Below are 288,358 nucleotides of genomic sequence, written 5' to 3'. Positions count from 1 at the left end.
TACTCCGATGTCTAGCGATACATGAATTCAAACAGCAAAGGCAGTACTGCAGGTACACTGTGGTGTCAGTTTCTCTCTCTCTCTCTCTCTCTCTCTCTCTCTTCTACACTGACCTCACCATGTGCTTCCTTTGTCTGTTCTTCTCAATTTTAAGACTGCTGTTGTTTTGACTTTTTTCCCCCTTAAGTTCCAAAACAAGGCAACAGCATATAAAACAGTAATTGCTGCTCCTGGAATTCAAGGAAATCACCTCCAGCACCTAAAATACCTTAAAAAAGAAGCAGCTGTTACAGCCAAAAATTATTCATGTCCATCATCTTGGAGTACCCCGAATCCTGTAACTAGGCCTGAGTCTGCTTAGCTTCCGAGATCAGGTGTTTTCAGACTAGTATGGACGTAGGCACTTGCTGCCCATGTACCTGGTGGCTAGTTTTCTGCTGTTTGTCCAATGGAGTGTTTGTTTCAGTGCTTGCATGGTATTTTGGATATGACACTAGTTTTGTTCGTTGTCTGTATTGGGTCTTTCAAGTTCATTAGCTGCTGTTTTAATGTGTTGGCAGGCTTGTGAGTTACCATTTTGGACAACTTATTTTTCCCCAACACCCACGTTGTGTGTGCAGGTGTGAGACACAGTGAAAGACACAAGGTGCATGGATCTTTATTTCTACCACCAGGAAGAAAAGAAACACCCAAGTGGCCAGTGAGAAGCAGTGTCCTTCTCCTCAAAGGGCAATGCTGTGTGATCAAACAGTGAAGGGGAGGGCAGGGATTAAATCAAAATATAATTGGAGGGGGATATAATACACTCCACTCCCTGTGGCACACCTCTCGCTGGACAGCTCAAAGGTGTTGTTGGACACCACATGCTCCTTCTCCAGTGACACCCAGGCTCTAACATAAGTGTGAAAGGGGGCGGGCAATCAACCCTAACGACCCCCTCCACAGCCCACTGCCTGGATCAGTTTATGGCCAGTTTGGCCAGGCCCAGGAACAGACCCACAAGGAGGTCCCAAGTGGCCAGTGAGAAGCAGGGTCCTTCTCATTAAAGGGCAATGCTGTGTGATCAAACAGTGAAGGGGAGGGCAGGGATTAAATCAAAATAGAATTGGAGCGGGAAATTATACACATCACTCTCTGCTGTTCCCACCTTTCACTGAAAATCTCGAGAGTTTCGCTTCCCCGGTCTTGTTTTTTTCTATCAGTAATGCTTATCAGCTAGTTTTGAGAAGATTTGTAGCTGAGGTCGAGGCTTTGGATATAGATTTGCTCGCTGAGCTGGAAGGTTCATTTCCAGACGTTTCATCATCATACTAGGTAATAACTTCAGTGGGCCTCAGGTGAAGCACTGCTGAAAATTCCTGCTTTCTATTTATATGTTTGGGTTTCTTTGGGTTGGTGATGTCATTTCCTGTGATTATGTTATTTCCTGTGGTGAAGTCACTTCCTGTTCTTTTTCTCATGGGGTGGTAGGTGGGGTCTAACCTAATGTGTTTGTCGATAGAGTTCTGGTTGGAATGCCATTCTTCTAGGAATTCTCATGCGTGTCTTTGTTTGGCTTGTCCTAGGATGGATGTGCTGTCCATGGAAGTGGTTTCCTTTTCCTCAAAGGGCAATGCTGTGTGATCAAACAGTGAAGGGGAGAGCAGGGATTAAATCAAAAATAGAATTGGAGGGAGAAATAATACACTCCACTCCCTGTGATGCCCACCTCTCCCTGAACAGCTCAAGGGCGTTGGTGGACACTGCGTGCTTCCCCTGGTTATATTGGTCAGCGAGGCCTTCCTGATTGGCCCAGGTTACCAACCCTAATAAAGGACCTCATACCCAACAAGATCTATCTGGTTTAAAGTCTGGTTGAAGATTTGTAGCTCGGGTGTCCGTTGTTGTGGTTCTGTTCGCCGAGCTGGAAGTTTTTGCTGCAAACGTTTCGTTCCCTGGCTAGGGAACATCATCAGTACTATTGGAGCCTCCTGTGAAGCGCTGCTTTGATGTTTCTTCCGGTATTTATAAATATAAATATATATATGTGGCGAACAGAACCACAACAAGATCTATCTGGTTCCAATCAATACACTCTGGCTCCGTGTTGTCAAGAGTTCAGGGTACTCATTTGAGGGAGATAGGTGCGAATTGTGTCTTTGTTTTTGTTTCGGAGTTCCAGTGTCCGTAGTTCTTTGCTTTATTTAAAGTGATACTGGAACAGTATAAAATGCTGGTTGGGCCACAGCTAGAGTATTGTGTGCGAGTCCTGGAATCCACGTTATGGGAGGAATGTAATTGCACTGGAGAGGGTACCGAGGAGATCTACCAGTTTGTTGCCTATGTTGGAGAGTTTTCACCATGATGAAAGAATGGGTAGACTGGATTGTTTTGGTTGGAGCAGAGGAGCCTGAGAAGAGACATGATTGAGATGTATAAAAGTAAGTTTCAAAGACAGGGTAGATAGGAAGGAACTTTGGAGGTGGGATTGATGACCCAGGCTTAAGGCAAAGGGCAGAAGATTTAGATGGGGATTTTTCACCCAGAGGGTAGTGGGAAACTGGAACTTGCTACCTGTAAGGATGGTAGAGGCCGAAGCATTTATAACATTTAAGAAGTATTTAGATGTACATTTGTGATTCCAAGGACATCAAGAGTCTGGGTCAAATGCTAGAAAATGGGAATAGAATAGTGAGCTGGTTGTTTTGGCTTGCACAGATTGAAAACTGGTACAATTACAGTATGAAAAGGCACCTGGATGGGAATATGAATAGGAAAGGTTTAGAGGGTTATGGACCAAGTGCTGGCAAATGGGACTAGATTAGGTTAGAATATCTGGTCGACATGAAGAGTGAGATTGACGGGTCCGTTTCTGTCCTGCACATCTCTATGACTCTATAATTGACAGAAGAACCTATTTCTGTACAGTAGACCAGTAAGACTCTATGACTCTATTATCTTCTGAGATCTGTGGTCATATTCTGCAATTTCTCCACACTTCACAGAATCTTATCATTTACCCTGCCTTGTATTTCTTGCTTTCACACTTCTTCAGATTCATTTTGGTTTAAGCACCTTACTGCCCACCTGATAAATCCATTAACATCTTCCTGCAGCGTACAGCTTCCCTCTTCACTCTAAAGTAATTTTTGTATCATCAGCAAAGTACTTCATCATGCCCTCTTCAGTTAAGTCTGAATCACTGATACATACCATAAATAGGAAGGGACTTAGTAGGATCCTAAATATTGGGTGATAGCAGGTGTACTTGTCCTGACAAAACCCACAAAAATTCAAGATTTTGACAGTAAATACCTGGAATCCATTCCTGTATGAAGGAGAAACAGAATCTGTGAGGGGCTGCTTGACCAATCACAGATTTTCTCTTACCCATTGCTCCTGAAGGTACTGACGTGTTGATTGGAGGAGCAGAGAGGATAGGGGGGGGACTAAACCTGTGAATGGATGACCTGGAGATGTTATTCTGGTTTCTTCCACTGCTGCCTTGATCAATCACTTCTAGAGCTGACTCTTCAGAAGGAAGGTATGGAATGGCTTCTGATGCTGGAATTTGGACATGAACCCTCAAAAGCAGATCCTGAAAACTCTGACTTGGACACCCAAAATTCTGGAGCCTGATTTCCTAAACCCTGACTAGGGATACCAAAAACTGAAACAACTCTAAACAATCATGCTAAATCCATACCCAAACCGCACAAACTCTACCCGCTGATCCCGCACAACATGGTATCTGCTTCCCCCTCCAGCCTGTACCTGGACCTTAAATACCCTGAACCTCCGCCAAAACCTGAATTTCAGGCACAGAAAACACAGGCCTGAGTCCCTGCACCTGGATGCATTGAATACAGGTGTGGATTAACAGAAACATGGGTCTGAACTATCCAACTGATGGGACCAAAACCTCCAAGGCCCAGATGCAAAACCACAAGCTCCTGAAAGTTCCTAAATGAATGTCCAAAACCCAGAGACAAGCTGCCCAAAACTGGACGCACTCCATCCACAATCCAGTCCCAAAATCTGGACTATCAACACTTGGACCAGACTTTCTTAAATCCAGACCTCCTAAAAGTTTGACCTAACCAGAGGATGAGTCAATCTTGGAATCCTCTCCCATAGAAGGGCACAGATGGGCACCAGCCAAACCCCAGATCCATCAAAGATCTGGATCTTGAATCCCCAAAGTATTGAATTCAAAGTTCCCCACCTTCCATGCTGGGATTTGAACCCATGTGCCCTGAACATTAATCTGAATGACTAGCCTCTGTGATGGATAGAGCAATAAATATGTATTCCCTAAAGTTTGTAGCAATAGAAAACTTAAATTTATAAAATCTTTAAGGGCATTTAGTGGGAGATCTGGAAACTGAGAACAGCTCTGCCTTTCAACACAATAGTGGAGTTACCATGCTCCCAGGTGCCCCCAATATCACTTGATTCTCCTGACAGTTCTACTCAACTGGAAATAAATTGATGGAGCATCCACACACTAAAAGAGCAGAGAATTGCAAAGTTTTACGAATGCCTGAATGATGAAATTTCTCCTCATCCCAATCCTAAATGATCAACCCCTGATCTTCTCCCATCGCAAACACCAGAGCCAGAGGGAAACAACTTCCCAGTGTTTGGTCTGATTGAATTTTGCATGGGAATTTTCATTCTCCTAAACTCCACTGATTTATAAGCACAGTTTATTCAACCTCTCATTGCAGGGTGAGCCACCCTGCAGGAGAAAAAGTCTAAAGAACTGCCTACAAGCAAGCATATCCTTCCTTAAACATGGAGGCAAAACTACACATAGAATCTGGGATTAAATGAGGCATTCTCAGCAACTGGCAGGGAAACTGATATGAGTCCTGTATTCTTTCCAGGTTTGAAAGGACCAAAGTTATTTAATTCTGATCAGGCACTTAACTGGCAAATGTTGGGCTTTCTTACTAAGGATTGTTGATGCAACCTGATATAGGTTTGGGTGACATTCAATCAACAACACAGACCTGACTGTACTATAACAACCTTCTATTAACAATACAATCCTGATTGTACTGGCATAGTGGCTCAGTGGTTAGCATTGCTGCCTCACAGCGCCAGGGACACAGGTTCAGTTCCCGCCTCGCGCAACTGTCTGTGTGGAGTTTGCACATTCTTCCCATGTCTGCGTGGGTTTCCTCTGGGTGCTCTAGTTTCCTCCCACAATCCAAAGATGTGCAGGTTGGGTGAATTGGCCATGCTAAATTGCCCATAGTGTTAGATGCATTAGTCAGGAGTAAATGTAGAGTAATAGGGTAGGGGAATGGGTCTGGGTGATACTGTTTGGAGGGTTGGTGTGGACTTGTTGGGCCAAAGGGCCTGTTTCTACACTGTAGGGATTCTAAGATTCGATGAACAACCTCCTATCAACAACATAGACATGGTTATATTACAACTATCTTCTATAATGTACTACCATCAATTCAGTTCCACATTAATGAGGCAAGAGTTAGTATTGCCCAGGTGCCAACCTTTTGACTCCCAAATTAATTTTTTTATTCATTCGTAGGTTTTTGTTTAGATTCCCTACAGTGTGGAAACAGGCCCTTTGGCCCAACTCATCCACACTGACCCTCCGAAGAGTAACCCACCCAGACCCATTCCCCCAAACTAATGCACCTAACACTACAGGCAATTTAGCATGGCCAATTCACCTGACCTGCACAGCTTTCGACTGTGGGAGGCACCCGGAGGAAACCCACATAGACACAGGGAGAATATGTAAACTCCATTAAGACAGTCGCCCGAGACTAGAATTGAACCTGGGTCCCTGGTGCTGTGAGGCAGCAGTGCTAACCACTGAGCCACCATGCCACAGTATTTATTGTCCATCCTTAGTTGCCATTGAGAGGGTGGTGGTGAACAGAAGGAGCAGTTGTCGTGGATGGTTGCAGAGGGGTTTGAGCCAGAGACAAAAAAACCCTTCAGATACTGGAATCCAAGGTAGACAAGCAGGAGGCTGGAAGAACACAGCAAGCCAGGCAGCACCAGGAGGTGGAGAAGTGTTTCAGGTGTGACTCTTCTTCAGGAAAGCTGGCAGGGTGAACATTCAGTGGTTCACAATGATGCCATAAACATTGTGGAAAGTGGGATATGGTCCTGTATTCAGAACTTAAGGAAAGGAGAAAAACACGTGCAATCAGGATTTCAATAGTAGTAATCTCAGGAGTATTTCTGGTACCATTTGCAAGTGTTTTGGAAATGAAAGGTTAGAACAGATTCATACATAGATGGAGATAATAGTGCAACAGGAAGGGCTTTGGATTCTTGGGATGTTGGGAACAGCTCTGGATGAGATGAGACTTGTGCACATCAGATAGGCTGCACTTAAACAACAGTGAGGTCACTTGCTTTCAAATATGATTTGTTTGTAATACTGTAGACAGTTTAAACTAACTTGATAGTGATTAAGGAACTAGGAAGTCATATGAGAAAACAATGCTAATGTTCATGGAATAATGGGCAAAGCAAGTAGGAAATATTAAGACAGGTAAAAACAATGACTGCAGATTCTGGATTAGTGGTGCTGGAAGAGCACAGCAGCTGCTCCTCGGATGCTGCCTGAACTGCTGTGCTCTTCCAGCACCACTAATCCAGAATATTAAGACAGGCTCAACTAAGGACGAGAAATAGTAAAGCCTAAACTGAAATTTTTCTTTATAGCTTAGCATGGCCTTTGACATGTTTCCACATGAGAGACTGGTTTGTAAGATTAGATCGCATCAGATCCAGGGAGAGATAGCCAACTGATAACAAAATTGGCTTGATGGTAGGAGGCAGACGGTGGTGGCAGAGTTTTATTATTCTGACCGAAGATTTGTGACCAACGGGGTGTTGCAAGGATCGCTGCTAGGTCCACCGTTTATCAGCATTTATATAAGTGATTTGGATAAAAATATCAGAGAGATGGTTAATAAGTTTGTGGATGACACTAAAATTGACGGTATAGTGGACAAAAAAGATCATCGAAGAGCACAATGAGATCTTAATCACTGAGCCATTGGGCTGAGGAATGGGAGATGGAGATAAAATTTAGATAAAAAGCGAGCTGTTGCATTTTGGTACAAACCAGAGGAGGACTGACACAGGTAATGGGAGTGTTGTCTAACAGAGAGACCTAGGAATACTGGTGCATAGCTCCTTGACAGTGGTGTCACACGTAGACAGGGTAACGAAGAGGGCATTTGGCATGCTTGCCTTTGTTGGTCAGAGGATCGAGTACGAGAGCTGCACACAGTACTCTGATTGCTCTGCTATAGGAAGGGTGTTACTAAACTTGAAATGATACAAAAAAGATTTACATGAATATTGCCAAGGCTGGAAGGTTTGAGTGAAAAGAAAAGGCTGAATAGTCTGGGACTTTCTTCCTGAGACAGTAGGAGGCTGAGAGATGACAATATAGAAGTTTATAAAATCATGAGGGGCTTAGATAAGGTGAATAGCCAAGGTCTTTTTCCCAATGTGCGGGATTTAAAAACTAGAGGACACAGTTTAAGATGAGAGGGGAAAGCTTTAAAAGGGAACTGAGGGACAACTTTTTCAAACAGAGGGTGGTGTGTATAGCGATTGAGCTGCTAGAAGAAGTGGTAGAAACAAGTACAATTACAACATTTTAAAGACATTTAGACATCTACATGGATTGAAAAGGTTTAAAGGGATATGGGCCAAAGGCAGGCAATTGGGACTAGTTCAGTTTAGGAAACCTGGTTGGCATGGATGATTTGGGCTGAAGGATCTGTTTCTGTGCTGTATGACTCTAAGACTCCACAACTGAATGGAACTGGAAAATGACACATTCAATGCTGTTGACGAAGCAGGAGGAGGAGCGAGTGGAACAGATTGTAAGGGTACCAAGAACAAAAGTCAAGGAGAGTACTAATGGAGGTTCCTAAATTAAAAGAAAAGGTGCTAATAGTAGGTTGGAATAGTCAAAAGCGGGTTGGCTTTGCTGAGAGAAAAGCCATGTAAATGAGACAGTGAGTGAGGAGAGAGTGGCGAGTCATCAAAGTTGAAGACAATATTCTTGTTCTGAAGTTGTTGGTTTCTGAACAGAGACAGACAGAGAACAAAGGGAGCTAACACCTTCAACATATTGTTTGGCTAACACCAATTGTTACAGTTAACCTGAGAATGTAACTTTTAAAAAACGTTTTGTGATTTACGCATCAAAGAAGTGAAACTATAATGGTATTCGAACAGATGAAAGACTCAACAAACAATCAAGATATTTTTCAACGTATAATTTCAGTTACATCACACTGTAAACTTTTGCTATAAATTCTGTGTCTTACAATCGTGTACTCCACTACCACCTGATGAAGGAGCAGCGCTCCGAAAGCTAGTGCTTCCAATTAAACCTGTTGGACTATAATCTGGTTTTATGTGATTTTTAACTTTGGCCTCTGAAGATTGCAAAGTGCTGAAGCAGAAAATGATGTATTGTTCCTCCAGCTTGCTCGAGCACTTCAACAGGCATAAGATAGAAATGATGGCACAAGGCCAAAATGGTATATGGAAATGGCAAGCAGCTGGAAGGCGTGGGTTGTTATTCCATACAGATTGGAAGTGCTATGAAAAGCAGTCACCCAGTTTATGTTTGGTGTCACCAGTGTAGAGGTTACCCCATTGTGAGCAGTGAGTATAGAACTGAATGAAAGAAGTACAAGCAAATCACTGTTTTACTTGTAGTTGTGACCACTGTTATGATGGACCCGCGGGGTCCCGTCTTTGCGTGTTCTTTTGGAAGGAGAGACCCACACTGGCATCTTTAGTTTGGTGCAGACTGTCGTTTATTCACAGAATCTTAACTGGGAAACGATACAACGAATTATCAAGCATGCATTCGTTGGAGAAGGCGTTCTGCACCCCCCGTTCGGACTTGGCACAGTTATACTTCACGCTGCCTGGAGTCCCCGGTCAGATTTTCCTTGTCCGCCTTCCTCATTGGTCCGTTCATCTGCGCGCGATGGGATCCGTCTTCCCATTGGCCGCATCGAGGTGCCTGTCCAGCTCCTGCTGTGCTTGACAATGGCACAGACATCCTGGGGCCAGCAGTTCCGATCCCGTAATCAATAGTTCATTGTTTAGAGAATCAACTCTCATTACTATGTGTCTGACAGGCTAGTCGTTTTCTGTGATTTAATCAATAGTTTCAGCAAGTAAATTAACAGGTACTTTTATCAACTATGAGTTCCGATAGAGCAATTCACACTGTCTGACAGTTACAGGTTCCTTTATCAATCATGAGTTTCAATGGAACAATTGACACTGGCTGGCAGTTACAGGCTCCATGATTTAATTAACAAAATGTATATCAATTGCGAGCTCCAGACAGGTAGTCATGCAGTTGCCAGCTTCAGCCCGCATGGCTGTTATTAACCGTTTCAGGGCTGGAACTAGAAGTGTCTGTTGCAGTAATAGTATTACCCTCCCTAGCCCTACATTAAACACCCTAGTAGTGTAATCACCCCAACACCACCCAAACATTTGGTTAGAGAGTGGGGTGGCACGGTGACTCAGTGGTTAGCACTGTTGCCTCACAGCACCGTGGACCCAGCTTCAATTCCAACCTCATTCACTGTGTGTGGAATTCGTCCGGATGCTACAGTTTCTTCCCCAGTACAAAGAATGCAGGTTAGGAGAATTGGGAAATTACCTACAGTGTTTGGGGATGTGTAGGTTAGGTGCATTAGTCAGGGGTAAATATAGAGTAACGGGGATTGGCTGTGGGTGTGATACTCTTCAGAGAGTCGGTATGCATTGTTGGGCTGAAGGGCCTGTTTCCACACTGGAGGGATTCTAAGCTCATGAACCAAAACATTGCAGTTACAATGCTTGTAGTTGTCTACAGGTCATTGATATGGGGAGGGACATTGAAGAACAAATTTGCAAAGAAAATACAGAAGTGTAAGTAATATCGAGTCGTTATAATAAGTGACTTTCATTGCCCAAGTATAGGTTCATATAGTAGCAGTAGCAGGGAGGGTTTAAACTAACCCTGGAGGGGCATGGGAACCTGGACTGTAGCTTTAGGGTACAGGACCTTGAGTGTAGGGAGGTTAGGAACATGGCATCGATCTCGAAGGGGGGGTGCCTGAAAACAGGAAGGTGGCTTGAAGTGTGTATACTTCAATGCCAGAAGTATAAGAAATAAGGTAGGTGAACTTGCAGCGTGGGTTGGTACCTGGGACTTCGATGTTGTGGCCATTACAGAGACGTGGGTAGAACAGGGACAGGAATGGCTGTTGCAGGTTCCAGGGTTTAAATGTTTTAGCAGGGTCCGAGATGGGGGTAAAAGAGGGGGAGCTGTGGCATTGCTTGTCAAGGATAGTATTACAGCGGTGGAAAGGACGATGGAGGAAGACTTGCCATCTGAGGTAGTTTGGGCTGAGGTTAGAAATAGGAAAGGTGAGGTCACCCTGTTAGGAGTTTTCTACAGGCCTCCTAATAGTCCGAGAGAAGTAGAGGAAAGTATTGCGAGGATGATTCAGGAGAAGAGTAAAAGTAGCAGGGTGGTTGTTATGGGGGACTTTAACTTCCCAGATATTGACTGGGAAAGCTATAGCTCGAGTTCGTTAGATGGGTCGGTGTTTGTCCAATGTGTTCAGGAGGGTTTCCTGACACAATATGTAGACAGGCCAACAAGAGGTGAGGCTATACTGGATTTGGTTCTAGGTAATGAACCAGGCCAGATGTTAGACTTGGAGGTAGGTGAGCACTTCGGGGACAGTGACCACAACTCGGTGACTTTTACTCTAGTGATGGACAGGGATAAGTGTGCACTGCAGGGCAAGAGTTATAGCTGGGGGCAGGGAAATTATGATGCGGTGAGGCATGACTTAGGATGCGTGGATTGGAAAAATAGGCTTCAAGGGAAGAACACAAATGATATGTGGAGATTGTTCAAGGAACAGCTATTGGGTGTCCTTGATAAGTATGTACCAGTCAGGCAGGGAGTAAAGGGTCTTGTGAGGGAGCCGTGGTTTAATAAGGAATTGGAATCCCTTGTGAAAGGGAAGAGGGCGGCCTATGTAAAGATGAGGCGTGAAGGTTCAGTTGGGGCGATTGAGAGTTATAAGGTAGCCAGGAAGGATCTAAAGAGAGAGCTAAGAGCAGCGAGAAGGGGACATGAAAAGTCCTTAGTTGGTAGGATTAGGGAAAACCCAAAGGCTTTCTATAGGTATGTCAGGAATAAAAGGATGACTAGGGTAGGTATCGGTCCAGTCAAGGATAGTAATGGGAAGTTGTGCGTGGAGGCGGAGGAGATTGGAGAGACACTAAATCAATACTTTTCATCAGTATTCACTCAGGAACAGGACACTGTTGTTGATGTGAATATTGATTCACAAGTGATTAGAATGGATGGCCTTGAGGTATGTAGGGAAGAGGTTTGGGGAATACTGGAAAGGATGAAAATAGATAAGTCCCCTGGGCCTGATGGCATTTATCCTATGATCCTCTGGGAAGCTAGGGAGGAGATAGCAGAGCCATTGGCCTTGATTTTTATGTCGTCGTTGTCTACGGGCATAGTGCCAGAAGACTGGAGGATAGCAAACGTGGTCCCCTTGTTCAAGAAGGGGAGTAGGGATAGCCCTAGTAACTATAGGCCAGTGAGTCTCACTTCTGTTGTGGGCAAAGTCTTAGAGAGAATTGTAAGGGATAGGATTTATGAACATTTGGATAGGAATAATGTGATCAAGGATAGTCAGCATGGTTTTGTGAATGGCAGGTCGTGCCTCACAAACCTTATTGAGTTCTTTGAGAAGGTGACCAAGGAAGTGGACGAGGGTAAAGCAGTAGATGTGGTGTATATGGATTTTAGCAAGGCGTTCGATAAGGTACCCCATGGTAGGCTAATGCAAAAACTACGGAGGTATGGCATTGAGGGTGCATTAGAGGTTTGGATTAGGAATTGGCTGGCTGGAAGGAGACAGAGGGTAGTAGTTGATGGTATAGGTTCATCTTGGAGTGCAGTTACTAGCGGTGTTCCACAAGGATGTGGCAGGTTACAGCGGGATATAGATAAGTTGCAGAGCTGGGCAGAAAGGTGGCAAATGGAGTTCAATGTAGCTAAGTGTGAAGTTATTCACTTTGGTAGAAGTAACAAGAAGATGGATTACTGGGCTAATGGTAGGCTACTTGGTAGTGTGGATGAGCAGAGGGATCTTGGTGTCCATGTACACAGATCTCTGAAAGTTGTCACCCAGGTAAATAGTGCTGTGAAGAAGGCATATGGTGTACTGGGATTTATTGGTAGAGGAATTGAGTTCCAGAGTCCTGAGGTCATGTTGCAGTTGTATAAGACTCTGGTGCGGCCTCATCTGGAGTATTGTGTGCAGTTTTGGTCGCCATACTATAGGAAGGATGTGGAGGCATTGGAATGAGTGCAGAGGAGGTTTACCAGGATGTTGCCTGGTATGGTAGGAAGATTGTATGAGGAAAGGCTGAGGCACTTGGGGCTGTTCTCATTGGAGAAAAGAAGGTTTAGGGGAGATTTGAAAGAGGTGTACAAGATGATTAGGGGTTTAGATAGGGTTGACAGTGAGAACCTTTTTCTGCTAATGGAGTCAGCTGTTACTAGGGGACACAGCTTTAAATTAAGGGGTGGTAGGTATAGGACAGATGTTAGGGGTAGATTCTTTACTCAGCGGGTTGTGAGTTTATGGAATGCCCTGCCAGTAGCAGTGGTGGACTCTCCCTCTTTATGGTCATTTAAGCAGGCATTGGATAAGCATATGGAGGTTATTGGGCTAGTGTAAGTTAGGTAGGCTTCGGTCGGCGCAACATCGAGGGCCGTAGGGCCTGTACTGCGCTGTATTTTTCTATGTTCTATGTTCTATGTTTCTATGTTCTATGTACAAGGGCAAAAAGAGGGCTCCTTTGATGCATTGAGGAGAATTTCTCAAGCAGAGTCTCCAATTCAATGAGAAAGTCGGCATGGGATACTTTTTGTGATGAGGTGAGCCAAGTGGATCAAACGTCAGTAGAACATTGATCAGTGTGATATCAGATTTAGGCTGGCTATTAGGATGTATAAGGAACAATGCTGCTGCGCTCCCAAAGCTACTGCCTCCAAATAAACCTGTTGGACTATAACTTAGTGTTGTGTGATTTTTTAACTTTGTCTGTCCTAGTCCAACACTGGCCCCTCTAAATACCAAAAGAGTGATAAGAGAGAGAGTAGAGCTGACAAAAGAGGAGAAAGGCGACATGATAGAGACATTAAAAAAGTATTTTGCAACAGTGTATCAAGGAAGAAAATTCTGCTTGTGGTGCAGTTAATGACAGGGTAATTCAAACACTACAGTGGGAGTGTCAGGGATCCAGAGAAAAGAGATTTGATGGAACTATTAAGGTACAAGAGGAATAAGCTTCATTGGGAGAGCTCGAGGATGCAATGGATGACCTTCATTAGAATGTTTACTCTTCAGATTTCTGGTGAATATTTAGGGTCTATGAGATTTAAGTCCTTTCATTGTAAATATGTTGTTTGCTATATAATCGCACAGTGTTCCTCTCCACCCAAATATGAGATAGCTAACAGGAAGAAACTGTTAGGTATTGACTTACTGGTTTTCTTATCAGGGAAATGATGATAACATTGAGAAAAACTGAACTTAGACAATTTGTAGGTGTGGCTCACGGCTGGAATTTACTGGTCTGTTTGCATTAACGCTCATATCCTGTGATCAAATATCGAACAGCCTGGTACACAAAGCGGGCATGTTAGGTTAGATCCATTTGTAGCATCCATTTGTAGAGAATTCTTTTGAACAACTTAGGAGCAACTGAGTGTCACAGAAGTGGGATAACAGTCTTTGCTATCTGACCAGATACGTTAGTAAAGAACATGAACACTCAAGATTAATGTTTTAAATGATGATACATTTGCTCAGTGATAAAGTTTAATAGGTAACATTTAAACATTGAACAGCAACGACGAGGAACACATTGTGACTGTGGTAGGGAGCTGCCTTGTGAACAGAGAAGAGTAATAGTCAGAAATTTGAAAGTTCCCAATCTAATCAATACAGAACAGGACACAGGAATGTGAGATAATTATTACCATATCAGAAATTGGAATGGTATTTGTTGATTTAAGGGGTCATAGACTCATACAACATAGAAATAGACCCTTCATTCCAACTAGTCCACGCCGACTAAACTAAACTAGCTCCACCTGCCTGCAGTTGTCCTATATCCCTCAAACCCTTTCCTATTCATGTACTTATCCAAATGTCTTTTAAACATTGCAACTGTACCTGCATCCACCACTTCCTCTGGCAGTTTATTCCACACACTAACCATTTCCTGCGTAAAAATAAATTCCCCTCATGTCCTTTTTAAATCTTTCTCCTCTCACCTTACAAATGCACCCTCTAACTTTGAATTCCCCCATCTTAGAGAAAAGATTTTTGCTCTTCACATGATCCAAGGCACTCATGATTTTATAGACCTCGATAAAATCACCACTCAACCTCCTCCAGTCCAAAATCTAGCGTATTTTTATAACACAAACCCTCCATGCCCGGCAGCTTCCTAGTAAATCTTTTCTGAATCCTCTCTATTTTAATAATATCCTCCTATAAAAGGGTGACCAGGCCTGGATACAGTACTCCAGAAGAGGCCTCACCAACACTACCTGTGTAATCTCAACATGACATCCCAACTCTGATGCTCAGAGGTCTTATCATTAATATAAGAATTAGAATTAGGTTTATTGTGATGAGTACTCAAGTACAAAGTACACGTGTACATTGAAATGTGCACAATGTCGCCATACAAGGTGCTATTTATGTACAAAATGCCTTACTTCAGATCTTAGGTACTAAAATAGATTAGTTACAAAAATAAAGAAATAAATAAAAATGTTATAAGCTCCACATTTTAGTTCTTCATATTACAAATTAGCAAGCTAAAGAAATGAAGTTAAAAGATAAATGTTACAATCCTTATATAGTCTGTAGACTCTCCATGCTGTGGGTTTTCCATGTGTGCTGTCACTCCCCCATACTGCCCGGCTCGAGATCTCTGACAAGCTGCCTGTACCAGCCCTGCGACTTCTAACTGCCCCACTCAGCTCATGCCCACTAATGGCTGACCGTCCCACCCCACACCAGCCTGCCAACCGCTGACCATCCAACTCTACACCATCCTGCCAACCACTGACCATCCCATTCCACACCAGACTGCCAACCACTGACTATCCTACTCCACACCACCCTGCCAACCACTGACCATCCCATTCCATAGCAGCCTGCCAACCACCGACCATCCAACTCCAAACCAGCTTGCCAAATGCTGACCATCCAACTCCACACCAGCCTGCCAACCACTGACCATCCCACTCCACACCAGCCTGCCAACTGCTGACCATCCCACTCCACACCAGCCTGCCAACCACTGACCATCCCACTCCACACCACCCTGCCAACCACTGACCATCCCATTCTGCACCAGCCCGCCAACTGCTGGCTATCCCACTGTGGACCATATCTACAAAACCCCGGGAGAGGGGAATGGGTCTGGGTGGGTTGCGCATTGGTGGGTCGATGTGGACTTGTTGGGCCAAAGGGCCTGTTTCCACACTGTAAGTAGTCTAATCTAAACTAGATGTGGGATATAGGTAATGTTACTTCTGGAATTATAATTGCTTATACAAAGTAAATGAACTCACACCAGTGTATGATTGTTTCAACCAAGAGCTGAGTCAACAAGAATGGAAACTATGTGGAGGAAATGCATAATTGTTTTTTTTTGTATTAGCTAAAAATGTGTGCAAGAAAGAAACGGGACTGCAAAACAATGGTTGATATTACAGGTGACTAGATAAGATGCTGTGAGGAGAGGCAGTTAAGCTAGATACGCCTGTACAAACAGTAGATATAAACATTTGTTTCCCACTTTTACAGAAACACAGGAACAAACCCCAATTAAAAGGGTCTTAATGATAAGATGTTGTGAGGGGCAGCACAGATGGAGGCAGTAGATAATAGTAAGTAAAGGATATGCCTAGCAATAACCCACAGCAGGATGAGGTCAAACGGCTTTGTGAGGCCAGAAATAAGCATTTTGTCACAGACAAGGCCATATCAGGCAAGAGATAAACAGGAGTAATGGGTGCCGTTCATAGGAAGATAGAAGATGTAAACAGGGGAGAAGCAATGAGATAAAAAAAGTATAGAAACCAAATTATATAAATATCGAGTATTCGTTGAATTTGGTGTGTTTTGTCCCTGCCTTGTGGACAGTGGATATTACACCCACTTGCAAGTGTGAAATAAATGACACTACTGATTCAGAGCTTGTCTCGGTCTGAAATTATTGAAGTGAGTGAGCTTTGTTTCTCACAATTGTGGGCTCGTCCAGGATGTTCTTCCATCGCCGGGGGGAGTGGCTGGACCTGGACACTGGGAAGACGTGTCCGGTTCCCAGTCGAGGAGTCGTCTCGTGTCCCGGTTTGGTCCGCTCCCTTGGGTGACTGGTTCGAATCCCACAAGAGAGACATCTGAATCAGACAGTGAGACAATCAGACAATATGGCAAAAAGGGGCCAGGCAACTCTGTGCACAGACCAAGGTAAGAAAATTGACTTTTAAGTATTGTCTTGGTGGCCGGTATTGAGTTTTAGTAGTTAATAAGGGACTAATGAAGGAACTCAATATGGGTTGTGCCATGGGTAAGGAAAAAAGCCTCCGGGAAAACAAAAGAAGAAAAAGGCAATGGAAATGGATCCGGGGTCCCTTACAACATACCTCCAGAAAGTCCGTTGGGCAGGATATTCTGAAATTGGAAAATTAATACTTGTACAAGGGAAAAAGATGATTAAATATTGTTGCTTTGTATGGACTAAGGAATCCATTCTTCGTCCCGCCGTCTTCTGGCCAAAGTACAGGTCGGACGAAGACTGGGTTTGTAAATATCTGAATTTATAAGTCAATGTGTGAGAGAGAGAGAGAATGAAAAGAGCTGTACAGCTGGTAGAAAGTTTAACCCTTTGTGATTTGGTTTGAATGTACATTTGTTTATTGGTGATTGAATGTTTGCATTTTATTCCCTGCAGCTTGAGTCCCAGGACTGTTTTGAATCTGATTTTTATTATGGAAACTTAACATGATTTCTGTTAAGGTTAAGGATTCTATAGAGATATGAAAAAAAATGATGATAACTCCTGTTCTTTTTACAGGTCATGACTGCCTTACTATCAGTTCCAAACTAATCTCTTTTATCTTTACATAAAAGCGATTTATGGAGTTGAAGTTTCAGTTTAACATTAGATTGTAATAAAAACAAAATTCTATGGTTTATATCTGTGACCATGAATTCGGCCATTGTTCATGCATTAGAAGTTTGTTTTTAACTTGAATTGACAAATTCTTTTAAGGCAGCTCTGATTATTTCATGACCTATAGTATTAGATTACTTACAGTGTGGAAACAGGCCCTTCGGCCCAACAAGTCCACACCGACCCGCCGAAGCGCAGCCCACCCATACCCCTACATTTACCCCTTACCTAACACTATGGGCAATTTAGCATGGCCAATTCACCTGACCCGCACATCTTTGGACTGTGGGAGGAAACCGGAGCACCCAGAGGAAACCCACACAGACACGGGGAGAACGTGCAAACTCCACACAGTCAGTCGCCTGAGTCGGGAATTGAACCCGGGTCTCAGGCGCTGTGAGGCAGCAGTGCTAACCACCGTGCCACCGTGCCGCCCACCAATTGAGCAATGTAATTGAGCAATGATTGGTCAGGACTAAAGAAAACTAATTTTGGATTTAAATTAAGCGACTTAAACTGGGTAATTACAGTGGATTTCAAAATTGGGAACTGTATGCATTTTACATTTTAAATATTAAATACTGAATAAATGAACGTAAATATATAAATATATTTGCAAGTTAGGAACAGGCTTTAAAGTTAGTCAAGCATGAATTGATGAATTGGTATTTGAAGGTATGGGGAGCTAGAAATATTGCAATATTTCTTAAAAAAGGAAGAACGTAACGACTTATTCCCTTCGAGAGGTACCAATAGGGGACAAAGAGATTGGGTTTGTAAGTGCCCCCCTCACCAGTGGGGAGGTCAGAACATTTAAAAAGGAAATGAAGGTCCTGGTTGAGGATCCGGTAGGGTTGTCTGAACACTCAAACGACAGCTCTCTAAATTGATAATAGAAACTAGACTCCTTTGGACCAAATGTTTACCTATAGCTCTTTTGCAAGTACGAACAGCCCCAAGGAAAGATTTGGGACTGTCCCCCTATGAAATCTTATTTGGATTACCTTATCTGGGAACGAATGGATAATTCCCGAAACTAAAGATTTGTTCTTAAAGAAGTATGTACTGGGCTTGTCCTCCTCTTTGTCTTTCCTCAGGAAACAGGGTTTATTGGCACAGACTCCACCCCTTGAATTCACCATTCATCCCATCCAGCCAGGAGATTGGGTCTTAGTAAAATCATGGACAGAGACTAAATTGCAGCCGGACTGGAAAGGGCCGTATCAGGCTCTTTTAACTATTGATATGGCAATAAGGAAGTTGGAGAAAGGCTGGACTCACTACACTTGGATCAAAGGGCCAGTGGAATCTCCAGTTGAGGAAGAAGTCTGGACAGTTGAATCAACACAAGACCCACTGAAACTCAGACTAAAGAGACTTTGAGTAACTGATTATACAGTGACGACACGAGTGCGGGATTATTTCTGTAGGATTGTATATTAAGTCTTTTTATGCTTCAGTATGATGTTTAGAGTACTGGGAATGCTTAGAGTTATGATGCTAGCCCTCTTAGTATTGGGATTTTGTCAAATATCATTTTCATATGTACTATTAACGGTTCCTGAGTCTGATAATCTACAAGTAATAGACGCTGATGCATGCGGCTTAGTAAGTTGTGGGGATGTAGATAATCAGAGACAGTACCGTAGCTTTGAGATACATCTTAAGTCCTATGGGGATGGTCTTGGGGATGGTACTCGGTATAATGGTCTCGTCATAGCACACCGGACCCCCTTCCGACCAGCTCATGATTGTCCCAATAAAAAGTGTAACCCAATATACCTGACAATAAAGAAAACCACATGGCACGAAGCAATTCTGGGAGGGCGGTGGGGGGGGGGGTGCACCTATGAGATACAATTAAATGAAACATTTGGGATAGAAATGAAAACAAACAGGAAGGATTTCTCGGGCTTTTGTTTTCGAATTAGCATAGGACAGGGAAAACGGGCGGAACTACTGGATAATAAGATACAACCTTTCACCCCGCCCGCTGATCCTTAAGTAATAAAAATTATAGAGGTAAAGGACTTGAAACAGACTATCGAAATAGAAACTGGGTATGGGGATGCAAATGCCTGGGTTGAATGGGTACAGTATACTGTAAAAAGTCTGAACAAAAGCAATTGCTCTGTATGTGCCTCCGGTAGGCCATGGGCCAGGTGGTTCCCTTTCCGCTCGGGTGGAAGCGGGACAGGCAGGGCATGAAATGTATGATAGTCCAGTATCAGGATGAGACTGCATGGACTGATAGGAATTGTACCTCCCTATCTCGGATGTTCCCTCCCTTGGAGAAGAAAGATGCAAAAGTTCCCCCACATTTTCCGCCGCAGTTGGAAATCACACGTCGTGTGTGTGTAGATGAGGTACAAGTCGGTCTAGAGATTTGGGGGAGCTGAAATTATGTACCGAGATTAAAAATGTTCCCGAAACGTAGAAGGGAGGGAACTACTCAGCACTAAAGGTCCCCCGAGCGGATCTGTGGTGGTATGTGAAGGCAAAATATTGAGTCCCACCCTACCTCCGGATTGGAGAGGGATATGTGCAATTGTACAATTGGCAATTCCATTTACCCTGGCACTTGAGAAGGAAAAGATAGTAGGGAAAAGGGATCACTGTTAGACACTTCTTTCGATGACAGGATTTATCTCGATTCAATAGGAGTCCCTAGGGTGTACCTGATGAGTTCAAGGCTTGTAACCAGATTGCAGCAGGCTTTGAGTCAGCTCTCTTTTGGTGGGTAACAGTTAATAAAAATGTAGATTGGATAACTTACATTTTCTATAATCAACAGCGATTTATAAATTTTACAAGAGATGCGGTTAAGGGAATATCAGGACAGCTTGATGCGACAAGTAGGATGGCATGGGAGAACAGAATGGCCCTTGATATGATTTTAGCAGAAAAAGGGTGTGTGTGTGTGATGTTAGGAGGAAGCTGTTGTACCTTTATTCCTAATAACACTGCACCTGATGGTTCAATTACTCGGGCCCAAAGGGGATTGACTACCTTAGCAGAGGAACTGGCTGAGAAGTCAGGAGTAGACACATCTCTCACAGGATGGCTTGAATCATGGTTTGGAAGATGGAAGGGGGTGGTAGTTTCCATCCTTACTTCCCTGATAGTAGTAGTCGGGTTATTGGGGGCCATTGGCTGTTGTATCATACCCTGTATACGAGGGGCTCACCCAAAGACTGATTGAGACAGCCCTAATGAAACAAATGCCCCTAAAAGGGAATCAAGCAGAGGAACTTTATTGACTAAATAATGAGGGGATGAGTGAGACCAAGATGGATGAAATCTCCGGTATGATGTTTGCGAATTTCGGTGACGATGCTTAAAAGAAAAATGCAGAAGATAACAAATGGTAATTAAAGAAAAGGGGAAATTATGGGATATAGGTAAAGTAATGTTACTTCTGCAATTATAATTGCTTATACAAAGTAAATGAACTCACACCAGTGTGTAATTGTTTCAGCCAAGAGCTGAGTCAACAAGAATGGAGACTATGTGGAGGAAATGCATAATTGTTTTTTTTTTGTATTAGCTAAAAATGTGTGCAAGAAAGAAATGGGACTGCAAAACAATGGTAGAATTACAGGCGACTAGATAAGATGCTGTGAGGAGAGGCAGTTAAGCTAGATACGCCTGTACAAACAATAGGTATAAACATCTGTTTCCCACTTTTACAGAAACACAGGAACAAACCCCAATTAAAAGGGTCTTAATGATAAGATGCTGTGAGGGGAGGCACAGATGGAGGGAGTAGATAATGGTAAGCAAAGGATATGCCTAGCAATAACCCACAGCAGGATGCGGTCAAACGGCTTTGTGAGGCCAGAAATAAGCATTTTGTCACAGACAAGGCCATATCAGGCAAGAGATAAACAGGAGTAATGGGTGCCGTTCTTAGGAAAGTGGAAGATGTAAACAGGGGAGAAGCAATGAGATAAAAAAAGTATAGAAACCAAATTATATAAATATCGAGTATTCGTTGAATTTGGTGTGTTTTGTCCCTGCCTTGTAGACAGTGGATATCACACCCACTTGCAAGTGTGAAATAAATGACACTACTGATTCAGAGCTTGTCGCGGACTGAAATTATTGGAGTGAGTGAGCTTTGTTTCTCACACTAGACAAATATGGATTCTGCAGAATGGCTGGAGTAATGATTATGGCTCAACAATTCTTGGTCTTTTGGGCCTAAGGAAAAAAGAATACTGAAAATTGCAAATGTGGTAATCTGAAACAAAAGCAGAAAATGCTGGAGTCTCCCAGCAGGTTAGTCAGCCTGTGTGGAGAAAGTTCATTTTCAAATGTGAGATAGTGTAAAATGATCAAAGAACAAATAACTAATGATCACACAAGTTAACAATGAGGGCAATTGTGCATCAATTTTTTTTTATATTTGACATGTTCTACTTGAACTTCCTCATTGGCTTCATCAGAAAAAGGAATCATGGCAGTTTGGTTCCTGTTAGTCTGTGCACTCACCGATCCATGTGCTCCTCCTCCAGGAGCAAGGCTGCGAATCCCCAAGGTAGTTTACTTTTTATACTCACTACTCCATGCTCCTCCCTGTGACTCCACTCCCTGGAAACAAGGTCACAAATCCCCAAGGTAAGTTAGTTTTATACTCACTGCTCCATTCTCCTCCGTCTGACTCTGCTCCCTGCAACAAGGATGGGCATTCCTAAAGTAAGTTAAAAATCACACAACACCTGGTTATAGTCCAACCAGTTTATTTGGAAGCACTAGCTTTTGGAGCGCTGCTCCTTCATCAGGTAGCTGATGAAGGAGCAGTGCTCTGAAAGCTACTGCTTCCAAGTAAACTGGTTGGACTATAAGCTGGTGTTGTGGTACTTTTGACTTTGTCCACCCCTGCCCAACACTGGCTCCACCATGTCATCCCTAAAGTAAGTGAACTTTATACTCACCACTCCATGTTCTTCTATCTGACTCCATTTCCTGGAAAAAAGGCCCATATTTTCAATCTCATACACCATGTCAGCAATATAAGTTGAGCAGAAGCTTTCACAACTATCAACTTTGCATGTCCCCAAAAGGCAGCTTGAAACACCCTGAAAGTCCCAATGATACAGGAGCTAGTGCTGAGACATCATCATCTCATTTCTTCCAATATGTGTAAAACCAAAAGTATTTCAGATGCTGAAAATCATAAACAAAGACAGAAAGTGCTGGAAAAACTCAGTTTTACTCTGTTTTTATGGTATGTATAATTGTTGAATTGACAGCACATGCCTGCGCAAAATGATGGATATCTGCCCTGGATTCATTTTCTTTGAATTTCTGTGAATGTTGTGCTGTAGATAATAGCAGATGTGTGATATATCAATGTGTCATCACATCGTGTCCCATAACCTAACAATACAAAACTCTCAGTCTCCATTTTTCTGAGCTCTGTCCTCTTGGTATGGTCATGTTTACTTTAACCGCTGAAGCGATTCTTTACAGAGAGAAGGTCTGTGTGATGGTCAGTGACGTCTGTAATTCTTAGAAGATAAACTCTGAAACAAATACAAATATAACTGACATGACACATTTTTCTCATCAAACCAATGAGGAAGTTCAAGTCGAAACCCACATCAAATGTCAAACAAATTCAATGCATAATTGACTCATTGTTAACGTGCATGATTGTGAACTATTTGCTCTTTTCCTATTTTACACAATCTCATACCTGAAAATGAACAACTTCCTTCTCTCCACACAGGCTGCCTAACCTGCTGGGCGACTCCAGCATTTTCTGCTTTTGTTTCAGAGTTTCACTTCTGCAATTTTCTGCATTTTTCTCCTTAGGCCCAAAAATCAATCGATCAAACTGAGGGAAGTGTACTTAGCATGCTTACCTACAGCCTCAACACATAAGAGCTATACCCAATTAAATGTCAGTAGCTGCAAATGCAGTTTGTTGATTTGTTCAGCACTGTATGAACTATACATCATTTTTATTTTATGACAGCTGAAAGAAAGTTGTCACAGGACTGCTCTCTCATTACAGAGAGATAATTGGGAGTGAAATAACCCGAGGGTCACCATGCCTCAGTCAAGGGGAGACATTGAGGAGAAGAGTTTACATAGTAACCTCTGGTGGAACTGACCCCCTATTGTTAGGTGCCAGTCTGAATCACAAACCAGCCATTCAGCTAACTGATCACTTTACAATCGCTGATATAACTATCATAGCATGAAAGCCACAGACAATTAGCATATCCTACCATATTACATCCCTATGAACTAACTGGATTTGCTTTACTATTGTAATGGCACGAGGCACATACATAGCATTGCTTATTACCTGCCTCCAACTCTATAACAACATGTTGTTCCAATAAGACGCTTATTAAAATTCCATCAATTTAATTTCAAAACCACACAGCCGCTGTCAGCTTCTGTGATTTCCAGTCTTCCGGCTGAGGATCTCCCTGGGTCATATTCTTTCTTTTTAGAGTGAGTAAGTTTCATATGAACAGATACCTTTGGTTTAGGGTGTGGGTTTGCTCACTGAGCTGTAGGTTTGATATCCAGACGTTTCATTACCTGGCTAGGTAACATCATCAGTGGCGACCTCCAGGTGAAGCGAAGCTGTTGTCTCCTGCTTTCTATTTATATGATTGTCCTGGATGGGGTTCGGGGGGTTTGTAGTGATGTCATTTCCTGTTCGTTTTCTGAGGGGTTGATAGATGGTACCTAGATTTATGTGCTTGTTTATGGCGTTGTGGTTGGAGTACCAGGCCTCTAGGAATTCTCTGGCATGTCTTTGCTTAGCCTGTCCCAGGATAGATGTGTTGTCCCAGTCAAAATGGTGGGGTTTTTTTCATCCATGTGTGGGGCTATGATGGAGAGGGGGTCGTGTCTTTTTGTGGCTAGCTGGTGTTCATGTATCCTGGTGGCTAACTTTCTTCCTGTATGTCCTGCGTAGTGTTTGTGGCAGTCCTTGCATGGCATTTTATAGATGATGTTGGTTTTGTCCATGCGTTGTACTGGGTCTTTTAAGTTTGATAGTTTTTGTTTGAGAATGTTAGTGGGTTTGTGTGCTACTAGGATCTATAAAATTCCATGCAAGGAATTCCTAGAGGCCTGGCACTCCAACCACAACACCGTAAACAAGCACATAGATCTAGATGCCATCTATTAACCCCTCAGAAAATGATCAGGAAATGACATCACCACAAACCCCAGGAACCCCATCCAGCAGAAAGATATAAATAGAAAGCAAGAGACAACAGCTTAGCTTCACTTGGAGGTCGCCACTGATGATGTTACCTAGTCAGGTAATGAAACATCTGGATATCAAACCTACAGTTCAGCAAGCAAACCTACACCCGAAACCTTAACCTGAGCTACAAACCTTCACAAACCTTGCGAGATACCTTTGATAGAGAGTGTTTCCAAATTTCTAAGATTGAACTTGACGGCAGTTGCACTCTCCCCAATTTTCAAAATGTCTATATTTCTATATCCCCAACATTGGGTTATCTTAATGGTTCGATGTTGGCAGAACAATAAATTCAAACTCAATTGGGTTTTAGTATCGTGGGGCATAGTTGAAATTGATTGGTTAAATTAGAATCATTGTCAAAACAGCACCAAAGCTTGGGTATCCATTTCATAGCCAAATATTACATATTAGTGAGTCTTCAGAAAACTTGTAGCTCATGTTACATATTTTCAATTGTCCAGTACACTCTGGGACTGCCATCTTGTCATATACACAGGTCTTTGTAATCTCAGTTCAGAACAGCATTCACTCTCACTTAAAGGTCCAGTACATGCCTTCAACTTCATTGCACCTCCCTCCTTAGGAGAAAAATGAACCGTCATAATGAAAAGATGGCTTCACTGTTTTCGAATTCTTAATCCCATTACAATGAAATGCATAGGCCATCAATCTAAGTTACACTTGCATATTAATTTCTGCACACATATATGTAACATTGGAATCTGTCCAATCTTATCTATACTTTTTCCTTTAAATTTGTGATAATGCATCTGCTATCATATTTTTACGACCTGCAACATGTACAATTTGTAAATTAAAAGTCTGTAACATAAGATTCCAATGAAATAGTCTCATATTTTTGTCTTTACATCTTTCCAAGAATATAAGAGGATTGTAGCCGACACATTGTTCATCACATCAACATTAAAATGTTCGAAGGCCAGTACCAAACTCAATAATTCCTTTTGATGGTAGAGTATTTTCTCTGGTAGGTGTTGAGTTTCTTTGAAAAGTAGCCAATTTGCTTTTCAGTTCTATCATCATCTTCCTGTAGTAGTACAGCTCCAACTCTTATATCACTAGCATTGATTGCAGGGTTTCAAGGAAATTGGTGTAGCTAAAACTGGTGCAGTGCTTAATACAGCTTTTAACTTCTCAAATGCCTCCTGGCATTGTTCTGTCCACCGAAATTTTGTGTTCTTTAGTAAATCTGTTAGTGGTGCCACCATGCTGCTGACGTTTGGAACAAACTTCCAGTAGAATCCGTTTAATCCCAAAAATCAAAGCACCTCTTTCTTAACGGTTGCGCTTGGAAATTCCTCGATGGCCTTTGACTGCGGTTCCTTGGGATCAATTTTCCATGACCAAGAACATCACTTCTACCTTTGTGAAACATTTTTCACACTCTCAGATAAAGGTACCTGCCAGTGACCACACAGTAAATCCAACTTTGAGATGTAAGTGGCTCATCCAACTTTCTCTATGTAGTTCGCCAATTTTGATATTGGATAGGAGTTTGATTTTGTTATGGTGTTGACTTTTCAATAGTCCACACAAAATTGTTGAGTCCTGTTAGGTCAGGGAACTAACACAATCAGCGAACCTCACTCCCTCTGACTCAGTTTGATGATATCTTCACTGAGCATCGCATTCACTGTGCGGCTTTGAATGGATTAAGTCTGTATGGGTGTTGTATAAAAGAGCATTCCTTACTTCCACCTCATGCACAATAGCATTAGTCCTCCCCATCTTATTCCTGCATGTGTCCTCATGCTGCTACACCAGTCCTCAGTTTTCCCACTTATCTTTGCTATGTTATACTTTTTCTCTTTTAACTTTATATGTTTCTTAAGTTCCCTCGTCAGCCACGACCGCCCTTGCCTCCTCCTGGGATCTGTCTTCCTTTTAGGAATGAACTGATCCTGCAACTTCTGCATTATACACAGAAATATCCGCCATTGTTCCTCCACGGTCATCTCTGCTAAGGTATTGCACCATTGAACTTTGGCCAGCTCCTCCCTCATAGCTCCACAGTTCCCTTTATTCAACAGAAGTACTGTCACTTCCGACTGTACCCTCTCCCTCTCAAATTGCAGACTGAAGTTTAATGTATTATGGTCACTACTTCCCAATGGCTCCTTCACTTTGAGGTCCCTGGACAATTCTGGTTCGTTACACAATACCAGATCCAGAATTGCCTTCTCCCTGGTCGGCTCCAGCACCAGCTGCTCTAAGAATCCATCTCTGAGGCACTCCACAAAGTCTCTTTCTTGAGGTCCAATACCATCCTGATTCTCCCAGTCTACCTGCATGTTAAAATCCCCCATAACAACTGTAGTAACATCTTTGCGACAGGCATGAGGTAACAGTGGCTGAAGGACCTGAACTTAAGGGAATCTATATTTGCCAGGATTTGGTGTTGGAGAGACTGTTAGGTCTGAAGGTTGATAAGTCTCTGGGGCCTGATGTTCTATATCCCAGAGTTCTGAAGGAGGTGGCTCGGGAAATCGTGGATGCATTGGTGATTATTTTCCAGAGTTCAATAGATTCGGGGTTGGTTCCTGAGGATTGGAGGGTGGCTAATGTTATATCACTTTTTAAGAAAGGTGGGAGAGAGAAAGCAAGAAATTATAGACCAGTTAGTCTGACCTCAGTGGTGGGAAAGATGCTGGAGTTTATCATAAAAGGATGAAATTACGGCACATCTGGATAGTAGTAACAGGATAGGACAAAGTCAGCATGGAATTATGAAGGGGAAATCATGCTTAACTAATCTTCTTGAATTTTTTGAGAATGTAACTCTGAAGATGGATGAGAGAGATCCAGTAGATGTAGTGTACCTGGACTTTCAGAAAACTTTAGATAAAGTCCCACACAGGAGGTTAGTGAGTAAAATTAGGGTGCATGGTATTGGGGGAAAAGTACTAGATTGGATTGAAAATTGGTTGGCTGATAGGAAACAAAGGGTAGTGACACACGGCTCCATTTCGGAATGGCAGGTAGTGACCAGTGGGGTACTGCAGGGATCCGTGCTGGGACCGCAGCTTTTTACAATATATGTTAATGATATGGAAGATGGTATCAGCAATAACATGAGCAAATTTGCTGATGATACAAAGCTGGGTGGCAGGGTGAAATGTGGTGAGGATGTTAGGAGATTACAGGGTGACCTGGACAAGTTTGGTGAGTGGGCAGATGCATGGCAGATGCAGTTTAATGTGGATAAATGTATGGTTATCCACTTTGGTGGCAAGAACAGGAAGGCAGATTACTACCTAAATGGAATTAATTTAGGTAAAGGGGCAGTACAGAGAGATCTGAGTGTTCTTGTACACCAGTCAATGAAGGTAAGCATGCAGGTACAGCAGGTAGTGAAGAAGGCTAATAGCATGCTGGCCTTCATAACAAGAGGGATTGAATATAGAAGCAAAGAGGTGCTTCTGCAGCTGTACAGGGCCCTGGTGAGACCACACCTGGAGTACTGTGTGCAGTTCTGGTCTCCAAATTTGAGGAAAGACATTCTGGCTATTGAGGGAGTGCAGTGTAGGTTCACGAGGTCAATTCCTGGAATGGCGGGATTACCTTACACTGAAAGACTGAAGCGACTGGGCTTGTATACCCTTGAGTTTAGAAGACTAAGAGGGGATATGATTGAGACATATAAGATTATTAAAGGATTGGACACTCTGGAGGCAGGAAACATGTTTCCGCTGATGGGCGAGTGCTGAACCAGAGGACACAGCTTAAAAATACGGGGTAGACCATTTAGGACAGAGATGAGAAGAAACTTCTTCACCCAGAGAGTGGTGGCTGTGTGGAATGCTCTGCCCCAGAGGGCAGTGGACGCCCAGTCTCTGGATTCATTTAAGAAAGAGTTGGATAGAGCTCTCAAAGATAGTGGAAACAAGGGTTATGGAGATAAGGCAGGAAGAGGATACTAATTAGGAATGATCAGCCATGATCATATTGAATGGCGGTGCAGGTTCGAAGGGCTGAATGGCCTACTCCTGCACCTATTGTCTATTGACTACAACAAACCTTTCAACTGGGTTTGTTGCTCCTGAGACAGATAGTTCACTAACCTATCCCATTCCTCAAGGACTTCCTCATTATTTAATGTAGTTTGTGGCATATCAACCTCCATGCCATCTGGATTTGATCCCGCACTCTGCGGGGCAGTAACTAACACTTGTTTCTCCAGTTTCCTGTCTCTATTATAGTGAGGTTTCAGCACAGTCACATGACATACCCGATACAGTTTTTTCTATCTGGCATCTTTACCAGATAACTTACATGACTCAACTTCTTCTCAATTTGATAGAGACCACTAAACCTGGCTTTGAAGTTTAGTGGTACTTCAGAAGTTTAGTATCCTACCGCTGGTAACAATACTAATTTGTCATCGCCACGGGAAAACGTCCGAATTTTAGAGTTTTTAATCTGCCACCTGCTTCCCTCTCTGTTGTAGACAGGCAGGATGCTGGAAGAACACAGCACACCAGGCAACATCAGGTGGTGGAAAATGTCGACGTTTCGAGTGCAACCCTTCTTCAAGACTGGGGGTGGGTGTAGGGGAAGCTGTAGATAAAAGGGGTGATTGGTGAACTCAATGCTCTCCAATTTCAATTAACCTCCCTTCCTATCCCCCAACTCCCTTCTCAGCTCCTCCCCCTCCCATACCCTCCTCCCAACCACCAACAGGATTCAACCCTCCCATTGATCAATCAGGTCATACCCTCTACTTGGCTTCACCTATGCCCACTTCACCACCCTGCCCCTGCCACCCCCTTTATCTGCAGCTCTCCCTACACCCACCTCCCAGTCCTGAAGAAGGGTTACACCAAAACGTCAACTTCTCCACCTCCTGATGTTGCCTGGCTTGCTGTGTTCTTCCAGCTTCCTGCCTGTCTACTTTGGATTCCAGCATTTGCAGTTTTTTTGTCTCATTCTATGCTGTCCCCTCTTCAGGTGCTGTTTAGCTAACTCACCTCCCCAATTTAATCTCGCCCTCACCTCTGATACAGAATCAAAATGTGGGATCTCCAACTTTGGTCCTGTCAATTTTTCTTTAATTAATTTCAAAGGCCCTCTCACTTCATGTCTGAATATTAACTCAAATTGAGTAGATTCATTTGGGGCATCTCTAATGGCAAACAATATGAATGGGATACCTTTATCCCAATAATTCGGATACTCCTGGCAGTAAGCTCTTAACATGCTCTTCAGGGTTTGATGACACTTTTTCAAAGTTCCCTGGGATTCAGGATGGTATGCACTTGGTCTAAGGTGCTGTATACCTGAGCTATTCATGACTTCCTTAAACAACCTAGCAATAAAATTAGACCTTTTGTCTGACAAAATCTCCCTGGGTAGCCCATACCACACATAGAAAGCTACTCCTCCTCCACTACCCTTTTTGCCTTAATACCCCGTAATGGAATTGCTTCCGAAAATCTGGTAGACACATCTATTATGGTTAGCAAATACTAGTTCACACTTTTAGTTTTAGGGAGGGGACCTACACAATCAATTATAACCAGCGTGAACGATTCTTCAAATGCAGGAATTGGCAACACAGAGGACCTTCAGCTCTTGACCTTGTCCAACAGGTATGAGGTACTTGCTCCCTGTTGGATGAGGAACAAGGATATAAGGAGGATGAGCCAGCTGACCACGGCACCGGTACAGGAGGCCATTCAAGAGAGTGGAGCAAAAAGACAAGTTGTACCTGTTGGGGATTCTATAATTAAGGTGATCGATAGCATCCTTTGTAAGCAGTGTCAGGAGTCCCACATGGGGCACTGCCTGCCCAGTGCCAGAGTGACGGACATCTCTGACCGGCTGGATTGAAAGGATTTTGGAGAGGGAGGGGGAGGGTCCAGTACTATGGTCTATGTCAGGGCAAATGACATAGGTGAGATGAGGAAAGAGAATCTGTTTGGGTATTATCATGAACTAAGAACTAACATGGAACCTAAAGTACAAAGGCAGGAGGCTGGAAGAGCACAGCAAGCCAGGCAGCATCAAGAGGTGGAGAAGTGGATGTTTTGGGTGTAATCCTTTCTCAGGACTGGGGTGGGTTTAGGGGGAGCAGCAGATAAAAGGGGCTGGGTGGTGAAATGGGGATAGGTGAAGAAATCCAACTTTGTGATGTAAGTTATCCAACCTTCTCTATTCAGTTCTCCAATCTTGGTATTGGATAGGAGTCCGATGTGTTATGATATTGACTTTCCGATAGTAGACCCAAAATCACTGAGTCCTGTTAGGTTTGGGAACTAACACGATCGGTGAACCCCACTCACTCTGACTCGGTTCGATGGTATCTTCGTTGAGCATTGTATCAACTTCCTTCTGGATTGTGTGGCTTTGAATGGATTAAGTCTGTAAGGGAATAAGGGGAGTAAACACATGGCTAAAGGAATGGTGAGGAAAAGATGAGTTCTACATCATGGGGCATCAGTATCAGAACAGAAAGGATCTGTTGCAATGTTTCCACCTGAACCAACCTGGGGCCAATATTCTAGTGAAACGGATAAATAAGCTGGTTAACAGGACTTTAAAGTGGGGGCGAGCAAGAAGGTAGGGGTAAAGTATAATGTCTAATGGGAAACAAAGCAGCAGGTTAGCATATGGCGTTAGGGGAGGTGGGTGATGGGTTGGATTCAACTACATGGAAAAATTTGTAAAAAAATGTGAAGGATAGCTCGGGGAGATGATTCAAGTCTGCAGAGCACAAAATAGGACAGAGTGTTAGAAAGGATTAGAAATCTAACTTCAAGCACATTGGATAAAGAGATGACAATGAGAAGAGGGGTGGTAAATACAGGGCTGAAGGTGCTGTATCTGAATGCCTGCAGTAAATGAGCTTGTGGCGCAGATTGAAATTGGTAGGTATGATATGGTGGGCATCACAGAGACATGGCTGCAACGGGATCAGGGCTGGGAGCTAAATACGCAAGGAGATACATCCTATCGAAAAGACAGGCAGGCAGGGAGAGAAGGTGGAGTTGTCTTATTAGTAATAAATGAAATTAAAACAACAGCAAGAAACGACATTGAGTCAGATGATGTAACATCTATGTGGGTAGAGTTTGAGAAATTGCAAAGGTGAAAAAATATAATGTAAGTTAAGTACAGACCTCCAAACACAAGATACACCAAGAGATAAAAAAAGGCATGTGAGAAAGACAAGGTTACAGTGACCTTGGGGCAATTCATTATGCAAGTGGACTGTGAAAATCAGGGTGAGGTCATGGATTGCGAGAAAACAAATTTGTGGAATGTCTTTTTTGGAGCAGCTTGTTTGGAGATCATGAGGGAACAGGCAATACTGGATTTAGTGTTGTGTAATGAGACAGACTTGATAAGGGAGCTTAAAGTGAAGGAACTCATAGGAGGCAGTGACCATAATATGACAGATTTACCCTGCACTTTGAGAGGGAGAAGCTGGAATCAGATGTAATATCATTACAGTTGAATAAAGGCAACTACAGAGGCATGAGGAATTAGCTGGCCAGAATTGACTAGGAGGGGAGCCCAGCCGGAGAGACAGTGGAACAGCGATGGCAGGAGTTTCTGGGAGTATTTCAGGTGGCACAGCAGAAATTCATCCAAAGGAAAAAGATGCATACTAAAGGGAGGAAGAGGCAACCATGGCTAACAAGGGAAGTGAGGGACAGCATAAAAGCAAAAGAGACAGTGTATAGTGCAGCTAAGGGCAGTGGGATGCCAAGGGATAGAGTGAATGTTGGGAAGATGTTTCTGTTGGCAGGAGAGACTAAGACCTGAGGGCAGAGCCTTGGAGAAAGGGGAAAACCCTTAAGAACAGAAATGAGGAGGAACTTCTTCAGCCAGAGAGGGGTGGATCTATGGAATTCACTGCCACAGAAAGCTGTGGAGGCCAGGTTATTGAGTATATTTAAGACAGAGATAAATAGGTTCTTGATTGTCAAAGGAATCAAAGGTTACAGGGAGAAAGTGGGAGAATGGGGTTGATAAACTTATCAGCCATGGTTGAATGGCAGAGCAGACCCGATGGGCCAAATGGCCTAATTTCTGTTCCTATGCTTTAGGGTCTTATAGAAGGCCTGGTCATCTTCTGAAGGTTGCTTTTCAGTTTGTTGTCTGTTCACTTTGCCAGTACATTTGGACTTGCCGAGTTGAAATGTTGTGATGTTGTGCCACTTTGTTGGTCGCCTGGGTTTAGTCTGGGATCTGGTTTGATTTTGAAAGCAGACTTTCTGTACCTGCATGCCCAGTATCCTTTGGTACCACATGCTTTGCAGATGTGAGGAAATGCCTGATGGCCTGACAAACCACCTTGTAGATTGAGCAACAGTGTCATTTTCATCTAAAGCATGTAATCAATGTTGGTCTGCTGCTATCGCTTCATGCTGACATTCCTTTTCCACCCAGACAATCTGTGTTTCTTCTGGAGGGAAGCACTCACTGACAATGTGATAAAAGCGAGCCCTTCCAAATATAGTTAAACTTGTTGCAAACTTTTTCCAGTGACAATTACAGAGGCCACTAAATATCACACTGGGCCTGAATGAATGTTCTAATCATTTTAGCAAAGACAAACAAAAAAGAAAAACTTAAATAACTGTGGATGCTGTAAATCAGAAACAAGAGCAAGAGTCATTCCGATTTCTCTTCACAGACATTGCTAGACCTGCTGAACTTGTCCAGCAGTGCCTGTTTTTGTTAAAAACCAGAAAAAGATCCTGGCCTCTTCCTGGGTGTTGTCAATACCAAATTGCATCATTAAGACAAGCCGCATTTTTCTGACTATATAAAGGCATGCCAAATTATTACATAGGAGCTTTATGAAGAGAAATTTGATGCTGCTTATGCACAGATTAAGAAATGTAATTGAGATCTTAGCCACAGAAAAGATTTTAAAATGTGAGTTATGGAGGAAAGAGAGAAATAGCTTTGCAGATTGTGTTCTTGGGATTAGGACCTTGCCCATCAAGTACATGTCCATCAGCAGTGAAGGGACCAAAATTAAATAAAAGCCAAGTTACTGGAAGATTTTAAGAATGAAAGTCATTGCAGAGCAAGAGAGAGGTAAAGATTTTGAACGTATGATGAGAATTCTAAAACTGAGGCATTGCTGATGCCAGTGTTGTCAATAAACATAAGAATACAAGATGAAGTTGGTGCACATCTCAGTATGGACAGCAGAATTTGGGACGAGTTGATGATTATGAAGGGTGAGTGGTCAGCTAAAGGGCTTTGGAATAGTTAAATCAACACGTAAACAAAGAATGGAAAGAAGCGAAAGGTCTGTTTCTTTCTGCCGCACCAGCTGAATATTACCAGCACTTCCTTTGTCTTCTTTCAGACTTCCAGCTTCTGCAGCATTTTGCTTTTGCTTTAGCTTCTTTTGGCAAGAGGCAAGAGCAGAGATGGAAGTGGTCATCACCTTGATGAATTAGGAGATATAGGGTCAATGCGCTTTCAGTCAGGTTATCCCAGATGAGCTGCTTCTCCAGTTGTAAGCAAAGAGAGGTGAATGTAGTGCAATGACTTTTCGACTCATCTCACAGGCAGATGTCTGGCAGACAAGACAGAACACAGCAGGTCGGGCAGCATCCGAGGAGCAGGAAAATCAACGTTTTGGGCAATTCCTGATGAAGGGCTTTTGCCCGAAACGTCGATTTTCCTGCTCCTCGGATGCTGCCTGACCAGCTGTGCTTTTCCAGCACCACTCTGATCTAAACTCTGGTTTCCAGCATCTGCAGTCCTCACTTTTGCCTGGCAGACAAGACAGCTCATTAAGTTAAAAAAAACATCAAAATTATTTCCTCACTGAAGTCAACGGTGTTGCATTATTGCACAGACCTCATGAAAGGACTTCATATGGCATCATGATGTGTGACGATATGTTGCAAAGTAACAGTAATTTAAGGGTAATGTAAATCAAGGGTGTCATATTAATGTAAATAGTTAGTTGTTAATAAACTTTGAGATATCTGATTCAATAAAAACCTGAATCTGTGATATGAGATACATGGGATAAACATAGAAAAATCCAGCCATGAAACTGAAGGCCTATTACAGGTTAAGGGAGGGGAGGTGGTCAGCAGACTGGAGAAATGGCTCCATCATCAAATGAGCCCTGCTGTAACAGGATCCATACAATTCAGGCTCAGAGAAGTGCTGGCAGAGAGGAAATACGTTAATTGTTGTCTGCTCTGGAAAAAGCCTTGGGATCAGTTTGGAGCTATGGGGGTTAATAGATACGTGGGTCACATTAAGAATGCAGTAGTACAGCTGTCACTGGGTGTGGAGGAGGCTGTCAGCAGTATTCATGTGGTGTACCTGAAAACAATTTGGGTGTTGCAGACAAATGGGGGTAGTCTCAGGTTAGTGAAGCTATCTGAGATAAAGCAAGAATTGTGCCCTTGAGTAATTGCTGAAATGGAGCCTGGATAGAAGGATATCCTTTCTGCCAAAATCCTGAACAAAATGTTAAGACGTCCACAGTTGTGAGGTCTGTAAAGAAAGAGTGGAAGATTTGGATGGCCAAAATACTAATGGAAAGACACTGACACAAACTAAAGTCAGGCAATATCATGAACATGGAGGAATGTTCAGATGAATTACAAAAGACTGTGGCATACTGTTTGGTTGGTCTCCAAAGCAGTGAATTAACTTTCAAAATGTGTGTTTGTGTGTGTCTGAGGGGAAGGGGGGAATGAGTGTCTGCGGGTTGGGGGCGGGGGAATGAGTGTCTGCGGGGGGGGGGGAGTATGAGTGTCTATGAGAGAGTGTGTGTATCTGTTTGCGTGTGAGTGTGAGTATAAAGTATAAGTCCGTGTGACTGTGTGTCTGTATCTGTATCTGTGTATATGTGTGTAGTGCAGTGAGGTCACCTGTAGTGTGACATGAACCCAACATCCCAGTTGAGGCCATTCCCATGGGTACTGAACTTGGCCTTCAGCCTCTGCTCAACCACTTTGTGTTGTTGCCTGTCCTGAAGTCCACCTTGGAGGACGGCCACCCAAAGATCCAAGGCCGAATGTCCCAGACCGCTGAAGTGCTTCCCAATTGGGAAGCAACACTCCTCTCCATTGACTATTGTGCGGTGTCCATTCATCTATTGCCGTAGCCTCTGCTCGGTCTTACCAATATACCATGCCTCAGGGCATCCTTGCCTACTACGTATGAGTTGGACAATGTTGGCGAGTCACATGTGTAACTTCCACGTTAATGGTGGGAGGTGTCTCCACATGTAACGGCGGTATCCATTATGACATTCTGACACGTCTCGCAGCATTTACCATTTACAAAAGACCATTTACAAGGTTGTAAAGTTATACCCTTTTGCACTCACACTCACACACATACACATGCACACACTCTCTCACAGACACTCATACCCAACCCGCCACACACACACACACCCACCCACATGTACACACACACATAAACTTGTGGGGTGAATTTATACTTGCAGAATTACATTTTATTTTGCTCAAACACTGCATGATTCCATGCAAGATTCTGCAAATCTCTTTTTTAGGTTAGAGTCAGTCTGAACATTGGGGCACAGACAGTCTCACAAAGGGCACCTCACACCTTCAATGCATTATTTGGGCCAATATGGCACCGATTGTTAAAGTTCACTTGAGAATGTAACTTTAAGAAAGTTCTGGGATTTACATCTGAAAGAACTGAAACCAACATGCCCATTCTAAAAGATGAAGAGACTTAGCAAACAATCCTGATCTCTTTCAATTAAATACAAATTGGGGTGGCACAGTGGCTCAGTGGTTAGCAATGCTGCCTCACAGCACCAGAGTCTTAGGTTTGACCCCAGCCTTGGGTGACCATCTGTGTGGAGTTTGCACATTCTCCCTGTGTCTGTGTGGGTTTCCTCCCACAGTCCAAAGATGTGCAGGTCAGGTCAATTGGCCATGCTAAATTGTCCATAGTGTTAGGTGCATTAGTCAGAGGGAAATGGATCTGGATGGGTTGCTCTTCGGAGAGTCAGTTTGGGCTGAAGGGCCTGTGCCCACATTTTAGGGAATCTAATCATAATCTCAGTTACATCACACTGTAAACGTTTGCTATAAATTCTGTGTCTTACAATCCTATACTCTACAACCACTGATGGAGAAGCAGCACTCCGAAAGCTAGTGCGTCCAAATAAACCTGCTGGACTATAATCTGGTGCTGTGTGATGTTTAATTTTGTCCACCCCAGTCCAACACCAGCACCTCCAAACAATGTCTGGGAAGACTCACACCATCTTTTATGGCTTGACAAGCATAGAACTAGCTTCTCATTGGGCAGCAGTGAGTCACCAACCAAGGGGGACTCTTGCTTAAGTGGCACGGTGGCACAGTGGCTAGCACTGCTGCCTCACAGCGCCAGGGACCTGGGTTCAATTCCTGCCTCAGGCAACTGTCTGTGCGGAGTTTGCATATTCTCCCCGAGTCTGTGTGGGTTTCCTCCTACAGTCCAAAAATGTGCAGGTTAGGTGAATTGTCCATGATAAATTGCCTGTGTTATAGTGTTACATGTAGGGGAATGGGTCTGGGTGGGTCGCTCTTCGGAGAGTCGGTGTGGGTTTGTTGGGCTGAAGGGCCTGTTTCCACACTGGAAGTAATCTAATCTAAAAACCTTATGGACAATCCATTATCTCATTAATATTCAGCTTCCTATCTTGCCAAACTAGCCAAACAAAGAACATGTCAAGAATTCTTAGCATTGAAATCCAAGCAGGTACATGTAATCAGCTCATTACAATTCCTAAATGACCTTTATGTATATTGTGTGTCCTCCACCTTCCCCAACTTCCAATTCCATATCCCATTCATTAGCATTGGTTTTGTTGGTTTGCATTCAGAATAGCTGACTTATGTCCATACTATTAACATGGGCTATTAACTCTGGACATGTTGCAATTCTCTAAAATCAACACTACTCCTTTTGCCTTTCATTCTGTGACCTTTGTGATGTCTAATCCCCCTCTCCTCCCATCTTCACTGACCTTCTCTTCTATTCCACTTGTTCCTCACTTCCATTTGCTTAGTATGAAACCAATCACTTTTCATTTCTCACTTCTGTTCTGAAGAAATGCCATACATATCCTTGGACCTGGAGAGGAATGTGGAGAGGGAGGAAAAGGATCCACTTGCCATTTTCAACGTTGGTACGAACAACATTTATAGAACTAGAAATGCTAGATTCCAGCATTTCTAAAGATCTGCTGAAAGATTTTGAAAAGTTAGGAGCTCGAGTAGAAACATTTCTGAGATAATCTTTGTGTTATGACTTGAGCCATGGATAAACTGGCATAGTGTAGGTAAAGATAACAACTGCAGATGCCAGAATCCAAGGTAGACAAGCAGGATGCTGGAAGAACATGGCAAGCCAGGTAGCATCAGGAATTCAGAAGTCAACGTTTCAGGTATTAACCCTTTTTCAGGGCTGGGGGTGGAGGTAGGGAGAGCTGCAGTTAAAGGGGGTGGATGTAAAGGTTGGTGAGGTGGGGATAGGTGAAGACAGGTAGACGATATGACCTAGTTGGTCGATAGGAGGAATGAATCCGGTTGGTGGATGGAAGGATCAATGAGAGGAATGGAATAGAGGGGGAAGAGCTGGGAAGGGAGTCGGGTGATGGGAAGGGAGGTTATTTGAAATTGGAGAACTCATTGCTGAGTCCTCTGAGCTGTAGGTTGCTCAGGTGGAAGATGAGGTGTTGTTCCTCCAATTTGCAATCTTTGCATCCAACGCATCATCCTTAAACACTTCTACCAACTCCAACTACACCTCACCACCAAGAACATTTTCCCTTCCCCACTCCTTTATGCCTTGTACAAAGACTGTTCCCTTTGTCAATCCTTGGTTTGTGCCACTCTGCCCACTAACCTCCCGCACCACCACTCCCCCACCCCACCCTCAAATGCCCAGGTACCTTCCCCTGCAACCGGAAAAGATGCAAAGCCTGCCAGTGCACCAACCCACTCACCTCCATCCAGGGCCCCAAACAGTCCTTCCTGGTGTGACAGAGATTCACCTGCCTCTCCTCCAACCTATTCAGGAAGCGCTGAAGAAGGGCTTATGCCCGAAACTTTTAATTTCCGGTTCCTTGGATGCTGCCTGACCTGCTGCGCTTTTCCAGCAGCACATTTTCAGCTCTGATCTCAGCATCTGCAGACCTCACTTTCTCCTCTCCTCCAACCTACTTTACTGCATTAGGTGCTCCTGATGTGATCTTCTCTACACTGGGGAGATCTAAGGTAAGCTGAGGGAACGTTTCACCGAGCATCTCAGCTGAGCCCACAGAAGCCAGCCAGACCTGCCAGTCACCATCCATTTTCATTCCCCTTTCCACTACCTCTCCGACATGACCATCCTTGGCCTCCTCCATTGCCACAACGAACCAATCCACAATTTGGACGAACAACACCTCATCTTCCAACTGGGTAGCCTACAGCCCGGAGGACTCAACATTGAGCTATACAGTTTCAATTAACCTCCCTTCCCATCCCCTGACTCCATTCCCAGCCCTTCTCCCTCACTTCCCACCTCCTTCCCCTCTCTTCCATTCTTCTCAGCAGTCCTTCCTTCTAGCCACCAACCTGATTCATTCCTCCCATTGACCAGCCAGGTCGTACCCTCTATCCATGTTCACTTAATCCCATCTTACCATCCTGCCCTCCCCCACCCACTTTATCTGCAGCTCCCCTTATCCCCACCCTCAGTCCTGAAGAAGGGTTACATCCGGAACGTTGACTTCTCCACCTCCTGATGCTGCCTGGCTTGTAGTGTTCTTCCAACCTCCTGCTTGTTTATGGCGTAAATAAAGTCAGGAAATTAAACACATTGTTCAAAGATCGTATGAGAGGAAAGATTTTCAGTTCATGGGACACTACTGCCAGAAGTAGGGTAGAAAGGAGCTGTTCTGCTGCGATAGTCTTCACTTGAACCATACTTGGACGAATGTCCTAGCGAATCAAATAGATCAAAACATGGAGAGGGTTTAAATCTAATAGAAAGGAAGGGAGTTGGGGAGAAGAAATTGCAGGCTTGCAAACCAGAATAATATGGCAGTATTACCAGGCTGTTATCTGGATAAGCTTACTCAGTGTGGGACATGAAGGGACACAAAATGCAAGCAGAGAAAAACAGTAGTAAATAGCGTTAAGGGAGGGAAAATGGTAAAGAGGTAAAATTAGTAGCCCTTCATTTAAATGCGTGTCATATTCTGAACAATATAAGTAAATCAATTTCGAGAATGCAATTACAAGGATATCAAAACTGGGAACTAAATATTCAGGTACATGTGACTTTCCAAGGAACAGTCAGAAATGGGAGAGCAGGAGCTTAATTTTGTTTGTACAGATGGCCTTGATTTCAAAGGGAATAGAGTATAAATTAGGGGAGGTTTTGCTAAAACTATACAAGTCACCAGTGAGAACAAAGTCTGATTATCATAAATGGTCTTGTCTAAGGAAAGATATACATTTTTATTCATTTGTGGACGTCATACGCTGGCCAGTAATTTGTTGCCATCGTTAACTGCCAACGAGAAGCTGGTGGTGAGTTGTATTAGAGTCATAGACTCTGAGAGATGTACAGCCTTTGATCCAACTCATGCATGTCGACCAGATATCCTAAATTAATCTGGTTCCATTTGCCAGCTTTTGGCCCATATCCCTCTAAACCCTTCCTATTCATATAGCCATCCAAATCCCTTTTAAATAATGTATTGTACAGGTTCCACCACTTCCTCTGATAGCTCATTCCATGCACACACTACCCTCTGTGTGAAAACGTTGCCCCCTAGGTCCCTGTAAATCTTTCCCCTTGGTCATCCAGTTTTGGACTCACCTAAATTAGGGAAAACATCCTGTCTATTTACTCCATCCATGTCCCTCATGATTTTATAAACCTCTATCAGGTCACCCCTCAGCCTCCATTGCTCCAGGAAAACAGCCCCAGTCTACTCAGCCTTTCCCGATAGCTCAAACCTCCAACCCTGCCAACATCTTGTGGACACACTGGTTACAAAGGCCCAGAACGTCTCTTCCTCAGGCAGCTGAGGAAATTTGGCATGATGGCAAGCTGGGCTGTTTATAGGTGCGCCATCAAGAGCATTCTGTCTGGATGTATCACTACCTGGTACAGCAACTGTATCATTCAAGATCAGGGACGGTTACAGAGAGCGGTGAACTCGGCTCTGACAATCACAAAGACCAATCTCCCATCTATAGAATCCATCTACCAGGCCCGCTATCAAGGAAAGGCCGCCAGCACTCTCAAAGATCCATCCCACCGTGGCAATGTTTTTCTACAACCTCTACCATTGGAGAGAAGATACAAAAGCCTGAACACATGCAGCAGCCTGTTTTGTAACAGTTTCTACCCTACTGTTGTCAGAATACTGAATGGACTCACTAACTCTTAACATTCCCCTGTACCTGTGTTTTTGTCTTTGCCGCTGTTTACTTATTATTTACTTATTTATGCTACTTAACTCTGTGATCTGCCTGTATTGCTCATAACGCAAAGCTTTTCACTGTGCCTCAGTACACGTGACAATAAATTCAATTCAATTCAATTCACTTTGATTCACTTGGAATAAAATCCAATATCCCATTTGCCTTCTTGATCACTTGCTGCACCTGCACCTAACCTTTTGTAATTGATACACCAGGGTTCCCTCGTCCTTTTGCATTGCCCAGTTCTGCAACCTGTCCTGACTTAAATAGTATCTTGCTTTTCTACTTTCCTTGACAAATGGACAGTTTAACAGTTTTGTCCATTATACTCACTTTGCCAATTTTTACCAACACACTTAACCTATTTATATTCTTTTGTTGGGCTGAAGGGGCTGTTCCCATACTGTAGGGAATCTAATCTAAAACATTCGCACTGTTCCCTCAGTAAAGATGCTTCCTCTCTAACTTTTATTACTGTTCTGAACACATTTAGAATACACCTTAAAAACTTTTTGTGTGTTAAAACTGATCTGATAAAATTGTTTAATTCCTCTCTGGCCACAGGGAAAGTGCCAGAGGATCGGAGGACGGTTAATATGGTTCCACCTTTTAACAGGGGTGGTAAATATGAAGCAGGAAATTACAGACCGGTGAGTCTCATGTCACTACTCAGGAAACTATTGGAGAAAATTATGAAGGAGTGAATTAAAACCCACATGGAAAAGCACAGGTTAATGAGGCACGGCTTTGTCAGAGGGAGATCAGGCCAAACAAACTTGCCCTAACTTGTTTTGAAAATGTGACCAAGTTTGTGGATGAGGGAAATTCAGTTGATGTAATTTATATGGATTTAACAAAGCTTTCCACAAGGTCCCTCACTGGAGGCTGTTAAAGCACATGGAATTCAGGGAAACTTGGCAAAATGGATCAGAAACTGACGGAGTGATAGGATACAAAGGGTAGTGGTAGAACCCTGTTTGAGTGACTGGAGGCTGGTATCCATCGACATACCACAAGGAGCAAGACTGGCACCATTATTGTTTGTTATATATGGAAATGGTCTAGATGAAAATGTGGAGGGAATGGTAAGCAAATTTGCAGACAAAATCAAGATTGGCAAAGTGATGAATCACAAAAAAGATGGTTTTAGGTTACAGGAAGATATAGATGGGTTGGTCAGATGGGCAGATGAGTGGCAGATGGTATTTAACCCTGAAAAGTGTGAGGTGATGCACTTCCGAAGAAGAAACCAGATGCAGGAGTATTTAATAAATGGCAGGGCACTGGGTAGCTTAGAGAAACAGAAGGAGCTTGAAGAGATTATTCACAGGTCCCTGAAGTCAGCGCAGCACATAAACAGGATAGTCAAGAAGACACATGGGACACTTGCTTTCATCAGTATAAGAGCAAGGTGGTAATGATGGTGCTGCACAGTGTTGCTCAGACGACAACTAAAGGATTGTATGCAGTTCTTGTCGTCTCACTACAGGAAGGATGTGACAGCACTACAGGGGGTACAGAGGAGGTTCACCAGGATGTTGCCTGAGATGGAGAAACTGAGGTAGAAGGAGTGACTGGATAAGCTTGGATTGTCTTCTTTAGATAAAAACAAGGATTGCAGAGGCTGGAAACCAGAGTCTAGATCAGAGTGGTGCTGGAAAAGCACAGCAGGTCAAGCAGCATCCAAGGAGCAGGAAAATCGATGTTTCGGGCAAAAGCCTTTCATCAGGCTGTCTGCAGGATGGAGAGATAAATGAGAGGGGGGTGGGGATGGGGAGAAAGTAGCATAGAGTACAATAGGTGAAGGGGGGGTGGGGACAGAGGTGATAGGTCAGGGAGGAGGGTGGGGGAAGGTAGCAAAGAGTACAATGGGTGAATGAGGGTGGGGATGGAGGTGATAGGTCAGGGAGGAGAGTGGAATGGATAGGTGCAAAGGAAGATAGGCAGATAGAACAGGTCATGGGGACGGTGCTGGGCTGGAAGGCTGGAACTGGGGTGATGTGGGGGAGGGAAATGAGGAAACTGGTGAAGTCCACATTGATGCTCTGGGGTTGAAGTGTTGCGAGGCAGAAGATCAGGCATTCTTCTTCCAGGCGTCTGGTGGTGAGGGAGCGGCAGTGAAGGACCTCCATGTCCTCGGCAGAGTGGGAGGGGGAGTTGAAATGTTGGGCCACAGGGCGGTGTGGTTGATTGGTGCGGATGTCCCGGAGATGTTCCCTAAAGCGGTCTGGTAGGATGTGTAGAGGAGACCGCATCGGAAGCAACGGATACAATAAGTGATAATGGTGGATGCGCAGGTAAAACTTTGATGGATGTGGAAGGCTCCTTTAGGGCCTTGGATAGAGGTGAGGGAGGAGGTGTGGGTGCAGGTTTTGCAATTCCTGCAGTGGCAGGGCAGGGTGCCAAGGCGGGAGGGTGGGTTGTTGGGGGCGTGGACCTGACCAGGTAGTCACGGAGGGAATGGCCTTTGCAGAAGGCGGAAAGGGGTGGGGAGGGAAATATATCCCTGGTGGTGGAGTCAGTTTGGAGGTGGCGGAAATGTCGGCGGATGATTTGGTTTATGCAAAGGTTGGTAGGGGTGGAAAGTGAGCACCAGGGGCGTTCTGTCCTTGTTACAGTTGGAGGGGTGGGGTCTGAGGGCAGAGGTGCAGGATGTGGACGAGATGCGTCGGAGGGCTCTAAAGAGGAGGCCATCTGGTGTGTTCTGTGGTGGAACTAGTCCTCCTGGGAGCAGATACGGCAGAGGCGGAGGAGTTGGGAATACAGGATGGCATTTTTGCACGTGGTAGGGTGGGAAGAGGAGTAATCCAGGTCGCTGTGGAAGTCAGTGGGTTTGACATTTTTTACAAACCTTTCCCACGTGGTTAAAGTGGCTGCAAACTTTCTTCAATTTGCAGTTTTTTCAGAAGTGCTCTTTCTCTGTAAAATGTTGTTAGAATACTTTAAATCATGAACGCCCTCAATATGAATACAAGTCTTTATCTCAGGTTTGCTCCTGCTGTTCTGCTCCAACTTCTGGTCTCCAAGATATGTGTGATTCTGACCTCTTTTGAGTGAGCAATCAAATGATAGAGTAGAGTAGCTTTCATTTATCATTTCTACATGTACAGCTGTCACAGCCAAAAATCGAGACCGCGTTCCTCCAGGACCAAGGTGAGACATGGACAGCACAAACTACATGATCATACAAAGGGCGGCAAAGAAGTTCAAAACACACAAATTACAGTGGAACCAAGAATGATCATTAACAGACATTGTTCGAGCAGCAATGAATTTCAGATGGGAAAGAGTCTGATCATACAGTGTTAGGGAGTCTGATAGCTTGGGGGAAGAAACTGTTGCCGTGGGACACCAAATGGCAAGAGGGAGACGAGTTTGAGTGTGGGGTGTGTGGGGTCTTCCACAATGCTCTTAGCCTTTTGAATGCAGCATGTGTTGTAAATGTCTGTAATAGAGGGAAGAGAGACCCCGATGATCCTCTCAGCTGTCCTCATTATCTGTTGTAGGGTCTTACAATCCAAGACAGTGCAATTCCCAAACCAGGCAGTGATACAGCAGCTCAGGGTACTGTCAATGACCCCTCTGTAGAATGTGAAGAGGATGGGGGAGTGGGAAGTGGGCTTTCCTCAGTCTGCGCAGAATGTAGAGATGCTGGGCTTACTCGGCTATGGAGCTGGTGTTGAGGAACCAGGTGCGATTCTCCGTCAGATGTATGCCTGAACATTTGGTGCTGCTCACGATCTCCACAGGGAAGCCGTTGATGTCCGGCTGTGGTTGCTCCGTGCCCTCCTGAAGTCAACAACCATCTCTTTTGTCTTGTCCACATTCAGAGTCAGGTTGTTGGCTCTGCACCAGTCCATTAGCTGCTGCACCTCCTCTCTGTATGCTGACTCATCGTTTGTGCTGGTGAGGCCCACTACAGACGTGTCATCAGCGAATGTGATGATGTGATTTGACCTGTGCATCACTGCACAGTCGTGTGTCAGTGGGGTGAACAGCAGTGGACTGAGCACACAGCCCTGGGGGGGACCCCATGCTCAGTGTGATGGTGTTGCTGATTCTGTTCCCAATCTGGACTGACTGAGGTCTGCCAGTCAGGAAGTCCAGGATCCAGTTACACGGGGAGGTCTTTAGACCCAGCAGACTCAGCTTTCCAATCAGGTGCTGAGGAATGTTAGTGTTATGGATATGGATATGTTCATTGAATAGACCAAACTTTGGTAACTGGAGTTTAACTTGAAGATGTGCAAGGTTATCCATTTTAGGTAGACTGACTAATGAAAAGAGGTTGAGTAGACTGGGCCTGGTAAATAAAAGAATAGAGGCAAACCTATTGAACCATGAGCTGAAGTCTATGAACAGTAATCTGACATAGGGGTCCTCCTTCTCCAGGTGAATGAGGGCCAGATGGAGGGTGGTGGAAATGGCATCATCTATTGAGCGATTGGAAGAATACGCAAACCAGTGAGGGGGGCAGCAGGATCTTAACATTCCTCATCATGAACCTCTCAAAACATTTTATGATAATGTGTGCAAGTGCAACAGTGTGGTAGTTGTTGAGATAGGATGTTGAAGGCTTCTTCAGCACCACAACAATGGTAGCCGCCTTGAAGCACTTTGGAACTATGGCGCAGCTCAGAGAGGTTTTGAAGATATCCGTGAGAACATCCACCAGTACATCAGAGCATCCTCTGAGCATTCTGCCAGGGATGTTATCTGGCCAAGCAGCCTTATGTGGGTTGACTTTGCATAGGGTTTTCCTGGTAGTACGGGGAGGGTTTCCTCCAGGTGTTTCAGGTTCCTCCCACAATCCAAAAATGTGCAGGTCAGGTGAATTGACCATGCTAAATTGCCCATAGTGTTCAGGGATGCTAGGTGCATGAGTCAAGGGTTAAATATAGAGTAATAGTGTACAGAAATAGGTCTGGGTGGTTACTCTTCAGAGGGTTGGTGTGGACTTGTTGGGCCTAATGGCCTGCTCCCACAGAGTAAGGATTCAATGATTCTATGAATGCCTTATTGAAGTCCAGACAATGTTCACTGCTCTGCCTTCACCAATCTTCTTCAACACTTCTTCAAAAAGCTCAATCAAGTTATTGAGACACAATTTCCCATACACAAACCTACATAGACTTTCTTGAATTGCTGCAGTCCATGTGGTGCAGGTTGACCCACAGTGCCATTCAGGAGGGGATTCTAAGACTTTAACCTAGTGACAGTGAAGGAATGGCAATATATTTCCAAATCGGGATGCTGAGTGACCTGGAGGGGAATTTGTAAGTGGTGATGTTCCCATGCATCGGCTGCTCTGGCCCTTCTATTTGAAAGTGATCATGAGTTTGGAAAATGCTTTTGAAGGATATTTGGCAAATTTCTGCACTGCAGCTTCTAGACCGCACACACCAGTGAGTGTCGGTGGTGGAGGGAGTGGATGCTTGTGGATGTGATGGTGCCAACTGAGCAACCTTCTTTGTCCTGGATGATGTCAAGCTTCTTGAATGTTGTTGGAGCTGTGCCAATCCAGACAAGTGGGAGTACTCCAATTCAATTCTGACCTGTACCTCATCAATGGTGGACAGGATATTGGGAATCAGTAGGTGAGTTACTTGCTGAATCATTCCTAATCTCTGACCATCTCTTTTAGCAGATGCAGAGAGAAATCAAAGTTAACATTTTGGGTCCAGTGACCTTTTTAAGAATGGACCCAAGGTCACTGTTCCTGAAACATAAACTCAAATTACTCTCCACACATCCTGCCAGACCTGCTGAGTTTTTCCAGCAGTTTCAGTTTTGGTTTCTGATTTCAAGCATCTGCAGTTCTTTTGGGGTTTTTGGCACTTGACAGTTCCCCTTTAATAGATCAATCTCTGAAAGAAATGAGGCACTGTCTAGCTTGCTGATGCAATCTTCTAACTGAAATGGATAGGAATCTATTTCTACTACTGCATTTACACTTCTGTAGTCAATGCAGCTGCTTTGTCTAAATTCCCTCAACTGAATTTGCAACAGATTGAATCTCTGTTTCTACCTAAGGATAAATATTTTCTAGGCTCACCTGTTGAGGGTGTTGCTTTACTGGCATCGAGCCTGTGTGCAGCTAACATACACATCCAGTTCATTTTACATTTATTTGGTGGTTGTTGCTGGCCAGAATTCATTGCCCGTGAGAAGTTGCTTTCTTGAACCGTTATTGGCCATTTGCTGTAGGTAGACCTACGATACCATTAGGGAGGGAATTCCCAAATTTTGACGCAGTGACAGTGATGGATTTCCATGTGAGGAAAGTACGAGACTGCAGGAGAACTTGCAGGTGGTGATGTTCCAATGTATTTGCTGCCTTTGTCCTTTAAGTTGGGAGTGATCATGGTGTGTAAAGTGCTGCCAAAGGAGGTTTGGTGAATTTCTGAGGAGAAAGTGAGGACTGCAGATGCTGGAGATCAGAGCTGAAAATGTGTTGCTAGAAAAGCGCAGCAGGTGAATTTCTGCAATGCATCTTGTAGATGGCTAAAGTAGCTGTTGCTACTGAGTGTAGGTGGTAGAGTGAGTGAGTGTTTGTGGTTGTGGTGCTGATCAATTATGCTGATTTGTCCTGGATGATGTCAAACTTTTTGAGTGTTGTTGGAGCTGCATCCAAATGGGGAATATTCCATCATACTTCTGCCTTGTGCTTGTAGATAGTAGATAGGCTTTGGAGAGTTTATGTTCGAAAGCTTATGCTAGAAACATTGATTCTCCTGCTCCATGGAGAGTCAGGAGTTGAATTACTTGTCACAGTGTTCCTATCAGTTGGAGCTATTGCATTTATATGGCAAGTCCAATTGAATTTCTGAGCTGAAAATGTGTTGCTGGAAAAGCGCAGCAGGTCAGGCAGCATCCAAGGAGCAGGAGAATCGATGTTTCGGGCATGAACCCTTCTTCAGGAATGAGGAGAGTGTGCCAAGCAGGCTAAGATAAAAGGGAGGAGGGACTTGGGGGAGGGGCGTTGGAAATGCGATAGGTGGAAGGAGGTTAAGGTGAGGGTGATAGGCCGGAGTGGGGGTGGGGGTGGAGAGATCAGGAAGAAGATTGCAGGTTAGGAAGGTGGTGCTGAGTTCGAGGGTTGGGACTGAGACAAGGTGGGGGGAGGGAAATGAGGAAACTGGTGAAATCTGAGTTCATCCCTTGTGATTGGAGGGTTCCTAGGCTGAAGATGAGACGCTCTTCCTCCAGCCATCGTGTTGCTATGATCTGGCGATGGAGGAGTCCAAGGACATGCATGTCCTTGATGGAGTGGGAGGGGGAGTTGAAGTGTTGAGCCACGGGGTGGTTGGGTTGGTTGGTCTGGGTGTCCCAGAAGTGTTCTCCGAAACGTTCCGCAAGTAGGCGTCCTGTCTCTCCAATATAGAGGAGGCCACATCGGGTGCAGCGGATGCTGTAAATGATGTGTGTAGAGGTGCAGGTGAATTTGTGGCAGATATGGAAGGATCCCTTGGGGCCTTGGAGAGAAGTAAGGGGGGAGGTTTGGGCACAAGTTTTGCATTTCTTTCTCCCAATTGAATTTCTGGTCAATGGCAACCACCAGGAAGTTGAGAATGGGGAATTTAATGATGATATTGCAATTGAATGTCAAATATGGTTAGATTCTATCTTACTGGAAATGGTCATTGCATAGCATTTTTATGATGTGAATGTTACTTGCCAATTTGTCAGCCCATGAAGGATATTTTCCACATTTTGTTGCATTACAACATGGACTGCATCAGTATCAGAAGAGTCGTGATTGATGCAGAACATTCTACACTCAGCAGTGTACATCCCCACTTCTGGCCTTATGATAGAGGGCTGGTCATTAATGAAGCAGCTGAAGATGGTTGGGCCTTGGACATTACCCTGAGAAACTCCTGCAGAGAAGTCCTTGAACCGAGATCACTGACATCCAACAAACACAACCATCTTCCTACAGACAGGTTTGACCCCAACCAGCAGGGAATTTGCCCCCTGATTCCCATTGATTTCAGTTTTGCCAGGGCGCCTTGATGCCACACTTGATCAAATGCGGCCTTCACATTAAGGGTTGTCCCTCTCACCTCACTTCAGGAATTCAGCTCTTTTGTCCATGTTTGAACCAAGGCTGTATTGAGGTCAAGAGTTGAGTAACCCTGGCAGAATCAAATTGGCCATCATTGAGCAGAATTAAAAATCACACAGCACCAGGTTATAGTCCAACAGGTTTATTTGGAAGCAACAGCTTTTGGAACGCTGCTCCTTCATCAGGTGATTGTGGAGAATAAAATCGGAAGACACAGAATTTATAGCAAAGGTTCACGGTGGGATGTAACTGAAATTATACATTGAAAATGACCTGGATTGTTTGTTAAGTCTCTCATCTTTTAGAATGACTACATTGGTTTCAGTTGTTTCATCTGTAAATTACAAAACCTTTTTTAAAAGTTACATTCTCAAGTTGTGTCATGTCAGCCAGATAAGGTGCGAATTTCCCTGTGAGGCTGTCTACACCACAATGTCAGCTTGATTCAAATCGAAAAAAACGGATTTACAGAATCTTACATGGATTCATGCAGTTTTTGAGCAAAGTAAAATGTATTTCTGCAAGTACAAATTCACCCACAAACGTATATGTGTGTGTGTGTGTGTGTGTCGGGGGTGGGAGGATGTTGGGCAGGGGGTCATGAGTGTCTATTAGAGGGTGTGTCTATGTGTGTGAGTGCGAGTATAAAGGGGTTTAAGTCTGTGAGAGGGTGTGTGTGGGAGTGTATGTGTGAGTGCATGAGAGAGGGGTTTGAGTGTCTGTCCGTGTGTGTGTCTGTCCGTGTGTGTGTGTGTGTGTATAGTGCAATGGGGTCACCTGCAGTGTGACATGAACCCAAGGTTCCAGTTGAGGCCATCCCCTTGGGTAGGGACCTTGACTATCAGCGTTTGCTTGGCCACTTTTTGTTGCTGCCTGTCCCGAAGTCTGCCTTGGAGGACGATCACCCAAAGGTCCGAGATCGAATGTTCCGGACTGCTGAAGAGTTCGCCGACTGGGAGGGAACACTCCTGTCTGTTGATTGTTCTTTGGTGTCCATTCATCTGTTGCCGTAGCCTCTGTTTGGTCTTGTCAATGTACCATGCCTCAGGGCATCCTTGCCAGCATTGTATGAGATATACAATGTTGGCTGAGTCACACGAGTACCTACCACGTACACCCAAATGCAGACATACACATATACGTTTGTGGGGTGAACTTGTACTTGCAGAATTACATTTTGCTTTGCTCAAAAACTGAATGAATCCATGCACAATTCTGTAAATCCATTTTTTAGATTAGAGTCAGGCTCGATATTGTGGCACAGACAGCCTCATAGGGAAATTCATACCTTATCTGGCTGACATGACACAACTTGAGAATGTAACTTTTAAAAAAGGTTTTGCAACTTACATATGAAAGAACTGAAACCAACATGGTCATTCTAAAAGATGAGAGACTTAACAAACCATCCAGGTCTTTTTCAATGTATATTTTCAATTATATCACTTTTGCTTCAAATTCTGTGTCTTACAATCTTATTCTCCACAATCGCCTGATGAAGGAGCAGTGCTCTAAAAGCTAGTGCTTCCAAATAAACCTGTTGGACTATAACCTGGTGTTTTGATTTTTAACTTTGCATATCCCAGTCCAGCACTGGTGTCTCCAAATCATCAATGAGCAGATTATTGTCAGCAGATGCTGTTTGATAGCACCATTAGTTGGAGATCACTTAGCTCTATCTATCACTTGCTTCTTCTGGTTGACATGCAAGTAGCTATGTCTGATCATTTCACCAGATTGACATATCATTTTTAGATATACCTGGTGCTGCTCCTGGCGTGCCCTCATGCCTTCACCATTGATTGGATTGATCCCCTTGGCTTGATATTAACGATAGAATAGGGTATATGCCTGATCACAAGGTTACAGATTATATTGGAGTACGAATCTACTGCTGTGGATGACCCACAGTGCCTTATGGATGCCCAATCTTGAGTTGCGAGATCTATTCATAGCCTATCCCACTTAGTACAGTGCCACACAACATGATGGAGAGTATTCTCATTGTAAAGGCAGGATTTTGTCTCCATAAGGACTTTGTGGTGGTCAGTCTGACCAATACTATCATGGACAGATACATTTGCAATTGGCAGATTATTCAGAATGACATTGAAGATGAGGTGGAGTATGTTTTCCCCTCTTGTTGGGTCTCTCACCATTTGCTGCAGTCCCAGTCCAGCAGTTATGTCCATTAAGAGCCGGCCAGCTTGATCTATGGGGCTGCTGAGCCACTTTTGCTGGTGGGCATTGAAATCCCACACCCAAAGTACATTTTGCACTGGACTGTACACCGCCATGCTGCCACTTTGCCAGGTCAGTCCTAATGATGAGACAGAACATATTCAGGGATGGTGACAGCAGTGTCTGGGACATGATAAAAGGTAATTCTGTGAGTATAACTTTGTCAGGCTGTTGCTTGACTAGTCTGTGAGACAGCTCTCCCAATATTGGCACTAGCCCCCATATGTCAGTAAGGAGAGGATTTTGCAGGGGTCACAGGGCTGCTTCTTCTGTTGTCTTTTCCAGTGCCTACGTCAATACCAGGTCGTTTGGTTTAATTTATTTGTTGAGTCGTCATGATTGACAAAACTAAATAGCTTGTGAAGCCATTTCAGAGGATATTACGAGTCAACCACCTTGCTGTGGGTCTGAAGTCTCATGAAGGCCAGACCAGGTGAGGATGGTAGATTTCCTTCTATGGAGGACATTAGTGAACCAGATGGATTTTCCCAACAATTAACAATGGTTTCACAGTAATCAGTAGATTCTTGATGCCAGATACTTTTGATTGTCATGGTAGCAATGGCTAGTTCCTGTATGCTTCGGGAACTAACCATATCTATCCTGAATAATCCTTTTTACAGCAATAAAATGATTAGAAGCCTCCTCTGACAGTGACGCATAAATTCCAAATGCAATCTACTCTGTCTTCATTACTTTGCAATTTTCCTCAGCTACTTTATCTGTTTCACTATTTTCTCAAATGGCATAAACAATTCCTCCACAACCTTTTCCTCAAAATTTGGTAGGACCTGAACAAACTTAAACATTTCCTTCCTGGATTTTAGATTGTAATTGGGAGTTTCCCTGTCACAGTCCCCTTCAGCTTCTGATATCGCCCATCATTGTCCTTGTACCATTGTCTTTTATGAAAGGAAATCTAGCACCCACGCCTGTCTGGCCTACATGTGATTTTAGCCCCACAGCAATGTGGCTGACTCTTAACTACCCTCTGGACAATTAGGGAAGGACAATAAATGTTTGCCTACCCAGCAAAATTGACATCCCTGAACGAATAAAAAGAAATCTAATCTTCTCCTTTCCATTTCCATTCCTTTTAAATTCCAATTCCCTACCCTTGCTTTTTCTTCTCTTTCTTTGCCATCTCTAGCTTCTTTTTCCCCTGATGCTGAAACTGATTGAATTCTGACTCAATGTCCTACCTGCCCACCTCCCATTCCATCTATCTGCTCCACCCTCCTCTCTGACCTATCACCATCACCTCCCCACCTTCATCTACGCAGCTACCTTCTCCCAGCCCTACCCCCCCCCCTCGTATTTATCCCTCAGCCCCCTTGATACCACCCCCCTCCACATTCCTGATGAAGAGTTAATGCTTGAAACATCGACTTTCCTGCTCCTCGGATGCTGCCTGACCAGCTGTGCTTTTCCAGACCCACACTTTCTGACTTATAGCACAATGTTGTCAGATTCTAATGTACTTAGGGCACCGGGTCTTTTCTATATGAATTTCCAAGATGGTGGCAGAGCTCCAGGCAGAAGTCATCCACTCCATTTGTTCTTTTTCTTTCTTTTCCTCTTTCTCTTCTCTCTCGTGTCTTTTTTTTTCTCTTCTCTTTCCTTTTCTACCAGTGGTTTAGAGCAAAGCAGGGATGGCCAGCTGTTCAGGAACAGGGACGGTCAGCTGGCCTGGAATAAATCAGGAGTGTGGTGACCAGAGGGCCCAGAGCAGGCTCAGCTAACAAGCCTGGAGCAGGGCGGCCAGTGGCCTCGAGTGAAGATGGCCACTTCTTGGTATCCAGTGGAGCCTGGCCAGACCATGTGGAAGTCCTTATACAAAGACAATAATGTCCATTTTTTTAGGTAAAAACAAGGACTGCAGATGCTAGAAACCAGATTCTAGATTAGAGTGATGCTGGAAAAGTACAACAGTTCAGGCGGCATCTGAGGAGCAGGAAAATCGACTTTTCGGGCAAAAGCCCTTCACCAGGAATCCTGTATTTTGCCCAAAACATCGATTTCCCTGCTCCTCGGATGCTGCCTGAACTGCTGTGCCCGTCCATCTTTTTAGCTTTATTTTCTAAACTTGTAAGTATACCATGCATAACTGTAATGTGGTGAAACATTTTCATTTGCTCTATTTTTGTATTAAGATTTGTATCAAAGTACTTTGTAGCTAAGCTGGTGCTGTGTGTTGGCGACATTGTGCACTTTCACTGTACTATTCTTTTGTAAATTCAGTACACGTGACAATAAATCTAATTTTAATTCTATATCTCCATTAAGCCCAAATGTTGTGCTAGACCTACAGTTATGCCCACCTTCTCCGCTCAGGCACATAATTCCAATCCAAGTTACCTACCAATTCAATCAGCTTGACTTTGGTGTTCATCAAGGACAGCATCTTGTGTCAACTTTTGTTTATGACAAAATATAATATTTTTCCTTATCCTTATCACTTCAGTAGTTTTAAAACTGCAAACATTTCCTTAAGTTTAAAGTCCTATCTTCTTCCATTATCAGTCAATATTGCAAAAGCAAAGGTCATCTCTTGAACAGTTTAAAAATAAACTGTGATCCACTTAAGATTGAAATGCAGAGAGTTATTTTTCTTTCTGAGGATTTTGCATCTTTGGAGCTGTTTGCTCTTTTCTCCAGAGAAGGTAGAGTCAGGGTCGTTGAGTGTTTTAAAGGTGAAAATAGATAGATTTTTGACTAAGAAATAAATCAAAGGTTAGTGAAGGTATATTGAAATGTAGAATTGTGGTCTCAATCAAATTGCCTATGATTTTATTGAATGGCAGAGACAATGGCTGAAGAGTCAATTGTTTACCGTTGTTTTTAATTCATATATCCACATCAGGAGAAACCTCAAGACATTTCATGAACATGGAAAGAGCGAAAAGATAACAGAGGAAAGTGTGTTAGAGTATTATTGTCCTATTATTGACAAAAAAGGTAAGTTACATGTGGAGGTGGACGATACAGACATAGCTCTTAATGAATTCTTAGCAGTTTCGCTTCACAACAGAAAAGCACTGTAGTTAAGGAAGACAAGTGTGTAATATTGGAAGAAAATAAAGAACGATTAGCATCTGGTCATCTCATTCCATCGCAGAACAAACAAGAATCTACCCATTTGATGTCCTCTGATTTTTCTGGCCAATCTTGGGATGGAAGATTCTTCAAAGTTCCTTCAATACAGGATTCCTCAGAATGAGAGGACAGAAGATCTTTGTAGTGCCACAACACTTGTCAGCATTAGTTGCACTGTTGTAGTGGTTAACAGGTTAAATGGGCTGAGCCTAGTGTGTTAATATGAGCTCAAGCGAATGGATAAGTGTAAGTCAGTAGAGTAGCTGCAGCAAGAGGGTAAGGGGACAGAGTGCATGAGGTAGGTGGGTAAAGGAGTAGGAAGGCAGATGGGTGTGGCAACAGGTGGGTAGGATAGTAGGTGTGTAATCTGGCTGCTGAGATATTTGTCAGGGTATGGGGAGAGTAGGTTGGCATAAAGGAGGTGACAGAGTGACAGACAGATGGAGTAGTAGGTACATGGAGGCTAGAATAACATGGTGGTAGTACAGTTGGGTATTAGATGGATAGGATGGGGATGTCAGATTGGTTTGAGTCAGGGAGGATTTGGAAATTGGGAGGGTTGGGGAAAGGTCAACTGATCATGTGGAGGAGGAGAGTCAGGACATCAGAGTGTTGGTAGGAGGGAAGTAGGAATGTCAGGGGTTGGTGGATTGGAGGTTTCTGTTGTCTCGTTAAATAGGAATTAAATCAATTGGCTAAAAGACAGAGGGCATAGGTTTAGGGTGAGGAGGAAAGGTATAAAAGAGCCGAAGGGGCAATTTTTTCATGTAGAGGGTGGTACGTGTAGGAATGAACTGCCAGAGGAAGTGGTGGAGGCTGGTACAATTGCAATATTTAACAAACATCTGGATGGGTATATGAATAGGAAGGGTTTAGAGGGATTATGGGCCAGGTACTGGCAGGTGGGACTAGATTGTGTTGGGATATCTGGTCGGCATGGACGATTTGGACTGAAGGGTCTGTTTCCGTGCTGTATATCTCTATGACTCTATGACCTGCACAGCATTTCCTGATAACTGACTAAATAAGTCAATCATATCTCTGCTAAGTCTTCGACTGTCACTTAGTGCTGTTCCTGGAGACCTGGGAAATTTTCAACCAGAAATTATAGGTTTCGTATGCAATTTCCATTGAGTCAGCAGATTGGGACTTCAAAGAAGTCTGAACTGTCTCTCTGCAATATTTTCTGTTTCTGACTGCCCAGGGATCAGAAGATTTGGTCTATATGTTGGTTAGAATAATTCAAAACAGGATGTTACCAAGTTCAGATGAAATATATGTTGGGATGCTAAGAAAAAAATGTAAGAGAACAGTGGAGGAGGCTTTGCCCATCATTTTCCAACCCTCTCGGGCTACAGAGAGGTGGAAGGATGTGAATGTTGGACCAATGTCTAAAAAGGAAGAGAAGAATTACTGACAAAAATATTTGATAACACTCTGAGCTAAAGTAGAAAGTTTGATTTATGAAGACATGGATTAGCGAAGAATGGTCAGCATGGATCTGTCAAGGGAAGAGGATGACTTAAGAACAGGAGGAAGCCAGGTGGCCCTTTGAACATGTTTTGCCATTCAATAAGATCATTGATGATCTGGTTATGGTCACAGCTCCACTTTCCTGGCTGACTCCCCCAGACCCGGGAGTATGGTGCTGGAAAAGCACAGCAGGTCAGTCTCCTGTTTATCAGATGCTGCCTGACCTGCTGTGTTTTTCCAGTGCCACATTTTTTTACTCTGACTCTCCCAGAACCCCTGACTGCTCTGTTGATCAAAACTCTGCCTAATCAGCTTTTAATAAGCTTAATGACCTAGCTTCAAATATTTTCTGGGGAAAAGAATTCTACAGATTAATGACATTCAGAAAGAAAATGTTTCCTCTCATTTCAGTCTTAAATGCTTGTCTGACTAACCTAGATGTCTTCAAACCCCACTTACCTGATTGAGAGTATGGTGGGCTCGTATAGTATCCTCATCTACCAGCTACAATACCAACACTGGCCACTAATTCCAGTGGCATTGCTGAGAGCGTTTCAGTGCTGGCACAGTGTGGACCTGACCGAATCTAGGCATCATTGTAAGGATGTGGGTGCTGTAGCATGGTCACTTTTCCCAAAGCACAGCATGAGATAGAGGGGAAATGTGGGAGAAGGTGACCTAATACTTCACTGGCCCCACTGTTGCCATGGTGCTGTTTGGCAGCTGTTGCCCTGTCATTGGTTGGCAGTTCCCAGGTTAGAGTGACCATCTTCTGAAGGGGCAGCAGCCTCAAAAACAACTCATTAGTTGTTTACCTCTTGGAAAATGTGGTCAAAGGCCCACCAAATGCCTGCCATAGAGTCACACTGACTTTGCAATTGATGTTGGGGCACCTACCAGAATGATGAGATTCAGCCCATGTGGTCACACTGCAGTGTGTTGAGGAGTTTTATGAATGTGCTAACAGCAAGGGAGAATTATAGATCCCAGTAAATACTGAATATTGGAGGCTGTGATAGAGTGCATTAAAGGATCTATGTTTCTTGATAAAGAGGGAATTAATTAGAGGGGAGAGATTTACATTGATAGAAGGAAGAGTAGGGACTTGAACAGTGATATTTTCATCAACAGGATTGTAGCCATCTGGAATTCACTTCCTGAAAGGGTGGTGGAAGCAGAAACCCTCATCACATTGGTCTATAAATGAAGTGTTGTCATTCACACGGCTATGGATCAAAGCTGGAAAATGGATAAGCCCTGAGTGACTCTTTCTGGCCAAAATGGACACAATTGGACAAGTGATTTCCTTCTGAACTCTAAATACCAAGGATTCCATGACTCTGTGGACTTGTTCCACAAACACATGCAGATTATCTGTTGCCAGGGCAACAGCTGCCAAACAGCACTATGGCAATGGTGGGGCCTGTGAAATATTAGGTCAGCTTCTCCCACATTTCCCCTGTATTTCATGCTATGCTTTGGGAAAAGTCACCATGCTACAGGACCCACATCGTTACAATGATACCTAGATTCTGTCAGGTCCAGATAGTGGGTCAAAATGCTGCTCCTGTTCATGACATGGCCAGAAATATAAAACCACTTCTTTTCCCTACAACTTGTTGGGATGGAGACTGGGTTCATGCAGCTAATCCCACAAGTGACACTGCACCCGGGTACGGACCTGACCACTCCATAGCATGGAACCAGTGCATGATAGTTTCTTCAACAGAATGCTCACCAGGACTTTTGAGGGTGACGAAAGTTGATCAGCATTTTCTCCAACACGTTCAAGATTTCTGCCATGGATTCCTATACTTCTCGATGTCACAGGAGATGTGTTTCTGTGAGTTGGCTTAAGGTCTGATCGCTAACCAAACTGTTTCCTGCCTGACAGTGTTGAGATTGTAAAATGTATCCATTGACAAACACTAGTCAAAAAGAACCAATGAGTCCCAGGCCAAACGTTTTTAATTGCCATTATAAATAATATATTCAAGTCACATTAAAGGTCCCAACTTTAACCCATTCAGCAAGAATATGCTGTGTGCATTAAAAAAGAGCTTCAACAAGGACTTCCATTGATACAGTGTCTTTAACCTATAAATACCAAGGCACTTCACAAAATTTGACATTGGTTGACAGAAAGAGATATCATGAAGAATGACTCAAGACATGGGCACCAAGGTAAGTTTTAAGGAGAGTCTCAATGAATGAGAGGTCAATTTGTTGAGGGAATCTTGCAGCTTGTGGCTGAGAAGAATCGAGATACGATCACTTTGGGTGGCAAAAGGAGTGGGGGAGAGATGAAGCATGAATTAGAGAATTGTAGTGGTCAATGGGATTGTCGAGTGGGTGGGGATTAGGCAGTCATTTCAAACATATTCCTCATCCCACTGACAGATAAATAGCCTCTAATTCATTATTTTCCCCATTGCTCACATTGAACATCTTTTGGCCTGTCTGTGAGTGAACTTGTTAATCCAGACCAATGGCAGTTTGTGCTGATGCCACTGGATTGTGCACTGACTGTGCTGTAGAAAATGCACCAAGACTGTTCACATTCAGCTCAGACGACACTGCAGTGCCAAGAGACACAGTGCTGCACCTATTGAGACCCTCTTTAAAAAAACCCATCAAATATAACAATTTATTACACTATCCAATTACTAATTTATGACTTAAGTTCAAATAGTTTGTGCAATTTGCTGCTATTTACATGGCCATGCTCCCAAGTGCAGGCCTTGGTACTTGGTTCTTGGAGATGTGTAAACTTCATTGTATTGAGCCCCAGTTGCTTGTCTTGTGCCCATTTCAAACAGGAAACCAGAGAACAATGTTCAAACCCACAAGCTACATAAAAACCTTATCACCTGATCACCTGATGAAGGAGCATCGCTCCAAAAGCTAGTGTGCTTCCAATTAAACCTGTTGGACTATAACCTGGTGTTGTGTGATTTTTAACTTTGTCCACCCTAGTCCAACACCGGCATCTCCAAATCATAAAAACCTTGGTAGAGGAAGCTGGAGGGAGATGTGTCTGTGCATTGTGTCAGACTCACTAGTACAGGAACAATGCTAACAGTGGAGTCATGTTACACAAACCAGGAGGCTCGAAAGGGGCCTTTCTTTTACTGCAAGTCACTTAGAGAACTATCTTCTTCATTGTAAACTTCAGTTATACCACAAATGGTTTGGTTAAAGTTAATTTGGATATTGAAGATTAATATAAAATTGAAGATCATAGGGCTGACAATCTTCAATTCCAGCAACTCCTACATTTGTCACTGGAGTCATCAGCAATCCTTCAGAAAAAAGTATGCCTATAGCACTTGGACGCAATTCAAATTGTAAATATTAAAAAATGTCTTAATCTGAGAAGGAAGCATTGCAAATTTTTTTCATCTATTAAAAAACATTCATGCTTGTCGATGAGGTGCTTTAACTATTGGAGTATCAGGCCTTGAGTCTTTTGACCTTGTTCCAGTTAGCAAACCTTCAAATAAAAGAACAGGGATCCCTCATATAGATCAAATCATCCGCCCAGGAGTAGAAGTCAACTGGGCTCATCTATCCTACACTATTTCATTTTCATTCATATGTTTATCCAATGACTGGTTAAATGCCCTTAAAGTTGCGGTGTCTATGACTAATGCAGGTATTGCATTTCACGCCGTACTACTCCCTGAGTAAAGAAACTATCTCTGATAGCTGTGCTATATCTATCACCCCTCAAATGAGTGAGAACCTATTCCTTCCATCTGTATGCTGCTCTTTAATGTTTACATTTTCAGTGCTCAGTGGCTACAAAATCTTCTAATTACCCAAGTCATCATTGTAACAATAGCAGCTGACATTTTTTAAGGGCCATACACTTAGTTATTTTGCTACTTGTAACCAGCTCTTGGCTGGAAATTAACAACCCGCAATCCTATTAAAATGTCTATCACCATCAAGGAACCCCTTGAAAAGGAAAAGAGACAAATTGTCTGCAATGTTGTTAAGATAAAGAGAAGGAGACAAATCAACAGTAGCAAAGAGAAACCCTTCTCCCTCACTATGTCCTAATTCCCGTACAGCTTTATCCAAACCCCCCCCACCCCCACACAACCTTCAGTACCCATTAGCATTTCCCTAGCCTATCCACCTTTCCCCATTCCCTAACTCGATGCAACTATACCTCATACCAGACCTTGTCACATTGTCCTTCAACTAATTTGACAGAAGCTGTCAATGCTCAGTGCCAGCTCCCCGACTGCATTAAAAAAGAACATGAATTCAATTGGAAACAGTGAGTCTGCCAGATTCCACTATGTGTGAGGCATCATTTACACAATACTTTTAGATCTCTCCGACTCTGCAAGATTTAGGTTTCGAATGAAGGGGATTGATGGAGGCACACTGGCCCAAAGAGTGGCCCATGGGCAGGGAAGGCTGTCTCTGCAGTGTCAACAATCCACCAGAGAGGTTTCTCCCATCCCCATTTGACCCTAACCTTGTCATTCTTTTTAATAGTTCGTTTGCCTGGCTCCTAAGGCCACCAACCTGCCTTGCCTGAGGTCACCTCATTTCTGGGTGTGACTGAGAGTTCAACTCTCTGGTTGGGCTAGCAGCAAACAGGAGACCAGCTGATGGCCTTAATTTGATGGTGGGCCACCGAGATATTGGTGTGTGACCTGGGTTTAGGAACCCCATTTTCACCTCGGTGTTAGGGTCCTGATGCCTGTGGTGAAATTAGGCCCATGATATCACAGCCTCTTTAATCACACTGTGTTGAAATGGCACAGTCCCTCCTTCCAATAGTATTTCACCAGTTCACTGCAGACAGAGAATGTTGCACTTAATCACCAGGTCAAGCCAGAAACTAACGTTGTGGCTTAGCAGGGAGGAAAATGGTCATCGAGTGGAGGGATTCTTAATATATACAAGGATCAAGCACAGATAAAAGTAGATAGCTGACAGATATTTTGAAGTAAACCATCTCAATAATGTAAAGATGGTTGTGATGATTAAGTGAGGTATTTGATCACTCCAGCATTCTTAAGCGTCTTCAAAAACAGGTGTTCATGGGTGACATTGTGCACAGTGTTCTGAAAAGAAAGTCACAAGATGAAAATACATGTGATTAGTTGCAAATCTGCTGTTAGGAATAAAAGGCAATAGAGTCTAGATAAAGAGAGGGAGACAATTGTAATCGAAGGAATACTTTGCCAAACTCCCCCTTGTGACAGAAAAATGCAACTTTACAATCACCTCATCTCAAGTATTATCAGAGAGCTCAAGCACCACATTTTGGGAAGAATGTGAAGGTGAAGAAGGCTGAAGAGGAGCTTTCCAAAAAGCTGTCAGGAATGAAGGAGGCACGTGGAGAGACTGGATAAACAGGGTTTGTTCTTGAGCATGTTGAGAGGAGATTGCATGGAATTGTCCAAAATTATGAGGCTTGTTAACTTCAAAGAAAGACAGTCCTTTTCCACGAGTGAGGTGGATCAGTAACCAGAGGACATAGAGTTAAGTTCAGAAACAAAAGCTTTAAAGGAAAGATGAGGAAAATTTTCTGTCCACTTTTAATTATTATATTTGGGATTGGACTGCACTGAGATGTGATGGAAACAAATCAAAAGGGAGCAATTTGATATTTCAAAACAAACTGAATAGATAAGGGAAATGGAAAAAAATACGCAAGGATAGAGATAATTGTAGCAAAATGGAGCTGATTGCATCACTCTGAGGACATAGGTTTAAGGTGAGAGGGGAAAGATTTAGACCATAAGACCATAAGATACAGGAGTGGAAGTAAGGCCATTTGGCCCATCAAGTCCACTCCGCCATTCAATCATGGCTGATGGGCATTTCAACTCCACTTACCCACATTCTCCCCATAGCCCTTAATTCCTTGTGACATCAAGAATTTATCAATCTCTGCCTTGAAGACATTTAGCGTCCCAGCCTCCACTGCACGCTGCGCCAATGAATTCCACAGGCCCACCACTCTCTGGCTGAAGAAATGTCTCGCATTTCTGTTTTGAATTGACCCCCTCTAATTCTAAGGCTGTGTCCACGGGTCCTAGTCTCCTCACCTAACGGAAACAATTTCCTAGCATCCACCCTTTCCAAGCCATGTATTATCTTGTATGTTTCTATTAGATCTCCCCTTAATCGTCTAAATGAATACAATCCCAGGATCCTCAGCCGCTCCTCATATGTTAGACCTACCATTCCAGGGATCATCCGTGTGAATCTCCGCTGGACATGCTCCAGTGCCGGTATGTCCTTCTTCAGGTGTGGGGACTAAAACTGGACACAGTACTCCAAATGGGGCCTAACCAGAGCTTTATAAAGTCTCAGTAGCACAACTGTGCTTTTATATTCCAACCCTCTTGAGATAAATGACAACGTTGCATTCGCTTTCTTAATCACGGACTCAACCTGCATGTTTACCTTTACAGAATCCTTGACTAGCACTCCCAGGTCCCTTTGTACTTTGGCTTTATGACTTTTCTCACCATTTAAAAAGTAGTCCATGCTTGTATTTTTTTTTCCAAAGTGCAATACCTCGCATTTGCTCACATGGAATTCCATCAGCCATTTCCTGGACCACTCTCCCAAACTGTCTAGATCCTTCTGCAGCTTACCCACTTTCTCAGTATTACCTGCCTGTCCACCTAACTTCGTATCATAGGCAAACTTCACTAGAATGTCCCCAGTCCCTTCATCCAGATCATTAATATATAATGTGAACAGCTGTGGCCCCAACACTGAACCCTGCGGGACACCGCTTGTCACCGGCTGCCATTCTGAAAAAGAACCTTTTTTTCCAAACTCTCTGCCTTCTGTCAGACAGCCAATCCTCAATCCATACCAGTAGCTCACCTCAAACACCATGGGCCCTCACCTTGCTCAGCAGCCTCCTGTGTGGCACCTTATCAAAGGCCTTTTGGAAGTCTAGATAGACCACATCCACTGGGTTTCCCTGGTCTAACCTACTTGTCACCTCTTCAAAGAATTCCAACAGTTTTGTCAGGCATGACCTCCCCTTACTAAATCCATGTTGACTTGTTCTAATCCGACCCTGTTCTTCCAAGAATTTAGAAACCTCATCCTTATTGATGGATTCTAGAATTTTACCAACAACCGAGGTTAGGCTAATTGGCCTATAATTTTCCATCTTTTGTCTTGATCCTTTCTTGAACAAGGGGGTTACAACAGTGATCTTCCAATCATCTGGGACTTTCTCTGATTCCAGTGACTTTTGAAAGATCTCAACCAATGCCTCCGTTATTTCCTCAGCCACCTCCCTCAGAACTCTAGGATGTAGCCCATCGGGAGCAGGAGATTTATCAATTTTAAGACCTTTCAGCTTTTCTAGCACTTTCTCTTTTGTAATGGCAACCATACTCAATTCAGCCACCTGACTCCCTTTAATTGTTGGGATATTACTCATGTCTTTCACTGTGAAGATTGACGCAAAGTACTTATTAAGTTCTCCAGCCATTTCCTTATCTCCCATCACTAGCCTTCCAGCATCAGTTTGAAGTGGCCCAATGTCTACTTTTGCCTGTAGTTGTTTCTTATGTATTGAAAGAAACTTTTACTATCATTTCTAATATTACTGGCTAGCCTACCTTCATATTTGATCCTCTCCTTCCTTATTTCTCTCTTTGTTATCCTCTGTTTGTTTTTGTAGTCTTCACAATCTTCTGATTTCCCAGTGCTCTTGGCCACTTTATAGGATCTCTCTTTTTCTTTAATACATTTCCTGACTTCCTTTGTCAGCCACGGCTGTCTAATCCCTCCCCAGATAATCTTTCTTTTCTTGGGGATGAACCTTGGTACAGTGTCCTCAATTATACCCACAAACTCCCATTTAAATGGGACGGAAGAGGTAACTTTTTCACACAGAGGGTAGTGCATGTATGGAATGAGCTGCTAAGGGAAGTGGTAAAGGCTGGTACAATTAGAACATTTAAAAGACATCTGGATGTGTATGTGAATAAGAAGGGTTAGAAGGATATGGGACTAGATTAATTTAGGATATCTGGTCAGCATGGACGAGTTGGACCGAAGGGTCCGTTTCTGTGCTATACATCTCTATGCTTGTGGCTATGGGGCTCTTTTAGTTGCACAGCATTGTCACTGATTCTCACTATCTGCTGTTTTACCTATTCTCCGTGTTATGTTTTTCTAGGTGTACTTGGAATGTTTATACCTTATAAAATATATAGGTTCAATTTTCCTTCTGGCATAAAATTCGTCTCAAAACTTTTTTCTGAATCTTCCTGGTTTCTGCTTTTGGCAAAAAAATTGGATAACTTTCTGTGAAACCAGAAATGTGCTTGTGGGCTAATCAACTGATTTTGTTAATTTTGTTTGTCAAGAAATGCCTTTCAGTGTGGACTCTGGAGAAACTTACCCTACTTCTTCAAAGTAAGGTGATTGCAGTTTTACCAGCTGGTATCTCTTGTGGCACAGCATTATTTCAGTACTCTGTTAAACCAGCAGCTAGAGAATGTGCTTAGGTTTCTGAATTGGACTCAAAGACACAATTACCCAGAATTACCCAGTAAGAAGAATTACCCAGTAAGCACTCAGCTAGCTATGGGCACACATCCCTTGAGCAAAGCCAGTAAATTGAAAATCACCTGGAAATGGGATGAAAATAGTTGGGTGCCTGTTTTTAACTTGTGATGGACCAAATGTCCTTTTTCAATGCTGTAGACCTCTATAACTCTAGGAGTGTATCTGTGTCACTGTTCACTAAGAGCTGAACTGGATTGACTCCTGGAGAAATAATATTAGATTTGAAATATTAAATCTGTCCCTCACAGCTGCTAGACCATTTGACTTTCTCTGGCATTTTCTGGTTTTATTTGAGGTTTCCAGCAAGTGTAGTGTCTTACTTTTATTTGAATGTTTAATTCACTGTGACTTTTCTTCCAGGTGTGCCCATCTCAACAAAGTTCTCCTCTTCTCTCTGATTGGATTTCCGTTTTTTTAATCCCTTGGCTTGTTTACTTTCACTGGTTTCCATTTCTCTCCCAGTGTTTCACAAGGTGTTTGCTAAAGTTAGTTTTCACAGCCACATCTCCATCCTCAGAGACTGTTTCCAGCTCCTCATAATCCAGTTCTGAGAAAGAATCAAATTGAGCTGCACAGATGCTGTCAGACCCTCTGTGTTGTAGTAACAATGTCAGCCAGATGGGCCTCACAGAATGTAAGTTCCCTGTTTGGGATTGTTAATCTGGTCCAATCAGGGAGCCCTGGCTGACAATGACGAACAGAAATGTTTCACACAGCATTGCCCTTTGATGTGAAGGGCACTCCTTGTCACTGGCCACTCAGGTGTTTCCTTTCTTCCTGGTGGTGGAAACTGAATAAAGATTTGTGCACATTGTGTCTTCCATTGTGTCTCACACCTGCACACACACAACATGGGTGCTGGGGGAAAAAAAAAAGCACTACCACAGTTAGGCGGTAGTGTGGGGGTTAAAATAAACCAGAAATGTTGGAGGGTGCTGCACGCAGTGGTCCTCTGAAACTGCAGTGGTTTACGAACTCCCAGCCCAACTGCTTGTTTTGTGGCACTGTGGAGTCCGTGGACCATGTGTATATTGAGTGTGGGGTTTGCATTCCCTTTTTGATTTTGCTTTTGGTTGCACTTCAGTCCCACGCTCCTGATCTTTGGGCACTCGGTACAGAGGAGGGAGGGCAGGTCTGAAGACCTCCTTGTGGGTCTGCTCCTGGGCCTGGCCAAACTGGCCATAAACAGGTCCAGGCAGCGGGCCGTGGAGGGGGTCGTTAGGGCCGACTGCCTGATTCTCTTTCCGTGGTTACGTTAGAGCCTGGGTGTCTCTGGAGAAGGAACATGCAGTCTCCACCAACACCCTGGAGTTGTTCAGGGAGAGGTGGGTGCCACAGGGAGTGGAGTGCATTATTTCCCCCTCCAACTCTATTTTGATTTAATCCCTGCTGTCCCCTTCACTGTTTGATCACACAGCATTGCCCTTTGATGTGAAGGGCACTGCTTGTCACTGGCCACTCGGATGTTTCCTTTCTTCCTGGTGATGGAAACTGAATAAAGATTCATGCACCTTGTGTCTTTCACTGTGTCTCACACCTGCATACACAAAACATGGGTGCTGGGGAAAAAATAAGCACTACCGCAGTTAGGCGGTAGTGTGGGGGTTTAATAAAAACAAACAGGAGGAAAAAAAAGAAATAAAGAAAAAAATGAACATAAATGTCAGCTATCCTGTTTGCTCTGAAACCTGGCTCTGAGGGAGTTAGATCAGTATCATGGACTCTTCACCTTGCAGTAAAAAGTGAGATGGTGATGGGATACTAGTCTCTGTGGAGTTATTTCATTCTGAAATTTTCTTTCTGTTTTTATTATGAACTGAGACTGGACTGACCATAATCATCGAAGACTCCCTTCAGTAATTGTCTGGTGATTCAAACCCATTCTGTGGACTGAAAGGGGATTTTATAGATATGCATTCAGAAGACAGTAGTTTAGGAGAAATGTTTTGCATTAAGAAGCATCTCATTGTGGACCATTTTTTCACAAAAACTATAGGGTAGAATTTATGTAGGACTTCATCAATCATTCAATTGGAACTTCAATGGGCAATTGACAGCATCCTCAGAGAAATGGTGTAAATGTCTGCCTAAAGGTTTTTCCAATCATTTTTTAAGGTGAAGTGACTGTCAAAGTATTGACAAAGACATCCAATACCAGATCAGCTGCAGCAGTTCACCCTTCCACAAATTATGAGAGTGGGTGCTTAACAACAAAGTCCTCAGCAAGCCAATGAAAGTCACAATGGACAGTTTCTGCTACAACACTCCAGCACAACAGTGTATCTTGGACGTGTATGAGCGACGCTCTAGAGAAATTCCACCAGACATTTCTCTGCCACATTCTCCAGGTGAAATGGGAGGACAGTTAAGCAAACACTAATCTCCTTCCTGGGGCTAGGTCCACAGTGTTGGCAAACCTCCTGCAAATTAATCTTGGGACTGGGCACTGACTAGAAAGCTGGAAAACATTGCCCCTGCTTGCCTCAACTATAAAATGACTAAAATACTTGTGGAGAAGAACGAAAATGATAAAACGCTCACCCTAGAGTTCTCCTTGAAGTGCAGCAGCACGACATTAATGACTGAAAGGAACATGTTATCAATCATTCTGAACAGTGATGACTTGTGCATCAAACTGTCTTTCCCACTCCACAAGATGGAACATGGAATCAGGGGAGTGTTTCCATCAGATACTTACTGACATATGTTTCATACTCAGCTGATCAAAGTAATGAATCCTCCCATTTTTTTGATTCAATGGATAACCAAATCCAGCAACATCAATTTCATCACAATAGTTCAGGCCCAACGTGACAGCTAAGAACCCAGTGGTTGGACGATTTCCTCTCTGTGGATGCAGAAACAACGTTATGTTGATATATCTAACCAACCATCAATAGAGTAAAAACATGACAGAGAATGAGGGAGAGGGACATTAGAGTAGACCAAATGGAAAGAGGGTAATTTCAGCTGATAAAATGAGTATAAGAGACATAGATGGTGACTGAATGGTCATTTAGAAATGATAATGAGATAATTGAAATGAAAAACCTTTAATATAGAACACAGGTCAAGGACACTGGGACAGAATACAAAAAAATACCAATCAGCATTAAGCGAATAAGGGAGGGAGATTGCAGATTTCAGGGTTTGAGCATGTGAAGAGATCATAGTTTTGAGGTTCTGGGGAAGAACAAGCAGAAAACAATGAGTTTTGACTTTAAGGCAATGTGGATACTGGGAGAAAGAAGATAATGAAAGATAACTATTTTTATACTTGAGAGAAGATTTCTGATGAGCAATGATTCAGAGAGAGAGATTAAGACTCATGGTACGTGATTCGTATTGAAATTTTAGATATACATCTGTGTTCGTTTATTTGTCTTGAGATATGGTTAACACTACCAAGGCAACATTTACTGTCCATTCCTGAGGTGATTTATGAGTCAACCACACAGTGTATGACTGGAATTATGTGTATGTCACAACAGGCAGGAGTGGCAGAATTCCTCCCCCCTCCAACGATATGTGAACAACCCATGAGCTTTCATACACATTTACTCTGGTGCTAGCCACAAATGACTAGACTTAATGCATTCAATTTCACAACTGGCCATGGTGAGAATTGAACCTACCCTCCAAAGTGTAACCCACCAACACCCATTCTCCTATCCTATTACTCTACATCTCCCCCTGACTAATGCATCTAACCTACACATTCCTGAACACAGTGGGCAGTTTGGCGTGGCCGGTTCACCTGGCCTGCGCATCTTTGGGTTGCGGGGGGAGGCCGGGGTGCCCAGGGGAAACCCACACAGACATGGGAGAGCATGTGCAGGCTCCACTCGGAGAGTCGCTCGGGGCTGGAGTCGGGCCCGGGTCCCTCGCGCTGTGGGGCAGCAGTGCTAGCCACTGTGTCCACACTTGCTGGGCTGGAGGCTGACAGGTGACCTTATAGGGGTTTATAATACCATGAGGGTCATGGATAGGTTAAATAACCAATGCCTTTTCCCCAAGATGGGGGTGGTCCAAAACTAGAGGCCAAAGGTTTAAGGTGAGAGGGGAAAGATAGAAAAGAAACCTAAAGGGGCAATGTCTTCACACAGAGGATGGTGCGTGTATGGACTGAGCTGTCAGAGGAAGTGGTAGAGGCTGGTACAATGACAATGTTTAAAAGGCATCGGGATGTGTACATGAATATGTGGGTTCACAGGGATATGGGCCAAATGTTGGCCAATGGAAGGGATTAATTTAGGATATCTGGTTGGCATGGACAGGTTGGACTGAAGGATCTGTTTCCGTGCTGTACAGCTTGAGGTACAGGGAAAAGTATTGTATTGCGTGCTAACCAGAACAAAGGGACCCATTTCCCTCTGACTAATGTATCCAACACTATGGGCAATTGAGTATGTGATGCCAGATTAAAGAACTGAGCCAACTTGCCCAGGCAGCATCAGAGGGAGCGTTCGCATGGGATATAATAAACAAGGAAGAACATGCATTTTAACCAGAGCTATTCTACCCAACCAAGATTTTGTTAGAGCCTCCCAACACTGAAGGTCCTGACTTATCTTCTCCAGCAGCTGCACAAAATTAGCTTGATATAATTGATCAAAGGCTGGAGTAATAAAAATTGCAGGAAACTTCCCTGTGACCACCCAATCGGATTCCACCCTCAAGATCGCGTAGAGGAGTACTTTTTTTTAAATTACCAGAAAGTCAAACTTTAAGCACTCGATAAGGGGTGGGATGGAATGTGTCCGGGGTAGCATTTGTTCCTATGACGTGTTCACTTTGACTGGAATTAAGTGGGTGATCGCAGAAAGGAAATAGCTCAAGCAATTTGACTTCGAGTTGGTTCCTGAAGTTTGTTGACTCACTATCTGCTACAGAATCTGAACACAATGCCAGGTTCCATTTGAATCAACACTTGCGTTTGCCCACAAGTGTTTGAGCAAGTTAAAGTTGGAAAGGCGATGGCTCGCTTGGCTTCTGGTCATAGCAGCATTTTGAGAAAGCTGATGGAGTTTGTGAAAAAAAAATCAGAGGAGGTGAAGCACCTGCGAAAATAATAGCAGCAAAAAGATCAGCAGATAAATAGATCAAAGTTAGGAGCATAATAAACTTCCGTGACGCAAATGCAGATCACGCCATTAAAGATGTATTTTATTTTGTTTAGGTTCCATCAATAATGTCAAACCTGCTGGTAAGTAAACAAGACAAACTCACACAGAAGCTACACTCCACCAGAGAAAGTTAAAAATCAGGTTATAGTCCAACAAGTTTATTTGGAAGCACTAGCTTTCAGAGCGATGCCGTTTCAATCCAACACCAGATCATGTACACCAGAGAAGATAAGGTTTTGAAGACACAGACAGTTATTTAGAAGGCAAGTAATTTGTTTTTAAAGAAAAGGAAAAATTAAGCAATCTTGCTTATAGGGAAGTTGTTTCTGTATTTCACTGGGACAATGAATCATTTCTGTTTTGATTTCTTTGAGTACAACTCGCTGGACTAAATATCAAAAACAGAAATTGCTGGAAAATTTCAGCAGGTTTGGCAGCACCCGTGGGGGGAAATCAGATTTCCAGCATCAGCAGTTCTTTCATTTCTTTTTCACCGAAAAAACCTGCTAACCCTCTGTGGTCTGGTCTTGTATGTGTATTTATTCCATATTTGTTCGATGTTGTCTTGTACGAATTTATGTTGTGGTTTATATTATGAGACTTAAAATCTGCTTAAATTTTAACAAGCTGCTCCCTCAGAGTTTGAGGTCTGGAGAAACACTTCTCTCTGTGCGTCTAGAATTGAAAGGGAGGTTGAGCAGTTAATCAACAATAAGAAGAAGAATTCATATTTCCAGGACGATTGGGGGATTGAAAACGTGATGTGCTTGTAGAGTATGGCTGACATTTCAAACACGTGAAAAATTAAGTGGCAAGTCTTAGGTAGAGTATAAAGTGTCAAAATTTTATGATTTTCCAGACAACAATGTAAACTGATTAAACTATCAGGGAACGACGTAATTCGTTAACGAGCAGCATTTCAAAGGCTGACCAGGTTTTCGTTTTCGAGATTAAAGTTTTGTTTCTGTATTTCACGTAATGTTGTAACTTCGTATAATAGTCATACCAAACCAATTTAAAGAACGTGGGATTAGGACAAAGTGCAATTTATTTCATTTGAAGAGGGAAGAATTTTAGTTAAATTGTTAAATTCGGAACTCCTCAGGTTGAATGGTTAAATTTGGCATTTCGTTTCTGATCAGAGTCAATTTTTCAAATATTATTTTAACACCAGTGAACCTTCCAACACCAGATAATGGAAGTTTGCTCGAGAACATGTTTATTAGTGGGAATTGGTGATTGGGTGGTAAATAAGGAATGGTGGGAGAGTAATTTTCTGAGATAAAACCTATCTGAAGAAATGTTGTAAAATCTGAGGAAACTGAAATCAAAGAGGTGAGACCCAGAAGAAACCACTCCAGAGTTTTCAAATTGGTGGATAACTATTTGCTTCTTTAGGGCAACTAGGGGCGAGCAAGGAATACGGACCCTGTTAGTGGTCTCACATCCCATAAAGGAATAACAAGTGGATTCGTGGATTTGTAAAATTCCCCTAGGGTGCCCCACTGCTTGAAGATCTTTTGACAGTTTCAGAATTTTCTTTGAAAAGGATTTGCGGGAGTTGCTCAGAAAATTACAATGGTCTACCTCAATGATTTGATTACTAGTGTAAGATCAGGGTAACACATGTTAAAATGCAGATTGTGAAGTGAAAATGATTTAAGATATGGTCGCTAATTCTTCAGGAAGTTTTAACGAAAGGCTTGTCTTTATATAAAAAAAATCACTCAATCTGACTGTTTAGCGTGGTCCAGATATCAGTATGCAGCGTGGTGTTTTTTTTTAGTTTTAACAATCTGTCTGTCGTCTGTCAGGAAGAAAGGAAATGTTGATTACTGTAGAAGACTGAAAACTCCGAACAGAAGAGGATTACACCACATGCTGCTACAAATCATCTGACTGTGAACTCGTAAAGACTGAAGGTGCCAGATTTCTCCCCTTAGAGAGATAGAGGTGACTGGTGGCATTTTTACCTAAAGTTCACAACATCTCAAGGCGACTGACCGCTTTGAGAAGGCAGGACCTTCAATGTGACCTTCGCTAGTAGTGGAAGTGAACCTGCAATGCTCGAGGTCCTCTGCATTGCTGTAGACAGACCTGTGAGAGAAGGTGTTCCAGGATATTGACCCAGCGACACTGAAGGAACAGGGACATATTTCAAATAGTTCCTGTGTATCAGACTGTTTCTGTTTCCCTTTTGAATGTAATAAACATTAATGTTCTTTTAATAAAAGCATATTGGCAGGATCTTGAGAGGCTGAACAGGCGAAGACTGGTTTCCCTGGAGCGTCGGAGGCTGAGGAGTGACGTTATAGAGGTTTGCAAAATTGAGGGGCATGGATAGGATAGAACATAGAACATAGAACATAGAAAAATACAGCGCAGTACAGGCCCTTCGGCCCTCGATGTTGCGCCGACCGAAGCCTACCTAACCTACACTAGCCCAATAACCTCCATATGCTTATCCAATGCCCGCTTAAATGACCATAAAGAGGGAGAGTCCACCACTGTTACTGGCAGGGCATTCCATGAACTCACAACCCGCTGAGTAAAGAATCTACCCCTAACATCTGTCCTATACCTACCACCCCTTAATTTAAAGCTGTGTCCCCTAGTAACAGCTGACTCCATTAGCGGAAAAAGGTTCTCACTGTCAACCCTATCTAAACCCCTAATCATCTTGTATACCTCTATCAAATCTCCCCTAAACTTTCTTTTCTCCAATGAGAACAGCCCCAAGTGCCTCAGCCTTTCCTCATACGATCTTCCTACCATGCCAGGCAACATCCTGGTAAACCTCCTCTGCACCCGTTCCAGTGCCTCCACATCCTTCCTATAGTATGGCGAACAAAACTGCACACAATACTCCAGATGAGGCCGCACCAGAGTCTTATACAACTGCAGCATGACCTCAGGACTCCGGAACTCAATTCCTCAATGAATAAAGCACAGTACGCCATATGCCTTCTTCACAGCACTATTTACCTGGGTGGCAACTTTCAGAGATCTGTGTACATGGACACCAAGATCCCTCTGCTCATCCACACTACCAAGTAGCCTACCATTAGCCCAGTAATCCATCTTCTTGTTACTTCTACCAAAGTGAATAACTTCACACTTAGCTACATTGAACTCCATTTGCCACCTTTCTGCCCAGCTCTGCAACTTATCTATATCCAGCTATAACCTGCCACATCCTTCTTCGCTGTCTACGACTCCACTGACTTTCGTATCATCCGCAAACTTGCTCACCCAGCCTTCAAGTCCCTCCTCCAGGTCATTTATAAAAATGACAAACAGCAATGGTCCCAAAACAGATCCTTGTGTAACACCGCTAGTAACTGCACTCCAAGATGAAGCTATACCATCAACTACTACCCTCTGTCTCCTTCCAGCCAGCCAATTCTTAATCCAAACCTCTAATGCACTCTCAATGCCATACCTCCGTAATTTTTGCAGTAGGGGGTACCTTACCATGGGGTACCTTATCGAACTCCTTGTTAAAATCCACATACACCACATCTACTGCTTTACCCTCGTCCACTTCCTTGGTCACCTTCTCAAAGAACTCAATAAGGTTTGTGAGGCACGACCTGCCCTTCACAAAACCATGCTGACTATCCTTGATCACATTATTCCTATCCAGATGTTCATAAATCCTATCCCTTACAATTCTCTCTAAGACTTTGCCCACAACAGAAGTGAGACTCACTGGCCTATAGTTACTAGGGCTATCCCTACTCCCCTTCTTGAACAAGGGGACCACATTCACCATTCTCCAGTCTTCTGGCACTATTCCTGTAGACAACGACGACATAAGAATGGCTCCGCTATCTCCTCCCTAGCTTCCCAGAGGATTCTAGGATAAATGCCATCAGGCCCAGGGGACTTATCTATTTTCACCCTTTCCAGTATTCCCCAGACCTCTTCCCTACATACCTCAAAGCCATCCATTCTAATCACTTGTGACTCAATATTCACATCAGCAACAATGTCCTGTTCCTGAGTGAATACTGATGAAAAGTATTGATTTAATGTCTCTCCAATCTCCTCCGCCTCCACGCACAACTTCCAACTACTATCCTTGACTGGACCGATACCTACCCTAGTCATCCTTTTATTCCCGACATACCTATAGAAAGCCTTTGGGTTTTCCCTAATGCTACCAACGAAGGACTTTTCATGTCCCCTTCTCGCTGCTCTTAGCTCTCTCTTTAGATCCTTCCTGGCTACCTTATAACTCTCAATCGCCCCAACTGAACCTTCATGCCTCATCTTTACATAGGCCGCCCTCTTCCTTTTCACAAGGGATTCCAATTCCTTATTAAACCACGGCTCCCTCACAAGACCCTTTCCTCCCTGCCTGACTGGTACATACTTATCAAGGACACCCAATAGCTGCTCCTTGAACAAGCTCCACATATCATTTGTGTCCTTCCCTTGAAGCCTATTTTTCCAATCCACGCATCCTAAGTCATGACTCACCGCATCATAATTTCCCTGCCCCCAACTATAACTCCTGCCCTGCAGTGCACACTTATCCCTCTCCATCACTAGAGTAAAAGTCACCGAGTTGTGGTTACTGTCCCTGAAGTGCTCACCTACCTCCAAGTCTAACACCGGGCCTGGTTCATTTCCTAGAACCAAATCCAGTATAAATAGACAAAATCTTTTCCCTGGGGTCGGGGAATCCAAAACGAGAGGGCATAGGTTTAGGGTGAGAGGGGAAAGATATAAAAGAGACCTAAGAGGCAACGTTTTCACGCAGAGGGTGGTATGTGTATGGAATGAACTGCCAGACGATGTGGTGGAGGCTGGTACAATTGCAACATTTAAGAGGCATTTGGATGGATATATGAATAGGAAGGGTTTGGAGGGATATGGGCCGGGTGCTGGCAGGTGGGACTAGATTGGATTGGGATATGGACGTCGGCATGGACGGGTTGGACCGAAGGGTCTGTTTCCATGCTGTACATCTCTAAGATTCTATAACTGAGATCTAAGCGCTTCCTCAATGATTTGTGGCCCAAACAAAATGGGCAGAATGGCATCTTTGTGTCATAAATATTATCTGTTTCTCTCTTTCATCAGCAACCTAACTAAACATTAGTTCAGTATTAGTCTGCTAATGGGGTATGGACTGCACAGCCTGCAAACAAATTCACCTTAAGTATTCAAGACAACAGTGAATGATTATTTGGATATTAATAATGCGCAGGGGTACTTGGTAAAAGCAGGACATCAGTAATGATTAATAAAGGAACTGTGGATGTTGGAAATCAGGAATGAAACAGAAATTGCTGGAGAAACTCAACAGCTCCAACAACATCTGTGGAGAGAAAGCAGAATTAATGTTTCAGGTCCAGTGAGCCTTCTTCAGAATAGATACAATGTGTACACCTCCTTCCCATAATGTGACCCAAATCAGGAATTATGCTCATTTGAAAAGCTAGAGCTGTCACAATTATTCGCTAATAGTTCTGTGATTTATATCTTATCACAAGGTTGCATAACACAGGTAAGTTCATGTGATGTTGCATCACTTCCTGTGATGAGATATAGTGTCTAAACTATAAGACATCATATAAGAATGCATGCTATTGCAAGTTATGGTGGTTTGTAACATTTAGCGAATCTCTACTCAAGCTTGACTTAACTGAGGTTTAGAAAATTAACATTTATTTTGAATAAACATTTATTTGTTGCATTTGTTTTTGTGGGCTAGTTAATTCATTTGGAACTTTTAGGGAAGTTGAAAGTTCATGGCTACATATAATGACAGGTTGGAATGTTCTATGTTTGGAGGTTCCTATGTTTTCCAGAGAATAGGAAACCATTGGAACAGGTTATAGGACTGCATGGTGAATATTGCTTCACTGTTTTGCCTTCTGTAGAGAGCTGGATCTGTATGTGATTTGGCATAGACAGGTTGGATAAACGACACAAGAATAAACACATATCATTGGAGTCTCTTGGACTCGTTTTGCTATTTAAAGAATTTTGAAGTATAATGATAATGGATATGACAATGAAATTGTGATGTTTTTCAAATGTAACAGTGACATCAGCAACACTTTTGTGACAAAAGGATGGAAAAGACTGTATTATTGTACTGAATGTACTTACAACAAGCAGGATAATGTAAAACCATGTATAGGAAATTCGACGTTTCGGGCATAAGCCCTTCATCAGGAATGATTCCTGATGAAGGGCTTATGCCCGAAACGTCGAATTTCCTATTCCTTGGATGCTGCCTAACCTGCTGTGCTTTAACCAGCAACACATTTTCAGCTGTGATCTCCAGCATCTGCAGACCTCATTTTTTACCCTAATGTAAAACCATGTAAAGAAAAGAGTTTGTAGCAACATTCCACAATGAGACAGCAATCACTTTGAGCTAAGGGGACATCCTTTAAGGCAACAAACTATTGGAAGATACAAGATGTGGGAGATTGGAAATGTTGTTTTTGCAGATGGGTGAGGGGGTGTAGTTGGGGGGGAGGGGAAGGGGAACATTATACAAATGGTCGCAGAATTCTTGTAGCATGTAGCATACTTAAGGCTAAGACTTTAATGAATATAGAGGGCCTTTTAAAGAAAATAGTTTTAAACTAGAAAATAACTTTAAAGTGTGTAGTTGACCACAAAAAGAAGCAGCAGGGGCATTTCACAATAAAGCTTATTGTATGATAAGAGAAACTGGATAAAAAGAACAAGCTGTAACAAACAAGGAACAAAGAATGCAGACATACAAGGAGAGCAGGATGGCCAGATAAGAAAATAATTAGAAAGAAAAACAAGTGAGGTAATTGGCTTATGATAGGATGGGAAAAGGGAGGCATGGTTCCACAACTTGTAAATGAATAAGATGCTTACATACTCTGTTTTCGCCCGCATTTCTGCTTGATTACAGAAGGGTCCCAGTGCTTGCAAGCCTGTAATAATTGGTTCTTGTTTCCAAGGCTTTGCCTCAGGCTGATTGATTTGTGAGTGAGCTCTGTTTCTCACAAAGAGTAGCCATTTCTCTAATCTGCAGAATAGAATGCTAAACCACAAGGCTGGTGGCAAAGATAATTTTTAATCAATCTTTGTGGTTGAAAAAGATAATTTTTAATCAATTTTTTTTCTACCTATGCTATGTTTTCACTTGTTGTTTGTCTCTCCCAGGCCAGATCTTGAGTTAGGCCACATTTGGGAAACTGTACAGTTCTGGTCACCACACTACCAGAAGGATGCAGAGATTTTGGAAAGGGTACAAATTTGCCTGATTTGGAGGGTACTAGCTATGACAAGAGATTGGGCAGACTCGGTTCATTTTCACTTGAAAGTCAAATGCTGAGGGATGACCTGATAGACATTTATAAAATTGAGAGGCATGGATAGAATGGATAGTCAGAGTTTGTTTCTCCCCAAGGGTAGAAATGTCAATTACTTGTTTTAAGACAAAAGGGGGAAAATTTAAAGTAGTTGTGAGGGGCAGGTTTTTTATATGGAGGATAGAAAGTGCCTGGAATGCACTGCTAGGGCAGGTGTTGGACGTGGAAACAATAACAAGGTTTAAGAGGCAGTTTGACAGATATATGAATAAGGAGAGAATAGAGTAATAATATGGGCAACATAAAGGCAAACGATTTTTGGTTTAGAAAGGCACCATGTCTCAATGCAGTCTGATGGGCCAACAGGCCTGTTACTGGGCTGTACTATTCTTTGTTGTAGGCTGATGGAAGGTGTTGGCTAGCAAGAATTCAAGCTTATTTTTTAAACATAAGACTGCAATGAATCAGCATTTTCTGCTTAATTATGCAATAAAGACTAAACTGTGAATGAACTCTTGGCCTGGATACTGAGTACTCCTGGCTGTAACATGTTCAGCACAGTCAAGGAAAAAATGAGGGGGAGTGCTTGTGATGATTAAGCAGTGCTAGGGAGAAAGGATGTTTTGGAGGGCTGAAGGTCAAAGTTAGTGGTTAGAGGTAAGAAACAATTGAGGTGTCATAATATTACTGTTGTAGTTCATTGCAGGAATGAAATAGAAGGGCAAATTTACAAGGAAGTTATAGTGTAGCCTGAAGTAGCAATCACGGGTGTTACAATTATCATAATAAAGACTGGGTTAGTGATAGTGGAAGGGTCAGAGATAAACTTTCTGAGATGTGTTCAAGTGAACTCAGCATATTTATGTTTATAAATCAGGGAGCCCTGGCTGATAGCTATAAATAGGAGATTCACAGAATCTCCTCATTTGAGTGATTGGCTCTGAGCTGATTGGGCAAAGGCACATATAAATGAAGGGTGGCTTGGTGATGAGATATTGGCATCTATCCAGTTATTTCAGTGGCAACAAAAGAAAAATAGGATACTACTGAAGAAAATTTGCTTGCAACAGTCATCTTTGAGTTGAAGAAGCATTTCTGCCATCATTCCATTATTTGGGAAGCGTGACTCATTCTATCCTGTTGAAATCTGGCCGCAGTATGTGGAAAAAACTAATTTTTCTGGGCAAATGACATTGGTGCATGTGAAAAATGAGTAATCCTGACTGCTTGCGCACCTATAGCATTTTCGGTTATTAGGAGCCTAACTCCCCCTGAGGCACCAGATACTAAAGCCTTTCAAGAATTGATGGACTTAGTTAAGGAATATTATGACCCAAGCCTCTTCTAATTCTAAGATGCTATCAGTTTTATTTGGCCATTCAGAAACATTTTAATGAGATGGGATTTTAATGGGATTTTAATGAGATTAAGATGATTGGCAGAGGCATGTGATTTTATGTTAACTCTGAATGAGATGCTGAGAGACAATCAGGAATGTGGGATTAATGACATAACCACGTAAAACTGCTTACTAGCCGAAGTCCAACTGGACTTCAAACAGGCATTACAACTGGCTTTGTCATGAGCAAATGCAGCAGAGGAGCATGGAAGGCACGGGATATCCCAATGGAAGTGGACACCCTCACCTGTCCAACTGAGCTTGGGGAACACCATTTGAGTGTAGACAATCGCAGGGCATATCCCGAGCAGAGGGACCTTGGGGCAGCCCACAGTAAAATCATAAAACAAAACCAAGTCTCAGCCATTGTAATTGCTACTAGGAAATGGAATCGAGATGGCAAAACAGTCTTACGAGGCCTGCTTCAAGTAAGAGAACAAATTCAGGAGAGTGCACACACTGGAAAGTTCATCTACATGAACCAATCAAAATAAATGTCTAGTTAAATGGCCACCTGGTTCTCACGGAGGTCAATAGATTACTTACAGTGTGGAAACAGGCCCTTTGGCCCAACAAGTCCACACCGACGTGCAACCCGCCCAGACCCATTCCCCAATATTTACCCCTTCACCTAATACTACGGGCAATTTATCCTGGCCAATTCACCTAACCTGCACATTTTTTGGACTGTGGGAGGAAACCGGAGCAAACCCACGCAGACACGGGGTGAATGTGCAAACTCCACACAGTCAGTCGCCTGAGGCAGGAATTGAACCTGCGTCTATGGTGCTGTGAGGCAACAGTGCTAACCACTGAGCCACCGTGCCATCCACAGGTGCAGTTGGATCAGTAATTACATTTCAAAGGCGTGGATTCAAAATGTACTGAGCTTTTATGACTAATATATTGGCAATTTCAACATCTATTAACTTCAATATCCTGGTCCCCTTAGCTATCTTCAACATTACTGCACAGAAGAAGAATCTACTGTTCTGAAAGGTTACACATAAAGATTAGTCAAAAGCTAGAGAGGATCTTTCAGTCCCTCCAGCCACATGAACGGCTGCTTTGTGCCTCAAATTCATATCCTTACCTTTTCTGTTCAATTGTTCAAGTTGAGTTAAGAATAGCACACATGCAAAGATTTGGGGATGGGTATTCATGGTGTTTGGGAGATATCTTGCCAATGTGAAGATGATGATGGGACTCAACTGCAGGCTTCAGCACCAATTTCCTGGCACCGGAACTTTTCCCAATGCAGATTAAGGTTGCAGGCTGGTACCACCATGTAGCTGGCAGCCCTGACCTGTCCCCTCCATTGCAAGGATGAGCAATGTCCTAGCCACATTCAATTTTCATTAAGCTGTGAATCATAATGAAAACAGAGAGCATGGGGAAACTCAGCAGAACTGAGAACAAGTGAAAATGTGATGTATTTGATTTTGCTGTAAAGAGGGGAGGGGCACGTGAAACACCAGGATATATGAGGGGAAGGTTAGAGGGTGAAGCAGATTGCCAATCAGAGGTGTCATGGAATATAAGGTAAAGCACGTGGTAATACTTGGACAGGAGACACAAAATATTGGGGTCTGGAGTAGAGGTTAATCACGGAATAAATGTCAATGTTGACTGAAGACAAAAATGTAAATACAAAGTACAGAAATAGGGCGTTGGGTTGGGTTATACTATCAAAGCTGCAGGCAGAATCCGTGGTCTGAAGTTATTGAACTTAATGAAGAATCCAGAAGGCTGTGAAGTGTCTAAACGAAAAACAAGGTGCTGTTCCTCCAGTTTGCGTTGGGCTTCACACTGCAGCATGCCGAGAACAGAAAAGTTAGCATGAGAGAACGATTGACATTGCAAGTAATTGAAAGTTTGGAGTCATGGTTGTAGACTGAGCACCGTGTTCCATCAACCATTGGGCCAGTTTGCATTTGGTCTTAACAGTGTAGAGGTGGCAGCATTGTGAGTGGTGTATATAGTAAACCAGGTTGAGAAATGTACAAGTAAACAGTTGCTTCACCTACAAGGATTGCTTGGGACTTAGAACAGTGAGGAAGGAGGAGGTAAAAGCCCAAGTCTTACACATCCTATGACTGCATGGGAAGGTTCCGCAGAAGGAGGTTGAGGCTTTTGAGAGTAATGGACGAGTGGACCATGTCTCATTGAGGGAATGGTCCCTGCAGAAGTCTGACAGGGCCCAGGAGGCGAAGATTTGTTTGGTGGCGAGTTCATGGCAGAAATTAGATAGGGGGGAGTGTGACCGCCTTTTTCCTGGGATGGTGATGGCTAGCAAGAGGGGAAATAGCTTTAAATTGAGGGGTATCAATATAGGACAGATGCCAGAGGTAGTTTCTTTACTCAGAGAGCAGTAAGGGCATGGAATGCCCTGCCTGCAACTGTATTGGACTCGTCAACTTCAATGGTCATTGAAAAAAACATACGGATGATAATGGAATAGTATAGTATAGATGGGCTTTAGATTGGTTTCACAGGTCAGCGCAACATCGAAGGCCAAAGGGCCTGGACTGTGCTGTAATGTTCTTGTTAAATGGAGGTGAATGATCCTTGGAATAGGGAGGCTTTGCGTGGAAAGTGACGGCAGGTTAGGAGAAGAGAAAGGAAGACATGTTGGAGATACCATTGTAGATAGTGGACTTGTACTCAGAAATGCAGAGCCTTGCTTCCCTAATAATGCTTCTTTCTTTGTGCAGAACTGTCAGACAGGAAACTCTTGGCCTGCTTTCGTAGCAGCCAGCTGTTGTACTCTGAAATGCACTTCAGCCAATTTGACAACTTCTGTCAAAGGGGGAGTATATAAGGTAAACATGATATTAAGGTGCTGGAGGTTAGGCTGCCAGAAGGGTAGAAAGCAAGGGTGCCAGGTAAGCAGGTGACAGGTAGGTAGGATGCCAGGTAAGTAGAATTCCAGCTGGGATGGGTGTAGGGCGCTAAGTTGGTATGATGCTGTGGGAAGGGGCGAGGGTGTCAAGTTGACAGGGTGCCAGAATGTAAGAGGGGGTTAAGGTAAGAATTTTGCTAAGTATTGGTAGTTTGGAGAAATTGGGTCCAGTGGGACTGAGGAAAGTGGACAAAGGGTTCAAGTGGTTTGATCCAAGAGCAGGGCAAGGGTGGTTTGGGTCTTGTGGGGGCAGTTTCCAGTCCGATCTGATGGTGGGGGGCAGGTTAGGTTGGTGCACATGTGGTTCACGTCCAGTGGCAAGGAATCGTTTGGAGGTCAGATCAGGTCTGGGAGGGGGAATTGGGGAGAATCAGCTCCTGTGACAACAGAGGAAAGATCACGGTGGATCCTGGGGGTAGGGATGGTCCACTGATGTGGGAGGAAAGTGTTTGACCCTCGAGTGACGAGTATCAGTTCCACCAGAACAATGTCAGGTCCTGAGATAGGGTCGGGATCCCTAAGGAGAAAGAGTAGTCCCAGGTCCCAACCAGGATTATTGGATCCTGAGCCATGATTATCAGGTCATGGGGTGTCAGGTCAGCGTCTGGGGGATATGAGGGGTTTGGGGAAGGTGTAGTTGGGGGTGTGTGTGTGGTAAGTATGAATTCTGTTTAGCAGTAATTCAAGAGTAACATATTTAACAGTTTAATGTTTCCTGATTGACTTTCAATTAGTTAATTTTGTTACAGCCATCTGACGTCTCTGATTTTATGGAGATTTTCTGAAGGTTTCAGGTGTAAAAGTATTGCCGAGCAGAAAATTCAATTCCCTGGGCAATTCCCTCAGAGTGTGTGATGATGGGTATTCTGCAGAATCCCTGTGCAAAATCCTATTCACACTGGAATATCGAGTATCTGGCCAATTGAAAAACAGCCCCAATGTTTTGAATCCAATATCACACTTAAAACATAGAACATAGGACATAGAACAGTACAGCACAGAACAGGCCCTTCAGCCAACGATGTTGTGCCGACCACTGATCCTCATGTATGCACCCTCAAAGGTCTGTGGCCATATGCATGTCCAGGAGTCTCTTCAATGTCCCCAATGACCCTGCCTCCCCTGTTGCTGCTGGCAACGCATTCCATGCTCTCACAACTCTTTGTGTAAAGAACCCGCCTCTGACATCCCCTCTATACTTTCCTCCAACCAGCTTAAAACTATGACCCCTCGTGTTAGTCATTTCTGCCCTGGGAAATAGTCTCTGGCTATCGACTCTATCTATGCTTCTCATTATCTTGTATACCTCAATTAGTTCCCCTCTTTTCCTCCTTTTCTCCAAAAAAAGTCCGAGCTCAGTCAACCTCTTCTTATAAGATAAGCCCTCCAGTCCAGGCAGCATCCTGGTAAACCTCCTCTGAATCCTCTCCAAAGCATCCACATCTTTCTTATAATAGGGCGACCAGAACTGGACACAGTATTCCAAGTGCAGTCTAACCAAAGTTTTATAGAGCTGCAACAAGATCTCACGACTCTTAAACTCAATCACCCTGTTAATGAAAGCCAAAACACCATACGCTTTCTTAACAACCCTGTCCACTTGGGTGGCCATTTTAAGGAATCTATGTACTTGCACACCAAGATCCCTCTGTTCCTCCACACTGCCAAGAATCCTACCCTTAATCCTGCACTCAGCTTTCAAATTCGACCTTCCAAAATGCATAACCTCACATTTATCCAGGTTGAACTCCATCTGCCATCTCTCAGCCCATCTCTGCATCCTGTCAATGTCCCGCTGCAGCCTACAACAGCCCTCTATACTGTCAACAACACCTCCAACCTTTGTGTCATCTGCAAACTTACTGACCCATCCTTCAATCCCCTCATCCAAGTCATTAATAAAAATTACAAACAATAGAGGCCCAAGGACAGAGCCCTGTGGAACACCACTCACCACAGACTTCCAGGCAGAATATTTTCCTACTACTACCACTCACTGTCTTCTGTTGGCCAGCCAATTCTGTATCCAGACAGCTATGTTCCCCTGAATCCCATTCCTCCTGACCTTCTGAATGAGCCTACCATGGGGAACCTTATCAAATGCCTTGCTGAAGTCCATATACACCACATCCACAGCTTGACCCTCATCAACTTTTCTAGTCACATCCTCAAAGAACTCGATAAGGTTTGTGAGGCATGACCTGCCCCTCACAAAGCCGTGTTGACTGCATTTAATCAAGCCATGCTCTTCCAGATGGTCATAAATCCTATCCCTCAGAATCCTTTTTAATACCTTGCAGACGACAGACATGAGACTTACTGGTCTGTAATTGCCGGGGATTTCCCTATTTCCTTGTTTGAAGAGAGGAATTACATTTGCCTCTCTCCAGTTCTCAGGTTCAACTCTAGTGGAGAGCGAGGATGCAAAGATCTTCGCAAGTGGCGAAGCAATTACATTTCTCATTTCCCAAAGCAGCCGAGGACAAATCTGATCTGAGCCTGGCGACTTGTCAATCTTAATGTTTGACAAAGTTTTCAGCACATCAGCTTCCTCTATCTCTATCCATTCCAGCATGCACACCTGCTCTTCAAAGGTTTCATTCACTACAAAGTTTATTTCTTTCATAAAGACAGAAGCAAAAAACTCATTTAGGGCTTCCCCTATCTCCTCAGATTCCACACACAAATTCCCTATGCTATCCCTGATAGGCACTACTCTTTCTTTGACCATTCTCTTATTCCTCACATAAGTGTAAAATGCCTTTGTGTTCTCCCTAATCCGTTCTGCCAAGCCTTTCTCGTGTCCCCTCCTGGCTCTCCTCAGACCATTTTTAAGCTCCTTCTTTGCCTGCCTGTAATCCTGTAGAGCTGAGCTTGACCCTAGCTTCCTCCACCTTACGTAAGTTACCTTCCTTTTGACGAGAAGCTCCACCACTCTCGTCATCCAAGGTTCCTTTATCTTACCACTTCTTGCCTGTCTCAGAGGGACATATTTATTCATCACTTGCAACAACTGTTTCTTAAACAGTCTCCACATGTCTATAGTGCCTTTACCATGGAATAATTGCTCCCAATCCATGCTTCCTAACTCATGTCTAATCGCATCATAGTTTCCTCTTCCTCAATTAAATATCCTCCCATTTTGCCTAATCCTCTCCTTCTCCATAGCTATGTAGAATGTGAGGCAGTTGTGGTCATTATCACCAAAACGCTCTCCCACCACAAGATCTGATACCTGCCCTGGCTCGTTTCCGAGCACTAAGTCTAGAATGGCTTCTCCCCTCGTCGGCCTGTCAACGTACTGAGTTAGGAAACCCTCCTGAACACACCTTACAAAAACAGCTCCATTCAAATCTTCTGCTCGAAGGAGGTTCCAATCAATATTGGGAAAATTAAAGTCACCCATTACAACAACCCTACTACGTCCACACTTTTCCAAAAACTGCCGACCTATGCTTTCTTCCATCTCCCTGCTGCTATTGGGGGGCCTGTAGTAAACCCCTAATGAGGTGACTGCTCCCTTGCTGTTCCTAATTTCCACCCATACTGACTCGGTAGGCAGATCCTCCTCGACAATGGGAGCTTCTGTAGCTGTGATACCCTTCTGATTAGTAGTGCTCCACTCTCTCCTCTTTTTCTCCCTTCCCTATTCTTTTTAAATGCTCTAAACCCTGGAACATCCAGCAACCATTCCTGCCCCTGAGAAACCCATGTCTCTGTTATGGCCACAACATCATAGCACCAGGTACTGATCCATGCTCTAAGTTCATCACTTTTGTTCCTGATACTCCTTGCTTTAAAGCAAACACACTTTAACTGATCCCTTGGTTCCTTCCCTGGAAAATCCTTCCCACTAGCTGGTCTACCTCTTGCTATTGTCTCATCTGCATCAACTCTCACCTCCTGTACACAGTTCAGGTTCCTACCCCCACCTCCACCCCCCCAACCCCCCCCCCCAGCCATACTAGTTTAAACCCTCTTGAACTACTAGAGCAAACCTCCCACCCAGGACATTGGTCCCCTTCCAGTTCAAATGCAACCCATCCTTCTTGTACAGGTCCCATCTTCCCCAGAAGGCATCCCAATCATTACATCCCAATCATCTGAAGCCCTCCTTCCTACACCAGCTGCGCAGCTACGTATTAAGCCGCGCCCTTTTTCAGGACTATTTTATGGAAAGGTCATATCAGATTTAAAACATTACCCTTTCTCTTCCACAAATGCTGCTATTAGTTCTGAATGAATTCCTGCTTAGCAGGATACTTGGTGGTGCAATATTTGTATATTTCGTAACACATACCAGTTGCCTAGTCTTTCTCAATCGATTATGTGAGTCAGAAGGTCATGAACTCAAGCCTCATCCTACAACTTCAGTATAGAGCCTGGATTTGCTGAACAATGGAGAAGGAGTGCTGACCTCCACTTGAGATTTACACTGAGCAACTGGGATTGCTTGTGCCTGGATTTTGGGAACTCTGTCTGCCCTTAACTCTACAAAGTCACGAGCTAATCACAGAAGGTTGTTGAGGGAGTCAGAGCACACAGTGTGAACAGTCACAGGTCTTTTCTGAGTTCATGGTTTGTGTTACATTTGTTCACTTAAAAACTAGATTAACGTTTTGATCAATCTCAAAAGCATGGCTGACTGACAGGCTACAGAGAGAAGTGGTGAATGGACGTGTTTCAGACCAGAGGAAATTTTATCGTTGAATTCACCAGCAGTCAGTTCTTTACTTCCTACATCTTAATGACCAAGGCTTTGGTGCACAATTGCAAAAGCTGCTGACAATTCAAAGTCTGAAAGTGGTGCAAGTGCAGAGGGAATTGGCGAAAAGGTACACAACCATCTGAAGATGGTAGGAAAAGTTGAGAGAATAATTCATAAAGTATTCAAGACCCAAAGCTTTTTCAACAGAGTTATAAAATATAAAAACAATGAAGTTGTGATAAACCTATATGAAACACTAGTTTGGACTCAACTGAATATTGTATCCAGTTCTGGGCACAGTCTTCCCGCAGTATGTGGGTGTACAGTTAGTTGTGCTGTCACACAGTAGTTCTGTTCTGATGCAACACACTGTTATAAGAACATTGCGTACTAGCAGCACTATTTAAACTAATGGGGCCAGAATCACGCGATAGCCAATACATGCTTTACAATTTCACGCTTCAGGAACATTGACCCTAATTCTTCAATCACATTATAGTGAATCTGCATTAGCGAAATGCGTGGTAGAGTAGAATGACCCATACAAACAAGGAGAAGTAGTCCAGTCAACCACTCAAACCTGCTCCACCATTCAATAAAACTATGGCTGATCTAACTGTAACCTTAAATCTGGATTTCACCAACTCCTGATAATCCTTCACCCTCTTGCAAAACACAAGTCTATCCACCTCTGTCTTAAAAATAGGCAGCATGGTGGCTCAGTGGTTAGCACTGCTGCCTTACAGCACCAGGAACCCTGGTTTGATTCCAGCCTCAGGCAACTGTTGGTGTGGAGTTTGCACATTCTCCCAGTGTCTGCATGTGTTTCCAGATGCTCCAGTTTCCTCCCACAATCCAAAGACGTGCAGGTTTGGTGAACTGGCCATGTTAAATTATCCTTAGTGTTCAGGAATGTGTAGATTTGGGGCATTAGTCAGGGGCAAAAAGAGGAGAGGAGGGTAGGGTCTGGGTCAGTTGCTCTTTGGAGGGTCAGTATGGATTTATTGGACCAAAGGGCCTGTTTCCACACTGTAGGGATTCTATGAAATAAGCCTGATGGGCTTTAATCTTGTTTTGTGTGACTTCTGACTTTGTCCACGCCAGTCCAACACTGACACCTCTACATCATTACAGATACTCGAAGACTGTCCTTCTACCATGCTTTCAGAAAGAGAGTTCAAAAGAATCATAATCCTCTGAGAGAAAAAAACCTTTGGCTTGTCTCTGTTTTAAACAGGTGACCCACAATTTTCAAACACTGACCCTTACATACACCCACAAGAGCAAACACCATCCCCATATTTACTCTGTTAAACTCCAGCAGATATAAGCATATTGACAAGACAACTTGCTCATTCAAGATATTAGTCTGGTAAAAGTCTCTGAACAGCTTTCAATGCATTTACGTCTTTTATTAAATAAAAAACAAATACTGTACAAACTATCCCCAGACAGGAGGCATTAGATAAAAGACTCCGAAAAAAAAATCACAATTATGGTTCCAGAGATGAAGACTTCCAGTTGCTTACATGGCATTCAAACTGGGTCATTATTTAAAGGGGGTAAATTGGAACAACTGTGTGGAAAAGACAGGCTGATGGGACTTGTGATGAAAATCATTTCGTATACAATTTGTACCATGTAAGAAAGCAGCCTGTGAAAATGGGGAGCAGTGATTTTAGGGCACAAAGAGTTCCAGGAGGTGGCTGAATTTGACTAATTCAAAATATTAAGCATGCTCAATACCACCAACGAACAATGACATGACATGTTACAAAATTTTCAACAGGCCAATCAGAACAGTTCAAGGCTTAAAGACAGTCAATTTCGTCATTTGAATGCAAGGTAGAGGTTGCTGCTTTGACCCTCTCATCAATCACAATCTTTGGAGCAGGTCAGAGAGGCTCAGGCCTTTAATGCTGTAAGAGGATCTGAGTTATTAGGACGTGGGAGAACTCCAGGGAGTCAGGATGTGCAGCTGAGCATTGGAGTTAGGTGCCAGGAACATCCTTGGAAGCTTTGGAGGCTTGACAGAGACTAGATAGCATTATTAGTTCAGTGCAGCTGTGATTGAGAGTGAATGAAGGCCAAAAGCAATATTGGTGCTACTGAACCAGGCCAGAGCTTGGAGAAACAGAGATACGGTACCAGTGAAACTATCTTTCTGCAGACGAACTGATCTTGTGCCAATGAGTAATCATTCAAGTGCAGTTTCCAGAACAAAGGGGAGTGCAATCCTAATTGGGAGAGTAAACTCCCAGAATGTGAGCTCTTATTGAAATAGTCTTTGATGAAACATTTGAAACATATTTGAAGTTAGGTCTTTGGGAGAGAAGAAATTGGAATTCCTTATAAAGTTTGATGAGACTTGATGACCCACAGTATGACCAACGTTTGGAGTGGGAGGTTACTGGGAATCCATAGGATCTGTTGTTTGATGTATGCTGTGGGGTACTGGAATACAGTTTGTCAGTTACTTAGCTTTTTTCTCAGGTTACTTCTGGATGCTAGAGTATAGATTTTTGCGATGTTGTAGATTGTTTTAATTTTTTAACATGATATTATAAATTATTGTTGATTGGTCAAAAATGTAAGATATTGTGACTTCATTCTTTTAATAAGTACCTGGAATTTCAAATACTTTGTATATTAAAAAAACTGCTTTCCAGAATTCCTATCGGAAAGATGTTGTGAAACTTGAAAGGGTTCAGAAAAGATTTACAAGGATGTTGCCAGGGTTGGAGGATTTGAGCTAAACGGAGAGGTTGAATAGGCTGGGGCTGTTTTCCCAGGAGCGTCGGAGGCTGAGGGGTGACCTTATAGAGGTTTATAAAATCATGAGGGACATGGATAGGATAAATAGATAAAGTCTCTTCCCTGGGGTGAGGTCCAGAACTAGAGGGCATAGGTTTAGGGTGAGAGGGGAAAGATATAAAGGAGACTTAAGGGGCAACTTTTTCATGCAGAGGGTGGTACATGTATGGAATGAGCTGCCAGAGAAAGTAGTACAGGCTAATACAATTGGAACATTTAAAAGGCATCTGGGTGGGTATATGAATAGGAAGGGTTTGGAGGTATATGGGCGGGTACTGACAGGTGAGACTAGATTGGGGTGGGATATCTGGTCAGCATGGACAAGTTGGACTGAATGGTATGTTTCTGTACTGTACATCTCTATGACTTTATTATTGATACAGGCCATCAGGCCAATTATGTCTCCATTGGCTATATCAATGATGATCATGATTTGGTGCCATTCTCCTACCTTTTCCCCATAATCCCATACACTCTTTGTCCAATCCCCTCTGGGATGCCTCAATTAAACAGTTTATGCCACACTTCCAAGCAGGGCATTCCTGAACCAAGAGACTCAGTGAGTGAATAAGTTTCTTCTCACATCAAATTTACTTCTTTTGCAAATCACTTTAAATCTATACCCTCTTATTCTGGATCTATTTAAAATAGGATCACTTTCTCCTTATTTACTCAGTGCAGACTCTTAAGATTTAATAAAAGATGGATGAAAAATCCACAATCTTTCTTGAGTCTTTACACTTCCTTAATTGTGCCTTCTTGAGAAACATCACAATGACCTTTACAAAGGAGAACAGAAAGGTAATCTTACCCTTTTATTGGGTTGACTCAGAAAATATGTTGCAGCTTGATACATATAGTAGGGATTGAGTATCCGCAATTTGGCAGGATCCAAATTCTTTACAAAGGCTGGCCTTCTCCAGAATCCTGCTGTAATCTAGTAAGAAAAATATTTTGCAATCAGGGAAGGGTATTAAAGAGAAACAGTAAAGGCAGCCTGTATTACCAACATTACCTCCCATCCAAATATTTAATTGTAACTCAAAGCTGGAGTCCATAAGACCATACGACCATGCAAAATGGGAAAAGGAGTAGGCCATTGGGCCTCTTAAGCCTACTCCGAAATTCAAAAGGATTGTGGTTGATTTGCCATTCTTCATGTCAACTTTCCTGTGTTTACTCTATAATCCTTGATTCCTCTACTGATCAATAATCTGTCTATTTCAGCCTTAAATATACATGAGGACTTTTCCCCCACAGTTTTCCAGAAAGGAATTCCAAAGACTTACAACTCTCTTTCGGGAAGAAACTTTTTCATGTGTCAGTTTAAAGTTGGTTCCCCTTTACTCTGAGACTATGTCCTCTGGTCCAAACTCTCCCATGAGGGACAATATCCTCTCAAAATTTACACTATCCAGCCCTTTAAGAATCCAAATGTTTCAATGAAATCACCTCTCATTATTCTAAACTCCATTGAATAGTGTCCCAACCTCTAACCTTTGCTCATACGACAATCGCTATAGACTGAGGATCATCCCAATGAACCTTCTACGAATTGACTTCAATGAAATTTTTTCTTAAATACAGTTGCAGTCAGATATTCCTACTCTTATACTCCAACCCCTATGAAATAAGGACCAACATTCCATTAGACTTCCTGATTATCTGACACACTTTGAGTCAGAGAGTCATAGAGATGTACAGCACGGAAACAGACACTTTGGTCCAACTCATCTACGCTGACCAGATATCCCAACCTAATGTAGTCCCATTTGCCAGCACTTGGCCCATATCCCTTTAAACCTTTTCTATTCATATACCCATCCAGATGCCTTTTCAATGTTGTAATTGTACCAGCCTCCATCACCTCCTCTAGCAGTCCATTCCATACACGCACCAATCTTTCCCCCTTCAACTCAAACCAGTCCCCCTGGGGAAAATGCCTTGTCTATTCACCCTATCCATGTCCCCCATGATTTTACAAACCTCTATAAAGGCCATTTTGCAACATGCAACGCTGCAGGGAAAATAGCCTCAGCCTTTTCAGCCTCTCCTTACAGCTCAAACCCTCCAACCCCAGCCACATCCTGGTAGATCTTTTCTGAATCGTTTCAAGTTGAACAGCACCCTGCCAGTAGCAGGGAGACCAGAACTGAATGCAGTATTCCAAAAGTCCTGTACAGTTGCAACATGATCTCCCAACTCCTAGATACTATGCACTGACCAATAAAGGTCAGTTGCGACCAAGCGACTTCTTCACTAACCAGTCTAGCTGTGATGCCATTTTCAAGGAGCTATGAATCTGCACCCCTGGGTGAAAGCTTATAAACTTAATTCATATTGGCTGCAAAATTAGACAGTCCCATCACTCAATGTCATGGATTAGGGCAGCATGATGACTCAGTGGTTAGCACTGCTGCCTCACAGCGCCAGGGGTCCAGGTTCAAATCCTGCCTTGGGCAACTGTCTGTGTGGAGTTTGCACATTCTCCACATGTCTGTGTGGATTTCCTCCGGGTGCTCCAGTTTCCTCCCACAGTCCAAAGATGTGCAGGTTAGGTGGGTTGGCTATGTAAAATTGCCCGTAGTGTTAGGTGCATTAATCAGGAGTGAATGTAGGGGAATGGATCTGGGTGGGTTACTCTTTGGAGGGTCGGTGTGAACTTGTTGGGCCAAAGGGCCTGTTTCCACACTGTAGGGAATCTAATCTAATTAGGAGAAATGCTTTCCATTGTTTGAGGACCAGAGGACCCTGAGATTGAAATAATTAGTTAGAGGAGCTAGCCTCTCGGCTCAACAACTTTTCCAGCAACAGGCTCATCTTCTGAAAGAATGGAGGTCATGATGAATGGGCAGCATGGTTTTAGACATCTTTGTGTTTACGGAGGCTAACGCAGCAGCATTCCGACAAAAATGTGTCGGAACAAAGGACAGAGGATGAAAACCCAAGTGGCAGATCAGAGAGAAGGAGAAGGTAGAACCAGGAAATTTGACAAAGATAGAAATGGCCAGACTCAGTGAAGAGGTTCAGAATTTAACATAAGAACATAAATAACAGAGAGGGGGCATGCTGAGCACTTGGAAACTGCACACGCTTGTGACTAGCCTCCTGTGGTTTTAAAGTGTACACAGTATTATGACTGGATTATTGTGAAATGAATCGTTAGTCAACAACATTGTATTTGTTGTTTTGTATTTAATAGTTGTGTTGGCAGCTTGTAGAGACTAATTGTGGAGACACATTCGTGCGTGTGTACTGCTGATAATCCACTTCCCTTAAGGCTGCAGGAGAGGAAATTGATTGGACAGCTGGAGTTGCACATTTAAAGCTATTTCATTTGGGAACGAATTCAAACAGCCTTTTCCACATCACGTTGATGACATGAGTTTTGTGGAATGTCAGTTCCTCAAACCTGCTTCAATCCCATATCCCCAGCCCAGCACTGATAATGGGAGCGTGTGGGGAAATAAACATTTCACCGCAGGACCATTACAGCACAGTAGGAAGCCATTCGGCCAGTTCTAGAGGCAGTGGCCCCTGGCAACTCTGCCAGTCCATCAGGTCCACACCAATCCTCCAACGAGCATCCCGTCCGCTTCCCCAATCCCTGCAACCCCCAGGCCAACCCAGCGTAACCAATCCACCCATCCCTGGACAGTGGGAGGAAACAAGAGCACTCAGAAGTAGCCTGCTCAGACACAGGGACAATGTGCAGACATCACACAGTCACCAAAGGGTCCTTCCAAACCGGGTCCCTTGTGCTGTGAGGCAGCAGTGCTAACCACTGAGCCACCATGCCACACTTAAATGATCCAGGGGCAGACAGTTTCCTGTCTGGAAGAAACAGGGAGTGCCTCTAGATGTTTCTACAGCAAAGTAACTCAGGCCTGAAGTCAGTTATTCTCTCTATCTATTTGCTATAAACTGTTGTCTGCAAACAATGACTATGAAACTGAACAATTAACGTATTATTCTCTTATCTCCTCAGCTAAGAATTGAGAATCTGGAATGATGGTCTTTGGAGACAGAGTTTTGGGAAGGAAAAGGAGCATCTTACTGACGGTGGCAGGCTGGTGTGATTGAAATGTTTCTCCACAACTCAAACCTTGCTTGCTTGTCTGTGTCAGCATTTTAAAAAAAGGTAATTAGCTTTAACTAGTTTATCTCGATATACATTGATAGTTTAGCTGCATTTAGAATTTCCTCATTTACAACAAGTAGTTTTCATTAAGTCTAGAAACTTAGTCAAAAGTTTTCCATGAGCCTGATACTTTCACAGAGGTTAATCAAGGACTTGATGCACCTTGTTTACATCTTGCATTTCTGTAGTGACCCCAGGAGAACTGAGAATTAGGTCATTTGACCAACTGGATTGTGCCATTAGATGATTTCAGAGTGTTTGCATTTCATTGCTGTGAGTCACATGTAGGCCATCAAGGCGAAGGATGGCAAATTTCCTTCCTGAAATGACCGTTAATGAATCAGAGATTTTTTTTAATAACAGCCAATTTGAGATTTTATTGAGTTTAAATTTCACCATCCGCCATGGTGAGATTCAAACCCAAAATGGCAGTGGTCACAGGTTTGAAAGGTGCTGTCTTTGGATCCCTGGTGAATTTCTGCTGTTATCTTGTAGCGGGTACATACTGGGCTGGTGGAGGGAGTGGATGGGTGCCAATCAAGTGGGCTTCTTTGTCCTGGATAGTGTCAAGCTTCTTGAGTGTCGTTGGAGCTCGAACCATCCAGGCAAGTGGGGAGTATTCCATCAAACTGCTGACTTGTGCTTTGTAGATGGTGGGCAGGCTTTGGGGAGTAAGGAAGTGAGTTAATTGCTGCAGTATCTGACCCGCTCTTATAATCACAGTATTTACATGGCGAGTTCAATTCAGTTTCCGGTCATCGTTAACCACCGGGCTGTTATAATCGGCAAGGAGAGGGGGTGGATTCCACTGACCGTAAAGCCATTAACTGTCAATGGATGAAAGGAATTAGGCCTAATACATTCAACCATGCTGTTTAAGATAGGCTCCCACCCCAAATCCTAGTGAGTTATCAGCCATCTGAACTTTCTCTCAACTCTTTCTAACTCATTAACAACTCTTTTTAACTATAGAGATCAATAATGTAAATAGAATTCCAATGACAACAGAGAAATGAAAACACATTATGGTCTTTCTTTTCCTCTCCATGGACAAACAGCACTCACACCATCACTAAGAATATTTAGGTCAGGTTAGAAAAGTCTTGGAGGCATCTCCACAAAAATACACAATCTAAATGTGAAGGAATGACAATAAACATGGAAATCATTCAGATACAACTCTGAACCTTTTGCAAGAGTGATTAACACCTTCAGGGTGACCAGGCTACCTCGTTGCAGGGGTGTTCTAGGTCAGCTCAGCTCCTTGCCCCGAAATTGTTGAATATGTTTAGCTCCTTGAATGGAAATATGACATCAAAACATCACCCAAACGGGAACAGCATGGGACTGAACAATGTGGGCACTGCTAAGTTCAAATATTCTTTTTGGCTTGCAGTTTTGCGCCACGTTTCTGATCTTTGGGCACAGAGTGTGGGCACGTTAGAGGTTCTCCTCGTGCATCTGTTCCTGGGCTTGGCAAAATTGATCATTAATGTATCCAGGCAGTGGCCTGTGAACGGTAGTCACAGTTGCCAACTGACCGCCCCTCTACCGTGGTTCATCTCTCGAAGCCTTTCAAGACAGGTGGGTACCGCTGAGAGTAAAAGTGCTTGATTTCCCCCTTCAACTTTCCCTCTCTCCCCCTCTCATAACCTCCCCCTCACTTTCAATCATCTGCATTGCAGTTATCGACTTTACACACAAATGAGTCAACTGGAAAATGCTGGCTAATAGATTTTAAAAAACACACTTGATTTGCTGATGGGGGAGTAGAGAATGGTCAGTCATGTGTAAGAGCACTTCTGGACACAAACATTAATGACACTGCTGGTTGGATCATCCAGTTCTGCAGAGACATCTTCAGAAAGTACATGATTAAGACATGACGGGCAATTTTATTTTTGTACAGACGGTGGTTTGCGTGTGGAATGAATTTCCTGAGGAAATGGTGGATGTAGATACCGTTACAATGTTTAAGAGACACTCTTGGATGAGTACATGGGTAGAAAATATTTGGAAGAATGTGGGCCAGGTACAGGCAGGTGGGATTAGTTTAGTTTGGGATTATGTTCCGCATGGAGTGGTTGGACCAAAGGGTCTGTTTCCATCCTCTCTGACTCTAAGGCTATCATTCAATGATTCATGGGTCCATGAGCTCAATCCACTATCTGCTGAATTTGATCCAACAGCCATTAGCCCGTTTTACATTGAGTCTTTTAGCATCACCTGACAGAAATCAGTCAGTCAATCTCAGCACGACAGATTCCCAATGTCACTGCAGCCACAGCCTTTGTGGTAAGTTCCTCATGCTCACAGGCCTGTTTGAGGCAATTCTGCTTCCTAATATCGTCAGTGGGCATGTGCAGCTGTATCGAGACATCATCAGAATGAGCCAATCCCTGGTCATCACCTGTTAAAAGGTTACAGTCCCTTGTACACAATTCACCCACCAGAGGAAACACATTTTTCTATGATAGAAACCAAAAGAACTGCGGTATATCAGAAACAAAAACAGAAACAGCTGGAAACGCTCAGCAGCTCTACCCCAAGTTCCTTGTGTTGCACTTTTCTGCAGCTATTCCCAATTTAAATCATATTCCTTGTAACTTGCCTTTTCACCGATTTTTGAACCATCTGCAAATTTGGCTCCAGTACATTTGCTTCCTTCCTCCAAATCATTCATGCAGATTGTAAACAGTTGTGGTCCTAGCACTGATCCCTGTGGAATCCTACTGGTCATGGATCGCCAATCTGAGAAAGAGCCCCATATCCCCATTCGCTGTTTCCAGTCCATGTGCCAATTTTGTACATGTGCCTATATGCCACCTTGACACCATGGGTCCTTATTCTATGACCTTTGGTGAGGTACCTTGCTGAATACCTTCTGGAAGTCCAAATACATAACATCTACTGGTTCCCCTCTATCCACTCTGGTTGTGACTTCCTCAAAAATGCCAATAAATTATTCAGACATGATTTCCCTTTTATCAAGCAATGCTGAGTCTGCTTTATTAGATTATGATTTTCTAAATGTGCTGCTACTACATCCTTAATAATTGATGGCAATAGTATACTGTAACTTTTCATGATCCATATTGTCCAATGCCCTCATTCTTTTCTACAACATGTGGAGAGAGGTGTCAATCTGAAAATGTGTTGCTGGAAAAGCGCAGCAGGTCGGGCAGCATCCAAGGAACAGGAGATTCAACGTTTCGGGCATAAGCCCTTCTTCAGGAATGAGGTGTCAATTTGTTTATCAACAGTGATATACTGTGGTATATCATGACATACTGTGATATACTATGATATACTGTGATATACCATGATAGAATGTGATATACTGTGATATACCTTGATATACTATGATATGCCACAATAGAATGTGATTTACTGTGATACACCATGATAGAATGTGATGTTGGTGGCACAGTGGTCAGCACTGCTGCCTCACAGTGCCAGAGACCCGGGTTAAATTCCCGCCTCAGGCGACTGACTGTGTGGAGTTTGCACATTCTCCACATGTCTGCATGGGTTTCCTCCAGGTGCTCCAGTTTCCTCCCACAGTCCAAAGATGTGCAGGTTAGGGAGATTGGCTATGTAAAATTGCCCGTAGTGTTAGGTGCATTAATCAGGAGTGAATGTAGGGGAATGGATCTGGGTGAGTTACTCTTTGGAGGGTCGGTGTGAACTTGTTGGGCCAAAGGGCCTGTTTCCACACTGTAGGGAATCTAATCTAATTAGGAGAAATGCTTTCCATTGTTTGAGGACCAGAGGACCCTGAGATTGAAATAATTAGTTAGAGGAGCTAGCCTCTCGGCTCAACAACTTTTCCAGCAACGGGCTCATCTTCTGAAAGAATGGAGGTCATGATGAATGGGCAGCATGGTTTTAGACATCTTTGTGTTTACGGAGGCTAACGCAGCAGCATTCCGACAAAAATGTGTCGGAACAAAGGACAGAGGATGAAAACCCAAGTGGCAGATCAGAGAGAAGGAGAAGGTAGAACCAGGAAATTTGACAAAGATAGAAATGGCCAGACTCAGTGAAGAGGTTCAGGATTTAACATAAGAACATAAATAACAGAGAGGGGGCATGCTGAGCACTTGGAAACTGCACACGCTTGTGACTAGCCTCCTGTGGTTTTAAAGTGTACACAGTATTATGACTGGATTATTGTGAAATGAATCGTTAGTCAACAACATTGTATTTGTTGTTTTGTATTTAATAGTTGTGTTGGCAGCTTGTAGAGACTAATTGTGGAGACACATTCGTGGGTGTGTACTGCTGATAATCCACTTCCCTTAAGGCTGCAGGAGAGGATATTGATTGGACAGCTGGAGTTGCACATTTAAAGCTATTTCATTTGGGAACGAATTCAAACAGCCTTTTCCACATCACGTTGATGACATGAGTTTTGTGGAATGTCAGTTCCTCAAACCTGCTTCAATCCCATATCCCCAGCCCAGCACTGATAACGGGAGCGTGTGGGGAAATAAACATTTCACCGCAGGACCATTACAGCACAGGAGGAAGCCATTCGGCCAGTCCTAAAGGCAGAGGCCCCTGGCAACTCTGCCAGTCCATCAGGTCCACACCAATCCTCCAACGAGCATCCCGTCCGCTTCCCCAATCCCTGCAACCCCCAGGCCAACCCAGCGTAACCAATCCACCCATCCCTGGACAGTGGGAGGAAACAAGAGCACTCAGAAGTAGCCTGCTCAGACACAGGGACAATGTGCAGACATCACACAGTCACCAAAGGGTCCTTCCAAACCGGGTCCCTTGTGCTGTGAGGCAGCAGTGCTAACCACTGAGCCACCATGCCACACTTAAATGATCCAGGGGCAGACAGTTTCCTGTCTGGAAGAAACAGGGAGTGCCTCTAGATGTTTCTACAGCAAAGTAACTCAGGCCTGAAGTCAGTTATTCTCTCTATCTATTTGCTATAAACTGTTGTCTGCAAACAATGACTATGAAACTGAACAATTAACGTATTATTCTCTTATCTCCTCAGCTAAGAATTGAGAATCTGGAATGATGGTCTTTGGAGACAGAGTTTTGGGAAGGAAAAGGAGCATCTTACTGACGGTGGCAGGCTGGTGTGATTGAAATGTTTCTCCACAACTCAAACCTTGCTTGCTTGTCTGTGTCAGCATTTTAAAAAAAGGTAATTAGCTTTAACTAGTTTATCTCGATATACATTGATAGTTTAGCTGCATTTAGAATTTCCTCATTTACAACAAGTAGTTTTCATTAAGTCTAGAAACTTAGTCAAAAGTTTTCCATGAGCCTGATACTTTCACAGAGGTTAATCAAGGACTTGATGCACCTTGTTTACATCTTGCATTTCTGTAGTGACCCCAGGAGAACTGAGAATTAGGTCATTTGACCAACTGGATTGTGCCATTAGATGATTTCAGAGTGTTTGCATTTCATTGCTGTGAGTCACATGTAGGCCATCAAGGCGAAGGATGGCAAATTTCCTTCCTGAAATGACCGTTAATGAATCAGAGATTTTTTTTAATAACAGCCAATTTGAGATTTTATTGAGTTTAAATTTCACCATCCGCCATGGTGAGATTCAAACCCAAAATGGCAGTGGTCACAGGTTTGAAAGGTGCTGTCTTTGGATCCCTGGTGAATTTCTGCTGTTATCTTGTAGCGGGTACATACTGGGCTGGTGGAGGGAGTGGATGGGTGCCAATCAAGTGGGCTTCTTTGTCCTGGATAGTGTCAAGCTTCTTGAGTGTCGTTGGAGCTCGAACCATCCAGGCAAGTGGGGAGTATTCCATCAAACTGCTGACTTGTGCTTTGTAGATGGTGGGCAGGCTTTGGGGAGTAAGGAAGTGAGTTAATTGCTGCAGTATCTGACCCGCTCTTATAATCACAGTATTTACATGGCGAGTTCAATTCAGTTTCCGGTCATCGTTAACCACCGGGCTGTTATAATCGGCAAGGAGAGGGGGTGGATTCCACTGACCGTAAAGCCATTAACTGTCAATGGATGAAAGGAATTAGGCCTAATACATTCAACCATGCTGTTTAAGATAGGCTCCCACCCCAAATCCTAGTGAGTTATCAGCCATCTGAACTTTCTCTCAACTCTTTCTAACTCATTAACAACTCTTTTTAACTATAGAGATCAATAATGTAAATAGAATTCCAATGACAACAGAGAAATGAAAACACATTATGGTCTTTCTTTTCCTCTCCATGGACAAACAGCACTCACACCATCACTAAGAATATTTAGGTCAGGTTAGAAAAGTCTTGGAGGCATCTCCACAAAAATACACAATCTAAATGTGAAGGAATGACAATAAACATGGAAATCATTCAGACACAACTCTGAACCTTTTGCAAGAGTGATTAACACCTTCAGGGTGACCAGGCTACCTCGTTGCAGGGGTGTTCTAGGTCAGCTCAGCTCCTTGCCCCGAAATTGTTGAATATGTTTAGCTCCTTGAATGGAAATATGACATCAAAACATCACCCAAACGGGAACAGCATGGGACTGAACAATGTGGGCACTGCTAAGTTCAAATATTCTTTTTGGCTTGCAGTTTTGCGCCACGTTTCTGATCTTTGGGCACAGAGTGTGGGCACGTTAGAGGTTCTCCTCGTGCATCTGTTCCTGGGCTTGGCAAAATTGATCATTAATGTATCCAGGCAGTGGCCTGTGAACGGTAGTCACAGTTGCCAACTGACCGCCCCTCTACCGTGGTTCATCTCTCGAAGCCTTTCAAGACAGGTGGGTACCGCTGAGAGTAAAAGTGCTTGATTTCCCCCTTCAACTTTCCCTCTCTCCCCCTCTCATAACCTCCCCCTCACTTTCAATCATCTGCATTGCAGTTATCGACTTTACACACAAATGAGTCAACTGGAAAATGCTGGCTAACAGATTTTAAAAAACACACTTGATTTGCTGATGGGGGAGTAGAGAATGGTCAGTCATGTGTAAGAGCACTTCTGGACACAAACATTAATGACACTGCTGGTTGGATCATCCAGTTCTGCAGAGACATCTTCAGAAAGTACATGATTAAGACATGACGGGCAATTTTATTTTTGTACAGACGGTGGTTTGCGTGTGGAATGAATTTCCTGAGGAAATTGTGGATGTAGATAATGTTGCAATGTTTAAGAGACACTCTTGGATGAGTACATGGGTAGAAAATATTTGGAAGGATGTGGGCCAGGTACAGGCAGGTGGGATTAGTTTAGTTTGGGATTATGTTCCGCATGGAGTGGTTGGACCAAAGGGTCTGTTTAGATCCTCTCTGACTCTAAGGCTATCATTCAATGATTCATGGGTCCATGAGCTCAATCCACTATCTGCTGAATTTGATCCAACAGCCATTAGCCCGTTTTACACTGAGTCTTTTAGCATCACCTGACAGAAATCAGTCAGTCAATCTCAGCACGACAGATTCCCAATGTCACTGCAGCCACAGCCTTTGTGGTAAGTTCCTCATGCTCACAGGCCTGTTTGAGGCAATTCTGCTTCCTAATATCGTCAGTGGGCATGTGCAGCTGTATCGAGACATCATCAGAATGAGCCAATCCCTGGTCATCACCTGTTAAAAGGTTACAGTCCCTTGTACACAATTCACCCACCAGAGGAAACACATTTTTCTATGATAGAAACCAAAAGAACTGCAGTATATCAGAAACAAAAACAGAAACAGCTGGAAACGCTCAGCAGCTCTACCCCAAGTTCCTTGTGTTGCACTTTTCTGCAGCTATTCCCAATTTAAATCATATTCCTTGTAACTTGCCTTTTCACCGATTTTTGAACCATCTGCAAATTTGGCTCCAGTACCTTTGCTTCCTTCCTCCAAATCATTCATGCAGATTGTAAACAGTTGTGGTCCTAGCACTGATCCCTGTGGAATCCTACTGGTCATGGATCGCCAATCTGAGAAAGAGCCCCATATCCCCATTCGCTGTTTCCAGTCCATGTGCCAATTTTGTACATGTGCCTATATGCCACCTTGACACCATGGGTCCTTATTCTATGACCTTTGGTGAGGTACCTTGCTGAATACCTTCTGGAAGTCCAAATACATAACATCTACTGGTTCCCCTCTATCCACTCTGGTTGTGACTTCCTCAAAAATGCCAATAAATTATTCAGACATGATTTCCCTTTTATCAAGCAATGCTGAGTCTGCTTTATTAGATTATGATTTTCTAAATGTGCTGCTACTACATCCTTAATAATTGATGGCAATAGTTTACTGTAACTTTTCATGATCCATATTGTCCAATGCCCTCATTCTTTTCTACAACATGTGGAGAGAGGTGTCAATCTGAAAATGTGTTGCTGGAAAAGCGCAGCAGGTCGGGCAGCATCCAAGGAACAGGAGATTCAACGTTTCGGGCATGAGCCCTTCTTCAGGAATGAGGTGTCAATTTGTTTATCAACAGTGATATACTGTGGTATATCATGACATACTGTGATATACTATGATATACTGTGATATACCATGACAGAATGTGATATACTGTGATATACCTTGATATACTATGATATGCCACAGTAGAATGTGATTTACTGTGATATACCATGATAGAATGTGATGTTGGTGGCACAGTGGTCAGCACTGCTGCCTCAGTGCCAGAGACCCGGGCTAAATTCCCGCCTCAGGCGATTGACTGTGTGGAGTTTGCACATTCTCCCCGTGTCTGCATGGGTTTCCTCCAGGTGCTCCAGTTTCCTCCCACAGTCCAAAGATGTGCAGGTCAGGTGAATTGGCCATGCTAAATTGCCCGTATGTTAGGTGAAGAGGTAAATGTAGGGGTATGGGTGGGTTGCGCTTCGATGGGTCAGTGTGGACTTGTTGGGCCGCAGGGCTTGTTTCCACACTGTAAGTAATCTAAAAAAAAAACGTGATTTATAATGATATACTGTGATATAGTGTGCATGGAGACCATGGCAAGTGCATGGTTAATAGTATCGTGCCTCTTTCTGAATAAGTAAAACTTGGCTTCCTGCCCAAAGACCATGAACTAACACTTCATTACCCACCTTAAAATCTCAGAGTTGGCGACCTGATTATAGTGCAGCTATTAAGCAGCTATTGATTCACTTAGTTAGTTGAAATTTTTATTTGTCGTTTATGGATCACAGAGTTGTTACAGTGCAGAAGGAGGCCATTCAGCCCACTGAATCCACAAACGGGCTTCATTAACGAGTGGTGAATCTCCTGCTTTTTCCCATGCCCTTCAAATTACTTCTATTTAGATCGTTGCCCCCTTCAATGCCTCAATAAAACCTGTTTCTACCACACTTCCAGGCAGTGCATTCCATAACCTAAACATGCAAGGTTTGTGAAGGTTTGTAGCTCAGGTTGAGGTTTAACGAGCAAACCTACGCCCATAACCTAAACATTCACTGAGTGGAAAACTTCTTTTCTCATACTTGCTCCATTTGCAAGTCATTTCAGATATTTGCTATCTCATTCTAACTTGCTTTTAAAAGCAGCAGCAGTTTCTCCCTATCCATGGCTTGACATGTTTCACCTCTCCTCTCAAACTTTTTAAGAGCGATCAGTACCATCTTCTTTGTTTATCCTCTTAATTTAATTAGCATATTCCTGAAATCATTCTTGTAAATCACTTCTGCACTCTCTTCAATGGATTCACATCCTTTCCATAATGTTGCACACAGAGTTATATGCAATACCACAGTTGAGATTTGACAAGTGGCTTATGCAAATTCAATAGAGTTATAATCCCTGGTCACTACAGGGGAATTTAATATTAAAAATCCACTTAACCTGCACATCTTTGGATTTCGGCAAACAGAATTAAGGAAAATCCTAAAGCATTTAATACATACAGAAGAATCCTTACAGTGTGGAAACAGGCCCTTCGACCCAACAAGTCCACACTGACCCTCCGAAGAGTAACCCACCCAGATCGATTCCCCTAACTAATGCACCTAACACAGTGAACACCATGGATAATTTACATTGGCTGAGATGCATGAGTAGCTGCCTGCCTCACGCGTAATGGTGGTACCCGCGTTGACACTCTGACACGTTTTGCAGCGTCTACCATGACAGGGTTGTATGGGGTTGTCCTGAAAGCCGGGTAGTTTGCTGCAAACAATGATCTGTTTGAGGTTTGTTGATTGTTTAAAGGTGAGAGGTAGAGGTGTGAGGAAGGTCTTGGCGAGGTGCTCATCCTCATTGATAATGTGTTGCAGGCTGCAAAGAACACGGTGTAGTTTTTTGGCTCCCGGGAAGTACTGGTCAAGGAAGGCTACCCTGTCAGCACGTGTCTATCTCCTGAGATCATTCTCGCCTTGGCACCCTCTCACAGACTTATATCCCTTCACATTCACACACACATAGACACACCCCTCACAGAGTTATACCCCTTTACACTCACACACACATAGACACACCCCTTCACAGACTTATACCCCTTTGCACTCACACTCACACACTCTGTCACAGACTTGAAAAGTGAGATAACAGAGTTTTACATAAATCTATGCAGTTTTTGAGCTCAGAGTTGAATGAATTTATGTAAAACTCTGTTATCTCACTTTTTAGATTAGAATCACTCTAAACATCAAGTCATAGACAGAGAACACAGGGGGCTAACACCTTCAACATATTGTCTAGCTATCACCATTGTTAACAAATAACCCGAGAATGCAACTTTTAAAAAAAGGGTTTTGTGATTTACACATGAAAGAAGTGAAACTATCACTGTATGAAAGGCTTAACAGACAATCAATTTTTCGATGTATAATTTCAGTTACATCACACTGCAAATTTTTGCTATAAATTCTGTGTTACGATCGAGCCCTCTACAATCACCTGATGAAGGAGCGAGGCTCCGAAAGCTAGTGTGCTTCCAATAAAACCTGTTGGACTATAACCTGGTGTTGTGTGATTTTTAACTTTGCACTCCTCAGTCCAACATTGGCATCTCCAAACCAATTGTTAAAGTTCACTTGAGAAGGTAACTTTAAAACAGGTCTGTCATTTTCATATGGAAAAACTGAAACCAACATTTTCATTCCAAAAGCTGAGAGACTCAACAAACAATCTAGGTCTTTTTCAATATATAATTTCAGTTACATCACACTATAAACTTTTGCTATCAATTCTGACTTACAATCTTATATTCCACAACCATCTGATGAAGGAGCAGCACTCCCGAAAGCTGGTGCTTCCAAATAAACCTGCTGGACTATAACCTAGTATTGTGTGATTTTTAACTTACACTGGCTCCTCTAAATCATAGAATAGATAATGAAACTCTTTTTCCCAGGGTAGAAATGCTAATCACTGCAGTCATAGGTTTAATGTAAAAGGGGGAAAGTTTAAAAGAGATGTGAGTGTCAGGTTTTTTACAGAGGTGCTGGTAAGTGCCTGGAATGTGCTATCAGAGCAGGTGATGGAAGTGGAAACAATAGTAATTTTTAAAAGGCATCTTAACAGATATATGGGTAGGCAGGGAACAAAGGGATACGGACAGTATAAAAGTCTCAGGTTTTAGTTTAGAAAGACATCATATGGTGGCACAGTCTTGCTGGGCTGAACGACCTGTTCTTGTGCTGTATTATTCTTTGTTCCCTTTGTTCTAACTTTAAAAAAGGATGAATAAATAACAACATTAAGTAGAAATGGCAGGCTGATTCAAGTTCAGAACTGAATCAAATAAAACATTGGTTTTCACAGCTTGGTGAAAACGGTTCTCAAGGTGGAGGATCTGAGCTATAGGGAGAGACTGAACAGGCTAGGGCTGTTTTCCCTGGAGTGTCGGAGGCTGAGGGGTGATGTTATAGAGGTTTACAAAATTATGAGGGGCATAGATAGGATAAATAGACAAAGTATTTTCCCTGGGGTCGGGGAGTCCAGAACAAGAGGGCATAGTTGTGGTTCTGTTCACTGAGCTGGGAATTTGTGTTGCAGACGTTTCGTCTTCTGTCTAGGTGACATCTTCAGTGCTTGGGAGCCTCCTGTGAAGTGCTTCTGTGATGTTTCCTCCGGCATTTGTAGTGGTTTGTCTCTGCCTCTTCCAGTTGTCAGTTCCAGCTGTCCGCTGCAGTGGCCGGTATATTGGGTCCAGGTCGATGTGCTTATTGATTGAATCTGTGGATGAGTGCCATGCCTCTAGGAATTCCCTGGCTGTTCTCTGTTTGGCTTGTCCCAGTCAAACTCATGTTGCTTGTCATCTGAGTGTGTGGCTACTAAGGATAGCTGGTCGTGTCGTTTCATGGCTAGTTGGTGTTCATGGATGCAGATCGTTAGCTGTCTTCCTTTTATCCTATGTAGTGTTTTGTGCAGTCCTTGCATGGGATTTTGTACACTACGTTGGTTTTGCTCATGCTGGGTTTCGGGTCCTTCATCCTGGTGAGTTGTTGTCTGAGAGTGGCTGTTGGTTTGTGTGCTGTTATGAGTCCTAGTGGTTGCAGTAGTCTGGCTGTCAGTTCAGAAATGTTTTTGATGTATAGTAGTGTGGCTAGTCCTTTGGGTTGTGGCATGTCCTCATTCCGTTGTCTTTCCCTTAGGCATCTGTTGATGAAATTGCAGGGGTATCCATTTTTGGTGAATACACTGTATAGGTGTTCTTCTTCCTCTTTTTGCAGTTCTGCAGTGTGTTGTGTTGTGGCCCTTTTGAACAGTGTCTTGATGCAACTTCTTTTGTGAGTGTTGGGGTGGTTGCTTTTGTAGTTTAGGACTTGGTCTATGTGTGTGGCTTTCCTGTAGACCTTTGTGGTGAAATCTCAAGGGCATAGGTTTGGGGTGAGAGGGGAAAGATTTAAAAGAGACCTAAGGGGCAACTTTTTCATGCAGCGGGGGTACGTGTATGGAATGAGCTGCCAGAGGGTGTGGTGGAGGCTGGTACAATTGCAACATGTAAGAGGCATTTGGATGGGTATATGAATAGGAAGGGTTTGGAGGGATATGGACCGGGTGCTGGCAGATGGGACTAGATTGGGTTGGGATATCTGGTAGGCATGGACAGGTTGGACCGAAGGGTCTGTTTCCATGCTATACATCTCTATGATCCTATGACTCTATCAATGCAGAATTGCTTCCAACCTGGATTTAAAATCAGAAGCTGAACAAGTAAACATATTTTTACATTTAATTTGGACTAGGGCTAATGACTTCATAGTTCATCAAGGTGTAAATGGCATAGATCATTTTGTTAAGTTCTATAAGCTTTACATATTTACATTAAGATGAGATGAATGTCATTCTTGAAAGTGTAAGGTTGAATAAAAGTATTCAGCATACAGAGGATCCATAGATAAACAAATTAATAGAACAAAGAACATTACAGCGCTGTACAGGCCTTCGATTTTGCGTTAACCTGTGGAACCAATCTGAAGCCTATCTAATCTAGTCCATTTTCATCCGTATGTTTATCCAATGACCATTTAAATGCCCTTAAAGTTGGCAAGTCTACTGCTGTTGCAGACAGGAAGTTCCATGCCCCTACCATTCTCTGCATAAAGAAATTATCACTGGCATCTGTTCTATATCTATCACCCTCAATTTAAAGCTATGTCCCCTTGTGCTAACCATCACCATCTGAGGAAATTTCTATAGATCAGTGAAAAATGTCACAGAGAAGCTTTGAAATGAAAATTCATAAAAGGTAGATTTGTTGCTGAAGTTGATTATGAATATTTGTCAGCCTTATTACCATCCAAAGAGGCTTTGATTTTAGAGAAAGCAATTCAAATGAATTGGAAGCTGCAATCACAGAGATCCACAAAAAAAATTGAAAAAGTAAAGATCAAGCGTATCACAGTCAGCAACACTCGTAACCAATCAACACAAAGAATAGACCAGACAGCAGATACTAACAGCCAGTGTCAGCGCTGTGGGACATGGAAACCTTATAGGCACAAGCTGTGCCCAGCTATGAGGAAAGAATGCCATATCTGTAAAGTAGCAGATCACTTCCAGAGATATACAGAGTCGGATGCAGTTACAGAGTTATAAACGGTAAGTAAATGCTCACACAAAGATGGTAATGCGGTAGAACAACTGGAAATTGGAGACATAACCAACTTATTCTTAAGGTAACCTGGTGATCCTTTTTGGCAAGTAACAATTTATGTCAAAGTGGATTGCATTAATTTGAAAAATGACTGAATGATCAGATCATGTAACATGGATGAATAAATAAAAGTTGCAGCCAACCATGGTGAAATGGCATGGTTTAGGAAGTATAGTTCTCATGTTTAAGTGTAGCTACTTGAAACACTGCAAAGCAAAAAGAGTATAATAGACTAGAAAATGTATATGCACTGCACAGTCACAATGTCTCATTCTTGAGGATGAATGCACGTCTTGACCTTAACCTCATTAAATTTGTTATAATTAATTAACATCAACAGCAACTGAACAAAAGACAGCCAATTTTGTCAATCCTCATCAAAACGTCACCAGTCAGGTCAGCTGGTCAAGGAACAATTAGTTAAGGAACTTCAGGTCAAGGAGAAATCAGGTATTGAACAAAATCTATTGAAAAATTGGCCAAGTGACAAGAAAGATTTAATTGGGCTTTCTGGCCTCACTTTTTGGACTGCAAAATCTAAAAGGAAGGCATCAATTGAGATGACATATGTTGGCATAAGAGAACTATTACGGGTGGCACGGTGGCAAGCACTGCTGCCTCACAGCACCAGAGACCCAGGTTCAATTCCTGCCTCAGGAAACTGCTGTATGGAGTTTGCACATTCTCCCCGTGTCTGCATGGGTTTCCTCCGGGTGCTCTGGTTTCCTCCCACAGTCCAAAAATGCGCAGGTCAGGGGAACTGGCCATGCTAAATTGCCCGTAACGTTAGGTGAAGGGGTAAATGTAGGGGAACGGGTCTGGGTGGGTTCTCTTTGGAGGGTTAGTGTGGACTTGTTGGGCCGAAGGGCCTGTTTCCATACTGTAAGTATTCTAATGTGCATAATTCCAAAAACACAGCGTCATCATGTAACTTTTCAATGATGTGTGGAGGTGCTAGTGTTGGACTGGGGTGGACAAAAGTTAAAAATTCATACAGCACCAGGTTTATTTGGAAAAGCAAGCTTTTGGGTGCTGTACCTTCGTCAGGAAGCTCGTGACTAGCTACTTGATGAAGGAGCACTGCTCTGAAAGCTTGTATTTCCACATAAACTTCTTGGGTGAAAACCTGGTGTTGTGTGATTTTTAACATTCATTCCAATGATGTCATGCAAAAAAGGAATTGTGTATTTGTCAAAAAGAAGCAGACTATTGAAATGGTGATGGGAGGAGAGGGACTACTATCCCCACTGCAGTCTTGTTGAAGTACCCCTTCTATACCCAGCAGCCCCGCCTCAGTCTTCCTCCTGCCATCATAGTCTATCTCCCTCCTCCATAGCCACACTAAATTTAAAGCCAAACCAGTTTAAATATGTATATGCTTGTTCCTGTAAGCACAGGTGTGAATTTTTGAAGTAGTGCAGAGTGCATGTGTGTAGTGACATTGAAACTATCTCTGTGGATGTATAATTGTAATGTGTGCACATGGGTGGATGGAGTTGTTATAATGGAGTATCTTAACTACACATGTACAGATGGAATAGTAGTAGCACCAGAGGCAGAAAGAGGCAGGCACTCCTAAATTAGTTTCTGAAGTATTTCCTATAGCCGTATTTGCCCTGTGCAACAAGAAATAGTGTTCTGTTTGGCCTGGGTCTTGGGAATCAGGTAGACCAAGTGGATGCAGTGACTGTAGGAGGCTGTTGGGGGACAGTGATTATAACGTTTAGGATGATGGTGGAAAATGATATCACTCGATCCAGAGAAATCCCAAAATCTTCTGTTAATGTATCAATAATAAAAGAACATTAAAAAGAGGAGCGGTGTTGATTAGGGTCAAAAAGAGGCATTGAGGTAAGAGCAATGGCTACAGTGTCAAACAAATATATTTCATCTATTTTTACCTACAAGGCAGATACTTCCCAGGCCTTAGTGATAGAGAAGAAAATTTAATCACTGGGAAGGTTTGACATCAAATAGATAGAGCACTATATAGACTCATGGCATTTAAAGTTGATAGAGTTCCAGGGTCAGATCAGATGCATCCGAGGATATTGAAAAAAACAAGAATGGTATTTGGAGAGGCGCTGACACTTATCTTGCAATCTTCCTTGGATTTCCTCGTCACAATGGACGTTTCCGCATTCTACACCAGCATCCCCCACAAGGATGGCATCGCGCCAACAGCCTCAGTACTCAACACCAACAACTGCCAGTCTCCAAACACCATCCTACAACTCATCTGCCTTATCCTCGATCACAATGTCTTCACCTTTGACAACCAATTCTTCATTCAGACACACGGAAAAACCATGGGGACCAAATTTGCACCCCAATATGCCAAACTTTTTATGCACAGGTTCGAACAAGATTTCTTCTCTATGCAGGATCTCCAACCAACATTGTACACCAGGTACATTGATGACATTTTCTTCCTCTGGACCCATGGCGAGGAGTCATTGATAAAACTACACAGTGACATCAACAAGTTTCATCCCACCATCAAACTCACCATGGACTACTCTCGACTGTCTGTCTCATTCTTGGACACATGCGTCTCCATCAAGGACAGACACCACAGCACCACGCTCTACCGCAAACCCACAGACAACCTCACAATGCTACACTTCTCCAGCTTCCACCCAAAACATATTAAAACAGCCATTCCCTATGGACAAGCCCTACGCGTACACTGGATCTGTTCAGATGAGGAGGAACGTGATGGCCACCTGGGAGTACTCAAGGATGCCCTCACAAGAACGGGGTACGATGCTCAACTCATCGACTGCCAGTTCCGATGTGCCACAGCAAGGAACCGTAATGACCTCTTCAGGAGACAGACACGTGCTGCAATCAACAGGGCACCCTTCATTGTTCAGTACTTCCCAGGAGCTGAAAAATTATGCCATGTTCTTCGTGACCTGCAACACATTATCAATGAGGGTGAGCACCTCACCAAGACCTTCCCCACACCTCCACTACTTGCCTTTAAACAACCGCCAAACCTCAGACAGATCATTGTTCGTAGCAAACTGCCCGGCTCTCAGGACAACTCCATTCAACCCTGTCACGGTGGACACTGCAAGACGTGTCAGATTGTGGATATAGATACCACTGTTGTGCGTGGGAACACCTCCCACCTTGTACATGGCAGGTACTCATGTGACTCAGCCAACGTTGTCTATCTTATACGTTGCAGGCAAGGATGCCCGGAGGCATGGTACATTGGGGAAACCGAGCAAAGGCTACAACAAAGGATGAATGGGCACCGCACAACAATCAACAGACAGGAGGGTTCCCTCCCAGTTGGGGAACACTTCAGTGGTCCAGGACATTCAGCCTCGAACCTTGGGGTGACCATCCTCCAAGGTGGACTTCGGGACAGGCAGCAGAGAAAAGTGGCCGAGCAGAAGCTGATAGCTAAGTTCGGTATCCATAGGGAGGGCCTCAACTGGGACCTAGGGTTCATGTCACATTACAGGTGATCACCATTGCACTACACACACACACTCTCACATACACATGGACACAGGTACACACAGACGCACACACAGACACACACACACACCCTTATAGACACACACACTCCCACACTCTCACATGCACCCCCTCACAGACTTAAGACACTCTGCACTTACGATACACACACACACACACACTTTCTCACACTCATGCCCCAGACAGACAGACAGACAGACACACACACACACACACAGAGACCGACAAAGACCCACACACACACATATATTTTGTGGGGTGAATTTGTACTTGCAGAGTTACATCGCACTTTGCTCAAAAACTGCATACATTCATGTAGAACTCTGAGCTCAAAAACTGCATGAATTTATTTAAAACTCTGTTATCTCACTTTTTAGATTAGAATCAATCTAAACATCAGGTCATAGACAGAGAACACAGGGGGCTAACACCTTCAACATATTGTCTAGCTATCACTATTGTTAACAGCTAACCCGAGAATGCAACTTTTAAAAAAAAGGTTTTGTGATTTACACATGAAAGAAGTGAAACTATCACTGTATTCTAACAGATGAAAGGCTTAACAGACAATTGATTTTTCAATGCATAATTTCAGTTACATCACACTGCAAATTATTGCTATAAATTCTGTTACGATCGAGCCCTTCACTATCACCTGATGAAGGAGCATCGCTCCGAAAGCTAGTGTGTTTCCAATTAAACCTGTTGGACTATAACCTGGTGTTGTGTGATTTTTAACTTCCTTGGATTTGGGTTGGTACCAGAGGGCTGAAGATGTGCAAGCATTGCATCCTTGTTTAATGAGGTTTTTATAGATAGGGCCAGCAATTACAAGCAATTGGGGCAGGAGATGGCCGAGTGATGTTTGGATTAGTAATCCAAAGACACACATCAAATCTCACCACCACAGGTGGCTGAATATGAATTCAGTTAAATCTGAAATTAAAAATCCACTAATAATCACGAAAGCATTTTAAAACACATCTGTTCAACCATGCCCTTTGGGGAAAGAAAACTATATTCTTACCTGTCTGGTCTACATGTGTTTCTGAACTAAAATGGCCTAGAAGCCATTCAGTTGTATAAACTGTGTGAACGTCTCAAAAAAGAAATGAAGCTGGTCAGGCCACTTGACATCAGGCACTAAAAATGAAAGAGCAAATACAACCCTGCAACAGCATCCTTCCACACTAGGGGTGAATGCAGAAATTGGGAGAATTGTCTGACAGACAAGTCAAGCTTCAGCCTGATGCAATGTTCAAAGAACCTTACCTGACAGAGAGGCAGGACAAAGCCAGTAGAGGTGGCAGCATAGTTTGATACAGTCAGGAGGGAGTTGTTCTGGGAATTCTCAACATTAACGTGGCACCCCATGATGCCTCATGTCACAAGGTCAAACATGGACAAGGAAACCTCATGATGCTTATAACATTCCCCGCCCAGTTGATGAATCAATGCTCCATTGTGCTGTCAACCACTTGGAGGATGTATTGAGGATGGCAATGGGCCAGAATGTACTCTGGTTGGGGAAATGCAATTTCCACCAATCAGAATGGGTCGGTAACACCGCTACTAATTCAGTTGGCTGAGTACTAGAGGGCATTAGTACTAGATTAGGCTTGCAGCAGGTGGTGAGAGAATGATAAAACATACTTGACCTCAACTCATCAGTCTGCCAGATGCAGATGCATCTGTGCATGACAGTATCAGTAAGAGTGACCAATGCACAGTCCTTGTGAAGAAACAGTCCTACCTTCTCATTGAGAACACCCTTCTTGTGTTGTGTGGCGCTTTCACTGAGATACATGGGACAGATTTTGAACAGATCTAGCAACTCATGACTGGGGAACCATGGGGGGCTGTGGGCCATCAACAGTAGCAGAAATATTCCAACACAATCTACAGCCTCATGGCCTAGCATATCCTCCATTTCTACCATTATCATCAAGCAAGGGGATCAACCCTGGTTCAATGTAGAGTTCAGGAGGGCATGTCAGAAACAGCACCAGGCATGTGTAACAATGAGGTGTCAGCCTGGTGAAGCTGCTAAACAGGAATACCTGCAGACCGAACAACACATGCAGCAAGCAATGACATAGAGCTATTTGATTCTACAATCAATGGATCAGGTCTAAGATTTTCAGTCCTGTCACACCAAGTCATGAAGGATGGTGGGCAGTTGAACAACTCACTGGAGGAGCAGGAGGCTCTGCAAACATCTCCATCCTCAAGGATGGGGGAGCCAGTCATAGCAGTGCAAATGAAAAACATTTTCAGCAACGTTCAGTTAGAAATGCATGGTTCACCTTGGCCTCCTCCTGTGGTCACAGAGATGCAAGTCCTCAGTCAATTCAACATTGTGTGAAATCAAGAAATGGCTGGAAGCACCGAATTCTGTGAAAGCTACAGGCCCTGATAACAATGTACCGAAGGCTTATGTTCCAGAAATTGCCACAGTCCTAGCAAAACTGCATCTACCCAACAATTAGAAAATTGCTCAGGTATGTCTTATACACACAAAAAAGGACAAATCCAGCCTGGCCAGTTACCATCCAATCAGTCTACTCTCAGTCTTCAGTAAAATGACAAAATGTGTCTTCCACAGGGGTATCAAACAGCACCTGCTCAGCAATATGTTCGGTGACACCCAGTTTGGGTTCCACTGGGGCTACCCAGCTCTGACCTCAGTCCAGTCTTGGTTTAAACATGGCCAAAAGAGCTGGATTCCAGAGGGGAGGGGATGGGAGGGGAGGGGAGAGTGACACTGAGGGCATATAACCAAATGTACGAGTAAAAAGTGAGGTCTGCCGATGCTGGAGATCAGCGCTGAAAATGTGTTGCTGGTTAAAGCACAGCAGGTCAGGCAGCATCCAAGGAACAGGAAATTCGACGTTTCGGGCCAGAGCCCTTGATTCCTGATGAAGGGCTCTGGCTCGACGCATCGAATTTCCTGTTCCTTGGATGCTGCCTGACCTGCTGTGCTTTCACCAGCAACACATTTTCAGATATAAACAAATGTAGCAACCTTAGAAAGCAGGAACTGGGGACAGCTCTCTGCTAGTTGGAGTCATATTTAACATAAAGGAAGGCGGTTGTGGCTGTTAGAGGTCAGTCATCACAGCTCCAGGAGTTCCTGAAGGTAGTATCCTTGTCCCAACCATCTTGAGTTATAGCATCAATGACCTCCATAAGCGGTCAAAAGTGGGGAGTTTGGTTGATGATTGCACAATGTTCCGGGCTATTTACTACTTTTCAGACATTGAAATAGGCCTTTTTCAAATGCTGCAAGACCTTGTCAATATCAGGTTTAGACAGACAAATAGCAAGTAATATTCGCACCGTACAAATACCAGGCAATGTCTTTCTCCAATGAGTGACAATCCGACCATCACTTTGACTTTCAGCAGCATTACCATATCTGAATTCCCGATACCAACTGGCCAAAAACTGAACCGGACCAAACCATATAAATACTATCGCTAGAAGAGCATGTCAAAGACAAGTAATGCTGTGGCAAGAACTCACCTGATTCCCCAAAGCTTATCCACCACCTACGAAGTGCAGGTCGAGAGTGTGATGAATACTCCCCACTTGTCTAGGCTACATCTGAAATGCAGTGTGCAGTACTGGTCACTACACCTGGGACACCGTACGAAGGATGTTAATGTGTGGGAACCAGGCCAGAGAAGGTTTACTAGACTAATAATTGGAATGAGTGGATTGCCTTATGAAGAAAGGCAAAGCAGAGTTAGATTGTTTTGTCTGAAGTTTAGAAGAATCAGAGGTGACTGACTTGAAACATAAGATTCTGAAGGGCCTTGAGCAGGTGGACATCAAAAAGATGTTTCCTCTTCTGGGAGAGTCTAGAACTGGGGGTTATAATTTGAAAGTAAGGTGTTGCCTATTAAAGACATAGACAAGGAAACATTTTTTTCTCTCAATATGTTGTGAATCATTCAATTCCCTTCTTGTGGGAATTATGCAATGTGGAAAAGACTGTGGATGCAAAAATCTTTAAATATGTTTACGACAGAGGTCGATTGATTACTAAAGGGATGAAAAATTATCGGGGTATGCAGGATTGTAGATTTGAGTGTATTAGCTGTGATCAACCATGATCTTATTGAGTAGTGGAATAGGCTTGAAGGGCCGACTCTTCCTTGCTCAGATGTTTGTCTGTTCATATGGATGAATGCAAGTTCAACAACACTCAAGAGGTTCAACATCATCCAAGACAAAGTAACCTGCTTGATTGACACCATGTCCACAAGCATCCACTCCCTCCACTTCTGCTGCTCAGTAGCAGTATTTATAATCTACAAGAAGCACTGCAGAAATTCACTAAGACTAACTGAATGGCACATTCCAAAATCCACAACCACATGTGCATCTCCACTGAGAAGGGCGAGGGCAAGTTGGCGTCAGAGGAAGACGCTCCACTTGTTCTGTTTCTCTTCTCTCTTTTTAGCAGTCCTGCAGCAGCGTGTGGGGAAGCGAGTCCCAGAGCAGCGTGTGGGGAAACGAGTCCCAGAGCAGCACAACTTACCTTGGTGCAGCTGAGTGCCAATTGGGAGTGTACTGGAAGCTTGGAGTGGAGCGGGACAAATGTTGGACTGGGGCCTGGCACAGGCAATCAGACCATATGCCCGCTAAGCTTCTGCAATGTAATGTCTGTTTGAAATTCTTTATTGGACTGTAACGTCAATCCTTCAACAATGTTATAACTATCTTATTTCTAACATTTGTTTTGTCTCCAAGATTTGTACCTCGGTACTTGTACCTAAGATGGCACCAGCAAAGACAGCCATTGTAAAAACGTTTCACTATACTCCTGTACTTCTGTACTGCAGTAGACATAACAATAAAGGATATTCTACTCTCTTCTGAAAAATGCTTCTCACCATCCTGACTTGAAAATATATCACCATTCCTTCCCTACTTCTGGGTCACTCCCAAAGGCTGATTGTTTGCATAGGAGTAAGGTGCAGAGTTATGTGAAAAGACAGAGGTTTGGCAGTAATTCAAAATGCTCAGAGAGCTGGTGTAGACATGAGGGCTGAATGGTCTCTTTCTACACTGTAACAATTCTGTGCTTCCATGTATAGGAGTGAAATGGAAATGTCTGTATAATTGTCAACCGAGTCCGTATGTGTTTTGTAGGTCTCCAGTAAAAATGACAACGCTGGTGCATAATAACAATACTCTGTGGGTTGTGATATTCATGTCAGAACAGGTGTAGCATAGAACAGTCAGTGTGAAACAATTGAGTGCATTGGGTGTATCATAGAAATGACTGCCAGGGTATATATTTCAGCTGTGTGGGTGTATTATGGAGATAGACATGTGGATGTGCAATATTATGGTCTATGTCACTGTAAAGTGGAAATGTCCATCTTTACCCATAATTAAATGTGAATGGAAAATGGAACTATCAATGCTTTTGTATAATGGAACCGCTCATGTGAGTGGAAAATGTTAATGTTTTTAGGCGTGTATATTGCAATTGTCTGTGTGAGAGCATGTTGGAAATTACTTTGTGGGTGCATAGTTGAAATAACAGTGTAGGAGTACAATAGAATTAGCTGTATTGGCATATTGTGGAAATGTCTATATGAACGTATATTGGAAACTCTGTATAGTGTATCGTACAACTTTCTGTGTAGGTATAAAATGTGAAAATGTATGTCAGTTATGGTGTATAAGAGAACTGTCTGCGTGCTTGTAGAAAGGAAAATTCTGGCTGGGTGTTTAATGGAATGTCTGGGTGAGTGTATATATAGGTGTCAATGTGGAATTGGTTGATGGGAATAATCATGTGAGTCTATAATATGTGGGTGCCTGTCTGAGTGAGTGTTTGAGAGTCATGTCTGTGTTGGTGCATCATAGAACTGTCTAAGTGGCTGTTAGAGGGAAGTGTCTTGTGAGGGGATAATGAGATTGTCTATTTGGGTGTATACGGAAATTACTTTGTGGGTATAACAAGCCAGGTAGATGGACTCAAAGTATTTCCACTGGTTAGAGATTCTAGGACTAGTCTAAAAATTAGGGCCAGGCTGTACAGGTGGGATGTTGGGAAGCACTTCCAAAGCACAAAGGAATAGAACTCTCTTCCATGAATGGCAGGTGAAGCTAGATCAGTTGTTAATTTGAAATCCAAGATAAATTATTTTTTGTTAAGCAAAGGCATTGAGAGATATGGGCCAAAGGCAGGTACATGGAGGAGGCCACAAATCAGCTATGATCTGATTGAATGGCAGAACAGGTCTGAGGATGCAGAATGGCCTCCTCCTATTCCTAGGTTTCTACACAGTATATAACTTATGCGTGTAAGTGCATGTCTAAAGGAACTGTCAGTATGGGTACAGTGGATAATTAGTGGTTAATTTGCTTGTAAAATCAAAATATATGGGAAGATATGTAATAGTAATGTCTGTGTCAGTATTTACTGATAATATGTGTGGGTATATAATGCAAATGTCTATGGCGAGCAATAACAGAAATGTTGGTGTGGATCTACAATGAAGCCACCTGTGTGAGTGTACAATGGAATTGTCAATATGAGTGAGCAGGTTAGCTTCAAGACAGCAGCAGGAGAAGAGGCAGAGAATAACTTGAGTACCAGGCTGAGAGGCTTTGCCATGGGAGGTAATTTATGACATTGAAAAGGTGCAGGTTTTAAGTCCTCAGATATCTACAATTTATTGGCGATTGCTAGTTCTTTAATAGCATTGGTAAAGTTTATTGGCAGTACTATATTGACATTTAATTATTATATATCAATGAAAATCATTACGAATTGCACCATAGAGAAATAGCAAAGATGATGCGCTGAAACTGCAGGATGTAGGAGCTTCTGAAGGCCACTTTGATCCAGATTCAAAGTGTCTTGCTAAGTGTCTGTAGCTGCAGGAATGTCAGCACGAAATAATTGGGCTAGATACCAAACTACAGATGCTGTGACACATCAGGGAGAGGGGACAGTTACTTGGGAACTTTATTTCAGGGGAGCGGTCACTCATGTTAAGACAGCACCCTCGGTCATCTCAACTGATGAGTGGTCAGGGCTTCAGAGAGTGTGACTACAAGTGAGGCAATTAAGAAAACCCAGAAGGTGGCAAACAGAAGCCTCAGCCTTTATAATTGTTTCAATAGCTTGAAGGTATTTTCAAACTGTTTGGATGCAGGACAGATCAGCTAACTGACATTGGCATCATAATGCAGGAAGATAAATGAGCTGGGGGTGGTGGGGGGGGCGGGGGTTGCGGGCAGGGTGGAAAATAGCAATGCAGTGGCACTGAGGGAAATCATAGTGAAGGAGGTTGGCTCTGTTCTTGGAAGAAAAGAAAGACTCCAGGCAGTTGTGTTGTCTGCCTGGTGGCAGGGTTTAGGACATCTGCTGTGGGCAGGAGAACTTGCAATGGGAAAGGAGAATCCAGTGATTTGATCCACATCGATTCTAATACAGTTTTTGCCACCAAAGTGAATAATGTGTCATTTATTGACAATATTCTTCATCTGGCATGCACTTGCCCATTTACTTAACTTGCCCAAAATCACACTGTAGCATCTCTGCATCCTCCTCATAGTTGAGATCATCTGAAAATTTGGATATATTATATTTAGCCCCCTTATCTAAACTCCTTTCTACACAACGTGAATAGCTGCGGTTCCAGCATTGATTCCTGTGTTATTGCACTGGTCACTGGCTGTCACTTGGATAAAGACCAGATTCTTCCGACTCTTTGATTCCTGTCTGCCAAGTAATTCTCTAACCAAAACAAACTAAAAAAGTAATTGTTGTGAAAAACTCAGCAGGTCTGGCAACAGTTGTGGAGAGAAATCTGTGTACCAGATACCAATGCTTCCAGTACCTCGAGGGCTACTTCCTTTCGTACTCTGGGCTGTAGATTATCAGACTCTGGTGGTACATCAGCCATCAACTCCATCAATGTTCCCAACACCATTTCCCTGCTATTTATGATTTTCTTCACGTCCTTCCTCTCACTTGGTTGTGCTCCCCAACATTTTAGGGGCATTCTTTGTGGCCTCCTTTGAGAACCAAAACATGTATTTAATTGGTCTTTTTTCACCATTATAACTTCACCTGTTTCTGCTGTAAGAGACCTAAATTTGTCTCCACTAATTATTTTTAGAGTTACCTGACCTCCCATACCAATGTGACTGAGTCAGAATGCATTGTTTTGTAAACGGTGGGCTGTAAATTCACGACATCACTTATCAGAATAAGGCCCCCAAACAATTGAGCTTTTGCAGGAAAAGTTTAGCTGCAACTCTTAATCATTTCGTGAACACAGTACAGAAGCACCGCATAGTAATTCTGAATGGCTCCAGTCTGGATGTAGCTGGTGTGAACCATTACAGTTTCAATCCAGGATACCTACTTTTGTCTCATTGTACACGATCGCCTTCAACCAGTGAATGTCGGCTGTCTTAAATGGTACAAGCACAAAGAGTGTATCAAAATTGTTTTCAACGGTGGGATCTTCAATTGTTGATTCCGGGTAAAAGATCCTTAGGGTTGTTTTGTTTCCAACATCCTTTTCATAGCCCCTCACTGGAGCATTGTTTAATCTAGAAACAGAAAACATTAAGACAAGTTTAAAAGTAAATATTATGCCCAATTGAACATTCCATTTTAAATGATTTAATCACATTGACTTTAAGATGCTTTATTATTTGCATCTTAAAAATAAGGCAATCCTTTGGGTGACTTTACTGCTTTAAATCTCCAGTAAGTTCCATTCATTAAGAAGACAAAATATGAATTCAGATAAGCATAATTAGTCCCTTTTGAAAGATTGACATATTGGTAGAACGAGGGATATCTCTGTCACTAGCATTCCAATGTCGTCACTAGACTTTCTCCTGACTGAAATTCTTAATTATTCCCATTAATCCTGATGTCACGTTCTCATCACCTTCTTCAGTCTTATCTTTTACACAGAATTCCATATTGCTTAGAACTACAGAGATAGGATATTTGGCCCACCTATTAAACATGTCTAAATTATTCTTCCAAATCGCATTTCCTGAAAGTGAGGTCCAAATCCAAACTACTCTGTGTGAAACGTTCCTCTTAAATTCTTACTTATTAATTATCAGACACAGTTCTGTTCTGAACATTTTTACATCATTTGATTAATTCGCATCCCCTGGCAGTGATCAGGAGGGTTAGTTCGTGCTCTCAGTTGGTAATTGGTGGGGTGAGATATTAATCACATCTGCTAGGTTTTAGGCACTCTATTCAGGCATCCTTACTGTCAGTTTGGCAATTTGGAGATGGAAAATTTGACATTGTGACAAATTCTGAACAACTTTCAGAAGGTTAAAGGGGAGGTGCTATTTTATGGATGGAATAGAAAAGCAACGGAGTCAGTGTTAGTGTATCGGGGGAAAGGGACCGCAGATTACAGGGTAAATTGCAGCCTGGTTGGGAGTTTATTCGATGCAGCCATGGAAATAAAGGTGAAACGAGCTGAGAACAAGAAAGGGAGCCCTTAATCCTTAAATAATCAGTGGATACTATGGAACCCCAGCATTTGCAGTTCTTAGTTCTCTGAGAATGGGAAATTTGTGTGGCAAGAGATGGCACATGGATGTGTGGAGCATGACCTCCAAGATCAATATACAATGCAGGAAGAAATTGAATAATTAACAAGTTTAGACAAGTTTTGCATCTCTCAAATATTCTGCACAGCCCTGCTCGATTTTTCCCCTCCCTGCTCTCGATAGCTGCCTACAAATCTACAAGAAACACTTCCACTTTCTTTCAATTTGCCCTGGATAGTCAGAAACTGCTATCAGTCTCACAATGATTTCTTCCACTTTATCTCACTGGCTCCTTTCTCTTTTAAGAGAAGCTGATACATAAAGGAAGTTTAGCCAACATAGGAGGAGCACCATTTGTCATTCAGTGTCACCCTGAAAACAGAGTGAAAGCAGGACTCTAGACTTGCTACTGACACAAATGGAAAAGCAGTAACATTATAAAATGAAAGATTTACATTCATCAAGTGACTCTCACAAGCTCATAAAGCACCCTGCAACCAATTCAGAGCTTTTTAAATTTTAATGACTGAAGTAATGTCATTACTGTGGCAGCCAATGTGCAGAAAATTCTCCCACAAGAACCAAGTTGACGGTGACCAAATAATTTGTTTTAATTATAAATATTAGCCAAGACACCAGGGATACTCTCTTCGTTCTTCTCTGAAATAGTGTCACCAATTTGTACATCCACCTTGCAGAGCAGACAGTCTTGGTTTAACATCTCAACTACTGGTGACAACGTTATATTTATTTACATTTGTACAGCAGCTTGAAGATAGCATGATGTTCGAATGCACCTAGAAATCATATGATTGCTATAGATCCTGGTGGGGATGATTTGAAAAGAAACTGGCTTATGCCTGAAACGTCGATTCTCCTGCTCCTTGGTTGCTGCCTGACCTACTGTACCTTTCCAGCACCACACTCAGTTGGAAGGACCCTGTTAAGAATAAGCTAACTTGGAGGAAAGCATGCTGTGAATGAGCTGCTAAGCTGATTACTCCCATTTCTGAGAAGAAAATCCTCTGGATCAGTTCAGAGTGAAACCTATTTGTTCTTTTGAAACTAACACTTCAAAATTGTATTTCGCGAGCAAACTATTTCTGCGAGACTTCAAAAACAATCATGTTTGATAAGCGATTGAACTAAACTTGCCAAAACATCAGATGAATAGACTTCAGAAATTCCTTTGCTTCACAAATTTTCATTATAGAATAACGCAATGTGTCTGTTTTTCAGAAACGAGCTGAAAATGTGTTGCTGGTTAAAGCACAGCAGGTTAGGCAGCATCCAAGGAACAGGAAATTCGACGTTTCAGGCCAGAGCCCTTCAAAGAAATCTGGTCTCTTTTTCAATTGATCTATAGAACATATAGAACATAGAAGGATACAGCGCAGTACAGGCCCTTTGGCCCTCGATGTTGCGCCGACCGAATCCTACCTAACCTATACTAGCCCAATAACTTCCAAATGCCTATCCAATGCCCGCTTAAATGACCATAAAGAAGGAGAGTTCACCACTGCTACTGGCAGGGCATTCCATGAACTCACAACCCGCTGTGTGAAGAATCTACCCCTAACATCTGTCCTATACCTACCACCCCTTAATTTAAAGCTATGTCCCCTAGTAACACCTGACTCCATTAGCGGTAAAAGGTTCTTAGTATCTACCCTATCTAAACCCCTAATCATCTTATACACTTCTATCAGATCTCCCCTAAACCTTCTCTTCTCCAATGAGAACAGCCCCAAGTGCCTCAGCCTTTCCTCATAAGATTTTCCTACCATTCCAGGCAACATCCTGGTAAACCTCCTCTGCACTCGTTCTAAAGCTTCCACATCCTAAACTTATTGAGAAATCTGGTTGATAGATCTGCTTGCTCAAGACTTGACATTGCCAAGTTATTTATTCTGTAACCTTGGAAACCAGAACAACTCTGTTTATTTTACATTGGGACCCATGATCTAGTGGTACTCGAGTGACAGTGTACTCCACTAGCCTCAGTTGTAACTGTAGCTAGAGTTTAGATAAGGTTATTGGGAATAGACAGGAATATGGAGTAATCAGACCATCCATGATCTTAATAAGTGGCAGAACAGGCTCAAGGGATGAAATGGCCAACTTCTGCTCCTTAATCATACACTCAAGTGGAAAGTAACACTTGAGTGGCCACTAGATACTGGCAGTTTGGGAACATTTCAACTATCCAGCTGAAATACCAGAAGAGATTTACGATTTGGTAAAACCAAATGCTGCAAATTTTGAGCTGTATAAGACAGTGTTGCTGTTGAAGCAGTGAGATTGTTACATTAGTGGGACTGAGTGGCACCAAGGATTATGAAGTAAGTAATCTTCCTGAAGATAGCTACCTGATTGTTTGAACTGCAGTTTGTTACAAACCTATAATTGAAGAGCAAGAAGAGATCAAGGGACAGAAAACAGAAAATATTGCTCTGTTCCTTCTCTGAGTGAAAAGACAGAAGCACAAAAATGTTAAATGAAATAATTCTGATGCAAGGAACACCTAGGTCTAGCAGATCACCTATTGAAATGAAGAATGACAGGCAACAGTATGTCATCATTGCAAAGTTAAAAGCTGAAGTAACTTCATGAAAGCTGATATTCAGTCACCACGTCACCCTTTATTTAGACATGCACAGTACACAGAAGGGCATTTGCCTGAAACATCAATTTTGCTGCTCCTTGGATGCTGCCTGAACTGCTGTGCTCTTCCAGCACCACTAATCCAGAATCTGGTTTCCAGCATCTGCAGCCATTGTTTTTATCTAGCACACGACACTAACCCAGCCATCTCCGAGCCAACTCCTCGAGTGAACAGAATCCCTGACGCTTCTGTTTAGATTTGTCAGCCAGTGGTCTCAGATTGAACCAGGTAAACATCTCCAATCTGGGAGCTCCTATTCTATAAGATCCACTAGGCTGACCTCGTTACAATCACTACAAAAGGAATTGTGAGAAACAACTCTTCCCATGCTTGAGATTGAGAATTTTGATCATTGTATTTTTCCTTGAATCCATTTTTCCACCCATGAATTTTGTGTCAAACTATTTGTCTTTTATTTCTTTCTGAAATGTGAATGAATGTGGGCTCATTTAGGATTTTTAAAGCACTATAGTTTAAGTCACAAAGTAATAATTAGTCATTCTTTCTTTGCCATTTCTTGAAGTTGTTGTATTATAATAGAGTTATTTCCTATTAATGACGAAACCCAATGTGAATTACTTTGTCCTGAATAGAAGTCAGTCAGGCAAGTTGGTCATTTTGGTGATTTATTTGTGTCTTTACTAATTTGTGGTGATTTGTGGAACAGTGGGACTTGATTATCAGTGCGCATTTCCCAGTCAAGTCGTGACATTTTTCAATTAGATTCAAGAAGCCATTATAACTGCCACTTTAGCTATTACTGGTTAGACAAGGATGCAATCAAAAGGAAGACAGATAGATGACACAGGAGCAGGGTTGGAGGAGAATAAGTGTGGTCAGCCATGACACAAAGGCTGCAGACAGGTTGACAAGAATGGCAAGGGATAGTTCACCAGGGTTAAAATCACATTGGATATAATTTGTTACTTCTATCAGGACTACAGTCATTCTATGGTTGAGGGGATAACTGATTGGAGAGAATAGAAGTTTATAAAATCATGAGGGGTTTGGATAAGGTGAATGGAAGGTGACTTTTCTCTAGGATGGAGGATTCCAAGACCAGAGGGCATATTGTTATAGTGATAGGAGATAGATCTAAAAAAGACATGAGTGGCAATTGTTTTTTACACAGAGAATGGTACATGTGTGGAATGAACTTCCAGAGGAAGTGGTAGATGCAGGTACAGTTACATCATTTAGAAGATATTTAGATAAGGACACAAATAAGAAGTGTTTGGAGAGATATCAGCCAAGCATAGGAAGGTGGGACTAGTTTAGTTTGGGATTATGGTCGGCATGGACTAGTTGGACCAAAGACTCTGTTTCCGTTCTATGTGACTCTTTGACTCCACAAGAAAAAATGGAAACATGACAATGGATTTGAATGGTGACAAGAGGGTCACACTGATGAGGAAAGGGAGATTGGAGATAGGCTTTTTCATAAGTATGAATTAACTGCAGATTTGGAAGAGAGGGGACAGCATTAGGGAAAAAGAAGCTATGAATGATAACAGCTAACCAGGGACTAAGATAGGAAGTAAGTGTACAGCAACTGAGTGGAAATAGGGATGAGAGGACAGGAACTGATTGTTATAGACAGCATGAGTTGACAGCAAGCATAAGGGGAGTTGACATGAGGATTAATAGATATTGGAGTGAGGACAGGGGCATTCTCTGTTGAATTAATGGGAAAACAATTGGGCAGCGAACCAGATTGTCTCAATTTTAGTAACAGAAAGCTCGTTCAGTTACCTCAGCTCATTGTAAGAGGTAAGGATCAAGGAGGCAAAGGAAATTGTCAAAAAAGATGGTTGATAGTAAAACGAGATATGGGGAGGAAAGGGTTCTTTTCTCATATGCTCTTTCTGCCACCCTCTGTTGCAGAGGCATAAATATTGTTATCTCAAAAATGGATACAAACAGTTGGGCATTAATTGGTCCTACTCAGTGCAATATACAACAGATTAACGCCAATCAGAACTGGGACAGAACTTTTTTGCATTTCTTTTGAGAAATTAAGGACCAGAAAATAACCTTTAGTTTGGAGTTTTAAAATTGGTTTGTGGAAGTTTATATATTGTATTTGGGTATGCAGTGAATCAGTGTGGGTGTATGTCATTGAAAAATGTCACTGATTACTTATTTAGGGAAAATAGGATAATTTAACTGAACAAAATCATAGAGAATAATATTACAATGCTCAACAAAGCCATGTGGCCCACTGTGTCTGTACTTAGTTTACAAACAAACATCTTGATTTAAATGATTGCCCCTGACCTTCCCCATAATCCCAAGAATTATTATTTTAAAATTTTCAACTAATGTCCTGTTGAATTAGTCGGTTGAACATGCCACACCAAAAACCCACTCACTGTCTGAAAATGTTTCTTCTCAAATCATATTTACTGCTTTTTGCAAATTACTTTAAAATCTGCATTCTCTCATTCTTGATCTATTTCCAGGCAATAACAGTTTCTCCCTATCTGCTCGCACCTCTGTTGAATTTCCTCTGAGCCTTCTCCTTTCTGAGGAAGACAGCCCAACCTCTCCAACTATCTTCATACAATCTTGAAGGTTCTCATTTTCATAAATCTCCTCTGCACTCTCATCGAGTCATAGTGATTGACAGCACAGAAAAAGGCCCTTTGGCCCATCAATCAAAAACAATCACCAAGCAATTCTATTCCTATTTTCCAGCACTTGCCCAAAGTTTTGTATATTTGCATCACAAGTGCACTTCTAAAACCTTTAGGGTGTAGGTTTGCTCGCTGAGCTGTAGGTTTGATATCCAGATGTTTCATTACCTGGTTAGGTAACATCATCAGTGGTGACCTCCAAGTGAAGCGAAGCTGTTGTCTCCTGCTTTCTATTCATATCATTCTCCTGGTTGGGGTTCCTGGGGTTTGTGGTGATGTCATTTCCTGTCCGTTTTCTGAGGGGTTGATAGATGGCATCTAGATCTATGCGTTTGTTTATGGCGTTGTGGTTGGAGTGCCAGGCCTCTAGGAATTCTCTGGCATTTCTTTGCTTAGCCTGTCCCAGGAAAGATGTGTTGTCACAGTCAAAATGGTGTTTTTTTTTCAATCGTGTATAGGGCTACGAGGGAGAGGGGGTCGTGTTTTTTGTGGCTAGCTGGTGTTCATATATCCTGGTGGCTAACTTTCTTCCTGTTTGTCCTACGTAGTGTTTGTGGCAGTCCTTGCACGGAATTTTGTACATGACGTTAGTTTTGTCCATGGGTTGTACTGGGTCTTTTAAGATTGTTACTTTTTGTTTGAGAGTGTTGGTGGGTTTGTGTGCTACTAGGATTCCGAGGGGTCTTAGTTGTCTGGCTGTCATTTCTGAAACTTCTTTGATGTATGGTAAGGTAGCTAGGGTTTCTGGCTGTGTTTGGTCTGCTTGTCGTGGTTTGTTCTTGAGGAATCTGCGCACTGTATTATTTGAGTATCCGTTCTTCTTGAAAACATTGTATAGGTGGTTCTCCTCTGTTTTCCAAAGTTTGTCTGTGCTGCAATGTGTGGTGGCTCGTTGGAATAGTGTTCTGATACAGCTTCGTTTATGTGTATTGGGATGGTTGCTGGTGTAGTTAAGTATTTGGTCAGTGTTTGTCGGTTTTCTGTATACGCAGGTTTGTAGTTCTCCGTTGTCATTTCTTTCGACTGTCAAGTCCAGGAATGCGAGTTTGTTGTCGGTTTCTTCCTCCTTGGTGAACTTTATGCCTGTGAGGGTGTTATTGATGATGTTAAATGTCTCTTCTATCTTGTTTCGTTTTGTGATGACAAAGGTGTCATCTATGTAGCGGACCCAGATTTTTGGTTTGATAGTTGGTAGGGCTGTTTATTCTAGTCTTTGCATTACCGCTTCTGCTATGAATCCCGATAGCGGAGATCCCATGGGTGTGCCGTTGGGTTGTTTGTAGACTATGTTGCTGAAAGTGAAGTGAGTGGTGAGGCACAGGTCCACTAGCTTCATAATGTTTTCGTTGGTAACGTGATTGATGGTGGTTGATGTGTGTGTGATAGTCTCTTCTAAAAGTGTGGTAAGTGTTTCCTTTGCCAGGCCGATGTTGATGGAGGTGAAGAGTGCTGATACGTCAAATGAGATCATTGCTTCGTCTTCCTCTATTTTGGAGTTTTTGATGATTTTTAGGAATTCCTGGATGGAGTGGATGGAGTGCTGTGACTCTTCTACTAGGTACTTCAATTTTGCGTGTAGTTCTTTGGCCAGTCTATAAGTTGATGTTCCAGGTAGTGAGACTATGGGTCTGAGGGGGGCTCCTGGTTTATGGATTTTTGGTAGTCCATAGAATCATGGGGTGTTGGTCCCGTCAGGTTTCATTTTCTAAAAACCTCTTAAATGTTTTGAGAGTTTCGTCTCTAACCCCATTTTTACAGGCAGCGAGTGCTAGATTTCCACCATGCACTGGGTGATGAAAGGTTTTCCTCACATCTCCTCTAGCACTGTGCCCCTTACCTTAAATCTATGCCCCTGGTCATTGACCTCTCCACCAAAGGGAAAAGTTCCTTTCTATTGACTCTATCAGTGCCTCTCATAACCTTTTACATCACAATCACGTCCCCTCACAATCTCCTCTGCTCTAATGAAAACAATTCCAGACTCCCAATGTCTCAATAATTGAACTCTCCAGTCCAGGCAACATCTGGTAAATCTCCTCTGTTCCCTTTCCATAGGATTCACATCCCTCCTATAATGTGGATCCCAGAACTACACACAAAACTCATTTTGTACAGTGCCAACATAATCACACTGCTCTTAAACTCTGACTCAGTTGATAAAGGCAAGTAGACCACTTCTTAGCCAATTATCCATCTGTTCTGATACTGTAAGAGACTATTATACATGCACAGCAAAGTTCCTTTGATCCTTGGTGCTCACCATGTATTACCTTGCCTTGTTTGTCCCTGTCATTTATATCACCTCACACTTATCTGAGTTGAATTCCATTTGCTACTGAGAAGTCCTTCTGACAAATCCATCTGTATCCTCCTGTAATCTAAGGCGATCCTTCTCATTATTCACAATCCCACTAATTTTTGTATCATCTGTGAACTTACTAATCAACCATCCCACACTCAAGTCCACATTATTTCTATAAACTACAAACAGCAAGGGTTCTGACTTGACCCCTGTGGGGTTACATTGGACACAAGTCTCCAGTCAGAAAAACACCCTCAGCTATTAGTCTCTGTTTCCAGCCAATCAGCCAATTGTGAATCCAATTTACTAAATTTCCTTGGATCCAATGGGCTCTTCTCTTTGATAACCGTCTCCCATGCAGGATCTTATCAAACGTCTTGTTGAAATCTACATTGGCTACATCAAAAGCATTGCTCTCATCTACATGCCTGATTAACTCTTCAAAAGCTTCAATCAAATTGGTCAGACATGATCTCCCCTTAACAAAACCATGCTGACTGTTCCTGATTAATTTCTATCTCTGCAAATGCAGATTAGTTCTGTGCCTCAAAATTGCTTCCAAAAATTTCCCTACTGCTGTGGTTAGACTGACTGACCAACCTGCAGTTTCCTGGTTTATCCCTTGCTCCCTTCTTGAGAAATGGTGCCACGTTGGCTGTTCTCTGATGGTCTGGCACCTTTCCCGTGGCCAGAGAGGAATTAAACATTTTTGTCAGAGCTCCAGCTATTTTCTCCCTTGCCTCATTCAATAACCTGGGATTCATTTCACTCGGCCGTGGGGAGTCCTCTACTTTTAAAACTGCCAGACCACTCAGAACTTCCTCTCTGACTATGTTAATTGTATCACACACCTTCTCCCTGATTTCGGTACCCATATTGTTCTTCTCACTAGTGAGTACCAAGATGAATCATTCATTTAGATTCCTGCCTACACCCTCTGGTTCCATGCACAGAGTACCACTGTGGTCCTTAATGAGCCCTACTCTTTCCTTTATTATGCTTTCACCCTTAATGTAACCACTTTTCTTGACTAATGGAACCAAATGCTTTTGAGGTACTGGAAACCTAATGTTGCCTGAGGGATCTCAATTTGGTCTATATCAAATTTATGGAATTTTGAACTCAACTGACAGCACGACTAAGAATGTCCACTTCATTAAATGAAGTAGGTGCTAAGAGAGACTGTTGCAAATTCTCAAATTAAAGAAACCTTCTTGCGGCAATTGGAATAGTGCAATTTAGACATTGATCTTAGAGACATACTTGTAAGAGACCTAAAGAACAACAAAATCCAGACTGAAATTTTTTTAAAACAGGTAATTGGCAAATGCAGGAAGAGGTTCTTCTGAGGCCATGAAAATGGCAGAAAGCGATAATTGCAGGATTTCGGGAGTTCCTTTCCTTTTGGGATGCCCGATGTTCTGCTTCCTGCATGTGTGACTATACACCCAACATCAGCTTATTGCTTCAACATGCTCTAGGACAAGATTTAGTTTTCTTAAATGTGGTATCGATTGCAATTATCACTGGGTGATATGAAGAATGAGACCAGAGTTTGTTATGAAGAGATTACAGGCATTCAAATATCTCGTGAAGATTGCAAAGAGTCACTGTCAACACCAGGTAGGCCATTTGCTTGAAAGAGGAAACTTGACAAAGGATTAGATTAGTTTAGACTTGCAGTGTGGAAACAGGCCCTTCGGCCCAACAAGTCCACACCGACCCACCGAAGCGCAACCCACCCATACCCCTACATTTACCCCTTACCTAACACTACGGGCAATTTAGCATGGCCAATTCACCTGACCTGCACACCTTTGGACTGTGGGAGGAAACCGGAGCACCCGGAGGAAACCCACGCAGACACGGGGAGAACGTGCAAACTCCACACAGTCAGTCGCCTGAGTCGGGAATTGAACCCGGGTCTCAGGCGCTGTGAGGCAGCAGTGCCAACCACTGTGCCACCGTGCCGCCTTTACATCATTAACCCTCAGTGGTCCAAACTGAAAGTCTGAAAGAAAGTGGAAGTCAAAAAGAAGCTAGATATTTGCCTATGTCACAATACCACCAGAAGACCAATGTGAGCTACGATCATTGATTAAAACAAATCAATCATTGTTACAATCCCAATTGTTAAATGGAGTAGTCAAACTCAAAGTTCAAGGGTGTTCTTTCACTACTCTACTGAAATGTCAGCTTATGTGCTTGTGTCTCTGGATTGAGCCTTTGGGACCCTTTGAACTAATGGTCAGAGTACAACCAGGGCTAAGAACAAAATGATTAAGTAGAGCAAAGCGACTCACCGAATAACAATATCGTACTTGTTGATTGTTTCTCCCAGGGAGCTGTTCCTCAGAGTGTCTCCATTACCAACGATAACACATCGCTTACAATCTAACCTGAAAAGACCAAAACCTTATATTAAAGCAGGATTAATATATGCTGTGACTGAACGCTACAAAGTGAGAAGTTCAAGTTTATTTAACTAGTGAAGAATTTCTATGCAGTGAGTTATAGTGTGTGACCAGTAAATATTTGTACTATACTGGAGACTGGGTAAATGCCGGGAGGATATTTCCTCTTGTGGGAGAGTGTAGGACCAGAGGGCACAGTCTCAGAATAAAGGGGCACAAACTTATGACTGAGATGAGGATGAGTTGCAAATCGTTGGAACTCCTTGACACAAACAGCTTTGGTGGGGTGGGGTGGGGTGGGAAGGTGGCAGAATCCTTGTGTATATTTAAGGCTGAGACAGTTAGATTCTTGATCACTGGGGGAATCAAGCATTTGGAGAAAGGGTAAGAAAGTGAATGAGTGGAATGTCAGATCAGCCATAATTCTATTGAATGGTACAGCAGGCTTGAGATGCCAAATTACTTACTCTTGTTCTTACTTTTTATGGTCTTATGATCTAACTTCCTTTCTAACAGCACTGTGAGAGTGTACCTACCCCCATGGGATTGCAGTGGTTCAAGAAAACAAGCAACAATGCCTTCTCAAAGGCAATCAGGTATGGTGTTACCCATATCCCGCGAATAAATAAAACAAATGAGAAGTTTTATTCACAGCATGTAAACTGCCAATTTTAATCAGTCATTTAAAAAAAATCCATATATCTTGCTGTTTTTGCTTCTGGACTGGCCAGCTGATGTTCTTTGAATCAATCCAAATTGTATTAGTTTTAAAGGTATTTTCATTAGCCACTAGCCATGTGAGACATGATGGAAATTCACTTGTATCTAACTAAATTATTGATTACAAAATAAAAATAAGAAACAGAGGCCATCAGTTTGCATGTGATCTCAGTACTCATTTTCTAATAGCACATACAATTAAGTTGAATTTGTCTGAATTAAGAGGAAAGGTAGAGTGTACAATATTGTTTTTGATTGTTGTGAGTGCTTTACTTCCTTGGTTACTGCTTACTCATTATCAGCTTCAATGGTGTACGTGATAAAAGGTCATGAGAACGGCTCACTCATTAGAGAGAGATGAACGGTCAAACATTTAATCTGAGGATCTTCCTTGAGGTGAGGGGCAAGATTAAGAAGGTAGAACCTTCATGGTGACCTCAGTCAGTACAAGAATGAAGCCACACTCTTGCTGTCATTGCACTGCAAACCAGCTGACTAAGCTAACCAAACCCTACACATGCCATTGCGACAATAATAACCCATCTTCATGCTTCAACATAATTCAACATCTCAACTCACCTCATTGGAGCATTATAAAACAAAATAGGACACTGATCCACATTAGGAGTTGTTCGGTAAATGACCAGAATCTTGGGTGTAGAGGTTGTTTTAACAAGTATCTTAAGGTGGAAAGAGTTAGAGAGGTAGGGAAGTGTATGATCTCTGGAACTTCTAGTGTAGGCAGCCAAAAGCATGGTTATTAAATGTGGAAAAATTAGAATTGAGTAAGTACTACAAGCTTCAGTTAGAGGCACATATAGTTATGGGGCAATAGCAAGTGGTGAGACTATGAAGTAGTTTGAAAATAAAGATGAGAATTTTAAAATCAAGATGTTGCTGAAGCAGGAGCCAAGGAAAGTCAATGAGTACAGAGTAATATGGAATAGAATTGGCATAAATTAAGTCACAGGTAACAGTGTTTCAGATGACAACAAGTTTATGGAGGTTCAGATGTGAGAGGAAAGCCAATAGTATTCTGAAACCATTGAATCTGAAACTAATGAGGGCATGGATGAAGGTTTTAGCAATTTGTTATAAATTCTGTGCCTTACGATCTTACATTCCACCACCACCTGATGAAGGAGCAGTGCTCCGAAAGCTAGTGCTTCCAAATAAACCTGTTGGACTATAACCTGGTGCTGTGTGATTTTTGACTTTGTTCATCCCAGTCCAACACTGGCTCCTCCACATCTTGTCAAACTAATGCGGTGCCTTCAGCTGGTACTGCTAAATGTCAGTGTGGAGATGAGAAATAGGAGGGGGATAAATCTTTAGGGGACATCAGAGGTAATGGTATAGGAGCAGGAACAGAAGCTTTTGCAAGTAATTCTCTATTGATGATTCGATAGTTAAAAACTAAAAGAAGTCACTACAGAGGTAGTGGATACTGTGTTAACAATCTTCCAATGATCTTTAAATACTAAAAATGTATTGGAGGATTGGTAAACTGTCTTTATTCAAAAAAGGGAGACAAAAAAGGTAACTATAGGCTAGTTAGCTTAACATCTGCTTTATTGTCTTATATTCTATACAAATCCTAGAAAGGATGTAAAGAGCAGTCTCTCTCTCTCTGTCTCTCTAATGAGAGAGCAGCCCTATGATCTGGTAAGACAATGGTGACTTTAGAGATTAGTTTGCTCAATTGACTGGGCAGCTGGTTTGTGATACCAAGTAACACCAAGAGCACAGGTTCAATTACTGCAGTGGCTGAGATTGCCATAAAGATCCCTTTTTCTTAACCCCTGCCCTTGCCTAAGTTGTGGTGTCTCTCAGGGTAAAACACCACCAATTATCTCTCCCTAATGAGAAAGTAGTCCTATGGTCTGGTTAGACTATGATGAGTTTACCTTTAATAGCAGAGCACTTACAAGTATGCACAGTAGCTCAGTGGTTAGCACTGCTGCCTCGCAGCACCAGGGACCTGAGTTTGATCCTGCCTCAGGTGACTGTCTGTGTAGAGTTTGCACATTCTCCGTGTCTGCGTGGGTTCCCTCTCGGTGCTCAAGTTTCCTCCCATAGCCCAAAGGTGTGCAGATTAGGTGAATTGGCTGAGCTAAGTTGTCCGTAGTGTTCAGAGATGTGTAGTTTAGGTATATTAGTCAGGGCAAATGTAAAGTAATACAGGTAAGGGAATGGGTCTGCGTGTGTTACTCTTCGGAGGGTCTTGTGGACTTGTTGCTTTTTTTCTTGAGACTATCTAGTGATTAGTGGGAGAGAATACACCACCATAGAGGGGGAGCATTCTTAGATAATGAGAACATTTATTGGATGGTATCAATATGTACAAATACTTTTGGGCAGGCATAGTTATCAGAAACTTGAGAGCTGGTGCATATATATTTGCTTCCTCATATCCACTCTCAGCCTATGTGTGTCTTCAATAGAATGGACATGAATATGAACTCCTTCAGAAACATTGCTTATCCAATGTGATGCACAAATCGTATCAGCTAATTTTTTCAAGTAGAATCTTCAAACATCCATGCAAAAAATGATTAAATATTAGATATTTTGCTTGACGTGTTGAGGGATAAATATTAACTTGGGACATTAGCAAAACACCCTGCTCTTCCTTCACTATTGTACCCAATATGGAATTATCAGTCAGGATTCGTTGCTCATTTGTTGGGTACATTGGAGTTTTGATTTATGTCTTTGCCAGTCAGCAGGAATGTGGAGGAAAGTGTTCAGGACAGACAACTGGGACCCTATCACAGAATAGGTCCCACTTAGCCTCCAAACATGAATGAATCTCCATACTGTATATATTTCCTGACATATTCTGCCCTACACAGGGAGTATAAAAGTAATACAGAAAGTGCATTCAGATCATTTCATAGAATCCTTATTGTGTGGAAACAGACCATTTGGCCCAACCAGTCTACACCAACCCTCCAAAGAGTAACCCACCCAGACCCATTACCCATTATATTTAAACCGACTAATGTACCAACCTACATAAACATGAGCACTATGGGCAATTTAGCATGGCCAATTCACCTAATCTGCACATCTTTGGATTGTGGAAGGAAACTGAAGCACCTTAGGAGGAAACCTGCGCAGACACAGGGAGGATTTGTAAACTCCACACAGACAGTTGCCTGAGGCTGGAATCAAGCCTGGGTCCCTAGCGCTGTGAGCCAGCAGTGCTAACCACTGGGCCACTCTATTTCTGAAGAAGGGGAAAGTAGACCTCAGACGGTTTACCTGTTTATCTCCTCAGGCATGCTGAACATTGTATGGGCTAATATCTTTTTGACAATCGCTTCTGTAAAGGAAAAGAAAAGTTTAGCCTGACACAATGGATATTTTGGAGAGCGTGTAAATTCATGTGAGAAAGCATGTTGTTGCCTCGCATCCTGGCTATACAAAGCTCAAATGACATCAAAATTTTGAAAGACTTCATCACACTTCAGATCTGACATGACGTATCACATTTAGTTATCATACTCTAGGGGTCATGCCCCACATGTAACATTTCAAACATTTGAAGAAGATTTTAAAACAAGAAAGACGTGCTGTTTCAATTCTGATCAGAATCATTCTATCAGCAATATTTATAAGTAACAATTAAACTCTTTCCCTGAATGAACACTGTGAGAGATGCTGAGAAGCCATTTATAACTCAGTGGGTGAAAGATGAGGATAGTTGAGTGAAAAACGAGAAAGTGAGGACTGCAGATGCTGGAGACCAGAGTTGAAAAGTGTGGTGCTGGAAAAACACAGCAGGCCAGGCAGCATCCGAGGAGCAGGAGAATCGACGTTTCGGGCATAAGCCCTTCTTCAGGAATGAGGCTGGTGTGCCAAGTGGGCTGAGATAAAAGGTAGGAGGGAGAGAATTTGGGGGAGGGGCGATGGGAATACGATAGGTGGAAGGAGATGAGGGTGAGGGCGATAGGCTGGAGAGGAGGTGGGGGGCGGAGAGATCAGGAAGAAGATTGCAGGTCAAGAGGGCGGTGCTGAATCCGGGGGTTGGGACTGAGATAAGGTGGGGGGAGGGGAAATGAGGAAGCTGGAGAAATCTACATTCAACCCGTGTGGTTGGAGGGTTCCGAGGTGGAAGATGGGGTGCTCTTCCTCCAAGCTTCGTGTGGCCAAGGTTTGGCGATGGAGGAGTCCAAGGACCTGTATGTCATTGGCGGAGTGGGAGGGGAGGGTTAAAGTGTTCAGCCACAGGGCGGTTGGGTTGGTTGGTGCGGGTGTCCCAGAGGTGTTCCGCAAGTAGGCGGCCTGTCTCCCCAATGTAGAGGAGGCCACATTGGGTGCAGCGGATACAGTAAATGATGTGTGTGGAGGTGCAGGTGAATTTGTGACGGATATGGAAGGATCCATTGGGGCCTTGGGGAGATGTGAGGGGGGAGGTGTGGGCGCAAGTTTTGCACTTCTTGCAGTTGCAGTGGAAGATGCCGGGAGTGGAGGTTGGGTTGGTGGGGGATGTGGACCTGACGAGGAAGTCACAGAGGGAGTGGTCTCTCCGGAACGCTGTTAGGGGTGGAGAGGGAAATATATCCCTGGTGGTGGGGTCTGTTTGGAGGTGGTGGAAATGACGGAGGATGATACGATGTATCCGAAGGTTGATGGGTTGGAAGGTGAGGACCAGGGGTGTTCTGTCCTGGTGGCAATTGGAGGGGCGGGGCTCAAGGGCGGAGGTGCGGGAAATGGAGGAGATGCGGTGGAGAGCATTGTCGACCACATCGGAGGGGAAATTGTAGTCTTTGAAAAAGGAGGCCATTTGGGTTGTTCGGTATTGGAATTGGTCCTCCTGGGAGCCGATGTAGCGGAGGCAAAGGAATTGGGAATATAGGATGCGTTTTTACAGGGGGCAGGGTGGGAGAAGGTGTAATCTAGGTAGCTGTGGGAGTCGGTTGGTTTGTAGTTAATGTGTGTGTTAAGTCGGTCGCCCGACATAGAAATGGAGAGGTCTAGGAAGTGGAGGGAGGAGTCTGAGACAGTCCAGGTAAATTTGAGGTCAGGGTGAAAGGTGTTAGTAAAGTGGATTAACTGTTTAACCTCCTCGTGGGAGCACAAGGTAGCGCCAATATAATCATCAATGTAGCGGAGGAAAAGGTGGGGGTGGTGCCAGTGTAGCTGCGGAAGATGGACTGTTCCACATATCCGACGAAGAGACAGGCATATGCGGGTGCCCTTGCCTACTCCTTTGGTTTGGAGGAAGTGGGAGGATTGGAAGGAGAAGTTGTTAACAATGTGAACCAGTTCAGTCAGTCGAAGGAGGGTGTCAGGGGAAGGGTACTGGTTGGGTCGGCGGGAGAGGAAGAAGCGGAGGGTTTGGAGGCCTTCGTGATGGGGGATGGAGGTGTACAGGGACTGGATGTCCATCATGAAGATAAGGCGTTGGGGGCCAGGGATGCGAAAATCATGGAGGAGGTGGAGGGCGTGGGTGGTGTCCCGAATGTAGGTGGGAGTTCTTGGACTAAGGGGGACAGGACCGTGTCGAGGTACGCGGAGATGAGTTCGGTGGGGCAAGAGCAGGCTGAGACAATGGGTTGGCCGGGGCAGTCAGGTTTGTGGATTTTGGGCAGGAAGTAGAAACGTGCAGTGCGGGACTGTGGGACTATGAGATTGGAGGCGGTGGATGGGAGATCCCCTGAGGTGATGAGGTTATGGGTGGTCTGGGAGACGACGGTTTGGTGGTGGGAGGTGGGGTCATGGTCAAGGGGGCAGTAGGAGGAGGTGTCCGTGAGTTGGTGTATAGCTTCAGCAGTGTAAAGATCAGTGCGCCAAACTACCACTGCGCCTCCCTTGTCTGCCAGTTTGATGGTGAAGTTGGGGTTGGAGTGGAGGGAGTGGAGGACTGTGCGTTGTGAGGGTGAGAGGATGGAGTGGGTGAGAGGGGTGGACAGGTTGAGGCGGTCAATGTCGCGGCGGTGGTTGGATATGAAGAGATCGAGGGTGGGTAAGAGTCCAGCACGGGGTGTCCAGGTTGATGGGGTGTGTTGGAGGCAGGAGAAGGGGTCATCAGAGGCTGGGCAAGAGTCCTGGTTGAAGAAGTAGGCACGGAGGCGAAGGCGGCGGAAGAAATGCTCGATGTCTCGCTGTGTGTTGAACTCGTTAATCCGGGACCGTAGGGGGATGAAGGTGAGGCCTCTGCTAAGAACTGACCTTTCATCCTCAGAGAGGGGGAGGTCTGGAGGGATGGTGAAAATACGGCAGGGCTGGGAGCTGGGACCTGGTGTGGGGCTGGAGCTGGGAGTGGGGGTGGAGTTAGGCATGGGGGTGGAGTTAGTCGTGGGGGGTGTAGTTGGTCATGGGGGCTTATGCCGGAAACATCAATTCTCGTGCTCCTCGGATGCTGCATGGCCTGCTGTGTTTTTCCAACACCACACTTTTCAACAGTCCTGAACTGACAATGAAGTCTGGTGGTCTTGGGGAGAGGGGGTTAGGAGGGGAGGTTTGGTTGTAGGTAACTGGACTAAGCACTGGAAACAGGTGGTCATTATAAATGAGAACTTTTAGATTAGATTACTTACAGTGTGGAAACAGGCCCTTCGGCCCAACACCGACCCACCGAAGCGCACCCACCCAGACCCATTCCCCTACATTTACCCCTGCACCTAACACTACGGGCAATTTAGCATGACCAATTCACCTAACCTGCACATTTTTGGACTGTGGGAGGAAACCGGAGCACTCGGAGGAAACCCGTGCAGACACGGGGAGACTGTGCAAAGTCCACTCAGTCAGTCACCTGGGGTAGGAACTGAACCCGGGTCTCTGGCGCTGTAAGGCAGTAGTGCTAGCCACTATGTCACTGTGCTGCTCATCTTGCGAAAAGCTACAAAGTGAGCAATACTAAAGTCTGATTGTTACTTTAACCAAGATGGCCTACAATTTGAATCAATATACCAGAGTGACTAATGGTGCTTGCTAACTATAAGAACTGCAGTTGCTGTAAATTAGAAACAAAAACAAAAATTGTTGGAAAAACTTAGCAGGTCTGGTAGCACCTGTGCAGAGAAATCGGAAATAACATTTTGGGTTCTGAGGAAAGGTCATTTGACCCAAATTATTAACTCTGATTTCTCCCCACAGATGCTGCCTGGCCTATTGAGCTTTTCCAACAATGGTGCTTGCTTTTGTACTTACTGGGTAGATTGTTCACTACTAGATCAACAGCATGATGAGTGTCAGTGCAATTGGAAATCTGATGAGATGTATCCTAGCCATTGGATCCAAAGGTAAAATGACCTTCTCAGGAGCATTAGGAATACCAAATGAGGATTAGAGTGAGCTCCAACCATTTGCTATTGTTGGCAGAGTGAACATTATGTTAAGCAGTGTAAAAACTGAGAGCAGTAACACGGAAGGAATGCGTTTGCAATAGTATGTCAATCCTATCAGTTCATCATTAAAACCTTCTATTTCTATCTTTATAATATCCTCAATCATCTGTGTACAGAGGAAGCTTGGTTATCCGAAGGACACAGGCAGGGAATATTCCGTTTGGTTACTTGAATTCCGGATAATCAAAAGCCACATAACATAATGTAGCCAAGCATCAGGACCTTGTGATCTTGCTGGATAATCTGATATTCAGAAAATCGAATGCCAGATAATCGAGATTCCTCTGTACCTTGTTTAAAAAGAACACAAAGAACAAAGAAAATTACAGCACAAGACCAGGCCCTGCGGCCTTCTAAGCTGCGCCAATCCAGATCCTCTATCTAAACCTGTCACCTATTTTCCAAGGATCTGTATCCCTTTACACCCTGCCCATTCATGTATCTGTCTAGATACATCTTAAATGATGCTGTCCTGCCGTCTCTACCACACAACGCGTTCCAGGCACCCACCACCCTCTGCATGAAGAACTTTCCATGCATATCTCCCTTAAACCTTTCCCCTCTCACCCTGAACTTGTGACCTCTAGTAATTAGGTCCCCCACTCTGTGAAAGAGCTTCTTGCTATCCACCCAGTCTGTATCTGTCATGATTTTGTAGACCTCAATCAGGTCATCCCTCAACCTCCGTCTTTCTAATGAAAATAATCCTAATCTCCTCAATCTCTCTTCATAGCTAGCACCCTCTGTACCAGGCAATACCCTGGTGAACCTTCTCTGTGCCCTCTCCAAAGTATCCACATCCTTTTGGTAATGTGGTGACCAGAACTGTGCACAGTATTCCAAATGTGGCCGAACCAAAATCCTATACAACTGTAATGTGACCTGCCAATTCTTGTACTCAATACCCCGTCCGATGAAGAAAGTGCCTTCTTGACCACTCTATCGACCTGCATTGCCACCTTCAGGGTACAATGGACCTGAACACCTAGGTCAATTTTCCCCAGGGCTTTTCCATTTACCGTATACTTCGCTCTAGAATTGGGTCTTCCAAAATGTGTCAGCTCACATTTTCCCGGATTTTCATCTGCCATTTCTCTGCCCAACTCTCCAATCTATCTATATTCTGCTGTATTGTCTGACAGTCCCCTTCACTATCTGCTACTTCACCAATCTTAGTGTCATCTGCAAACTTGCTAATCAGACCACCTAAAACTTCCTCCAGATCATTTATGCATATCACTGCACAGATCCCTGTGGAACACCACTGGTCACAGTTCTCCATTTTGGGAAACTCCCTTCCACTATTACTCTCTGTCTCCTGTTGCCCAGCCAGTTCTCTATCCATCCAGCTAGTACACTCTGGAACCCATCTGACTTCACTTTCTCTATCAGTCTATCTTAGGGAACATTATCAAACACCTCACTGAAGTCATTGTATATGACATCTTCCCTCATCAATCAACTTTGTCACTTCCTCAAATAGTTCTATTAAGTTGATAAGACATGACCTTCCCAGCACAAAACCATGCTGCCCATCACTGATAAGCCCATTTTCTTCCAAATGTAAATAGATCCTATCCCTCAGTATCTTCTCCAGTAGTTTCCCTACCACTGACATCAGACTCATCAGTTTATAACCACCTTGATTATCCCTGTTACCCTTCTTAAACAAGGGGACAACATTAGCAATTCTCCAGTTCTCTGGGACCTCACCCGTGTTCAAGGATGCTGCAAAGATGTCTGTTAAAGCCCCAGTTATTTCCTCTCTCATTTCCCTCAGTAACCTGGGATAGATCCCATCAGACCTGGGGACTTGTTTACATTAATGCCTTTTAGAATACCCAACACTTCCTCCCTCCTTATGCCAACTTGACCTATGGTAATCAAAAGTCTATCCCTAACCTCAACATCTGTCATGTCCATCTCCTTGGTGAATACTGATTCAAAGTGCTCATGAAGAATCTCAATCATTTTCTCAGACTCCACGCATAACTTCTCTCCTTTGTCCTTGAGTGGGCCAACCCTTTCTCTAGTTATCCTCTTGCTTCTTATATGCAAATGAAAGGCTTTGAGATTTTCCTGAACCCTGTTTGTTAAAGATATTTCATGATCCCTTTTAGCCCTCTTAATTCCTCGTTTCAGATTGGTCCTACTTTCCCGATATTCTTTCAAAGTTTCCTTTGTTTTCGCTCACCAAGACCTTATGTATGCTTCCTTTTTCCTCTTAGCTGGTTTCACAATTTTACCTGTCATTCATAGTTCCCTAATCTTGCCATTTCTATCCCTCATTTTCACAGAGACATGACTATCCTGCACTCTAATCAACTTCTCTTGACAAGCCTCTCACATATCAAATGTGGATTTACTTTCAAATAGCTGCTCCCAATCCACATTCCCCAGATCCTGCTGAATTTTGCTATAGTTGGCCTTTCCCAATTTAGCACTCCTTAAGAACATAGAAGGATACAGCGCAGTACAGGCCCTTCGGCCCTCGATGTTGCGCCGACCGAATCCTACCTAACCTATACTAGCCCAATAACTTCCAAATGCCTATCCAATGCCCGCTTAAATGACCATAAAGAAGGAGAGTTCACCACTGATACGGGCAGGGCATTCCATGAACTCACAACCCGCTGTGTGAAGAATCTACCCCTAACATCTGTCCTATACCTACCACCCCTTAATTTAAAGCTATGTCCCCTAGTAACACCTGACTCCATTAACGGTAAAAGGTTCTTAGTATCTACCCTATCTAAACCCCTAATCATCTTATACACTTCTATCAGATCTCCCCTAAACCTTCTCTTCTCCAATGAGAACAGCCCCAAGTGCCTCAGCCTTTCCTCATAAGATTTTCCTACCATTCCAGGCAACATCCTGGTAAACCTCCTCTGCACTCGTTCTAAAGCTTCCACATCCTTCCTATAGTATGGCGACCAAAACTGCACACAATACTCCAGATGAGGCCGCACCAGAGTCTTATACAACTGCAACATGACCTCAGGACTCCGGAACTCAATTCCTCTGCCAATAAAGCCCAGTACACCATATGCCTTCCTCACAGCACTATTTAGCTGGGTGGCAACTTTCAGAGATCTGTGTACATGGACACCAAGATCCCTCTGCTCATCCACACTACCAAGTAGCCTACCATTAGCCCAGTAATCCATCCTTCTTTAAGGCCACTTGTCTTTTGTCCATGAGTATTCTAAAACTTATCTAATTGTGATCACTATTCCCAAAGTAATCCCCTACTGCAATTTCAACCACCTTACCGGGCTCATTCCCCAACACCAGGTCTAGTATGGCTCCTTCCTGATATGCACTATTTACATAATGCTCTATAAAACCCTCCTGGATGCTCCTCACAAATTCTGCTTCATCTAAACCTCTAACACAAAGTGAATCCCAGTCAACGTTGGGAAAAATTAAAATCTCCCATCAGCACCCACCCTGTTGCTCCTACATCTTTCCATAATCTATTTGCATATTTGTACTTTTGCCTCATGCTCACTGTTGGGAGGTCTGTAATACAGCCCCAACATTGTAACTACACCCTTCTTATTTCTGAGCTCTGCCCATATTGCCTCACTGCTTGACTCCTCCATAGTGCCCTCCTTCAGCACAGCTGTGATATCATCACTGACCAGTAATGTAACTCCTCCACCACTCTTACCTCCCTCTCTATTCTGCCTGCAGCATCGATGTCCTGGGGTATTTATTGCCAATCATGCCCTTCCCTCAATCAAGTCTCAGTAATAGCAATAACATCATTCTCACAAGTACTAATCCAAGCCCTAAGTTCATCTGCCTTACCTTCTACGCTTTGCCACTGTCCAAATATATCAGTTCACTCACCTTCCCAGAGCATAATTCGACCGCTCCCACTCAGCTCCTGGCTCTCACTGCTCCTGCTGCTGCTGCAAAATGGAGGCCACTGATTCCATGAGGTAAGAACTTAAATGGGAAATTTACCTTCCTGGCAGCCCCTGGTCCTTGCTCTCACCGTTGCCACTGCCTCTGCTAAATTCTGGCTCCCATTCATGTGCCAGATTCTCCTGTTCCTCGGATGCTGCCTGACCTGCTGTGCTTTTCCAGCATCACACTTTCAACTCTGATTTCCAGCATCTGCAGTCCTCACTTTCTCCAGTTGATTTTAACCTTACTGCGAAGCCTCTTCCAAGGATGCCTACCTTGAAGAGGTTCTCCTCCTCCTCTCTCCAAGGATCTCAGTAAGTCTCTCTCTCACTGCATCCCCAGGACATCTCCTTTTTGCTCCCACCCCCCACAACCCTCATCTACTCACCACATTCTCAGCTACCTTCTCCCTAGTCCCACCTCCTCCCATTTATGTCTCAGCTCCCCTGGCCTACAAGCCACATTCCTGATGAAGGGCTTATGCCTGAAACGTTGCTCCTCAGATGCTGCCTGACTGGCTGTACTCTTCCAGCACCACACTCTCGACCCAAATTAGTTCTCAGCTCTGTTAAGGCATAATCCATTCAATCTGTAGAGGTCTTATCTCCCTGAGTGATCCCAATGTCCAAAGAATCTAAATGACATACATACCGATCCCTAAACCATCTCTCTCATGTTATATTCAGTCCAGCTATGATCTCATTAAACGTTGAAGCAGGTTTCAGAGGTTAAAGAGCCTACATTTGCTCATTGTTTATATGTGAATGCATTGGAGATACTGCAAAAGAAGTTAACAAAAGTGGTTCCAACAAAAAGAAAACTCAATGACAAAGATAGATTAGAGAATTTGGGGAATTTTCCTTGGGGAGCAGAAGGCTAAACGGAAACGATTTGAACATCATGACGATTTTGACCAAATAGAAACCTGGAAACTACTCCCACTCATAAACAGATTGTGATGTAAGCATTTTCTCAATGCACAGTGATTCATTAGGGTTTGGAAGGTGTTGCCTTATACTTTGGTATCATCTCTACTTTGGGCAGTTGCAATTTGGAGTGGTCTGGTTTGAAATTGTTGACCTGCAGGCAAAATATTCTGCTGTTGCTTGAGTAAACAAACGGCAGCACAGTGGCACAGTGGTTAGCACTGCTGCCTCACAGCGCCAGAGCCCTGGGTTCAATTCCCACCTCAGGCAACCATCTGAGTGGAGTTTGCACATTCTCCCCATGTCTGCATGGGTTTCCTCCGGGTGCACCGGTTTCCTCCCACAGTCCAAAAATGTGCAGGTTAGGTGAATTGGCCATGCTAAATTGCCCGTAGTGTTAGGTGAAGGGGTAAATGTAGGGGAATAGTAGTTTGCTCATTGGAGGGTCAGTGTGGACTTGTTGGGTTGAAGGGCCATGTTTCCACACTGTAAGTAATCTAAAAAAAATCTTAAAATAGCTTCTCTCATCACATGCTTGACATTGTCACTTAATGGCTGGGTAGGGATAGTGGCAATGTGGAGCTGTCCCACCACAACAAGGACATGAAGCAATGGCAGTGACTATATTCTCTTACCAGTCTGGAGCTTTCCTGGAGCAACGGAAACCCTCTGAGTAATGAATTTGATTGAGTTAGAATTGATAGTCTACCTGTAGGAAGCTTCTCTGTCTCCTCAGATAAAATTTGTTAGAAACAAACAAAACTGCAGATGCTGGAATCCATGGTAGACAAGCAGGAGACTGGAAGAACACAGCACACCAGGCAGCACCAGGAGACTGGGAGAACACAGCACACCAGGCTGTACCAGGAGGCTGGGAGAACACAGCACACCAGGCAGCACCAGGAGGCTGGGACAGCATAGCACACTAGGCAGCATCAGGAGACTGGAAGAACACAGCACACCAGGCAGCACCAGGAGGCTGGGACAGCACAGCACACTAGGCAGCATCAGGAGACTGGAAGAACACAGCACACCAGGCAGCACCAGGAGGCTGGGAGAACACAGCACACCAGGCTGTACCAGGAGGCTGGGAGAACACAGCACACCAGGCAGCACCAGGAGGCTGGGAGAACACAGCACACCAGGCTGCACCAGGAGGCTGGGAGAGCACAGCACACCAGGCAGCACCAGGAGGCTGGAAGAACACAGCGCACCAACTGCACCAGGAGTCTGGGACAGCACAGTACACCAGGCTGCACCAGGAGGCTGGGACAGCACAGCACACCAGGCAGCACCAGGAGACTGGGAGAACACAGCACACCCGGCTGCACCAGGAGGCTGGGAGAACACAGCACACCCGGCTGCACCAGGAGGCTGGGAGAACACAGCACACCAGGCAGCACCAGGAGACTGGGAGAGCACAGCACATAAGGCAACTTCAGGAGGCTGGAAGAACACAGCATGCCAACTGCACCAGGAGGCTGGGAGAGCACAGCACACCAGGCAGCACCAGGAGGCTGGGAGAGCGCAGCACACCAGGCAGCATCAGGAGGCTGGACGAACACAGCACACCAGGCTGCACCAGGATGCTGGGAGAACACAGCACACCAGGCTGCAACAGGAGGCTGGGAGAGCACAGCACACCAGGCAGCACCAGGAGGCTGGGAGAGCACAGCACACCAGGCTGCACCAAGAGGCTGGGAGAACACAGCACACCAGGCAGCATCAGGATGCTGGGAGAACACAGCACACCAGGCTGTACCAGGAGGCTGGGAGAACACAGCACACCAGGCTGTACCAGGAGGCTGGGAGAGCACAGCACACCAGGCAGCATCAGGATGCTGGGAGAACACAGCACACCAGGCTGCACCAGGATGCTGGGAGAACACAGCACACCAGGCTGCACCAGGATGCTGGGAGAGCACAGCACACCAGGCTGTACCAGGAGGCTGAGACAGCACAGCACACCAGGCTGTATCAGGAGGCTGGGAGAACACAGCACACCAGGCAGCACCAGGAGGTTGGGAGAACACAGCACACTAGGCAGCATCAGGAGGCTGGGACACCACAGCACACCAGGCTGCACCAGGATGCTGGGAGAACACAGCACACCAGGCAGCACCAGGAGGCTGAGAGAACACAGCACACCAGGCTGCACCAGTAGGCCGGGAGAGCACGGCACACCAGGCAGCACCAGGAGGCTGGGAGAGCACAGCACACCAGGTAGCACCAGGAGGCTGGAAGAGCACAGCACACCAGGCAGCATCAGGAGGCTGGACGAACACAGCACACCAGGCTGCACCAGGATGCTGGGAGAACACAGCACACCAGGCTGCAACAGGAGGCTGGGAGAGCACAGCACACCAGGCAGCACCAGGAGGCTGGGAGAGCACAGCACACCAGGCTGCACCAAGAGGCTGGGAGAACACAGCACACCAGGCAGCATCAGGATGCTGGGAGAACACAGCACACCAGGCTGTACCAGGAGGCTGGGAGAACACAGCACACCAGGCTGTACCAGGAGGCTGGGAGAGCACAGCACACCAGGCAGCATCAGGATGCTGGGAGAACACAGCACACCAGGCTGCACCAGGATGCTGGGAGAGCACAGCACACCAGGCTGTACCAGGAGGCTGAGACAGCACAGCACACCAGGCTGTATCAGGAGGCTGGGAGAACACAGCACACCAGGCAGCACCAGGAGGTTGGGAGAACACAGCACACTAGGCAGCATCAGGAGGATGGGACAGCACAGCACACCAGGCTGCACCAGGATGCTGGGAGAACACAGCACACCAGGCAGCACCAGGAGGCTGAGAGAGCGCAGCACACTAGGCAGCATCAGGAGACTGGAAGAACACAGCACACCAGGCAGCATCAGGAGGCTGGGAGAACACAGCACACCAGGCTGCACCAGTAGGCCGGGAGAGCACGGCACACCAGGCAGCACCAGGAGGCTGAGAGAGCACAGCACACCAGGCTGTACCAGGAGGCTGGGAGAACACAGCACACTAGGCAGCATCAGGATGCTGGGAGAACACGGCACACCAGGCTGCACCAGTACGCTGGGAGAACACAGCACACCAGGCTGCACCAGGAGGCTGGGACAGCACAGCACACCAGGCTGCACCAGGAGGCTGGGAGAGCACAGCACACCAGGCTGTATCAGGAGGCTGGGAGAACACAGCACACAGGCTGCACCAGGAGGCTGGGACAGCACAGCACACCAGGCTGCACCAGGAGGCTGGGACAGCACAGCACACCAGGCAGCATCAGGAGGCTGGGAGAGCGCAGCACACCAGGCTGCACCAGGAGGCTGGGACAGCACAGCACACCAGGCTGCACCAGGAGGCTGGGAGGACACAGCAAGCCAGGCAGCATCAGGAGGCTGGGAGAGCGCAGCACACCAGGCTGCACCAGGATGCTGGGAGAACACAGCACACCAGGCAGCACCAGGATGCTGGGAGAGCACAGCACACCAGGCAGCACCAGGAGACTGGGACAGCACAGCACACCAGGCTGCACCAGGAGACTGGGAGAGCACAGCACACCAGGCAGCACCAGGAGGCTGGAAGAACACAGCATAGCAACTGCACCAGGAGGCTGAGAGAGCGCAGCACACCAGGCAGCATCAGGAGGCTGGGAGAACACAGCACACCAGACAGCACCAGGAGGCTGAGAGAGCGCAGCACACCAGGCAGCATCAGGAGGCTGGGAGAACACAGCACACCAGGCAGCATCAGGAGGCTGAGAGAGCACAGCACACCAGGCTGTACCAGGATGCTGGGAGGACACAGCAAGCCAGGCAGCATCAGGAGGCTGGGAGAGCACAGCACACCAGGCTGTATCAGGAGGCTGGGAGAACACAGCACACCAGGCTGCACCAGGAGGCTGGGAGAACACAGCACACCAGGCTGCACCAGGAGGCTGGGACAGCACAGCACACCAGGCTGCACCAGGAGGCTGGGAGGACACAGCAAGCCAGGCAGCATCAGGAGGCTGGGAGAGCGCAGCACACCAGGCAGCACCAGGATGCTGGGAGAACACAGCACACCATGCTGCACCAGGTGGCTGGGAGAGCACAGCACACCAGGATCCACCAGGAGACTGGGACAGCACAGCACACCAGGCTGCACCAGGAGGCTGGGAGAGCACAGCACACCAGGCTGAACCCCCCCACCCCCCCACTGAACTGCAATCCCATATGACCCCACTTCTCACTGATCCATATTGGCAGGTATCAGCAAGGGGTTATGGGCTATCTAGAATGCAGTCAATCAGCTCCCCACTTGCTGGCTAAATCCTTTTAACTTTATTCAGTCCATGACAGGGTTGTACGTAAGTTAAAATAAGTTCCAAAGGCCAGTGCAATTTCTTCTTTGCTGTCTTGTCCAATCATCTAGTTCTGGTTTGGTTAACCCAGTCTGTTAATGAGCAAGGCGGGACATGGGCTGAGACACACCGCATTGACTGACTGCCCAGAAGATCACTGTAGCACCATCGAGATATTGGAAAGAAGGCATGAGAACTGTTGTAATTTCTATAATGGCAACAGTTATGGTCTCCATTGATGACCGTATGACATAACAGCTTATCCCACTGAGGCAAGGAGAGGATGGTAGGTTGAAAGAACCTTGGGTGACAAAGGATGTAGAACATCCAGTGAAGAGAAGGAAGGAAGCCTACTTAAAGTTGAGGAGGCAAGGATCAGACAGGGCTCTAGAGGGTAGCAAGGTAGCCAGCAAGGAACTGAAGAATAGACTTAGGAGAGCTAGAAGGAGACATGAAGAAGCTTCAGCAGGTAGGATTAAGGAATACACTAAGGCATTCTATGCTTATGTGAGGAACAAGAGGATGGCCAGAGTGAGTGTATGGCTGATGAGGAATAGTGGAAGGAATCTGCGCCTGGAGTCAGAGGATGTAAGGGAGGTCCTTAAAGAATACCTTGCTTTAGTATTCACTACTGAGGGGAAACAGACTGATATGCTACAACAGATTGATGTTAGAAGGGAGGAGGTGCTGATAATTTCGAAAAATGTAAGGATAGATAAATCCCCGGGCTAAACAGGATATACCCAAGGTTATGCTGCAGTTCTATAGAGCCCTGGTTAAACTATATTTGGAATAGTGTGTTCAGTTCTGGTTACCTCATTGCAGGAAGAATGTGTAAGTTTCAGAGAGGGTGCAGAGGAGATTTACCAGGATGCTAACTGGACTGGAGAGTATGTCTTATGAAGAAAGGTTGAGGGAGCTGGGGCTTTTCTCATTGGAGCAAAGAAGAATGAGAGGTGACTTGATAGAGTGAATAGTCAGAGACTATTTTCCAGAGCAGAAATAGCTATCACAAGGGAGCATAATTTTAAGGTGATTGGAGGAAGGTTTAGGGATGATAACAGAAGTGGGTTCTTTACACAGACAGTGGCGGGTGTGTGGAATGCACTACCAGCAGTGCTAGTAGACTCCGATATATTAGGGACATTTAAGCGATTCTTGAATAGGGACATGGATGAGAGTTAATCGAAGGGTATGTAGGTTATTTTAATGTCAGAGTAGGATAAAAGGTCGGCACAACATCAAGGGCCAAAGGCCTGAACTGTGCTGTCCTGTACTATATTATATGTTCTACGTTTTATGATTTAGAGACTAGCGTGGTTAGTTTCAGTTTAAAATTATAACATGTTTAACAGTTATTACAAAACATCAATTTCGTTTTCGCAAATCCATAGTCTGAATATTACATACCTCACATTTCAAAGAAGTAGACCTGATGCTTAATATGATTGATCGATTATTTGCAATTGCCTACATAGCTCTAGATGTAAATCAAAGTTTCTCTTTTAATGTTAAAAATCACACAACACCCGGCTATAGTCCAACACGTTTAATTGGAAGCACTAGCTTTCGGAGCGCTGATCCTTCATCAGGTGCTTGTGGAGGACACAATTGTCAGACACAGAATTTATAGCAAAAGTTTACTGTGTGATGGAACTGAAATTACACATTGAAAAATACCTTGATTGTTTGTTGAGTCTTTCATCTGTTCGAATACCATGATAGTTTCACTTCTTTCATGTGTAAATCACAAAACCTTTTTTTAAAAGTTACATTCTCAGGTTAACTGTAATAATTGGTGTTAGCCAAACAATATGTTAGCCCCCTGTGTTCTCTGTCTGTGCCATAATGTTTAGACTGATTCTAATCTAAAAAGTGAGATAACAGAGTCTTACATGAATTCATGCAGTTTTTGAGCAAAGTACAATGTAACTCTGCAAGTACAAATTTACCGCACAAAACCTGTTGGACTATAACCTGTTGATGTGTGATTTTTAACTTTGTACACCCTAGTCCAACACCGGCATCTCCAAATCATCACTTTTAATGGATTTTATGAATAGAGCAATAGAATATAAGCAAATTAGTTTTGTTAATCTGGTATAAACCAACCCAATTCTACCTTGATTATTGTTCCTCATTCTGAGTACTCCAAAGAGCTAAACAGGAGTGTTGGGTAATGGAGGTGCAGAGGAGACTGGGGAGAATTAGTAATGAGATAAATGTGCTAGATGTTTAGTAAATCAGCAGGACGGAAGGTTTCTCCTTCTGGTCCTGATGCTGCCTCCTGGGGAACACTCTTTGGTACAGTCCCTCTGGGATTTCCTCTGGGGTTTGAAGCCATCACAGATATTTCAGATGTTACAGCAGCTGGCCCCCTGATTTCAAACACAGGGACGGCACCACACAGGAATTACCAAAAGCAGAAGAAAAATACATTCAGGTGTTTATTTGTATTATGAAGGCATATGATTCAAATATTAACATTCTAAAGGTTACTTGGACCCACTTATGAATTGATTTTTAAACAGAGGCTATTTTGCTAAGGAAAGGGGACTGGGTCCAACAGCAACATTATCACATCTGAAAGGAGCAGGAAGCTTGGATGGTATCTTACAGACTGGAGAACTTTTCAAGAGAGATCGACTGGCCCAGTTTGCGGGTGGGAAAGACTACTTTATTTTTAACTCTGAAGAGCAAGAACTCATTACTGTCACACTGTGTTTCTTTATATTCCCTTTCTTTAAAGTGTAAGAGCCGAAAACTCATGGAACGTGATCTGTATCACAAGGGGAGAGTTCCTGAAGAGAAGGTTTTGGAATCTACTGTGCACAAAAGGAATTCAGCCAGATTCCACTGTGCAAGGAAGACACCCAACAAACTGTGTGTGCAGAATAACCTAAGAAGCAGAATACAGTTTGGGACAATCATCACTTCTCTGTTTCAGTAAGATTGACTATCAGTTAGTCAAAGTAGCTTCAAGGTAACAGTCTGGAGTTTCGACTCTTTTTCTCCTCTGACATGTGGGCGTGTGTCTGTTTTTGGTTTTGAAGGACAAGCATAAATTTGATTAATCCAAACTGTTGGCTAGAAGTCTTTGTGTCTTTGTTTGAATAAGTTTACTTGAGTGATAAACCAGTTATTTATTTACAAGAGAAAAACAGAAGATATCGGAGCAAATATCAGCCATCTGCTAAATGTTAAAACTGTTATGTTCAGGTTCTAATAGTGCTTAATCTAGCTAATGGTATGTTTAAGAGTATTACAGATCTCTGTATAGTTTTGTGTCTATTTCCCTGTTGATTCCATTTTCCTATATTTCTTGTATTATACTTAACTTTTGAATGTTAAATAAATGCAGAGATTCTTTTACCCTGAAACACCTGACTACTGCCTTCTTCATTTCACATTCCCTCAATAAGTCCAGTATCCAGAATCAGGGATCTGGGGGTGATTTGAACTACTTAAAAATCAGAAAATAACTGATTGCAAATCAGAACTCAACAGTCACTTGGGCAATACACAACTGAGTACCGAGAAGGTCACCAGCAGGTCACTAAAGAATGCGAAGGTAACAAAAATTCATGGCTGTGCTGACAAGGCAATGTATGCCGTCCTGCCCCACTGGGAAAGGGATCTTGTTTCAAGCAGCTGCAGATGTCAGCAATGACTAACTTTGAAGGTCTGAGCACCTGAGGCCCTATTGTTTCATCTTGTTAAAGAAGTTGACACCCTGCCTGTCAAACCTGAACCTGGCATATCACCTCTATCAAGTTAACAGTCCTGTGTCTTTCCCCTCTATGCTGTGGAATGGGGAGAAGGCAGCTAACACGGCTCACTGTTACTCCTATTGCTGGTGCTATTCCTTTAGCTCCTCAGCAGAGGTCCAAGGTTGAGCTGCATAAGCTGCTTGCATACAGCAGTGAGGGGTCATCGCAAGAAAGGGCAGATCAAAGTTAAAAAAGTTAATGACATAGAATCATAGAGTCAAAGAGATGTACAGCACAGAAATAGTCTCTTTGGTCCAACTCATCCGCACTAACAAGATATCCTAAATTAATCTAGTCCCATTTGCCAGCATTTGGTCCATATCCCTCTGAATCCTTTCTATTCATATACCCAACCAGATGTTTTTTAAATGTTGTAATTGTCCCAGCCTCCACCACTTCCTCTGGCAGCTCATTCCAGACATGCACCACCTTTGTGTGAAAGCGTTGCCTCTTTAGGTCCCTTTTATATCTTTCCCCTCTCACCTTAAACCCATGCCCTCTAGTTCTGGGCTCCCCCACCCCAGGGAAAAGACCTTGTCTATTTACCTTATTCATGCCCCTCATGATTTTATAAATCTCTATAAGGTCACCCCTCAACCTTTGACATTCCAGTGAAAACAGCCCCAGTCTACTCAGCCTCTCCCTATTGTTCAAACCCTCCAACCCTGACAACATCCTTGTAAATCTTTTCTGAGCCCTTTCACATTTCACAATATCCTTCCCTAGATTAGAGAGACCAGAATCGCACACAGCATTCCAATAGTGGCCTAACCAATGTCCTGTACAGCTGTAACATGACCTCCCAACTCCTATACGCAATGCACTGACCAATAAAGGAAAGCATACCAAACCTCTTCTTCACTATCCTGTCTACCTTTGACTCCACTTTCAAGGAGCTATAAACCTACCCTCCTCTTTGTTTAGCAACACTCCCCAGGACCGTACCATTAAGTGGATAAGTCCTGCCCTGATTTGTCTTTCAAAAATGCAGCACCTCATGTTAATTTCAATTAAACTCTATCTGCCACTCCTCAGCCCATTGGCCCATCTGATCAAGATCTCGTGTACTCTGAGGTAGCCAGTACCCCTGCAATTTTGGTGTAATCTGCAAACTTACTAACCATCCCTCCTATGTTCACATCCAAATCATTAATATAAATGACGAAAAGTAGCAGACCCAGCACCGATCCCTGTGGCACTCCACTGGTCAAAGGCCTCCAGTCTGAAAAGCAACCCCCTACCATCACCCTCTGTCTTCTCCCTTTGAGCCAATTCTGTATCAAAATAGCGAGTTCTCCCTCTTTTCAGCCTTGCTAACCAGTCTACTATAGATTACATTCAATGCTCTACCCTCATCAATCCTCTTTGTTACATCTTCAAAAAACTCAATCAAATTTGTGAGACACAACTTCCCACACACAAAGCTATGTTGACGATCCCTAATCAGTCTTTGGTTTTCCAAATACATGTAAATCCTGTCCCTCAGGATTCCCTCCAACAACCTGCGCACCACTTAGGTCAGGCTCACCAGTCTCACCAGTCTATAGTTCCTTGGCTTTTCCTTCCCACCTTTCTTAAACAGTGGCACGTTAGGCAACTTTCAGTCTTCCAGCACCTCACCAGTGGCTATTGATGATACAAATATCTCAGCAAAGGGCCCAGCAATCATTTCCCTAGCTTCTCACAAAGCTCTAGGTCCCTGATTAGGTCCCAGGATTTATCTGCCTTTATGCATTTTAAGATGCCCAGCACCTATAATATGGACGTTTTTCAAGACGTCGATTTTTATTTCCCCATGTTCTCTATTTTCCATATCCTTCTCCACAATATAGACTGAGGCAAAATACTCATTTAGTATCCCTCCCCCCTCAATTTCCATGACAGGTGAAATATTTCCCAAAAGTTGGAAATCACCTGTAAAGCAGTGAAAGCATTCCCTCAGAACCATTCCCCTGAGTTCAACCCTTTCATCTAGGCAGAGAGAAAAACTATATGGTTTCTATTCTGTCAGTTTCATCAATCAGTGACACTTCAATGCACCCTTATCCTTTGATCTTGGTGCACTCTATACAAACCAGGGAACCTGCAGCCATGGGCAGGATTAAAGGCTGAATGAAATGTTTAAGTAATATTTAAGTAAAAGTGTCAACCTCTCAGGTGAGGATTTCACACACTTGTGACCAAACACATCTCAGTAGATATGTAAATGTCAGTACACAGTAAATGTCAGAGATGCACGAGATCATTTTGAATCTGGATGTAGGTTTGCTCACTGAGCTGGAAGGTTCATTTTCAGACATTTTGCCACTATACGAGGTAACATCATTATGCTGTCGAAACGTCTGAAAACAAACCTTCCAGCTTAGCGAGTAAACTATATCCAGAACCTCACCTTGAGTTACAAATCTTCTCAAAACTCACTATCATTTTGAATTTCTGACACATAACATGTGTGTGGGGATTTAGCAATTCCTACTCCCATCATGGTCCTCCATCCCCAGCCTCCTATCCCTAATTACACATCCAATGCCTCTGCTGAATCTGATTTTCTGAATCACAGAAGAGGTGAGAAGAGGCCTATTGGCCAATCAAGTGTGTTTATCCAAAAATACATTATATCCTGCAGTAGTCCCACTTTCCTGCACTTAGCCTACTGCCTTAAATTGCATAACACTTCAATTGCTCATCCAAATAGTTTTTAAAGATTATGAGCTTTCCCTCCACAACTACCCTCCTAGGTGATGTATTCCACACTCCCACCATTCTCTGAGTGAAAATGTTTTTCCTCAAATCCAGAAGTATATTCCAGTGAAAAGGAAGGACTGTAAGAAAAGGGGTAATCTGCCATGGGTGTCTAAGGAAATAAGGGAGGCTATTAAACTGAAAGAGAAGGCATATAAAGTGGCCAAAAACAGCAGGAAACTGGAGGATTAGGAAAAGTTTAAAGGTCAACAGAAAGCCACAAAAAGAGCTATAAAGAAAAGTAAGTTAGAACACGAGAAAAAAACTAGCACATAATATAAAGATAGATAAATATATAAAGGAAAAAGGGTGGCTAAAGTAAACATTAGTCCTTTAGAGGATAAAAGAGACATTTAGTTATGGGAGATGATGAAGTGGCTGAGGCACTGAACAGGTATTTTGTATCAGTCTTCACAGTGGCGGACATTAATAACATGCCAGTAATTGACAGAGACGTATGTAGGTGTGGACCTGGAAACAATCATAATTACAGAAGAGGTAGTGTTGGGCTAGCTAATGATGCTAAGGATGGACAAGTCTCCTGGCTCTGATGGAATGCATTCTCGGGTACAAAAGGAGATGGCAGGAGAAATAGCAATTGCACTGGTGGTAATTTTTCAAAATTCAGTAGTCCCAGCAGATTGGTAAACAGCAAATGTGACACGGCTGTTTAAAAAGGGAGGTAGACAAAAAATGCGGAATTATAGACTGGTTAGCTTAACTTCTTTGGTGGGGAAGACGCTTGAGTCTATTATCAAGGAAGAAGTAGCAAGACATCTCAATAGAAATTGTTCTGTTGGGCAGTCGCAGCATGGTTTCATGCAGGGCAGGTCATGCTTAATAAATCTTTTGGAATTCTATGAAGACATTATGAGCAAGGTGAACAATGGGGACCCAGTGGATATGGAGTACTTAGATTTCCAAAAGGCCTTTGACAAGGTGCAGCGCAAGAGGCTGCTGCATAAGATAAAGATGCATGGTGTTACGGGTAAAGTATTAGCATAGATAGAGGATTGATTGACTAACAGGAAGCAAAGAATGTGGATAAATGAGTGTTAATTTGGTTGGCAATCAGTGACTAGTGATGTGCCTCAGGGATCAGTGTTAGAACCACAATTATTCACAATGTACACAGGTGATTTGGAATTGGGGACCACGTGTAGTTTGTCAAAGTTCGCAGATGACACTAAGATGAGTGGCATAGCAAAGTGTGCAGAGAACTGTGAAATTTTGCAGAGGAACATGGATACTTTAAGTGAGTGAGCGAAGGTCTGGCAGATGGAATACAATGTTAATAAATCTGAAGTTATCCATTTTGATGGAGTAATAGTAAAAAGGATTATTACTTGAATGACAAAAAGTTGCAACATGCTGTTATGCAGAAGGAGTTCGGTGTCATTGTGCATGAATCACAGAAGGTTGTTCTGCAGATACAGCAGGTAATTAGAAAGGCAAATGGAATTTTGTCCTTCATTATGAAAAGGATGGAGTTTAAAAGCATGTTGCAGCTGTATAGGGTGCTAGTGAGGCCACACCTGGTGTACTGTGTACAGTTTTGGTCTCCTTACTTGGGAAAGGATGTACTGGCACTGGAGCGGATGCAGAGGAGATTTACTAGGTTGAATTCGGAGTTGAGAAGTTTGGCTTATGAGGACAGACTGAGTAGACTGGCATTATATTCATTGGAATTTAGAAGAATGAGGGGGGAACTTATAGAAACACATAAAATAATGAAGGGAATAGATAAAATAGAAGTAGAGAAGACATTTCCACTGGCGGGTGAAACTAGGACAAGAGGGCACAGCCTCAAATTTAGGGGGAGCAGATCTCAAACTGAATTGAGAAGCAACTTCTTCACTCAGTGGATTGTAAATCTGTGGAATTCCTTAGGGTGGTGGTGGAGGGTTGTTTTTCATACTGGAGGCCTGTGACCAGTGGAGTGCCACAAGGATTGGTGCTGGGATAACTACTTTTCATTATTTATATAAATAATTTGGATGTGAACATAGGAGGTATAGTTAGTAAGTTTGCAGATGACACCAAAATTGGAGGTGTAGTGGACAGTGAAGAAGTTTGCCGCAGATAACAACGGGATCTTGACCAGATGGGCCAATGGTCTGAGGAGCGGCAGATGGAGTTTAATTTAGATAAATGCGAGATTCTGCATTTTGGGAAAGCAAATCTTAGCAGGACTTATACACTTAATGGTAATGTCCAGGGGAGCGATGCTGAACAAAGAGACCTTGGAGTGCAGGTTCATAGCTCCTTAAAAGTAGAATCTTGGGTAGAAAGGATAATTAAGAAGTTTGTTTAGTATGCTTTCCTTTATTGGTCAGAGCATTGAGTGTAAGAGTTAGGACGTCATGTTGCGGCTGTACAGGATTTTGGTTAGGCCACTTTTGGAATATTGCATGCAATTCTGGTCTCCTTTCTATCAGAAGGATGTTGTGAGGGTTCAGAAAAGATTTACAGGGATGTTGTCAGGGTTGGAGAATTTGAGCGATGGGGAAAGATTGAATAGACTGGTTGACTTTGCTGGCCAGTCTGCCATGGAGGGGCCTTGTCGAGCACCTTGCTGGGGTCCATGTGGAACGCGTCTGCCGCTCTGCCCTCATTGATCCTCTTTGTGGCTTCTTCACAGAACTTGATCAAGTTTGTGAGACATGATTTCCCATACAGTCAAGATTAGAATGGTGCTGGAAAAGCACAGCAGGTCAGGCAGCATCCAAGGAGCTGGAAAATCGATGTTTCAGGCAGGAGCCCTTCATCAGGAATGAGGCTGGGACCCTCCGTGGTGGAGAGATAAATGGGAGGGGGTGGGGCTGGGGAGAAGGTAGCTAAGAGAACAATAGGTGGATGGAGGTGGGGATCAAATGTGTCTCAGAACGTGGTTGAAGAGCTTCAGGGCAGAGGAGATGACCTAGGGGTTGTGGTGAGAGAGAGACTAACTGAGATCTTTGTAGAGAGAGGAGGAGAACTTCTTCAAGATAGGCTTCTATCCCTAATCTATCCCTTGCCTAGAACATTGGAGGCTGAAGGGTGACTTTATAGAGGTTTATAAAATCATGAGGGGCATGGATAGAATAAATAGGCAAAGTCTCTTCCTGCGGTGAGGGAGTCCAGAACTAGAGGGCATAGATTTAGGGTGAGAGGGGAAAGATATAAAGAGACCTAAGGGGCAACATTTTCATGCAGAGGGTGGTACGTATGTGGGATTGAGCTGCCAGGGAAAGTGGTGAAGCTGGTACAATTGCAACATTTAAAAGGCATTTGCTTGGGTATATGCATAGAAAGGGTCTGGAGGGATATGGGCTGGGTGCTGGCAAGTGGGACTAGATTGGGTTGGGATATCTGGTCGGCATGAACGAGTTGGATTGAAAGGTCTGTTTCCGTGCTGTACATCTCCACGACTCTATCTGTGATCTCACCAAAGGCTTGCAAACCTCCTCTATTACAAATATTTATCTGGTTTTCTTTTAAATAGTGCTATGGTCTTGCTTTCAGCTTCTTCTGTTGTGGGCCATCCATACCTGTGCAGCAAAACATCTCAGAGCCTCTTTCCTCCTTCCTTACAGACAATATTAAATTGACCCACATAATTTAAAACGAACCTTAATTAAATCTTTCTGAACAGTTTTGTGAGATTTGATTATGAGCTGCCCTTACACTTCACACCATGAGGAATTCGCTTGCTCTTTACTATCAAATGAAAGGCATTGCAAATTTCCTCACCATTGCCTTTAATCCCATAGGGTAATGAATGATGCAGGTGATTTGGTTGGTACCACCACCCACCAGCGATTGATAAAAATATGTCAGTATTTCGAATAAAACTGAAAAAGAAGAAGACAAAAGGTTAAGAGCTCAGAACAAAACAAAAATTTAAAATTACATCAGTCAAAATGAAGAAATCAATAGTTGTTGACTCACTTGGAGAGGACTGACAAATTATGTTCTTTTGAAAGCCAGTTTGTACACTGTGCATCTTGACTGTAATGTAACAAAGACAGGTTTATGAGAAAGGGACATAGCTGTGTATCTACAACAACAAGTTCAACCTTTTAACCACAACAGAACAAATTACCTCCCATTTCTAAGGTGAACAACAAATTCTACACCATGCATAGTATATCTAAACTGAAGATAACATGTTTAAATGCATTTCAATTCCCACCCTGTGCTCTTGTCATTGCCTCTGGACAGTTATAGAAAGTAGGAAAAAACAAGGGTTGACATTACTAATCAACTTGTTTTGGTCTAGAAGTGGTGGGACTTGAGCCTGGGTCAGACATAAGGAAAGAACAACTGTGCTATCACTACATCATTTATTGGATCATGGCTTTTAATGACATTTTCCAATATCCAGCAATACTATTCTATACCTTGGGAGCAGGTGGGACTTGAAGCAAGGCCCTCTAATCCAGAGGAAGGGACACTTCCACCACAAGAGCCATTTGAAAGAGTAGGGGTCCTGCACAGACCTACACTGACACCACCTGCGATGTAGGATTTCAAATTACTTATTATCTGGTAATAGCTGAGAATTCCACTCTGACCTAAGGATATGTCTAGAATTTAGAATGATTGCTGGTGTTTTATTCTAAAGAATCATAGAATCATGAAATAGATAAAGTGCAGAAGACGCCATTCATCCTACCGTGTGTGTGTATGTTCACCTTTTCAAGAAGCAATTCACATAGTGCCACTCTCCTGCTATTTCTATATAACCCTGTCAATGTTATCTTTTCATTTAAAGGGTACAATATGGTTAACACATTAGAGGTCTTTGCTGATGGCTGAACTACTGGGTGAGATTTGCATTGCCTCCCATCTAGAATGTCCACCAAAACATGAGCCAATGAGTTGAGGCCACTGGGTGGGATTTTCCTGAGAATCAAGAGATTCTGGGTGTGTGTGTGTGTGTGTGTGCTGTATATGTGCTGTATGTATGTGAGTGTTTCTATGTTGTTTGTGTGTGCTGTGTGTATGTGTGTGAGTGTCTGTGTGTGTTGATTCTCCTTATCTATCCTGCTTGTATCCTCCTCAAAAAATCTAATAAATTTGTCTACCATTAGACCTCAAAACCTTTTTTCTTTCAATTTGACAATATTCTTAACTTCCCAAAATAACTGTGATTAGTCTATCCCCTCCCTGGGATATACCTTTGATATGAATCATAACCTATTTATCTCAAAACATGTCTTTGTTCCACAGCTGACTTTTCTGCAAACAACTTTCCCAATCCTCCCCAGCTAACTCTGACATCATTCCTCTGCAATTGCCATTATTTATATCTAGCAATTGTTTTCAACCCCAATTCCTTACTCTTAAACTGAATGGTAAATTCTACCAGTAATTAAGCTTGCCCCATGACACATCACCAGATCCAAACATCATGATCTTGGCTTGAATCCTGAATATATTGTTCTAAGAATCTGTCTCAAATAGGCTTCATGAATTATTCGTCTTGCCTACCACTGCGAATTTGACTTTCCAATCTACATGAAAATTAAAGTTACCCATGCTTAATGTATTGCCTTTTTCTATTGCCTCGTTATCATCTGATTTATTCTCAGCTCTACGTGGTAGCTACTGTCCAGGGGGATATAGACTCCTTCCTTGTCTTCTTGCTCTTGTTATTTTTTATCTCTATCAATATGGATTCTACACCTTACAATCCAAGATCAATTTTTCTACTGTACTTATTTTATCTTGAACTAACAAACTGTCCACAAAGGTACCCCTTCCTTTGTGTTTACTTTTCGAAGTGTTGCAAACCTTTGATTATTGAGTTCCCAATTTTGATCTTGTAATCATGCCTCTATAATGGCTATAAGATTAAACCTATTAACCTCTATTAATGGCATTTACTTTGCTCCAAGTTTTAAATTATTTATGCTCCTACTAGCTCTATTTGCTGTTGTTTTTCTATGTTTGCATTCTCTGTCCCTTCCTACTCTATGTATCAGTACCAAGCTAGTGGCCCTGTAATGTTACCATATCCTTTTGATTTGTAAATCTATAATTTCCCTTCACCCTCCACCATCCTAATTAGTTCAAAGCCCTCTCTACAGCCCTGTTTATTCGATTCACCAGAACACTAGTTTCAGTACAGTTCAAATGCGACCCCTACTTCAGAACAGATCCCTTCTACCTCATATTGATACCAGTGCTCCACAACGAAAATTCATTTCACCCACTCCAATCTTTGCACAACACATTTATCTCCTTGACTTTATTTCACTTTGCCAATGGTTCACATAATAATTCCAAGATTATTATCTTTGAGGTTCTACCTTCTACTTTAGGTTCGAACAGTTCAAAAACTTGCAGCAGAAACTCCTCCCTGTTCCAACCAGTGTGGATAATGAAACTGGTTCCATCCTTCCCCATTGCAAGTTCTTCTCCAGCTCTGAAGAGATGTCCTTAACTGAGCTGGCAATACAGGCTTCAGGAGACCCACTGTACAGAACAGTATTTCTTCCCTATTTACACTGTCCCCTGCCACTATGAGGTTGCTATTTGCTCCCCCAACTTAAATTCATCTTTGAACCATGGTGCCATGCTCAATTTGCTCATTTTCCCTGCAGTCCCTCTTCTTGTCCACTCAGCTTGCAATTGTGGATGATTGCAGAGACTGAGGTACCCTGAACTCTAATCCCCAGACTTACCTCACTTGCAGTCACACTGTTCTGCTCCTGATCATCGACCAAGTTTGAATCACTTAATAGAAGGAGTGTGACCACCTCTTAGAGCAGTGCCCAGGTAATATTTCCCCTTCCACACCCCCTCTTCCATTATGTCCTCAGAGAGAGCAGATTATTGCACCATCTGATCAAGTTCCCTTTCGAAAGACTCAATTAACATTGCCTCCATTATACACTCAGTTAGTGAATTCCAGACCTTAACAACTCACTACATGAAAATGTGTTTCATTATGTATTTATCCAATCTTCTGTAACTTACCTCGTCTGTAATCTCTGCTTCTTGATCCTTTACCAATGGGAACAATTTCCATTTCTCTACTCTGTCCACATCCCTCATGATTTTGAATAGTTCTCTCAAATTTCCTCTCAGACTTCTCCTCTCAAAGGAATACAATAGTATCTTCTTCAATTTTTCTCAGTAACTGAAATTCCTCAATCCTGTTTTCATGAATCTTTGTTATGTCTTCTCTGATACTTTTACATTGTTTACAAAGTGTGCAACTCAGAACTGTACACATTAGGAGGAAGTGCAGATGCTGGAGATTAAAGTCAAGATTAGAGTGGTGCTGGAAAAGCACAGCAAGTCAGGCAGCATCCAAGGAGCAGGAAAAGATTCCTGACGAAGGGCTTTTGCCCGAAATGTCAACTCCTTCAGCTATAAGATCCTAACTACATCTAATTTCTTCTTGAAAACATTCAATATTTTGGCCTCAACGGCTTTTTGTAAAAGGGAAATCTATCGGTTCATCACTGTCTGGATGAAGAAATTTCTCCTCATCTCAAACTTAAATGACCTACCCAATTTTCCTGGACTGAGACCCTGGTTCTGGGCTCCCCAGTCATTGGGAACATCTTCCTGCATTTAGTCCTATTAGAATTTCATAGGTTTCTGTGAGTTCTCCTTCATTCTTCTCCTAACCAATCCAGTCTGTCTTTATACATCAGTCCTGCCATCCCAGGAATCAGGCTGGTAAACTTTTCTTGCACTCCCTCCATAGTTAGAACATCCTGCTTCAGAGAAGGAGATCAAAACTTCCCCCAATATTCCTGGTGTGGTCTCACCAAGGCCCTGTACATTTGCAGCATGACATCCCTGCCACTTTTAAGCAATTCTTTTCACTGTGAAGACCAGCATACCATTTGCCTTCTTGTCTGCCTGCTGCAACTGGCAAGCCCACCTCCTAATTCCTCACATTATGATATCCTTATCACATCTCTGTTATGATGCTAACCTGTTTTCCCTCTCAGTTAATCTGGTAAATATGTACTTCACCACACTGTCTTAGCCACGTTAAAGAAGAGAGTGCAGAACAAGATGGAGAGACAAACAAGACCAAGGGGCAAGTCTCAGATTATTAACATGCTGGCAGTGCAGATCGAAGCACTTAAGATAAGCTGAGCCCACAATGCCCTCAGCATTGACAAAGTTGGCTTGACTGATTCTGCAGATTCAAGTAACTGATTTGAAATTAGGTATCCTCTTCATCTCCTGAATCATTATCACCAACTATTTATGTACCTGTTCAGATTTCCTAATCACCATGATTAAATCTTCACACTTGCTCTTTTCTCCAGGGCCAGCACACAAAGAACAAACTTTCTTGGAATATCCCCAACCCCCACCCCCAGAACAATTTACCCCTCCTAAGAATGTTTAGCCACACTCAGAGGCTGGCACATTGAGTAGGTGCCCTGGTCAGTGAGGTGGACTGGCAAGGGGTGAGTCTCCAACCACAAGTCAGCAGCAAGCAGACAGGGCAACCAAGGTCAATACACACTGAGGATGCAGCCCTCTGTTCAGTGGGCTATAATGCTGTGCTCTGGGAGTAGCTGTGACTTGGAAAATAATGGGAACACAGGAATAGACAGGTATTTGCAGTCATGTCAGGTGCACTGGAAGGTAGTAGCCAAATGACTGGAAGGTACTTTTTTAAAGTGCCTTGCCATGAATAAACTGATGCTGATTCAGTGATTCACATTGCATTCTGTGAATGCCTCAGCCACAGTGACCAGTTGACTACATGGTATCTATTAGAATTGAAAGGGCAAGCAATTTTACTTACAAATGGGCAAAATCAGACTTGATAAGATTGCTGAACATGAGAAAAAGAAATAAAACACTAAGTTGAGCACATCAAATGCTTAAAGTGACACAGTGAACTCCTTTGATACAACAAACAGACATAACAGATGGGTAACATACACCTGATATCTTATGGCCACAGTGCCTTATTACACCATGTTACATGGACAAACCTGTTACTGAATATGAAATAAACCATTACATTGAACTTTGAAGTGAGTACTAGAGACCCTGTTAGCCAATGAGATGGCACTGAATTAAATTAATCTCTCTTTATGTACAGCCAGTCATACTTATCATAATGTGGAAGAGGCAGGTTCAATCAAGGCATTCAACATGGCAATATATACTTCTTTAATTTGCATTTATTGTATAGGGTCATGGGGAAGGGTCAGAGAATAGTGTTAAGTTCAAAGTTTGGGAGAAGATTTGTAGCTTGGGTGCTCATTGCGGTTCTGCTCGCCGAGCTGGGAATTTGTGTTGCAGACGTTTCGTCCCCTGTCTAGGTGACATCCTTAGTGCTTGGGAGCCTCCTGTGAAGCGCTTCTATGATGTTTCCTCCGGCATTTATAGTGGTTTGTACCTGCCGCTTCTGGTTGTCAGTTCCAGCTGTCTGCTGCAGTGGCCGGTATATTGGGTCAAGGTCAATGTGCTTATTGATTGAATCTGTGGATGCCTCTAGGAATTCCCTGGCTGTTCTCTGTTTGGCTTGTCCTATAATAGTAGTGTTATCGCAGTCGAACTCATGTTGCTTGTCATCTGAGTGTGTGGCTACTAAGGATAGCTGGTCATGTCGTTTCGTGGCTAGTTGGTGTTCATGGATGCGGATCGTTAGCTGTCTTCCTGTTTGTCCTATGTCCGGAGGAAACATCACAGAAGCGCTTCACAGGAGGCTCCCAAGCACTGAGGATGTCACCTAGACAGGGGACGAAATGTCTGCAACACAAATTCCCAGCTCAGCGAACAGAACCACAATAATAGTGTTAATTCATATTGATTGTTAGAAGGGCTGGCCAGCACAATGGGCGAAGAATCACCACCTGCATAGAACATAGAACATGACAACACAGTACAGGCCCTTCGACCCTCGATGTTGTGCCACCCTGTGAAACCAATCTGGAGCCCATCTAAGCTACACTATTCCATTCTCGCCATATGCGTATCCAATGGCCATTTAAATGTCCATACAATTGGCGAGTCTACAGCTGTTGCAGACAGTGCATACTACGCCCCTATTACTCTCTGAGAAAAGAAGCTACCTCTGACATCTGTCCAATATCTATCACCACTCAATTTAAAGCTAGGCCCCCTCGTGCTAGCCGTCACCATCCTAGGAAAAAGGCTCTCACTGTCCACCCAAACTAACCCTCTGATTATTTTATATGCCTCAATTAAGTCACCTCTCAACCTTCTCTCTAATGAAAGCTGCCTCAAGTCCCTCAACCTTTCCTCATAAGATCTTCCCTCCATACTAGGCAACATTCTAGTAAATCTCCTCTGAACCCTTTCCAAGGCTTTCACATTCCTCCTGTAATACGATGACCAGAACTGCATGTAATACTCCGAATGCGGCCGCACCAGAGTTTCATATAGCTGTAGCACGACCTCATGCTTCAATTCTGTGATGGTCAGTATGGAGAATGTCTCGGGCCAAAACTGACACTTATCTGCCTTAGTTACTTCGTCAGTGGCCTGTGCATTTTCTTGCCGACCAAGAAACTGATGATTATGGAATATCACCTACTATAAAACTCTGCCTGATTTTAACATGAAATGTCAAATTGGACAAAATTTGAAATGATGGGTATTCCAATTGCATTTTCTGTTGTGTGGTTTAGATTTCATTTACTCTGAGAACTCTGCTGTGATGTTCTGACATAACTGAAATTGAATTGTTTCACTTATGAGGGTTGTGAAGTAGTTGCAAATGCCTAATTGCCTGATTGATTCACAAGTTTTAGAATGACAATTCCTGATTTGACGGACTGTCAGATAATCTTTAGGGAATCAGAAATCAGAAGGTGGACCATGCTTATTTGCTCGAGTTAAAATGGGAAGTGTTGGGAACTCAACAATCAACAACATGATTTCTAGAGCTATCTCAACTATCTGGGAATAGGGTCATAGTCATAGTTTCATACAGCACAGAAACAGACCCTTTGGTCCAACCAGTCCATGCCAACTTTAAGCCCACACTAAACCATATCCCTCCAAATATTGCTAATTCATGCACTTATTTAAACATCTTTTAAATGGTGTAATTATGCCACAATCTACCACTTTCTTTGGAGGTTCATTGCACACATAAGCCACTCTCTGTGCAAAACAAATTGCCCCTCATGACTTTTTAAAATCTGTCTCTGCTCACTTTAAAAATATGCTGCTGGTCTTGAAATCACCCATTCTAAGGAAAAGACGGCTGCCATTCACCTCATGATTTTATAAAAACCTCTATTAGGTCACTCCTCAACCTCCTGCACTCCAGTAAAAAAAGTCCCAGCCTTTTCAGCCTTTCTTTATGACTCAAAACCTCTACTCCCTGCGACATCCTGGGAAATCTCTCCTGAATTCTCTCCAGCTTAATAATATTCTTCTAATAACTGGGTGACCAGAACTGAACACAGTTCTCCAGACAAGGCCTCACCAATGTCTTGTACAACCTCAACATGACATCCCAACTCCTATACACAACGGTCTGAACAATAAGGGCAAGCGTATTAACCACCCTGATCAGCTGTACCGCAAATTTCAAAGAGTTTTGTACCTGGACCCCTGGGTCCCTCTGTTCTACAACACTAGTCAAGGCTACTTTTAATTTATAAGCCCTGCCCTTGTTTGTTTTACAAAATTACAATACCTCACATTCAATCAAATTAAACTCCATCTTCCATACTTCAGCCCATTGATCCAATTGATCAACATCTCTTTGTAATCTTAGATAATCTTCTTCACTGTCCACTGTGCCACCAATTTTTGTGCCATCCACAAATTTACTAACCATATCTTCCCGGCACCGACCCTATGGAACCCCTCTTGACAGAGGGCTCTAGTCTGAAAAATATTCCTTTAGCATCTCTCTCTGTCTCCTGTTGTTAAGCCAAATTTGTATTCAATTGGCAAGCTCACCCTGAATCCTACGCGACCTAACTTCACTCATTACCCTCCCGTGCAGAACCTTGTCAAAAGATTTACAAAAGTCCATTAAACAATTTCTCCTGTGCAGCTCTCATCAATCTTCTTGGATACCTCCTCAAAAACTCAACCAAAGTACAACATGATTTCCCTCACACACAGCCATGCTAACCATCCCTAATCATTCCTTGTCTTTCCAAATGAATATAAATCCTGTTTTTTTAAAATCCCTTCGAACAACTTACCCATCACCAAAGTCAGATTTATAGTTCCAGGGCTTCTCCTTCCATCCCTTTGTAAATAAAGGCATAACATTGGCCACCCTACAGTACTTTGACATCCATAGTTATAGTTGAGACAAATGTTTCCATTGTAACTTTCTACAACATCCTGGGATACACCCGATTAGATCCCGGAGATTTATCCACATTTTATTCACATTTTCAAAGACCTCCAATACTTCCTCTTCTGCAATGTGAACTGCTTCCAAAAGTCAATATTTATTTCCCTAAGTTCTTTAGCCTCTTTTCTTTTCTCAAGAGTAAAAACTGACATGAAATAGTCATTTAATATCTCTCCCATTTCTTGAAGTTCAACTCAAAGACATCCTCGTTGAACTTTAAGGGACCCTACTTTCTCTCTGGTTGCTCTCTTTGGATTATCCTTAACCTTATTTGTCAAGGCTATCTCATATGATCTCCCTTTTAAGAATGCCCCTACACTGCTTACACTTGTTCAAGAGATCTATTTGAACTCAGTTGTCTTTACCTATTACAGAGGAACCTTGATTATCTAAATGACACAGGCAGGGAGTATTTTGTTCAGATAATCGAATGTTCGGATAATTGAATGCTGGGTAACACAGTTTAGCCAAGCATTGGGACCTTGCGATCTTGTTCGGATAATTTGAAATTTAGGTAATCAACATTTGGATAATCGAAGTTCCTCTTTTTTTTACTTGACAAGAATCTCAATATCTTTATTCATCCATTTACCCTCATCTTACCAGCCTTACCTTTCACTCTAAGAGGGACATAATCATTCACATGGTTTCTCAGAACAAAGGGAAGCTTCAGAGTTGAAAATAATTATTTTAACTTTCTCAGCAGATAATCCCATGTGTGCCACATTGTTATGGAAATTGGTATTGCAGGAAATATTTTAAAGTTTCCGTTTTCAAAAGGAGATTTAAAGGACCATAGGGACTCCACTAATTCCAATTGATCAGCAGCATTTCGTGAGCTGACTGACTATCCAACTACCTGATCAAATAATGATTCAAGAAGAGATGCAGAGGGAGAGATTTTAACATTTGTTGATGGGAATGTGGGCAATAATTTCTTGCCCATCCACAACTATATGTTTAAGTAATATGAACCAGTGTGTAATACAAAGGACAGAAACAAGCATCTTTCATATCTAGTGTAATTATGGTTTTTAATGCTCTGACTTGAGTAGGTAATTATCATAAAGTGGAAGAGAAACCAGGGTAAATCTTAAATCACGACAGAAATGAGGCAATTCTCATTATTGTACAATGAATTATAGCCATTACCTGCTTCCTTAAAGAAAACTTCCTCACTTGTAATGACTTTATAAAAGACGGAAATATTGCCCGAACACACATTTGACCATTTTACTCATTAAGTCCACTAGGTATCAGAAAGGGAAATAGTCATGAAAGGAGATATATTTGAAAGAACTTACCTAAGAAACTTGTTCCTATGAAAGGTCCAAATGAATAGGGTCATCGTGAGACACAAAAAGTAAAATTGGCATTCCTTCTTACACCATTCTAGAAACAACACAAGAAATATAATTCTTTATGCCTTCAGCCTATTATTATGTGGCTTGCAACTGGAATCAGCCAATAAGCAAGAAACCACAATCTGTGCTGAAACGCGTCCCAAAATTTTGCCCATTTCACAGCACATTGATTGAAGCAAGCAGACATCTAGAATTTAAATGAAGATAGAAGATCTGTTTTAATTCTGAGTAAATTAAGATTCAAAATGAGAGCTTTTACATCTCACCAAGCAATAGGAATAACAACATATAGCACCTATGATATAATATAATGCCCCAAAGCTGCTTAGGAGTATTTTAGAGGCACATGGGGAATATTAGGCAAGATAACTGAATATTTGGTCAATTAAGTAAATTTTAAGGAGCTTCTTAAAGGAGGAAAAGGAGGTAGAGAAATGGAGAGATTTATGGAGGGACTTACAAAGCTGAGAGTTTTGGTCACTGAAGGTACAGCCACCAATGGTGCACGAATTAACATCAAGAATATTCAGGAGAGTAGAAGTGGCAAGGTCATGGGGCTAGAGGAGATTAATATAATTGGAGAGATGACGTCAAGTGGAATTTGAAAATGAGAATAACAATTTTAAATTTGACACCGTTTCCAAACAGAGCCAAGATGGTCAGTGATCACATGTGTGATAGATGGTAAATGATTCCTGTAGGTTAGAATTCAGATACTAGAGATTTCAACAAGTTTATGGACTGCATTGGAATAGTTAAATCAAGAAGTAACAAAGGTGTAACTGGGTGGTTCAATGGATGGACTAATTGATGGTTCAAAGACAGTATTAAAAGTGGTGTTAGGAAGCTCATCGAAGGATCGATAATGATATTAAGGTTGCAAACTACCTTGTTTGAGGCTCAGGCAGTTGTCATGAACAGGGGAGGCCTCTGTCAGTCAGTGCAGAGCTTTGGTTTTGTACGAAAGTTTGTGATGGGAATCAAAGACAATGGCTTTACTCATTCCAATATTTAATCAGAAAAGATTCCTCTCACCTAGCATTGGATGTTGGACAAGAAATCAAAGAATTTAGCAATATTCAGGAATTGAAAGAAGTAGTGGTCAAGTTGAGTTGAATGTCCCTGATGTGCTTATGAAAAGTAATCTTAGACTTTCAGTGATGGCACCAAGAGGCAAAATGTCGATGATAAACAGGAGGACAGTCAGTGATACAAGACACTAGAGGTTACATTGTCAAAGTGGGAAGATATTCTCTTGTAAATAATTCTCTGGTAACGGTTGAAAAGATAAGAATGAAAGATATGCGTGCGGATCAACCCTACAGGTGAATATAGATTGAAAATAACAAATACTGGAGATTACAGCAGGTCAGGCAGCAGCCAAGGAGAGAGAGCAAACTAACATTTCAAATCTAGATGACTCTTCATCAGAGCTGAAGTGAAGCATAGAGGGGGACAACATTTATATTATAGTTGGAGGCAGGCAGGGGAGCAGTGGTGAGTGTAGGGAGCTAATGGAGAAATTGTTGATATTAAGTGATTGGAATGCGAGAATGGCAGAACAATGGTGAATATATAACTAGGGCGCACAGTTTATACAAAGGTCTCCCATTGATATCTGAGAGGAGGAAGGATTTCTTCTCTCAGAGAGTCGTTCTCTTCCAGAAAGCAATGGATATGGGCCATTGAATATTTCAAGTCAGAAAAATTTCTGGGTTAAAACCATTTTTGAGTCAAAGGGAAGTCATGCCTAAGACCATAAGAAATAGAAACAAGCTATTTAACCGAGCTTGCTCAGCCATCAAATAGGATCATGGCTGATCCGACACTCCTCATGTCCACTTTCCTACCTTTCCCTGGAATCCTTGATTCCTCAACTGATCAAGAATCTCTCTATCTCAGCATTAAACATACATAAGGACTCTGCCCTCACAGCTTTCGGTGGGAAGGAGTTCCAAAGATTCATAACCCTCTCAGAGAAGACAATGAGGGGAAACACCCTCTCAGCAGTTCCTTTTCATTTATATATTGTAAACATTTGCGGTCCCCGCTTTGATCCCTGTGGAACCTACTGGTTACAGGTCACCAACATGAAAATTAGCTCCTTGTCACCACTCTCTGTTTCCTGTCCAATAGCCAATTCTCTATTCATGCCAATATACTACCTCCAACACTATGGGCTCTTATCTCATGACTTAACCTTTTGAGAGATACCTTGTCAAACACCTTCTGATCCAAACATCTACTGGTTCCACTCTATCCACGCTGGTTGAGACTTCCTCGAAAGACTGGCATAAATTGATTAAACTCAATTTCCCTTTCATGAAAACCCCAATGGGTTTCATGAACTCCTTACGGGTGCTCCGGTTTCTCCCATGATCCAAAGATGTGCGGGTCGGGTGAATCAGCCATGCTGAATTGCCAAAAGTGTTCAGAGATATGTTGGTTAGGTGCATGAGTCAGGGGTAAATGTAGGGTATCAGGTTAGGGGAGGGCCGGTGTGTGGACTTGTTGGGCCAAAGGGCCTGTTTCCACAATGTAGGGATTTTATGCTGACTCTGGTTGATTAGATTATAATTTTCCAAATGGTTTTCTATCACTACCTTAATAATTGACTCCAATATTTTTCCAACAAGAGTGTAACGAGGGTTTGGCAGGAAAGTGGACCCGAGAACGCAATTAGATCAGGTCTGATCTTATTGAAGGGTGGTGCATACTCAGAGATACGAATGGCCTACTCCAGCTCCTGTTTCTTATGATAGCTGTGAAAAAACTGAGGAATTCCTGCCATGATCTCATGCAACTGAGATGACTGACCTCCAATAACTGCAAACACCTTCCTTTGTGCTGATTAATTACCTCCAAATCTCATTGACTTCAGCTTAGCTTGGGCTTCTTGATACTACACTCAGTGAAAAAGCTTCATTGATATCAAGGACAGCCATTTTTGTTATGTAGTTTTCAAAATAAATGTACCAATTGCACATAAGGATTAGGGAAGCAGTAAAGGGGCCCTTTATGTGAACCTAAGATTGTTTACAAATAGTATTAACTGGAAAATAAATATTGTTATTTATCTTGTTATTTAAGGACTTTAAGACCCTGGGGGAATCTTGTGATGATGTCATGGAGTTGCCCCCTAACTGGGTATAAATAAAACAATGTAGATGGATTTACGTTAGAGAGATGCAAGAAGCTCATGTAGAGAGTAGGACTTCATAAAATGTTAAGTCAAAACGTAAGAATCCACAGCGTTGAAATTAGGGTATTGGCATGGATAGAATGAGAGGTGATCTTATTGATACTTATAGAATTCTGACAGGGCTTGACAGGGCAGATTTTATGGAATGGCGTAGCAGACTTGAGGGGCTGAATGGCCTATTCCTGCTCCTTTTTCTAATGGTCTTAATAGTCTTAAAAGTATGACTGTAATATTAGAGCCCGATATATCTCCAATTACCATATATATCAGGACTAAGCATTAGTGGGCATTAAAAAGAGATTTATGCTTGAAGACAGCATTTGACATTGTCTTCTCTTTGACCAATCGATCTTGATTACAAATTCATGATTGTAGATATTAAAAAAAAACACACTGCATATAAGCACACTGCACACTCACAGGGAAGCTGGGGATGTGATTGCTGGGCCTCTTGCTGAGATAGTTGCATCATCGGTAGTCACAGGTGAGGTGCCAGAAGACTGGAGGTTGACTAATGTGCCACTGTTTAAGAAAGGTGGTAAGGACAAGCCAGGGAACTATAGACCAGTGAGCCTGACGTTGGTAGTTGGCAAGTTGTTGGAGGGAATCATGAAGGACAGGATGTAAAGGTATTTGGAAAGGCAAGGACTGATTAGGGATAGTCAAGATGGCTTTGTGCATGGAAAATCATGTCTCACAAACTTGATTGAGTTTTTTGAAAAAGTAACAAAGAGGATTGATGAGGGCAGAGTGGTGGACATGATCTATGTTGACTTCAGTAAGGCATCTGACAAGGTTCCCCATGAGAGACTGGTTAGCAAGGTTAGATCTCATGGAATACTGGGAGAACTTGTCATTTGGATACAGAATTGGCTCAAAGGTAGAAGACAGAGGGTGGTGGTGGAGGGTTGCTTTTCAGACTGGAGGCCTGCGGCCAGTGGAGTGCAACAAGAATCAGAGCTGAGTCCACAACTTTTCATCACTTATATAAATGATTTGGATGTGATCATAAGAGGTATAGTTAGAAAGTTTGCAGATGACACCAAAATTGGAGTGCAGTGGACAGTGAAGAAAGTTACCTCAGATTACCTCAGATTGGACCAGATGGGCCAATGGGCTGAGAAGTGACAGATGGAGTCTAATTTAGATAAATGCGAAGTGCTGCATTTTGGGAAAGCAAATCTTAGCAGGACTTATACACTTAATGGTAAGGTCCTAGAGAGTGTTGCTGAACAGAGACTTTGGAATGCAGGTTCTTTGAAAGTGGAGTCACATGCTTTCTTTTATTGGTCAGAATATTGAGTATAGGAGTAAGGAGGTCAGTTTGCGGCTATACAAGACATTAGTTAGGCCACTTTTGGAATATTGCATGCAATTCTGGTCTTCTTCCGATTGGAAGGATGTTGTGAAACTTGAAAGGGTTCAGAAAAGATTTACAAAGATGTTGCCAGGTTGGAGGATTTGAGTTATAGGGAGAGGTTGAATAGACTGGGGCTGTTTTCCCTGGACCGTCGGAGGCTGAGGGATGACCATATAGAGGTTTATAAAATCATGAGGGGCATGGATAGGATAAATAGATAAAGATTCTTCCCTGGGGTGGGGGAATCCAGAACTAGAGGGCATAGGTTTTGGGTGAGAGGGGAAAGATATAAAAGAGACCTAAGGGGCAACTTTTTCATGCAAAGGGTAGTGTGTGTATGGATTGAGCAATGCCAGAGGAAGAGATGGAGGCTAGTACAATTGCAAAATTTAAAAGGCATCTGGATAGGTCTATGAATAGGAAGGATTTGGAGGGATATGGACTGGGTGATTGGATTGGGAAATCTGGTCAACATGGACAAGTTGGACCGAAGGATCTGTCTCCGTGCTGTACATCTCTATGACTCTATAAGGTGATGACATTGAACAGATCCACTAACTAAATCATTGTGGCCGTAGTGAGGATCAGGAACATATCTGAAATCATTTGGGCAAGATGAGAATTCCAAAAATAATTCTTCCAAAAATATCATTGGAACAGCTTTAAGACCAGCCAGCAGCCAGAAGATACACAGAGCTGAACAACTGCTGTAAAACAAATGGCAGGGAGGAGGTTTGGAGACAGTCACTATCAGATAAAATAGCAAAGATGGGGGTAAAGAAAGAGCGAGAGAGAGAGAGAGCAGTCACCAGATAAAACAGTACAAGGAGAAGAGGAAAAAGTCGAAAATTTGTCTGGGAAAGCTGTGAGACAATTGATTGCTGAACAGCTGTTGGTTGCTGATAGGGCTCGTGGCTCAAAACCAGCAGTATTGAAAAACATAAATTTCTCAATGATCTTGGAGAAAGAAATAATTCATAGGCACAGGAGATGAAGCTGACTTTCGAGTAAAGTTGAAGAATTTCTACTTCCTATTATAGAATCACAGAATCCCTACAGTTCGGAAGCAGGCCATTTGACCAAACAAGTCCACAGTGCCCTCCTGCCCTATCCCTGTAACCATACATTTCCCATAACCAATATCCCTAGCCTGCACTTCCTAGGACACTATGGGACAATCCACTGAACCTGTACATCTTTGGACAAATCTCCACTTTTTGATTAATAGTAAAAGAGTTGGATTAATGTAAATTAAGGTCATTAAAGTCACAATCATATAAGTAAAAGTAACTTTAAAATATGACTGAATTTGTAGTGCATTAACCTAAGCAAGCAAAATATCTGTCCTTTGGTGTGTGGGGAGTTGTGGATGCTTTGTGACAATGATGAGCACATATGCAGGAAGTGGTTGTACAAGTTTTAACTCCTGGTATCAGAATTTAACAGTGATTAGAATTACTGAGGTCCACCTGTGTGATCGAGAACTATACAGATAACAGGAGTCCTCCAAAGTCCTGCTCATTCACAGGTTTTCTGCACTGGATGTTGGTGAGGATGATGGTTCCTTGCATGAATGCAAAAAGAGCAGGTATGTAGCATCACAGGTTCACTAGCCACACAACAGAGATGGAAGAGGAACAGAGGGATTGAATTGATTGGGTATTCTTTAGCTAGGGGAACAGACAGGCATTTTTGCAGCCATCAATATGAATCCAGTAGGGTTTGTTGCCTCCCTGATATTAAGGTCAGAGATGTCACAGAACAGTTGCAGGTTATTTTTCAGATGCGTAAATAGTCCAAGGTCATGGTTCACATTGGTATTAACAGCATGGATTGGAAGGGAGATGTGGTCCTGTTACTGCCCAGAATTTAGGGTGCTGGGTAGGAAATTAGTGAGCAGGATCTATGAAGTAGTAACCTCCAGATTACACCCAGTGCATTATACAAGACAGCACAGGAATATGAGGATAAGTCATGTGAATGGATGGCGGGAAAGATGGTGAAGCAGGCAGGGCTTTAGATTTCTAGAACACTGGGAGTGATTCTTGGAGAGATGGCAACTGCAAAAATCAGACATTTGCATCTGAACAAATGGAACAGGCCATTCTGCTGGTTGGGGAAAGCAGAAACTAAGTCAGCACAGCTGCAGGAGCCAAGAGAGCAGATTAGAAACTCTTAATCAACTGGGAGGGAGTGAGCACTGTAGATGCTGGAGACCGGAGTCAAAGAGTGTGGTGCTGGAAAAGCACAGCCGGTCAGACAGCATCCGAGGAGAAGGAGAATCAATGTTTCGGGCAAGAACCCTTCTTTAGGAATGAGCCTCATTCCTGATGAAGAGCTTATGTCCGAAACGTCGATTCTCCTGCTCCTCAGATGCTGCCTGACTGGCTGTGATTTCTCAGCACAACACCATTGATTAGAAAATATTACCAAGGTGCATAAAATTGCTCTGACAGGCAGATAGCACTTAAGTAAAGAATAGTAACTTAATAGGTGGAATTGCAGTCAAGGAGAAAGAAATGGAGTCGAAATCAGGGTTGCACTGCATGTATGTAAATGCAGGGAGTGTTAGATTAGATTCCCTACAGTATGGGAAAAACCCTTCGGCCCAACAAGTCCACACCAACCCTCTGAAGAGCAACCCACCCAGACCCATTCCCCTACATTTACCCCTGACTAATGCACCTAACACTACGGGCAATTTAGCATGGCCAATTCACCTGACCTGCACATCTTTGGACCGTGGGAGGAAACTGGAGCACCCGGAGAAACCCACGCAAACACGGGGAGAATGTGCAAACTCCGCACAGACACTTGCCCGAGACAGGGATTGAACCCAGGTCCCTGGTGCTGTGAGGCAGCAGTGCCTACCACTGAGCCACCATGCCAAGTATGATCAATTCATCGATCTTAATTAAGATTGGAGAGTAAAAGGTACAGATTATCTTGTGGGGTGATAATGTTGACCTGGTTCAAGGAAGGACAAATTTTGGTCTTCAGAAAAGATTGGAAAACAATAAAAGGAGGAGATGTGGTTGTTTCCAATGAGCAGATTCATTAGAAATCTTGAGAAAGGGGCAGCACGGTGTCTCAATGGTTAGCACTGCTGCCTGACAATATCAGGACCCAGGTTCAATTCCCGCCTCCAGTGACTATCTGTGTCGAGCTCCCCATTCTGTCTGCGTGGTGCTCCAGTTTCCTTCCACAATCCACAGATGTGCAGGCTAGGCGGATTGGCAATGCTAAATTGTCCTATAGTGTCTAGGGATGTGCAGTTGAGATGAGGAATGCAGGGATACAGGGTGAGAAAGCAAGTCTTGGTAACCATCGATAGTGACTGAGACTGAGAAGGCAGTAAAAGTAAATCAATCTACAAAAGATATCTTACAAGCACAAACATTTAATGAAAATCTAATAACATGAATAGTTGATGATTAAAAATTTTGGAAGTACGACGTTCAGATTAAGGTTGGAATAATGTTAAATAAGGGAAGTGAAAGTGAGTACCCTGCAACTTCATAAAGAATGGTGACCAAAGTGTGAGGACGATGGGAGTGACTATATGGATAACTGTTTAGTGTGTACACGGAACAGCCTGGATAGGTATGCAAATTGAGGGGAATTGAGACACACCCAGTCTGTTGGAGGGCCATGGTCCAACTTGCAGTTAAATGATGTTGGACCTTCTCCATACAGAGAGGGGTTTAAATATATTCTGATGATCATCATAGATTCCTGTTCTAAATAAGTAGAAGCATTCCCCCACTGGACGACTAAACTCTCAGCGCCACACTAATACATCAGGTATTTATAGGCGGGGGAGCTCCGTAGAAGCTTTGACTCAGACCAAGGGACACATTTTAATGCTCAGGTTATGCAACATGTAATGACCCTGTTCAGAGTAAAACAGAAATTCCACGCAGCAACTGCCAAGTGGAAGAGTAGAACGGATGAACACGGTCTATATGTATTCAACCAATCCATCAGTAGAAACCAATCCAGTTTGTGTGGGGTTAGTATGGTGACTGTGTATTATTGTACAAATAATCAAATTCTAGTGCATGTGTGGCCAGTTGTGTTCGAAGACATCTCTGTCTACAACTTAATACATTAAAGTTTGGTTCAATGATGGCATTGGAAATAAGTCAATTTGTGCTCATGTACAGTGTCCTGGAGGAAAAGAAGGACTCAGAGGAGGAAGGGTTATGGGAAGCACAGGTATTGTATAAAAGTATTCATCACAAATTGGTCCCAGTAATTCTGAACCTTTCAGTCATTCCATCAACATATCTTTATCTCACATTTACAAGGTAGTGCTGAATCAAGAGGATTACAAAAATGCAAGGAAAAAATGGAAATACAGAAGTTTGATAGGAGGTTCTGCAGGTTTTTTTTATTCATTCACAGGATGAGGGTATCACTGTCTAGGCAGCATCTATTGTCCAGACGGCAGTTAAGAGTCAACCAAATTACTGTGGGTCTCGCGTCACATGTAGGCTAGACCAGATAAGGATGGCAGCTTCCTTCCTTAAAGGACATCAGTGAACCAGATTTTTTTCTCTGACAATTGATTCATAGTCATCATTAAACTCCTAATTCCAAATTGAATTCAAATTCTGCTGTGGCAGGATTGAAAGCCAGATCCCCAGAATGTTATCCAGGCCTCTGAATTAATAATCCAGCGATAATACCATTTGATCATCACTTCCCCAGTGCAAGAGTTTCCACAGTTAACGGCTTAGACATTAGTGCTATTCGTGATCAATTAAATCAATTCCTCTCCATTTCTCTAGTTAAATGTATATGAGGTACAATGAATGATGGTATTAAACTTTGTAGTCAAGCAGGACCTATCTCAAAGAAATAAAAGGATTTTAGAAAAGGCACACAGATTAACATATAGCATGTAGTTAGGGTATGAAATTATGTTGGAGGCAGGTTCAATTTAGAATAGTGTTGGAAAAGCACAGCAGGTCAGGCAGCATCCTAGGAGCAGGAAAATCGACGTTTCAGGCAAAAGCCCTTCATCAGGCTTCATTCCTGATGAAGGGCTTTTGCCCGAAACATCAGTTTTTCTAGCCTGGATGCTGCCTGACCTGCTGTGCTTTTCCAGCACGTCGCTAATCTTGAATGTAATCTCCAGCATCTGCAATCTGCATTTTCGCCTTGCAGGTTCAATATAGACATTCCAGAGAACACTGTATGATTATTTAAATAAAATCAATGTAAAAGGTTATGATTCAAAAGCAGGAAATTTTCACTGCATTGAAATGCTCAGAGAGCCAATACAGACACGAGGAGTTGAATAACCACCTTCTGCACTACAAACAGTCTTTGATAATGTGACTTTAACAGAGTAACCTCTTAACAGAAAATGCCTGCAGAGAAATCATGAAAGACAGTTGTAAGCCAGTAAAATGTTTCCACAGCCAGTATGAGGGGAGACACATTTTTAAGGGAAAAGAAAAAAACAGTGAGATCAGTAAAAGCCCGTGAGCAGCCAAACAGATAAATCCAGCCTGCAAATGGGTGCTTACTGAATGCCCAAAGTTGAATCTAGTTGTTAAAGGAGAATACACCCAAAACTAGGGTGGGAAACGGAGCTGAGATCATTTTAACAGTTTTCACTTTCATTCAACAGTTTTAGAATCATAGGAACAAGTACGGTAGGAGCAGGAGTAGGCCATTTCGGCCTGCTCCAACCATTCAGTAATGTCAGGATGATCATTGAGATCAATCCCCTAACCCTGCCCTCCTCCTAAACCCCTTGATCTCATTAGCCACAAGAGTTATACCTACCTTCTTGAAAATACATAATGCTTTGATCTAAACTACTTTCTGTTGTAGTGGATTCTACAGTCTCATCATCCTGATTTACCCCTTAGCCTTAAACTACGACCCCTGGTTCTCGACTCTCCCACACTGATTTATTCTAAAGCAAAATTGGCAACAAGTAACTTTCGAAATAATTTTTCGAAATAATTTGTAAATCAATTACATTTCCTTGTTTTGGATGTTTTGAGCCTTAATGGAAAATTTATTTAAATCTTTATTATTTTGATGGTTTGGAGAGAAACATTTTTCAGTTATTAAGAAGGTTGATCAAGATTATTTGTTATAAATTGGTAATGGAGACAAAAGGAAGATTGCACATTTGATCATGAACTGTTGAATTTGATGCAACTATGTCTCAGATGTAAAGAAATGAGTGTGAGTGATGTCATGTCATCTTTGATACAGTCAAAACACGAATTAATCTTATTTATTGAAACAATTTTGAGAAAGCCTCTACCTGCAGATCTTCTAGAAATCTTCAGACATCTTAAGAAAAGTATTATTTTCATAAAATCCCAACAGTGTAGATAGAGGCCACTTAACTTGAACTGACCCTCCCAAGAGTATCCTACCTAGACCCGGGCCCTCAACCAAGCAGACATAGGGAAAGGTGCAGACTCCACACAGAGAGTCACCCAAGGCTGGAATTGAAACCGTGTTCCTGCTGCTACTACAATTTCTGCTGTTCAAAACGGTCTTTTTAATATAAAGTTCAGATATCCTTCACCAATATGACATCTTCATAAAAATGAATGAAAATTCTTTTGGGGTAACACAATGGCTCACGGGGTAGCATTGGTTATCGCTGAGTAAGTGTCACTTGATAGCACAGTTGATAACAACTTCAATCACTTTGGAGATGATCAAGAGCGAGCTGATGGGGTAGGAAATGATCACATTTTATTTGTCCTGCATTTGTGGACAGGACATACCGAGACAATTTTCTACATTGTTGGAGAGATGCCAGTGCCTGTGATGAAATCGAATAAATTGGGCAGGGAGCAGCTAATTCTGAGCAATATTGTCAGGGTGTTTGCAAATGTATCAGCCTTGCTTTTTAGACTGAAATGCTGAGCTCCTGCATTATTGACAATATAGATTTCTGTAGACTTTTTCCTCTGGTTAATAGTTTAGCTGTCTCCCACCATTTGCAAAATGGTAAGATTAAAAGAGTATTGGGTTTCTTTATTCTTTCCTGGACTGTGGCTAGGCTAGCATTTATTGTCCATTCCTAATTACCTTTAAGAAGTTGCTGATGAGCTGGCTTCTTGAACTGTAGTAGACCTTGCAGTATGGGTACAGCCACAGTGCCACTAGGAGTTCCAGGATGTTTATAGCAACAGTGAAGGAGGATTGACACATTTCCAAATCAACTCGGAGAACGTTTCAGAGAACACCTATGGGACACCCGCACCAACCAGCCCAAACGCCCCGTGGCTGAACATTTTAACTCCCCCTCCCACTTCACCAAGATCATGCAGGTCCTTGGCCTCCTCCATCGCCAGACCATGGCAACATGACGGCTAGAGGAAGAGCGTCTCATCTTCCACCTAGGAACCCTCCAACCACAAAGGATGAATGCAGATTTCTCCAGCTTTCTCATTTCCTCTCCCCCTACCTTATTTCAGTCCCACCCCTCAGACTCAGCACCGCCTTCTTGACCTGCAATCTTCTTCCCGACCTCTCCGCCCCACCCCTCTCCGGCCTATCACCCTCACCTTAACCTCCTTCCACCTATCGCATTCCCAACGCCCCTCCCCAAGTCCCTCCTCCCTACCTTTTATCTTAGCCTGTTTGGCACACCCTCCTCATTCCTGAAGAAGGGCTTATGCCCGAAACATCGATTCTCCTGCTCCTTGGATGCTGCCTGACCTGCTGCACTTTTCCAGCAACACATTTTTCAGCATATTTCCAAATCAGGATGATGTGTGACTTGGAGAGGAACTTGCAGGTAGTGGCGTTGGCCCTGTATATGCTGCTCCTGTGCTTCTAGGTGGTAGAGGCTGCAAATTTGAATGGTATTTTTGGAGGTCCTTGGGTGATGCTTGGGTGCATCATACAGATAATGCACTGTAGCAGTTCACCCAAGGACCTCCACAACTACCATGATATAGGTGACACACAGCCTTGCCACTCTATGTTGACGGTGAAGGGAGTGAATATTGAAGGTGGTGACTGGTCTGCTTTGTCTGGGATGGTGTCCAATTTCCTAAGGTTTGCAGAAGCGACGCCCACCCATGCAACTGGAGACTCTTCCATCACTCTCCTGATACTTTCAGGAAAATTATATAACTTTAAGTTTCATTTTATGATGTTAGAAGAGGGACACGAGGTTTAGTTTTACTTTTAGAATTGATCTTGCAAGTTCAATTTAACAAAGTCTGCATAGCTGTTTGCTTTAGACTCAGGCAAAATATTGACTGTTTCCAAGAGGGAATTCTTGGGAAACAAATGGTATGGAAAGAAAGTAAGAACAGCGTACTGAGTTGAATGATCAGCCATGATCATTATGAATGACACATCAGGAAAGGCTGAGGAGGCTACTCATGCTCCTATTTCCTACATTTCTACATTTCATTTGGTTAACGTAGAATGACATGCTTAGGCAGTTGGGCAGCATAGATCATGAGACTGACCTTGTCCACAATACAGTATAGACCCCTGTATAAGGGTTCAAATACACTCACCCGTGTACAGTTCCACATCATCACCTGATCCCAACTATTCCACTGAGGAAGGATCACCGGACCTGAAACGTGAACTCTGATTTCTCTTCACAGGTGCTGCCAGACCTGCTAAGCTTTTCCAGCTACTTCTGTTTGTATTTCTGATTTACAGCATCCACTGTTCTTTTGGTTTCTATCCCACTACTGTGTTCTGTTTGGCATCAGCAACAATTTATTTTGGTGATGTCTCTTTCCAATGGTTCAAGCTGCTTTTCTGAACAATTGCTGCAACCATTCCCACAGGTCACCAGTCAATTTGTATTTCATCATCTCTCATGTCTGCTGGAATGACTATAGTAGAGGACAGGGAGGTGGACTTCAAGCTGCCTGCTACTTGCTCATGGGGAGACTAACACCTCTCCTTATATTTCAGTTTCCATATATTCATAAGTGTCAAGGACAACACCTTACCCCATTTTTGAGGCTGACTCACAGGTTTTTTCTACAGGGTCATTTTAATGTTCTTGTTCATATGTTCCACTAATCCTGAATATTGAAGTTTGGTGGAACACATGCCATTTACTGAAAATGTGTTGCTGGAAAAGCGCAGCAGGTCAGGCAGCATCCAAGGAGCAGGAGAATCGACATTTCAGGCATGAGCCCTTCTTCAGGAATGAGGAAAGTGTGCCAAGCAGGCTAAGATAAAAGGTAGGGAGGAGGGACTTGGGGGAGGGGCGTTGGAAATGCAATAGGTGGAAGGAGGTTAAGGTGAGGGTGATAGGCCAGAGTGGGGGTGGGGGCGGAGAGGTCAGGAAGAAGATTGTAGGTTAGGAAGGCGGTGCTGAGTTCGAGGGTTGGGACTGAGACAAGGTGGGGGGAGGAGAAGTGAGGAAACTGGAGAAATCTGAGTTCATCCCTTGTGGTTGGAGGGTTCCTAGGCGGAAGATGGGGCGCTCTTCCTCCAGACGTCGTGTTGCTATGGTCTGGCGATGGAGGAGTCCAAGGACCTGCATGTCCTTGGTGGAGTGGGAGGGGGTGTTGAAGCGTTGAGCCACGGGGTGGTTGGGTTGGTTGGTCCAGGTGTCCCAGAGGTTTCTCTGAAACATTTCACAAGTAGGCGGCCTGTCTCTCCAATATAGAGGAGGCCACATCGGGTGCAGCGGATGCAGTAAATGATGTGTGTGGAGGTGCAGGTGAATTTGTGGCAGATATGGAAGGATCCCTTGGGGCCTTGGAGTGAAGTAAGGGGGGGGAGGTATGGGCACAAGTTTTGCATTTCTTGCAGCTGCAGGGGAAGGTGCCGGGAGTGGAGGTTGGGTTGGTGGGGGTGTGAACCTGACAAGGGAGTCACAGAGGGAGTGGTCTTTTCGGAATGCTGATAAGGGGAGGGCAGGGAAATATATCCCTGGTGGTGGGGTCCGTTTGGAGGTGGCGGAAATGACATTGGATGATACGATGTATATGGAGGTTGGTGGAGTGGTAGGTGAGGACCAGTGGGGTTCTGTCCTGGTGGCGATTGGAGTGGCGCGGCTCAAACGCAGAGAAGCGGGAAGTGGAGCAGATGCGGTGGAGAGCATTGTCGACCACGTCTGGGGGGAAATTGCGTTCTTTGAAGAAAGAGGCCTCTGGGTTGTTCGGTATTGGAACTGGTCCTCCTGGGAGCAGATGCGGCGGAGACGAACGAATTGGGAATATACCAATTGGGAAGAGCGCCTCATCTTCCGCCTGGGAACCCTCCAACCACAAGGGATGAACTCAGATTTCTCCAGTTTACTCATTTCCCCTCCCCCCACCTTGTCTCAGTCCCAACCCTCGAACTCAGCACCGCCTTCCTAACCTGCAATCTTCTTCCTGACCTCTCCGCGCCCACCCCCACTCCGGCCTATCACCCTCACCTTAACCTCCTTCCCCATATCGCATTTCCAACGCCCCTCCCCCAAGTCCCTCCTCCCTACCTTTTATCTTAGCCTGCTTGGCACACTTTCCTCATTCCTGAAGAAGGGCTCATGCCCGAAACGTCGGTTCTCCTGCTCCTTGGATGCTGCCTGACCTGCTGCGCTTTTCCAGCAACACATTTTCAGCTCTTTTTTTCTGTAGATAGGCCAAACAACCTTCCACGTGGGCCGCCAGGTCCAACTTCATTCCTGGCCACCATCCCACCTTCTCAATTTGTCCCCGGGTTCTCTTAGTTCCTTGATATCCTGAACCAGGGCTCCAAGGGCCAGGCTAATTGGCTTTTACTGATAACCAGGCATCATCCACTTGTCTCTCTTTAATAATGTGCCTTCCTTCACAGTGATATCACTTGCCTGCCATGGTCCTTCCAAATCCTTTCTGAATTCCTACATAGAGACATATTCACTGCCATGTTGTGAGCACTGTGCCCATACGCTCCTCACACTCCAACAGTTAATTATCCCCATTTTGTTAATATCATTCCTACTGAATCTCTAAGGGTCCCATCCTTAGATACCCTTCAATCACCAAATAACCCATGAAACCCTACAGTTTAGATTAGATGACTTACAGTGTGGAAACAGGCCCTTCGGCCCAACAAGTCCACATCAATCCTCCGAAGAGCAATCCACCTAGACCCATTCCTCTACATTTACCCCCACACCTAACACTACAGGCAATTTAGCATATCCAATTCATCTGACCTGCACATTTTTGGAATGTGGGAGGAAACCGGAACACCCGGAGGAGCCCATGCAGACACAGGGAGAATGTGCAAACTCCACACAGTTGCCTGAGGTGGGAATTGAACCCAGGTCTCTGGCGCTGTGAGGCAGCAATACTAATCACTGTGCCACCGTGCCGCCCATTGGGACAGTCATCCCCTTGAAAGGGGCAATCCCAGCACTCTCAATGAGTGGAGCCTACTAAATATCTTTCCCATTCCCCACACACACATACATGGACTTGGGGTCATCTTATCAGGTATTAGATTAGATTAGATTACTGACAGTGTGTAAGCTCCAAAGAGCAACCCACCCAGACCCATTCCCCTACACCTAACTCTATGGGCAATTTAGCATGGCCAATTCACCTAACCTGCATATCTTTAGATTGTACTAACCACTGTGCCACCCTGCCGCCTTCACACTATAGACTATCAGGCACTGGTATTCCAGATGAAGTGTATGGCTATGACACTATGATGTGTTTGGGCCATTTTCTTTAATAAAAATTCAAACAAATTGATCCTGAGTTGTGAGAACTGTATCAAAAAGTCTGCTCAGAAACTGAATCAAAGCCGATTTTTAAACGACACGCCAAAACATCCAAAAGTCATTCGGTCACGTGTGCAGTTGAGAATAGAGTGTAAACTCTGCCACAAGAAATTCAGAAAAATCTGAGTTTAGGAATTGCATGCACGTGCTATAAATGTAAATAGGAAGTTTATTTTGCAGATTGTTTAAGGTGACATAAGGGGATTTACCAGCTGAAGAAAGGGGCATCAATTGAACATGTGGAAATTACGAGCTAACAATTAGTTGCAGCTGTGCCAAGCATGAGTAAGAAACCTTGGTGTGAAGATAGCAACAAATTTTGGGTGATTGGTTTTGGTGTTTGTAAGAATATCACTGCAATAAAAACAACCATGTGAGTTTTCCTTTTTGGGTGTGTGGAATAACGTTTTGACAACTTTTTAACGAGTAAGGTTCATGTTACCTTTCTTATTCAGTAAGTAGTTTATTCTCTGTTTATAAAGTACACTTACAGACTGTTGTGGATGCGTTCAATAAAAGACCTCTATGATATTTAGTGACAGTCAAACCAGGTTTCACAGAGATCAGTATTATCATCAGCTAGCGTTATAACAGCTTGTAGACAGCAGACAGGCTTTGGGGAGACAGGACGTGAATTACTTGCTGGAGAATCCTTAGTTTCTGATCAATCCTTTCAACCCTCATATTTATATGACTGGTTATGTTTAATTTCTGGACAATGGTAGCCTGCAGGATATAATAATGAGAATTCAGCTGTTGTGTTATGGAACTGTTTAATTCTACTTTATCACATGCTGTTTTCACTGTTTTGCATTTAAGTATTGTGCATTGTAGCTTTACCAGGTTGACACTTCAGTCTTAGATATGACTGGTGCTGCCTCTATCATGCCATCCTGCACTTGTCATGGAACCATGGTTAATCCCTCAGCTAAATGGCAATGGTACAGTTGGGAAATACCACTAGCTTACAGATTATGGTTGAACATAACGTTATTGTTGTTGATGGCTCACAACATCTCATGGATATCCAATTTGAGATGCTAGACCTTTTCTAAACCCATCCTACTTAGCACCAGGGTGGGGGAGGTGTAGTGCATCACAGTATGAAGAATGGTATCCTCATTGTGACTATGGGTGAATGGCCTCTTTCTATGCCATAATGACTCATTGAGGACTCACTAATGACTCATTAAGGATGCCTTGTACTGGTTAACAAGCTGTCTTTTGGATGGGAAGTAAATCCTTTTTAGGCTATATAAGAAAACCTGGCAGTAGTTTCAAGAAGCACAATGCAGTTCTCTCTGGTGTTCCTCAACGTAAACATGGACTACCTAGTTGTTTGCAGAAACTAAGCTGACTGTGGCATCTCTCCTAATACAATAACGAGTTCAATTGAAAAGGAAATGTCTTTGGCTGTGCAGCATTTTCAGGTATCCTGATGTTATGATAGACCCAGTATAAATATAGATATAAATATAAATGTAAATATATGTTTTGTTTTTGCTTTTCCACAGCCATGTTACATCAGGTACCTCTTCCCATTTGTAAAACAGCAGCAGGCTTCACATTAAAGTTTCAATGTTTAAACAAACTAATAGAACACAAAGATGCTGAGCGCCTACTTCCTCTGAACTTCATCCTTATTGGCTTGCCAAGTAACAGTGACACTTCTTGGACTTAAAGCTTTGCTGAAGATTTCACCTGTAATGAGATGAAAGAAGATTTTCAGTTTTAAATTTAGCTTATCTTAGAAATATGACTTCACGAGTCAAAGATGATAGAGTAATAGGGTTATTCACTGAACAAGAGGAGACAATGCAGCTCATTGCCTCCACGCAGACTCTCCACAGAGAAACCTAACCAATTCTTTTTTGGTCCTGCATCCTTGCTGGTTTTATTCGCTAAGTTTCTTTTAAAATCATTGTCTCTGCTTTCACGACCATCACAGGCAATAGGTTCCAGGTCATTACCACTTGCTGCAAAGGAAAGCTGCTCTTCAGGTTAATTCTTCCTCACTTGCCCAAAATCTTAAAACTATGCTTGTTAATCTTTGTGGCATTGGTTAATAGGAACATTCTTTCCTTGCTTATGTTATCCAAACTGTATTAACCTTAGACCCAATTAGAAAACCTCCCCTCAATCTCCTATGCACCAATGAGAACATCAGCTGGTTTCCCACATTATCTATTAGAAGGGTTATAGATTTTTCGGCGTAGACTTAATTCTTCTTGTTATTTGTTTATGCATTGTAACCACTGCTGGGCAGACCATTATTTATTGCCCATCTGCAATTGCCATCAGGTGGTGGCAAACTGTCTTCTTGAACAATGGCATGCCATCTGATGTTACCCACAATGCTGTTAGGCAGGGTGTTTCAGAATTTTGACGCAGCGAAGGTGAAGAACCATGTGGTGTTCACATTCACCTGCTGTTCATGCCTGCTAATGCCTGGCAGATGTCATGGGTTGAAAAATGTGTTGCTGGAAAAGCGCAGGCAGCATCCAAGGAGCAGGAGAATCAATGTTTCAGGCAAAAGCCCTTCTTCAGGATGTCATGGGTTTCAAAGTTGCTGTGCATCCATGGTGGAGTGAGTGAATGTTGAATGTATGGATGCTAATCACATGGGATATCCTGATGGTGTCAAGTTTCTTTCGTGTTGTTGGATTTGCATTCATCCAGGCAAGTAAGTATTATTCGTTCACACTCCTGACTCAAGCTTTGTAGATGGTGGACATGGTTTCAGGAGATAGGAGATGACTTAGTCACCACTGGAATCTGAGCTTCTGACTTGTCTTGCAGTTGTTTTAGTTTTATGGTTAGTCTAATTCCATGTCTGGTCAATAATAAACCCCCAAAGGATGTTGATAGTGAGGTTTTCAGTCATGGTTAGATTCTCCTTGCTGGAGATAGTCATTTCCTCACACTTGAATGATGTGAATGTCACCCACCACATACCAGAATAAGCCTGGATATCATCCAGGTCTTGCTGCATGTGGACACAAACAGCTTCAGTATCTCATAGGTCACAAATGATGCTGAACATTATACAATCATATGTGAACATTGCCAATTTTGACCACATGCTGAAGGGAAGACCATGACTAAAACTTGGCTAGAATACTATGTGGCTGGATGGTCCACTCAAAATGATGGATTTATGAAAATGGACAATAAATGAGGTATGCTGGGAACTTGAGACAAGCCTTGACCAAAGTGACTGTGGTAATAAACCATCCTGTAGTATCCTGACAGGCTGAAGCTATAGTCAGACAGTCTGTAACTGACCCAGCAGCAGCAGACAATTCAATATACCACCCTGAATGTTATTCCCGGGATAATCGGAAACATTGAGTGGCTTGCCAGACATGGGGCACCTCACACCCTTATTTAGAGGAAGTTACCTGACCTATGTGCACCTAACACCTCCAGGAATGGATGCTCAAGGACCACCGAGCCATCAACATGTCACCACCTGGTTGGATCCAATTGATCAGGATGATCGAGCCCTGATCGATCTATTGGAGGACACTAAAGACCCTCCCAAAAGGGCTGGAACAGCCGTTAAGTATAAGAATCACCAGAACACCACCCTCAGGAACCATAACTCGAGACCAACCACCGTGAAGCGCAGACACCCCTGGGACCACCGGGAAAAGGCAAGCAGATGGTCATCATCATGTGAATCAAGGCCAAGATCTAGTGTGGTGGGATATGATCATCTATAGTGAAGTTAAAGCACAACGTAGCTGATTAGGTTTATAGAGTAAATTGTTAGTTCATAGTGTATTTTGTTGTTATAGTATTAATTGTGTTAAATGAATAAATATTATCATTTATTATTATTGAGTCGACTCACAGTTTCTTTGTTTGATAGAAGAGTTAATTATACCATGTGACAGATGTGTGACACTGTGTGACAGGTGCAACAAATTGGCACCCCGAGTGGGACCGCGAATAGAAGTGACTGTCGTTCTGAGGTTGAAGCCCTTGGAACCTAATATTCCCTGAGATTTTGCCTTGGCTGTTTGTTAAGAGGAAAGCTGTCCCATGCGAAGACCAGGAATTCAAGTAAATCAAAGGGATTAGAAATATCTAAATTGAACTGTTCTTAAAAGGACAAAGCCAACAGGTGCTTACTCCTGATCAAGCAAACAGATGGTGTGTGTGTGTGTGTGTGTGTGTGTGTGTGTGTGTGTGTGTGTGTGTGTGTGTGTGTGTGTGTGTGTGTGTGTGTGATCCTTAGCGGATTAAGTGATCAAGCAATCTGACTTAGACCCATTAAATATCTTTATATGGCAACAGACTCCAGTTAGCAATGCCCCACCTATCATTCCAACAGGAAGGTATGCTAATCAATTCATCACAATAGGGGCATTCAATCCCCTAACAATGACCAAGGATCCGGCTATGAGAAAGTTCAATGTGAAACACAAAGGGGTATTCGCCCAGCATAAACATGATTGTGAGCGTATTCCAGGAGAGGTGATAACTGAGGGACCTGACCCGAGACCACAAAGACAATAGACAGGCAGAGGGGGAGGGAGCCATGATGATTGACAGGCTGTTACAGCAAGGAGTGCTGAGATCTGTAGCCTCCATTAATAATGCTCCAATTTGGCCGGTCAGGAAACCAGGTGGTTCATGGCTTTTAACTATTGATTATCATGAGCTTAATAAAGTCACTCCCTCTCAGTGCACCAACAGCAGCCACCAGTCCAGCCACAATAACGGAGCAAGGCCCATAAACAAAGTACTTCACAGGAATGGCTTCTGGTCCGTACCCTGGGTACAAATTCACATTTACCTTCCAGGAACAGCAGTATACCTGGACATGTCTATCCCAAAGGTTCCATAACTCACCCTCGATTTTTCAGAGACAATTAGCCAAGGGACTGGAAAGGTTTGCCCGCCTGAATGCCTCATCCAATATTTAACGACCTATTCCTACACGTGGAAACAAGGGAGCAGCACATTCAGCTCCTCAACGAATTACTCGACCTTTCACATGTGCTAGGATGTAAAATAAATCCAAAGAAGTTGCAAATTCTACTGCCTAGGGTTACATTCTTGGGAAAAGAGAGATAAACCAAAAGTGAATAGATCCCATAGTGCAACTCCCATTTACTTCGAGATGCTAGTGCGCTCTAATCTTCCCTAGTGTTAGTGGGGTACTGCAGGAACCACATCGATGGTTTCACTACCAAAGCAGACCCCTCTGAGAGTGGCTGAAAAAGAACGCTGCTTGGAATTCGACATCCCATCAGACAAAGGCAGTAACTAATTTAAAACACACCCTTGCTGGATCACCCGCCTTACTAGTTCTTAACCCTGACTTACCATATACCCTCAAAGTTGCAGCCACAGATTAGATGATAGCTGCTGTTCTACTGCAGGGGCAGCACGTTAGGCCATGCTCAGTCGCCTACCCCTCCAAGGTCCTACAGCCTGTAGAGCAAGGGTTTTCCATGAGCAAATGACACCTCCTCACAGTGTGTAGGGCAGTCCAGTAATTTGACTCTGTCATTGGTTTAAACCCCCGACCATACTGACTGAGCACATACCAATCCAGCTCCTGCTGAATCAGATATGGCTCACTGATCCAGATTCGAGCCTTACAATGGACTCTGCTGCTTCAAGATTGGGACATCGAGGTCAGATGTACCAAAGTGTCCACCTTCCCAGCCAATAACCTAAATTATGGAGGAGACCCACATGACTGCCAAATCATAGTTACTAAACACCCCACCAGCCCTTTTAGACCAAAGCAGTTTGAGAAACAGTTGGAATTTGCAACCATTTTATACAGTGTAACCCATGACTTGTGAAAAATTTAAAAAATCATGGTATTTGGTATTCCAATATTACTTATATTCTAATTTCAATGGATCTTACTTTCAATTTTGCCTTGTAATAGGGGCAGAATGGGTTGGAGGGCTTTCAATGAGTCACTCAGAATAGTTCAAGCAATTTTGGTTAATTTTGGACAGATGGAAGTCATCAGAGAGGCAGATTGCTGTATTTGGGCAGCTAATCATTCAGGAAAGCACCAAAAAGCAGCCTCTATGATAAACAAGACTGTTTAATTCATTCTGTGCATTGAGGCACAGGAAGTGTTCCCAAAAATGGTTGGACAGTTCTTTGCCGCAAGGAGTCAGGAAAGAATTCTAAGCGCTGTCTAATGCAATTGAGCATGATGTAGGCTTGGGGGATAAAAAGCTCAGGACAATTCTGGCTTGGGAAAGCTAACTGAATGTGAAAAGCTGAAATTCAACCTGAATAGGTGCTGATGTGCAATTTTTATAAATCAGGGGATTGCAGTCATGATTCGGAGAGTAAACTACTGGAACATAAGCAATCATTTAATTAGACCGTAACATCCGCTTTTGAGAAGGTTTTGAGGGTACCACTTCAATAGAGAAGAAACTGGAATCACTGACAGGGGCAGTCGATCCTCCTGCTCCTCGGATGCTGCCTGGTCTGCTGTGTTTTTCCAGCATCACATTTTTCAGCTCTGGTCTCCAGCATCTGCAGTCCTCACTTTCTTCTACATTCTCCCCATGCCCACGTAGGTTTCCTCTGGGTTTTCCGGTTTCCTCCACAATCTAAAGATATGCAGGTTAGATGACTTGGCCGAGCTAAATTGCCCATAGTGTTCAGGGATGTGTAGGTTAGGTGTATTAGTCACGGGAAAATGTAGAGTAATAGGGGGCGGGAATGGGTCTGGGTGGGTTATGTTTCGGAGGTTGGTGTGGACTTGTTGGGCCAAATGACCTACTTCCACACTGTAGGGATTCTAAGATTCTATGAAATAAGACAAAGTGAAAAGCAGGCAGACTCCGCAGTCAAAATCTATGTCGATGAATCTTTCACCGTAGAGGATGGCAGTCAGATCACAGCTGTGGATCTCCATGACTGACATTCAAGGACAGCCACTAGTTGAAGTAGCTTTCAAATTCCCCAGCCATCAAAGTGTCCAAGCTGTGGAACAAATAGCTGTAGCTGACGTAGTCAACCACTCCAATCGGTTCCCTTCACCCGCAGATATATGGTGTGTGTGTGTGTGTGTGTGTGTGTGTGTGTGTGTGTGTGTGTGTGTGTGTGTGTGTGTGTAACAGCCTCACTGAATTTTCACCACTATGGAAAGCTAAAAGTTTTATTCCTGCCAATGGGAAACCCCTCCCTTCAGCCTCCTCATTAAAGTATGTACTGCAGGCTGTTGGTGGAAGGAAATTTGGCATAATCAAAGTTAGAAGCCACCACAAGCATCCCCAGCAGGTAACCATGGAGCAGATGAATTAGTTAAAGGAGGTGCTCACATCGGAGAATCCTGGCAGCCACCCAGAGGTGAGCAGAGTCGAGAGTGTGGTGCTGAAAACACACGGCAAGTCAGGCAGCATCTGAGGAGCAGGAGAATTGCCATTTCGGGCATAAGCTCTTCATCAGAAATTAAGGCTTGAATGCTGTCTGACCTGCTGACCTTAGGCAAGCACAACACTGCGATAATTCCTTAAAGTAGATTGTGGGAGGAGTTTATCCAGAGGATTGTGTGAAAAGGAGAGATAACTGACAGATATAGGATGAAGTTGTGTTAAAAGCATGAGTCTATGTAGTTCTGACTCAAGACAGGAATCAAATCATGTATCAGTATCATGATGGACATGGGCACCATGGCTACTACTGAATGATTGAAAGAATGGTGTTGATGGCCTGAGTTACACAGGGATGTAACACACTACAGAGAAAACTGTCTGATGTTCGCCCAAAACAATCCTGACAGGTTGGCTCAACAGGGAGAACTGAGGTACACCGATCAGTGGAAGGGCCCCGAACAAATCTACAAATTGATTATATTGGTCCTGTTCCACCATGTGGGAACAGATTTATCTGTATTCTAGTCAACATAGACACATTTACAAAATGGGTTGAGGCTTTAACCCATTAGGACAAATACTGCCAAAACAACCACGCAAATCCTAACACAACAAGTATTTACAAGATAGGGTCTACCCCGCAGCAGTGAATCAGATCAGGGAACCCATTTCACCAGCCAAGTCATGCAGAATGTGATGACAATGTTTGGTATCAAGCAGAAATTCCACATTGCATACCACCCTCAATCCAGCGGGATTGTTGAACCACACCCTGAAAGGGATGATTAGGAAGATGGTGCAGCAGAATAATAAAACCTGGGACACAGTGTGGCGGCACGGTGGCACAGTGGTTAGCACTGCTGCCTCACAGCGCCTGTAGACCCGGGTTCATTTCCCGACTCAGGCGACTGACTGTGTGGAGTTTGCATGTTCTCCCCATGTCTGCGTGGGTTTCCTCCGGGTGGTCCGGTTTCCTCCCACAGTCCAAAGATGTGCGGGTCAGGTGAATTGGCCATGCTAAATTGCCCGTAGTGTTAGGTAAGGGATAAATGTAGGGGTATGGGTGGGTTGCGCTTCGGCGGGTCGGTGTGGACTTGTTGGGCCGAAGGGCCTGTTTCCACACTGTAAGTAATCTAATCAGTGCTTCCGTTTGTCCTCATGATGGTACGTGATCCCCACCATACCCTAATGACAGGCTGACCCATGAAAGGAGTTGACGGCCTGTTCAGTCTTTTACTGCCCTCCGTCATGAGAAAGCCGTACAGCAGCTCCCCAAGAATATCGAGGCCATTCAGTTAGAAGCAGCTGTCAAGTTAGGGACTAAAAGGAAAATGAGCAATGCTCCCTTTCAGCTCCAGGACATCTCTGCAGAAGTTCCTCAAGTGAGGCCCTGTCCTTAGTCATCTTCAGCTGCTTCTTCAATGATCTTCCCTCCATATTAGGTCAGAAGTACAAATGTTCGCTGATGACTGCACAACGTTCAATACCATTCACAACTCTTCAGATACTGAAGCAGTCCATGTCCAAATGCAGCAAAATCTGAACAATATCTAAGCTTGGGTTGACAAATAACAAGTAACATGAATAATAAGAGTCAAAGGTGTTTTGCTGGAAAAGCACAGCAGGCCAGGCAGCATCCAAGAGGCAGGAGAATCAACATTTCAGGCAAGAGCCCTTCATCAGAAATGAAGGGCTTTTGCCCGAAATGTCGATTATCCTGCTCCTTGGACGCTGCTGGGCCTTCTGTGCTTTTTCAGCACCACTGATCTCCAGCATCTGCAGTCCTCACTTTCTCCATCTCCAATAATAGTCAATCTAACACTGCCTCTTGACATTCATTGGCATTATAATCACTGAAACCCCAATTATCAATATCCTGCCATTTACAATTGACCATAGGGCAGCACGGTGGCTCAGTGGTTAGCACTGCTGCCTCATAGTGCCAGGGACCCGGATTCAGTTCCCACCTTGGGCAACTGCCTGTGTGGAGTTTGCACATTCTCCCCGTGTCTGTTTGGGTTTCTGTGGGGTGCTTCAGTTTCCTCTCATAGTCCAAACGATGTGCAAGTTAGGTAAATCGGCCATGCTAAATTGCCCGTAGTGTTAGGTGTAGGGGAATGGGTCTGGGTGGATTGCTCCTCGGAGGGTCGGTGTGGACTTGTTGGGCCGAAGGGCCTATTTCCACACTGTAGGGAATGTAATCATAAACTCAACTGGATCCACCAGATAAATACAGTATCTACAAGACCAGATCAAAGACTAGGAAATCTATAGCAATTAACTCACCTCCTAACTTCCCAAAGTCTGTCCACCATCTACAAGTCACAAGTCACAAGTCAAAAGTGGGATGGACTATTCCCCACTTACATGGATGAGTGCAACTCCAACAACACTTAGGAAGCGTGATACCATTCAGGACAAAGCAGTCTGATTGATGGGCACCATGTCCACAAGCATCCATTCCTTCCATCACTGGTGGTCAGGAGTAGCAGCATATATCATCCACATGATGCACTGCAGAACTTCTTAGACAGCACCTTCCAAAGCCACAACCAGTTCCATCCAGAATGACAACAGCAGCAGATAAGTGGGAACATCAACACCTGTAAGTTCCCCTTGAATCTACGCACCATCCTGAATTGGAAATAAATCACTGTTCCTTCACTGTTGTTGGGTCAAAATCTTGGAATTCCTTCTGTAACAGTATTGTGGGTCTGCCTTCAGTACATGGTCTGCAGCGGGTCAGAAAGGTAGCGCACACCCATTTTCTCAAGGGCAACCATGGGCGAGCATTAAATGCTTGCCGGCAAGTGATGCCCACATCCCATTAATGAATAAGTAAAAGTTAATACTGAAGGAAAAATAAATTTTGTTATTCCGAACAGAATTCTGTTTGGCTTTCCCATGCAAATTCTGTTCTCATTAAGAAGTTAACAATATTCTACTTCTCTCTTCATTTGGATGTCAACTTACATTTCAAACTAATAATTTTATTTGCAGCTCAATCTGCTCCACACTTCCCTTGGGCTGGGAAGAGAAATCATGGGCATTGGTGCATTCGCTGTTCTTTGATGCATTCCCTACTTATCTGCTCCTACCTGACACACCGATAGTCTATGCATGTGCAGAAACTCCATTGAGTAACTGTAAAGGACCTGTTACAATTAATTTCATCTCTATTACCTATTCTTTCAGCTCATGAATTTTGAAAATGAAAATTGGGTGTCATGATACTTTATAAAACAACTGACACCAAATATCACAGACAAAGACAGAAATTTCTGGAAAAGCTCAATAGGTCTACCAGCATCTTTGGAAAGAAATCAGAGTTAACATTTCTGTTGAGTGACCCATCCTCAGAACTGTTTACTGGGAGCGGTAAGAGCCGGGAAGGCAAACTTGCTTCTAAAAGGACTTATCTCAAGGGTCAGCAGCCTCCATTTTGCAGCAGCAGTGGGCTGCTATGCTTTTCCAGCAATACGCTCTCAACTCTGATCTCTAGCATCAGCCGAATATACCAGTTCACTTACCTTCCCAGAGTGGTGGGAGTGGTTGAATTGCACTCTGGGAAGATGAGTGAACTATTTGGGCAGCAGCTGAACCCAAGACACCACACGTGTAGTGTCTCCACCCTGCCCTCCTCCTCTAAACAAAAAAAAACACAATTGATAAGGTAAGATTTCTCTATTTCCTTTTTATTGCGTGTCTGATAAAAAAAATTCTTTGTGCCTTTATCTATCATTTGATTATTTGAAAAAGAGCACAGCAGAGAAATATTAGAAATAAATTAACTCATAAATTTATGTAAATTAATAACATAACTAAGTCGAGATGGCTAGGCAGGTGATGTGCTGCAGCTGAATGATGTGGAAGTTGCCTGATCCCATTGTGAACAGCAGCAACCACATCTGCAGCAAGTGTTGGCTGCTGGAGGAACTCTGGCTCAGAGTTGATGATCTGGAATCTGAGCTTCAAACACTGTGGCACATCCAGGAGGTGGAAAGAGTTACCTGGACGCTTTGTTTCAGGAGGCAGTCGTACCCAGTAGCTCAAGTAATTCAAATTCAGTTAGTGATCAGGGACAACAGGGTGTGATTGCAAGTGAGGCAGGTAGAGGGATCCTGAGTTCAGGAATGGAACAGCCTCAGTTCTGGACCTTGTCCAATAGGTATGAGATGCTTGTTCCGTGTGTGGATGAGGAAAAGGCCTGCGGGGAGAATGAGGCAGCTGACCACGGCATTGTGGTGCAGAAGGCCAATCAAGAGGGCAGAGCAAAGAGACAAGTGATAGTTACAGGGGGTTCTATAATTAGGGGGATGGATGGTATCCTTTGCAAGCCGGATCAGGAGTCCTGCATGGTGCCAGGACACAGGAAGGATATTGGAGTGGGAGGAGGAGGATCCAGGTGCTGTGGCCCATGCTGGGACAAACAACATACGCAAAGAACCTGTTTGGGGATGGCCAGGCACTAGGAACAAAATTATGGAACAGGTCCTCAAAGGTTATAATCTCATGATTATTACCTCAACCACAGGCAAATTGACTTAGGGATAAGAACATTAGGGAAGTAAACATGTGGTGAAGGGAGTGGTGTGGGAGGAGGAGTTCCATTTCATAGGGCATTGACATCAGTTTTGGAACAGAAGGGATCTGTACCGATGGGACGGTCTCCACCTGAACCGATCTGGAACAAGTGTTCTAGGGAAAAGAATAAATAGGATGATCACTAGGAGTTTAAACTAGTGAGTGGGAGGGGAAGGAAAGAGAAAATGACAAGAACTATGATGGTAGGTAAAAAGGTAAGCAGCAGGGTAGCATGTATGCAGGAGGGTTTAACTACAAGGCAGACTATGAAAGAAGTAAAAAGGAAGGATAACTCAGGAGATATTGAGAGATTTTGGAAATCTTGAAGGTATCAAAACTAGCATAAAGGCACTTTACTGAATGATTGTAGCATTCGTAACAAGGTCAATGACTGAATGGCATAAGTCACTGTGAATGGGATATGATTTAGTAGCCATTACGGAGACATGCTTACAGGATGGTCACAACTGGGAGTTAAATATCCATGGCTGTCAGACTATTCGTAAACAGACAGGAAGATAAGGGAGTTGTTGTGGTTCTGATACGAAGGATGACTTCAGGGCAGTGCTGAGAGATGATTTAGGTTCTATGGAGAATAAGGTTGAATCCATTTGGTAGAAATTAGAAATTCTAAGAAGAAAATGTCACTGTTGGGCGTAGTCACCACTAAATAATAACATCACATTGAGGCAGGCAATAAACAAAGAAATAATTAATGCCTGTAAAAATGGTTTGGCAATTATCATGGGGGATTTTTGATCTGTGTGTCAACTGGTTGAACCAGCTCAGTCAGGTTAGCCTTGAGGTGGAGTTCATTGAGTGTATCCACAATAGTTTTCTTGACCAGCATATAATGGAACTGATGAGGGAGCAAGTTATCCTAGATCTGGTCCTGTGTAATGAGACAGGAATAATTAATGACCTCATGGTTAAGGATTCTCTCGGAAGGAGCGATTACAGTATGGTTGAATTTAGAATACAGATGGAGACTATGAAGATAAAATCCAATACCAGGGTCCTGTGCTTAAACAAGGGAGACTACAACAGGATGAGGGAGGAGTTGGCTAAAGTAGACTGGAAACAAATATTTTATGGTGGAACAGTTGGAAAACAGTGGTGGACTTTCAAAGCAATTTTTCCAAAGTGGTCAGCAAAAGCATATTCCAGTGAAAAGGAAGGACTGTAAGAAAAGGGGTAATCTGCCATGGGTGTCTAAGGAAATAAGGGAGGCTATCAAACTGAAAGAGAAGGCATACAAAGTGGCCAAGAACAGCAGAAAACTAGAAGATTGGGAAAACTTAAAGGTCAACAGAAAGCCACTAAAAGTAAGATAGAACATGAGAAAAAACTAGCACCGAATATAAGGACAGATAGCAAATGTTTCTATAAATATATAAAACGAAAAAGAGTGGCTAAAGTGAACACTGGTCCTTTAGAGGATGAAAAGAGACATTTAGTTATGGGAGATGATGAAATGGCCAAGGCACTGAATAGGTATTTTGTGTCAATTTTAACAGTGGAGGACACTAATAACATGCCAGTAATTGACAAGGAGACAAAGGTAGATGAGGACCTGGAAACAATCATTATTATGGAAGAGATAGCGTTGGGCAAGCTAGTAGAGCTAAAGATAGACAAGTCTCCTGGCCCTGGTAGAATATATCCTAGGGTACTAAAAGATGGCAGGAGAAATAGCAAGTGCACTTATGGCAATTTTCCAAAATTCGCTAGACTCAGATAGTTCCAGCAGATTGGAAAATAGCAAATGCCTTGCCACTGTTTAAAAAGGGCAGCAGACCAAAGATGGGGAGTTATAGACTAGTCAGCTTAATTTCTGTAGTGGGGAAGATGCTTGAGTCTATTATCAAAGAAGAAATAACAAGGCATCTCGGTATAAATTGTCCTGTTGGGCAGACACAGCATGCGCTTCACAAAAGGCAGGTCATGCTTGTTATGACGGACCCGCGGGGTCCCGTCTTTGCGTGTTCTTTTGGAAGGAGAGACCCACACTGGCATCTTTAGTTTGGCGCAGAGTGTCGTTTATTCACAGAATCTTAACTGGGAAACGATACAACGAATTATCAAGCATGCATTCGTTGGAGAAGGCGTTCTGCACCCCCCGTTCGGACTTGGCACAGTTATACTTCGCGCTGCCTGGAGTCCCCGGTCAGATTTTCCTTGTCTGCCTTCCTCATTGGTCCGTTCATCTGCGCGCGATGGGATCCGCCTTCCCATTGGCCACATCGAGGTGCCTGTCCAGCTCCTGCTGTGCTTGACAATGGCACAGACGTCCTGGGGCCAGCAGTTCCGATCCCGTAATCAATAGTTCATTGTTTAGAGAGTCAACTCTCATTACTATGTGTCTGACAGGCTAGTCGTTTTCCGTGATTTAATCAATAGTTTCAGCAAGTAAATTAACCGGTACTTTTATCAACTATGAGTTCCGATAGAGCAATTCACACTGCCTGACAGTTACAGGTTCCTTTATCAATCATGAGTTTCGATGGAACAATTGACACTGGCTGGCAGTTACAGGCTCCATGATTTAATTAACAAAATGTATATCAATTGCGAGCTCCAGACAGGTAGTCATGCAGTTGCCAGCTTCAGCCCGCATGGCTGTTATTAACCGTTTCAGGGCTGGAACTAGAAGTGTCTGTTGCAGTAATAGTATTACCCTCCCTAGCCCTACATTAAACACCCTAGTAGTGTAATCACCCCAACATGCTTATCAAATCTTTTGGAATTCTATGAAGACATTATGATCAAGGTGAACAATGGGGGCCTAGGGCATGTGGTGTACCTAGATTTCCAAAAGGCTTTTGACAAGGTGCTGCACAAAAGGTTGCTAAATAAGGTAAACAGGCATGGTGTTATGGGTAAAGTATTAGCATGGATAGAGAATTGGTTGACTAACAGGAAGCAAAGAGTGGGGATAAATGAGTGTTTTTCTGGTTGGCAATCAGTGACTAGTGATGTGCCTCAGGGATCAGTGTTGGGACTGCAGTATTCACAATTCATATGGATGATTTGGAGTCGGGGATCATGTGTAGTGTGTCAAAGTTTGTAGATGACACTAAGATGAGTGGCAGAGCAAAGTGTGCAGAGCACTGTGAAACTTTGCAGAGGAACATAGACACTTTAAGTGAGTGGCAAAGATCTGGCAGATGGAATACAATGTTACTAAATATGAACTCATCCATTTTGGGAAGAGTAACAGTAAAAAGGTTTATTTCTTAAATGTGAAAATGTTGCAACATGCTGCTATGCAAAAGGTGTCCTTGTCCATGAATCACAGAAGTTGTTTTCAGGTACAATGAGTAATTCGGAAGTCAAATGGAATTTTGTCCTTCACTGCAATGGGGATTGAGTTTAAAAGCAGGGAGGTAATGTTGCAGCTGTACAGGGTGCTGGTGAGGCCACACCAGGAGTACTGAGTGTAGTTTTGGTCTCCTTACTTGAGAAAGGATGTACTGGCACTGGAGCAGATGCAGAGGAGGTTCATTAGGTTGATTCCGGAGTTGAGGGGGTTAACTTATAAGGAGAGACTGACTAGGCTGGAATAATCGTCATTGGAATTTAGAAGAATGAGGGGGGATATTATAGAAATATATAGAATTATGAAGGGAATTGATAAGATAGAAGTAGAGATGATGTTTCCACAGGCGGATGAAACAAGGACAAGAGGGCACCACCGCAAAATTAGAGGGTGCAACTTTTGGACTGAATTGAGGAGTACATCTTCACCCAGACAGTTGTAAATCTGGAGGCACAAGTGAGGACTACAGATGCTGGAGTTTAGAGTCAAGATTAGAGTGGTGCTGGAAAAGCACAGCAGGTCAGGCAGCATCCGAGGAGCAGGAGAAACGACGTTTCAGGCATAAGCCCTTCATCAGGAATGCAGAGGGGGAGAGGGGGATGAGAGATATATGTGAGGATGGGGATAAAGTAGGTGGGAAGGTGATAGGTAGATATGGGAGTGGGGGGTAATTGTGATACATCAGCGGGGAGGGTGGACTGGATCTAATGATTTTGGGGACTGGAGGAGGTGAGAGAGATAGGGAGGGGGTGTAGCGGCTGGAGGAGGTTGCAGATATATGGAGTGGTTGAGGGGACAGAGGGTGTTACAGAGATAGGGAGGGGGTGTAGGGAATGGTGAGGGTTACAGAGATAGGGAGGGGGTGTAGGAACTGGAAGGGGTTACAGAGATTGGGAGGATGTGTGGGGACTTGAGGGGTTACAGAGATAGGGAGGGGGTAGGGGCTGGAGGAGGTTACACAGATAGGATGGATTGTAGGGGCTTGGGGAGGTTACAACAGAGGAAATCCACAAACATTAGCAGAAACAGTAAGCCATTCTGCCCATCGATTCTACTTTGCTATTCACTGGACAGAGGTTAACAATCTGTCCAGAGAAGCAGCTACCTCTAGACAGAGGTTAATAATCTGTCTATAGAAGCAGCTAACACTGGGCAGAGGTTAATAGCCTGTCCACGGAATCTGCTAACTCTCTCCAGTGGTTAACAATCTGTTTATTGAATCAGCTAACTCTGGTCAGAGGTTAATAACCTATTTATAGAAACAGCTAATTTTGAACAGAGGTTAACAATCTGAACATGGAAGCAGCTAACACTGGACAGAGGTTAATAATCAGTCTTCAGAGGCAGCTAACACGAGAAAGGAGTTAATAATCTGTCTATGAAAGTAGCTAACTCTGGAAAGAAGTTAATAATTGATCTATGAAAGCAGCTAACTCCGGACAGAGGTTAATAATATGTCTATAGAAAGAGCGAGCTCTGGACAGAGGTTAATAACCTGACTATGGAAACAGTTAACCTGAGACCGAGGTTAATAATCTGTCCATCAAAGCAGCTAACATGAGACAGAGGTTAACAATATGACTATTGAAGCAGTTAACTCTGGACAAAGTTTAATAATCAGTCTTTAGAGCCAGCTAACATGAGAAAGGAGTTAATCTGTCTATGAAAGCAGCTAACTCTGGACAGAAGTTAATAATCTGTCTATGGAAGCAGCTAAAATAAGACAGAGATTAATAATTGTTGATGGGAGCAGCTAAATGTGGACAGATGTTAATAAACTGACTAAAGCAGCAGCGAACACGAGACCGAGGTTAATAATCTGTCTATGGAAGCAGCTAAATCAGTACAGACATTAATAAACTGTCTACGGAAACAGTTAATTCTGGACAGATGTTAATAATCTGTCTACAAAAGCAGCTAACACGAGAAAGAGGTTAATACTCTGTATAATGCAGTAGCTAACTCTGGACAGAGATAAATAATCTGTCAACAGAAACAACTAATTTTGGTCAGAGGTTAATAATCTGATCATGGAAGCAGCTAACTCTGGACAGAGGCTAATAATTTGTACATAGAAAAACCTAACACAAAACCGAGATTAATAATCTGTCTATGGAAACAGCTAACACGAGCCAAGGTTAATAATCTGTCTATAGAAGCAGCTAACTCTAGACAGAGGTTAATAAGCGGTCTAGGGAAGCAGCTACAACGAGACAGAGGTTAATAATCTGTCTATGGAAGGAGATAAATCAGTACAAACATTAATAATCTGTGTATGAAAACAGCTAACTTTGGACAGAGGTTAATAATCTGTCTATAGAAGCAGCTAACTCTGAACCGAGGTTAATAATCTGTCTATAGAAGCAGCTAACATTAGACAGAGGTTAATAATCTGTCTATAGAAGCAGCTAACTCTGGACAGATGTTAATAATCTGTGTATAAAAGCAGCTAACACGAAACAGAGATTAATAATCTGTCCAAAGAAGCAACTAACTCTAGACAGAGGTTAAGAATCTGTCTATAGAAGCAGCTAACACTGAACAGAAGTTAATAATCTGCGTTAAAAAGCAGCTAACAAGAGACAGAGGTTAATAATCTGTCTAAGGATGCTACTAACGTTGGTCAGAGGTTAACAATCTGTCTACTGAATCAGCTAACTCTGGACAGAGGTTAATAATCTGTCTATAGAAACAGCTAATTTTGGTCAAAGGTTAATATTCTGACTGTGGAGGCAGCTCACACTGGACAGAGGTTAATAATCTGTCTATAGAAGCAGCTACCTCTAGACAGAGGTTAATAAGCGGTCTAGGGAAGCAGCTACAACGAGACAGAGGTTAATAATCTATCTATTGCAGCAGATAACTCTGGATAAACATTAATAATCTGTCTATGGAAGCAGCTAAATCAGTACCAATGTTAATAATCTATCTATAGACGCAGCTAACTCTGGACAGCAGTTAATAATCTGTCTATTGCAGTAGCTAGCTCTGGACAGAGGATAATAATCTGTCTACAGAAACAGCTAATTTTGCTCAGAAGTTAATAATCTAACCATGGAAGCAGCTAACTCTGGGCAAAGGTTAATAATCTGTCTGTGGGAGCAGCTAAAATGAGACAGAGGTTAGTAATTTGTCTGTAGAAGACCTAACACGAGTCAGAGCTTAAAAATCTTTCTGTGGAAGCAGCTAACACGAGACAGAAGTTAATAATCTGCCTAGAGAAGCAGCTAACTCTGGACAGAGGTGAATATTCTGTCCATGGAATCAGCTAACTCTGGACAGAGGTTAAGAATCTGTCTATGGAATCAGCTAACTCTAGACAGAGGTTAATAATCTGTCTATGGAAACAGCTAACACGAGACTGAGTTTAACAATCTGTCGATTGAATCAGTTAACTCTGGTCAGAGGTTAATAACCTATCTATAGAAACAGCTAATTTTGAACAGAGGTTAACAATCTGAACATGGAAGCAGCTAACACTGGACAGAGGTTAATAATCAGTCTTTAGAGGCAGCTAACACGAGAAAGGAGTTAATAATCTGTCTATGAAAGCAGCTAACTCTGGACAGAGGTTAATAATATGTCTGTAGAAAGAGCGAGCTCTGGACAGAGGTTAATAACCTGTCTATGGAAACAGTTAACACGAGACCGAGGTTAATAATCTGTCCATCAAAGCAGCTAACATGAGACAGAGGTTAACAATATGCTATTGAAGCAGTTAACTCTGGACTGAGTTTGATAATCTGTCTATGGAAGCAGCTACCTCCAGACGAGGTTAATAAGTTGTCTATTGCAGTAGCTAACTCTGGATAGAGGTTAACAATCTGTCATTAGAAGCAGCTGACTCTGGACAGAGGTTAATAATCAGTCTTTAGAGACAGCTAACACGAGAAAGGAGTTAATATTCTGGCTATGAACGCAGATAACTGTGGACAGAGGTTAATGATCTGTTTATGGAAACAACTAACATGAGACAGCGGTTAATAATCTGTCTAAACAAGCAGCTAACTCTAGACAGAGGTCAATAATCTCTCTATGGAAGCAGCTGCAATAAGACAGAGATTAATAATCTGTCTGTGGAAGCAACTAAAATGAGATGGAGATTTACAATTGTTGATGGAAGCAGCTAACTGTGGACAGATGTTAATACACTGACTAAAGAAGCAGCGAACACAAGACCGTGGTTAATAATCTGTGTATGGAAGCAGCTAAATCAGTATAGACATTAATAATCTGTCTACGGTAAAAGCTAACTCTGGACAAAGGTTAGTACTCTGTCTATGGAAGGAGGTAACATTGGACAGAAGTTAGTCATCTGTTTACAATAGAATCTAAATCTGGGCAGAGGTTAATACTCTGTAAATGGAAGCTGCTAACTGTGGACAGAGGTTAATTATCTGTCTATAGAAGCAGATAACTCTGGACAGAGCTTAATAATATGTCTGTAGAAACAGCTATTTTTGGTCAGAGGTTAATAATCTGATCATGAAAGCAGCAAACTCTGGACAGAGGTTAATAGTTTGTCCATGAAAAAAGCTAGCATGAAACCGAGATTAATAATCAGTCCATAGAAGCAGCTAACTCTGGACAGATGTTAATAATCTGTGTATAAAAGCAGCTACAATATGACAGAGGTTAATAATCTGTCTATGGAAGGAGATAAATCAGTACAAACATTAATAATCTGTCTATGAAAACAGCTAACTTTGGACAGAGGTTAATAATCTGTCTATAGAAGCAGCTAACATTAGACAGAAGTTAATAATCTGTCTATAGAAGCAGCTAACTCTGGACAGATGTTAATAATCTGTGTATAAAAGCAGCTAACATGAGACAGAGGTTAATAATCTGTCTATTGCAATAACTAACTCTGGCTAGAGGTTAATAATCTATCTATGGAAGCTACTAACATTGGTCAGAGGTTAATAATCTATCTGTAGAAGCAGCTAACTCTGGACAGAGGTTAATAATCTGTCTATAGAAGCAGTTAGCTCTGGACAGAGGTTAGTAACCTATCTGTGGAAACAGTTAACATGAGACCGATGTTATTAATCTGACGATGCAAGCAGCGAAGTTAATAGTCTGTCTAAAGAAGCAGCTAGCTCTAGACAGAGGATAATAATCTGTTCACGGAAGAAGCTAACTCTGGACAGAGGTTAATAATCTATCCATTGAAGCAGATAACATTAGACAGAGGTTATTAACCTGTCTGTAGAAGTAGCTAACTCTGGACAAAGGATAATAATCTGTCTATGGAAACAGCTAACACGACACAGAGGTTAACAATCTGTCTATTGCAGTAGCTAACTCTGGATAGAGGTTAACAATATGTCAATGGATGCAGCTAGCTCTGGACAGAGGTTAATAACCTGTCTATGGAGACAGTTAACGTGAGACCAAGGTTAATAATCTGACGATGGAAGCAGCCTACATGAGACAGTGTTTAACAATATGGCTATTGAATAAGTTAACTCTGGACAGAGGTTCATAATCTGAATGTAGAAGCAGCTAACTCTGGACAGAGGTTAATTATTTGTCCGTGGAAACAGCTAACATGAGACCAAGATTAATTATGTGCCCATAGAAGCAGCTAACTCTGGACCGTAATTAATAACCTGACTATAGAAGCACCTAGAACAAAACAGAGATTAATAATCTGTCTAAAGAAGCAACTAACTCTAGACAGAGGTTAATAAGCCGTCGAGGGGAGCAGCTACAATGAGACAGAGGTCAATAACCTATCTATTGAAGAAGCAAACATTAGACACAGGTAGTTAATCTGACTATGGAAGCAGCAAACATGAAACAGAGGTTAATAATCTGTCCATGGAATCAGATAAATCAGTACAGACATTAATAATCTGTCTATGGAAACAGCTAACTTTGGACAGAGGTTAATAATCTGTCAATAGAAGCAGCTAACTCTAGACAGAGATTAATAATATATCTATAGAAGCAGCTAACTATAGACAAACATTAATACTCCGTCTATGGAAGCAGTTAACACTGGAGAGAGGTTAGTAATCTGTTTACAGAAGAACCTAAATCTGGACAGAGGTTAATACTCTGTCCATAGAAGCAGCTAACTCTGGCAGTGGTTAATAATCTGTCAATGGAAGGAGTTATCACATGACGGTGGTTAATAATTTGGTCTTTCGAAGCAGCGAACATGAGACAGAGGTTAATAATCTGTCCATAAAAGCAGTTAACTCAAGACCAAGGTTAATAATCTGACCATGGAAGCAGCTAACACTGGACAGAGGTTAATAATTAGTCTTTAGAGGCAGCTAACATGAGAAAGGAGCTAATAATCTGTCGATGAAAGCAGCTAACTCTGGACAGAGGTTAATAATCTGTCTGTGGAAGCAGCTAAAACGAGACAGAGGTTAATAATTTGTCAACAGAAGCAGCTGACTGTGCACAGATGTTATTAATCTGACAATGGAAATAGATAATACGAGACAAATTTTAATAATCTGTCTACAGAAGCAGTTAACTCTGGACAGAGGTTAATAATCTATCTATTGAAGCAGCTAACAGTAGACAGAGGTTATTAATCTGACTATGGAAGCAGCAACAATGAGACAGAGGTTAATAATCTGTCTATGGAAACAGCTAACTCTGGACAGACATTAATTATCTGTGTATAAAAGCAGCTAACACAAGACAGAGGTTAATAACCTGTCTATTGCAGTAGCTAACTCTGGCTAGAGGTTAATAATCTACCTATGGAAGCTACTATCATTGGTCAGAGGTTAACAATCTGTCTATCGAAGCAGCTAACATCAGACAGAGGTTAATAATCCATCTGTAGAAGCAGCTAACTCTGGACAGAGGTTAATAATCTGTCTATAGAAGCAGTTAGCTCTGGAAAGAGGTTAATACCCTGTCCATGGAAACAGTTAACACAAGGCCAAGGTTATTAATCTGACGATGGAAGCAGCTAACATTAGACAGACATTAATAATCTGTCTATAGAAGCAGCTAACTCGGGACGAAGGTTAATAGTCTGTCTATAGAAGCAGCTAATTTTCGTCAGAGGCTAATAATCTGACAATGGAAGCAGCTAAATCTTGACAGAGATTAATAATTTGTCCGTGGAAACAGCTAACACGAAACCAAGATTAATAATCTGTCCATAGAAGCAGCTAACTCTAGACAGATGTTAATAATCTGTGTATAAAAACAGCTACAATGAGACAGAGGTTATTAATCTGTCAATGGAAGCAGATAAATCAGTACAGACGTTAATAATCTGTCTATGAAAACAGCTCATTCTGGACAGATGTGTGTAAAAGCAGCTGACACGAGACAGAGGTTAATAATCTGTCTATTGCAGTAGCCAACTCTGGCTAGAGGTTAATAATCTATCTATGGAAGCCAGTAACATTGGTCAGAGGTTAACAATCTGTCTATCGAAGCAGCTAACTCTGGACCGAGGTTAATAATCTGTCCACAGAAGCAGCTAACTCTGGACAGAGGTTAATAATTTGTCCGTGGAAACAGCTAACACGAAACTGGGATTAATAATCTGTCTATGGAAACAGCAAACAAGAGACCGAGGTTAATAATCTGTCCATACTAGCAGCTAACTCTGGACCGTGGTTAATAATCTGTCTATAGAAGCACCGAACATGAGACAGAGATTAATAATCTGTCTAAACAAGCAGCTAACTCTAGACAAAGGTTAATAAGCAAGCAGTCTAGGGAAGCAGCTACAACGAGACAGAGGTTAATAATCTATCTATTGAAGGAGCAAACATTAGACACAGGTAATTAATCTGACTATGGAAGCAGCGAACGTGAAACAGAGGTTAATAATCTGTCTATGGAAGCAGATAAATCAGTACAGACATTAATAATCTGTCTATGAAAACAGCAAACTTTGGACAGAGGTTAATGATCTGTCTATAGAAGCAGCTAACTCTGGACAGAGGTTAATAATCTGCGTTAAAAAGCAGCTAACACAAGACAGAGGTTAATAATCTGTCTAAGGATGCTACTAACATTGGTCAGAGGTTAACAATCTGTCTATTGAATCAGCTAACTCTGGATAGAAGTTAATAATCTGTCTATGGAAACAGCTAATTTTGCTCAGAAGTTAATAATCTGACCATGGAAGCAGCTAACTCTGGACAGAGGTTAATAATCTGTCTGTGGGAGCAGCTAAGATGAGACATAGGTTAGTAATTTGCCTGTAGAAGACCTAACACGAGTCAGAGCTTAAAAATCTTTCTATGGAAGCAGCTAACACGAGACAGAAGTTAATAATCTGCCTAGAGAAGCAGCTAACTCTGGACAGAGGTGAATAATCTGTCCATGGAATCAGCTAACTCTGGATAAGGGTTAATAATCTGTCCATGGAATCAGCTAACTCTGGACAGAGGTTAATAATCTGTCTATGGAAACAGCTAACACAAGACTGAGTTTAACAGTCTGTCTATTGAATCAGTTAACTCTGGTCAGAGGTTAATAATTTTTCTATACATGCAGTAAACTCTGGACAGAGGTTAATATTCTGTCCAGAGAAAAAGCTAATTTTGGTCAGAGTTTAATAATCTGACCATGGAAGCAGGTAACTCTGGACAGAAGCTAATAATCTGTCCGTGGAAGCAGATAAAATGAGACAGAGGTTAATAATTTGTCTACAGAAGGACCTAACATGAGACAGAAGGTAATAGTCTGTCTAAAGATGCAGCTAACTCTAGACAGAGAATAATAATCTGTTCACGGAAGCAGCTAACTCTGGACAGAGGTTAATAATCTGTCTATGGAAGCAGATAACATTAGACAGAGGTTATTAACCTGTCGGTAGAAGCAGCTAACTCTGGACAAAGGATAATAATCTGTCAATGGAAACAGCTAACACGAGACAGAGGTTAACAATCTGTCTATTGCAGTAGCTAATTCGGGAAAGAGGTTAACAATATGTCAATGGATGCAGCTAGCTCTTTACAGAGGTTAATAACCTGGCTATGGAGACAGTTAACGTGAGACCAAGGTTAATAATCTGATGATGGAAGCAGCCTACATGAGACAGTGTTTAACAATATGGCTATTGAATAAGTTAACTCTGGACAGAGGTTCATAATCTGAATGTAGAAGCAGCTAGCTCTGGACAGAGGGTAATAATCTGTCTATAGAAGCAGCTAACTGGACAGAGGTTAATTATTTGTCCGTGGAAACAGCTAACATGAGACCAAGATTAATTATCTGCCCATAGAAGCAGCTAACTCTGGACAGATGTTAATAATCTGTCCATGGAATCAGCTAACTCTGGACAGAGGTTAATAATCTGTCTATGGAAACAGCTAACACGAGACTGAGTTTAACAGTCTGTTTATTGAATCAGTTAACTCTGGTCAGAGGTTAATAATCTATCTATACATGCAGTAAACTCTGGACAGCGGTTAATATTCTGTCTAGAGAAAAAGCTAATTTTGGTCAGAGTTTAATAATCTGACCATGGAAGCAGGTAACTCTGGACAGAAGCTAATAATCTGTCCGTGGAAGCAGATAAAACGAGACAGAGGTTAATAATTTGTCTACAGAAGGACCTAACATGAGACAGAATTTAATAGTCTGTCTAAAGATGCAGCTAACTCTAGACAGAGGATAATAATCTGTTCACGGAAGCAGCTAACTCTGGACAGAGGTTAATAATCTATCTATTGAAGCAGATAACATTAGACAGAGGTTATTAACCTGTCGGTAGAAGCAGCTAACTCTGGACAAAGGATAATAATCTGTCTATGGAAACAGCTAACACGAGACAGAGGTTAACAATCTGTCTATTGCAGTAGCTAATTCGGGATAGAGGTGAACAATATGTCAATGGATACAGCTAGCTCTGGACAGAGGTTAATAACCTGTCAATGGAGACAGTTAACGTGAGATCAAGGTTAATAATCTGATGATGGAAGCAGCCTACATGAGACAGTGTTTAACAATATGGCTATTGAATAAGTTAACTCTGGACAGAGGTTCATAATCTGAATGTAGAAGCAGCTAACTCTGGACAGAGGGTAATAATCAGTCTATTGCAGTAGCTAACTCTGGATAGAGGTTAATAATCTGTCTATAGAAGCAGCTAACTCTGGACAGAGGTTAATAATTTGTCCGTGGAAACAGCTAACACAAGACTGAGATTAATATTCTGCCCATAGAAGCAGCTAACTCTGGACGGTGATTAATAATCTGACTATAGAAGCACCTAAAACGAAACAGAGATTAATAAACTGTCCAAAGATGCAACTAACTCTAGACAGAGGTTAAGAATCTGTCTATAGAAGCAGCTAACACTGAACAGAGGTTAATAATCTGCGTTAAAAAGAAGCTAACACTGAACAGAGGTTAATAATCTGTCTATGGATGCTACTAACATTGGTCAGAGGTTAACAATCTGACCATGGAAGCAGCTAACTCTGGACAGAGGTTAATAATCTGTCTGTGGGAGCAGCTAAGATGAGACATAGGTTAGTAATTTGCCTGTAGAAGACCTAACACGAGTCAGAGCTTAAAAATCTTTCTATGGAAGCAGCTAACACGAGACAGAAGTTAATAATCTGCCTAGAGAAGCAGCTAACTCTGGACAGAGGTGAATAATCTGTCCATGGAATCAGCTAACTCTGGATAAGGGTTAATAATCTGTCCATGGAATCAGCTAACTCTGGACAGAGGTTAATAATCTGCCCATAGAAGCAGCTAACTCTGGACAGATGTTAATAATCTGTCCATGGAATCAGCTAACTCTGGTCAGAGGTTAATAATCTATCTATACATGCAGTAAACTCTGGACAGCGGTTAGTATTCTGTCCAGAGAAACAGCTAATTTTGGTCAGAATTTAATAATCTGACCATGGAAGCAGGTAGCTCTGGGCAGAAGCTAATAATCTGTCCGTGGAAGCAGATAAAACGAGACAGAGGTTAATAATTTGTCTACAGAAGGACCTAACATGAGACAGAATTTAATAGTCTGTCTAAAGATGCAGCTAACTCTAGACAGAGGGTAATAATCTGTTCACGGAAGCAGCTAACTCTGGACAGAGGTTAATAATCTTTCTATTGAAGCAGATAACATTAGACAGAGGTTATTAACCTGTCGGTAGAAGCAGCTAACTCTGGACAAAGGATAATAATCTGTCTATGGAAACAGCTAACACGACACAGAGGTTAACAATCTGTCTATTGCAGTAGCTAATTCGGGATAGAGGTTAACAATATGTCAATGGATGCAGCTAGCTCTGGACAGAGGTTAATAACCTGTCAATGGAGACAGTTATCGTGAGACCAAGGTTAATAATCTGATGATGGAAGCAGCCTACATGAGACAGTGTTTAACAATATGGCTATTGAATAAGTTAACTCTGGACAGAGGTTCATAATCTGAATGTAGAAGCAGCTAACTTTGGACAGAGGTTAATAATCTGCATTAAAAAGAAGCTAACACTGAACAGAGGTTAATAATCTGTCTAAGGATGCTACTAACATTGGTCAGAGGTTAACAATCTGACCATGGAAGCAGCTAACTCTGGACCGAGGTTAATAACCTGTCAATGGAGACAGTTAACGTGAGACCAAGGTTAATAATCTGACGATGGAAGCAGCCTACATGAGACAGTGTTTCACAATATTGCTATTGAATAAGTTAACTCTGGACAGAGGTTAATAATCTGTCTATGGAAACAGCTAACACGAGACTGAGTTTAACAATCTGTCGATTGAATCAGTTAACTTTGGTCAGAGGTTAATAATCTGTCTATGGAGGCAGTTAACTCTGGACAGAGTTTCATAATCTGAATGTAGAAGCAGCTAACTTTGGACAGAGGTTAATAATCTGTCTATTGCAGTAGCTAACTCTGGATAGATGTTAACAATCTGTCTATAGAAGCAGCTAACTCTGGACAGAGGTTAATAATCTGTTTATAGAAGCAGCTAACACTGGACAGAGGTTAATAATTTGTCTGTGGAAACAGCTAACACAAGACTGAGATTAATAATCTGCCCATTGAAGCAGTAAACTCAGGACCGTGGTTAATAATCTGCCTACAGAAGCACCTAAAACAAAACAGAGATGAATAATCTGTCTTTCGAAGCAACTAACTCTAGACAGAGGTTAATAAGCGGTCTAGGGAAGCAACTACAATGAGACAGAGTCCAATAATCTATCTATTGAAGAAGCAAATATTAGACAGAGGTAATTAATCTGACTATGGAAGCGGCGAACATGAAACAGAGGTTAATAATCTGTCCATGGAAGCAGATAAATCAGTACAGACGTTAATAATCTGTCTATGGAAACAGCTAACTTTGGACAGAGGTTAATAATCTGTCTATAGAAGCAGCTAACTCTAGACAGAGATTAATAATATGTCTATAGAAGCAGCTAACTATAGACAAACATTAATACTCCGTCTATGGAAGCAAGTCACACTGGAGAGAGGTTAGTAATCTGTTTACAAAAGAACCTAAATGTGGACAGAGGTTAATATTCTGTCCATAGAAGCTGCCAACTCTGGCAGTGGTTAATAATCTGTCGATGGAAGGAGTTATTACGAGACAGTGGTTAATAATTTGTCTTTCGAAGCAGCTAACATGAGACAAAGGTTAATAATCTGTCCATAGAAGCAGCTAACTCAAGACCAAGTTTAATAATCTGACCATGGAAGCAGCTAACACTGGACAGAGGTTAATAATTAGTCTTTAGAGGCAGCTAACATAAGAAAGGAGCTAATAATCTGTCTATGAAAGCAGCTAACTCTGGACAGAGGTTAATAATCTGTCTGTGGAAACAGCTAACTCAGCACAGATGTTATTAATCTGACAATGGAAATCGATAACACGAGAAAGAATTTAATTAAATGTCTACAGAAGGAGCTAACTCTGGACAAAGGATAATAATCTGTCTATGAAAACAGCTAACTCTGGACAGAGGTTAATAATCTGTGTGTAAAAGCAGCTAACACGAGACAGAGGTTAATAATCTGTCTATTGCAGTAGCTAACTCTGGCTAGAGGATAATAATCTATCTATGGAAGCTGCTAACATTGGTCAGAGGTTAACAATCTGTCTATCGAAGCAGCTAACATGAGACAGAGGCTAATAATCTGTCTGTAGAAGCAGCTAACTCTGGATAGAGGTTAATAATCTGTCTATTGAATCAGCTAAATCTGGACAGAAGTAAATAATTTGTCCATGGAAACAGCTAACTCTGCACCGTGGTTAATAATCTGTCTACAGAAGCACCGAACACGAGACAGAGATTAATAATCTGTCTAAAGAAGCAGCTAACTCTAGACAGAGGTTACTAAGCGGTCTAGGGAAGCAGCTACAACGAGACAGAGGTTAATAATCTATCTATTGAAGCAGAAAACATTAGACAGAGGTAATTAATCTGACTATGGAAGCGGCGAACATGAAACAGAGGTTAATAATCTGTCTATGGAAGCAGATAAATCAGTTCAGACATTAATAATCTGTCTATGAAAACAGCTAACTCTGGACCGAGGCGAATAAGCTGTCTATGGAAGCAGCTAACTCTGGACCGAGGTTAATAGTTTGTCTGTGGAAGCAGCTAACACTGGACAGAGGTTAATAATTTGTCAATAGACGCAGCTAACTATGCACAAATGTTATTAATCTGACAATGGAAACAGCTAACTCTGGACAGAGGTTAATAATTTATCCATGGAAACAGCGAGCACGAAACCAAGATTAATAATCTGTCCATAGAAGCAGCTCACTGTGGACAGATGTTAATAGTCTGTGTATAAAAACAGCTACAGTGAGACAGAGGTTAATAATCTGTCTATGAAAGAGATAAATCAGTACAGACATTAATAATCTGTCTATGAAAACAGCTAACTCTGGACAGAGGTTAATAATCTGTGTGTAAAAGCAACTAGCATGAGACAGAGGTTAATAATCTGTCTATTGCAATAGCCAACTCTGGCTAGAGGTTAATAATCTATCTACAGAAGCTACTGACATTGGTCAGAGATTAACAATCTGTCTATCGAAGCAGCTAACTCTGGACAGAGGTTAATAATCTGTCTACGGAACTATTAACATTGGTCAGAGGTTAACAATCTGTCTATTAATTAATCTCGCTAACCCTGGACCGAGGTTAATAATCTGTCTATACAAGCAGCTAAGTCAGAACAGACATTAATAATCTGACCATGGAAACAGCTAACTTTGGATAGAGGTTAATAATCTGTCTATTGAAGCAGCTAAATCAGTACAGACATTAATAATCAGACGATGGAAACAGCGAACTCTGGACACATGTTATTAATCTGTCGATTGACACAGCTAACTCTGGACAGATGTTAATAATCTGTCCATAGAAGCAGCTAACTCTGGACAGAGGTTAATAATCTGTCTATAGAAGCAGCTACCTCTGGACAGAGGTTAATAAACTGTCTATGGAAGCAGCTAACACTGTACTGAGGTTAATAATCTGTGTATTGAATCAGTAAACTCTGGACAGAGGTTAATAATTTGTCCGTAGAAGAAGCTAACTATGGACAGTGGTTAATAATCTGCCTATAGAAGCAGCTAACTCTGGACAGAGTTTAATAATCTGTCTATGGAAGCAGCTAACTCTGTACAGAGCGTAATATTCTGTCTAAAGAAGTAGCTAACTCTGGACCGAGGTTAACTATCTGCCTATAGAAGCAGCTAACTCTGGATAGAAGTTAATAATCTATCGATAGAAGCAGCTAACACTGGACAGTGGTTAACAATTCAGCCTTTAGAAGCAGCTAACTCTGGACAGAGATTAACAATCTGTCGATTGAAACAGCTAACTCTGGACAGATGTTAATAAACTGTGCATAGAAGCAGCTAACTCTGGACAGAGGTAAATAATATGTCGATAGAACCAGCTAACTCTGGACAGAGATTAACAATCTGTCTATAGAAGCAGCTAACTCTGGACAGAGGTTAATAATCGGTCTATTGCAGGAGCTAACTCCGAATAGAGGTTAGTAATCTGTCTATGAAAGCAGCTGACACTGCACAGAGGATAATAATCTGTTGATTGAAACAGCTAACTCTGGACAGATGTTAATAATCTGCCTTTAGAAGCAGCTAACTCTGGACAGATGTTAATAATCTGCCTTTAGAAGCAGCTAACTCTGGACAGAGGTTAATAATCTGCCTTTAGAAGCAGCTAACTCTGGACAGAGGTTAATATTCAGTGTATGGAAACAGCTAACACTGTACTAAGGTTAATAATCTGTCTATTGCAGGAGCTAACTCAGGACTGAGGTTAATAATCTGTCCATAGAAGCAGCTAACACTGGACACACATTAATAATCTGGTTATTGAATCAGTTAATTCTGGATAGAGGTTAATAATCAGTCTATACCAGCAGCTAAGCCTGGACAATTGTTAATAATCTGTCTATAGAAGCAGCTAACACTGTACTGAGGTTAATAATCTGTGTATTGAATCAGTTAATTCTGGACAGAGGTTAATAATCTGTCTATTGCAATGGCTAAATCTGGACAGAGGTTAATAATCTGACCATAGAAGCAGCTAACTCTGGACAGAGGTTAATAATCTGTCTATAGAAGCAGCTTATTCTGGACAGAGGTTAATAATTCCGTCTTTAGAAGCAGCTAACACTGGACAGAGGGTAATATTCAGTGTATGGAAGCTGTTAACACTGTACTAAGGTTAATAACTGGCTTTTGCAGGTGGTAATTCTGGACAGAGGTTAATAATCTGTCCATAGAAGCAGCAAACACTGGACAGACGTTAATAATCTGTCTATTGAATCAGTTAATTCTGGATAAAGGTTAATAATCTGTCTATAGAAGAACCTAAGCCTGTACAATTGTTAATAATCTGCCTATATAAGCAGCTAACACTGGACAGAGGTTAATAATCTGTCTATAGAAGCAGCTAACTCTGGACGGATATTAATAACCTGTCCATAGAAGCAGCTAACTCTGGACCGAGGTTAATAATCTGTCGATTGAAACACCTAACATTGGACAGAGGTTAATAATCTGTCTATGGAAACAGCTAACAAGAGACCGAGGTTAATAATCAGTCCATAGAAGCAGCTAACTCTAGACCGTGATTAATAATCTGTCTACAGAAGCACCGAACATGAGACAGAGATTAATAATATGTTTTAGGAAGCAGCTAACTCTAGACAGAGGTTAATAAGCGGTCTAAAGAAGCAGCTGCAATGAGACAGAGATTAATAATCTATCTATTGAAGAAGCAAACATTAGACAGAGGTAATTAATCTGACTATGGAAGCGGCGAACATGAAACAGAGGTTAATAATCTGTCTATGGAAGCAGATAAATCAGTACAGACATTAATAATCTGTCTATGAAAACAGCTAACTTTGGACAGAGGTTAATAATCTGCGTTTAAAAGCAGCTAACACGAGACAGAGGTTAATAATCTGTCTAAGGAAGCTATGGACATTGGTCAGAGGTTAACAATCTGTCTACTGAATCAGCTAACTCTGGACAGAGTTTAATAACCTGTCTATAGAAACAGCTAATTTTGGTCAGAGGTTAATATTCTGACTATGGAAGCAGTTCACACTGGACAGAGGTTAATAATCTGGCTATGGAAACAGCGAACACGAGACAGAGGTTAATAATTTGTCTATAGAAGCAGCTAAATCAGTACAGACATTAATAATATGACTATGGAAACACCTAACTCTGGACAGAGGTTAATAATTTGTCTGTGGAAGCAGCCAAATCAGTACAGACATTAATAATCTGACCATGGAAACAGTTAACGTTTGGACAGAGGTTAATAATCTGTTTATGGATACGGCTAACTCTGGACAGATGTAAATAATTTGTCTATAGAATCAGCTAGCTCTGTACAGAGATTAATATGTCTATAGAAGCAGCTAACTATAGACAAACATTAATACTCTGTCCATGGAAGCTGCCAACTCTGGCAGTGGTTAATAGTCTGTCTATGGAAGAAGTTAACAGGAGACAGTGGTGCATAATTTGCCTTTCGAAGCAGATAACATGAGACAGAGTTTAATAATCTGTCTGAATAAGCAGCTAACTCTAGACAGAGATTAATAATCTGTCTATAGAAGCAGCTAACTCTGGACAGAGGTAATAATCTGTCTGTGGAAGCAGCTAAAACGAGACAGAGGTTAATAATTTTCAATAGAAGCAGCTAACTCTGCACAGATGTTATTAATCTGACAATGGAAATAGCTAACTCTGGACACAGATTAATAATTTATCTATGGAAACAGCGAGCATGAAACCAAGATTAATAAATTGTCCATAGAAGCAGCTACCTCTGGACAGAGGTTAATAATCTGTCTGTAGAAGTAGCTAAATCAGTACTGACATTAATAATCTGTCTGTGGAAACAGCTAACTCTGGACAGAGGTTAACAATGTGTGTGCAAGCATCTAACACAAGACAGAGGTTAATAATCTGTCTATTGCAGTAGCCAACTCTGGCTAGAGGTTAATAATCTATCTATGGAATGTACTAACATTGGTCAGAGATTAACAATCTGTCTATTGAAGCAGCTAACTCTGGACAGAGGGTAATAATCTGTCCACAGAAGCAGCTAACCCTGGACCGAGATTAATAATCTGTCTATACAAGCAGCTAAATCAGAACAGACTTTAATAATCTGACCATGGAAACAGCTAACTTTGAACAGAGGTTAATAATCTGTCGATTGAAACAGCCAACTCTGGACAGATGTTAATAAACTGTGCATAGAAGCAGCTAACTCTGGACCGAGGTTAATAATCTGTCTATGGAAGCAGCTAACTCTGGACAGAGATTAATAATCTTTCTATAGAAGCAGCTAACTCTGGACAGAGGTTAATAATCTATCTATAGAAGCAGATAACACTGGACAGAGGATAATATTCAGTGTATGGAAGCAGCTAACACTGTACTAAGGTTAATAATCTGTCTATTGCAGGAGCTAACTCTGGATAGAGGTTTGTAATCTGTCCATAGAAGCAGCTAAGGCTGGACAATTGTTACTAATCTGCCTATATAAGCAGCTAACTCTGGACAGAGGTAAATAATCTGTCCATAGAAGCAGCTAACTCTGGACAGATGTTAATAATCTGTCCATAGAAGCAGCTAACTCTGGACCGGGGTTAATAATCTGTCAATTAAAACAGCTAACTCTTGGCAGAGGTTAATAATCTGTCAATAGAAGCAGCCAACTCTGGACAGATGTTAATAATCTGTACATAGAAGCAGCTAACACTGGACAGATGTTAATAATCTGTCCATAGAAGCAGCTAACTCTGGACAAAGGTTAATAATCTGTCGATTGAAACAGCTAACACTGGACAGAGGTTAATAATCTGCCTGTAGAACCACCTAACTCTGGACAGAGGTTAATAATCTGTCTATAGAAGCAGCTAACACTGGACAGAGATTAATAATCTGTCCATACAAGCAGCTAACACTGGACACACGTTAATAATCTGTCTATTGAATCAGTTAATTCTGGATAGAGGTTAATAATCTGTCTATAGAAGCAGCTGACTCTGGACCGAGGTTAATAATCTGCGTTAAAAAGCAGCTAACACGAGACAGAGGTTAATAATCTGTCTATAGAAACAGCTAATATTGGTCAGCGGTTAATATTCTGTCTATGGAAGCAGCTAACATTAGACAGAGGTCAATAATCTGGCTATGGAAACAGCGAAAACAAGACAGGGGTTAATAATCTGCCTGTAGAAGAAGCTAACTATGGACAGTGGTTAATAATCTGCCTATAGAAGCAGCTAACTCTGGACAGAGCTTAATAATCTGTCTATAGAAGCAGCTAACTCTGGACAGACCTTAATAATCTGTCTATAGAAGCAGCTAACTCTGTACAGAGCGTAATAATCTGTCTATAGAAGTAGCTAACTCTGGACTGAGGTTAATAATCTGTCTATTGAAGAAGCTAACTCTGGAGTGACGTTAATAACGTGGCTATTTCAGTAACTAACTCAGGACAGAGGTTAATAATTTTTCATTTGCAACAGCTAAAACTGGACAGAGGTTAATAATCTGTGTATAGAAGAAGCTACCTCTGGACTGAGGTTAATAATCTGTCCATAGACGCAGCTAACTCTGTACAGAGCGTAATAATCTGTCTATAGAAGTAGCTAACTCTGGACAGAGGCTAATAATCTGTCTATAGACGCAGCTAACTCTGGACAGAGGTTAATGAACTGTCTATGGAAGCAGCTAACACTGTACTGAGGTTAATAATCTGTGTATTGAATCAGTTAACTCTGGACAGAGGTTAATAATCTGCCTGTAGAAGAAGCTAACTATGGACAGTGGTTAATAATCTGCCTATCGAAGCAGCTAACTCTGGACAGACCTTAATAATCTGTCCATAGAAGCAGCTAACTCTGTACAGAGCGTAATAATCTGTCTATAGAAGTAGCTAACTCTGGAGAGAGGTTAATAATCTGTCCACAGAAGCAGCTAACTCTGGACCGAGGTTAATAATTTGTCCGTGGAAGCAGCCAACACGAGTCTGAGATTAATAATCTGTCTATGGAAACAGCTAACAAGAGACCAACTTTAATAATCTGTCTATAGAAGCAGCTAACTCTGGACCGTGGTTAATAATCTGTCTACAGAAGCACCGAATACGAGTCAGAGATTAATAATCTGTCGAAGGAAGTAGCTAACTCTAGACAGAGGTTAATAAGCGGTCTGGGGAAGCAGCTACAACGAGACAGAGGTTAATAATCTATCTATAGAAGAAGCAAACAGTAGACACAGTTAATTAATCTGACTATGGAAGTGGCAAACATGAAATAGAGGTTAATAATCTGTCTATGGAAGCAGATAAATCAGCACAGACATTAATAATCTGTCTATGAAAACAGCTAACTTTGGACAGAGGTTAATAATCTGTCCATAGAAGCAGCTAACACTGGACAGAGGTTAATAATCTGCATTAAAAAGCAACTAACACGAGACAGAGGTTAATAATCCGTCTAAGGAAGCTACTAACATTGATCAGAGGTTAACAAGCTGTCTACTGAAGCAGCTAACTCTAGACAGAGTTTAATTATCTGTCTATGGAAGCAGCTAACATGAGACAGAGGTTAATAATCTGGCTATGGAAACAGCGAACACGAGACTGAGGTTAATAATTTGTCTATAGAAGCAGCTAAATCAGTACAGACATTAATAATCTCACCATGTAAACAATTAACTTTTGGACAGAGGTTAATAATGTTTATGGAAGCAGCTAACTTTGGAGAGGTGTTAATAATTTGTCTATAGAATCAGCTAGCTCCGTACAGAGATTAATAACATGTCATTAGAAGCAGCTAACTATAGACAAACATTAATACTCCGTCTATGGAAGCAGTTAACACTGGAGAGAGGTTAGTAATCTGTCTACAGAAGAACCTAAACCTGGACAGAGGTTAATACTCTGTCCATAGAAGCTGCCAACTCTGGCAGCGGTTAATAGTCTGTCTATGGAAGAAGTTAACAGGAGACGGATGTTAACAATTTGTCTTTTGGAGCAGCTAACATGAGACAGAGCTTAATAATCTGTCTAAAGAAGCAGCTAACTCTAGACAGAGGTTAATGATCTGTCTATGAAAACAGCTAACTCTGGACAGAGGTTAATATTCAGTGTATGGAAGCAGCTAACACTGTACTAAGGCTACTAACTGGCTTTTGCAGGAGGTAATTCTGGACAGAGGTTAATAATCTCTCTATTGCTGGAGCTAACTCTGGATAGAGGTTAATAAATTGTCCATAGAAGCAGGTGATTCAGGACCGAGGTTAATAATCTGTCAATGGAAGCAGCTGACACTACACAGAGGTTAATAATCTGCCTATTGAATCAGCTAACTCTGGACAGAGGATAATAATCTGTCTATGGAAGCAACTAACACGAGACAGAGGTTAACAATCTGTCTATTGCAGTAGCTAATTCGGGATAGAGGTTAACAATCTGTCAATGGATTCATCTAGCTCTGGACAATTGTTAATAACCTGTCTATGGAGACAGTTAACATGAGACCAAGGTTAATAATCTGACGATGGAAACAGCTAACAAGAGGCAGTGTTTAACAATATGGCTATTGAATAAGTTAACTCTGGTCAGAGGTTAATAATCTGTCTATGGAGGCAGTTAACTCTGGACAGAGGTTCATAATCTGAATGTAGAAGCAGCTAACTCTGGACAGAGGTTAATAATTTGTCCGTGGAAACAGCTAACACGAGACTGAGGTTAATAATCTGCCCATTGAAGCAGCTAACTCTGGACCGTGGTTAATAATCTGCCTATAGAAGCACCTAAAACGAAACAGAGATGAATAATCTGTCTAAAGAAGCAACTAACTCTAGACAGAGGTTAATAAGCGGTCTAGGGAAGCAACTACAGCGAAACAGAGGTCAATAATCTATCTATTGAAGAAGCAAATGTTAGACAGAGGTAATTAATCTGACTATTGAAGCGGCGAACATGAAACAGAGGTTAATAATCTGTCCATGGAAGCAGATAAATCAGTACAGACATTAATAATCTGTCTATGGAAACAGCTAACTTTGGACAGACGTTAATAATCTGTCTATAGAAGCAGTTAACTCTAGACAGAGATCAATAATATGTCTATAGAAGCAGCTAACTATAGACAAACATTAATACTCCGTCTATGGAAGCAAGTCACACTGGAGAGAGGTTAGTAATCTGTTTACAGAAGAACCTAAATCTGGACAGAGGTTAATATTCTGTCTATAGAAGCAGCTAACTCTGGACCGAGGTTAATAATCTGTCGATTGAAACACCTAACATTGGACAGAGGTTAATAATCTGTCTATGGAAACAGCTAACAAGAGACCAAGGTTAATAATCGGGTCTATAGAAGCAGCTAACTCTGGACCATGGTTAATAATCTGTCTACAGAAGCACCTAAAACAAAACAGAGATGAATAATCTGTCTATAGAAGCAACTAACTCTAGACAGAGGTTAATAAGCGGTCTAGGGAAGCAACTACAATGAGACAGAGTCCAATAATCTATCTATTGAAGAAGCAAATATTAGACACAGGTAATTAATCTGACTATGGAAGCGGCGAACATGAAACAGAGGTTAATAATCTGTCCATGAAAGCAGATAAATCAGTACAGACATTAATAATCTGTCTATGGAAACAGCTAACTTTGGACAGAGGTTAATAATATGTCTATAGAAGCAGCTAACTCTGGACAGAGGCTAATAATCTGCCAATAGAAGCAGCTAACTTGGATAGAGGTTAATAATCTGTCTATAGAAGCAGCAAACACTGGACAGAGTTTAATAATTCAGCCTTTAGAAGCAGCTAACTCTGGACAGAGGTTAATTTTCAGTGTATGGAAGCAGCTAACACTGTACTAAGGTAAATTACTGGTTTTTGCAGGTGGTAATTCTGGACAAAGGTTAATAATCTGTCTATTGCAGGAGCTAACTCTGGATAGAGGTTAGTAATCTGTCTATAGAAGCAGCTAAATCCGGACAGAGATTAATAAACTGTCAATAGTAGCAGCTAACACTGGACAGAGGTTAACAATCTACCGATAGAAGCAGGTAACTCAGGATAGAGGTTAATAATCTGTCCATTGAAGCAGCTAACTCTGGACAGAGATTATTAATCTGTCAATAGTAGCAGCTAACTCTGGACAGAGGTTAATGATCTGTCCATAGAAGCAGCTAACACTGGACAGAGATTATTAATCTGTCAATAGTAGCAGCTAACACTAGACAGAGGTTAATAATCTGTCTAAGGAAGCAGCTAACTCTAGACAGAGATTAATAATCTGTCTATTGCAAAAGCTAAATCTGGACAGAGGTTAATAATCTGTCCATAGAAGCAGCTAACACTGGACAGACATTAATAATCTGCTTATTGAATCAGTTAATTCTGGATAGAGGTTAATAATCAGTCTATACCAGCAGCTAAGCCTGAAGAATTGTTAATAATCTGCCTATTTAAGCAGCTAACACTGTACTGAGGTTAATAATCTGTGTATTGAATCAGTTAACTCTGGACAAAGGTTAATAATCTGTCTATTGCAATGGCTAAATCTGGACAGAGGTTATTAATCTGTCTATGGAAGCAGGTAACACTGTACTGAGGTTAATAATCTGTGTATTGAATCAGTTAACTCTGGACAGAGGTTAATAATCTGTTTGTAGAAGAAGCTAACTATGGACAGTGGTAATTAATCTGCCTATAGAAGCAGCTGACTCTGCACCGAGGTTAATACTCTGTCTATGGAAGCAGCTGACACTGCACAGAGGTTAATAATCTATTGATTGAAACAGCTAACTCTGGACAGAGGTTAATAATCTGTTCCTAGAAGCAGCTAACACTGGACAGAGGTTAATAATCTGTCAATTGAATCAGCTAACTCTGGACAGAGGTTAATAATCTACCGATAGAAGCAGGTAACTCAGGTTAGAGGTTAATAATCTGTCCATTGAAGCAGCTAACTCTGCACAGAGGTTAATAATCTGTCCATAGAAGCAGCTGACTCAGGACCGAGGTTAATGATCTGTCTATGGAAGTAGCTGACCCTACATAGAGGTTAATAATCTGTCTATTGAATCAACTAACTCTGGACAGAGGTTAATAATCTACCGATAGAAGCAGGTAACTCAGGTTAGAGGTTAATAATCTGTCCATTGAAGCAGCTAATCTGCACAGAGGTTAATAATCTGTCCATAGAAGCAGCTGACTCAGGACCGAGGTTAATGATCTGTCTATGGAAGTAGCTGACACTACATAGAGGTTAATAATCTGTCTATTGAATCAGCTAACTCTGGACAGAGGTTAATAATCTACCGATAGAAACAGTAATTCTGGATAGAGGTTAATAATCAGTCTATGCCAGCAGCTAAGCCTGGACAATTGTTAATAATCTGCCTATAGAAGCAGCTAACACTGTACTGAGGTTAATAATCTGTGTATTGAATCAGTTAACTCTGGACAGAGGTTAATAATCTGTCTATGGAAGCAGCTAACACTGGACAGAGGATAATAATTCTGTCTTTAGAAGCAGCTAACTCTGGACAGAGGTTAATATTCAGTGTGTGGAAGCAGCTAACACTGTACTAAGGTTAACAACTGGCTTTTGCAGGTGCCAATTCTGGACAGAAGTTAATAATCTGTCTATTGACGGAGCTAACTCTGGACAGAGGTTAATGATCTGTCCATAGAAGCAGCTAACACTGGACAGAGGATAATAATCAGTCTATAGAAGCAGCTAAATCTGGACAGAGATTATTAATCTGTCAATAGTAGCAGCTCACACTAGACAGAGGTTAATAATCTGTCTATGGAAGCAGCTAACTCTGGACAGAGGTTAATAATATCCCCATAGAAGCAGGTCACTCTGGACAGAGGTTAATAATCTGTCCATTGAAACAGCTAACTCTGGACAAACGTTAGTAATCTGTCTATTGAATCAGTCAGTTCTGGATAGAGGTTAATAATCTGTGTATAGAAGAAGCTAAGCCTGTACAATTATTAATAATCTGCCTATATAAGCAGCTAACACTGGACAGAGGTTAATAATCTGTGTATAGAAGAAGCTACCTCTGGACTGAGGTTAATAATCTGTCCATAGACGCAGCTAACTCTGTACAGAGCGTAATAATCTGTCTATAGAAGCAGCTAACTCTGGACAGATGATAATAAACTGTCTATGGAAGCAGCTAACACTGTACTGAGGTTAATAATCTGTGTATTGAATCAGTTAACTCTGGACAGAGGTTAATAATCTGTGTATTGAATCAGTTAACTCTGGACAGAGGTTAATAATCTGTATGTAGAAGAAGCTAACTATAGACAGTGGTTAATAATCTGCCTATCGAAGCAGCTAACTCTGGACAGAGCTTAATAATCTGTCTATAGAAGCAGCTAACTCTGTACAGAGCGTAATAATCTGTCTATAGAAGCAGCTAACTCTGGACAGATGATAATAAACTGTCTATGGAAGCAGCTAACACTGTACTGAGGTTAATAATCTGTGTATTGAATCAGTTAACTCTGGACAGAGGTTAATAATCTGTATGTAGAAGAAGCTAACTATAGACAGTGGTTAATAATCTGCCTATCGAAGCAGCTAACTCTGGACAGAGCTTAATAATCTGTCTATAGAAGCAGCTAACTCTGTACAGAGCGTAATAATCTGTCTATAGAAGCAGCTAACACTGGACAGAGGATAATAATCTGTCTATAGAAGCAGCTAACTCTGGACAGAGGTAAATAATCAGTCTATGGAAGCAGCTAACTCTGGACAGAGGTTAATAATCTGTCTATTGAAACAGCTAACTCTGGACAGAGGTTAATAATCTGTCCATCGAAACAGCTAACTCTGGACAGAGGTTAATAATCTGTCCATCGAAACAGCTAACTCTGAACTGAGGTTAATAATTTGTCTATAGAAGCAGCTAACACTGTACTGAGGTTATTGATCTGTGTATTGAATTAGTTAACTCTGGACAAAGATTAATAATCTGTCTGTAGAAGAGGCGAACTATGGACAGTGGTCAATAATCTGCCTATAGAAGCAGCTAACTCTGGACAGAGTTTAATAATCTATCTATAGAAGGAGCTAACACTGGACCGAGGTTAATATTCAGTGTATGGAAGCAGCTAACACTGTACTAAGTTTAATAAATGGCTATTGCAGGAGCTAATTCTGGACAGAGTTTAATAATCTGTCTATGGAACTATTAACATTGGTCAGAGGTTAACAATCTGTCTATTAATTAATCTCGCTAACCCTGGACCGAGGTTAATAATCTGTCTATAGAAGCAGCTAAATCAGAACAGACATTAATAATCTGATCATGGAAACAGCTAACTCTGGACAGATGTTCATAATCTGACGATTGAAACAGCTAACTCTGGACAGATGTTAATAATCTGTCCATAGAAGCAGCTAACTCTGGACCAAGGTTAATAATCTGTCCATGGAAGCAGCTGACACTACACCGAGGTTAATAATCTGTCTATTGAATCAGCTAACTCTGGACAGAGATTAATAACTTCCCCATAGAAGCAGGTAATTCTGGACAGAGGTAAATAATCAGTCTATGGAAGCAGCTAACTCTGGACAGAGGTTAATAATCTGTCTTTTGAAACAGCTAACTCCGGACAGAGATTAATGATCTGTCCATAGAAGCAGCTAACACTGTACTGAGGTTATTAAGCTGTGCATTGAATCAGTTAACTCTGGACAGAGGTTAATAATCTGTCTATTGAAACAGCTAACTCTGAACAGAGGTTAATGATCTGTCTGTGGAAGCAGCTAACACTGGACAGAGGTTAATAATTTATCCATGGAAACAGCGAGCACGAAACCAAGATTAATAATCTGACCATAGAAGCAGCTAACTCTGGACAGAGGTTAATAATCTGTCTATGGAACTATTAACATTGGTCAGAGGTTAACAATCTGTCTATTAATTAATCTCGCTAACCCTGGACTGATGTTAATAATCTGTCTATAGAAGCAGCTAAATCAGAACAGACATTTATAATCTGACCATGGAAACCGCTAACTTTGGATAGAGGTTAATAATCTGTCTATAGAAGCAGCTAAATCAGTACAGACATTAATAATCAGACGATGGAAACAGCTAACTCTGGACACATGTTAATAATCTGTCGATTGAAACAGCTAACTCTGGATTGATGTTAATAATCTGTCCATAGAAGCAGCTAACTCTGGACCGAGGTTAATAATCTGTCTGTAGAAGCAGCTAACTCTGGACAGAGGTTAATAAACTGTCTGTAGAAGTAGCTAACTATGGACAGTGGTTAATAATTTGCCTATAGAAGCAGCTAACTCTGGACCGAGTTTAATAATCTGTCTATGGAAGCAGCTGACACTGGACAGAGGTTAATAATTCAGCCTTTACAAGCAGCTAACTCTGGACAGAGGCTAATATTCAGTGTATGGAAGCAGCTAACACTGTACTAAGGTTATTTACTGGCTTTTGCAGGTGGTAATTCCGGACAGAGGTTAATAAGCTGTCTATTGCAGGAGTAAAAAATGAGGTCTGCAGATGCTGGAGATCACAGCTGCAAATGTGTTGCTGGTCAAAGCACAGCAGGCCAGGCAGCATCTCAGGAATAGAGAATTCGACGTTTCGAGCATAAGCCCTTCATCAGGAATAAGAGACAGAGAGAGCCAAGCAGGCTAAGAGCTAACTTTGGATAGAAGTTAGTAATCTGTCCATAGAAGCAGCTGACTCAGGACCGAGGTTAATAATCAGTCTATGGACGTAGCTGACACTACACAGAGGTTAATAATCTGTCTATTGAATCAGCTAACTCTGGATAGAGGTTAATAATTTGCCTATAGAAGCAGCTAACATTGTACTGAGGTTAATAATCTGTATTGAATCAGTTAACTCTGGACAGAGGTTAATAATCTGTCTATTGCAATGGCTAAATCTGGACAGAGGTTAATAATCTATCTATGGAAGCAGCTAACTCTGGACAGAGGATAATAATCTGTCTATAGAAGCAGCTAACTCTTTACAGAGGTTAATAATTCTGTCTTTAGAAGCAGCTAACTCTGGACAGAGGTTAATAATTCTGTCTTTAGAAGCAGCTAACTCTGGATAGAGGTTAATATTCAGTGTATGGAAGCAGCTAACACTGTACTAAGGTTAATAACTGGCTTTTGCAGGTGCCAATTCTGGACAGAGGTTAATAATCTGTCTATTGCAGGAGCTAACTCTGGTCAGAGGTTATTAACCTGTCTACAGAAGCAGCTAATTTTGGACCGAGGTTAATGAACTGTCCATAGAAGCAGCTAACTCTGGACAGTGGTTAATAATCTGTCTATAGAAGCAGCTAACACTGTACTGAGGTTAATACCCTGGCTATTGCAGTAGCTAACACTGAACAGAGTTTAATAATCTGTCTATTGAATCAGTTAACTCTGGTCAGAGGTTATTAACCTGTCTACAGAAGCAGCTAATTTTGGACCGAGGTTAATGAACTGTCCATAGAAGCAGCTAACTCTGGACAGAGATTAATAATCTATATATTGCAGTAGCTAACTCTGGACAGAGGTTAGTAATCTGTCTACAGAAGCAGCTAACACTGGACAGAGGTTAATAATTTGTCTATTGCAGTAGCTAACTCTGGGCAGAGATTAATAATCAGTCTATGGAAGGAGCTAACACTGGACAGAGTTTAATAATCTGTCTATTGAATCAGTTAACTCTGGTCAGAGGTTAATAATCTGTCTATCGAAGCAGCTGACTCATGACCGAGGTTAATAATCTGTCTATCGAAGCAGCTAACTCTGGACAGAGGTTAATAATCTGTCCATTGAAACAGCTAACTCTGCACAGAGGTTAATAATCTGTCAATTGAATCAGTTAACTCTGGACAGAGGTTAATAATCTGTCTATAGAAGCAGCTAACTCTGGACAGAGGTTAATAATCTGTCTATGGAAGCAGCTAACACGGGACAGAGGTTAATAATCTGTCTATGGAAGCAGCTAACACGGGACAGAGGTTAATAATCTGCCCATGGAAGCAGCTAACTCAGGATAGGGGTTAATAATCTGTCTATTGCAATAGCTAAAACTGGACAGTGGTTAATAATCTGTGTATAGAAGAAGTTAACTCTGGATTGAGGTTAAAAATCTGTCCATAGACACAGCTAACTGTGGACAGAGCTTAACAAACTGTCTATTGAAACAGCCAGCTCTGGACAGAGGGTAATGATCTGTCTATAGAAGCAGCTAACTCTGGATAGACGTTAATACTCTGTCTATAGAAGCAGCTAACATTGAACAGAGGTTAATAAACTGTCTATGGAAGCAGCCAACACTGTACTGAGTTTAATACCATGGCTATTGCAGTATCTAATTCTGGACAGAGGTTAATAATCAGTCCATGGAAGCAGCTAACTCAGGACAGAGTTTAATAATCTTTCTACCGCAATAGCTAAGTCTGGACAGAGGTTAATAATCTGTCTATGGAAGCAGCTAACACTGGACAGAGGTTAATGATCAACTAAAGAAGCAGCTAACTCTGGACAGAGGTTAATAATCTGTCTATTGAGTTAGTTCACTCTGGACAGAGGTTAATAACCTGACTATAGAAGTAGCTAAGCCTGGACAGAGGTTAATAATCAGCCCATAGAAGCAGCTAACTCTGGACAGAGTTTAATAATGTGTCTATAGAAGCAGCTAAATCTGGACAGCGGTAAATAATCTGCCTACGGAAGCAGCTAACTCTGGATAGAGGTTAATGATCTGTCTATTGAACCAGCTAACACTGGACAAGGTTAATAATCTGTCTATTGAATCAGCTAACTCTGGGCAGAGGTTAATAAACTGTCCAAAGAAGCAGCTAACTTTGGACAGAGGTTAATAGTCTGACCTTGGAAGCAGCTAACTCTGGACAGAGGTTAATAATCAGTCTTTCGAGGTAGTTAACACGAGAAAGGAGTTAATAATGTGTCTATGAAAGCAGCTAACACGAGACAGAGGTTCATAATCTGTCTATTGAATTAGCTAACTCTGGACAGAGGTTAATCAACTGTCTATGGAAAATGCTAACACTGTACTGAGGTTAATAACCTGGTTATTGCAGCAGCTAACTCAGTACAGAGGATAATAATCTGTCTATAGATGCAGCCAACACTGGGCAGAGGTTAATAATCTGTCCACAGAAGCAGCTAACCCTGGAATGAGGTTAATAATCTGTCTATGGCTGCAGCTAACACTGGACAGAGGTTAATAATCTGTCTATTGAATCAGTTAACTCAGGACAGAGGTTAATAATCTGTCTATAGATGCAGCTAAATCTGGACAGTTGTTAATAATCTGCATATAGAAGCAGCTAACTCTGGAGCGAGGTTAATAATCTGTCTATAGAAGCAGCTAACTCTGGACAGAAGTTAATAATTTGTCTATTGCAGTAGCTAACTCTGGGCAGAGATTAATAATCTGTTCATAGAAAAAGCTAACTCTATACAGATGTGAATACTCTGTCGATGGAAGCAGCTAACACAAGACAGATGTTAATAATCAGTCTATGGAAAATTCTAATTCTATACAGAGTGTTAATGATCTATCTATCAACGTAGCTAACTATAAACAGATGTTAATACTCTGCTTATGGAAGCTGGTACCACTGGAGACAGGTTCGTAATCTGTCTACAGAAGAGACTATATCTGGACAGAGGTAAATACTCTGTCTGTGGAAGCTGCTAACTGTGGACAGAGGTTAACAATATGTCTATAGAAGCAGCTAACTCTTGACAGGGGTTAATAATCTGTCAATGCAAGCAGCTAACTCAGAACAGAGATTAATAATCTGTCTATTGAAGTAGCTAACGCTGGACAGAGGTTAATAATCTGTCAATAGAAGGAGCTACGTCTGGACAGTTGTTAATAATGTGTCTATAGAAGCAGCTAACTCAGGACAGAGGTTAATAATCTGTCTATTGCAGTAGCTAACTCTGGACAGAAGTTAACAATCTGTCTATCGAAACAGCTAACTCTGGACAGAGGTTAATAATCTGTCCAAAGAAGCAGCTAACACTGGCCCGAGGTTAATAACCTGTCTACAGAAGCAGCTAAATCTGCACAGAGATAAATAATCTGCCTATGAAAGCAGCTAACTCTGGACAGAGTTTCATAATCTGTATATAGAAGCAGCTAACTCTGTACAGAGGATAATAATCTGTCCACAGAAGCAGCTAACACTGTACTGAGTTTAATCACCTGGCTATTGCGGTATCTAACTCTGGACAGAGGTTAATAATCAGTCCATGGTAGCAGCTAACTCAGGATAGAGATTAATAATCTATATATTGCAGTAGCTAACTCTGGACAGAGGTTAACAATCTGTCTATCGAAGCAGCTAACTCTGGACTGAGGTTAATAATCTGTCTATAGAAGCAGCTAACTCTGGACAGACATTAATAATCAGTCTATGGAAGGAGCTAACACTGGACAGAGTTTAATAATCTGTCTATAGAAGCAGCTAAATCTGGACAGTTGTTAATAATGTGCATATGGAAGCAGCTAACTCTGTACAGAGGTTAATAATCTGTCCATTGAAGCAGCTAACTCTGGACAAGGTTAATAATCTGTCTATTAAATCAGCTAACTCTGGATAGAGGTTAATAATCTGCCTATACGAGCAGCTAACTCAGGTCAGATGTTAATAATCTGTCCATAGAAGCAGCTAACTCTGGACAGAAGTTAACAATCTGTCTATCGAAACAGCTAACTCTGGACAGAGGTTAATAATCTGTGTATAGAAGCAGCTAACTAGGCGGCACGGTGGCACAGTGGTTCGCACTGCTGCCTCACAGTGCCAGGGAGCTGGGTTCAATTCCTGCCTCAGGTGACTGACTGTGTGAAGTGTGCACGTTCTCCCCGTGTTTGAGTGGGTTTCCTCCGGGTGCTCCGGTTTCCTCCCACAGTCCAAAGATATGCGGGTCAGGTGAATTGGCCATGCTAAATTGCCCATAGTGTTAGGTAAGGGGTATATGTAGGGGTATGTGTGGGTTGCGTTTCGGCGGGTCGGTGTGGACTTGTTGGGCCAAAGGGCCTGTTTCCACACTGTAAGTAATCTAAACTAAGTAATCTAATCTAAACTCTGGATAAAGTTTGTAATCTATCTACAGAAGCAGCTAACTCTGGACAGAGGTTAATAATGTGTCTATAGAAGCAGCTAAATCCAAACAGAGGGAAGCAGCTAAATCCGAACAGAGGCTAATCAACTGTCTATAGAAGCAGCTAAATCTGGACAGTTGTTAATAATGTGCATATGGAAGCAGCTAACTCTGTACAGAGGTTAATAATCTGTCCATAGAAGCAGCTAACTCTGGATAGAGGTTAATAATCTGCCTATATGAGCAGCTAACTCAGGTCAGATGTTAATAATCTGTCTATTGAATCAGCTAACTCTGGACAGACATCAATAATCTGACCATGGAAGCAGCTAACTCTGGACAGTGGTTAATAATATGTCTATAGAAGCAGCTAACACTGTACTGAGGTTAATACCCTGGCTATTGCAGTAGCTAACACTGAACAGAGTTTAATAATCTGTCTATTGAATCAGTTAACTCTGGTCAGAGGTTATTAACCTGTCTACAGAAGCAGCTAATTTTGGACCGAGGTTAATGAACTGTCCATAGAAGCAGCTAACTCTGGACAGAGATTAATAATCTATATATTGCAGTAGCTAACTCTGGACAGAGGTTAGTAATCTGTCTACAGAAGCAGCTAACACTGGACAGCGGTTAATAATTTGTCTATTGCAGTAGCTAACTCTGGGCAGAGATTAATAATCAGTCTATGGAAGGAGCTAACACTGGACAGAGTTTAATAATCTGTCTATTGAATCAGTTAACTCTGGTCAGAGGTTAATAATCTGTCTATCGAAGCAGCTAACTCTGGACAGAGGTTAATAATCTCTTTATAGAAGCAGCTAACACTGTACTGAGGGTAATACCCTGGCTATTGCAGTAGCTAACACTGGACAGAGATTAATATTCCGTCTATTGAATCATTTAACTCTGGACAGAGGTTAATAATCTGTCTATTGAATCCGCTAACTCTGGATAGAGGTTAATAATCTGTGAATAGAAGCAGCTAACTCTGGATCAAGGTTAGTAATCTATCTATAGAAGCAGCTAACTCTGTACAGAGGTTAATAATCTGTCTACAGAAGCAGCTAAATCCGAACAGAGGTTAATCAACTGTCTATAGAAGCAGCTAACTCAGGACAGAGGTTAATAATCTGTCTATTGCAGTAGCTAACTCTGGACAGAAGTTAACAATCTGTCTCTCGAAACAGCTAACTCTGGACAGAGGTTAATAATCTGTCTATAGAAGCAGCTAAATCCGAACAGAGGTTAATCAACTGGCTAAAGAAGCAGCTAAATCTGGACAGTTGTTAATAATGTGCATATGGAAGCAGCTAACTCTGGACAGAGGTTAATAATCTGTCTATTGAATCAGCTAACTCTGGATAGAGGTTAATAATCTGCCTATACGAGCAGCTAACTCAGGTCAGATGTTAATAATCTGTCTATTGAATCACCTAACTCTGGACAGACATCAATAATCTGACATGGAAGCAGCTAACTCTGGACAGTGGTTAATAATCTGTCTATAGAAGCAGCTAACACGGTACTGAGGTTAATACCCTGGTATTGCAGTAGCTAACTCCGGACAGAAGTTAATAATCTGTCCATGGAAGCAGATAACACTGGACAGAGGTTAATAATCTGGCCAGAGACGTAGCTAACTCTGGACTGAGGTTAATAATCTGTCTATGGAAACTGCTAACTGTGGACAGATGTTAACAATCTGTCTATCGAAGCAGCTAACTCTGGACAGAGGTTAATAATCGGTCCATGGAAGCAGCTAACTCAGGACAGAGATTAATAATCTATATATTGCAGTAGCTAACTCTGGACAGAGGTTAACAATCTGTCTATCGAAGCAGCTAACTCTGGACAGAGATTAATAATCTGTCTATGAAAGCAGTCAAGTCTGGACAGACATTAATAATCAGTCTATGGAAGGAGCTAACACTGGACAGAGTTTAATAATCTGTCTATTGAATCAGTTCACTCTGGTCAGAGATTAATACCCTGTCTACGGGAGCAGCTAAGTCTGGACCAAGATTAATAATCAGTCTATGGAAGCAACTAACTCTGGACAGAGGTTAATAATCTGTTTATAGAAGCAGCTAACACTGTACTGAGGGTAATACCCTGGCTATTGCAGTAGCTAACACTGGATAGAGATTAATAATCTGTCTGTTGAATCCGCTAACTCTGGATAGAGGTTAATAATCTGTGTATTGAATCAGCTAACTCTGGACAGAGGTTAATAATCTGTCTATTGAATCAGCTAACTCTGGACAGAGGTTAATAATCTGTCTATGGAAGCAGCTAACACTGGACAGAGGTTAATAATCTGTCTATGGAAGCAGCTATCTCTGGACAGAAGTTAATAATCTGTCTATCAAAGCAGCTAACTCTGGACAGAGGTTAATAATCTCTTTATAGAAGCAGCTATCACTGTACTGAGGGTAATACCCTGGCTATTGCAGTAGCTAACTCTGGACAGAGATTAATAATCTGTACATGGAATCAGCTAACACTGGACAGAGATTAATAATCCGTCTATTGAATCAGTTAACTCTGGACAGAGGTTAATAATCAGTCTATTGAATCAGCTAACACTGGATAGAGGTTAATAATCTATCTATAGAAGCAGCTAACTCTGTACAGAGGTTAATAATCTGTCTATAGAAGCAGCTAAATCAGGACAGAGGTTAATAATCTGTCTGTTGCAGTAGCTAACACTGGACAGAAGTTAACAATCTGTCTATCGAAACAGGTAACTCTGGACAGAGGTTAATAATCTGTCTATAGAAGCAGATAACTCTGGACAGAGCTTAATAATGTGTCTACAGAAGCAGCTAAATCTGGACAGAGGTAAATAATCTGCCTATGAAAGCAGCTAACTCTGGACAGAGTTTAATAATCTGTATATAGAAGCAGCTAACTCTGTACAGAGGATAATATTCTGTCCACAGAAGCAGCTAACACTGTACTGAGTTTAATCACCTGGCTATTGCAGTATCTAACTCTGGGCAGAGGTTAATAATCAGTCAATGGAAGCAGCTAACTCAGGACAGAGGATGATAATCTGTCTACTGCAATAGCTAAATCTGGACAGAGGTTAATAATCTGTCTATAGAAGCAGCAAAATCAGGACAGTTTTTAAGAATCTGCATATGGAAGCAGCTAACTCTGGACAGAGGTTAATAATCAGTCTATTGAATCACCTAACTCTGGACAGACATCAATAATCTGACCATGGAAGCAGCTAACTCTGGACAGTGGTTAATAATCTGTCTATAGAAGCAGCTAACACTGTACTGAGGTTAATACCCTGGCTATTGCAGTAGCTAACTCCGGACAGAGGTTAATAATCTGTCCATGGAAGCAACTAACACATGGGCAGATGTTAATAATCTGGCCAGAGAAGCAGCTAACTCTGGACTGAGGTTAATAATCTGTCTATGGAAGGAGCTAACACTGGACAGAGTTAAATAATCTGTCTATTGAATCAGTTCACTCTGGTCAGAGGTTAATACCCTGTCTACAGAAGCAGCTAAATCTGGACCGAGATTAATAATCTGTCTTTGGAAGCAACTAACTCTGGACAGAGGTTAATAATCTGTTTATAGAAGCAGCTAACACTGTACTGAGGGTAATACCCTGGCTATTGCAGTAGCCAACACTGGACAGAGATTAATAATCCGTCAATTGAATCGGTTAACTCTGGATAGAGGTTAATAATCTGTGAATAGAAGCAGCTAACTCTGGATCAAGGTTAGTAATCTATCTATAGAAGCAGCTAACTCTGGACAGAGGTTAATAATCTGTCTATTGAATCAGCTAATTCTGGATAGAGGCTAATAATCTGTGTATAGAAGCAGCTAACTCTGGACAGATGTTAATAATCTGTCCATAGAAGCAGCTAACTCTGGAAAGAGGTTAATAATCTGTCTATTGAATCAGCTAAACTCTGGGCAGAGGTTAATAATCTGTCTATGGAAACAGCTAATTTTGGTAAGAGGTTAATATTCTGAATATGGGAGCAGCTAACTCTGGACAGAGGTTAATAATATGGCTATAGAAGCAGCTAAGACTAGACAGTGATTATTAATTTGTCCGTAGAAGCACCTAACATGAGACAGAAGTTAATAAACTGTCTAAAGAAGCAGCTAACTCAAACAGAGGTTAATAATCTGTCTACGGAAATGGCTAAATCTGGACAGAGATTAATAATCTGTCTATAGAAGCAGCTAACTCTGGACAGAGGTTAATAATCTGTCTGTGGAAGCAGTTAACACTGAAAAGAGATATATAATCTGTCCATAGAAGCAGCTAACTCTGGAAAGAGGTTAATAATCTGTCTATAGAAACAGCTAATTTTGGTAAGAGGTTAATATTCTGAATATGGGAGCTGCTAACTCTGGACAGAGGTTAATAATATGTCTATAGAAGCAGCTAAGACTAGACGGAGGTTATTAATTTGTCTATAGAAGCACCTAACATGAGACAGAAGTTAATAAACTGTCTAAAGAAGCAGCTAACTCAAACAGAGGTTAATAATCTGTCTGTGGAAGCAGTTAACACTGAAAAGAGATATATAATCTGTCTATAGAAGCAGCTAACTCGAGACCGAGATTAATAATCTGATTATGGAAGCAGCTAACATGAGTCAGAGGTTAATAATTTGTCTATAGAAGCAGCTAACTCTGGACAGAGGTCAATAATCTGTCTACGGAAGCAGCTAACTCTGGACAGAGGTTAATAATCTGTCTTTTGAATAAACTAACTCTGGACAGATGTTAATAATCTGTCTATGAAAGCAGCTAACATGAGACAGAGGTTCACAATCTGTTTCTGGTGGCATCTTAGTCTGTATCAATTTAATAATCCCACACCCAGTCGAGCAATTCTCTGCAGTCATGCCACACAGGGTTGCAAAAGTTGGGGCAATTACATAACTGCCAGCAGGTGAAGGACTAATTAACATTCCCTTCTTTATGAGTGAAACAATTAAAAACTATTCTCATGTGCTACCTCACATAAGTATGGAGTAAACTTCATATTGAATTAAATGCCAATGCAATTGGGTTAGTTGGAGTTCAGTTTTTCTCCATATAATTTTCAAAAATAAAACAATTCTTGCAACATTAAATGCATACATGTAAATTTGGGCTCGGGAGAATTCCAGTAAATAACTTCAAAGTTTAGAATGTTACTGTAAAATCAATTGGTCTATCTGATAGCTTGCACATAATGTGTCTGCGTCTTTCATCCCAACACACACAGAAAAATTACAGATGTAGGCAACCTAGACTTTTACTATCCACTTAACAAGAGGAATTTAACATGAAAAGGAGTAAAAACACAAATTGCTGGAAAATCTCAGCAACTCTTGCAGTATCTGTGGAGAGAAATCAGAGTTAATGTTTCAGGCCCAGGGAGCCTTCTTCACAAGGAAGGCCTGAGGAAAAGCACCTGGATGTAAAATGTTAATTCTGGTTTCTCTCCACAAATGCTGCTAGACCTGCTAAGATTTTTTTGAAATTTCTGCTTTCATTTTAGATGTCAAAGGTTTTCTTTAAAAGTTTATTTAAATAGAGGTTATTTTTCAACAAGCACAGAAAATGCTGGAGAAACTTGGCTAGTCTTGCACATCTGTGGAGAGAAAGTTAAGGTTTTGAGTCTAGTATCTCTCTTCTTTGGAAATTAAAGGGTTAGAAAGATGTGTTTTTTTTACATTTTGGACGGAGATGGAGAGGTGACATGACAAAGTACAAAAGGCAAAGTGGCTATTAGTCGCAGTGAAAGAGAATAAAAGATGTAAAATGGGCATAAATGAAGAGGAAAGTAAGTTAGATGCAAGGGTTGGAGGGGAGGAGATTGGGAAATAACTTAAGAATCTGTCTGAGTGTAAGGAAAGCACAGATCAGATGTTGTAAGGTCAGGTTTTGAAGGTGAATTCAATACTGAGTCTTAGAGCCTGTAAAATTCCTAAGTGAAAAATAAGGTGTTGCATCCCAAGTTTGCTTTGTGCTTCTTTGGAACATTATACAAGGCATAGGACAGTGATGTTGGCAAAAAAGCATGATGGTTTATTGAAGTTGGCAGCAAATGTAATGTTGGGGCCATTCATCTGGACAGGGTGGAAGTGGTCTGTAAAGTGTTCACCCAATCAGTGTTCAGCCTCACCATTATAATGAAGTCTGTTCTGTGAGTAGCAAATGCAGCAGACTAGATTGAAAGAAGCACAAGCCAAATTCAGCTTCACCTGTAAGATGTATTTTGGGGCCTTGGATAAATTGAGCAGAGATGAATGGGCAAGTGTTAACCTTCTGTAATCACATGTCAAAGTACATGAAAAAGTGTTAGACATGATGAAGTGGGCCAGGGTGTCACTGAGGGAATGGTCTCTGTGGAATGCTGTTAGTAGAGGGGTGGGAACAATGGTTCTGTTGTGCCATGCTGCTGGAGGTAGTGAAATGTGCTGAGGATGATCCTTAGAATGTAGAGATTATTGAGGGGTAAATTTGAAGACAGGAAACCCAACAGTTGTTTTGGATTGGACGACATGGGGTGAAGTTAAAAATGTAGGAGATGTGTCAGACTTAGCTGTCAATGGGGGGAGAATCCCTGTTTGAAAAGATATGGATTGTCTTCAGACCATGAACATTGAGAATTATAGCACATCCATGTTGACGAGGAGGTGGCTCGAGCTGAAAACTGAAATCACATGAACCATCAGAGGATCATACAGGCAAGTGGGGAGAGATTGAACAATAGTGGATAGATAGAGTCAAGACAGGAATAAGTTAATCAGGCAAGAACATTCTGAATCAATAGATCTGTCAGGATGTGAAGGAGCCAGTTTTGGACTGGAGTGGACAAAGTTAAAAATCATAAATCCCCGAACTACTTTTAAGTCACATTCTTATGTGATAACTTAAGGTTTTATAAATAAAAGGTGACATCTCAGGACAGACAATGTATCAAAGCTGTGAGGTTAGAGTCTGTCTGTATCCAAATCTTGAGTCAGACTGGTTCTATTTCCAAAGTGGAATTTATAAAATATTACATAGATTGATTGCCTGCAGATAGAGCATTTTTTGAGCAAAATAGAATGTATCTGCAAATATAATTCTGCAAATACAAATTCACCCCACAGACTTATGCATGTGTGTGTGTGCATGAGGGAGAGTGAGAGAGATAGAGAGAGAGTTTGTACATGTAAGTGTGTGCATGTGAGTGTGAGTGCACGTGAGAGAGTATGTGTTTGCGTGTGTGTAAGCTTGGTAAAGAGTGTGGGTGCAGGGGTGTGAGTGTGGGGGAATGTATGTGTGTGAGAGAGAGAGAGCATGTATATGAGAGAGGGTCTGCGTGAGTGTGCGAGTATGTATGATCAGGAGGCAGTCATTTAGTCCCTCAACTATTCAATGCAATCATGTCTGATCTGTCATTTATCATCATATTCGCATTTGTGCTACACATCCCTTAATAATTTTGGTTGACAAAATATTATTAATTACAGATTTATAATGAACTGTTGACGCAGTATCAGTTTTCATTTGTGGAAAAGTGCCCCAAACGTCAGTCACCATCGTGCTTCATCCTGGACTGTCCAATCAATGGAAAAATACTTTCATGTTCATAGGGCATTTGAAAATCTGACTTCACCTCCGAACTCCAGAGTTTTGACCTTATGTATTGTTATGTAGGAACCCTATTAACCTGTTGAAACAGCTTGCTCTGGACAGAGTTGCGTGATCGCATAACTCTGAAATCTTGTCACATTGTGTGAAAATGAGAGGAGCAAATAAACAACTGTCAGAAGGAGGAGGCTCCACAGACATGACTCTTCTCTGTAAGATGTGCAAATGAAAAGTATTCTCAAGTCTAATCTTACTTAACACAAGTAAAACAACATTAATAACATCTCAATGTGTACTACTGTAAAATAAACATGTTATAACTGGTAACATTTGTATCGTTGGCATCTTATATCTCAGTAAGTTCCCATTAATTAATGTTCAGTCATTTGGGAGGAATCTTCCTCAATAACTAGTTACATCCTCTCGATGCAGATGTCTGTTTAAGAAAGTTTGACCTCAATCTCCCCTTATAGATGTTGTCTCTAAGGTCCATATTGGGGTCTTTTCCTGATTTATCAAACACTTGATTAACAAATATTTTATTATTATTTTCCTATCCCACCATCTGTACAATCCCACAGACATTCTATTTTCCTATACAGTTGCAAACTTTATTGCTACTTCTCTGATGAATTAATTTGTTCTCCAAATCTTACTGTTAGGTCATGTCATAGCATTCTTTGGACATTAACAATCTTTATGACTCTCAAAGAAATTTATCATTTCAAATATTTGATTAGCATAACTGAGGTGCCTTTATTCATTGTGGTTTCAAGGATCTCTGCTCAATGGCTCCAAAACTAAAATTTTACTGATCAAATTCTGCCATGACCAATGCATTTGTCTTTCTCGCCCATCATTATAACTCCCAAAAAGCTTATCACTCCAAAATGTGCAAGGTCTTCAGGACCATACAGCAATCATTTGATTATGGCATGGAGCTGAACATCACTGAGCAAAAAACGAACAGTATGCGCAGAGGTAAAACAGACTGAAAGACTGAAAGAACATGTAGATATAGATATGAGATGATAGCTTAGACCTTACATAACATAACGTTAATATAAGAGACCAGCTAATGTGCAATTACTGTCTTTAACAGTATATAGTATTAATCTGTGATGAATACTTTGAAGTCTTGTCTTTGCTCCCGCTGTGAACTGATAGTGTGGCATCAAAGCAGATGATGAGCTTCAAAGCTATCTGCTCCTTGACTGTAATGATAGTGTTTTATTCCCCAGGTCCTGCATTACGTGACACTGTCATCCTCTACAATAAATGTTAAAAATCACACAACACCAGGTTATAGTCCATCAGGTTTAATTGGAAGCACACTAGCTTTCGGAGCGGCACTCCTTCATCAGGTGTTGTGTGATTTTAAACTTTGTACACCCCAGTCCGACACCGGCATCTCCAAATTACCATAAATGTGGCAGAGATAACTGTGTCAGTGTGCAGCTCCTGAGCTCCCCTGTAGTAATGTTTAGATCTGCATGGTACAAACCATCATTTTTTCAGATTGTTGCAGAAATTAAAAGCCCAGCCATTTAAACAGCTTGTGAATTATTTAGTGTACCTTGTGAAAAAAAATTAGGCAATAAACTGTAACCATCACAACGACAGAGGGGTTAGGGTCAATCATATGGTCAGAGCGGAGGTGTTCTGTAAAATGGTCACTCAGTCTGTATCTGATCTTTGAAGACGACTGACAGTAGAAGGTGGGGGATGATGATTTTGATGATGGCAACCTGCTGGAGGTAGTGGAATTGATGGAGGATGACTTTTGAATGTGAAGATTATTGGGGTGGAATGTGGAGACAAGGGAAATCCTTGAGATGGCAAGGGTGAAGTTAAAAGTGTAGGACATGTGTCAGACTTAGCTGTTAACTACAATGGAGAATGAATCCATGGTTGAAGAAAAATAAGGTCATGTTGGAGGTGACTTAGTGGAAAATTAACTTTACAAAAACTGCCATAGCATTAAGGACTTGGATGAGGAAGAATTTGTTAACAAAAGAACAAACAAAGAACAAAAAGGAAGTACAGCACAGGAACAGGCCCTTCAGCCCTCCAAGCCTGTGCTGACTATCAAGCCATGACTGAACTAAAAAACAAACCTTCTGCCCTTATTCAGACCATATCCCTCTATTCTCTCCCTATTCATGTAACCATCCAGATGCCTCTTAAATCTCACCAACGTACTTGCTTCCACCATGTTTTCTGGCAGTGCATTCCTGGCTCCTACCATTCTCTGCTTGAAAAACTTCCCTCACACATCTCCCTTAAACTTTCTCCCTCGCACCTTGAACCTGTGCTTCCTTGTATTTGAAACTTCAACCCTGGGAAAAAGACTCTGACTATCCACCCTATCTATTCTCCATATAATTTTTCAGCTACCTTTCAAGCCTTCTCTCGGCCACCGTCTTTCCAGTGAAAACATTCCTAGTCTTTTAAATCTTTCCTCATAGTCATACTTAAGTTTGCTTGGGAGACCTTTCTCAACTGATATGTAAAGGCCCTTCAAAAGAAGGAGCAAAATTTGACCTCATCTTGGGAAATAAGACAGACAAGTGACTAAGGCATTAGTGGGGGAGCACTCTAGGATTAGTGACAATAATTATATTAGTTGTAAAGTAGTTATAGAAAAGGAAAAGGTCTGGTCTACAAGTTAAAGTTCTAAATTGGGGTAGGCCACTTTTGATGTTATTAGACAGGAAAGTTGATTGGGAGAGGCTGTCCACAGGTCTAGGGATGTCTGGCAAGTGGGAAGCGTTCAAAACCGAGATAATGAGAGTTCAGGACCAACATGTTCCTATTAGTGTGAAGGGTTAGGAGTAGGCAGGAGTAAGGAACTGTGGATGATGAGAGATATTGAGCTTTGATCAAGATAAAGGAAGCAGATGTCAGATATAAACTGCCGGGATCAAGTGAATCCCTTGAGGAGTACAGGGGTGTACAATTACACTTTAAATGGAAATAAGGAGGACAAAAAGAGAACTTTAGCAGAAAAAATAAATGACAATCAAAGAAAGATTCTGCATGTATATTAAGGCAAAAGAATACCGAGAAACTGAATAGAGCTAAAATTACGCCACAAAGGCTGGTCTCCGTCACCAAGTCACCCTTTATTTACACATGCATATTACATGACACTGACCCATGTAGCTCAGAGTTGGCTCCTTGACTGAGCAGAACCCTTGACACTCCTCAGAGGTTTCTTTGATGTTAGGCAGAGGGGGAGAGCTCACAGGTTCTGACAGCCTTGCCAGAGGGTCCTTGTTCCGAGGGGCCCAGATGTGTTTAGCTCTTGCCTCGTTTGTGAGGTTGCTGCTTTCATGTGGTCCACATATTTGTTCAGGAACACCTCACCTACTTGAACTTTACACATCATAATATCTGACCTCGTACTGACCATGCTAAATGGTCTAAAGGTGGACAAATCACCTGAATCAGTTTGACTTCAAGCCAGAGTTCCAAAGGACATATCTCAAGAGATAGTGGAGATGTTAGTGGTGACCTTTCAGGAATCACTAGAGTGAGGGAGGGTCCGAGAGGACTTGAAAATCACTAATGTGACACCCCTATTTAAAAAGGGACTAAGGCAAAAAGATGCCTGACAAATCTGTTTGAATTCTTTGAGAAAGTGACAAGCAGGTTAGACAAGGGAGAGCCAATGGATGTTATCTACCTGGACTTCAAGAAGGCCTTTGACAAGGTAATGCACAGGGGGCTACAGAGTGAGATAAGGGCCAATGGAGTTAGAGGCAAGATGCTAACATGGGTAGAAGATTAGCTGTCTGGTAGAAAGCAGAGAGTAAGGATAAAAGGGTCTTTCCTAAGGTGACAAACAGGGCAAAGTGGCGAATGGTGGTGGCGGTGTGACTGAATGGTGTTCTGGAAGAGTCAGTGCTGGCATTACAACATCTCACTTTATACATTAACAATCTAGATGAAGGAACTGAGGGCATTCTGGATAAGTTTGCAGATGATACAACAATAGGTGGAGGGACAGGTAGCACTGAGGAGGTGGGGAGGCTGCTGAAGGATTTTGACAGGTTAGGAGAGAGGGCAAATAAGTGGCAGGTAGAGGACAATGTAGGAAAGTGTGAGGTCATGCAATTTGGTCGGAAGAAGAGAAGCATGGACCATTTTCTAAATGGGGAGAAAATTCTAGAATCTGAATTGCAAAGAGACTTGAGAATTCTGGTCCAGACTTCTCTCAAGGTAAACTTGCAGGCTGAATCAGCAGTTAGGAAGGCAAATGTAATGATGGCATTTATTTTGAGAGGACTAGAATATAAAAGAAGGGATGTATTTCTGAGGTCCTATAAGGCTCTGGTCAAACCAGATTTAGAGTACTATGTGTAATTTTGGACCCTAAATCCTCAGAAAGGATGTACTTAAAAAGTTCTGTGTGTTGGTTGGTAAGGTGACAAGTATTTTCTTTCCTGTTTCATTTTTTTTTCAGCGGTCTATTTGGGAATTTAGAATAGTGGGAATGGAGGTTAGGGCAGGTGAATGTTCCTCCTGTAGTATGTGGGAATTAAGGGTCACCTCTCGTGTCCCTGCTGACTGCATTTGTGGCAAGTGCACCCAACTCTAGGTCCTCGAAAACCACGTTAGGGAAATGGAGCTGGGGCTGGATGAAATTCAGATCATTCAGGAGGCGGAGGGGGTTATTGAGAGGAACTACAGGGAAATAGTTACTTCATAGCCACGTGAAGAAGGTAAACAGGTTACCATCAGGGATAGGAAAGTGAACTAGCAGGCAGTGCACGGATCTCCTATGGTGGTTCCCCTCATCAACAAGAATACCATTTTGGATGCTGTTGGGGGGAAATGGCTTACTAGAGGTAAACAACAGGGCACAGGTCTCTGGTGGAGAGTCTGTCCCTGGTGCTCAGAGGGGAAGGGGGAAGACGAGCAGAGCTTGGGGACTCCATAGTTAGGAGGACAGATAGGAGGTTTTGTGTGAATGAGAGAGACTCACGATTGGTGTGTTGCCTCCCAGGTGCCAGGGTTCGTGATGTCCCTGATTGTGTTTTTGAGATCCTTGAGGGGGAGGGAAGGCAGCCTCAAGTCGTGGTCCACATAGGCAACAAAGACACAGGTAGGAAGAAAGGTGGGGACTTAAGAAAGAAATTCAGGGAGCTGCGATGGAAGCTTAGAGCTAGAACAGAGTTGTTATCACCGGTTTGTTGCCCATACCACATGCTGGTGAAGCGAGGAACACAGAGAGAGCGGAGCTGAACACATAGCAACAAAGAAGGTGCAGGAAGGTGGGATTTGGACTCTTGGAAAATTGGGACTCTTTCTGGGGAAGGCGGGACACCAACAAACAGGATGGTCTTCACCTGAACCAGAGGGGTACCTGGAGGGATATTTGCTAATGCTCTTCGGAGGGGTTGAAACTAATGCAACAGGAGGATGGGAACCTGAATTGTAGTTCCAGTGTTCAAGCAGTTGAGGGTAGTGAGGTCAGGGATAGGTTTACAAGGTTGTAAGAAGCTACTGCCAATCAGAATGTTGGTTTAAAATGTGTCTACTTCAACCCCAGGAGCATCCGGAATAAGGTGGGTGAACTTGCAGCATGGGTTGGAACCTGGGCTTTCAATATTGTGGCCATTTCAGAGACATGGATAGAGGAGGGACAGGAATGGTTGTTGAAGATTCCAGAATTTAGATGTATCAGTAAGAACAGAGAAGATGGTAAAAGAAGTGGGGTGGGGTGGGGTGGGGGGGGGGGTGCGGCATAATTAATCAAGGGTAGATTACAGCAGTTGAGGACTCATCCACTGAGGTAGTTTGCAATTGTACCAGTCTCCACCACATCCTCTGGCAAATCATTCCATACACATACCACTCTCTGCATGAAAAAGTTGCCCTTTACATCCCTTTTATATCTTTCTCCTCTCATGCTAAACCTATGCTCTCTAGTTCTGGATTCCCCCACCCCAGGGAAAAGACTTTGTCTGTTTATCCTATTTATGCCCCTCATAATTTTGTAAACGTCTATCAGGTCACTCCTCAGCCTCTGACGCTCCAGGGAAAATGGAGCAGCACGGTGCCACAGTGGTTAGCACTGTTGCCTCACAGCGCCAGAGACCCGGGTTCAACTCCCGCCTCAGGCGACCGACTGTGTGGAGTTTGCATGTTCTCCCTGTGTCTGCGTGGGTTTCCTCTGGGTGCTCCGGTTTCCTCCCACAGTCCAAAGATGTGCGGGTCAGGTGAATTGGCCATGCTAAATTGCCTGTAGTGTTAGTTAAGGGGCAAATGTAAGGGTACGGGTGGGTTTCGCTTCGGCGGGTCGGTGTGGACTTGTTGGGCCGAAGGGCCTGTTTCCACACTGTAAGTAATCTAATCTAATCTTTAAAGCCCCAGCCTGTGCAGCCTCTCCCTGTAGCTCAGATCCTCCAACCGTTTCTGAACCCTTTCAAGTTTCACAACATCTTTCCGACAGGAAGGAGACCACAATTGCATGCAATATTCCAACAGTAGCCTAACCAATGTCCTGTACAGCCACAACATGACTCCCAACTCCTGTACTCAATATTCTGACCAATAAAAGAAAGCATACCAAATACCTTCTTCACTATCCTACCTACCTGCGACTCCACTTTCAAGGAGCTATGAACCTGCACTCCAAGGTCTGTTTGTTCAGCAACATTCTCCAGGACCGTTCCATCAAGTGTATAAGTCCTGCTAAGATTTGCTTTCCCAAAATTCAGAACCACACATTTATCTGAATTAAACTCCATCTGCCACTTCTCGGCCCATTGGTCCATCTGGTCAAGATCCTGTTGTAACCTGAGGTATCCCTCTTCGCTATCCATTACACCTCCAATTTTGGTGTCATCTGCAAACTTATGAACTATACCTCTTATGCTTGCATCCAAATCATTTATGTAAATGTCAGGCTGACTGGTCTATAGTTCCCTGTCTTGTCCTTACTACCCTTCTTAAAGATTGGCACCATGTTAGCCAACCTCCAGACTTCCAGCACCTCACCTGTGACTATCGATGACACAAATATCTCAGCAAGAGGCCCAGCAATCATGTCCCTAGCTTCCCACAGAGTTCTAGGGTACACCTGATCAGATCTATCTGAAAACAGATAAGACCCCTGGGTCAGGTGGAATTTTTCCTCAGATTCTCTGGGAAGCCAGGGAGGAGATTGCAGAGCCTTTGGCTTTGAACTTTATGTCATCATTGTTGACAAGAGTAGTGCCAGAAGACTGCAGGGTAACAAATGTTGTTCCCTTGTTTAAGAAGGAGAGTCAGGACAGCTCTGGAAATCAGAGACCAGTGAGCCTTACCTCATATGTGGGTAAGGTGTTGGAAAAGGTCATAAGAGATAGGATTTATAACCATTTAGAGAGGAATAAGTCGATTCGGGATAGTCGACACGGTTTTGTGAAGGGTAGGTTGTGCCTCAATAACCTGACTAAATTCTTTGAGAAGGTGACAAAACAGGTGGATGAAGGTAAAGCAGTTGATATGGTGTATATGTGGTGCATATGGACTTCAATAAGGGGTTTGATAAGGTTCCACACGTTAGGCGATTGCACAAAATACGGAGTTTCGGGATTGAAGGTGATTTAGTGGTTTGGATCAGAAATTGGCTAGCTGAAAGAAGATAGAGGGTGGGGTGGTTGATGGGAAATGTTCATCCTAGAGCTCAGTTACTAGTCGTGTGCTGCAAGGATCTGTTTGGGGCCACTGCTGTTTGTCACTTTTATAAATGATCTGGAAGTGGGCGTAGAAGGATGGGTTAGTAAATTTGGAGATGACACTAAGGTAGGCAGAATTGTGGATAGTGCTGAAGGTTGTTGTGGGTTACAGAGGGACATGGATAAGACACAGAGCTTGGCTGAGAAATGGCAAATAGAGTTTAATGCAGATAAGCGTGAGGTAGTTCACTTCGGAAGCAGTAACAAGAATGCAGAGAACTGTGCTAATGGTAAAATTCTTGGCAGTGTAGATGAACAGGAAGTTCTTGGTGTCCAGATACATAAATCCCTGAAAGTTGCCACCCAGGCTGATAGGGTTTTTCAGAAGGCATATGGCATGTTGGTGTTAATTGGTAGGGGCATTGAGTTTCAGAGCCATGCGGTCATGCTTCAGCTGAACAAGACACTGGTGAGGCCACACCTGGAGTATTGTGTACAGTTCTGGTCACCACACTATAAGAAGGATATAGAAGCTTTAAAAAGGGTTCAGAGGAGATTTAGTTTAGATTACTCACAGTGTGGAAACAGGCCCTTTAGCCCAACAAGTCCACACCGACCCACCGAAGCGTAACCCACCCAAACCCCATTCTCCTACCTTTACCCCTTCACCGAACACTACAGGCAATTTAGCATGGCCAATTCACCTAACCTGTACATTTTTGGATTGTGGGAGGAAACCGGAGCACCCGGAGGAAACCCACGCAGACACGGGGAGAATGTGAAAACTCCACACAGAGTGTCGCCTGAGGCAGGAATCGAACCCGGGTCTCTTGGCACTGCGATGCAGCAGTGCTAAACACTGTGCCACTAGGATGACGCCTGGTATGGAAGGAAAATCTTACAAGGAAAGGCTGAGGGAACTGAGTTTGTTTTCGCAGGAGGGAAGAAGGTTGAGGGGTGACTTAATTGAGACGTATAAAATAATCAGAGGGTTAGACAGGGTGGACAGTGAGAGCCTTTTTCCTTGGATGGTGAAAGCTAACATGAGGGGACATTATTTCAACAAGCCACCACTCATTGCAGCACAGAGAAACTACACAGATCAGAGGAAACTCAGTTATACAGTGTATTCATAAAGAATGGGTACCCAATGAACATAATCTGCCAATTTCTGAGCAAAAAACCCAAACAAGCAGACAAAACACATCCAGAAACCTCTACATCACAGACATCTCGGAAATGACTGCCAGACTACTCAGACCCCTTGGCATCACGGTAGCCCACAAATCCACCAACAAACTAAAACAGCAGCTAATGAACTTGAAAGACCCCATACAGAAAACAAGCAAAACTAATGTCATTTACAAAATACCTTGCAAGAACTGTAACAAACACTACATTGGACAAACAGGCAGAAAACTAGCCACAAAATGACTTGACCCACTCTGACTAGTATCCTTACATATGGATGAGGAAGGACACCACTTCAACAGGGATAACACATCCAGCCTAGGACAAGCCAAACAGAGACTTGCATAAGAATTCCGAGAAGTATGGCATTCCAACCCGAACTCTGTCAACAAACACATTGAGTTGGATCCCATTTACCACCTCCTGAGAAAAAGAACAGGAAATGATTTCACCATATGAAATAGTGTTATCACACGAAATGACATCACTATCCCAAGGAAATTCAGACATATAAATAGAAAGTGGGCTACACCACCACTGCTTCATTTGGAAGCTCACTGAAAATGTTACCTAGTATGGTGACGAAACATCTGAAAATGAACTTTCCAGCTCAGCGAGCAAACCTACATCCAGAACTTCAATCTGAGCTACAAATCTCAAAACTCGTTGGTAATTTGACACAAAAAATTTAAAAAATGAGAAGTGTCAGAAGCTGAGGGGTGATCTTATAGATGTTTATAAAATTGTGAGGGGCGTGGATAAGGTAAATAGATAAGGACTTTTCCATTATCAGATAGTCCAGAAGTAGAGGGCATAGATTAAGGGTGAGAGGGGAAAAATTTAAAAGGGACCTAAGGGGTAACTTTTTCATACAGAGGATGGTGCGTGTATGGAATGAGGTGCCAGAGAAGTGGTGGAGGCTGGTACAATTGCAACATTTAAAAGGCATCTGGATGGGTATATGAATAGGAAAAGGTATATTGGCCAAGTGCTGGCAAATGGGACTAGATTAATTGAGGATATCTGGTTGGCATGGATGAGATGGTCCAAAGGGTCTGTTTCCATGCTATACAGCTCTGTCAGTCTATGACTCTATTACTTAAATAGAGAACAATTGTAGAATTCCATGGGATTTAAGTGTTGTGGTATATGTCTCATAAAACGTAAATATGCTGTTGTAGATGTAATCAGGAAGGCTAATGTGATACTGTCCTGCAGTAAGAATGGCATTCATCATAAAAGTAAGCATGTTGTGTTTCACTTAAATAAGCACTGATGAGACCAGACCTTAAATACTGTGTAGCTTTAGTCTTCTTATTTAAAACAGACATAAGTCAATTCAAAATGGTTCAGAGGAGATTTATTGATACGTAGAATGAGTGGATTGTCTTGTGAGAAGAGTCTGAACAGGCTGGGGTTGGTTCCTCTGCAGTATAGAAGAACAAGGCTTGACGTTTGTGAGAAGATTTGCAACTCGGGTGCCAGTGGAACTCATGTTGCTTGTCATCTGTGTGTGTGGCTACTAAGGACACGACATGACCAGCTATCCTTAGTAGCCACACATGCGGATGACAAGCAACATGAGTTCGACTGAGACAACACTACTATTATAGGACAAGCCAAACAGAGAACAGCCAGGGAATTCCTAAAGGCATGGCATTCATCCAAAGATTCTATCAACAAACAGATCGACCTGGACCAAATATACCGGCCACTGCAGCGGACAGCTGGAACTGACAACCGGAAGTGGCAGAGACAAACCACTACAAATGCTGGAGGAAACATCACAGAAGCGCTTCACAGGAGGCTCCCAAGCACTGAGGATGTCACCTAGACAGGGGATGAAACATCTTCAACACAACTTCCTAGCTCGGCGAACAGAACCACAACAACAGAGCAAGGCTTGAATTAGTTAAAATATATCATGTTGACCAAAGGGCTGTAAAATGGACTCAAATGCAATGGGTAAACAACCTACAGGATCCCATAGCTTGAGTCTGATTCAAACAAGTTCTGCTCAACTGGAACCATGGTATAAACAAAATGAACCATTGATTAAGTTAAAAACGTAATTGAGCCATGTACTAACTGAGAGGAACAGGATGCACTCAGGATGAGATTCAAGTAAAGGATCTATAAAGAGGTCAGTGTGAACAGACCCTAGCAGCAGGACTCAAGACTAACACTGCAAGACTACAAGCATGAGAACCCAAAAGAACCAGTTCAGTTCTCTGTGAATGGATGTATTGTTATCCGACTGGTATAAAAATATTGGTAGAGTGCAATTATCTACAAAGAATTTGCCTCAGTGGGAAATGTTTACTCAGAAAGAGCAGGGGAGAAGGACAAGAAGCCATAATTTTGAGAAATACAGGATCTGACCAGTCACTGAGAGTAAGGAATGAGCGAATATGGGGCACTCCTTCTGATCTGTTACCCAAGAGTGTAGTAATTTGTGGGATAGACGGACAGAAATTTAGTGTTCCCCGATATAAGACTGCAACTCAAAACTGGGAAAGTTACAGTGAAAATGATGGACAGAGTGTCAGTTCCCAGAATTCTGTTTGTTTTGGGGAATAATTTGGCAGCATCCAAGGTGGTAGTGACCCCTCTCCTGCCAAAACAAATGGTATTGGGTATGTCATGTTGAAACCAAATTATACCAGAGAGAAAGAATTGGAGAAACAGGTTTTAATTACTGTACCAAAGAGCGAGGATTCCAATTGAGGTGATATATATTTTGATGTGCCTCAGAATAGATTAAAAAATTAAGACGGCCTTGAGGTATGGGATAGTTAATAAGCCATCTGCCTCAGGAACATAGAACGCAATTGTAAGATTTGTTACTGCAGTATAAGGACATATGTTAGAACCAGAAGCAGGGTATTAATGATATTGTACATGAAGTGGATGTAGGGAACACTGTTCCGATAAAACAACACCCCTATCAGCTTATTCCTTTCAAAGCCAGACAGGTCCAGATGGAGGTGTAGGCCATGCTCGGTGAGGGCATCATCGAACCAATCCAGAGCGAATGGAGCTCGCCGACCTCTTAGTTCCCAAACCAGATGGGACTTAACGATTCTGCATGGATCATTGGAACATCAACGCCATTACAAAATCCGTGCAGGTCAGGCAGCATCCGAGGAGCAGGAAAATCGAGTTTCGGGCAAAAGCCCTGATGAAGAACTTTTGCCTGAAATGTTGATTTTCCTGCTCCTCGGATGCTGCCTGACCTGCTGTACTTTTCCAGCAACACTCTAATCTTGACTGTGGTCTCCAGCATCTGCAGTCATCACTTTCGCCGTTACAAAATTGGAGTCATATCCAATTCCTAAATTGAAGGACTGTATCGAGAAAGTCAGGCAAACCAGTCACATCACCAAGTTGGACTCACTGGCATTGTTACTGGCAGGTACCATTATTAGAGATGGTGAAGACAAATTCTGCATTTGTAACCCCAAATGGGCTATATTAGTTTAAAGTGATGTCCTTTGGAATGAAGAACACATCCGCCACATTCCAAAGGCTCAGGAACAGAGTTATGGCTGGATTAACAAACTGTGCAGTCTATTTGGATGGTGTAGTGATCTTTAGTAAGTCCTGGAAAGATCACATGGTACAGTTGGCCAAGCTCTTTGAACGCAAAACTGGTGATACGCTTAAATAAAATGGAATTCGCGAATGCAAAAATGACACTCTTGGGATATAAGATTGGTCATGGAAGATTGACCCCACAAAACACAAAGACGAAGGTCATTGAGGAATTTCCACAACTAACCTCGAAGAAAGAGGTGTTTCAATTCTTAGGGCTCAGCGGATTCTATCAGAAGTTTGTTCCAAACCTCAGCAGTGTAGTGGTACTGTTAACTGATTTGCTGAAGAAGAACACAAAGTTTCAGAGGACAAAACAAGTCAGTTTTAGCTGCACCAAGCTTTTCAAAACCGTTTAAAGTCACCATTAATGCGAGTGACATAGGAGTTGGAGCTGTACTCCAACAGTTGAATGCTTGACTGCAGTCTGTGGATGAAGTGTCACTAAAGTCATTGAGTTGGGATGAAATTGATTGATCTTGTTATTGTGGTCTAGGTGGAAAGGAGATGATAGGACTGAGTGCAGATGATGGATTGTTGATGAATGCTAACCAACCGTGCAAGTGTCCTGCTCAGGGAGAGGACGTCCCTGAAAAACATTCTCACCAACTCCAGGAATGCTTGCTGGAACTTCAGGTGCTTAGACACAACCCCCGCATCTTTCTCCTCCTGCATTGTAGTTTAACCCTTTGTTGTCACAGTCACCAGAGTGGGGAGGAGACAGGAAATTGCAATACAAACCTGGAGAGACCGTGCACAGCACAGCACTTTCTGACTGTTCTGTACAGCTGAACCTTTGCTCGGTAACAGCCCTGGAGGCTGAGTGAATTGCACTGTCTGAATGTTCAGCTGATTTCAGGGGCTTTCTCAGAAGACTCATGAACTGTGGCATCAGAAAGAATTTCCCATTGCCCAATGACCAGATATGCAGTGACACTCCAAGATCTGTGGGACAGATGACTGTCTAATTGAAAACCCATTATCGTAGATCCACAGAGGTCAGTTTAAATCAGGTCCTCACTGATCTTGTGTATGTGATCAATGTTCATTTGGACTACAAGGGAATTCACCAAACCTGCTTAATCCTTGTGCATTCTGTTTCTAGTCTTTAGCAGTAGAGAATAGTGGAGAGTCATTCTTGATGAAATATATAAAACCTCAGCAAATACTTTTTGCAGGAGAGCAGAGAATTTGAGGCTAACATCAGCTGTGACTGCTGTTGTAGGCTATGTGCAAGTAGCATTAGAAATGAAGCATTTTAGACTCTTGTGGCACTGTGGTAGTGTCCCTACCTTTGAGCCATGAGGTCTGTACTCAAGCCCCACCTGCTCCAGAAATGTATACTAAGATCCTGATCAGGCAACGTTATTCCTGTGACTTTGACTGCGACCGCAACCACATTCTTAACTGTACGATGAGATCCGAGTCTTCCTTTGACATGATAACTGTCACAATCTCCTTGATTCAGTAAAGCTTTTCAGGCAGCCATGTTTCTTTAATAATAAAGAAATCCAGCTGACTTGTTTATGACACTGGCAGAAACGTATATAATTAGCCACATCACCAACCAATTTCAGCTTAAAATGGAGAATGAGCAGTGGAGGAGTGGAACCAGAAAAGAGTTTCATCTGGACAAATCTATGCCTCTTAGGCAAAATAATTTTTAAAAGAATGTATTTATTTGTGGATGTGGGTGCCACATGCTGGCCATTTCCTGTCCCTAGTTTTCTTTGAGAAGGTGGTGGTCAGCTGCCTCCTTGAACTACTGCAGTCTCCCAATTGCGGGTTAATCCACAATGCCCTTAGGGAAGGAATTCCAGGATTCCGACCCAGCAACATTAAAGGAACGGCAATATATTTGCAAGTCAGGGTGGGGAGTGGCTTGGAGGGAAACTTGAAGATGGGGTGTTCCACTATGCCTCCTGCCCTTGTCGTTCTAGATGGAAGTGATCATGGGTTTGGAAGATGCTTTCTGACGATTTATGGTGAATTTCTGCAGTGCATCTTGTGGATGTTTCATATTGCTGCTACTGAGCTTCGGTGGTGGAGGAGAGGTTACTTGTGGAATATAGAAGCAGATGGTTGAATTTGAACTTAATTTTACAAAAAATATGGAATTAAGAAACTACTGATGGCCATGAAATCATTATCATTTGTCAGAGAAACTCATCTGGTTCACGATTGTCCTTTAGGGAAGGAAATCTGCCATCCTCACCTCATCTGGCCTATGTGTGACTCCAGACAAAGAACAAGGCACTTGACTCTCAAATGCCCTCTACTATGGCCTCACAATCCATTCAGTTGTATCAGCCACTACAAAGTCTCAAAGAAATTAAATTGGACGGATCATCTGGCATCAACCTCAGCATCGACAACAGCAGAAACAGCCCTCTTGACCCTGCAATGCCCTGCTCACTAACATCTGAGGAGTCATGCCTACATTGGGACAACTTCCTCAAGGATTAGTCAAGCAACAGCCTGACATAATCATACTCTCATAATCATACCTCACAGACAATGTCCCAGACAGCAACCTCACCAACCTTGGATATGTCCCACCTTGCCAGTATGACAGAAATGGCAAATGTGTTGGCACTGTTGTGCACAGTTGGGATGAAGTTGCCCTGGGAGTCCTCAGCATTGACTCTGGACCCCATGAAGTCTTACGGCTTCAGGTTGAACATGGGCAAGGCTTGGGTTTCACTGAAACAATAATTAGCACATACCATCCTCCCTCAGCTGATTAACTGCCACTCCTACATGGTTAGCAATATTTCAATGAAGTAATAAGACAGGCAACGATACAAAAGCATTCCATACCATCGCTGCAAGACTGTCATATTTCATCACTCTGTACAGACCAGAACTTCAAGTTAAGACTGGATCTTTCATGTCAGGAGCTTGTATGTAACATCTGTTTGTTGAACAAAATGATGCCTTTGCAATTGTGCTGTGAGAAAGACCTCAGCACGGTCTCTTGTTATGTTTTTGAAAACTTTGTATATGTTACAGTGTTGAAGAAAAAAATCAAACAGGATTTGTATTTAGCTGGCATTTTATTAATCACAGAATACTTAAATACCAGTTGAAGTACGGTTATCGAGTCATAGAGCCATAGAATTGTACAGCAGACAAACAAACCCTTCGGTCCAACCAGTTCATGCCAATGACAATCCCAATCTAAACTAGTCCCACCTGCCTGCGCTTGGTTCGTATCCCTCCAAACATTTCTTATTCATGTACTTGTCCAAATATCTTTTAAACATTGTATCTATGCTCACATCCACCAGTTTCTCTGGAAGTTCACTCCACATACTGTGTGCAACAAAATTTGCCCCACATGTCTTTTTTAAATCCTTCACCCACCTTAAAATACACCCCCTCAACTTGAAATCCCCCACCTGAGGGAGAAGACACCTGCCATTCACCTTATCGGTACTCCTCATGATTTTATAAACTTCTATAAGGTCACCTCTCAACCTCCTATGTTGCGGTGAAAGAAGTCCTAGTCTTCCCAGCCTCTCCTTATAACGCAACCCTCCATTCCTGACAATATTCAGGTAAATTGTTTCTGAACCCTCTCCAGCTTAACATCTTTTCTATAAAAGGCAACTAGAACTGGACACTGTACTCCAGAAGAGGCCTCACCAACGTCCAACCTCAACATCCCAACTCCTATACGCAAAGGTCTGAGCAATGAAGGTAAGTGTGCTAAATGTCTTCTGAACCACCTTCTCAACATGTGAAGAGGAGAAAGTGAGGTCTGCAGATGCTGGAGATCAGAGGTGAAAATGTGTTGCTGGAAAAGTGCAGCAGGTCAGGCAGCATCCAAGGAACAGGAGATTCGACCTTTCGGGCATTAGCCCTTCTTCAGGAATCAGGGCTGAAGAAGGGTTGAAGAAGGGCTTATCCCTGAAACGTCGAATCTCCTGTTCCTTGGATGCTGCCTGACCTGCTGTGCTTTTCCAGCAACACATTTTCAGCTGTCAACATATGAAGCAAACTTCAAAGAACTGTGTACCTGAACTCCTCCATCTCTCTGTTCTCCAACACTACCCAGGGCCCTACTTTGAATGGTCTAAGTCCTGCCCATGCTTGTTTTACCAAAATACAATGTCTCACATTTGTCCAAATTAAACTCCTTCTCTCACTCTTTAGCCCATTGACCCAATGGATCAAGGTCTCTTTGTAATCTGAGATTACTTCCTCCACAATTTTGTTGTCATCTGCAAACTTACAAACCATGCCTCCTATTCTCTCATCTAAACAGTTTATATAAAAAGCAAACAAAAGTGGACCGGGCACCATTGCTAATGCAGTGTTGGAAAAATACCAACCAAGTTACAGAACATGAGAGTGTGATAGAAGTTACATTCCTTTACCTGGAAGGTCACTGACCTTGCGAAGTCTCGGGCTGACTCTAGTAAGTGTGGCGTGGGAAAAGCAGAGCGGGTCAGGCAGATCCCAGCAGCAGAAAAATCGACTTTGTGGGGCGTTTTTTGACCAAAAACATCGATTCTCCTGCTCCTCGGACGCTGCCTGACCTGTTTTTCCAGCAACACCCTCTGGACTCTAATCTCCAGCATCTGCAGTGACTCTTATTGAAGTTAAACTCGCAAAATGCGCTAACTTGAACCGTATTCCCGATCGCAAACTGCTGTCTTGTACTTTCTGCAGGAGTCTATGACACGCAACACACATTCCCCAATTTGGCAACATGGAAGTTTCTATTAATTTTGCTCACGCCCTGTCCTGAAAAATAATGTTCCGAAGATCGAATCGCTAACTTTCTTCACGGCACATTTTACCTTCTCGTCAAATTTTCTTTCTATTTACAATAATTCTCAGCAGTCACGTCATCGGGAGTTTGCAAGTTTCAGGTCTCAAAATCGATTCTTAATTAGAGTTTCTGTCATTCGGAACTGACTCGTTCCTGTTGTAACTACTTTTCCAAATACTTTTCCATGTTCTCCCTTTCTCTTAACACGTTGTCAGTCAATTTATCTTCAGGTTTCCTTGTTTCATTGTCATTTTGTCTGCTCTCTCATGTTTACAAAGTGATCATTCAACAAGTCTGCCACTCTCTTATCTTCAATTTCAGCATTGCCTGTGTCTGTCTTTATGCATCCCACATCAAAGTCCACTATACTTCTGAATACATCTACGACAAAGAAACGTTAAGTGCTCGCCTGACAACATTGTTTTTAAACATAAGTTGTTGTCGGAATTTCTCGCCTTTCAATGCAGCATTCCCAGCAGACAAAATTCTACATCCCTTGCATTTTTAAGCTATTGAACATGATATTGTGTCTTACCTTACTGCCGAATGAAACATGTGAAATTTAGTTCTTTCAAGGATTTGTACTGGTTTAATAGCCAGTATTTTAATGAAAATATCTGCAAATGTGTTGCTGGTCAAAGCACAGCAGGTTAGGCAGCATCTCAGGAATAGAGAATTCGACGTTTCGAGCATAAGCCCTTCATCAGGAATAAGAGAGAGAGAGCCAAGCCGGCTGAGATAAAAGGTAGGGAGGAGGGACTAGGGGGAGGGGCGATGGAGGTGGGATAGGTGGAAGGAGGTCAAGGTGAGGGTGATAGGCCGGAGTGGGGTGGGGGCGGAGAGGTCAGGAAGAGGATTGCAAGTTAGGAGGGCGGTGCTGAGTTGAGGGAACCGACTGAGACAAGGTGGGGGGAGGGGAAATGAGGAAGCTGGAGAAATCTCAATTCATACCTTGTGGTTGGAGGGTTCCCAGGCGGAAGATGAGGCGCTCCTCCTCCAGCCGTCGTGTAGTTGTGTTCTGCCGGTGGAGGAGTCCAAGGACCTGCATGTCCTCGGTGGAGTGGGAGGGGGAGTTAAAGTGTTGAGCCACGGGGTGATTGGGTTGGTTGGTTCGGGCGGCCCAGAGGTGTTCTCTGAAGCGTTCCGCAAGTAAGCGGCCTGTCTCACCAATATAGAGGAGGCCACATCGGGTGCAGCGGATGCAATAGATGATGTGTGTGGAGGTACAGGTGAACTTGTGGCGGATATGGAAGGATCCCTTGGGGCCTTGGAGGGAAGTGAGTGTGGAGGTGTGGGCGCAAGTTTTACATTTCCTGCGGTTGCAGGGGAAGGTGCCGGGGGTGGAGGTTGGGTTGGTGGGGGGTGTGGATCTGACAAGGGAGTCACGAAGGGAGTGGTCCTTGCGGAACGCTGATAGGGGAGGGGAGGGAAATATATCCTTGGTGGTGGGGTCCGTTTGGAGGTGGCGGAAATGGCGGCGGATAATACGTTGTATGCGCAGGTTGGTGGGGTGGTAGGTGAGAACCAGTGGGGTTCTGTCTTGGTGGCGGTTGGAGGAGCGGGGCTCAAGGGCGGAGGAGCGGGAAGTGGAGGAGATGCGGTGGAGGGCATCGTCGATCACGTCTGGGGGGAATCTGCGGTCCTTGAAGAAGGAGGCCATCTGGGTTGTGCGGTGTTGGAATTGGTCCTCCTGGGAGCAGATGCGGCGGAGACGAAGGAATTGGGAATATGGGATGGCGTTTTTACAGGGGGCAGGGTGGGAGGAGGTGTAGTCCAGGTAGCTGTGGGAGTCAGTCGGTTTATAATAGATGTCTGTGTTGAGTCGGTCGCCCGAGATAGAAATGGAAAGGTCTAGGAAGGGGAGGGAGGAGTCTGAGACAGTCCAGGTGAATTTCAGGTCGGGATGGAAGGTGTTAGTAAAGTTGATGAACTGTTCAACCTCCTCGTGGGAGCACGAGGCAGCGCCGATACAGTCATCGATGTAGCGGAGGAAAAGGTGGGGGGTGGTGCCAGTGTAGTTGCGGAAGATGGACTGTTCCACATATCCTACGAAGAGGCAGGCATAGCTGGGGCCCATGCGGGTGCCCATGGCAACTCCTTTAGTTTGGAGGAAGTGGGAGGATTGAAAAGAGAAGTTATTCAGGGTGAGGACCAGTTCAGTCAGTCGAAGGAGGGTGTCAGTGGAAGGGTACTGGTTAGTGCGGCGGGAAAGGAAGAAGCGGAGGGCTTTGAGTCCTTCGTGATGGGGGATGGAGGTGTACAGGGACTGGATGTCCATAGTGAAAATAAGGCGTTGGGGACCGGGGAAGCGAAAATCCTGGAGGAGGTGGAGGGCGTGGGTGGTGTCCCGAACGTAGGTGGGGAGTTCTTGGACTAAAGGGGACAGGACCGTGTCGAGGTATTGGGAGATGAGTTCGGTGGGGCAGGAGCAGGCTGAGACAATGGGTCGGCCGGGGCAGGCAGGTTTGTGGATTTTGGGCAGGAGGTAGAAACGGGCGGTGCGGGGTTGTGGGACTATGAGGTTGGAGGCGGTGGATGGGAGATCCTATGAGGTTGGAGGCGGTGGATGGGAGATCCTATGAGGTTGGAGGCGGTGGATGGGAGATCCTATGAGGTTGGAGGCGGTGGATGGGAGATCCTATGAGGTTGGAGGCGGTGGATGGGAGATATGAAGATTTTAATGAAAATATCCTTGTTTATCGGCTCCACCCCCACAGAGCGGGAGGAGTTCCCAAATCTGCTCGGTGTCCCGACGACACTCTGTCATGTGTTTTATATAATTTTGATGCTCCTTGTTTCATTACTCCTGCAATTTCTCTCGATTCCCTTGTAAAGTTTAAAACTTGTTTCAATTTCAAAATTTGTGCTCAAACTTAGTAGCTCCTTTATTGAATTCATTTGGAGACCAGACTGCATTTTCCAAAATGGACCAGAGAGCTGCGGATACTGGAGCACTGCAACTGAATGAGAAACCCTTGGCCAAACTCAGCAGATTTGGCAGCGTCAGTAGGAAGAAAGCAGAGTGAACGTTATGAGTCCGGTTACTTCTCTGAAATCCTGTAATGAAGGAGTCACTCCTCTTGAAACGTTAGTCCCGCTTTCTTCCCACAGATGTTGCCAAATCTGCTGAGTTTTGTCAGAATTATCTGATTTTTGCTGCAAATTCCAACTATCTTTGATTGGAAATTGAGTTAAGAATTGTTCTTGTGTATCTGCAGAAATGTAGTGACTGTCACTTTACAAGTCCGATCAGAGTATTGAGGACAGGAGTTGGGAGGTCATGTTGGCTGTCCAGGACATTGGTGAGGCCACTGTGGGAATATTGTACGCAATACTGCTCTCCTTCCTATCAGAAAGATGTTGTGAAACTTGAAAGGGTTCAGAAAAGGTTTACAAGGTGTTGCCAGGGTTGGAGCATCTGAGCTACAGGGAGAACAGGATGGGTTGTTTTCCCTGGAGCGTCGGAGGCTGAAGGGTGACCTTGTAGAGGTTTCCAAAATTATGAGGGACATGGATAGGATAAATAGACAAAGTCTTTTGCCTGGGGTCGGGGAGTCCAGCACTAGAGGGCAGAGGTTTAGGGTGAGAGAGGAAAGATATAAAAGGGACCTAAGGGGCAACTTTTTCATGGAGAGGGTTGTACGTATATGGAATGAGCTGCCAGAGGAAGTGGTGGAGGTTGGTACAATTGCAACATTTAAGAGGCATTTGGATGGGTATTTGAATAGGAAGGGTTTGGAGGAATATGGGCCGGGTGCTGGCAGGTGGGTCTAGACTGGGTTGGGAGATTGGATAGGCATGGACGGGTTTGACCAAAGGGTCTGTTTCCATGCTGTACTCTATGACTCTATCACATGACATAATCATAAAACCCCTGACCATTCTGGCTAGGAAACAACCCAGCCTAGCCTTGCTGCCTGCAGAGTAAACAACTCCATCATAAATCATAAATCATAGGCACAGTCAGCAACAAAAACGTATTCACCCCAGAAAGGGGTAAACAATGGGGTAATACCTTCCAACAGGGAGGGAAATATTTTGACTGACAAGTGCAGACTCAATCATAAGAGGTGATTATTAAAAAAAGCATTTATAGACATCTAAAGTGGCAACAATTTATCAGTAATAGTCAGAATGGTGTTTTGTGTGATGAAAATTGTGTCTCACAAACTTGATTGACTTTTCTGAGGAAGGTACCAAAAGGATTGATGAGGGCAGAGCAGTAGACATTGTTTACTTGGATTTTAGCAAAAGTTCTGCATGGTACACTAACCAGTAAAGTTTGGTCACATGGGATTCAGGGTAAGTTTGCCAATTGGATACACAATTGGCTTAATGACGGGAAAAAGAGAGTGGCGATGGAGGGTTGCTTTTCGGACTGGAGACCTGTTACCAGTGGTGTGGCATCGGGAATGGTTCTGCATCCTCTTTTGTTTGTGATTCATATAAATGATTTGGATGAGAATATAAAAGGCCTGGTTAGTAAGTTTGTGGACAACACCAACATTGGTGGCATACTAGACAGTGAAGAAGGTTATCTCAGATTACAAAAGGATCTTTATTAAATGGATCAATAGGCTGAAAAATGGCTTATACAATTAACGGTAGGGTTGTGTTCGTGGTGTGGAACAGAGGGACGGAGGGGTTCAGGTGCATAATTCTTTGAAATTTGCCACACATATGGAAAGGCTGGTTAAAAGGTTGTTTGGCATGCTTGCCTTCATTGCTTCAGATCTTTGAATATATGTGTTGGGAAGTCATGTTGAGGTTGTATTGGTGAGGCCACGTCTGGGGTACTGTGTCCTGTTCTTCTTGCCCAGTCACAGGAGGCATATCATTAAGCTGGAGAGAGGGTTCAGAAGAGATTTATCAGAATGTCGCTAATGGAAGGTTTGAGTTATAAAGAAAGGCTGGATAGGCTGGGTCTTTTTTATCTGACACAAGAGGTGCCCTTGTAGAAGTTTATAAAATAATGAGAGGTATAGATTGAATTAATGGCAGTTTCTTTATGCTAGGATGGGGGATTTCAAGACTGGGGGCACATTTTTAAGGTAAGAGGAGAGAGGTTTAAAAAAAGACAGGAGGGGCAAATCTTTTACACAGAGGGTGGTCCGTGTGTGGGATTGAACTTCCTGAGTAAGTGGTGGATGAAGGTACAGTCACAAAATTTAAAAGATGTTTGGAAAAGTACATGAATAAGAAATGTTTGGAAGGATATGGGCCAGGAGCATGGAAGGTGGGATTATTTTAGTTTGGGATTATAGTCAAAAAGTGTGGTGCAGGAAAAGCACAGCCAGTCAGGCAGAATTTGAGGAACAGGAGAGTCAACGTTTTGAGCATAAGCTTCTCATTGACTCTCCTGCTCCTCAGATGCTGCCTGACTGGCTGTGCTTTACCAGCACCACAATTTATAACTCTGATCTCCAGCATCTGAAGTCCTCTTCTTCACCTAGTTTGGGAATATGTCTGGCATGGACTGGTTGGACCGAAGATCCTGTTGCTGTCCTATAAAACTCTGTGATTCTATGACTCTATGATGGAGGTTTATAAACTGTTGAGTGGTGTAGATAAAGTGAATGGCAGGTGTCTGTTCCCAACGGTGGGGAATTTCAAGACTAGCAACATATTTTTAAGGTGAGAGAAAAATTTTAAAAAGACATCAGGTGCAATTTTTTTACACAGGGAGTGGTTTATATGTGGAATGTATTTCCAGATGAAGTGGTGCATGATGGTACAATTACAATGTTGTGAAGGCATCTAGGGATGTACATGAATAAGAAATGTTTGGAGGGATATGGGCCAAGCACCGACAGATGGCACTAGTTTAGTTTGGGATTGTGGTTGGCATACACAGATTGGACCGAAGGGTCCGTTTCTATGCTGCATGACTCGATGGCTCTACAACAACTGAAAATGGAAAAATCAGAGTGGACTCGAATGGTGACAAGAGGGTCACACTGACAAGCAATGGGAGATTGGAGATATGCTTTTTGATAGGTATGAATTAACTGCAGATTTGGAGGAGAGGGGACAGTATTAGGGAAAAAGAAGCTATGAAGACTGCAGATTTGGAGGAGAGGGGACAGTATTAGAGAAAAAAGAAGCTATGAATGATAACAGCTAACCAGGGACCAAGATGGGAAGTAAGTGTACAACAGTTTAATAGAATGAGAGGACAGGAACCGATTGTTATTGACAGCATGAGTTGAGAGCAAGCATAGGGGGAGTTGTCATGGGGATTCATGGATATTGGAGTGAGGACAGTGGCATTCTTTGTCGAATTAACAGGAAAACAAAGGGAAGGAAACAATAGGGCAGCGAACCAGATTGTCTCAATTTTAAGGACAGGGAGCCCATCAGTTGCCTACGCTCGTTGGAGAAGGTAAGGAACAAAGAGGCAAGGGAGTGGTGCTAAAGAAAGTGACTTATATGAGTAAAGGCACTAAGGTTTTTTTTCTCTTTGCAGCCCTCTCTGTTGTGGAAGCATAAATAATGTTATCAGAAAAATGGATTAAAAAGTTGAACAAGTTGTCTTACTCAGTGCAAAACACAAGAGAAAATTGATGCCAATCAGGACTGAGACAGAATTTTTTCAATTTCATTTGAGAAATTAAGGATTGAAAAAGAACCTTTATTTTGGAATTTTAAAATAGGTTTGTGGACATTTATACACTTTCAAAGATTGCACCATGTGCCTATCATATTTAGGTATACAGTGAATCAGTGTGGGTGTACGTCTTTGAAAAATAACACTGATTACACATCGAACTACAATGAGTTAATTGAACATGAATAAAGAACCATAGAATAGAGCTGTTACAGTGCAGGACAAGGCCATTTCACTCATTGTGTCGATACTTGCTCTAAAGTTCATAGTTCCTTGAAAGTGGAGTGACAGGTAGATGAGATAGTGAAGAAGGCTATAGTAGAGTTCAGTCTGCAGTTTGAAAGAGAGAAGGCAAAATCGGATGTAATGGTGTTACAGTTAAATAAAGGTAATTATGAGGGCATGAGAGAGGAACTGACAAAAATAAACTGGAAGCAGAGTCTAGCGGGGAAGGCAGTAGAGCAAAAATGGCAGGAGTTTGTGGATATAATTGAGGACACTGTACAGAGGTTCATCCCCAAGAAAATAAAGATTATCCGGGGAGGGATTAGACAGTCTTGGCTGACAAAGGAAGTCAGGAAATGTATTAAAGTAAAAGAGAGATCCTATAAAGTGGCCAAGCGCAGTGGGAAATCAGTAGATTGGGAAGGTTACAAAAACAAACAGAGGATAACGAAGAGAGAAATAAGGAAGGAGAGGATCAAATATGAAGGTAGGCTAGCCAGTAATATTAGAAATGATAGCAAAAGTTTCTTTCAATACATAAGAAACAAACGACAGGCAAATGTAGACATTGGGCCACTTCAAACTGATGCTGGAAACCTCGTGATGGGAGATAAGGAAATAGCAGGAGAACTTAACAAGTACTTTGCATCAGTCTTCACAGTGGAAGACATGAGTAATATCCCAACAATTAAAGAGAGTCAGGGGGCTGAGTTGAATATGGTTGCCATTACAAAAGAGAAAGTGTTAGAAAAGCTAAATGTCTTAAAATTGACAAATCTCCTGGCCCCAATGGGATACATCCTCGAGTTGTGAGAAAGGTGGCTGAGGAAATAGCGGAGGCATTGGTTGAGATCTTTCAAAAGTCACTGGAGTTAGGGAAAGTCCCGGAAGATTTGAAGATCGCTGTTGTAACCCACTTGTACAAGAAAGGATCAAGACAAAAGATGGAAAATTATAGGCCAATTAGCCTAGCCTCGGTTGTTGGTAAAATTCTAGAATCCATCATTAGGATGAGGTTTCTAAATTCTTGGAGGAGCAGAGTCTGATTAGAACAAGTCAACATGGATTTAGTAAGGGGAGGTCATGTCTGACAAACCTGTTGGAATTCTTTGAAGAGGTGACAAGTAGGTTACACCAGGGAAACCCAATGAATGTGGTCTATCTCGACTTCCAAAAGGCCTTTGATAAGGTGCCACACGGGAGGCTGCTGAGCATGGTGTTCGAGGTGAGCTACTGGTATGGATTGAGGATTGGCTGTCTGACAGAAGGCAGAGAGTTGGGATAAAAGGTTCTTTTTCGGAATGGCAGCCGGTGACAAGCGGTGTCCCTCAGGGTTCAGTGTTGGGGTTGCAGCTGTTCACATTATATATTAATGATCTGAATGAAGGGACTGGGGGCATTCGAGCGAAGTTTGCCGATGATACGAAGTTAGGCGCACTGAGGAAGTGGGGAGGCTGCAGAAGGATCTAGACAGTTTGGGAGAGTGGTCGAGGAAATGGCTGATGGAACTCAACGTGAGCAAATGCGAGGTCTTGCACTTTGGAAAAAAGAATAAAAGCGTAGACTACTTTCTAAACAGTGAGAAAATTTGTAAAGCCAAAGTACAAAGGGATCTGGGAGTGCTAGTCGAGGATTCTGTAAAGGTAAACATGCAGGTTGAGTCCGTGATTAAGAAACCAAATGCAATGTTGTCACTTATCTCAAGAGGGTTGGAAAATAAAAGCACCGTTGTGCTACTGAGACTTTATCATCTCTGGTTAGGCCCCATTTGGAGTACTGTGTCCAGTTTTGGTCCCCACACCTCAGGATGGATATACTGGCACTGGAGTGTGTCCAGCAGAGATTCACACGGATGATCCCTGGAATGGTAGGTCTAACATACGAGGAACGGCTGAGGATCCTGGGATTGTATTCATTGCAGTTTAGAAGATTAAGGGGAGATTTAATAGAAACTTACAAGGTAATACATGGCTTGGAAAGGTTATCCTGGGGGGATATTTGCTAATGCTCTTCGGAGGGGTTTAAACTAATGCAGCAGGGAGATGGGAACCTGAATTGTAGTTCCAGTGTTCAAGAGGTTGAGGGTAGTGAGGTCAGGGACAGGTTTACAAGGTTGTAAGAGGCCATCGGCATTCAGAATGTTGGTTTGAAATGTGTGTTCTTCAACCCCAGGAGCATCTGGAATAAGGTGGGTGAACTTGCAGCATGGGTTGGTACCTGGGCTTTCAATGTTGTGGCCATTTCAGAGACATGTATCGAGGAGGGACATGAATGGTTGTTGCAGATTCCAGGATTTAGATGTGTCAGTAAGAACGGAGAAGATGGTAAAAGAGGTGGGGTGGGGTGGGGTGGGGGGCGGTGGGGTGGGGCGGCGGAGGTGCGGCATAATTAATCAAGGGTAGTATTCCAGCAGATAAGATTACAGCAGTTGAGGACTCATCCACTGAGGTAGTGTGCAATTGTACCAGTCTCCATCACATCCTCTGGTAGCTCATTCCACACACATTTCACCCTCTGCGTGAACAAGTTGCCCTTCACGTTCCTTTTATATCTTTCTCCTCTCATGCTAAACCTATGCCCTCTAGTTCTGAATTCCCCCACCCCAGGGAAAAGACTTTGTCTATGTATCCTATCCATGCCCCTCATAATTTTGTAAACGTCTATCAGGTCACACCTCAGCCTCCGACGCTCCAGGGAAAACAGCCCCAGCCTGTTCAGCCTCTCCCTGTAGCTCAGATCCTCCAACCCTGGCAACATTCTTGTAAATCTTTTCTGTACCCTTTTAAGTTTCACAACATCTTTCCGACAGGAAGGAGACCACAACTGCACGCAATATTCCAACAGTGGCCTGAACAATGTCCTGTACAGCCGTAACATGACATCCCAACTCCAGTACACAGTAATCTGACCAATAAAAGAAAGCATACCAAATACCTTCTTCACCATCCAACCTACCTGCGACTCCACTTTCAAGGAGCTATGAACCTGCACTTCAAGGTCTCTTTGTTCAGCAACACTCTCCAGGACTTTTCCATTAAGTGTATAAGTCCTGCTAAGATTTGCTTTCCCAAAATGCAGAACCTCGCATTTATCTGAATTAAACTCCATCTGTCACTTCTCAGCCCATTGGCCCATCTGGTCCAGATCCTGTTGTAACCTGAGGTACCCCTCTTCGCTATCCACTACACCTCCAATTTTGGTGTCATCTGCAAACTTACTCACTATACCTCTTATGCTTGCATCCAAATCATTTATGTAAATGACAAAAAGCACCAATCCTTGTGGCACTCCACTGGTCACAGGCTTCCAGTCTGAAAAACAACCCTCTACCACCACCCTCTGTCTTCTACTTTGAGCCAGTTCTGCATCCAAATGGTGAGTTCTCCCTGTATTCCGTGGGATCTAACCTTGCAAATCAGTCTCTCATGGGGAACCTGGTCAAATGCCTTACTGAAGTCAATACAGATCACATCTACCACTCTGCCCTCATCAATTCTCTTTGTTACTTCTTCAAAAAACTCATTCATGTTTGTGAGACATGATTTCCCATGCACAAAGCTATGTTGACTATCCCTAATCAGTCTTTGCCTTTCCAAATACATGTACATCCTGTCCCCCAGAATTCCCTCCAAAAACTTGCCCACCACCAATGTCAGGCTCACTGGTCTATAGTTCCCTGTCTTGTCCTTACTACCCTTCTTAAAGAGTGGCACCATGTTAGCCAACCTCCAGTCTTCTGGCACCTCACCTGTGACTATCGTTGAATCAAATATCTCAGCAATCACGTCCGTAGCTTCCCACAGAGTTCTAGGGTACACCTGCTCAGGTCCATCTGAAAACAGATAAGACCCCTGGGCCAGGTGGAACTTTTCCTCAGATTCTCTGGGAAGCCAGGGAGGAGATTACAGAGCCTTTGGCTTTGATCTTTATGTCATCATTGTTGACAAGAGTAGTGCCAGAAGACTGCAGGATAACAAATGTTGTTCCCTTGTTTAAGAAGGGGAGTCAGGACAGCCCTGGAAATTATAGGCCAGTGGGCCTTACCTCATATGTGGGCAAGGTGTTGGAAAAGGTTATAAGAGATAGGATTTATAACCATTTACAGAGGAATAAGTTGATTAGGGATTGTGAAGGGTAGGTTGTGCCTCAATAACCTTATTGAATTCTTTGAGAAGGTGACAAAACAGGTGGATGAAGGTAAAGCAGTTGATGTGGTGTATATGTGGTGCATATGGACTTCAATAAGGCGTTTGATAAGGTTCCAAACGTTAGGCAATTGCACAAAATACGGAGTTTCGGGATTGAAGGTGATTTAGTGGTTTGGATCAGAAATTGGCTAGCTGAAAGAAGATAGAGGGTGGGGTGGTTGATGGGAAATGTTCATCCTAGAGCTCAGTTACTAGTCGTGTGCTGCAAGGATCGGTTTTGGGGCCACTGCTGTTTGTCATTTTTATAAATGATCTGGAAGTGGACGTAGAAGGATGGGTTAGTAAATTTGGAGATGACACTAAGGTAGGCAGAATTGTGGATAGTGCTGAAGATTGTTGTGGGTTACAGAGGGACATGGATAAGACACAGAGCTTGGCTGAGAAATGGCAAATAGAGTTTAATGCAGATAAGTGTGAGGTAGTTCACTTCGGAAGCAGTAATAAGAATGCAGAGTACTGAGCTAATGGTAAAATTCTTGGCAGTGTAGATGAACAGGAAGATCTTGGTGTCCGGATACATTTAAATCCCTGAAAGTTGCCACCCAGGCTGATAGGGTTTTTCAGAAGGCATATGGCATGTTGGTGTTAATTGGTAGGGGCATTGAGTTTCAGAGCCATGCGGTCATGTTTCAGCTGGACAAGACACTGGTGAGGCCACACCTGGAGTATTGCGTACAGTTCTGGTCACCACACTATAAGAAGGATATAGAAGCTTTAAAAAGTGTTCAGAGGAGATTTAGACTAGATTACTCACAGTGTGGAAACAGGCCCTTTAGCCCAACAAGTCCACACCGACCCACCGAAGCGTAACCCACCCAAACCTCATTCTCCTACCTTTACCCCTTCACCTTACACTACAGGCAATTTAGCATGGCCAAATCACCTAACCTGCACATTTTTCGATTGTGGGAGGAAACCGGAGCACCCGGAGGAAACCCACGCAGACACGGGGAGGATGTGAAAACTCCACACAGAGAGTCGCCTGAGGCAGGAATTGAACCCGAGTCTCTTGGCGCTGCGATGCAGCAGTGCTAACCACTGTGCCACTAGGATGATGCCTGGTATGGAAGGAAAATCTTACAAAGAAAGGCTGAGGGAACTGAGTTTGTTTTCGTTGGAGAGAAGAAGGTTGAGGCGTGACTTAATTGAGACGTATAAAATAATCAGAGGGTTACACAGGGTGGACAGTGAGAGCCTTTTTCCTTGGATGGTGAAAGCTAACATGAGGGGACATTATTTCAACAAGCCACCACTCATTGCAGCACAGAGAAACTACACAGATCAGAGGAAACTCAGTTATACAGTGTATTCAAAAAGAATGGGTCCCCAATGAACATAATCTGCCGATTTCTGAGCAACAAACCCAAACAAGCAGACAAAACAGAAACCTCTACATCACAGACATCTCAGAAATAACTACCAGACTACTCAGACCACTTGGCATCATGGTAGCCCACAAATCCACCAACAAACTAAAACAGCAGCTAATGAACTTGAAAGACCCCATACAGAAACAAACAAAACTAATGTCATTTACAAAATACCTTGCAAGAACTGTAACAAACACTACATTGGACAAACAGGCAGAAAACTAGCCACAAAATGACGTGACCCACTCTGACTAGTATCCTTACATATGGATGAGGAAGGACACCACTTCAACAGGGATAACACATCCAGCCTAGGACAAGCCAAACGGAGACTTGCATAAGAATTCCGAGAAGTATGGCATTCCAACCCGAACTCTGTCAACAAACACATTGACTTGGATGCCATTTACCACCTCCTGAGAAAAAGTACAGGAAATGAATTCACCATAAGAAATAGTGTCACCGCAGGAAATGACATCACCAACCCAAGGAAACTCAGAAATATAAATAGAAAGTGGGCTACACCACCACTGCTTCACTTGGAAGCTCACTGAAGATGTTACCTAGTATGGTGATGAAACGGCTGAAAATGAACTTTCCAGCTCAGCGAGCAAACCTACACCCAGAACTTCAACCTGAGCTACAAATCTCAAAACTCGTTGTTAATTTGACACAAAAAATAAAAAAAATCAGAAGTGTCAGAGGCTGAGGGGTGACCTTATAGATGTTTATAAAATCATGAGGGGCATGGATAAGGTGAATAGATAAGGACTTTTCCCTTATCAGATAGTCCAGAAGTAGAGGGCATAGATTAAGGGTGAGAGGGGAAAAATTTAAAAGGGACCTAAGTGGTAACTTTTTCACACAGAGGATGGTGCGTGTATGGAATGAGCTGCCAGAGAAGTGGTGGAGGCTGGAACAATTGCAACATTTAAAAGGCATCTGGATGGGTTTATGAATAGGAAGAGGTATATTGGCCAAGTGCTGGCAAATGGGACTAGATTAATTGAGGATATCTGGTCGACATGGATGAGTTGGTCCAAAGGGTCTGTGACTCTATTACTTAAATAGAGAACAATTGTAGAATTCCAAGGGATTTAAGCGTTCTGGTACATGTCTCATAAAACGTAAATTTGCTGATATAGATGTAATCAGGAAGGCGAATGTAATGCTGTCCTACAGTAAGAGTGGAATTCATCATAAAAGTAAGGATGTTGTGCTTCAATTAAATAGGCACTGATGAGACCAGACCTTAAATACTGTGTAGCTTTAGTCTTCTTATTTAATACAGACATAAGTCAATTCAAAATGGTTCAGAGAAGATTTATTGATACATAGAATGAGTGGATTGTCTTGTGAGAAGAGTCTGAACAGGCTGGGGTTGGTTCCTCTGGAGTATAAAAGAGCAAGGCTTGAGGTTTGTGAGAAGATTTGTCACTCGGGTGCCAGTCGAACTCATATTGCTTGTCATCTGTGTGTGTGGCTACTAAGGACACGACATGATCAGCTATCCTTAGTAGCCACACATGCGGATGACAAGCAACATGAGTTCGACTGGGACAACACTACTTTTAAAGGACAAGCCAAACAGAGAATAGCCAGGGAATTCCTAAAGGCATGACATTCATCCACAGGTTCTATCAACAAACACATGGACCTGGACCCAATATACCGGCCACTGCAGCGGACAGCTGGAACTGACAACAAGAAGTGGCAGAGACAAACCACTACAAATGACGGAGGAAACATCACAGAAGCGCTTCACAGGAGGCTCCCAAGCACTGAGGATGTCATCTAGACAGGAGATGAAACATCTGCAACACAACTTCCTAGCTCGGCAAACAGAACCACAACAACAGAGCAAGGCTTGAATTAGTTGAAGTATATCATGTTGACAAAAGGGCTGTAAAATGGACTCAAATGCAATGGGTAAACAGCCCACAGGACCCCACAGCTTGAGTCTGATTCAAACAAGTTCTGCTCAACTGGAACCATGGTATAAACAAAATGAACCATTGATTAAGTTAAAAACATAATTGAGCCATGTACTAACTGAGAGGAACAGGATGCACTCGGGATGAGATTCGAGTAAAGGATCTATAAAGAGGTCAGTGTGAACAGACCCTAGCAGCAGGACTCAAGACTAACACTGCAAGACTACAAGCATGAGAACCCAAAAGAACAGGTTTTAATTACTGCCTCAGAGAGTGAGGAATCCAATCGAGGTGATATGTAATTTGATGTGCCTCCAAATAAATTAAAAAATGAAGACGTCCTTGAGGTATGGGATAGTTAATAAGCTATCTGCCTCAGGAACATGGAACGCAATTGTAAGATTTGTTACTGCAGTAAACGGACATATGTTAGAACCAGATTCAGGGTACTAATGCTTTTGTACATGAAGTAGATGTAGGGAACACTGTTCCGATAAAATAACACCACTATCAGCTTATTCCTTTCAAAGCCAGACAAGTCCAGATGGAGGTGTAGGCCATGCTCGGTGAGGGCATCATCGAACCAATCCAGAGCGAATGGAGTTTGCCCGTCGTCTTAGTTCCCAAACCAGATGGGACTTAATGATTCTGCATTTGATTATTGGAACATCAACGCCATTACAAAATCGGAGCAGGTCAGGCAGCATCCGAGGAGCAGGAAAATCGAGTTTCGGGCAAAAGCCTTGATGAAGAGCTTTTGCCAGAAATGTTGATTTTCCTGCTCCTCGGATGCTGCCTGACCTGCTGTACTTTTCCAGCAACACTCTAATCTTGACTGTGGTCTCCAGCATCTGCAGTCCTCACTTTCGCCGTTACAAAATTGGGGTCATATCCAATTCCTAAATTGGAGGACTGCATCGAGAAAGTCAGACAAGCCAGTCACATCACCAAGTTGGACTCACTGCGTTGTTACTGGCAGGTACCATTATTAGAGATGGTGAAGACAAATTCTGCATTTGTAACCCCAAATGGGCTATATTAGTTTAAAGTGATGTCCTTTGGAATGAAGAACACATCCGCCACATTCCAAATCCTCAGGAACAGAGTTATGGCTGGATTAACAAACTGTGCAGTCTATTTGGATGGTGTAGTGATCTTTAGTAAGTCCTGGAAAGATCACATGGTACAGTTGGCCGAGCTCTTTGAACGCAAAACTGGTGATAAGCTTAAATAAAATGGTATTCGCGAATGCAAAAGTGACATTCTTGGGATATAAGATTGGTCATGGAAGATTGACCCCACAAATGCAAAGACGAAGGTCATTGAGGAACTTCCACAACTAACCTCGAAGAAAGAGGTGTTTCAAATCTTAGGGCTCAGCGGATTCTATCAGAAGTTTGTTCCAAACCTCAGCAGTGTAGTGGCACTGTTAACTGATTTGCTGAAGAAGAACACAATGTTTCAGAGGACAAAACAAGTCAGTTTTAGTTGCACCAAGCTTTTCAAAACCGTTTAAAGTCACCATTAATGCGAGTGACATAGGAGTTGGAGCTGTACTCCAACAGTTGAATGCTTGACTGCAGTCTGTGGATGAAATGTCACTACAGTCATTGAGTTGGGATGAACTTGATTGATCTTGTTATTGTGGTCTAGGTGGAAAGGAGATGATAGGACTGAGTGCAGATGATGGATTGTTGATGAATGCTAACCAACCGTGCAAGGGTCCTGCTCAGGGAGAGGACGTCCCTGAAAAACATTCTCACCAACTCCAGGAATGCTTGCTGGAACTTCAGGTGCTTAGACACAACCCCCGCATCTTCCTCCTCCTGCATTGTAGTTTAACCCTTTGTTGTCACAGTCACCAGAGTGGGGAGGAGACAGGAAATTGCAATACAAACCTGGAGAGACCGTGCACAGCACAGCACTTTCTGACTGTGCTGTACAGCTGAACCTTTGCTCGGTAACAGCCCTGGAGGCTGAGTGAATTGCACTGTCTGAATGCTCAGCTGATATCAGGGGCTTTCTCAGAAGACTCATGAACTGTGGCATCAGAGAGAATTTCCCATTGCCCAATGACCAGATATGCAGTGACACTCCAAGATCTGTGGGACAGATGACTGTCTAATTGAAAACCCATTATCGTAGATCCATGGAGATCAGTTTAAATCAGGTCCTCACTGATCTTGTGTATGTGATCAATGTTCATTTGGACCACAAGGGAATTCACCAAACCTGCTTAATCCTTGAGCACTCTGTTTCTAGTCTTTAGCAGTAGAGAATAGTGGAGAGTCATTCTTGATGAAATATATAACCTCAGCAAATACCTTTTGCAGGAGAGCAGAGAATTTGAGGCTAACATCAGCTGTGACTGCTGTTGTAGGCTATGTGCAAGTAGCATTAGAAATGAAGCATTTTAGACTCTTGTGGCACCGTGGTAGTGTCCCTACCTTTGAGCCATGAGGTCTGGGCTCAAGCCCCACCTGCTCCAGAAATGTATACTAAGATCCTGAACAGGCAACGTTATTCCTGTGACTTTGACTGCCACCGCAACTACATTCTTAACTGTACAATGAGATCCGGTCTTCCTTTGACATGATAACTGTCACAATCTCCTTGATTCAGTAAAGCTTTTCAGGCAGCCATGTTTCTTTAATAATAAAGAAATCCAGCTGACTTGTTTATGACACTGGCAGAAATGTATATAATTAGCCACATCACCAACCAATTTCAGCTTAAAATGGAGAATGAGCAGTGGAGGAGTGGAACCAGAAAAGAGTTTCATCTGGACAAATCTATGCCTCTTAGGCAAAATAATTTTTAAAAGAATGTATTTATTTGTGGATGTGGGTGCCGCATGCTGGCCATTTCCTGTCCCTCGTTTTCTTTGAGAAGGTGGTGGTCAGCTGCTTCCTTGAATACTGCAGTCTCCCAACTGTGGGTTAATCCACAATGCCCTGAGGGAAGGAATTCCAGGATTCCGACCCAGCAACATTAAAGGAACGGCAATATATTTCCAAGTCAGGGTGGGGAGTGGCTTGGAGGGAAACTTGAAGATGGTGGTGTTCCACTATGCCTCCTGCCCTTGTCGTTCTAGATGCAAGTGATCATGGGTTTGGAAGATGCTTTCTGATGATTTTTTGGTGAATTTCTGCAGTGCATCTTGTGGATGTTTCATATTGCTGCTACTGAGCTTCGGTGGTGGAGGAGAGGTTACTTGTGGAATATAGAAGCAGATGGTGGAATTTGAACTTAATTTTAAAAAAAATATGGAATTAAGAAACTACTGATGGCCATGAAATCATTATCATTTGTCAGAGAATCTCATCTGGTTCACGATTGTCCTTTAGGGAAGGAAATCTGCCATCCTCACCTCACCTGGCCTATGGGTGACTCCAGACAAAGAACAATGCACTTGACTCTCAAATGCCCTCTACTATGGCCTCACAATCCATTCAGTTGCATCAACCACTACAAAGTTTCAAAGAAATTAAATTGGACGGATCATCTGGCATCAACCTCGGCATCGACAACAGCAGAAACAGCCCTCTTGACCCTGCAATGCCCTGCTCACTAACATCTGGGGGCTCGTGCCTACATTGGGACAGCTTCCTCACGGACTAGTCAAGCAACAGCCTGACATAATCATACCCTCGTAATCATAACTTACAGACAATGTCCCAGACAGCAACCTCACCAGCCTTGGATATGTCCCACCTTGCCAGTATGACAGAAATGGCAAATGTGTTGGCACGATTGTGCACAGTTGGGATGAAGTTGCCCTGGGAGTCCTCAGCATTGACTCTGGACCCCATGAAGTCTCATGGCTTCAGGATGAACATGGGCAAGGCTTGGGTTTCACTGAAACAATAATTAGCACATACCATCCTCCCTCAGCTGATTAACTGCCACTCCTACATGGTTAGCAATATTTCAATGAAGTAATAAGACAGGCAACGATACAAAAACAACTTCCATACCATTGCTGCAAGACTGTCATAGTTCATCACTCTGTACAGACCAGAACTTCAAGTTAAGACTGGATCTTTCATGTCAGGAGCTTGTATGTAACATCGGTTTGTTGAACAAAATGATGCCTTTGCAATTGTGCTGTGAGAAAGACCTCAGCACAGTCTCTTGTTATGTTTTTGAAAACTTTGTATATGTTACAATGTTGAAGAAAAAAATCAACCATGATTTGTATTTAGCTGGCATTTTAATAATCACAGAATTCTACAACACCATTTGAAGTCCGGTTATAGAGTCATAGAATTGTACAGCAGACAAACAAACCATTCGGTCCAACTAGTCCATGCCAACCACAATCCCAATCTAAACTAGTCCCACCTGCCTGCGCTTGGTTCATATCCCTCCAAACATTTCTTATTCATGTACTTGTCCAAATATCTTTTAAACATTGTATCTGTGCTCACATCCACCAGTTTCTCTGGAAGTTCACTCCACATACTGTGTGCAACAAAATTTGCCTCACATGTCTTTTTTAAATCCTTCACCCACCTTAAAAATACACCCCCTCAACTTGAAATCCCCCACCTGAGAGAGAAGACACCTGCCATTCATCTTATCGGTACTCCTCATGATTTCATAAACTTCTATAAGGTCACCTCTCAACCTCCTATGTTGCAGTGAAAGAAGTCCTAGTCTGCCCAGCCTCTCCTTATAACGCAACCCTCCATTCCTGACAATATTCAGGTAAATTGGTTCTGAACCCTCTCCAGCTTAACATCTTTTCTATGAAAGGCAACTAGAACTGGACACTGTACTCCAGAAGAGGCCTCACCAACGTCCAACCTCAACATCCCAACTCCTATACTCAAAGGTCTGAGCAATGAAGGTAAGTGTGCTAAATGCCTTCTGAACCACCTTCTCAACATATGAAGCAAACTTCAAAGAACTGTGTACCTGAACTCCTCCATCTCTCTGTTCTCCAACACTACCCAGGGCCCTACTTTGAATGGTCTAAGTCCTGCCCATGCTTGTTTTACCAAAATACAATGCCTCACATTTGTCCAAATTAAACTCCTTCTCTCACTCTTTAGCCCATTGACCCAATGGATCAAGGTCTCTTTGTAATCTGAGATTACTTCCTCCACAATTTTGTTGTCATCTGCAAACTTACAAACCATGCCTCCTATTCTCTCATCTAAACAGTTTATATAAAAAGCAAACAAAAGTGGACCGGGCACCATTGCTAATGCAGTGTTGGAAAAATACCAACCAAGTTACAGAACATGAGAGTGTGATAGAAGTTACATTCCTTTACCTGGAAGGTCACTGACCTTGCGAAGTCTCGGGCTGACTCTAGTAAGTGTGGCGTGGGAAAAGCAGAGCGGGTCAGGCAGATCCCAGCAGCAGAAAAATCGACTTTGCGGGGCGTTTTTTGACCAAAAACATCGATTCTCCTGCTCCTCGGACGCTGCCTGACCTGTTTTTCCAGCAACACCCTCTGGACTCTAATCTCCAGCATCTGCAGTGACTCTATTGAAGTTAAACTCGCATTGAACCGTATTCCCGATCACAAACTGCTGTCTTGTACTTTCTGCAGGAGTCTATGACACGCAACACACATTCCCCAATTTGGTAACATGGAAGTTTCTATTAATTTTGCTCACGCCCTGTCCTGAAAAATAATGTTCCGAAGATCGAATCGCTAACTTTCTTCACGGCACATTTTACCTTCTCGTCAAATTTTCTTTCTATTTACAATAATTCTCAGCAGTCACGTCATCGGGAGTTTGCAAGTTTCAGGTCTCAAAATCGATTCTTAATTAGAGTTTCTGTCATTCGGAACTGACTCGTTCCTGTTGTAACTACTTTTCCAAATACGTGTTGAATTAGATCTGTTATCGGGATCAGAATTGCCAGTATTTTAATGAGAATATACTTGTTTTTCGGCTCCACCCCCACAGAGCGGGAGGAGTTCCCAAATCTGCTCGGTGTCCCGACACACAGCTTTCGACGACACTCTGTCATGTGTTTTATATAATTTTGATGCTCCTTGTTTCATTACTCCTGCAATTTCTCTCGATTCCCTTGTAAAGTTTAAAACTTGTTTCAATTTCAAAATTTGTGCTCAAACTTAGTAGCTCCTTTATTGAATTCATTTGGAGACCAGACTGCATTTTCCAAAATGGATCAGAGAACTGCGGATACTGGAGCACGGCAACTGAATGAGAAACCCTTGGCCAAACTCAGCAGATTTGGCAGCGTCAGTAGGAAGAAAGCAGAGTGAACGTTATGAGTCCGGTTACTTCTCTGAAATCCTGTAATGAAGGAGTCACTCCTCTTGAAACGTTCGTCCCGCTTTCTTCCCACAGATGTTGCCAAATCTGCTGAGTTTCGCCAGAATTATATGATTTTTGCTGCAAATTCCAACTATCTTTGATTGGAAATTGAGTTAAAAATTGTTCTTGTGTATCTGCAGAAATGTAGTGACTGTCACTTTACAAGTCCGATCAGAGTATTGAGGACAGGAGTTGGGAGGTCATGTTGGCTGTCCAGGACATTGGTTAGGCCACTGTGGGAATATTGTACGCAATTCTGCTCTCCTTCCTATCAGAAAGATGTTGTGAAACTTGAAAGGGTTCAGAAAAGGTTTACAAGGTGTTGCCAGAGTTGGAGCATCTGAGCTACAGGGAGAACAGGATGGGCTGTTTTCCCTGGAGCGTCGGAGGCTGAAGGGTGACCTTGTAGAGGTTTCCAAAATTATGAGGGACATGGATAGGATAAATAGACAAAGTCTTTTGCCTGGGGCCGGGGAGTCCAGAACTAGAGGGCAGCGGTTTAGGGTGAGAGAGGAAAGATATAAAAGGGACCTAAGGGGCAACTTTTTCATGCAGAGGGTGGTACGTATATGGAATGAGCTGCCAGAGGAAGTGGTGGAGGCTGGTACAATTGCAACATTTAAGAGGCATTTGGATGGGTATTTGAATAGGAAGGGTTTGGAGGGATATGGGCCGGGTGCTGGCAGGTGGGACTAGACTGGGTTGGGAGATCTGATAGACATGGACGGGTTTGACCAAAGGGTCTGTTTCCATGCTGTACTCTATGACTCTATCACATGACATAATCATAACATCCCTGACCATTCTGGTTAGGAAACAACCCAGCCCAGCCTTGCTGCCTGCAGAGTAAACAACTCCATCATAAATCTCCTGCCATTTGGCCTCGTGGTCTTTCTTGGAATGGAGCAGAAGAAGAAATCTGGCAAAGAGGAAATAAACTGTTTTCATATCTATTAGGTTAATCCACTGATTAGCCAGAGGGGAAAAAAAATGGAATGTGGTACGTACTGCAGATCTTCGAGATGCACTGATTATAAAGAACAAAATAAACCAAATGACACCATTGCTATATTGAAGCAGGCACAGTCAGCAGCAAAAACGTATTCACCCCAGAAAGGGGTAAACAATTGGGTAATACCTTCCAACAGGGAGGGAAATATTTTGACTGACAAGTGCAGATTCAATCATAAGAGGTGATTATTAAAAAAAGCATTTATAGACATCTAAAGTGAGAACAATTTATCAGTAATAGTCAGTATGGTGTTGTGTGATGAAAATTGTGTCTCACAAACTTGATTGAGTTTTCTGAGGAAGCTACCAAAATGATTGATGAGGGCAGAGCAGTAGACATTGTTTACTTGGATTTTAGCAAAAGTTCTGCATGGTACACTAACCAGTAAAGTTTGGTCACATGGGATTCAGGGTAAGTTTGCCAATTGGATACACAATTGGCTTAATGACAGGAAAAAGAGAGTGGCGATGGAGGGCTGCTTTTCGGACTGGAGACCTGTTACCAGTGGTGTGGCATCGGGAATGGTTCTGCATCCTCTTTTGTTTGTGATTTATATAAATGATTTCGATGAGAATATTTGTGGACAACACCAACATTGGTAGCATACTAGACAGTGAAGAAAGTTATCTCAGATTACAAAAGGATCTTTATTAAATGGATCAATAGGCTGAAAAATGGCTTATACAATTAACGGTAGGGTTGTGTTCGTGGTGTGGAACAGAGGGATGGAGGGGTTCAGGTGCATAATTCTTTGAAGTTTGCAACACATATGGAAAGGCTGGTTAAAAAGTTGTTCGGCATACTTGCCTTCATTGCTTCAGATCTTTGAATATATGTGTTGGGAAGTCATGTTGAGGTTGTATTCGTGAGGCCACCTCTGGGGTACTGTGTCCTGTTCTTGTTGCCCAGATACAGGAAGCATATCATTAAGCTGGAGAGAGGGTTCAGAAGAGATTTACCAAGATGTCGCTAATGGAAGGTTTGAGTTATAAATAAAGGCTGGATAGGCTGGGTCTTTTTTATCTGACACAAGAGGTGCCCTTGTAGAAGTTTATAAAATAATGAGAGGTATAGATTGAATTAATGGCAGTTTCTTTATCCTAGAATGGGGGATTTCAAGACTCGGGGGCACATTTTTAAGGTAAGAGGAGAGAGATTTTCAAAAAAGACAGGAGGGGCAAATCTTTTACACAGAGGGTGGTCCGTGTGTGGGATTGAACTTCCTGAGTAAGTGGTGGATGAAGTTACAATCACAAAATTTAAAAGATGTTTGGAAAAGTACATGAATAAGAAATGTTTGGAAGGATATGGGCCAGGAGCATGGAAGGTGGGATTATTTTAGTTTGGGATTATAGTCAAAAAGTGTGGTGCTGGGAAAGCACAGCCAGTCAGGCAGAATTTGAGGAACAGGAGAGTCAACGTTTTGAAGATAAGCTTCTCATTGACTCTCCTGCTCCTCAGATGCTGCCTGACTGGCTGTGCTTTACCAGCACCACAATTTATAACTCTGATCTCCAGCATCTGAAGTCCTCTTCTTCACCTAGTTTGGGAATATGTCTGGCATGGACTGGTTGGACCGAAGATCCTGTTGCTGTCCTATAAAACTCTGTGATTCTATGACTCTATGATGGAGGTTTATAAACTGTTGAGTGGTGTAGATAAAGTGAATGGCAGGTGTCTGTTCCCAACGGTGGGGAATTTCAAGACTAGCAACATATTTTTAAGGTGAGAGAAAAATTTTAAAAAGACATCAGGTGCAATTTTTTTACACAGGGAGTGGTTTATATGTGGAATGAATTTCCAGATGAAGTGGTGCATGATGGTACAGTTACAATGTTGTGAAGGCATCTAGGGATGTACATGAATAAGAAATGTTTGGAGGGATATGGGCCAAGCACCGACAGATGGAACTAGTTTAGTTTGGGAGTGTGGTTGGCACACACAGATTGGACCGAAGGGTCCGTTTCTATGCTGCATGACTCTATGACTCTACAATTGAAATGGAAAAATCAGAGTGGACTTGAATGGTGACAAGAGGGTCACACTGACAAGCAACGGGAGATTGGAGATATGCTTTTTGATAGGTATGAATTAACTGCAAATTTGGAGGAGAAGGGACAGTATTAGAGAAAAAAGAAGCTATGAATGATAACAGCTAACCAGGGACCATGATGGGAAGTAAGTGTACAACAGCTTAATAGAAATAGGAATGAGAGGACAGCAACCAATTGTTGTAGACAGCATGAGTTGAGACCAAGCATAAGGGGAGTTGACATGGGGATTAATGGATATTGGAGTGAGGACAGTGGCATTCTCTGTTGCATTAACGGGAAAACAAAGGGAAGGAAACAATAGGGCAGCGAACCAGATTGTCTCAATTTTAGGGACAGAGAGTCCATCAATTGCCTATGCTCGTTGGAGGAGGTACGGATCAAAAAGGCAAGGGAGAAAATGACTTATATGAGAAAAGACACTAAGGTTATTTTTTTCTCTCTGCTGCCCTCTCTGTTGTGGAAGCATAAATAATGTTATCAGAAAAATGGATTTAAAAAGTTGAACAAGTTGTCTTACTCAGTGCAATACACAAGAGAAAATTGATGCCAATCAAGACTGGGACAGAATTTTTCCAATTTCATTTGAGAAATTAAGGATTGAAAAAGAACCTTTATTTTGGAATTTTAAAATAGGTTTGTGGACGTTTATACACTTTCAAAGATTGCACCGTGTGCATATCATATTTAGGTATACAGTGAATCAGTGTGGGTGTATGTCTTTGAAAAATAACACTGATTACACATCTAACTACAATGAGTTAATTGAACACTAATAAAGAATCACAGAATAGAGCTGTTACAGTGCAGAACAAGGCCATTTCACTCATTATGTCAATACTAGCTCTAAAGTTCATAGTTCCTTGAAAGTGGAGTGACAGGTAGATGAGATAGTGAAGAAGACATTTGGTGTACTTTCCTTTACTGGTCAGAGCATTGTGTATTGGAATTAGGAGGACATGTTGCAGCATGGTTAAGGCTACTTTTGGAATATTGTGTGCAATTCTGATCTCCCCACTAAGTGAAGGATGTTGTGAAACTTGTGTAAGCTGATATAATTACAACATTTAAAAGGCATCTGGATGGGTATATGAATAGGAAGGGTTCAGAGGGATATGGGCCAATTGCTGGCAAATGGGACTAGATTGGTTTGGGATATCTGGTTGACGTGGACAAGTTGGTCCAAAGGGTCTGTTTCTGTGTTGTACATCTCTATGACTCTAAATGAACATCATGATTTATTTGATTACCCTGTCCTTCTCTCATAATTCCAAGAATTATTTATTTTTAAATTACCATCTAAATGCCTTTTGAATTAGTTGGTTGAACATGCCACACCAAATTCCTGGCAGTGTATTCCTGACCCAAACCCACTCACCGTCTGAAAAAGTTTCTTCTCACATCATATTTACTGCTTTTTTTTGCAAATTACTTTAAAAGCTGCATTCTTTCATTCTTGATCTACTACCAGGCAATAATCCAGGACTCTCATGGTTTTAAAAACATCAATTGAATTTCCTCTGAGCCTTCTCCTTTCTGAGGAAGACAGCCCAACCTCTCCAACTATCTTTATATTTGAAGATTCTCATTTTCATAAATCTCCTCTGCACTCTCATCGAGTCATAGTGATCGACAACACAGAAAAAGGCCCTTTGGCCCATCAATCAAAAACCATCACCTAGCAATTCTATTCCCATTTCTCAGCACTTGCCCAAATTATTGTATATTTGCATCACAAGTGAATTTCTAGAAACCTTAAATTTTATGGAAGTTGCTGTCTCTAGCCCACTTTTACAGACAGCAAGTTCCAGATTTTCACCACGCTCTTTCTGCCCCTTACCTTAAATCTATGGCCCTGGTCATTGACCTCTCTATCAAAGGGAAAAGTTCCTTTCTGTTTAATCTGTCTGTGCCTCTCATAATCTTATACGTCACAACCACGTTCCCTCACAATCTCCTCTGCTTTAATTAAAACACCCCAACCTGTTGAACTCTCCAGCCCAGGCAACACCTGGAAAATGTCCTCTGCACCCTGTCCATTGGGATCACATCACTCCTATAATGTGGATTCCAGAACTGAACACAAAGTTCTCACTGTGGCCAAATCCACATTTTGTACAGTTCCTGCAGAACTACCTTGCCCTTAAACTCAATGACTCGGTTGATAAAGGCAAGTATACCACTTCTTCGTCAATTTATCCATCTGTTCTGATACCATAAGAGGTTATTAAACATGGACAGCAAAGTCCCTTTGATCCTTGGTGTTCACCATGTATTACCTTGCCTTGATTGTCCTGCCCATGTGCATTACCTTGCACTTATCCGAGTTGAAATCCATTTGTTACTGATCAGCCTTTTACAAGCCCATCTATATCCTACTGTAACCTAAGGCTGTCATTCTCATTATTTACCACCCCACTAATTTTTGAATCATCTGTGAACTTACTAATTAACCATCCCACATTCAAATCCACATTATTTCTATAAACTACAAACAGCAAGGGCCCCAGCCTGACTCCTGTGGGGTTACACTGGACACAGACCTCCAGCCAGAAAACACCCTCAGCCATTAGTCTCTGTTGCTGCTCCTCGGATGCTGCCTGAACTGCTGTGCTCTTCCAGCACCACTAATCCAAAATCTGGTTTCCAGCATCTGCATTGTTTTTACCTCTATTTCCTGCCAATCAGCCAATTGTGGATCCAATTTACTAAAATTTCTTGGATCCAATGGGCTTTTCCCTTTGACAGCAGTCTCCCATACAGTATCTTATCAAAAGTCTTGTTGAAATCTACATTGGCTACATCAAAAGCATTGCTCTCATCTACATGCCTGATTATCTTCAAAAGCTTCAATCAAATTGGTCAGACATCATCTCCCCTTAACAAAACCATGCTGACTGTTCCTGATTAATTTCTATCTCTGCAAATGCAGATTAGTTCTGTGCCTCAAAATGGCTTCCAAAAATTTCCCTACTGCTGTGGTTAGACTGACTGACCAACCTGCAGTTTCCTGGTTTATCCCTTGCTCCCTTCTTGAAAAAGTGTACCATGTTGGCTGTTCTCCAATGCTCTGGCACCTTTCCCGTGGCCAGAGAGGAATTAAACATTTTTGTCAGAGCTCCAGCTATTTTCTCCCTTGCCTCATTCAATAACCTGGGATACATTTCACCTGGCCCTGGGGAGTTCTTTACTTTTAAAACTGCCAGACCACTCAGAACCTCCTCTCTGACTGTGTTAATTTCTTTAATTGTATCACACACCTTCTCCCTGATTTCTGTACCTATATCGTTCTTCTCACTAGTGAGTACCAACATGAAGCATTCATTTAGATTCCTGCCTACACCCTCTGGTTCCATGCACAAAGTACCACTGTGGTCCTTAATGAGCCCAACTCTTTTCTTTGTTATCCTTTTACCCTTAATGTAACTACTTTTCTTGACTCTAATGGGACTGAACGTTTTTGAGATACAGAATACCTTGGATATTCAATTCCTGTCCTTACCCACCCTGCAGCCATGTCTCTGGGAATCTGACTGTGTCAGATAGCGTTTTCAGATAGAGGTCATTCTGCTATAACGCGTGTTTCCTTAACACAAATTTGCTATAACATGATTGATGAATTGGGGACCCCATTTCTAAAGCTCAAACTTTTAAAATGTTGTTGGCTGTAATGCGATAACATCACCAACACTTTAAGCACTGTTTCTAAAATGCAATTTTTCTACAGCATGGGTTGCACAAGAATACAACCACCCTGTTATCAAGGAACTCCCTGTATTTGTGTGATTATTTCAGCTATATTTTTGTGAATATTTCATGCATTAAGACAGAAATAGCTCATCTTTTTAACATTATTTAGCGCATTCGCATTATTTTGAGTGTCCCTGTTTGATCTTAGCCCTTGTTTCTCTGCATTCCATTTTTCTTATTCTTCTTGCCCTCCTTTTAACTCCTTGCATAAGTATGTAACCCCCTGCCAATTTAGTTTAAAACTTCCAACCAAGTATCTAGCAAATTCTCCCCCTCGGGCATCAACACCAAGTCCTGCCAGATGTAATCTGTCCAGTTTGTACTGGTCCGACCTCCCCAGAACCGGTCCCAGTTTGCCAGGAAAGTTTTCAACCACATATTTATCTGCCATTTCTACTTTGACTAGCACATGGCACAGCTGGAATCTGAAGATCACTACCTTTGATGTCCTACTTTTCAACTTACTTCCTTACTTTCTATATTCGGCTTTTAGGTCCTCATCCTTTTATTTAATCCATTTTATTTTTGCCAATGTGTACCACGACTACTGGCTGCTCACTTCACAACGTCTCCTGTATGTCCTCTGAGATATCTTTGACCCTACTAGCAGAGAGGCAGTCATTGTTTCAATTATGAGGTTACCCATATAAAACAAAGATGATAACTCGCTTCCTGAAGATATTGAAAGCAGACTCTTTGAATAATTTTAACACATTGGTCAGTAGATTCCAGGTAAACAAGGAAGTAAGAGTTATTGGAAAGTTACATTCATTTCAGCTACGATCTTATAAAATGTTGAAGCAGGTTTGAGTGGTTAAATAACCTACATTTGCTTATTGTTTGTATGTGAATGCAATGGAGAGACTGTAATGAAAGTTAACAAAAATGGTTCCAACCAAAAGAAAATTCAATGACAAAGATAGATTGGAGAATTCGGGAATTTTCCTTGGGGAGCAGAAGGCTAAAAGGAAATGATTCCAACATCATGAGGATTTAGACCAAATAAAAATCTGAAAACTATTCCCAGTCATTAACAGATTTAAGATGTAAGACTTTTCTTAATGCACACTGATTCATTAGGGTTTGGAAAGCGTTGCCTTGTAGTTTGGTATCATCTCTACCTTGGGCAGTTGCATTTTGGACTGGCCTAGTTTGAAATTGTTGACCTGCAGACATTATATTCTGCTACTGTTTGGGCAAAGTATTTTAAAATAGCTTCTCTCATGACTTGCTTGACATTGTCACTTAATGGCTGGGTAGGGATAGTGGCAATGTGGAGTTTTCCCACCACAACAAGGACATGAAGCAATGGCAGTGACTGTACTCTCTTACCAGTGTGGAGCTTTTCTGGAGCAACAGAAGCCCTCTGAGTAATGAATTTGATTGAGTTAGAATTGATAGTCTACCAGAAGCTTCTCTGTCTCTTCAGATAAAATGTCTATTTTGGTTGCTATCTTCAACCTGTCCAATGATTGCCACAGATTTTTCCAAATTAAATTCCACCCCACCCCCCACCCCACCCTGTGGATTATAAATTTCATGTTAAAGCCTCACTTAACCACCACCACCATCCCTCCAACTAAACTGCAATTCCATCTGACCCCACTTCTTACTGATCCCTTTTGGTAGGTATCAGTGAGGGATTACAGGTAATCATGAATAGAATCAATACACTTCCCACTTGCTAACTATAAACCTTTTGATCTTTATTCAGTCTGTGATAGGGTTGCACCATAAAGTAAAATAATGACCAAAGACCTGAAAGACATTGTCATAAAGTGCAATTTCTCATTTGCTGCCCTGTCCAATCATCTAGTTCTGGTTTGGTTAACCCAGTCTGTGCAATGAGCAAGGCGGAACATGGGCTGAGAGACCCCATTGACTGACTACCCCAGAAGATCACTGTAGCACTATCGAGATATTGAAAGGTAGGCATGAGAACTGTTATAATTTCTACAGTGGTAACAATTGTAGTTTCTATCAATGGCCATGCGACAAAAAGGGTTAAAAAAATTCAAGAGACCAGAAATTCAACGGAATTGACATGCTTCCAATCAAATGCGTATTCCAGAATCACACTTACCAAAGGCTTGCCCCTTCTGTGATGAGTGGGTGTGCTCCCATGAGAATGATCAGGGTCACTGGAAGGCCATGGGAGCGAAATCATGGCAGAAATCAAAGTTCTGGTGCCAAGTGTTATGGAGCAATCCTGCCCAAAGTGAGCGACATTCAGCAGAAAATACAAAACAACCAACAGAGCTGGAGGAGGAGTGATGAGGAGAAACTGTTCTTCTTAGGCTCTGAACTTTCCAGGAAGTAGCAATCTCATGCAGATTGCCAATCCCTTTCGTCTTCTTGAAGAAATGAAAGAGATTCCAATCCGGGTTTCTTCAGAAATAACAAATTGCACTTCAAATTTTATAGACCCGTGTACCATAGACCAGTCAGCTGTTGCATTCCATAACTTAGAGGCCCAAGATCACACTTAGCCAATTAGCAATTGCTGTGAAATATTAAGTAACAATGTTAAATGTGAGGTCAGGGTATCAGTAGTCTGCCAGTAGTTAGGGGTTGCAGGATGCCAGGTGGATAGGGGAAAGGTGCTAGGCAAGTAAGGGGTCAGGAATAGGCAGTCAGGGGACAATGTAATGAAGGGACCAGGTACATGATTAATTGTTTAGGTGCGTAGGAGGTATCAGGTCTGCTGAGGTATGGTGCCAGGTCACATGGAGGAGGGAGCTGCTGTGATGGGGCAGCGAGTTGGTGATTAGGTGTTGAGTCCTGGTGGGAGATGAAGTGTGTCTGGGGTATGTCAGGTGCATGGGGAGGTATAGTGAGGGTACTCTTGGTACACTGAATAATTACTCAGGACTTAGCCTAGGTTTATAATAGTCTAGCTTTTCTTGAGTAACTATTTACTTAACAGAAACAGAATCAGCTGAATTGTCTAACTTAACTAAATATATTCAGCAGGTTCCTGGTATCGGGGAATTGAACAGTGGAACCTTCAATTTCCCAGGCAGTTCCTTCAGAATCAGCTACACTGGCGGTTCCCCAGGATCCCATGCACAATACCTATCTACACTTCAAAACCAGCCAGCTGGCTATTGGAAATTCCAGACCACTGTTGTCCACAATGCTGGGCAAAGACCTGTCAGTTCTGGTTTAAGAGGATAGTTTTTTAGCAGATTACAACCTTGGTTCTCACACCTTATTACCATAATGGTACCACTGGGCCAAGCAGGCTACTTACTGCAGGCTTCCTGTTTGTGTTGTCTGTGTGCTCAGTGGAGAATACAGAAGGCACAGAAGGCAACCAGTGCTCTGTCCTTAAAAGCAATATGGCAGCATTTCTCTTAAAGAGGAGCTGCATTTAAATTATGGAAAGTGGCACATGAGGACACAGAGAGGATTCCAGAGATAGCATACATGAAACTGAATGCATTGAATGAGGAACAAAGAAAAAGAAAATTACAGCATAGGAACAAGCCCTCAGCCATCCAATCTTGCGCCAATCCAGACCCTATATCTAAACCTGTCACCTATTTTCTAATGATCTGTATCCCTTTGCTCCCTGCCCATTCATGTATCTGTCTAGATACATCTTAAATGATGCTGTCTTTCACCTCCGCTGGCAACGCATTCCAGGCAGCTACCACCCTCTGCATAAAGAACTTTCCACACATACCTCTCTTAAACTTTCCTCCTTTCACCTTAAACTCGTAACCCCTAGTAATTAAGACCCCATTTTGGGACAAAGCTTCTGGCTATCCACCTTGTCTACACCTCTCATGATTTTGTAGACCTCAATCAGGTTCCCCCTCAACCTCCATCCTTCTAATGAAAATATTCCTAATCTACTCAACCTCCCTTCATAGCTAGCACCCTCCACACCAAGCAACATCCTGATAAACTTCGTCTGCACCCTCTCTAAAGCATCCACATCCTTCTGATAATGTGGCGACAAGATCTGTATGTAGTATACCAAATGTGGCTGAACCAAAGTTGTATACAACTCTAAAAAACACACAACACAGTTTATTTTCCAACAGGTTTATTTGGAAGCATTAGCTTTCGAGTACTGCTCCTTCACCAGGTGGTTGTGGAGTATAGGATCATAAGACACAGAATTTACAGCAAAAGATTACAGTGTCATGCAACTGAAATGATATAGTCAAAAAAACCTAGATTGTTGTTTAATCTTTCATCTTTTAGAATGGGTGGCAGGTTTCCTTTCATTAATATGTAAATCCCAGAACTTCTTTTAAGTCACTTTCTCGAGATAACTTAAGATTTTACAACAAAAACTGACATCTTAGGTCAGACATTCATGAGTGGCGTGAGGTTAGAGTCTGTATGTATCCCAATCTTGAATCAGACTGGTTCTATTTCCAAACTGGAATTTACAAAATATTATATGGATTGACTGCCTGCAGATTGTACATTTTTTGAGCAAAATAGAATGTATCTGCAAATAGGATTCTGTATATACAAATTCACCCCTTAGATGTGTGTGTGTGTGTGTGTGTGTGTGTGTGTGTGTGTGTGTGTGTGTGTGTGTGTGTGTGTGTGTGTGTATAGTATAGTGGGGTCCCCTTTTGGTATGAAATAAACCCAAGGTCCAGTTGAGGCCATCCCCATGGTTACTGAACTTGGCTATCAGCCTCTGCTCAGCCAGTTTGCATTGTTGCATACCCCAAAGTCCACCTTGAGTGATGGTCACCCAATGATCTGAAGCCAAAATGTCCCTGATCGCTGAAATGCTCCCCGACTGGGAGAGAATACTCCTGTCTGTTGGCTGTTGTGCGTTATCCATTCATCAATTGTCACAGCATCTGCTTGGTCTCACCAATGTACCATGCCTCAGGACATCCTTGCCTGCCGCTTATGAGACAGACAACGTTGGCCTAGCCACATGAGTACCTCCCAAGTACACAGTGGGTGGTGTCCATGTCGACACTCCGACATGTCTTGCAGGTTGCCCTCACAGGGTTGTACGGTGTTGTGTTCGATGTTGTCCTCAAGGCTGGGCAGTTTGCTGCAAATAATAGTCTGTTTAAGCTTTGGCAGTTGTTTAAAGGTGAGAAGTGGAGACGTAGGTAAGATCTTGGTGAAGCGCCCATCCTCACCGATAATGCATTGCAGGCTGCAAAGAACATGGCATAGTTTTTCCACTCCCAGGAAATACTGGACAACAAAGATACCCTATTGGTCATATCCTGTGTCTGTCTCCTGAGGAGGTCATTCCAGTTTCCCTTTGTAGCAGGTTGGAACTGGTGATCGATGAGTTGAGCATAGTACCCTGTTCTTATTCACATGTCCTTCAGCACCTTCAGGTGTTCATCACATTCCT

General features: G+C 42.7%; 1 protein-coding gene across 1 annotated transcript; it reads right to left on the bottom strand.

Annotated features, from left to right (window-relative positions):
* Positions 1-57,852: 57,852 nt before the first annotated feature.
* Positions 57,853-271,722, bottom strand: LOC132829509 (CMP-N-acetylneuraminate-beta-galactosamide-alpha-2,3-sialyltransferase 4-like). The gene is made up of 11 exons (XM_060846728.1): positions 271,654-271,722; positions 255,149-255,287; positions 185,376-185,454; positions 157,699-157,758; positions 157,501-157,601; positions 133,987-134,047; positions 129,889-129,984; positions 118,815-119,004; positions 89,548-89,673; positions 67,170-67,319; positions 57,853-60,981 (listed from the first exon to the last, which is right to left on the bottom strand). Exons 1-11 carry the CDS (start codon positions 271,720-271,722, stop codon positions 60,901-60,903), a joined length of 1,152 nt encoding a protein of 383 aa, XP_060702711.1. The 3' UTR covers positions 57,853-60,900.
* Positions 271,723-288,358: the final 16,636 nt, after the last annotated feature.

Source organism: Hemiscyllium ocellatum, chromosome 29 (genome assembly GCF_020745735.1).
Source record: "Hemiscyllium ocellatum isolate sHemOce1 chromosome 29, sHemOce1.pat.X.cur, whole genome shotgun sequence".
NCBI classification, from domain to species: Eukaryota; Metazoa; Chordata; class Chondrichthyes; order Orectolobiformes; family Hemiscylliidae; genus Hemiscyllium; species Hemiscyllium ocellatum.
The sequence above is the reverse complement of the archived record's forward strand: the minus strand, read 5'-3'. Positions and strand labels throughout refer to the sequence as shown.

Excerpts from the sequence above, each read along its gene's own strand:
- LOC132829509 (XM_060846728.1), bottom strand. The coding sequence starts at position 271,722 with ATGCAGGAGGAGGAAGATGCGGGGGTTGTGTCTAAGCACCTGAAGTTC. Across the intron at positions 157,602-157,698 it reads AATTTGTCAGTCCTCTCCAA|TTTTATTCGAAATACTGACA; the intron begins GTGAGTCAACAA and ends CTTCTTTTTCAG. Across the intron at positions 67,320-89,547 it reads TGAGTCAACCCAATAAAAGG|AGAGGAAATCGTCCAACCAC; the intron begins GTAAGATTACCT and ends CTGCATCCACAG.